Genomic DNA, 288358 nt, shown 5'->3' on the forward strand with positions numbered 1-288358 from the left:
GTGCTAAGAATTACCAGGTTCAATCTTCAGATCAGCTGTTTTTGAAATCGTACAACGTTTTATTTTTACAAATTCAGCATAGGTTTCTCTTGGTGAAGCAGGGGTGCGCTCCAAAGACACCTTATTATCCGAAACTTCATTATAAGGGGGAAAGTAAAGCAATAGTTATTGGGAGGTGATCCAGAAAGCAAAATGAAAACCAGAGGTTCCACCTTACATGACTGACAGGAGAGACGCTGCTGCTCCCATTCCCTCTCCCCTGGCCCTGCCTCCTTCATTCTCCCCTTTCCTACTGTACCCTCCCCTCCTCTTTAATCACCCCCTCCCTCTTTCTTCCCGCTCAGTAATAACCAGCATTTATTTCGGTATTTCTGTCTGCAAAGAGCTTTACTCCTACCTTCTCATGAGCCGCGTCTCGTTATCACTGCGCTGGTACAACATATATTCCCCTCCCGTTTCACAGGAGAGGCTTAAACAGGCTGATGGGGACCCGCTGCAAGGCCAGGCCTGCTTCTTTCCAAGCCCGCGCCTCCTCACACAGGACGCTACCTCAGATACTCCCCCCTTCCTCCCTCCCGGGCCTGTCCCTCTTCTTTCCCTCCCTCCAGCTTGCCTCCCTCACTTCCCACTCCTCCCCCATTACCTCAATGAGCCATCTTGCACCCCACCCCTACCCCCATCTGAACCACCCTTTCCCCTAACCTCCTTGGTCCTCAGAGAAGTCAAGTGACTTTTGCTTCTCCAAGGACAGAGCCTCCCTAGAGCATCACTGACTGTCCTTGCCACAGTCCCTCTACTCCGCCCGTCCCAGGAACAAAATCGTATCTTTATCTCTTGTGTCATCAGCATCTGTTTTCTGAATTATTCACACCTAGGATTGAAGGGAAGTATCCAACTGAGGAGTCTGTCTGTCTGTCTGTCTTTCTTCACCCCCCTAATCATATATCATATATGATGCTGTTAGTGGTATTTAGGTTGTCAGGTTGTCATTAAAACACTTTTTAGATTTGAAAAAAAAAATAGGGATATACAATTTATAATATTTTCCCATCATTTTATAAAGAAAATATCATAAATTCTTTTTCTCTAAAATAATCCTTCCCCAATTACAAATTTTGGGGTGGTTTACTTGCCTATAAAAACAAAACACAACAAAATTTTCATAAAATCCTGAAGAATGACCTGCCAACAATTTCATTGGGGAATTTTTGTGCTCTTACTTCAATGGTGTCAGTTAGTTACTCCAACTACAAACTGTGAAACTGAGGAACCAAAGACAATAATTTTGTATTCCCTAGACTTCTTAAAACTGTGAACATTTAATTACTCAGGTAAGAAATACTTTCCCTTCAAGAATCATGGGGCTAGTGGAAGGTTTTGGACACAACACAAAATATTGTTATTTTTTTCTATTTGAGGAAGTGAAAAATTTAAAAAGCCTTCTTCTCTTTGTCCTACCAACATAATGGGAACAGAATTATTTTTTTTTTAATTCCAATTACAGTATTTTCTGTTTGTTTTTTTTATTTTGCCCCAGGGGAACCACCATAAAGATACCCAATCAGAATGAAACATGGCTACGGTTTTTGATACAAGAGGATTTTTCCACTACATCACACCTTATTTCTGAGAAGAAATTGTGACCAATAAAGTAACAACTAAAATTCAGAAACAATCAGGGCATATTCAAACACAAACCAGGAGTTTAACAAAAAACAGAGAGAAAGTATCTTTATCAGGCATCTGAGAATTCAGATATTCAGCTCTCGCATATTATTAAAAAAATGGATGTTATGATCATAATAGTATTTCTAGATAGCAAAACTACCAGTAATTACATAGTGCTGATTTATTAAGCATTCTCCTTGAGGTTTTGTTTTGCTGTTGTTTTTGTTTCTGTCGATCGCACCGTATTTTCAATCCTATAGGCCGGTACAGTACATTTCCATTTCCCTTCTTATTCCATCTGCTACTCTCCCTTAAGCCCTCCCAAGGGGAACCACTCGATTTCCATAGTAACTACTACAAACTCTTGCTCCTGGGCCAGCCGGAGGAAAGACCAGCAGAAGGAAGGGCTCTGGGGTCGCTGGAGCGTAGCACGTTCTGTCACTGGGAGCCACCAACAACTTTTTTCTGCTGCTCTATTTGGAAAAGTACTTAGAACTTCCCAGCAAGCGTTTCATGGCGAGTAAGTAATACCCTCGCCTATCGCCAGTGGTAAGCGATGCCCCTTGGACCTTCCGTGGCCATGGCTGTCCCGAGGGGCTCAAGGCCGTGCCCACACCCCCAGCCCCCCAACACCCACTCTTTCCACTTAGACAGCAGCGCACAGCATAGGGTCGCTTCTGCCTGGGGCACAGGCTCCGTCGATCCGCAGGAAACAATAAGTGTGCCCACTGGGCCATTCCACCTATTTGATATCCACTTGAAGTTTGGTGTAAACCGCGTGCCCTGAATCCTCTCTCAGGAACGACGAGCACCTTTCCTGCTGGGGCAGATTCTCTTCACCCAGCTCCCGAGGTTGCTGGTGTTTGTGCCTGGGTAGAGCAGGAGTGCCTCGCCGGGAGGGAGAATTGCTGGGGGGCCTACAGTGTGTCTGCTCTCCCGGCTTCCCCCTCCCTGTAAAAAATACCTATTTTCAGCAGGAACACCGGCTCAGGCGGGGAGGGGGCCTTGGAAGGCGGCCCCAGCGGCAGGGGGTGCCCGCTGCCCCCGCGGGGGAGCCCCGTCGCCGCACCGCCCGCGGACGGCTGGGGCTCGGCGCCGACGGGGCGGGGACGGGGCCGGGACCGGGGCCGGGGCCGGGGCCGGGGCCGGGGCCGGGACCGGGGCGGGGGGACGGGGACGGGGACGGGGCCGGGGCGGGGACCGGGGAGGGGCACCGCGGGCCTGTCGCGGGCTCGCCGCCCCGCCTCCTGCGCGCTTTTGAAACAGTGGAAAGCGGCGCTGACGGAGCCGCGGCAACTAATTCCGAGCATGGCTGTCTGAGCGCGCCCGCCGCCCCCATTGTCCTTCCAAACTCTCGCAGGCGTTTGGGGGGCGGGGGGCACCGCTATGAGTTAGCGGGGGCAGCGGCGGCACTGGTCCGCGAGGGCTCGGGCGCGAGGGGCGATGAGGATCGCGGCTGGCTCCTCGGAGGACTGCGCCGGGTCGCTGTCACTAGGGAGGAAGCGCGGCTTTTGAGGAAGATGTGACAACGACCGGAGGTGAGATCTGCGCGAGAAACAAAGGGACCGGCGGCGGTCTCGGGCTTTGGGTTGGTTCGCCGCGGGCCGGGCGGTGGGTCGCGGTTGCGGCCGGGTGGGGGCGGGGGCGGCGCGGGCCGGGCGGGCAGTGCCCGGGTTTCTGGCGGCGGCGCCGGGCACCGCGGGCCGGGCTCCCGGGGGTGGGCGCGCAGAGGGCGCGGGGCGGCCCCCCTCGCGGGGCCCCCGCCGGGCCCGGGGTGAAGGGGGCTTCGGTGGGTGGGAGGCAAAAAAAAAAAAAAAAAGGAAAAAGAGATCCAAGGAAAATAAAGAGGAAGCCGTCCTTAAAAACTTGAAACCTGTTAGATAAATATTTATTCCCATGGTCCGTGCGCCGCCGCAGCCAGAGCCCGGCGCTCCCGAGGGGAAGTGGGGAGCTCGCCAAGGGTTTCCCCCATGAGGAGCTACTTCGGGCTTCATCTATTATTAAAGAAAATTGGGCGCCTGCGTCCATTTTGCACGTTGAAAGGCTGGTCCACGCTGTCTGGATTAATGGGTTTCTGGTGTGTGGGGTTTTTGCTAACGCAGAGAAAGAGTTTTAGACTTACGAGGGGGCTTTCTCTCGATTCCTGCTTTTGTTTTCAACGACTGCCAGGGCTGCAGATGAAAATGGTGATTCGTTAGAGATCATGAACTTGACGGCTTCTCTTTTTTTTTTTCTCTCTTTTTTAACGAACAGCATAAAAGCCCAGCTCTCCTTGAAAATGAGAGAGGCGGTTGGGTTCCAGAGTCCAGTGGGTAGTGAGTAGGTTTGCAGAGGAACTTGTACTGCTTTGTACTTTATTATGGGATCCGTGCAACTCAATCAGGAAAGGAAATGCCAGAAAATCATCGGCTGAGATTTTTAAAGAAAAAAAAAAAAAAAGCAATGTGTCCGCAACTTGATCTCTGGCGGGAGTGTCAGTGTTTGTCATTGCACATGACCCTCCATGAGAGGTGGCAGAAGCAGTGAGTGGTTTCTCAGTGCCATCCTGTCATTTCCCCGATAGACCTCACAAACTCCGAGATGTAAAGATGTTGCTCTAGGTTTTAAAGAGCACTGTGTTCTGATGCATTGATTTAGTTACAACGAATGGCAAAGATACACAGAATAATTGTACATTTAAAAAAGAATATAATATTCTTTTAAAAGTTCTACATTAATGCAGTACTGACTAGAATTAAAAGTGAAAAAAAAGTGAAAGATAATTATAGTATGTTTGTTTCAGCTAAATCCTGGAATTAAAGTTAGGTGGGGTTTTTTCTCTGCTGCAGTTGAGTTTGTCCAGTTGTGAGCTCCTGTGTATATTTTACTATTCACATACAAAGTTGAAATCATTGTCTTGTAGTACGTGGCATCTTTGCTTAAAGTTGTGTATCTATTTTTCCTAATAGTGTGATGAAAATTATTGAGACTCTCTTTTCTTGTCTTTATGTGACCAAGAGCACATGTCCATGAAATAACTGTATAGAATTTCTGATGCAATTGTCAGCTATGACATAGTGTTCTGCTTCCGTGAGGCCAGTGGGATGTGTGACCTTGACCTTGTAAAGCCCTATTCTCTTACCAGTTGTGCTCACCAGTCAAGAACCCATATATAGAGAGCTAGCAATACACAAATGGAAACACACACACACACACATACACATTTTCCTTACAGCTGCCAGAAGTTTACAACGGAATGTTATTTCTATTGTTCTCATTAATTTCATTTATTTGAAAAGGACTTTCACTGGCTCTGGTCTTACCAATACCTTCTGAATCTAATCACATCATGCATTTATTATAGAAGCAATTTGTGCCATAAAAGTTTTCAACAGGAGAAATTATCTTGCTGTGGTCATGCTCGTAACACATTACTGATAAACTAGAATGACTTTTTACAATTTTCACAGATTTATGGGAAAAGCTCCTATGTTAAATCTTGATGGTATACCTCTCTAGACTAGACCCTTACAACATGAAAAATAGAGGGGAGATACATCAATTTTTGTTGTTGTTTGTAAGCTGTGGGGAAAGCCAAACCAAGTAATTTAGTCAAAGCCACCTACTTGGTGTTACAAATTAATTTCATTACCTATTTATATTGGTAGATATTAACCAGAGCATTTTCAGATGGCCTTCCCTTCAGTTTTTGCTACATCTAGTAATGGAAAGCCAGCAATTCTCCAGTTCTCCAGAAAGTAACTCTGGAATCCACCCTGACATAAAAAATAAGCGACGCTTTAGTCGGTCTTGTTTTCTCAGTCCCCAAGGGTAGCACAGTCATCATTCAGCCGCCAACACACAAGTCACCAAATCCCGAGTTGTCCTTGTTCTCTGTCTCTCAAATATATACACAGTCATCACTCTACTTCACTGGTAGATATGGAACCAGACATTTCTTGAACGAACGCAGTCTTCTCTTTGATCATCTCCCTGCCCTCGTCAAAATATGATTAAAAAGGCACCTTCCCAAAATGTTCCTGCTATCAGAGCAAATGAGAAGCAAACTACAACAATGTATATACAATAGAATCCTAATTTTAATCTATACCTGTGCATGGGGGGAGAAAAAAGTGGACCATTTTATTCTCATTATTAATCTGTAGGGTTGCTAAATTTTTTTAAAGCAGGCATGACATTAAGAGTCACAAAGACACTAACATCGTCAAAGTTTATATCTCCTGCTCAGACCGTGTTGCCATCTTTCCCATTAGCATGCCTCACATCACCCACGACGTCTTCACCTCAAATCCCCGCATCATGTGTTGGTCCAAGAAAGGCTGAGCAGGAGCTCTGTTGCCCTACCAAAGCCCCTTTCTCTTTGGGTTTTTGGTACATCATGAAAAACTCAGCAGCATCCTTTCTCAGAGACTGACTCCCATGTCTTAATTCAGGTTTCCTAGAAAACGATGTGTGTGAGTGTGTGTAATTCTCCTCACTTTATAGACAATATTTCAGTCTCCTTTTCTGGTTCCTCGTTATCTCCTAAATATTTAAATTTTTGAATGCTTCGTGGTTCAACTATAAACCTCTTTATCTACACTTACTCCTTAAATGAGTTCAATCTAGTCTCAAGATGTTAGACACTATTCATACACAAACAGCTCACAAATTCTAATCCCTAACTTGGACTTTTCCCCTAACCTCCATACTTACATGTTCAACTCTCTACGTAACATTTTCACTTTTAATGTCCTATAGGCATTGCACACTTAACATGTTCAAAATCCCATTTCCGAATTTCCACGCAAATGTCCTTCTCCCATATTTTCCTCCATGTATGTAAACGGAAACTCAATTCTTTCACTTGCTCAGAAGAAAAATCTTGAAGCCCTCTTTGAATCTTCCCTTCATACGTCACAGAAAATCCCACGGTTTCTACCTTGAAACAGTAGCTAGAATTCAACTGCGTGTCACCCCACTGCTCCCTCTCTGGGCAAATCACCACCAGCTCTCAGGTTCCTGCGTGTATTTTCACCATGGGTCTCTTGCTTCTGCCCCTCCTGCTCTCATACACACATTTTAGTCTGTATCTAACACCAGTGCTCATTTCAAAATTGAAACTAAATCATAATATCTCCTGCTCCCAGCTTCCGACAGCTTCCCATCTGCATGCAGATAAAAGCCAGGTCCTTACGGGGGGGCACAGGCCGTGCGATCAGCCCAGGCCCCCCGGCCCTCTGCTCCCCCTCTCCCCTTCGCGCTGCACCACAGCCACGCTGGCCCCCGTTTTCTCTGCTTTCCCCTGGTTACAAGAGAAGGAGCAGCCAAACCAGCTGGAAAGTGACAGTTGGGGCCAATACCCCCTTCGGAGCATCCAAGCCCCAGGAGCCCGTGTGGCAATAGGTATCAACCAATAATAGTCAATAAATGTACTGTTCATTTGCTTTAATTTATTGCTCTTATGGTTAGTTTCATGGTCTGGTTAATAGTGACCTCTCTACCCTTCATAAGGTACATGTTTTCAGATAATTAAAGTATAATAAAATAATCTTGTGGTACAAATTGGGTACAAATAAAAATGCCCAATATTCCTAGAATGTTCTATAATCCAGGGAAGTAGCGTGATATGAAAAGAATATGGCATCTGAGACAAGCACAGTCTTTAAGAACAAAGAGACCTGGTCTGAATCTTACCTTTGTACTTTCATAGTTATGTGACCACAGGCAAGTTTTAAAAATCTTATCGTACCTCAGTTTCCTCACTAGTAATTGGTGATAGTAGCACGTTCCTCTTTGGGGCGAAGATGAAATGTGATTCTGTGTGCCAGCGCCCCCTTAGACTACTTGGCACAAAGGAAATGCTTAAAAAGTACTAGTGTTCTCACCGTTACTGTCGTCTAATCATCACAGCATGCCTGAGTAGTAGATATTATTTCCATTGACCAGATAAGAAAACTAAGGTGTAGAGAAGTTAATCACATTGCTCAAGGTCAAAAAACTGGTAAGCAATTGAAATATACTCTCCCCTCAGTCATAAAAACGTCTGGTAAATAGAATGCCAGATTGACCATCTTTAATGTTTTAGTGACTGCAGGCTCCCGGTGATTAGAGGAATTTTTTAAAGTGAGGATCTGAAGAAAAGATTTTTCTTTCCTCTATGAACAATGCAGGAGCCTTATGGATCCCTCCCCTAAAGAAAAAGTAGAGTGAAGCTCCTGCGAAACAACTTAAATGGCAGCTAATTTATTGATTAAGAAAACCTCAATCTCTAAAAGTATAGTATAATGCAGCATAGGAGCACCAGCCTCACAGCCCTGAAGACTCGCCCATTGCCAGTTATTTAAATCTTGCCGAGCCTCTCTTTCTTTAGCAGAAATACAGATAGTAATAGTACATCACACATGGGGTTGTGAGGATTAAATGAGATAATCTGAGCATAGCTGTTAGCACCGTGCTTGGCACAAAATAAGTGCATAATACATATTATCTATCAGCACCTGAACTACTATTATCTAGGATGAAACCTTAAACACTATATATTATCACACAGAGAGATTTGGTTTAAATATCACCTTTATTTCTTATTTCTTGGTATTGCATGTCTCTAAGTTTCTTCAATAGATATTTAAGAGCGATTTCATCATCAAGGTATCATGTTAGAGTTCAAGGTGTTTGAGCATGTGGATAGCCCCAGAAACAGAATTTCATGAAATGTGTGACATTTCATCATTTTTTTATTAGACCCAAAATGAAAGAGGCAACTCTGAAAAAATCAAGAAAAATGCCTGCTTTTCTGAGATAACCCAATTTTATGGATTCATAATAAAAGAACTTTAACTGAGTGCCTTCCCTCGACCTTGTCAGGTTCTATTTCCAACATTTCCTGTCTTCACTCTGCCTGTGACTGGATGGGCTGGATTACTGGTAAACCGACCAGGTGAGCACATCATCATAGAATATGGCTTCAGTGCAAGATGTGCGTGAAATTGGCAATTAGCATCATCAGTTATTCTAGATTTTACATCATGAATTCCTTAACACAAAGGCACTCATTTTCATTTAATTGCTCCACAGAAATTAGCGCCTCTAGACAAACTATTGGGAAACTCTCAAATACTAATCTACTGCATAGGCTGAACTTTCTTTTAATCAGTTCTGAACTTCATCCTGCACCAATTTCTCAAATTTCAGATTCTCGAAGATTGGTTTACGTTGCTAATGGTTGTATTTGTGTGGGTGTCTCCTTTAATATTTTGTCATATTTCAAATCCACCTCCATAAGTGAAACTAGTTTCAAAAGTAGGGTGTGTGTGTCATGTGCCAACCCCTGGCAACCCATTGAATGCGTGATGTCCACAGTGTCCTTCCTCAGCAGTGCTGCTCAGCTCCTGCAGACTCGTGCCTACGGCTTCTCTATGGCGTCAGTCTTCCTCATGTTTGGGCTTCCTCCTTCCTGCTGCCTTCTGTTTTCCCCAGCATTACTGTCTTTTCCATAGGACTCTGTCTTTGCACAATGTGCCTGAAGTAGGAAAGCTTCAGTTTTGTCATTTTTGCCTCCATTAATGTTTCAGGCATCATTTGCTTTAGGACTCACTTTGTCATCTTTCTGCCAGTCTAGGGTATCCATGGAGCTCTCCTCCAACACATATTTCAAATGAACCAATTCTTTTCCTATCAGCCTTCTTCACTGTACAACTTTAGCATCTGTATATAGTAGTTGGGACTGTGAAAATAGGGATGACCTTAGCCTTGGTCGCTAATGACATCTTTGCTCTTGGTAATCATTTCTAATTCTTCTGTTGCTGTAGTATCTCTCTCTAAAAGTATGGGTATTCCAGTGTCGTAAAAATGTCACAGATTTTCAAGGTTTTATTTTTTTTAAATCTTCACAAGATATTCCTCCTTTTTGCTGCAAGAGTACTCTGTGCATAATTCTACCACGGCCCTTAGCACCCTGTGCTGATCTTTGGTTAACTAATCTGCTCCCCTCCTCCTCAATTAAATCATAAGTGCCTGGAGGTTAAGGACTGGGTCATAGTCATCGCAGTATTTTCAGTGCCTAGCAGAGTTCTTGGCAGTAGTTAACGTCCAATAAGTGTTTCTTGAATGAGTTGAAGCAGTGATATAAATACTAGATATCTTAGTGTCCAGTTTAACCTAAGGAAGGTAAATGACCAAGTAGACAAATAAATCATACACCTCAGGAATAGTGCTGCATGGGACAATTTTATAATATTTTTATAATAATAAAGCCCTGGACTTGCCATGTGCTTACTAATTCTCACCCACCTGTCCTCTCACCTCTCCCTTTTATGTTCTCAGGCCCATGTCAGATGCTTTTCTCTGACAGTTTTCCTATCCCTTCCTCTCAACTATCTGCCCGCAGCTGCTACCCTACCTTTCTAAAGAGCATGGTGGAGCCTTTCATTCAAAGCCAAGTTTAAGTGTGACAGCCTCCAATAGCAAATGCCTAAGCCCCCTTCTCATCAAAGCTAGGGTGACAGAAGCGCTTGGGTGAGAATTTTAGCTCAGGAGGAGGGGAGGGAATAAATTGGCTGTCAAAATGTCAAGCCTGCTGACTTCTCAGGAAAAAAAGAGAGGATGCTTATATTACTAGACAGGAGGGCTTTGGTTTACATTTGCTAGCATTTGTACTAAATAGGGAAAATGTCAGATGAATCCCACGTGCAGGTTCCTGTCGTCTTGGTGTTTTCCTGAATATGGAATTAAGACTCCAGAATATTCTGGACATGGGAGCTCATTTTCAGTTTTCAACAAATCCATTCAACTTGTAAAAAAAAAAAAAGATAGACAAACAAGTAAAATACGTAACTAAACTAAACTTTAAAGTATACATTTTAGCCCAGACACTGAGATTGCAAACTCTTTGAAAGCAGACACTATGTTTTTATAATTCTTAGGTGAATTGAACTGTATTAAATATATATAATTTTTAAGATAACTTTTGGTTGATATACACTCTCCTCTTCACCCTGGTCCTTGAGGTAAAGGCATATTAGATAAGTCAGGCAAATTTCTTATTGTTATTTACAAGGCTGCTTGACTGGCAATGTAGGGGTCTAGAAACAAACCTGAATTTCACCAAATCCCCTTTGTGCACTATGGTGTACATAGGCTCTTATGGAAGAGAAAGGAAAGAAGGGTTTGTGAGTTCTGATCTTGCCTGTTTGTTTATAGAATCACATTACTCACAGACTTTCTTTGATCGGAAATGATTTACAAAAACCAGCCCAGGTAGCCTCCTATCAAAGGAGGATTCAGTTTGGAACTTTGCTAAAATACAGCCCTTCCTACGCTGCATGTGTCTGGGTAATTCCACTGTGCTCTGTACATAGTTCAAGACTTTATAAATAATGACTTTGGTTTGGTCAGACTTTTTAAGTCGCTTTTTTTTATAATTAAAATTTTCACTCAGAATCTGGGAAAGGTCAGGCGCCTGACTCTACAACTCTTATCCACAAAGGTAAAGTATCTTTCAAAGTGAAACTCTGAGAACGTGAAAAAATAGGCAGCAATTTAAATGCAAATCTAGATTCTTTCTTGCTTTGCATAGATGCAGAGGATCATTCTGGTGCTGCTGTATAAGGCACCTAATGAGAAGGAGACAGAAGCAGTTGGTTAATCTTGCCAATGAGATAATTCTTGAATGCCTTGAGTTTGGTTTTGTGTAAGTATCAGGAAATTTCTGACCTTGTGAAGAATCTGTAGCTCCATCAAGCTGAAGTCTGGTTTATTTCCTTAGAGGGATTGTATTTCTATAGTAAACCACTGAATGTCTTTGGATTTTTTTTCATTTCCTAGTGTATTCCAAATGTAGAAATTAAGGGGCGTGGGCAACAACCTGTCAACCAGAAGAAAATAATACCTAACTTTAGAGGTGAAATTGTAAAAGGAAGGATCAGGTTTCTTCCTGCCTGGGGGGATGATCAGTTGCTTCCTCATGGTTTTATTTGATCCTGCCTAGTGCTTGGGGACAGCCATATGGGGCTCTCTCTGCAGACAACTCAAGGTAATTATTTGCTTTAAAAACATTAAAAAAAAAGAACACAGGACTGAGTTCTCTGTTGGAGTGGATCAAAAGGAAAGTTGAGAGAGAGAAATAAAGTTTATATCTAAAAGAGAAAGAAGGTTTAGATAATATGTTACCAAGTTTGAGACTATATCTTTGGATGTATAAAAAGATAACAATAGCCCTGGTGCAGAGGCCACGAGCTAAAGAATGTCTGTTATAACCTGTTTCTCAATCTTCAGGACCTATTTCTCCATTGACAAGTAGGTTTCGTGTCTGCAGGACTGAAACTGAAAACAAAAATAGTATAAAGAAAATAGGGTTGTGCTCCGATTCATAGGCCTATATGAAAAGCTGCCTTATGTGCAATTTGATTTCAGATGGTATTTATTAAAAGAAGGTCTTCCCCTAGACCTATGAATGTGCTCAGGTGTCCATATTCTTTTTTTAAAAATCTATTCTCCATCTTGCTACCCTTTAGCTGATCAGTCCATGTTTCATGTCTGCATTCATTCAATTATTCATTCACTTATTCATCAAATATTTATTCAACATCTATGGAGTAGGTACTGGGATGGGTACTGAGGTGATAATGTTGTCAAAGCAGTAGTGAGCTGCTCCCCACCAACCATGAGGTGACAGTTCTGGATGAGATAGATATTATTCAAATAGTCATCCAAATAAAGGTAAAATTACAAGTGTAATAAGTGCTAAGGGATTATTTAATTGAAGACATTAACACAGTCAAGGACATAAGAGAAAGCTCCTCTGAGGAAGATATGACTGAGATGCTAAATGAAGAAGCATAAAGGTGGGGGGGGGGGGCAAGTGTGAAACCAGCAGGAATTAGAGAAGTGTCCTAGGCAGGGTAAAAGCACCAGCAAAGACTAAAGCATGGCACCTTTACTTACTCAACACTTATCAGGTGCTGTGTGTGTATGTGTGAGTGTGCAGAGAGAGGGAGGGAGACAGGGAGAGACAGAGAATTTCCTGCCTTTATGGAGCTTGCATTCTAGTGCAAAGCAATCAATAGAAAAATGAATAAATGAGATTTTTTTTTAAAGCCTGCCATGGAATGTAGATGAGAACAGTGCCTCTGACAGAGGGTCAGTGCGGCTGGAGGGCAGCGGTCAAACAGCGTGTGGTTAGAGACAAGGCTGGAGAGGCACGAAAGAGCCCGGCCAGGTAGGACCTTACAGGTCATGCTCAGTTTGCTCTTTATTCTAAGAAAGCCACCCAAGCTATTAATCAAGGCACTGACAAGGTATCGGTGCTTCGCAAAGGTGTCTCTGCTGCAGTGTGGTGACCAAAAGGAAGAAGAAGAGCGGGTGCAGAGGATGCAGAGAAGCCAGTTGCAAAGCTGCTGTAGCAGCCCAGGCGAGGCTACCTTTGACCCGGCGGCGGTGGGACGGCAGAGACGGCCAGGAGGGAAGGTACCCAGGACGTCACGGGCGAGGGCTGGCGCTGGGGTACATCTGAGAGGACACGGGAAAAGGAGAGGGGAGTATTGGGGGTAATTTTAGGCTTCTGACTGGAATAACTGGGTAGACGAGGTTGGGGAACACTGGAACCTGATTAGCATTCTCTTTCATCAAAACTCATTTTGAAACTGTAGCCTGTACTTATTGCCTCCACTTCCTTGCTCCCCACTCATTTTTTAAGGGACTTGCGTGTGAATTCTGGACATCCTGCTCTCCTGTGATGGTCCTCTTCACCCTTTCAAAGAATCTCTTCATCACCCAGCTCGGCTTTATCACAGTCCTCATGACCCTTGATAATTCTACAGCATTCAAAACTATGGACCTCTGTCTCTCTTCTCCTCTCTCAGTCTCTGTCTCTGTCTGTGTCTCTTTATTTTCCCCTTAAAATCCTCTCTTCCAGTGACATTAATTATATGTTACTTCCCAGGTCCCCTCCTTTCTCATAGCTCTTTTCTATCTTTTCTCTTTGCTAGGTCTTTTTTTTTCCCTTTTCTTATTTATTTTTACACTTTTCCAGTAATTGAAAATATTATCAGCCTGACTTCCATCGCAACCCATCTCTCCAGCTGTGATCTTACTCACCAACCCAAGTCCCATTGCCTGCTTGCTGCCTGCTAGACATTTCCCCATGACTGCCATCTTTACACATCAAAATTCACTCGGCAAAACTAAACTCATGTTAAGGCCCAATAAATCCACTCTGCCTCGTGTTTCCATTCACTGTGCACTGGTCACCCAGGTTATAAAGCCTACAATTGTTTTTGAATCACCCTCCAACTATAGAGCTAATTGGCCTGAGTCTTACTGATTCTTCCTTTAAAATATCTTTTGCAGATGTGCCTTTATTCCTCCCTATACAAGCAAAGCCCCCTTATTCTCACATTCTTTCTCATATATTGGCTATTATAACAGTTCACTAACCAACCTTCTTGGAACTAGTATTTTCAAAGTGTTGTCCTTAAATCACTGCACAAGAAAGCCCTGGCCGAGTAGCTCAGTTGGTTAGAGAATCATCCTGATACACGAGGTTGCGGGTTCTGTCCCCGGTCAGGGCACATATATAGGAATCAACCAATGATACATAAATAAGTGGAACAACAAATTGATACCTCTCTCTGTCTTTCTCTCTCTCAAATCAATAAATAAAACATTTTAAATCACATGCACAAGAATTATCTGGGAAGTTTTAAAAAAATATTGATTTATGTGGCTTGTATTCAATAAGGTCTGGAAATTTAACAAACACCCTAGGTAGACCTATCATACTTAAATTTTGAGAAAAACTGCTCTTATCTCTTCCCACTCCTGTTTTCTTCTACACGGACCTTCCTAATGGATAGTTCCAAAATATGACCTTGATCATAGAGCTCCCCTAATCACAGCCCCTAGGTGGCTTTTAACCAACCAAATAGTTTCCCAGGACTGATTTGTTGTCCAGATAAATTTTCAGCCTAATCTTTAGCCCCCTTCTTTCATCCTGTGTTACAACTGAGCTATACTACTTGCCACCCCTAAAACATACCTATGATCCTCATGCCTTTGTCTCTTGGCCTAACGCTTTCAAACGCCCGAGAAATGTCCCTCTCCCCATTCATTTTTACCTGCCAAACCCATACCAACCCTTCAGAGGCCCCTTCTGGTTAAAACCTCTCATCCCTTTTTCATTTCTCATTTTTTCATTTTCTCTTTCCATTCCTTGCCCTCCAAGGCTAGAAGGCACCTCTCTAGTCTCTGGAGTCTTTCAGCAGGTTTTACCTTTTGCTACTTACTTATCACATAGCTACACACATGCACCATTTTCTTTTGTTTTCTTCTACTTACAAATATCATGAAGAGAGGAAGCATATTTTATGGAAAGACAGATTTATGGAATAGAAATAGAGATGGTTTCAAAATCCATCTAGTGTGTGTCCTTTAACAAATTCTCTAACTTTTCGGAGCTTCATCTCTATGTGTTAAGTGGGATAATGTCACTTAGATTGTAGGCTTTTGTATAACCTATACGTTGTATAGGTTGAATGTCTTGTCAAAAGTCAACCTATGTGAAATTGGTTATATTCAATCATTTTTACCTATGAAAGTGGAAACTTTATTATACCTAGTAGTGCTCTGTGTTTAGTATACTTTCCTTTAAAATATTGTGTTTTATATTAGGGCTTTGCATCCACTTCACACATGAGCCCCAAGCCCATTAAATATATATATTTATAAATTATATGAATATAATTATGTTATCAATATTGTCCCAAAGAGATAATTAGAGAGAACTGCACCAGCACCAAGTAGAAAAACTATTAATCTACCTCAGTGCCTACCATTGCCTGCTCCTTTTTCAAAAGGTGAGCAAACAGCAATTTTAACAGTAAGATAAAGCAAGCTCTTTTCTAATGAGAGAGTTCTGTTAAATAAAGGTCAGCAAGAAAAGTAACAACACTCATTGTCTCTTGTTTATGGTCCATCTGGGCATCACGCGAACTTGCTCAGATTTCTCTCCCGGGCATTACCTTACACTGTTTATCTAAATCACATTACACCGCACTCTGGCTGGGATTCCTTGTCATTAATCAGAATAACAATAATATTTCCAACTGCAATTTCTAAGAAAAGTAGGCACATTTTGCCTCTTCAGCTATCTTTCTCTACACCCGCAACATTATGAAAAAGCCCCTGGACTAATTAACGCAAAGGAAACTCATATTTAAGAAGGTCACTGTTATATTAGTTATAAAGGTAAATGAGCTAGGAAGGAGTTGATATTGCTTTTATGTTCTTATTAAGTGTTAAGTCTTCAGACTTATCAGCCCAAGGAAAGAATCTTTGTGGAATGTTGCCTTTGTTAAAAAAAAAAAAAAAAATTGTGCCAGCAAGGTATTATGCTAAAGAAGGTTCTCAAGGAGATTACAAATTACTCAGGAATTATGTCAAGATCCAGGAGTTAGGAGTGAGATAAATGCCCTAAGAAAGGTACACAGTGCTTTGGGTATTTTAATGGATAGAGAAAGATTACAGATAGAAGCTAAGAAAAGGAAAATCTCCCAGAAGCACAAGTATTAACAGGGTTACAGTTTCTCCTCTCCTCCCTTCCCCTCGCCTCCCCTTCTCTTTCTCTCTCTCCTTCCCTCTCTCAGTGTCTCTCTCTGTCTCTCTCCACTTATGTGGCACTCAGGTTACACCGAGCAATTTAATTAGCATCTTTGTGCCTCAGCTTCCTCCTCCATAAAATGGGGCCATAGCACTTGCCACCCAGAGGTTTCATGTGAGTTCAATAAAATCACGTACGCAAGACGGCTAGCAGAGTGCGGCAGGTTGTCGCTTCCCAGGATGCCTTCTGCTGCCGTTATCAATGTGGACAATCCTGTCAAATGTTAGAGTTCAGAGAGGAAGGGCTTTGGATTTTGTGCTTTTAGATTTTACCAATTCAATGGCGAAATGTAAGATCAGTTTTCAAAACCAGTTAAACATCAAAATTAGATACAATGGAATTAAAAAGACAAAGCGGTTGGTGAGGAAGCAGCCGTTCTTTCAAGGAATTTTTTTCCTCCAAAGGAAAGCAAGAGTGAGGGCAGTTGACCGAGAGCCAGTAAGGAAGCAGGAGTAATACAGATACGCTTTCTCTCCATAGGCTGGCTCTGGGCACCTTCTGGTAGCTGATGAAATGGGATCTTACCTTATTTTGTATGTTACACATGGAATTCATCTCCGAGTCCCACAGCTCTGTGAGGTGGGCATCATCACCCCCGTCTTAGACAGGGAGGCTGAAGTTCAGAGACATTGAAAGGACCTGCCCCAAGTCCTACAGCAGGTAACGGCAGACGCAGCCTTGCGGCTGGCTCCTCTGGCTTTAAACCCCAGGCCACACTGCCAGCCAGCCGCCTCTGCCTCTGGAGCCTGCATTGCCAAGACGCAGACGTTCCCAGAGACAATAGCTGTTCATTTCTGATGTGTTCACTGTTAACAAGACTTTTACAAAGTCTACAAGGATACACCCCATTTATTGAGCACTTTGTAGATGACAGGAACTTTACACAACAATATCAGCTGTAGCTTGTGAGCCTTCAGTAAGTACAAGGCTTTGTGCTAAGCGTTTGATATGCATTCTTTCATTTATGGCTCAGAGCAGCCCCAGGAAATGAGTGCTTGTATTATTCCCATTTTACACTTGAGGAAACTGAGGCTCAGAGAGAGTGACCAGCTTGCCCAAAGAAAGTAATATAACTTGTAGGTAGGGTTCAAGCTGGAATCAGCCTAGCTCCCAAATTTTCAAGCATTGCATCGGACACCTGCTGGCTATTTGACACCTTTTCTGTCCAGGTGGTAATGTGCACAGGCCCCAAGGGTGCAGGCCTGGACTGTGAGGCCAGCCCCGGAGCTCTAGGAAGCAGAGGGGAGCACAGGACTCACCCACAAAGGTCTTACGAGGCAGCTCACCCAGGCAATCTGCTTTCCTGTGGATTAACATCTATCTCTGCTCTACTAAGTAAACCCCTCATGCATGGTGCTGGCCCTTGTCCAGATGCTGACCGAGGCTTACAGGTATGGTTCTCAGTGGTAACTGTGAAAGAATGATTTAACAGCACTCCCACCACAACCTTCCACACTGAGAAGCCGTAAAAGAGAAAGGAGAGTTAGGCAAATAAGCAAAGTGTTTTGTTAACAACTTCTACATATTTTTTCTTAACATAGCATCAAATTGTTTTTCTACTTTCTGCAGTCTTATCTTTGGAGTAACAAAAGCAAACCCATGGCTCTATTTTTCCACCACCAATTGCTAAGATAATTCAGGTTGATAACCCCTTTCAGATAAACTATAAATTATGTTCCAATTCTCTTCACCTAATACTTTCCATAACTCAGTATGACCTATCGGTGGTATCATATGCTTTATTTCCTTCCCATCCCACTTTTCCAAAATCAATGTAGCATATGAGCTACTTTCCTGTAAAATCACTTCTCCCCATCTAGGTGGAATTTGGACCACAGGCCCTTCCATTTCCATATTGTTTTCTGTAACTGTTTTAACTCAAGCAAATATAATAATTATTTTTGCTTTTGCTTTCTTTTAAATTATAAATATTCATTCGATTACCCTGAAATTATTATAATTTGTATTCAAAAGCAAATGACCCAATCCATTACACACTTTAAGTCTCAACAGTCTGCTAGATTTGTGAATAAATACCACAGTTTTCTTTCCTCTTTGCTAAGCCGTGCTGAGTTTGATGCTATTCATATTTCAAAGGAATAATAAGAGCTAAGGGTTTCTTACTGGTAGTTCTTTAATGAAGAGAAGCAGAAAAAGCCTGCCCGGTGCCAAAGTGTTATCTTGGCTGGATTTTTATCACTGCTTGTCAACAAGCTTCTTCTAGAATGATGTTGAATTAATTTATATTCACAAAGCAAATCAATTTTAATAAAACATTAAAATGAAGTTCAAACTGAACCTTCACCTGAAAGTTGAACTTCCAAATTGCTATTCACCTAAAGTCAGTTAAGATTTATGACAGGTATATAAAATGTGCGGAAGGAGACAGACTTCCTCTATTATCCTGCCTGGGTGCCATCTGGCACCATGCTAGGAGGGGAAAAAATCTGGTTTGGGCCAGTCTTGGTCTGGAAGTGTTTTTACAAGATGTGATGAAAAGACTATGAAACATAAAATAGATTCTGGCCAACATAGGCTTTTAGGATTGCCTGTTGAAAAACAACATTAAAAAACAGATACATGGATAAGCCACTTGAACGCTTAAGAAGTAATGGGGAGCATGCCCCAGAGACAGAAAGAGCCAGTTTGTGGCTGAACACAGAACTCTCCGGTCAGCTCCAGAGATTCTATTTTTTTTTACATAGCCAATTATTTTATATAAAAAGACTCTCAAAAGTTCATGACTAATTATTATGAAAAACATTTCATCTAGCAGTGATTTCTAAGGCAGCACCTTGCATTTCCACGAAAACAGAACTTTCTGTTTGGGAAGGGACATCACTAAGAGGACCGGAACCCTCTGGGTCCCATGCGGTGGCTTCCCCTGCTCATAACCCGGGTTTGAATTAGCTTTCATTTGACTCTCTTGCTCTTTCAACTCCAAAGATTTATGTCAGGCTGGAGCTATGACTTCTTCATCTCCATTTTCATGTGAAAACCCACAAATCATATTGGTTCTGTAGGAAAAATCGTTATCCTTGATCCACAACCGTTCCATATGCCCTGTTTTCTTCTCCTGCCTTCTTCTCTGTCAGAAGAGTTCTTTTTTTCTTTTTTCTTTTACTGCAAAGAAAATATGAAAAAGTCACTTGCAGAGGGAAGGGGCCTACGTTCTTTACACAACACCCACATGCTTTGTGTAACCCACCAGTGCTTCCTTTTGAGTCGTAATCAATCAAGACTTATTTTCTCTGTCACTAGCCATGCGTTTTCCTCATTAGTTATTGCACGAATGCTGCCTGGTACCCTTATCCAAGAGAGAGAACTTGATATTCTCAGTTCAGTTCCGTGTTTACAGAATTTTCATGATTTACATAAGTACATCGGTGAAGCTTCTGTCGGAAGAGTCCTCGTCATGCTGAGCTCCTTCGTTGCGTGGCACTTATATGTGAGCACTGTTCTGCTATTGCCTTCTGCAGCCGCATGTTCAACATTTCCTTCAAACACGGGTCCCAAGAGTGCCTTCACGCCCTCCAGCAAAGACATAGCTGTCCGCCTGCAGAACGGGCCTCTCAGTGTCAGTTCCCAACGTCTTGCATTTATTTTCACATTTTGAGAGAGAGTCTGAATCAATAATAACTCCTGACAATTCCACCAGAACCAACTGCTCTACTTCATCTTCCTCCCCCCCGTCCCTCTCACTCCGCTCCTTGGCTGCTGACATGAGCCTGTGCCTCCAGAGATTCTTAATGATACTAGAGGATTGTTCCAATGGTTTTTCCAGAAAATGAAACCTTGAGAGGGAATAAAGGTAGACAGGGAAGAGGGAGTAGATCATTGGAAGAAATCACTGAAAAGGAATATACCAGAGCCAAACTATTTTATCAAAACACTATCAAAATTAATCACAAACATGTCTTGATTACTTATTTATAAGTCAGGCACTATGCTGTCATCTTATCCTCATGACAAACCTATGACTAGGTTTTTTTTATCATCTCTATTCTTCAGATAAGGAAACTGAGGCACAGAGAGGTCCAGCGACATGTTTAAAATTACATAGTCAACAAGTATTGAAACCTTGATTCAATCTCAGGTGATCCAACCCTGATTCCAGGGTCTGTACTCTTAATCACCAGGGCCAAGAAATTCCAAAGCACTATGCTTTAAAAATAACAACTTTCAGAGCATGTGATAGTGGGTAAATTTGAATAAACTTCTAATAAGAATTCAAACCTGAAACATTTATCAAAGTCAAATCCTGAGACTATAATTGCTAACCAAAATACCATGCCTATTCTTCATTAGGGGTTTTAGAATAGACCTTAAAATTATAGTGAGATTTATAGAGGATATAAACATTTATGTTTAAAGAAAAAAATGTTTTTTCTCTCATCAGAATCACCTAGAACCTTTTCAAAAAGACAATTCTTTTCTTTTTCTCGGATGCAGATCAAATACCCAACTGTAAATCAACTTAATTCAGTTCTTTTTAAAACAATCAATTATTGTTTCCCTTTCAACAGACAGCACCTGTACTTTTGGTTTTTCCTAAAGGTAAAGAACTCACATTTACACTATTTCTATGAAATAAATATGCTTCACATTCAGAGGCAGTAGCCTAGTAAGATGCTAAGACTGATAAAAAGATTAGAGGACATGTTCCTTTGCCCTCAAATGTCTTGCAAACTAGTCTTGATCACTACTTAAAAGGAAGTTCTAGTGGGTTACACAAAGCGTATGGGTGTCGTGTAAAGAATGTAGGTCCCTTCCCCCTGCAAATGACTATTTCATATGTGGTTGTCTAGAGAGGACCTCATAAGGCTGTGAAACTATTCCTTCTTCAGCAGTTCACTGATAAGAACATATAACCAAGTCCAAGGTTCTTGTCATTTTGGCTGGGGTTTCTTAAAGAGTGCCTTCAGGATGGAAAGGGGAATGATGTGAATGAGGGACTGGCGGACTGGAGGAGCTGGCGTGTTAGAAAAGTGTCTTCACACGCCACAGTTGAAAGCCCCCATGCTGCGGCTGCTCAAGTTGACTCTACAACTGAAAAATTAGAAGAACAATGAGAGTAAAAAGAAAGAATAGAACATTCTACCATTTCAGAAATAAAATAGCTTCTCACTATCCACAAAACTTCCCCTAGCAAAGAGTCTTCCTCCCTGGCCCATCAGCTCCCAGTGTGTGCGCAGCAGGTGTGATTTAGCCTTATGGGCTCCCACGGTATTAGGAGCCTGAGATTTTATGTCTGGATTTGAACCCCCTCTTCCAATACTAGCTGTGTCACCTTGGATAAGCCATTTAATGTTTTCAGTATCAGTTTCTGTAATACTGACCTTGCAGGTGTGTTGGGAGGTTTGAACGAAATGACACATACAAAATATGTGTTGGCGTGATAGATGATCAATTCAAACCAATGGCTATAAACGCATCGCTTAGGCTAACAAAGCCCTACGCCACCATTACTCTTTATAGCTCATGACAGTGTCCATTGTAGTATAGCTGTTTGTGTGTGTGTGTGTTTGTTTACTCAGATAGGTTGTAAGTCTCTTGTTCTTAATGCTAACTCTATCCCCCTTCCCTCCAAAAAAAAAGATATAGTCTCTGACATGAAGGGGCTAACAATTAAATAATGAAACCTGTATGTGCTGTGGTGTATTAAACAGTAGAATGTGATAAACCTCATACTAGACCCATGAAGGGCTTTGAGGCCACCAAAGAGGGAAGGCCAATCTTGATGGGAAGTTTGGAATAGCTATGGTATAGAAGATGACCACAAACTGGGTAATTAATCTGTGGCTTCAAAAAGGAATGTCTGAATAAGAATTAGAAGTGAGGAGGAAATAAATGTCTTAAAAATTACAAAAGTGAAATAGACACAACTCGGAGATTCGTGGGATATAGAAAAGTAAAGAAGAGAATGAAAAATGGCAGAAACCCACAGCTTTCAAGCCCAGAAACCTGGGAAGCCTGTGACGGTCGAAAGTCAGTGGGGGGATCACAGGGGCATGAGGCTGTCGGAAGAGCCTGAGCTCCGTTTGGAACGTGTTGAGTTTGAGGTGAAGGAAGGACGTCCAGGCGAGAATGTGTCCTGTGAGGCTGCAGAGCCATTTTCATGGATGTGATCATTTAAACTCAGGCAATCACTTTGGGGGAGGGAACAAATCAAGAATTTAAGGACAACTACGATAAAGCTGTGAGAGGCATCTACACTTCGGGGACTCAGGGAGATACAATTTTAAAGGAACTTTTGGGGACCTGGAAAAGGAGCCTAGAGAATGCAGAGTCACAGAAGCCAAGGGAAGAGAGAATTTCACAGCGGAAATGGTAGTCAGACATGTCAGGTCCTGCAGGGAGCCTGGGGATGAGAAGGACAGGGGGACTTTGTTGGCCGTGCAGTGACTTCAAAGAAAGCCATTTCAGGCCGGACCGAAAGCAGAAGGCAAAGCGAGAGGGAGGACGATGCAGGAAAGCATAGCTTGAGGGACAGTGGAAGGTGTTTTGTTAAGATAACAGAAGGCAGAGCACGTTTGTAGATTGATGAGAAGGAGCCAGTAAAATGGATTAAAACTGAAGAATAAACAAAAGTTAATTAATATTTCAAGACCCCAGAGCACTGGTTATCAAGCCTCTCTGAACATCAGACCCAGCTAGGACCCCGGCAATAATGCTAATGCCTATTCCTGATCTGCAGAGATCTGGCCGAGTTGTATGGGGAGGGAGGGCACCTGTGTTTTTATTAGTTCTCCCAGGCGATTCTACTATACATCCAGGTAGGAGAACCACTGACTACAAGAACTGGGTGTTGGATTAAGGCCACAATAGAGGGTTGCTTTTGGATGACAAAGGTTCTCTTCTTCCTCTAAGATGGGAAAGAATGAATTAAGAAAAGAAACATTTTGAAGGAAGAACATTGAAAGAACTCATGACAGATGGTTTTTCTGAGAAACTAGGTGAGATGCTTAGAGTAAAAAGGGCAGGAATAAAGGTGAGTCATGAAAACAAAACAAACCAAACCCTTAAAATGTCCAGACGGCTACCAGGATTCCACCAGGGATAAATAAGATAGTTGCCCATGTACTGCTGCATCTCCTCTAGGTAGTGGCTTCGATGGTTGGCCACTCCCTGACACAGAAAAGGCATTACTGTCTTTCTCGGTTCTCTTAGAAAAAGGAGAAAGAAAAGACAATGTATAAACAGAGAAGATCTCGAGAACAATAAAGTTATAGAGCCTTAGGGAAGACTTCGAGCAGGAATATCGAGAGAAAAGCTAAGCTGCAGATGCAGATCTCTGAGAAATCACTTAGAACTTGGCTATGAAAGCATCTTGCAGACCACCTGACCCAACTCTTCCCTTTTAAATAGTAAGTAAACTGGGGTTCAGAGACAGTCTGTGATTCAACCATATTAAACAGCAAGTGAGCACCACCAAGACACCCTGGAATTCGGTCTTCTAATTCCTACACCAGGGCTTGCCGATCCTGGGCACACCCTGCCTCATGACCTCTGTGGTTGAGAGGCACATTCCCAGCAAGTGAAATGGATGCAGCTCCTCTGTAAGGATTAATACGAAAATCTGTAAATTATTTTTAGCTTGTTGCAAGAGAGGAAAAAATGTTCAATTTCTTCTTTATTGCTATTATTATGTGAACCAGATTGAATTGCTGCATCTCTTTAGAGTTTCTTATGACTAGTCTGAAGCTTCCCATTTTAACCCAAGCCAATTTTAAACTGCCCAGGGAATCCACAGATAACTGCAATAATTCAATTGCTACATTCAGTTCATTGTTTTAAATACAACCAAAAGGAAAGAGAAGAATTCACTGGCCTAGAGAAGCAGCAAGGTTGAACCTACAAAAGTGTAAAAAGGCGTATTTCAGGCAATTAAGAAGGGGCAGTAGGTGGTGACAAGATCAGCGTGTGTCCTGCGCTGTGTGGCCACAGTACATGTGCAAGGGCTTTAGCCCTCTGGGCCTGGGTTTTTCATCTGTAGAGTGAGATGAATGCACTAGATCGCCTCTCGGGTCCCTTCTGTTTGTGTTTTTTAACTTCGGCCATCATCCTCCACAAGCATGTTCTTAAGGAGTTTAAAACAAACTGCATAGAAATCTCCTGAATCATACTTGCAGTTTTTTTAAACTATAAATAAGTGTATGTCCCAACTTGCCAGCTTTCTTGTCTGTAACGTAGAGGAGAGCTGGAGTAAATATTCTCCCCTCTCAGCTCTGTGCTTCAGTGGCTTTTTGCTACCTTTGGATAGTTGTACCAGGCACGAGGCTGGTTGCTATTTACCTTGCACGGTTGACTGCTCTGTCCCCACTCCCTACACAGCCAGAGGGGGCACTGACCAATGAGCACTGTGTCTTGGTACAAACGCCCTTGGGCACCTTTCTCTTTTCCTTCTTTTCTTTTATTCTATCCAAGTGTGAGGCACACTCCTGGGTCACTTCAGGAGCCCTGCGGGCATGTTGGAAAGAACTGAGAGAGCAGCAGCGCAGAGAGTGATGTGACAGGGTGACATGCACTATAGGTAAGCCACGGGCTCCCAGGGAACTGGGCTTGTTTTGCTTCATCTTCTTGAGCTGGTCAAGGAGTTGGTGATGATTGTTATGCAGAAATAAGCTACAATGAGAGAACAGTACTGGTTCAGATGCTTCCGAAAATGGCTAGAAGACGGAAAACGAAAGAACGCAATGTTTCCATGCTTCGGAACTTTCTGTATGGCTGCAGACTCAGGAGGAGAGGGAGATGGTAACCTGTGGAAATGCTTTCTTTCAAGGGAAGTGGTTTTTCTCCTCTCAGCTGGATATAGGGTCTTTGATTCCAGAGTATATCTTCTCAAATTTTAAAAGATGGTGTAGTGCTCATTCACAAGTTGCAGGTTTCAATTCTAATATATTGAAGTTGTGTCGTTTTTCTCAGCCTTTAAGAATTTTCTTCTATTTGACCAAGTTTCTGAAAGAAGCTCTGTCTAGACAAGCAAACTAACTTAGAGAATGGATACAAATATCTAGATGACTTTAGAAAAAAAATATATCTTAATTGATTGTTTTAGGTAGCAAGTCTTTGATCTTCACCAGTATTAATTATCCAAGTATTTGTTTAGACCTACAGTTGTGCATATATAGAAATCAAATCACACAAACATATTGGACAATGGTATTATTTCACAGGAGATTCTCTTCCTCTGCAAACTAGATCACAGTATTTTTAGTGATGAGAAAATACATACAAATTCAAACTGACAGCCATTCACGGATCCCTAATATTCCAATATGCTCTGTTATATGTTAGCACTTTGAAAAATGATTATTAATAGCTTGACTGAAAAGGTACTTATGAAACATTTCATTTCAAATTAGGCATAACTTTTTTATTTTAGATTATATAGATGCAGTCAAGGCCATTTTCCTTCCCTGTATTCAATTTATTTTCTCTGTTTAAAAAAAAGGAAAAGAAAGATATATACATATATACTTGTTCTAATTATATGGTATATAGTTCTAACTACATATATATAAATAGAACAAAAATACCTTGAAGAAGGGAGGGGGGGAGGGAGGGAGGGAGGGAGGGAGGGAGGGAGGGAGGGAGGGAGGGAGGGAGGGAGGGAAAATTTGTCAAGTAATTAGCCAGTTCATCTGATTATCCTACATCACCAAACAGAATACTTCATGTCTTTGCAAAACACTTCGTACCATTTGGTTCAAATGCTTTCCTCTAAGGGACCAATTTACTAGCAATCTAGATAAGGCAAGGTGGGAACCCGAGTAACTGACAACCAGTCAGGAGACCTTTGTCTGAGGACAAAGGTGAGTCAGAAACACTGACAAAGGAACAAGCCAGTTTGGAGGACATTTCTCACAACAACAAATAATTCAAAATTAAATCAAGGACAGTGAAGTGACCGCTATCCCTAACTTTACCCCGGGGGGCTCTTCTTCAAAGCGTGACATTTCTGTTGCAGGCAAATGGCTCTCCTGAGCCACAAAAACAGAACTCAATCAACCACTAAATCAATCAATAAAATCGAGGTATCTCAGATCCAAAGAGCAGGTTTTCTTCCCCTAAGTGTATTGAAATCATTGATTTTGCTCTCTAATGTGCTTTGAAAGAGCACAGTAGACTTCACTGACATGTAATGATGAAGATTTGAACATTGAGCACTACGTGTCAGACATGTGCTAAGTGATTTCTGTCTTGTCTTTAATGGAATATCTGAAATAACTCTATGAAGTAAGTGCTATTTTTATCCCCAGATGAGGACATTGACTTGAGGCTTGACTAAAGTTGTTTGCCCAAAATACCATGGCTGGTAAATAACAGAGCCAGGGTGCAAGCCCAGACTGCCTGACCCCAAAGCCTGTGCCTTCCCCACTGTTCCGCCTCCTCGGGGACAACTCCGCATTATTCTCCAGGTGTTTCTGGGCACTTGGAAGCCCACAACAGCATGTCAGTTCTTTGAGGTTAAAATATGTCACACATTGCCTCTGAATCCCCAGAATTGCAAAGGGAAGTGGTAGGTCCTTGAAGAATACCTGTTGAATTTAACACGCAAATGAAAACTCTTTGTTCTAATGTCTTATCCTCTCACTGTTCTACGAAGCTGAGTATGAATCCATAAAATTTTAGTCATAAGGATAATGTTATTTGAACAGGTACAAGATGGCATTATGAATAATAGATTTCAATCTATTAAGCACAGAGCTACAGCTACAGTTTAATAGGATAATGCAAGGATTATTATAAAACCTTAAGCGATCAGTGTGAGTGGCACCTGATCCCTTTGCTCTCAGCAAACCCAAAACAATGCTGAGAAATAGGCTTTCTTGTTTATTTGCTTTTACATGAAAGCTGTACGGAGCTGTGCAACTGCGCCAGAGTCAGGACAGCTGGCTTCTAGGTTCCAAAACTAAATGACCCTGAGACTCTCAGCTGAAGGCTGATCCCTTCAGGTCTAAATCTCCTCATGGTTAGAAGTAGGGGAGGATCAGATTAGACCATTTATAAGGTCCTTCCGCTTTAAAACCCCACCATTCTTTAATATTGTTGGATCAGATTCCAGGGTTAGGGTAGCCGGAGATGCTCACTGGGTAATTTTTTACCTTTTGCAAAATGCTCTGTCAGGAGATCCAAATGCCATTTTACGGCAAAACTCAGTAGGGAAAGAAATACAGCAGCCTTTTAGCCACAAGCTGGGATGTAGCAGCTACAGTGTGTGTGTAAGGTCTGCTTTGGTGTAGACAAGGTCGAATCTAAAATAGTGTCACCAAGACTTAGCATGTGGAGAATTAGTGACAGTTCATGTATAAATACGGAGTTTTTAGCAACATCATGCATAGCACAATTTCGCATATGCAGACGTGGGAAGGACCTGTGCTGGCTTCTATGTCTACCTGTCTACTAGTTAGCTGCGCTATCTTAGTTAACTAATGTGACCTCTCTGGATCTGGGTTTCTCCATGTGTAAGAAGAGAGAGCTGGATTGGATATACTGCTTAGCTCTACAGGTTATCTGATCGTGACAGGAACAATTATGCTTTAGTTATTGCGATCACTCGCTGCCTTCTATGGAAAGTAGTTCCTGGGAGGTGCAGAGCCTGTTGTTGGCTGAGGAGATGAAGGGTCTGAGCACGAGATGTGGCACAGCTAGCCCAGAACTAAATTGCTCTGCCTGAGAGAGAAGCCCAGGAGAGGGTTCGAGGATAGGAAGAAGGGGCCAGTAAAGCTAAGTGTTGGTGCTGGCAGAGGGGGAAAGAGAACAGAAAAGAACCAAGTGAAAGGGGAGGTAAGGGAACAGAAAAGACTCAAGAAAGGTAAGGCTAGGAGAAGACACATGGAGGAAAATACTGGGCTTTATAAACCCTCTTTTTTTGCCTCCAGTCCTAAGCTGTCAATAAAGTGTACATTCTCCAATAATGTTGATGCAAGTGAAATCATTAGCCTGAAAGTAAAATTTTTAACTCCAACGTCAAAGTCTGTGTGGAGGAATGGCTAACATGGATTAAAAAATGCATTGCAAGGAAGTGTGCTATAATAGAACAATCTGAATTTACAAAATTGGTAGCATCATAGAATGAAGGACCCTCTCGACTGGGCTGTGGCCAGACAGCATTTGGGTTGGGTACCCAACTGGATAGGACACTTCTGCAGGGGACTCAGACTCAGGCACCTTTAGGGGCTGAGTTGAGTGAAGCCAGAACTAAGACAGTAGGCACTGATGGGAACTTGGAGCTAGAGAATGCATGCCCTGTGTACAAACATTCAAATTTATTTTTCTTTTTTGGAGACAATCAGTGTCCAGGCCCGGATGGTTCTCTCAGGTAACCTGTAAACTTGAACTCAATTGCATGTGCACAAAATACACAAAGTGAAAGATATTTCTCCTCTACTGAATCGTCTTGCATCGCATCTCACCTTTCAAACAAGATTTTGGGGGATGTGAATCAATCGAAGATGTGAATTAAGTCCTTATGAAAAATAAAGTATGGGGAAGAATACACAATCCTAGAAAGTAAGAGTGATCTCAGTGGAAGAGTGTAGGGGCTTCAGAAAGGGACTACCAGAGTGCCCCCCAGAGCCCTCCAACAAAGGAGTGGAGGGCTGGGCACAATGATGAAGAACATTAGAAATTAACATCTGCAAATCTCTCAGAGACTCCTTTATGACTATTTATCTGAACTGGTAGATGTGGACTCTTCAGTCTTGGATCACTCAAACTAGAAATCCATGTCTCAAAACTCCAAAACACATGGAAACCAAGAGTCACAACAGGAAGACTAAAAAGACATCTGCAAAGTACCTGTAAAACATTGGCATTTTGATGAGGATGGGCACCATGTGTCACAGAAGGATAATGACCTGTTTAAAGACAATAGTGATTGGAGCTAACTCTAACAGTAAGAACATCAGTACTGATATAGGTATGAATATTAGAGTGCTGAGAACACTGAATATAATCCAGGTGGAAAACTTGGCCCCAACTAATGCTGCTGCATTGCTGCCTCATGTAATGTGGAACAGTTGGAGAAATAAAAAGATAGGAATGAAGATTTATCAAGTACCCTCTTTGAGTCAGGTAGAGTTCTAGATGCTGTACATGTGTTACCTCATCTAATCCTCATGTTAACCTTGAGAAAAAGGTAACTTATCCCCATTTGATACACAGGAAAATTAGAGCTAAATTTAATAAACTTGCCCAACTCGTATACATTTGATGGGTTATAATTTCATAAAAACTCTTTGAAGAGAATTCAGCAGAAACTATAAAAAATTTTAAAGAGCAAATTTATTGTTTCAGCAATTCTATTTATAGCCATGTATTCCTCAGAATGATTTTCACAAATGTGCAAGGATATTATGTGCAATTGTTTTCACTGCAGCACTATTTGTAACATTGAAAATTTGGAGACACCATAAAAGATCTTCAGTAAAATAACCTGTGATACATCTACATTCTAGAATACTTTGAATGCAATAAAAAGATTGAAGTAGATGAAGTTAAACTCATTCAGAAGGATATCTTAGAAGTATTTTTTGAGTGTAGAGATTAAAATACAAAATAGCATTTGTAGCAAATTAACTTTTTATTTTAAAATGTACATACATCTATATGTACATAGTAAAAGGCCCGGAATAACACATGCCAAATGATTGATAGTAATTACATCTAGAAAATGAAAGTGAGGAGCTGGGATGAAAGAGACTACTTTCTACTTTCTGCTCTTCTGAATTATTTAAACTATTTTAAACTAATATGTGGTGTTCCTTAAAAAAAAAAATTCAAAGTCATAACGAACCCGAAGTCAGACAAGCAGCCACTGGCTGTCAGGATTCAGCACAGCACTTCCTACAGAAGGAACTTGTATCTTTGCACTTTGGGAGTTCTCCCCTCCTGAAATGCATTTACTCTGTTCAGGGCAGAAAATAATGAAAAGTGCAATAACCTAAGAGAAAAGGCACAAACTTTCCAAGGAAAATCAATTAAAGCATGGACGGAGGCCACGGCAGCAATCGTAAACACACTTTCCTGCCAGAGAATAAATACGCACCTCCAGACATGAAGATTCATACAGAACAGTGTTGTGTCACATCAGTTTGTTTCCCCAAGGGTGCAATTCTTCACAGCACTTCCAACTATTCTATTAAATTACACCTGGGGACATGGTCAGGTACACAGAACTATCACTGATTGCATCCCTCTATTTATCAATTTGTTTATTTCTCTAAATTTAAACCTCAGCATCTCTTCTGGCTCTTCTCAGAGGTGTGGTGCTGGAAATCAAGATGCTAATAAATTACATTCTCAGAGTGTAAATCCCTTGGCAGGCAGAGGAGTGGGATTTTTAGAAAAACCACAGTATTTAACAGCACAGTTTATAACTATTAATGAGGTACAGAACCTGAAACAAGGCAACAAGGACAGAGCAGAACATAAATATAAGAAATTCCAAAATATTCCTATCAAGAATACCGAGAATGGACAAATTAAACCAAGTGACAATGAATTACCTCCTTAGAGCAGGGTGGACTTTAACTGGCAAGGGATATCATGAGACTAAACTGAAGCATCCAAAGATGGTAGAACTAGATGCCCTTTAGGGTCTTTTCTTCCCTTATGTGCACTTCCCCTAAAATATCCCAATAATAATTCATGGAGTCTTTCTAGTGAAAATACTTAAGGTTAATTTGCTATGCCCTATCTACAGTGGTTTACAACCCTCCCAAAATATAGTCTTAGTTCAAATATTTTTTAGATTAGTAAAAGTGAGGAACAATGTTTGAAAATATGCAGCTCACTGAAGATAGTAATTTTCTATTAGCTACTGGGAGATGCAAGCTCAAACATAAGTCACATCTGCAAAGTTCAATAGACTCAGCATTCAAGTAGGCATTATGTGGCCACCTCTCTCTCTCTCTCTCTCTCTCTCTCACACACACACACACACACACACACACACACACACACACACACACATCTACTTGGCAATTTTAGTTCCCAGAAAGCTCACATAGACTATAACATACAAGTGACTTAAAATTGTTCTTCAACACCTCATCAAAACAACATGTCAGTCCATCTAGCTAATGTAACCTGTCTCCTTTCAGAAAACCACTGTCTCTATGTATTCTATGACCCAATATCAGAGAGGAGGAAAATATTGAGTAATTTCTATTTTTAAATAAGGAAAACAACAAAATTCACCCCCATGTCTTACATTTAGATAAGTATATAAAAATCCAGGCAATTCCATATTTATGCTGCCCAGGTGGGAATATTTCAGCAAAAATCATTTTATTAAAGATACATTCACAATGCAAACTTTGCTGAAGTGTCAAGCAGCCTTGTGCTTTAAAATGTGGACTCACATTCTACAGATTAACCACGTAATGGCTCTAAAGGAACAGTTACAGCAAAACACATTGCTATTAGTATAACTGAGAAGTGTTCATTTAAAGATAAACTCCCTACCATCCTATAGCTCTAGGTACTATAGATGAATAATAATAATAATGAGAATTCACATGAATTAATAGATGCTTTTGAACCTTTTAGCACTTAACAGAGGTAGTTAGATCATTACCCAACTAGCATATCATGACTCGACTGAAGGTGTCCTTGGCATATCACCATCTGGGGTTTACTCAATCCCCTATTTACACTTGCCAATATTTGACCAGAGTCAGAAAGGTCTATGTAAGTACTCAGAGCTTCTGAGTATGCATATATGTGAAAACATAAGTATATGTGTGTATATACATGTGTATCTATACAGATATAGCCATGTGCTGCTTAAGACTGGGATAGGTTCTGTGAGATGCGCTGCCAGGCAATTCCAACATTGTGCAAACATCAGAGACTGCACTTACACAAACTCAGATGGCATAGCTTACTACTGTAACTGTATGTGCTTTACTTTTCTACTACTGGCAGTGCAGTAGGTTTGTTTACATCTGCATCCTCACAACATTACAATGGTAGGATAGTACTAGGCGACAGGAATTTGTTAGGAATTTGTCAGCTCTTGGATATGACCTTATAAGACCACCATCATATATGCAGTCCATCGGAGACTGAAACATCATTAGGGGGCACAGGACTGTGCATGTGTGTGTGTCTAAGTAGGTCAATTAAGAAAGGTAAATGATACTAGATCATCTACCAGTCAATATCTTCTGTTTGAAATTTATCTGAGACCTGAAAAATAAGTGGGAAAAGTCCTGAGTAACCAATAGAAATCTCTCAAGTGAAGATTAAGATAGGCCGCATAAGCAATACATCTAAATGGCTTATAGAAGATATTCAATAAATGACCACTATTATCATTACTATCATCATTATTGACTTTGCATGGGTACACAAAGGACCTGAGATGACTTATCCTAGAAAACTTACTTTGATTAAAGGCAACTAAGAAATGGAGGAGACATTTTGCTATAGCCAGGCCTACCTACAATAGCAGTGAGTTAGAGTTAGCATTCTGATAAGGGAGGAAATATAGAGAACATTATAAAAGGCATACTTAATTCAAAAGAAAGAGCAATGTAAGGCCACTTGCACCAGGACAAATAGTTTAGAGTAGGGAAGCAAGGGTGAGCATCGTTGAATCTTTGCAAAGCACACACTTTATGTTCTTAATGATGACACTATGCTAAGAATAGCAGCATTGGAGTCAGACAGATCTGAGTTCAAATACCAGCTCTGCATCCTTGTGGTCTTGTGATCTTGGCTAAGTTACTTGACTATTCCAATCTTCAGTTTACTCCTTTCTTAAATGAAGATTGTGCCTCTTCCATCACAAAAATAAGTATAAATGAAATATTGAATATAAATGGCTAATACAGGGACCACCACATGGAATCCACTTATTAAATGGTAGCTATACTATTATTACTATACTTTGTATAAGAAAACATGGAAATATATAATGCATTCTTTAAAATTCCTTTCAAATAGCTTAATGTTATAAAACAATTTTGTCATTTAAGAGGTAAGTTTCATTTCTCTAAAAAATTAACCTATGGAAAGCCTAATTCCCCACATGATCCTGCCATAAATATGAGGACTTGGTTTATAATGTAATATATAATCAGACATAGATGTATGAGAGGGTAGTAATCAAAAGGCAGGATAAAGAACAGTGACTTCTCTCCCCTTTCTCTGGGTCAAAAGCAAGTTCAAAAATGCTTCAGACTTAAAAGGCTATTGAATAGTTGTTGAATCTGGGCCAATCACTACACTTCTGTAAATGTTACTACACTAGCTTGGAAGTATATTTCTGCTGTTTCTTTCATGACACTTTATTTATTTGAAATCACAGATAAAATGTGAATCCCTCCAAATATACACTTACATATGCCAGTGAAATCTTGAGCACCCACAATGTGAGAGGAAGGAATTCTTTTTTGAAAGAGTAAAAACCCTTCTGATGACATTCATGCTACAATCATGGGGCTATATAGTCAGTTTTTATAGCTCTTAAGATCAATAGTTAAAAAGGGGGGGGGGGGGAGAAGTACAGAACAACCAGTGCCTCTCCAGTGCTTATAAGACACTCAAAGCATAGCTACTGAACTAATAAATACATTTATCCTAACTGGACTGTACAACAATATTTTAAAGATAAGGATGATGATGATGATAGATAGATGATAGATAGATTAGAATTGGTGCTCTGTATTATTCAGAGCTCTGAATATAAATGACAGAAACACAATCCAAACACATCCAAGTGAATATGAAATGTAATTATTTTTATATACTCCATTGGTTTCCTCCTTGAGCCTCTAAAATATTGTATTCAGTTGTTTAAATACTCCAGCCCTCCTCAGGATTTAAGCTTTCTCACTATCAGGGACATGTTTTCCTCCCAACGTGAGGCATTGAACATTGCAGACACTCACTAATTTAAAGGAGTAACTTATACAGAAAACTTTGTAAAATGTAAACAATTATATAAATATAAATATTTAGGAGAATAAATTTAATTGTCTTTGACCTTCTGAGAGAGTTAAAAACATCAAAACTTCCATCTCAAAATTCAGTAATTCGGAACTGCTTCTGCTGCATCTATGTTTCCTTCAACTCCTGTGTTTTTATTGAATTCCTTTTTTACTGATTCACACTATAAAGGTGCTGCAGGTCAAATTTAAAAATTGGGTTACTATCTGTAAGTATAACTCCTATTGTACCCTGTAATAATGTTTCCCTGTTCCTGGCATTGAGCAAGACGGCTGGAATGTGGCCACATCTGCTCTCCTGTTTGCTAGTTATCACATCTAATCTGGTCTGCATTGGCTCTTTCTTCTGTACGCGATGTTTCTCTTAATACTCAGAATGGATTGGTTTGTAGCCAATACACCCAATATATTTTCAGCCCCTTACAAGTCATCACTATCTTGAAAGTTCAGTCTCTCACCTATTTTTCTAAAATTTCATATCTAAGGTTCCCTCTTAAGGTTTTCTGGTTTTCATATAATTACAGTTCTGTTAAAGACATAAATTATAACCCTCTGAAAGGAGACCATGTTATACATATCACTTTCTAATCATCCACTATGCCCTGCCACCCTCCAAAAATGTCCCTAAAAGTGAATTTTTATTGTCTGAGAAAGGAAAAGTACATGGAGAAAATGTGAACATATTTCAGTAAAGATAAGACTTGAAAGTCAAGTCTCATTAAAATGAACACTAGAGCAATAAAAGTTTATTATAATTAAATTTTTCCAAGTTCTCTGGACAGTGACCAGTATAACAATGCCTTTCAAACTTGCTAAAATAAAAGTTTTCTTTGTTTATAACTGCATAACAAAGGCTTTATCCCTCAACCCTAGTCCACTTAATTGTCAATAGCTACTTTGGAGTGAAAAAGCCTGAATACTTGATTCAGGGGTAAAGAGTAAGTGGAAAGAGCAGTGGAAAATACCAGCTACACCAGAAAAAAACCTCCTCACAAAGAAATGACTGTTGGGAGAAATATAAAATGCAGTAATTTTTGTGAGTTTTTTGCTTTTTTTTTTTTTTTTTTACAAAAAGAGGAGGAAATAAATAATAAAATTTGTATACTCTGCGAATAAGAAAAGGGGCTTTGATCAAAAAGGTATGCTACCTTACATTACAATTTACACAAGAGTATTACCTATATTACCTCATAGAGCATAATAATTCAACAAATTTATGAAATAGATATCATATTTTTATCACTTTGCAGATTGGGAAACTGAAATTCAGATTTCAAGTGATTTTCCCAAGAGAAAAAACTAGCTCTCTTCTGATTTAAATATCTTGCACTGTTTCCATAACACCACATCTGCCTGTTGCCCTCCACAAATTAACCAGTTACTTTCAAAGAGACTGGGGCTCTATGTGCCCTTTGAATACAATCTCTAATTCATTACAGTTTCATCCTTTCTACTTTTTAATTGCCCCACATGCAAATGTCTAGGTTATAGTTCTACTCCTCAATCATTTTTTCTATAGCTCCCTTTTTAACCAGCACCATCTAAAATGCAGAGGACATCTAATCATTTTAGATAATGTAGTTTGGAATAAGATATAAATTACAGTTATGAAACAAAACAACCCAAGTTTTTTCTTATGATAGTTGCTTAATAATATTGTATAGGAAGAACTGCAAAAGTGTGTCATGCAGTGAAATGTTTCTGCATCGCTTACAATAAGACAATTTAGATCTACTACGAGCTTTATCATCGGTTTGCGGCATGGGTGAGAGATAGGGGCAGAAGGAAAAGTCTATGTCAATGTGCAAGCATGAAGGGCCTCAGTGAGCTTGCTTACTAATTATAAAGACGAGGAAGATCCGCTGAAAACGTTCAGTATGTCTCCCATTCAAGTTCACCAAAGAAGGGAGAAAATGGCCTCAAAGATACAAACAAGCTCCAGTGCTTCAATCAATTTTATGCTACAGGCTACTCTGAGCCTCTCATTCAGTACCTTGGACAGCATCTTGGTTTACAATAAAATGGAGAGCCACCTGCTGGCCAGGAACCTGAGCAATCCTGACACAGTAGTAGTTGAAGTTTCAAATCTCCAGATTTTAAGGTGATGTAGAAAGAAAAAAAGGTAAGGTTCCTTTTTCTGCTAACATTTTTTTTTTCATCATGGTGAATCCTGTGGACATTCATTTCAGTTCCCTCAAACAGGACAAGCCAGTTCATAGTTCATGCACCAGGAACAGCGGTAACTGACGAGAGTTGAACAGAGCTCTTCACTTGGGCTCTAATCAGTTCTATATGATCCTGCCATAGTAATGACTTTGCAGAGAAAAAGAGCGTAAAAAATGGCTAAGCTTTCAAGTTTGCCAGGGTTGCAAATGCTTTGAAGTTCCATTGGAAATGCTTTGAAGTTCCAATTCTAATGTCGCTAATGTATCTTCCCCGGCAACCTCTAATAATGCACTAAGTACATTTGGTAATCCCGTAGTGAAAGAATATTTGTAAATGTGATGAATATATGGATATGTGAACCAACATTTTCCCTATAGATATAATTTCATAGCCTGATAGAGTCAGTTAAATGAACAAGTAATATGATTGCACCTGAAATTCTCTTTTCTCTGTACAAAACTATTTTCCTTAAAATAGCTAAATGAAAAATAAACCATGTGTACTGACTCAACCACCCTTCCTTAGTATTTATTCCATGCAATTAGCCCTAGAAATTGTCCTGTTTGCTTAGAGAAATAATCATTGTGTAACATTCATAATGGTAAATTTTTCAACCCAGACACCATCACTCATAAAAATAAATTCTTACATTTGTACATCAATTTAGAGAAGAAAACAGATCAGAGAGGTGTAAGCCTGGAGATTGTAAGATATTTTCTGGAGGAGTTATTTGTGCTTAGGCATTTTCAATAAAGTTTCTCTAATAATGTTTTATGATCTCTTGCTATCAGTGCTCTCCAAGAATACCTTGTTTTGAAAGCATGCATAAATTAAGCACTTTTGAACTTAAGACATTATCTTAATGGATTCTCATTGTAACCTTATAAAATAGTTAAGGCAAGAATCAGCTACCCCATTTTAAGGACGAACAAACTGAGGCTAAGAGAAATCAATTAACTTTTCAAAGTCACATGGCTAAGTGTTCTAGAACTGGGTCTCAAGCTCAGTCCCACTGACTCAAGCCCTATTCTACACCACGAATCCCCATGTACCTATAGACACACATATCAGGCACACCTCCTGCACGAAGGTGGGTGATAATCCTCTCGCCTCTTTCCCCACGTGCTCGTGAACTCTGCAGTGCACCTTTACTGTGTCCCCCTGCTGAAGTGGAGAGATGAGGACAGGCAGGTGGACAAGATGGCATAATGCGCTTTCTGGAATGGTATTTAACTGTGTGCTTAAACTTGTTTTAGCCACCGGCGCTTAATTTCTGAACTTTAAAATCGCTGTGTGTGTGAGGAACAATAGTTGCAAGTGAGAGAAAAGTATTATTTCACTTTCGACCTTTGTTCTAAAATGCTCTGACAGCACATACCAACTTGAGAAACCATCCCCTTATCCCAGCCTTGCCTCACCAAATCATCTTTCACACTGTGAAACTCTGGCCTTGCTAATTCATTCTTTAAAAAAACCCCAAAGGCTCCCACTTGCCCTCAAGATAAAGAATAAACTGCTTAGGATGACCTTCCAAGCCATCCGCCTATCCTGACCCTCCTTTCCTCGCCAAACTTCTCCAACACGCTCCTTTCTCCTTCCTGCTAAACGGAACGACTTTGCAGCTACCCAGTGGGCCCATATCATTTTATATCACCGTGCCTTTGCCCATAATCGCCCTTCTTTCTAAAAGGCCCTTTTGTGCCTCTTCTATCTGAAAATTCTACTCTGTCTTCAAACCCAGTTCACGCATCTCTCTGTAAAATGGCTCGATCATCTTTCCACTCTTCCACAAAGCAGGGCTAGTGATCCTCTCCTTTGTGCATACCTGGATTAGCGTTAACTATTAGGCTTTACTTTGGCACCTACCACCGGACTTTGTAATCAGTTGCTTGTTCCATGTTTTATCTTTTTGCCCCTGCTATATTTTGCTAGCACAGTACATAGAAAAATATAGCAGATGCTCAGTAAATATTTGCTGAGTGATCAATGAATGCATGAATGCCCATTTAATAGAGTCACTAATAAAACAAATTCATTCACTTTTTTCGAGGGCAAAAACACTGGAAGAACAAATATTGTCCTGTCTGATCCTTCCTCTGCTCCATTCTAACTAATATTTTTTGTTCAAGTTCATGTCTTTATGATGTTGTCATTCTAGTTGGGAGAGACAATAATAAAAGTAAGACAATAGACAAGCAAGATAAATTCAGCTGGTGATAACTGCTATGAGAATATTAAAATACGTAATAAGAATGACTGTGAGTGGGGAGGGAGGAGATGCTCACTTTGACTGGGTGGTTATCCTGTGAGCAGAAGAGCAGTGAGTGGTGTGGTGTCGTAGTGGGTTATGTCATAATACTGTAAGTAAAATGTGTCAAGGCTGCTAAGTTATCATACCAGTTCTCCTCTCAAACAAGTTTAAAATTAACAAATCAGATTTAAAAGATATGTACTAGCTATTATGAGCTATGAAGAATTAACTTACAATACAGAAAACAGACTATCAGCTTAGAAGGGAGGGGGGTTGGGAAGCTGAGTGAAAAAGGTGAAGGGATTAAACAAAAACAAAACAACAACAACAAAACAAAACAGAAAAAGCACCTCATCACTAATTTTATTCACAAGTGAAATTACACTGAGCTTTTTCCTGCAAGCGAACTTTTTTTCTACATTCATTTTTCTATGTCTCCTTTAGACCTTCTAGAAAGAGGAAGGCTTTGTTTTGTTTATATGATTTTGTTTATATGTATATTTATAAAAATTAAACAATAAGTTCTCTTGGGAAGCATCATGGTACACAGAAAAGACGTGGAATAAATATTATTTTTACCAATAAACAGTTGAGTGGCCATAAATAAGGAAGTTATTTAACTTTTCTGAAACCCAGCTCTTCAATGGTAAAATGTATGATTGAAAGAGATGATGTATGTAAAAATTGGGGCACAAAATAAGCACTCAATAATCTTAGTCTTCTTTCAAAATGGAATAACTTTCTATATGTCCAATTGATTATAGGAGGAAAGAGAACTAATGTGCTTTGAGGCCAGTATAAAATATGGCTTAGAACTTTAAGGGCAATCTTAAATGTACATTATTTGATGGATGAAACAGCTACCTTAAAGCTACTAATACATATTAAAATGCCTATCTCCGAAATAAAAAATTATCACAAAAATTGCTATTGTATGTACAAGATAATTGGACATTTAAAATATGATCCACTTACTATTTCATTTCACAAGGTAATGTAAGCAATTACACTATAATCGTTGGCTAATCTGATACTAACCATTGGCTAAATCTTATTTTCTCATCTAAACCAGAATTAAGTTATACAAATATAAAAAAGAAACTCAATAATGGTTTCAGTCTCTTTCACTGAGAATTTATCAAAAACATTATTTAATTCAGTAATTGGAGATGATCTTATGTAATCGTCAATACTCATTTCAGAAATTTGAGCTATTATTTTCAAATATGACTGAGTCACAAAATGTTAAGATAATGATTTGCCTTTGGTTAGATATTTCACCATGATGATCTCAAGAGGATAGAATTTGGAAGCAGAAGATAAATTTTCTTCTCAAGGCTAAAATTCACTAGCTGTGTAATTCTGGAAAGTTACTTAACCTTGCTGAGGCCCAGAATTCTCATTTATAAGAGTGGAAATAATGTCTACCCTATTCTCTTCATGGACCATTTTGAGATAATGGGCATAAGAGCACTCAGAAAACTCTGAAACTCCTTTCTTTGAGTTTCCAAACAGGCTTTTCACTTCTCGCCATAATAATTATCTGTTCTCATGGCTGAGAATGATACAGTGGCAGGGGGAGAGCCTGAAACCTGGGGTCTGGGTTGCTCCACCTTAAACCATCTGCCCCCAGGGGCCAGGAAAACCTGGGTTGAAATCCCTTATTTAACCAGAAACTGTGTTATTCTTGTGATGTTTTGTGATGTCCAACTTCTGCAAGAGAACTAGCAAAGGAGATCCGCAGAAGACAAGAGGCAGCCAGCCAAGAGGCTGTCCTGGCTGAAGGGGTTAGCGCCTCCGCTTCAGGAAGGCGATGAAAGGGGTGGCTCGTGGTCTTGCCTCCCAGCCAAAAGACATGCTTAGTGGCTCCAGAGTAGCTCACTGTCTACCATAAAAATCCAGGAACAAGAACAAGAAATAGGTCCAAGGTTGGAGTATTAGAGGAGTCTTACATTTATAGGCTGAGATAAATGGGTGAGGCTCAGTGGAAGACATTGCCGGGCTCTCTGCCCCAGGCACTGGTTGTTCTGATGTTGCAAGAGAGAGCCTGCTCAGTCTCACGTTCCCTCTCCCTCTTCCCTCTCCCAGATCCAAAGTTTGTAATTAAAAAAAAAAAAAAAAGTATCCCTATTTCTTATTTTACACCAGACATTCAGCTTTCTACTATATTAACATCAAGTAGGCAGAACCCACGCAAATGCACTCTCTTGCTAGAAGGGTGAGTTGATTCTTATACCTGCTTGTTCCAGTGACACAAGACTAATATCTCACTCCATCCTGATCTTCAAAAAACAAACAAACAGAAACCATCTGAGGCAGAGCCATTGTTTGAATATTGTATTTGTGTGCACCTTTCTATAATGCCCTTACTTCTAACAAGGAGTGTTTGCCAACCATTTCAGATTTAGCAGCAGGGCTCCTCTTGACAGACTGAGAGAGGGGTCCACAGAGGAAGATTCATCATCTGATTAAGGCTTTCGGGCCAATTAAAACTCTCTGGACAGGATCCTCTTTCCCTCACTTAGATTGCAGTGAACAGAAAGCAGATAATCTCTCCAGGCAATTATCAACTCTAAAAGTGCTTGTGGTTTTAGGACTTTGGCAGAACTTGTTGAAAACAGCATCAGCATAATACACTTATACAAACTCTAATTTCACTGGCTCTTTTGTCCCACATGATGCATGATGACATTTATGAAGGTCTATTTTCACCCCCTCAGGGTCATTTCTTTTTTTCCTTTTATCCACAGAGCCAGCCTGCATCACTTAAGCCCAAACTATTACATTAGCCATTCTTTTCACTAGACTAGAGAACTTCTTTTTAATTGTCCATGTCATGGCCACCATACATCAAAGGTAGGATCATTATTTTCCATTTTCCATTTATTTTCTTGTCTAGAAACCCAGATTCTTACAGGAGGAGTTTTTAGGGTTGGGAAGAGGAGAGAGTCAGAGACTGGGGGAAGATTTAATCGTCAGCAATTTGAACTGGGTCTTTGAATATACCAAGTCTGGACACATCATACAAGACCACATCCAGGGTTCAGACTGACTGGTTTTCCTTGCAGATTCAGGGTGGACCGACTGGGACTTGACCCAGAGACTTAAGCATCCGGTGAAAGTTGTCTGAGCAATTTTGCCTTTTTATTATTAAAGCAATATAGCGCTAGTTTTCTGGGGCACTGTAGCCTGGCTTAAACATGTATAAACTGCTTAATTAGAGATTATAGCACTATTGGGAGAGAAAGCAAAAGTGATCATTTATATGGTAATGTGAGTTGATAATTTAGGAATGATTCATTCTCATAAATGTTCCAGCACCGCCATGTAAGCTTATTACTTAGTCCGTATGGTGGAACAGAAGTCCCATCCGGAAAGAAAGACCTTTTATGAAACAATCTTTAACTGACTTTTTTTCCTGTATGGTAGCGTGGCACATAAAGCCTAGCAAGATTTCAGGGCGTGAGGATTGCCACAGCTCCCCTTCCTGCTGTTTCTCTACTCTCTACTCTGTGCTCTGTGCTCTTTGTCTTTTCCACAGACTGGGGCACATTCATGGAGCAAGAGGGGCCTTGTGGAGGAGTTCAAGCTTAGAATGGGGGATTGGACCAGATGAATTCTAAGTTTTCTTCCAACCCTGACTTTCTCCTGCCCTAAACGGGAGATGGAAATGATTTCCAGCTGCAAACACCAGCAGAGATCTAAATTAAAAATAAATTCTGTGATATGCCATTGGACAGGAAAAAAATAGTAAATGTGGTTACACATCAAACAGAGAGTCTGAGGATAGTCTATTTTGGTCAACATTTTATTTCAGCTTAAAATAAATTCTGGGTTTTTAAAAATCAATTTTTGAAGGGTGTCAGTTACGTTATAGTTTTTCTCAGAAGGTGAGAAAGGGGTAGGAGATGTGGGCTGTTCCAGAAGCGCATGACCAAAGATGAAAAAAATAATCTCTACTAATAAAATAAGTAGAGCTGGTACAAGGTAAAATTGTGTTATGGTTAAAGATCCTACCTTATTTTTTTCAGATAGATAGATTAGATAGATGATAGATGACAGATGATGATAGATGATAGATAGATAGATGATAGATGATAGATAGATAGATGATAGATATAGATAGATGATAGATGATAGATAGATATAGATGATTGATAGATAGATCACAAATATATTTTCTAAACATATTTCTTTTTAATGTTTTTGCATAGTCTAAGTAATATATGACTACATGTCCTTTGCATTACCTTGAGTAGAAGTGGCCATTGTTAACATGTTCTGGAATATTTTTTAATATTAACATGTCAATCTTTTCCCTTATGGTTTTAGGGTTTGATGTTGAGATTACAAAATCATTCTCCTATCCTTTATCTAGGAGAATATAGTTTCTTGTGTTCAGAATTTTAATTTACCTGCAATTTGTTTTGAATGATATGAGTTCAATATTCTTTCTATTTTTCTCCAAATGGGTATAAGAAAATAGCCTCTCCCTCCCTTCCTGGTTGGAAATGCCACATTCATCGTATAAACATTGTACTGGAATGGAGGGCATGATCTCCACTCTGTTCTGCTCCATTGGTCTACGTGCCTGTTCCTCTGCTGTTATATGACGTTAACTTCCTTGGGGTTTGTACTACATTTTTCTATCTACTAGGAAAAATATTTATTTAACCGTTTTTAACAGATAACCTCTAACAAATTTTCCAGCAGAGATGAATTATCCCAGCCTAAGCTAAGGCCTGGGAAATGTTGGGAAATAGAGGGTGGAAGAAAAACCCTGGAATCCAAAGATCTTTCTCCCTCAACAAACAGAATTTGGTGGGTTGACTATGTTTTCTAGTGACCTTTGTTTGGGAAGTGTTCTAGTGACTCTGCCTGACCCCACTGGAAGATGGCAGGTGAAAGAGCATCTGACCGGACCAGGGAATGTGACCTTGACCAAATTCAGTCCCTGCCTTAAAGGAGTTCACAGCCTAGAGGGAAAAGCACCCAGATAGAAGAGGGTCGCATTCCAACTAGAAGTTGAATGAGAAGGTAAAATTCCTGCCACCATCACCGAAGGTAAAAACAAGAGTCCAATCAGTGAATAATTCATTTAACTAATGGGAAAGAGAAACAGTTTCCAGAAACCTTTAAGCAGGGAGATGGCAGAAAGTACTGTAATTGAAACTCTGCCTAAGAGTATGTTACAAACCTCAAATGAAAGCTTCTTTATTTACTTCTCACCACATATTTCTCTACGGAGGTAAACTGATCTTTGAGAAAGGACACCCCTGTTAAAATGCTATTTATTAAATGTTTATTTTTACCAGAAACACATACATATATATAATCTTTAATTTTTGAATTTATAATTACATACACACACACATGTCATATGAGTGTGTGCATATGCATCTTCATTTATTCATGACACACACCCTGGGAGGTAGCTATTACACATTTTATTTCACATTTGAAGACACTGACGCTCAGTTACCCAGAATCATCACACTTTTATAGGCCCTTAGGCAAATACTGCTCCAGTCTAAGCTTCAGGCTCCTCGTGGAGAAAACATGAGGATCTATGCAAAGGACTGATTTATGAGTGATTTATGAGGTCATGGATATAAAACACGTAGCACAGGGCCTGGCACAAGGAAAGTGCTCAACAGCTAATAAATATTCAGATCACACAACGATTAAGTGGCCAAACAGAGCCTATACGAATAAAGCGATTCCCCTCAGGCTCAAATAAAATACTACATATTTATTTAGGTTGGGGTTTTTTTAACTATCTTCTAGAGTTAAGGGACCTTTTTTAAAAAAAAAAAAAAAAAAAGGCCCCTTAGTAAAAAGAAGGGTAAGTTCATTTAAAAAGAAAATTATTTAAAATACAAGCTCATTATGAAACAAATGTAATAGGTTTTTACTCCAACATTCCAACAGCCCAGCTTTGTCTTCCAAGCCCTCCAGTCAGGTCAATAGCAGGTTTCCAGACACCAGATTTCTGACAGAAGCAATAAAAATCATTCATTTTACCAGCGTGCTTAGTTCTACCTGAGCCCACATCCAAACACAGAAGCCTGTGCCAAGATTCAAATGGATATGCCTCCGTATCCCGCAGGCAATCCCACCCCTACTCCCCACAGGCAATCAATCACCGTGGCTGGAGACAGCCACACATCTCAGGGATTCAGGCTACAGCTCTCACTGAACTGAGCCCAGCCAGGGTCCACTCACACCTGAAAAGGGACAGTGTGAGTCCATCTGGAAGGGCAGTGACCCATCCAGGTCAGTTTCATAACCTGGGCCTCGACTAGCCATTCAATAAATACTTGCTGGTTCACTGAATGGAGTGGCAGGGCCACATGGAAGCTTGGTCACAGAACTTCATTCTGCCATTCCCTAAAGCAAGAGGCCCAAAGAAAGTCATAGCATTTTAAGTTGTTCTTACGACCTGGGACTTCTTTTTATGACCTCCTTGTCTAAACCTACAAAGAGGTGAGATAAAGTAAGGTCTGTTTCCATATCAATACACAAAAAATAACTGGCCCAAATGCAGGATGGTGGGAGGGGAGGGTTGACAGGATATGACAATGTCATTCCATCGAGACTTGGGAAGGTTTAACCAGAGAAACTGCACCTAACAGGGCTCATTCTTCCTTTTGCTGTTCTTCCTTCCCTCTCTTGTTTAGTGCTAGAAGGTCAGGGAGAAATAGAAAGAGGAAAGGAGAGAAAATGGATATTTTCAAGAAGGGTAGGTGCAGCAATTTTATCTGTCCATTTGTCTTATCCACTTACTTCCTTTACATAAATACATTATTCTATTTAAAAACTGAACATCATTTTGGTTGATGGATTTGGGAAAGAGAGGAGCTTTTCAAAATTACTAAATTATCAATTTTCAAAAATTTGTATTATTTTATTACATAACTTTAATTTCTGTCATAACATGGCATGTAACATAATCACATAAAAATTAGAGGAAAGACTGAGGGGGGGGGGAAATCATGCATTTCCCCAGTACTTGGAAATAATAATAGCTGAAACTTATTAAGAGCTGTCTAATGTGCTGGGCACTTCACCAAGAGCTTTATGCATTATCTTTTTTCAGCTTCACAATACTATGAAATAAGCACTATTCTTATCTTCCATCTGCAGTTAAAATTAAGGCACAGAGTCATTTAGCAACTTGCCCAGAGTTACACGGCTTGTAATTGGTGAAAACAGTACTTAACCCCAGAGAGTGATTTCAATGTCCAAGCCCTGAGCCACCCTACTTCCATCTAACATTCTCATTCATGTTAAATTGGAGTGAAAATCGCAGTGCACATACAGTTTTGGGAGAGAGCTAGTATGCCCTTTCTTCCCCAAACAGAGACCTCCTAGTCCCTATTTGAATGAAAGAAAAGGCAAGTCTATGAATTTTATTTCAAAGTGTCCTATGGTATTTCATGAGACACTGATAAACCCAGAACATAAGATTAGTGACTAAAAGCAAATTACTTCATAATTCTCCCAAGGAAACTTATAAAAAATGGTGCAATTTAGAATGGAGAAGAAACTAATATCTCGTGAATCCCCTCTGATGGGTCTTCATCTAAAGTCATTCTCATTCTCACAGTCAGTCCCACTGATCTGAGTACCACCAGAGAAAGACCTCAAAATTCTCCACATACAATCAATACACAGTGGTTAAAATTGATAAAAATTCAAGGAGTTGACACATATATGGGTCTGTCAAAAGGAAGAGCGGACTGTTCCACACCCCAGTCTTTGAATTGCACTGATCATCAGGTATTCATTGCTTTCCCTTCTTTAGCATTCGTGTGTTTTTCTGGAACTGTGAACTCTACCCAGGGAGCTTCACGGTACACATAAATGAGAAACATGTGGCTTCCACTTCCTCCAAAAATGTTTTTGTTGTTGTTCAGCCCTGGACCTTCCTGGGAGGAGGCAGCACCCCTTCTCTCTCCTTCAAAACCCTAGACTGTGATGTAGGACATCAGGTCTGCCAGTCGGCATGTTGAGAGGATCAGGTCCAGCCTTTGCCTACACCCTGGCTTCATGCCGAGCAGTTCTGCCTTTATCTTTTTATATTTGGGGGTTCTATATAAAACTTTGGTTGAATAAAGAATTCTGCAGCTAATTTTTGGAGGGAAAATTACTGGATTCAATGATTTCTAAAGTCTGTTTCAGTCCTATGCAATCTTTTTTTTATAATAACCCAATTCAAGTTTGTATATTTCATGCAAAGCCAAAAAGTCCATCCCCCTCACATCTGTAGCATAGATTGTTTTTCACAGGCCTTTTTTTTTCTTTTTTCTCTTACTGCAATATTTATGAAGGGCTTGAATTATCTTAATCACACCAGCAGCTGTATATCATGTTCAGGCTACATAAGTTGTGATCTCTCTCACTCAACCCTCAGCATTTTAGAAGGCTTTGTTTGACTACATTATTTCAGATTCTGGGAAACCAAGAGTCCTAGATGGCACACGTAGGTAATACTGATCAGCCTCTGCCTTCCTCCAAGCAGTGTTCACATCTGGTTTCCTAAGGAGAGGTTCATTGAGTACACAGACATCACTTGATGTTTATGGTTATCTCCAACTCTCTTAAGGAATGACACATATGTGAAATGCATCAAAATTAGGAGAGCTTGATACTCAAATTTCTGGAAAGGGATAGCCGGATATGCAATTAGCATGTAATGTTGTTATCAGCCATGAAGGGCTCATGATTGTCTATGTGTATTTTCCATAAGTAGAGCTGTTAGTAAAGAAGTTTTTTTAAGTAGTGTCTATTAGCTTAAAATCTGGGTAATGCTGTAGTCCTGGAAGGTCAATATGTTTTGATAAATTAATTCATGGTTTGTGCCTGTGTATTTTGTCTAATTTAAGTCATTCTCAAAGTGTGTTGCATAGATCATGTCTATGAGCATCATGGCTGGGAGGTATTTTTGAGAGTGAAGGAGAGTCAGAATCTCCACAAGAAGGGCCTATCTTGCTGACCTGCTCTCTAGGGCTTCTAATGGACACCAAAGTCCTTTTCTTTCTTCATGGACTCCTTTGCTGTCATATGGCCTCAGAAAACACTATTTGTGCTTTCCAAATGTTTTGGCCACGAAAGGTATAAGGTTTTGCATGCCCCTTTGCCACTTAATTTCTTTTTTTATAAATAAAAGACGTGCTGTAAAGTTGCAGTGGGTGTACTATCAGTGATCTCTAAGGCACCTACCAATTCAAACATGCTATTCCTGATGCTATTTGGGTTAACTTAAGCTTGAAGGCCAGAACAGTTTATTACCTTAGATACTTTATAGGTTGAGCTCTTATCCACTAAAAAGCACACGTTCAACCTGGAGAAACTTTTAAAATATTTAGGTACATATTTATGACGTGTAAAATGGAAAATGATACATCTGGGAGCAAGTACCAGAAATGAAAAAGGTGTCTAATAAAACAAGCAAACCAGTAAGAAGTCATATGTCACCTGACCCAGTTCCCCCTGGAGGGGCAATCGAATGAGATCTATGTTGAAACCCACAATTAAATATGCTGTACAGTCTGGCTGGAGAACGCTGCATCACATTACATGATTTGATCCTGTATGAGTCTGCCTTTTTGTTGAATAAGCTGAGGTTCCAAAATTGATTTCTAAGTTTTTTGAGTCACTGATCTGCATTTTTCTCAGTGGTCTATTTACTCTGAACAACATCTGGTAACAAACATTTATTCTATTGATTTTTACCAATGTTTATTTTCCTTAACCAATGGTTATTTAATATCTATAGTGTGTCATCTTCTACTTCCTGAGATACTCTCGATAATCTTTTATTTGCAAAGAAACTGCAATGGGTGGGGCTTTAATGTCTCTTGTCTATGCCATTACCATGTCCCCCCAAGAGGTCAACCTACCCATTTCAATACCTCTTCCACTCTAACTTCTTAAAATGCAAATCTCACTATATCCCTCCTTTCCCTGAAACTCTTTACTGGCTCCCCATTACTTGGGAAAAAGTCCAACGTCTTGGCAATGGCATACAAGACCATTCGTCACCTGGCTAAGCCTAAAGCTTAGTATAAGCTTACCCCCAGAGACACTGAAATCCCAATCATGCTGTTATTTGAGAACATGACTTTGAAGACACTGCCCTCCTTCTTCTCTTTTTACATCCCAATATGCCCTGGCATGTTTGATCAATAGCAGGGAAGCCACTGAGGCAAGAGCAAAGTGAACGTAGGGAAGAATATTAGAAAATAAGATGGGAGGTAAAAACCAGGAAATTGTGGAAGACCTTATACTCTGAGTAAGATGGAGCCTCACTGGAAGGATGATAGCAAGACTGACATAAACTGTTTTGTGTTTTAACATAGAGTTCACCCTGGCTGCTGTTGTGAGAATGGTCTGTGGGGGTGGGAAAGTATGAGAAGAGCAGAAGTAGAGAAAACAATTAAGAAGAAATACACTAATCTGAGCCAGAAATTAGTGTGGCGAGTGTAGGAAGTAGTCAGATTCAGGATATATTTTGAAACTAGAGCCAACAGAATTTGCTGATGAATTCACATAGAGCATGACAGAAAGAAATCAAGGGTCACCCACCCACCCCCAAGTTTGGGGTCAGAGCAATTGGGAAAATGGAGTAGCCATTTATTGAGATGGAGGAGGAGGAGCACATTTACAGGAGATGGTAGCAAATTGGAAATTCGGTCTCAGAGGTTTGAATTTGAGGTTAGACCCTCAAACAGAGCTGCATTGTAGTCAGATGGGTATTTAAGGGGGAAGTTGTGCCTAGAGAAATTGATTTGGAAATTGTCAACTGTAGTCATTATTTCATGAGTATAGATATAAAAGGGGAATATGAACACATAAAAACACTAAAAAAGAGATGCATGAATAAATGAATGAATGAATTCTACTGATTGAGATACCAACTTGCAGAATAAAGTAAATAATATAAAATTCATCAGTATCATTCAAGGGATTTCATTTGTCACTCGCTTCTTGTATGGAAAATTTTTGTTGGTACCTCTCATTTCCAAGAACACACCCCTGATGAAGTTTTTTACTAGGCTAATATAGAGATAGTGAATACAAGTATCTATTTGAATAGTGAATAAGTTGTGTCTTCTAGTTCTTTACCTTAGAGGTCACATATTTGCAAAAAGAAACAAAAATCAATGCATCAATATGATGAGGCTGTCAGGTTTCAGATGGATATCACAGCTAAAAAAAGTGTTTGGACACATTAAAAATTTCTCATATCCTCATATGATGGTTTAGTTTACAATGTGCTTTATCATCTATTGCCTCTCTTTGACTTTGACCCCATAACATCCATATAGTAGGCAGGTGGGCATTACTACCCCTGATTTAAATTTGGAGAAACTAAGACTCTGAGGGGAAGTCATTTACTTGAGTTGATGAATGAGTCGTCCTGGCTTGCATCCTGGTAGTCCAACACTTGCTCACCCCAGTTCTATATGTCACCTCCCTGAAGAGCCCAAGGTCTGCCCCATCCCTAGCTGTGGTCCAATAAAACTTGCACAGGATGGCAAGCAGCATGAGTCCTTCCCCATTTCATAATAAAGACTGAGAAGATAAATGTTCCTTACTGATACAATCTATTCAGCAAATCAGCAGCACTGCATGTCTGTGGTGAGTTTCATCACCAGAACACCTCAGGCCAGGAATCGTGGGCTTTCACAAGCAGCGTCGTGGAGAATGATGACCCTGAGAATGTGTCTGGACTCATCTTCAACTCACCCACCTCACCCTGTTTCAGCCCTTGACACCTTTGTGCTGGGATTTATACCCTCAGATGCTGAGGCATATGCATATATGCTCACCACTCAGATCTGACCCCTCTCCATCATTAGCCTCCCATCTTGGACACTTACCCTCTCTGAACTAAGTTTCTAAGTCCTACCCACACACTCCCCTACGTCCACATGCAGGTGATCTTATTTTAATAATCTCTCCTCAACAACAACATCAGTACAGAATAAGACTACTGTTGATTTTACACTTGCTACACTTTGGGACTTTGCCCATGCTATCTCAGAGGCACAACAACTCTAACCAGAAAGCCATTGTTTTTCTATTTTAAAAATGAGAAAACAAACTCAGAATGACATGACTAAACTCCTATGGTCACATAGCTGCTAATAATTGGGAGAGTTGATATGTAAACCCAAATCTATATTAGTCAGAAGCTCAAGTTCCTTCCTTGACTCTGTACCACTGCCTCCCCTTGTCATGACCCGGTCCCACTCTCCATAAGGCAACGTCAACACAAGATAAAGTATGCTCTATTTTCCCCCTCTGGATGATGTCAATTGTTTCTTTTTTCTCCTTTAAAAGACCCAACAAAACTTTCCATGGTCTCCCACACTCTGTCCATATCCCCACAACCACCCCCCTAGGGACTGTCAAAACCTTGCTAGAATTAGTGAAGTCCAGGAACAAACCAGATATCTTTACAACAGACCGACTGAACAGAACTTCCATGTGTCTAAAAGACAAAAGATCCTATTTTATATCAGGCTCCAAATCTGTTTCTCAAATAGTTGCCATAAATCTGTACCCAAATCAAAAGATATGGTTTGTAAGAGAACCTTTTTCAGTTAACAGGTTCATCCTACTGTTTTCTTCAGAGCCAGGTTTCTCTGTGGCATCTGGCTGGAGAGGAGAGGTCGGTGGGGTTTCCATCCCACTCCGTCTTCTCAGGTGTGTCTGGCATTACTTTCTGCACAGATGCCAGACATCTTGGGGACAGTCATAAAGGAACAGGGTTAGTCACATAGCCCCAAGCTACCTTCTTTGAATAGGCATCATGGAGAGGAGTTTAATTCACAAGTTGACATTCTTATGCCTCTTGCCCATAATGCATTTTTATCACATCATAAAGAAGCTCCTCAGCCAGTTGGAAATCATTGTCTTGCTGAATCAATTATGATTGCAGGGCACTCTGGAATGCTATGTTGATTGTGATATTAATAGGTACAAAGATACAAAATGTGCGGCTCAATAACCATTCCATTAATGTCTAGTTTAAAGTTTATTTCCAATATCATCATTGTGAAGGAGAAAATGACCCAGAGGACACAGCACTGGGAAAAGTAGAACTCACTCATAAGTGTGCAGGCATCTAAAAGCAACTTGCCTCTCCTGGGTCACAATACTGAGTGTGCACAGCCAGACCCACTGCATAATCACAGGGAAAGATTCAATTGGGATAATATTGGCATGCAAAGCAGGAGAGTGGGGCAAAGTCACATTGTCATTTCCATTACTGACACAGTGATACAACAAACACAGCGTTCACCATGAAGTACATTAAGACTCCTGAAGCAGAAATATTGGAGATGCCCAAGTACCACCATGTCAGTGATTTCACATAAATGTCTTTGAATGATGTGCTGTTCACCACTCATTTTCCAGACTGGGTTCTATTTGCTATGGGCTGTGTTTTACACGGCTACGGGTGAGGTATTTAAACTTATTTTCATGTTTCCCTCTCTGATAAAAACTGAACCTGTTTATAATCTCCTTGGCTGCAGTTCCCTTTTTGTGTTGGCTTTGCAATATTCCAAATGGGAAAATTTGAGGGGACAAGGAGTGGCAGGAAAGGCAAGTCATAAAGCTTCTAATTACAGCCTAAAACCAGCCTTAAAATCTCTACAGAGCTCACAGTCATAAACTCAGATTATTTCACCTTTTACCTACACTCTCTCCATCTGAACCCAGAGAGTAGTTCCAGGTAAAAGAAGGTTTGGTGAGATGAGCTTAGAATTTACAGAGGCCTCTGGGTTTGAGTCCAATCAAGTGATAACTATGCAGCAACACTTTTCTGAGATAAAAATTATAGATAATTAAAGTCTAAAACTCTACAAGACCCGAATTGGAATAGAGGTAAAGTGATCAGACTACTTAAGAATCTGATAGATGCTCTGTTTTCATTCATTCATTCATTTATCCTGGTAAGGATACTTATTCCAGGGATACACACCAATAATAAGCCAGTTTGTGAGGGAAAGATAAAAAGAGAGAGCTATGATTACAGTAGAATATTTTCATTCATCAGAAGGGAGAGGGAGAAATTAGGAAAAGGAGGAACCAGCATGAAATTGGAGATACTTGAGCTGTGTTTTTAAGGTGGCATGCCAATCTGTCTGGGGGTAAAATGAAGAGGCCAGGGTCAGGGAGCAGCCTGAGCAGAAAGAGGAAGGGGTCAGAGTGCACATGTGCCTGGGGAACCTCATTTGATCTGAGTTATGTGGGCCCATGTTGAAGTTCAACATAATTGGATCAAACCCCAGTGGTCTTGTGAGTCAGGTTAAGGGGTGTGTACACTTTCCTCTTAGTTGTTCACAATTCTGGCTGCATATTACACTTGAGAGGCTTCCAAAATATGCTCAGACCCCATCCTCAGAGATTCACTTGGTTCGGGGAAGGTCCTGAGTGGTGATTTTTATTGCTACCCAGGTACACCTGGGGCTGAGCACCACGTTACAGGGATGGAGCTATGCCAAGAATATTTAAGCAGAGAAATGTCAAGGTCAGTTGTGTGTTTTGGAAAGAGAACTTTAGCAGACGTGTGGATAACTGATAGGAAGAAGTGGAGACAAGGTGGGAGACTAACACAGTCTATTGGAGCAGTGATGTTCAAACTGTGCTTCACCAAACTACTTCTAGGGTTTTACAGAAGTTTTGCAAGGGTTATAAAACACTTGCTTTCAATTTGTTTTTTAAACATTCATTTAATTAATGCTAAAAAGGACTATTGACCAAAAAATCCAATGTGATATAAATTAGATTTTAACACATAGCAATGGTTGATTTTTATGTTTGCAATTTAATTTAATATTCTTTTGAGATCTTTAATTGGCAAATAGTCTGGAATTATATGACAAGGTATTTAAAAGTTTGTGGGGGAGTCACTAAGCTACAGGATTTTTAAAAAATCATGCACAATGTTGAATAGTAAGGATGAATGGCCACCCACAACCCCAGATTTCAAATATTTGTTTTCTTCAAACTCATTCTCATATATTGACTTCCTTTTGTGTGTGTGGCAAAATACATATAAGAGAAAATTTACCATTCAGCCATGTTAAGTATATTCTCATTGTCATGAAACCAGCCTTCAAAACTTTTTCATTTTGGAACTGAAATTCTATTCCCATTCAACAACAACTCCCCATTTTCCCTACCTCCATCCCCTGGAAACCAGCACTCCTTCTGCTTCTGTGAAGTTGAGTCCTCTAGATAACCCATACAAGTGGAATCATACACTCTTTGCTTTCTTGTGATGAGTAGCTTATTTCACTTAACAATGTCTTCAAGACCAGGCAGAGACTGGTGATGTATCAATGAACATATGATATAAATGGTTCAAAAATGTCTTCAAGGTTTGTCCATATTATATCACATATGTATAAGAATTTATTTCCTTTTTAAGGCTGAATAATAATCCAGTACATACAATTTCACGGTATGTGAATCCATTTGTCCACGTTTTGTTAATCCATTTGTCTGTCCATGGACATTGGGTTGCTTCCATTGTTGGCCATTGTGAGTGATGCTGCTCTGAACATGGGCATGCAAGCCTCTCTTCCAGACCCTGCCTTTAATTATTTTGGATATATACCTTGAAGTGGGGTTACTGGATCATATAGTAATTCTAGTTTTAATTTTTTAAAGGAATACATTTATTTTTAATAAGTAAAAGCTACACATTGGAACATAAATATATTCTTATATAAGGCAGCTTTATCTATTTATAAAAAAGAATTCTACATAAGAATTTATTTAGAAAAGTTGGGAGGTAAGAGGAGGAGAGAGAGAAGGAAATGAAGGGGACACTATAGGACAGAACAGAGACAATAGGAATGGAGGGCAGGAGTAGAAGAGATCAGAGACCTTAAAAAGGTGGTTGTGTTAAGGTCTTTGGGATCTCCTGCCCAACCATTCTACTCTTCGATGCCTGTGGCCCTGTGGGGGTGTCCTGGGATGTATGAAAAGAACACAAAACTCCTTGGATACCATAATCTTGGAGTCAACGATTGTCCCTGTCCACAGCTGACTAGAGGGAAAGCTTCTGTAAAGATTATAGAAAAGTGAAAAGCTACCATCATTTTCCCAGCCTCTTCTCGGTAGGGGCTCCCCTTTTAAGTCACGGGTAGAGACAGTATGCAGAAAATACACCGAGAAGCTCCTCGTTCTGTTTTGCCTGGGGCCTTGCTCTGATATTCCAACATTTACAGCACCACAGTGAATTCTGCATTGTGCTTTGAAAAGCACGTTACTTAAATCTTACACATCAGTAGAGAAGGTTCGGATCAGAAGCAGTGGAGAACTAACAGAGGTACTCTCAAGCAATTAGCCCTGGCCAGGAGAGAGCAGAGGAAACAGAAGGGGGTCATGAAGCAAATATAAGACCGGTAGCTGAGGGCCGGTCTGGAGTAGCCTTGGCAAAGAAGGGAGGGGAGTAGCTGACTTGACCGGTTTCTGCCAGGCTGAGTTATTAGGCTTCTCTTTAATTAGTAACAGGCTCCTGCATAATTTTTCCTCAACTGGCTTACTGACTGTCTTGACACGGTTGGGGGAGAGGGTGGAAGAAGAATGGCTGAAGAATTACACCCTGGTCACGGCTCAGATGATTCAGCCGGTATGGCAGAGGCCTGTAGCCCAGGGAGAAGTGCAGGTTCAGGGAGTTTGAAAAATTGCCACTCTGGAGTAGATACAATCTGGGGTAGCTACAGAGCAGCATGGAGCCAGAAATACTTTTTGTGAATCACCTACTATGTTCATGGAATAATCCTGGTTGCTGGGAGAGCTTTGATGAGTAGAACAAACATGGTCCAGGTGCTCAGGGAGTTTCTAAAGGATGCGACAGGCAAGTGTGCAACAATTTCAATAAAGTGGGTAAATGAAAAACAGATGTTGCCACAGAGCACTGTGGGACAAGCTTTTACTAGAGCTCTGGGGGAGGCTCTCCAGGGAATGGGGCATCTAAGTAGAGCCAGAAACATGAAGAGAAGCCACCCAGGTGAGGAGGAGTGGGTTTCAGGCGAAGGCGGCAACACGTACAAAGGCCCTGTGGCAGGAGAGAGGTTGGTGTGGTGGGCCAAGGACAATAGTTCAGTAGGACAAACATGAAGTGAGTCAGATGATGAGGTTGGTAAGGCCGTCAGACGTTAATGAACAGCAAGACACCCAGAAGGCTTGTGAAAGCACAGAGAGCCCCGGTTTATTTCAGCTCTGGAGAATTTGCATTTCAACAAGCTCTCAGGTGATGCTGATGCAGCTGACCTAGGGACCTCATACCAGGAATCACTAGTAAAGAGAATTCAGTGCAGTTGGAGACTGGAGCAGGCTGTGAGCGTGTGCACACATGCACACACACGCACGCACACACACACCTGTAGTGGCTATTATAGCAGCCTGGACCAGAGAGGTAGGCATGGGGATGGAGAGGGAGGGGGCCTGCAGAACCGGCAGTTCTCGGGGACTGAGCGCCTGCTGAGGGCAGTAGGGTGTTCAGAACGTAGTCAGGATTGTGTTACCCCCTGAGGCAGGGACAAAAGGAGGGGCAGGTTTGGGACACAAAATGGCATTGTGTTACCCCCTGAGGCAGGGACAAAAGGAGGGGCAGGTTTGGGGCACAAAATGGCCCTGAGGGCAGTGCTTATGAGTCACATAAACAGTAATAGTCAAATGGATATTATTTCAAATGTACGTATCAAATGTGTGGAAAATAGGTAATCAAATGAATGCTATGTAGGAGCAAAAGAGAATAGAAACATAGGCTGAAGACACGGGCTCGGGTCCTGGGAAGGTATGGCATGTGCATGAAGATAGAGGCGGAGTCTGTAGAAACGGTCAATAGAGGAAAATGTGTAGGAGAGAAAAGAGCAAACCCTAGAACAGAATCTTGAAAGGAAAAAACAAACGAACAAAAAGCACATGAAAATTTGAGGAGTAAGCAAAGAGAAAGCCAAAAAGGAAGACAAAAACGGTCAGAGAGGCAACCAGAAGGGCCCAAGAAATGCAGCAGACAGAAGGGTTTCGAGGAGGGAGCGCTCTGCAAAGGCGGCGAGGACAGACAGGGTGGCCAGCATCTGGAAGGAGGTGCGTGAGCATAGGGGGGGCGCTTTCGCTGAATGAGGGTGCAGCTGGGTGCACTGCCAGGCTGATGGCTCGCTATCTGCGCAGTGGAAATTCTACTGCGGATCCTCTAGTTTAAGCACCTTGATTCTATGTGCAGGGAATGTGAAAATGGGAGGCAAACTCGCCCTGGAAGGGAGAGAGTGGCTCTCCCGGTTCAAAGCCCCGGGGCTCCAGCTCTCACCCCGAGGAGACAGAGCACCCCAGGGCCACTGCGGCCGCCTTGCTCTAGGGGCTCCGCAGGCTAGCCTGCCGGCTGAGGCCCCGCTCACTTCTTTCGTTCGGTACATCTCACTTCTGCTCTTTCTCACCTCGCCTCAGCGTGCCCTCATCCTTGCCCACCCCTCCCCGGCTGTCTGCCTCCCTGGTGAAGGGGGCACTGGGGAGAACACAGAAACGCAGCGGAGAGTCAGGTATGGAGAGGGACCGTGCAATGTTAAATGGGATGCATCTCCTATAAGAAAGACCTTTCGACTAAGTTCTAAAGAATCTGAAATGTATGTAATGGCTGAGAGGAAGTGAATGATTGATTGAGAAATTAAAAGACTGGAAGGACTGTGGATGGGGTATATTATTGCATGCTTAAAACTAATGTTTTTGTGTGTGTGTGTTTTATTTTTGTTCACTGATTTGAGAGGGGGAGAGAGAGAAACATCGATTTATTGTTCCACTTACACATTTATTGGCTGACTCTCCTACATGCCCTGACCAGGGATCAAACCCGCAACCTTGGTGTATCAGGATGGTGCTCTAGCCAACTGAGCTGCCCAGCCGGGGTCCTGATGCTTTTGTGTTTAAAATGCCTTCAAAAGCTCTCCACACCTCTGGTTACAACACCCTGCTGACATCTTAGCCTCAAAGTGCCCAAATTTCAGGACTACAATTAGAGTTGTTCCTCATTCTTGGCAATGGAGGTGTTTTTATTTCAGTTGAGAATTTATCTAAAAGATGGCCATGGCAGAAAATAAAGTAAATGCGATTACCACTTCAGTTGGTGCAGAAAATGTGTGGGCACGTTCCTATCTTTCAGGTCTGCTCCTTGATTTATCAACAAATACTGAAGACAAAGAAATCATCCATAATTTCTGAGGTCAAACTAGTGAACATCTAACAGGCATGATTTCCTTCTGTGCTCTGGCATCTTGTTAACACACTCTTTTAAAAACAGATTTCCCTTGAAAGCTTTAATGAAAAGAGTAAATCAACGGGCATGGGATCCCTGCTGCTACTGAGCTTGCAGGAGAGCATTCCTGTGGTAGTTCTAAGGTTCCCCTTTAAATAAAATTTTACTGTGGATGTGGTAGGAGACCCAGGGAGCACCAAGAGAGTAGGAGAGCTTAAATATATGACTCCATATTATGAATCATTCTAAACAAAGATGAAATATGTGTTGAGGAGAAATAAGATTATAGATAGTCACAAGATATAGAGGCTCAGAGGGAGATAAGAGCAAAATAAACAAGATTAGAAAATTAAATTCACACTCCTTAAGGAAAACAACAAACAGCACAAATGTTTTGAAGGGGAAAAATAGGACTTTCAAGGGATTTTTTTAACCCAAGAGGGTTTTATAATTTCCCCTACAGGCTGCTAAAAATCATTTGATGTGTCAGGACATAAAGGGGAAACACTCAGACTGTCTCTTATTCTCTTGTTAAAACAGCCCTAAAATATATGTAGGGTTGGTTTTATAATCCCCACTTCATAGGTGGAAAAAGTGAAGAAGAGAAAGTAAATTTTCATGGTATACTTATAGATTGATACCAAATCATTTGTAAAAGTGGAAAATGGGACCTAGATATCTTATCTCCCAACCCATTGCTTTCTCCCCAGGCGAGGCTGGAATGAGTGACCACACGAATAATTCTGTTTCCTCTCCTCGAGAAATCTGCGCACTAGCTAGACATCCATCTACCTCACTGGGGAAATGTGGCGTGGGGCAGGGAGGCAGACCTGGGCTATTTTTCATTTTGTTTTGTTTTGTTTGCCTAGATATTGGAACTCCTTAAGGTGGTTTTTATTGTGCATGTTATATTCTAAAAGGAACATGAAAACAAATAAGAATTTTCCAAATTCCTATGATGCAGAATTAACTATGACTAGGATATTGAAATATTTGCTTCTAAGTGTGTTTGTTAATTTGCTTTAAAAATCATTGTGTTATTCTAAAGAAACATTATTACCACTTTTAAAAAATTAAATGCTTTCAAAAAATACAAGGGTGGAAGTTTTTAAATAACCCCCTCATAAAACAACAACAAGAACAAAAACATCATCCAGGAGAAATCATCCTTGACATTAAGAAAACATCATTCCTGATGCATTTCAAATGTGTGTATACTATAGAAAAATAGATAAATCGATTTATAATAAAATTACAATCATTTTATAGATGGTATTTATAATTAAAAATAGTAAATTTAATTTTATTTCCTATAGGTAATAAATAAACAAATATAAGGGAAAAAATGTAACCAATATCAAATAATGTTTCTATAAATTAAAATTCTTACTTTTTCACATTTAAAAAAACAAATCACCCAAACTTGGGTTGTGTACCTTAAATATGTACAGGTTTTCACATGTCGATCATACCTCAATAAGTGTTTTTTTAAAAATCAGCCCAAATAATACAACTCTTTTACTTGTTTTGGTTGGGCTTCCCTTCTAGCCACCACCACCACCGTCATCATCATAAATATTAATATTACTAGGGCTCACCATGTATCAGATACCATGCTAAGGTTTTCTTTACATGAATTATGCTATTTTATCCTCAGAAGCTGTCTGCCAACAGGTGTGCACTGAACCATCCTCCCTAAAGCTTGTCTAACCTCACCGTTTCGAGAGAAAGGCAGAGCAGGTGCATAGCCAAGAGGACAGGCCCAGGAAACCACATTCCTGCATTCAGGACACAAGCATGGGGAGTTTTGACACTTTCTGTCACTCTCTTCATGCCTCCCTCCCACTTATAACTCACAACGGAGAAATCAGGAGGTTAAGGGAATCTGTCTGACTGACAAACAGAAACCTATATTCATAAAATCAAAGTTACTGAAAGAAGCTCAGAAAGAGGTTTGAAAAATCTCAATGTTTCTGACATTTTCTGATCTTCCTTCTGCTTTTCATAGCTTTTCCTTTACCTATTTGTTCTCTTTTTAATTTAGTCTCAGAAAAAGGAGAGGCAAAGAGAATTTTAAAAATGGAATATAAATTGGAATGTCTCCAAAAGAAAGGGTAGATAGCTTTTATTGTATTTGTACCATGTGGCCAGCCCTCTCACACCTATTGTTTCCTCCCCTGTGTTTAGCTTGGAAATTAGGGCCAGGAAAGATAAATGACTTGTCCAGAAACACATAGCCACTGATAGGTAGAGCTGGGATTAAAATTTAGCTGTTTGATCCTAAAGCCTATGTCCTAAAAAGGGTTCTCTAACAGTCAGAGTGAGGAAGGAACAGTTATCATAAATGTCCTCAGCTAATACTACACAGCTGCCATGTGTCAGGCATGGTTTAGGCTCTGAGGACACAGAGGAGAGCACCGCATGGCCCCTGCCTTCAGAGTTTGCAGCCTGGTGGTGGAGGAAGGACAACGAGGTTAGAGGACCTCATACACTACCTTCCATCCCCTGCAGGTATTTCGGATACATTTAAAATATACAACTGCTCATCTCCACTGAGAATAAAAGGTGGAAGTCGTGTGGATATTGAAATGCAGAGGACAGAAGTCTCTTCGAGTGGCCTGCTCAGTTGAGCCGGGGGATAGAAACCTAAAGAAACACCCAAACCACTAAACGCGTCTCTCTTGGTAAAAGGTGTCTGCCAGATGGAATTATCCAAGGTTTATAGACTAACCACCAAGAGGGGTGGGAGTGCTCTCAAGCTTGCAATCAAGTTGGGAGCAAATAGATAAAATAAGACCACCTCTAAGACCTTTTCTTATGAAGGTTTATTAGCGTATGAAAAAACTAGGCCAGAAGGTACTTCGGCTCACAACAAATAAGTTAGAGACGGCGAAAGTCTAAACTATATGCAAAACTAAGGGCCACAGAAAACATAAGTGAATTTAATCGCCAAAATCTCCAAATCATATTTTCATGAAAGCTTCAACTACTACCTTGACCCAACAAATTGCTAAAAATACAAATCTGCATTTCTTGAATAGTTTTTACAGAGTGGAAGAGATGTTTTCTTGTGGGAGAAAGGGATGCCTGTTGTTTCTCATAGGCAGAACCATGATTTCTTTTAGGGGTGCACCCCTGCTCCTGCCTACACTCTCTCTCAGTGGAGAGCAGACAAACCATGGAAAACTTTTCTGGCTAGAGAAAAGGAGTGCTGATCCTCACGTATGGAACGTCCGCCATGTGCTAGGTACTTTGTGAGGGCTTTGAAATGTCTTATCTAATCTTCACAGCAACCCTAGGAGATAGGCGCTCCCCCTCCTCCTCTTCCATCCTGGAAGTGGAACTCTTTATTATTGACTTTTAAAGAACAAAATTTCATAACTTTAGTTTAAAATTTATCAGATTTTTTTTTTCTTTCTGCCTCCTGCTTTATCAAAATGTCATGATCTGTTTTTAAAATATTTTTTTCAATTACAGTTTACATTTAACATTATTTTGTATTTGTTTGGGTGTACTGCTAGTGGTTAGACAATCATATAATTTATAAAGTGTTTCTCCTAATGCTTCCACCTGGCACCTTTTTGCACATAGTTATCACAATATTATTGACTCTATATCCCATGCTGTATTGACATCCCTGTGACTGTTTTGTAACTACTGTACTTCTCAGTCCCTTAACATTTTTCACCCAGTCCCCCACCCAACTCCCCTCCCCTCTGGCAACCATCAACTTGTTCTATTAGTGTGTTTCTGTTTTGTGTGTTCATTTATATTGCTTTTTACATTCCACATATTAAATGAAATCAGATGGTATTTGTCTTTCTCTGAGTGACTTATTTCACTGAGCATAGTACCCTGTAGGTATTGGCAAGCTGTGGCAAATGGTAAGATTTCGTTGTCTTTTTGGCTTCTGGTTTTTATAGCTGAGTGGTATTCCATTGTATGTATGTACCACCAGGTTTTTTTCACTCATCTATTTGATGGCCACTTGGGTTGCTTCCATAGCTTGGCTGTGTAAATAACGTTACAATGAACATAGGGGTGAGTATATTCTTTTGAATTAGTCTTTTGGGTTTCTTTGGATATTCCCAGAAGTGGACTCAATGGGTCATAAGGCAGCTCCATTTTTAATGTTTCAAGGGACCTCCATACTGTTTCCCACGGTAGCTACACCAACCTGCATTCCCACCAGCAGTGCACAAGAGTTCCCTTTTCTCCACACCCTTACCGATGCTTGTTGTTGATTTGTTGATGGCAGCCGTTCTGACAGGTGTGAAGTGATATTTCACTGTGGTTTTACTTTGCATCTCTCTGATGATTAGTGGCATTGAGCCTCTTTTCATATGCCTATTGGCCATCTGTATGTACTCTTTCAGGAAGTGCCTATTCAGGTCCTCTATCCATTTTTTAGTTGGACTGTTTGGTGTTTTGGTGTTGAGTTGTATGAGTTCTTTATAAATTTTGCATATTAACCCCATATCAGATCTACCATTGGTGAACATGTTCTCCCACTCAGTGGATTGTCTTTTCATTTTGTTGATGGTTTCTCTTGCTGTGCAAAACTTTTTAGTTAGATGTAGTCCCCTTTGTTTATTTTTTCTTTTGTTTCCCTTGCCCGAGGAGCTATATCAGAAAAAATATTGCTAAGAAAGATGTCAGAGATTTCTGCCTATGTTTTCTTCTAGGAGTTTTATGATTTTGAGTCTCATTTGAGACTCTTTTTAAGGATAAAGGAACTAAAGCTCTGTAGGGGAGTGGTTATATGCACTATGGTATATACCTACACTGGAATATTATGCAGCCCTCAAAATAATATTTTCAAAGGGTTTTATTGGACACAAGATTATAATTAAGGGCATATAAGAATTAAGTTCTCAACCCCCACACAGATGGAATATGTCATAATGCTAACAATAGCTAGATGTGGTAATAGAATTATGGATTTTTAAAATCTTTCCTATATGCAGTTTTTTAAAAAGTTGATTTAAGGCAAACTGCTGACATGCTGGCAAGCAAGATTTCAAATACTCGCTATGCAATTTTTCTATATGCAGTTTTTAAAGTTTAAAAAACACCTAAATTTTTATTTCCATTATTTTTAGAGGAAAAAAAATTATATCCAAGAAATACAGCCAAAAAGGTATAGTATTTTAAGAACAAAAGACATCCCTTTTGGCTGGCATGACCTTGGACGGCTTCATGAAAGGTATCATTGGATGCAACCCTTGGAAGATAGATAGGACTTACGCAGGTTGATACTGGAAACAGAGAAGGAAAGGGGTGCGTAAGAGGCAGGGAAGAGTGAAGCAAGACTGGTAAGAGCTTGGGGCATGTGAAAGGAAGTTGTGATAGAAAAGACGCAAAACAGGAAGAGGCCAGCTTGGAATTGCCGCTGAGTGCTGGGTTATGGAGTTTGGGGTTTCATAGGCCATGGCAAACGCTTGAAGGTTTATTGGTAGGTCAGGGCAGTGATCGAAGGAATGCCTTAGGATCTTAATCAGCCAGGTATATGCACAGTGAATGGAAGACGCAGGAGAAAACAGAGAAGAAGAAGAATTACAAAGTCATTGACATAATTTAGGACTGAGATAACAGGGATCGAGCTAGCAAGCTGGCGATGGAAATAGAGAGAAAGGAACAAAGAACGTCCCCTCTTCACCTCTGCAGCCTAACTCCCCAGGCCTGCTTCTCATGGTCCAGCCACACTGGCTTCCTCCCTGTCCTGGAAGGAGCTGAAGGCCTTCTTGCCCAGGGTCCTTACACATCCCGCTCCCTCTACCCTTCTCTTTCTAACACCTACATTCTTATTATATCCTTTGGGTCTCAGCTTAAATATTTCTTCCAGGAGTGTTGTCCTGCTCCTTTCAGCCAGTCTAGACTAGAGCTTCCAATTTTAGTCCCAGATAGCACCTTGCATTTTTTTCTTCATCACACTTGTTATAATCAATAGCTATAAGCCAACATTTATTTGGGGTTTGTTATATCAGTTACTGTTTCATTATTTACAAGTATTATTTCATCTTATTCTCAAAATAATCCCGTGAAGTAGGTATTAGTGTTATCCCCTATTTTCCAAGTGAGGGAAACTAAGGATCAGAGAGGTAGTCACCTATGGAATCTGGGAGTGATTGCTCTCACCCACCAGATTTTCTAGATCACATATGGGGGGTAGTTTGATACAGTGATTATTAGCACGAGAATAGAATCTAGAACCAGGCTTAATTGGGTTATTTCTTGGCTCTGCCACTTACCTGCTGTGAGACCCCTAAGTTGTTTAATCTCTCTAGACCTCAATTTCCCCATCTGTAAAATGGGGCAATATTATTGCCTCTCTCACAGAGCTATTAGGAAGATTAAATGAGTTAAAGACTTAGAACAAGGCTGGCACATAGCAAGTATCTGAAAACTATTTATTAATTGTGTCATAATTTGTTTAAAATCTGCCCCTCCATCTATTCTGTAGAGGTAGCTTGTGTTTATTTTATATTTACCACTGTATTGCCAAGTGCCTAGCATAGTGCCTGGTCACGATGGGTGCTTGGTAAATATTTAAATGAATGAATGAACAAATGAAAAGCTGACGTTAGAGACCTTACTGCCTAATACCACCACCAGGCACAAAGCACTTTAAAATTTATGATGCATGTTGCATTATTATTTTGTTTAATTCTAACCCACAAACAAAAAAGACAGAGAAGGAACTGTTACCATCATTTTACCTTTGAGAATGTTGAGTCTCAGACAGTTGTTTTCTCAAGGTCATATGTGGTACAGCCGAAGGAAGAACCTAGCTCTCTGATTGCCTGAGGCCACAGGGTGCCTTAAAGGCCTCAGCGTCCAGCTGCCCGGCCTGGGGACCTCAGGCCCTGCTTCAAACAGCATAGGACCACATTTTTCTCATTTATATTGAATTTCAGTGTCAGAGTTTGTTTGATTAAAAAAAAAAAAAAAAAAGCAGCTAAACAAAAAGTTTGAAACCCTGATTTAGTGGGCACTCTCTCTTCCTGTTCTGCTCCCCCGACTCTACGGTATCTCTGCCCCACACGGAGATAGACGGCAGGGAAGCATCGTTCATTTGAATTTAGTTCCGATAGTAAGCAAGCACTTGGCACCAGGGACTCTAACTGAGTAAGATGCAGGTGACTCATGTGTGATTTAGAAAGTATTTTGATGTTCTAGCCTGGTTCCAGTTCAATGAATCAGTTACAGGTTCAAAATGGCTCGCTAGGGTTTAATTTTTAAAAAACTTAGCTTTAAAAATTCATTTCTCAGATCAGTAGAAAATTAAAATAATAATGTTTGGATTTGATTTAAGGTTCACCAAGCTTATATAATTCACTCCAGCTTTTCATTCATGGTTTCCCTCTGCACCAAGTCCTGTTTTGAAAAAGTGTCCTATAGATATCTCCAAATCAAAACTGGTGGACTGATTCAAGGCTTCCATGTAAAATGATATGACATGACACCCTTGATGTCATGGGTTAACCCCATCTAGCCCTTTCCTTGAGTTCTGGGCAAGTTTCAGGTCTAATCTCATAGGAGAACACCTGCTCAGGAGCTCTCCTGAGAGAAGGTCCTAGATCACAGGACACCCAAAGGACAATAGCACCACAGGGGTGAGAAATTACATCAGACACAGCTGCCCATTTCCAGAGCCTCAAATTTCATGTGGATTAGCACCTACTTGTTATTTCTGTCTGGGCCCAATTCCCAGAGCTGTTAACTCCCCCAAGGCCCCTCATCCGTAGGCTACCAGAACAATGCCAGGGCAAATGTAAACTGCCAGAAACATTCAAGCAAGGGCAGGTCCCTGCTCTCCTTCAATCAAGCCTCAGAGAGTTAAAATACAGAACAGAACAAAACCTGTTTCCAATGTATCTATTTCTTTTTATCTCTTGATTGGTTGATTCCCAACCCATGAACAGCTCATTTTTCTTAATGTTTCTCATTATTGCCTTAGATTTTTGAAAACACACAAATTCATTTTTGCAGCTGCAAAATGTCTATGCTAAAATGCCTGACTAAAAAAAAAAACAAAAAAAAAACCCACTGTGGAAAATGTGTAATGTTGCCTAGAGTCAATTTCTCCATTTTAAACACACTCATTGAGATAGTACATCATTTATCCAGAGTGATTCATTTGACCTGTGTACTAGTAATTTGCATAACACCTTGAATTTGGGGTTCTTAGAAGCATTCAAAGCTTCCCATTGTTGAGCCTATACCAAAAGCTCTGTCAAGAACCTAGAGAATGATGGTTGCCACAAAGGACACTGTGTATTATTACGAGGAATGTGAAATACAAGAGAGAAGGTAGGACCTGAAGTCAGACAGCCTTGTGTTCAAATCCCACCTACTTGGCAGGTGAACTTGGACAAGTCACTTAATTTTTCTGAACCTACTTCCACTTCTGCAAAATAGACTGTCATGAGGACTTAAAAAGATACTGTGCCGACATACCTGGTACACAAGAATATGCTCAATATACATTTGTTCACATTCCTACCCTTCTAGGATAAATCAGGGGCCATCTGTTCATGTCCCTCCAAATATATTAACTATAAAATGTGAAATGATGAAATGACTCACCCTACAAAGTTAGACTTGGGTTTATCCTATGATACCGCTGAGGAAAATGCAAGGTAGTGGAAAATGCTTCTGTGTAAACTTCTATTGCTAGAAAAGTCCACTCAGACAATATAAAAGATCTTGCGAAAAAGCAAAAGGGATCTGCAATCAGAGAGACTTAAATTTCAATACCAGTTATGTCACTGATTAAATGTCAGACCTGAGCAAGTTATTTAACATTTCTCAGCATTTGTCCCTCATCCATGAAGTGAAAATTATAATGAAGTCTTCCCCCATACAGATGTGAGATAAAATTATGTAAATAAAGTACCTGGCTCATGCTAAGTATTCCACAAGTGATCATTATTGCTATAACTATATTACCTTATAGTTGCTATGGTGAAATTATAATAGCAATTTATAAATGCTTATGACTCCTTTGTAAAATAATGAAATACTATTAATGCCATCTTATTGATTGCCTCATTGAAGCTTAAAGGCCAATTTATACTATGTCATTTCATGAATTTTGCCTCTGAAACTACTTTGAAGTCTGACTGTGTAACTCTAAATACCCATTTAGGGAGTTATCATAGAATGTCTTAGGAGGACATTTTTCTGTCCCGTCAGGAGCTTCATCACCAGACTGATGTTGAAACTCAAAACCCTTACTCTTTTTTTAAGGGACTTTCACATTTATTCTCTTAAGTGCATCAGAAAAATATCTCATTTTGACTTATCTCACTTTGATAATAACATTCTCCAGGAAACAACTTTCCCCTGAATATTCAGATACCTCCTCAGCTTTGTGCCTGAAAACCTTTTGGGAACTTCCTCTGATCAAGGTGACGATTTGATTTAAGGTCGGAAGGTGGAAAACCCACCGGCAGCTGCTGATTATGCTCCTCTATCCCCACCCGTATTTTGTGAGCCATTTCAACCTTGATTATGCTAATCTGATAACATTGTATTTGAGGTAGTTGTTGCTTATCTAAGACCCAGAATGATGTTAAGGAGATATCACTCAGTACAGTCAAATACCCTGGTCTTGTATTTCAGTCACTGATTTTTCAAAGAAAATACAAGAATATAAATTTTCATAGAGGAAGAAAAGTGAAACTTGAAATCCAAAAACTGCTGAAGAAGACAGCTGTAACTGTGCGGAAGCAGCCAGTGTGAATTTCCTGACCAGTCTCCATGAGTTCAAACTAACCATTTAACTAGTTTTAATTAAGAAAACAGCTTAGCCCTAAATTAACTATACAAGATCTTGCTCCATATTTTTAACATTTTTCTTTTTAAAAAAATATCTTTATTGATTCCATAAAGAGGAAGGGAGAGGGAGAGAGAGATAGAAACATCAATGATGAGAGAGTCATTGATGGGCCGCCTCCTACATGCCTCCTACGGGTGATTGAGCCCACAACCCGGGCATGTGCCCTGACCGGGAATTGAACCTCCATCTCCTGGATCATAGCTGGGTCACACCAGCTGGGTATATTTTTAACATTTTTAAAATACATTCATACTCATACTCCTAATGTAAGTTTCGAGCTAAATTACCATGTGACTCATGCAGCCACTCTCTTCTCGCCCTGCCCACACCCTTCTGACACCTTCCTCTCTTGGATTCTGCACCAATGCTTAATGCTACAAAGAGGGTGGAACATGAGGAGTCAAGAGCACTTGGCTTTCCTCTGTCAATACCAGACTCTATTCCCACTTGCTTTTGTCAATAAATATTTCTTAAAAAGGAAACCTGTGGAAGGAAAAATAATTCTTCTGGTTTCCGCCGATGAAAATGCATTTAATTTATCATTTAACTTTCTATGAGACAGAACACAAATTGGAGAATGCACATGGTTAAATATTGGCGAAGGTAGGTTAGCCTTGGTTTCTGAGATGAGAGAATGAGGTCTGCTGATTGTGATCTAGCACCACTCTCAGTGACTGATAGTCTGCAACTGTAGAGAAAATAATGAGTTTTTGTAAGTGCCCAGTTCAGGGTATGATTCAAATGAACTGAGGATCCCTTATCAGAAGATGCAACTACAAAAAGACCCCTCTAGGAACACATGTAATAGGCTCCACCATGGGAGACCATCTTCCAGCTTACCTATTAAGAAACACTATATAGTCTTCTAGGATTTGTAGAAAAGAAAATCATGCTAGAGAAAGGGAGATACTCAAATGCCTAAGTCTTTGAAAGAGTTCTAGTTAGGTTGCCCTGGACAGAATATGTCTGATTGTGTATACTTTTTAACCATTACATTTATATCTAAAAAAACATACCCAGTTTTAAATTGCTCATGGCTTATAAGTATGGACTACTTACTTTCACTATAAGATTTCTTTCTACTTAAGTACCTTCTTCTGACATTCTCTCAACAATACAATATTCACTTGTTTACTAAAGTAAATTTAATTAATTGAATTTAATGTATGTAATGAAATATTTTCATTCAGATCACTCCCTTTCTCTGAAATTTTAAATGACTCCTAGTTATCTATATTGTAACTCCAAACTCCTTACTCCACAGCCCAGTTAGCTTTCCAAACGTCTGTTCTGACTCCCTTTCTGCATTTTTTAGTACCAGCCATATTGAATTCCTCATTGTTCTTTATAGATGGTCCTAAATTTTCCTATATTTGTACATTTGTTCATGCCACTTTCTTTCCCTGATTTGTTTCTTTATCATAAATAGGTTCTGTGCTATAGAGCAAGCAAGTATGAACTGAAACAATTCTGTAGGAAAAATTAACAAGGGCAGAAAGGAAAGAGGGTGGTAAAGGGCAAATTATTTGTCAGAAGTCTGAGGGGCTGGGTCAAGTTTAAGGTCAAGACCCTATCTGTAGGGTTTAATTTGTTTGGGGTGAGGATGGGAGGCTTGGGGATCATAAGAGACATTGAAATCATGTTGGGACTGTATATCATGAATCAGAGAGGTCTAGAAAAACATTGACAGGGTCTCACTTTGAGGAGTAGGGCTATTAATATTCTAAGATCACAGTCATCTTTGTATTTGTTATGTAACATTTATTGTTTACCTGCTATGTGAACAGCCTTGTGCCAGCTACTGATAGATACACAGAGATCAAAACAACAAACTCTGACCTCAAAGAAATCATGCAATGAACACAAATAATTCAAGACGTGAATGTAAAGCCAAAGAGGAGAAGTGGTGAGGTTGGGCTTGTGGAAACAGCCAATAGTTCTGACTCTCCAATGCTCAGGGAAGACCTTACCCTATCCCAGTGACCACCATATTGCTTCTTTCCTGCCCTTGCTTCCATGTGTGAGGGACCACAAAGTCCACTTCCTTAAGAGACTCTCTGCTATCACTGAGCCATTTGTATTCATGTGAGGACCATGACAAGCAATGTGGTGTCAAGGGATGACCTGGGTGCACATCAGCTTCCTCCCTTCCCAGTGATTTCCCTCAATACTCTCCTAGAACCCACTGCCAACTAAACTCACAATCTAAGTTAAAATGTGCACTTAAATTCAAAATCAACTCCAAAATAAGTGCCCTAGCATCCACTTCCAACAAGATTGCCACCCCGAATCTCCCTTGTAAAGCTATCAAGATTATGGACTATTGAGATCCATTGATTACAGTCACAGAGAGATTGACTCCTTCTAAACTCTGCTACACTTTGTCACCTGAACCCCAACTAGGCTTAGGTTGGGTCTAGAATACCACCAATTCTTTCTTGAACACAGTTGTGCCAGCTTCTTGTCCTTATACTATGGGCTTCAGATTCCAGTTTACAGTAAATCCAAGGAAATGACAGGGTAATGGACATTATGTAATTCCCTCCATCTTTCTGCCTTCCTTCTTTACTATCTCTATCTTCCCCTTACAAAACAGAAGTTATTATATGTATCAGTGGATGTAATCTGATGTGAGGGAATGGGGCCTGAGCTTCAGATCTGCCAACCACTATGCTCTGCAACATCAGTGGGCTCTGCTCTTTAGGTCAGAGATGTCAAAGTAGGTTTAGAACAATTTCCATGAAAGACTAACCAGCTTTAGTGTTTTCAGAAGCAAATTACAATTATCTGGAAAGGTGAATTTATGTGGAACACCTTCTTTGGTAATGTTCAGTGTGTGAGGCATTATTTACAAGCAAAGAAACAAACCTAAAAATGTAGTAAAACTACACAGAACCCTTAAGACAAAGGAAGCGTTTCCACTGTCTCCTGATAGAATCCTAACTCTCAGATGGATTCAGATAACTGAACTTCAAGAAAGGCTGAGACCCTTTCTTTTCTCCTTAACATGGTTGTTGGAGGTGAAAATTACTTCTCACTGACTACCCAACCCTCCTGGCTGTCTTCCCACTTCAGCTTCATTTCTCCCTATGACTGATAAGCCTGTTAGTGCCTCCTGAGATTCCTGGTAAAGATGTGATTCACAGTGGTGCTTCCTTCCTAAGATGGGTCAAAAACAGGACTGACAAGTCATTAGTGTTGTCAGTCATGGATACCCTAGGAGAATGGTCTAGAGAACTCAAGCTTCTTAGTCAAAGAAGCCTGTATGAATTTTACTCCACAATCCACAATAAGCCAATGGAACTATTCAATGTCTGCCTGTCCATCTGGCATCCCTGATTCTTTTTGCTGCCTATATTTGGGCACAAAGAGCTCCTGGTAGACACTGAGTGGGTGGATGAATGGATGGATGGATGGATGGACGGATAATGGCCCCCTGACTATAGCCAGGGTATTTAAAAAAGAAAAGAAAAGAAAACTCAAACCTCAGGTCTGTTGCAATTCAAATTAAAGGGTTTGGTAGAGGGAAGGTGAGACTAAAAACTACTGACTGAAATTCAATTTATGGATTTCAGCTTCTCTTGCCACTCCTTTGGCTAACTAATTTGGATCTTACTAAGAGTTCACTGTTTTACTATAAGTATCAATCCATACAAGCATACCCAGCATAATGGATCTAGATGTTAACTCTCCTATGGAGAAAACAGCAATTCTAGCCACACCTTTATGGCATGTGTTGTTTCCAGCTTAGCCTAGAATATGTCTTCTGTTAAAATAAAAATATGGCCTAATTAGTTTGCATTCAATGCAACAGGTTGACAGTGCAACAGATTTTGGAGTAGTTTAAGTAGAAGCATGAATTATTCCACATCATCTGGGAGGCAAAACCATATTATTCTGATGCTTTTGTTTCCTTTTGAGCATGATTCCTCAGGAAATGTACACATCTCAAAACAGAGGCTCAAAACACAGGGCCCCATCTGACTGTTAGGTGTGTCCCTCTGCCTTTATCTCCATAAAAAACAAGAACCTTACAGCACAAAGACTATCTATATCCAGGGGGAAAGGCCACTCACTGAGTTGGCTCTTAAATCCCTGGGATCAAACCAAGATCCAGGGTTTGGTTTGGTTCAATGCAGCAAAACCCAATGCTAGACTCCTCAAGAGCCAAAATGAAGAGTTGCCCTCTTCCTGAAATGAGATCTTAGGGAAAAGTCTTTAAGAAGGCAGGAGGGGGTTGGGGGGGAGCAGCTGAGATTAAATTTAAGGAGTGCCTGTGACTCTGAGGGCCTCTATTTATTTGAATTCGTGAACTTGAATGCAAAGGCCTGTGAGGTGGAGGGTCTTGGTCTCACCAGGCCTGGGGTGAAACAGGAGGGATGGAGGCAGTGGAAGATGCAGTGACACAGGTCTGAGTCCAGTGGGGAGGAACCTCCCCATCCCCTGCCCCACATGGAAATATTGAGGCCCCTGGACTGTGGAGATAAACAGAATTGATCTCTGGTGTGGGATTTTTCAGCTTTTGGACATCACAGGAGACAGCACCCTAGACAAGGCAGTGCTCTTCTGAAGGCCAGCAATGTTCTGTAGGTGCTCAAAAACCTGGGAGATGAGTCAAAATACCTGCTGGGAGGGTATTTTACAAGCGTGGTTGAACTAGGGAGAGCTAAGAGCCAGCGAGCACAATTTGGATACAAAATACTGATTTGTTCTCTCCACCTATAGGTTTGTGAGGCCTGCAGACATGCAGGTTACTAAGACAAGTCTCCAACAGACATGCCATTCTGGTCTTCAATCATTATAACATCCCTAACACAGCTACACGTACAAAAAACATATACATGTACAAAAACACACCTTCCTCTCAATGAGCTCAGCTTTTACACCAGGCAGAGGGAAAAGCAAAAGACAGCTTTAGATGTAGATGCAGTGGAGTAGCTCTCAGAGGCTCTATTTCACAGAGTTCTATAAATTAATAGAAGTATCATTAGGCATCCTGCAATATTCTCCACACCAGGTTATCGTTCCGCAGGGCACAGCTCTGCCCGGTCTCCTGTGTGAAATTCCTTCTTCACCCATGCTCCATGGTCAAGTCAAAGAAACTACACCCAGATCTATATTCTGTGTCTCTTTCACAAAACCAGTTATTTACTCCTGGGTCCATATGACATTCAAACCTTTATATTTGAGCATAAAATTATTTTTCACTTTATTATCATTGTCAAGATCACAGTGTGACAAATGATAAATTGTTATAATTATAAAAACCCAATACTTCAACTATTGCTCATTACCTATTAATTCATAGTCATTAGTACCACAAACAATTGTTATTTCTAGAGTTTCATAATTTTGTTGATATCACTGTTGTTGAGATGCAGAAAGGATATTCCACTTGAGTAGCTTATCCAGTGTATGGTTTGCTCATTTTTACCAAACTATAGTAATTTTGGACTTCAGGTTTAAGATTAGATGTAATAAATATTTCATTGTTTGATGTGGTCAGATTCTGAGACTCAGATAGGACAATAAATTACTGTTGTGTTTCTTCCCAATTTTTCAACCCCAATCCAGGAAATTACAGCAAACATTTCTCACACAAAACTTCCCTTTGATTTAGGTGAATAGTTTCTCGGAGGCATCATCTAAAAATGCAAACGGAGGGACCCAGGCCTTTATGTTGCCTTATGAGATCCCTATGTATTGGGGACTTAAAACATACTATATAATCAGGAAAAAAGTGCACTCCCTCCACCTCTTTGGTTCCTCGAAGCTGCCAGTGTTCGTCTTCATGTGCAACAACTTGAACAAGCCCTCTGGGGCCTCTTTCCAAGAATGGGGTCTCTTTTTCCCATTGCTATTTTTTCCCGAGGTCAGGAGTTTCTTCTGACACAGGGGTGGGCAGAAGTATCTTACCACAAAGGGAAGCTTTGGAGAGAGTTATCTCGTAACTAACAGAGGCGTGGTGAGCAGATCTTTTATTAATATCTAGTAACCCTTAAAATCTACCTGATTACATTGATCTTTAGTCTCCTCATCTTTACAGTGAAATTATAAAATGAGAAAATTCCTGAGGTCCCACACCATCTGATTCTAATATTCTCTGGCTTGGTGAATGTGAACAATCAAACATAAATAAAATGAAGGTCACACAGGAAGAGATGGTTTGTGAGGAAACCACTAACAAACTCAAAGAGTAAAGCTGAGGACACTAATCAGTCACAAGGGTGGTAGAAGAAGCAAGGCTCATAAGGAACCCTGCATATGGTGATAATTTTCCATTTTTAATATGCCATTCCCCCTTTCCAACATCTTAATAGACATTCTACTGGGAGATTCTAGAAGATGGTCTTCAAACTTATGATGTCCCACCGTGATGTCAGCATTTCTGTCAATCCTGCTTCTCCTACTGTTTCTGTTTCTGTTGAGAGTTCTAGCACCCTCTTTGCTACACAGCCTTGAAATGTATTAGGCTCCCCTCTGTCCCTGGAAATTCATCCAAACATGGCTCAATCCTGCCAATTCTACTCCACAATTCATGTTGTCTTGTGAGATCATTGCCGATATGTCGCTTTTACCATCAGTGCCTTAGTTCATAGCTCATTGTGGATTTCCACAGTTCCTAATTTACCTCTTCACCTCTTCTCTCTCGAGTAGCCCAGACTCTAAATGGCCACCAGAGTTATTTCCCAAAGGGCAGGGCAAGTCCTATAATTCTTATATACATTCAGTTTACCCCTTAGATGCATAAAATTTTGATTTCCATAACCTGATGTGAGCCAAACATTTTTATCTGTTTCTTTCTAATCTCTTTTACTCCTAACTTACTGAACACCATTGTTCTTCCTTTATATTTCTCCTGTTTTTACTCCCCTCTAGATAGCCATCACCATCATCTCCACACACCTAAATCTACTCTTGTGCCAAGGCACCAATCAAATGCCACCTCTTCTCTAAATCTTCTCCACTTCCTCTTCCCAGGAGCAATCTTTCCTACCTCCAAATACATGTAGTGTTTAATCTACACCTCTCTATGGCACTTGTCACTTTTTATGTTAAAATATTTTTAAACACTTTTGACAAGAATGTAAACTCTTGGAGTAACTAATGTAGTGCCTTGTATACATTATGGCCCTGATTTGTGTGTAGATTTAAGTTATTGGATGTCTTACTAGAGGAGACAGGTATGAAAAAGTTACATTTCAGCTCGGCCAGGCATGGCTTAGTGGTTAAGCATGGACCTATGACCCAGGAGATTGTGGTTCGATTCCTGGTCAGGGCACATGCCCAGGTTGCGGGCTCAATCCCCAGCTGGGGGCATGCAGGAGCCAGCCGATCAATGACTCTCTCTCATCATTGATGTTTCTATCTCTCCCTCCCTCTCCCTTCCTCTCTCTGAAATCAATAAAAATATAAAAATTAAAAAATTAAAATTAAATTAAATTAAATAATTACATTTCAGCCAGGAAGTATATTGGAAAGAACATATGAATTAGAGGAGCAGTTTAGATAGGCTGTTCTGGTATAGGCTAACAAATTTTGAAACACCTTCCACACAAGCCTTCTAAAATAGGATCAGTCAGTCATTTATTTATGGTCCTTCCAAAGTTCAGATTGCTGGTCAGATGTGTTTGGTGTGGGTTTTTTTATGCCCATGAATTCAGACAACATCTTAAAATATTCTTTGTTACTTAAGACAGAAGCAAGGTCATGTTAGAATAATTCCAGCAGATACGTATTAATCCTTTATTAAGTACCATGCAATAGATTAAAAGCTTATCCTTAATTATTTCATCCTCACAGAAATCTGATGAGGTTATATGATTTTCACCATTTTTCAGATGGGAATATTGAGGCACAGATATGTTGAATAAATTGTCCAGGGATAAACAACTAATAAAAGGAAATCCCACACAGTGAGCCAACGTAACTTGGCAGTAGAGTCTACCCACTTAACTATTATACACACTGCCCCTGGTGAAGAAGAAAGGGTATTGGCCTTGGAGAGAAACAAGGGTTCAGTTCTGCCTCTATTTATGATCAGTTCTATAATCTTGACCAGATTGCTTATCCTGTCTGAGACTCAGTTGATTACCTATAAAATGATTAAAATAATACCTACCTGCTGGAGTTCTTAATAGAAATAAATAAAATAATATCTCTGTAACCCAACCCCAGGCTCTTTACCCTCGAGAGTAACTTTCCCCTTTCAGAAAAAGAAGCACTTCTCAACCTGGCTTCATGCTGTGCATTTTCCTGCTGTGTGTTCCTTCCTATACTCCCACTCTCCGTGAGTCATCACTAACATCTAAGGCCTCCTGGAACATTAATAAAACGGGACACCCCTCCCTATAGCACAACCACACATATCTTCACAACTTAGTTCTATAAAACATCAGAAGGACCTTTGAAAAGAAAGGTTTTCTCTATTTTTTTGGTCAAATTCTTGCTTTATGTGTCCTGCAGAATATAGTCTTTCATTATTTCTGTATGGAATGAGAAATGAAATCAGTGAGCAATATGAGGCTGTATTAACCTCATGGCTAAGAGTGGGAGAGGAAAATATTTCCACTTGCAATTTTGTATTTAAATATTTAGTGCAACACCTGACACAGAACAGATGTTCAATAAACATTGGTTGTCTTTCCTTGCATCAGAAGGAAAATAGCACCATGTAACTGAAATATTAAAAAGGGGAGTGGGGGAACTCACACTCTTGTAGACTTTATGTATCAACTTACTGCAATCCAATGAAATGAGCACCAGATGCGATCTCGATTGCTAAGTTTCAAAGTTTTCCCCCTTTTTCTTGTCTGTATATTTGAAAACTCATTTGGATTAAAATTTTAATATCACATCCAAAAATTAGTTCCCAACTCACAGAGCTAAAGTTCTCATTTGTTAAAAATTGTAGTTAACATACAGTATTATATTAGTTTTGGGTGTACAACATAGCAATTCTACATTTATATATCTTATGATGTGATCACCACAGTATGTCTAGAAACCATCTGTCACTGTAAAAAGTTATTATGACATTATCGACTATATTCCCTGTGCTGTACATTACATTCCTGTGAGTTATTTATTTTATAACTGGAAATTTGTACCTTTTGTTCCTTTCATCTTTTTAACTCCCACCTCCTGGCAACCACCAGTTTAATTCTCTGTATCTATGATCCTGTTGCTGTTTTGTTTTGCTTTGTTTATTTGTTTTGTTTGGATCCCAAATATAAGTGAAATCATATGGTATTTGTTTAACTCTGACTTATTTTACTTAGCATAATATCCTCTAAGTCCATTTATGTCTCAAATGACAAGATTTTGTTCTTTTTTATTACTGAATGATATTTTTTAATAAAGGCCAACATAACACTTTTTCTTTCATAGAGTTTGCTTTGGGTTGTACCTAAAAACAATACCAAACTCAAGGTCAGCTTGTGAAAGTCAGAAAATCTGTGTGTATATTGTTTGTTTGCATCTGGGTGTGCAATTGGCCCAGCACCATTTGTTGAAAAGACTACCTCTTCTCCATGAATTGTCTTTGTTCCTTTGTCAAGCTGACTACATTTGTTTGGTCTATTTCTGGGCCCTCAATTCTGTTCTGCTGATCTATGTTATTATTTTACCAGTATCACACTATCTTGATTGCTTTAACTCTGTAGTCTTGAAATCAGATAGTATGGGTCCTGCTTTTCTTCAGTATTGTGTTAATGATTCTAGGTGTTGACCTTTCCATATAAACTTTAGAATCAGTTTGTCAATATCTATAAAATAGCTTCATGGAATTTTGACTGAGATTATATTAAATCTATAGATCAAATTGGGAAGAACTGCCATTTTAATATTGAGTCTTCTAATCCATAAACATAGAGTATCTCTCTATTTATTTTGATTTTTTTAAATTTCTACCATCAGAGTTTTATAGTTTTCTACATATAGATCCTGTACATATATTGTTAGATTTATACCTAAGTATTTCTCTTTTTTGGCGCCAATATTAAATACACTATTTTTCTTTAATTTCAAGTTCCATTTATTTATTGCTGATATATAGGAAAGCAATTGACTTTGTTATATTAACCTTATGCCTTGAGACTTTGCTATAATCACTTCTCAGTTTCAGAAGATTTTTTTGGTCAGTTCTTTGTGATTTTCTGCATAGACAATCATATCCTCTCCAAACTAAGACAGTTTCATTTCTTCTTTCCCAAATAGTATACCTTTTATTTCTTTTTCAGGTCTTTTGGCAGTAATTGGGACTTTCAGTACAGTGTTGAATTGGAAGGGTGAGAGAAAAGCCATCTCATTTCTCACCACTAAGTGTGATATTAACTGCAGGTTTTCTGTGTATGTTCTTTATCAAGTTGAAGAAGTTCCCCTCTATTCCTAGTTTGTTGAGAGTTATGATCATAAATAATACAATCTCATTGTTAAAGACTCAAACTTTCCTTTTAATCTCCATTTTTAATCTCTGTCTGCTTCGAAATTGTGCTTATTTATCCATTTGATTTTTATACCCTTGGTTCCTAAGATGGTATAAATAAACCGTCTGGAGATTTCCATAAGACTTACTAAATAGCTTGGATTTTGCCCCCAGGTAAAGTAAATTACCACAATTATGTGTAATGACATACAGTAGTTTATTCTAAGTATCTCTAAGATTTGTTTGGGGAAAAACAATCAAGATAGAGCTTCTGTTTTTTACAAACATGACTTTCAGCAAGTGAGTGTTGTAGAAATGCATACATGAGATACTTTGACATTGAGATTGTGAAAGTCAAATGATGAAAATAGTCTCCAACTAAAAATGCAAAGATTTCTCCTGTTCTAAATATGGTTTATTTATCCATGAGAAATAGTAGTCTAATAGGGTAAACGAGGGATGAAGATCAGAGTTGTAGCCAGGTTCATTCAGTAAGCAGTTGTACAATCCTGGATAAATCACCTGACATCTCTCTAGCTCTGTAACAATAACACTCACCACCACCACTGTGCTCCCACCTACCTCACAATATTAATTCAGAACTAAACAAAATGATGGATGTGAAACTGTGTTTTTAAAATTTTGAAGCAAAATAGAAATGGAAAGCATTATTATTATTATAAGTGTAAGTTAGAAAGACATTCTAGCATTCATCAGAATTTTACACTTAAACTTCATCATTAAAGCAATTGCATTTTCTAAGTTTTTAGTTGAATTTCATTGCTATGGTAAAATTCATTTGGGGCCATCAAGACACTAAAGGCAAACATTTTCAAGTGTATCACTGATTTCGAGTGTGGCCTGATCCCACTAGGATGCAAACACAGTCATTGTGTCAGTTCATCTTGTTTAATCTACTTCTTCACCAGTCAAATGAGGTGATTGGTCATTTATTGGGGCTCATGATGGTGGGTTTGAATCAGAGGGCCAGAATATTTGGCTGTCCTAAATGGTGTGGAAATAACCATCTTTAGCCTTCCCCACTCATGAAAGACATTTGATATAGCAAGTTATTGGCAGAGTCAGTTATCCCTTCACGTAGCTAACACTGAGCTCCAACCACCTGTGAGATACCAAGGAGGAAATAGGCCCCTGTGAGACATACATACTATGGAATAGAACTCAGCAATAAAAAGAGAAGAAAATGCTGCAGGCAACAATCTGAATGAACCTCAAGCAAATTATGCTAAGTGGGGGGGAAAAATCTCAAAATGGTATCTACTACATGATTTCATAAAAGAACATTCATGAAACAACATTCATAAAATAACATAATTATAGAGATGGAGAATGGATTAGTTGTTGCCATTGGTTAGGAATGAGGTAAAAGTTCTGGAAGTGACTATAAAGGGGTCCCAGAGAGAGTCTTGTGATGCTGGTACAGTTAAATGCCTTGATTGGGGTGGTGGTTACACAAGGCTAGATGTATGATAAAGTTGTACAGCGCTATATAAACACACACACACACACACACACGAGTGCATGTATAACTGATAGAAACTAAATAAGTTCTAGAGATTGTAGCAAAATGCTACCATTAGGACACTGGGGGAAGGGTGCACAGTACTTCCCTGCACATTTCTTTGCAACTTCCCGCAAAACTACAGTTATTTCAAAGTATAAAGTTCAAAAAAGACAAGGTACCTATAGAATGTACACCAAGAGTGGACCAATGCAAATAAACTATGGACTCTGGGTAATTATGATGGGTCACACTAGGTTCGTCCATTGTAACAAATGTACCACTCTCGTGAGCGATGTTGATGATGGGGGAGGCTATACATGCGTGGGGTAGCCATGTATGTGAAATCTCTGTACCTTCACCTCAGTTTTGGTGTGACTCTAAAACTCCTCTTGAAAAATGTCTTAATTTTAAACAATTTAAAAAGAATATGTCGTGATATGTGAAAATTAAATGAAACTTAAGTGACTGTGTCCATAATAAAGTTGTACGGGAACACACGCAAATGCAAGGTCCCTGCTCTCCAGTAGCTAATTCAGTCCCTCCAGCCTGGCCCTCTCAGGGTCCTACCCTGTTGTGCCTGGGAGCCTTCAGGGTTCCTCCTATGAGCTTACTGCTCCTTCCTTAGCCTCCATGCTTACCCGTCACCAGTGGCTGCTTCTTAGAGCTGCCTGTGAACACGCGGAGTCTTTGTTGACTACCATCATCTTTGAAAAGCGCAGACCCTGTCCATGGAGCTACTGGAGGAAAAGGCAACTACTCCCCACCCCTCTTCACACCCACACCTTTAGGCTCCTAAACAGTAGCCTTCACACAGACCATGTCCCCCAGTATAAACCAGCCCATGAAATATATGCCCAAGGGCCCACCAGTTCAACCACTTCACCAACGGTGTCTGGTTGTCAGGAGTCGTTTAGGGTCTGATAAGAATGATAATGCCCCAGACAAAAACAAAGTACTTAACCAGGGTACCCTCTCAGGGAAGGCTTCCAAAAAGGTCATGTTTGACTGAGACTTGAAGGTAAAGGAGAAACTCTCCAGGGAAAAGGGAGGCAAGAGAGAGTTCTAGGCAAAGAGAACCTATGTGCAAAGACCTGGGAAAGCACACTGTGGTCAAGAAAGAGAAGTGGCTCATTATTAGAGTACTGATGTGAAGGGTGGTGGGCAGGCAGCTGGCAAAGATGAGACCTGAAATCCAGCCCTGATGATCTCTGAGGCCTGTGTCCCCCATGGCACCATGTGACTGAGGAGTGTGTTCAGACACAACTACATGAGAACCACTGTGCTATGTCACCCGAGGCTTAGATCCACCCTGAGACACCTAGAACTCAACCTGTCCAACTTGGCTGGCTGTCCTTACACTGGAGTGACAGTGAGATGATTGAGGCCAAAGGGGGGGCTGCTTTCGCCCCAGTGTGCACACAGGCTGTCCTAAGCTAAATGTGCGTGTATGCCCACCTCACCAGCTCCTCCTCTTGGCTTTCTGTCAGGTTCTGCTGTAGACCCACTGTTCCTCTGTACCCCATCCCAAACTGTGGGGCAGAGCCACGGGAAACACAGGATTGTAGAAGCCCTGGGCTTGGAACCAGAAGATCTCAGTATGAAACAAACTCCTCCATCCCTTCCAAGCTAAGCCTCCACTTAGCAAGTTCATGTTTACTGAGCTTCAGTTTACTCACTTATAAAATGGGGACAAGAATCTACCACACGGGACTCTTGTTAAATTAACTAGAGAAATATGCATGAAAATGCCTTTCATGGCCTTTGCCCCTAAGAGATATGTTCTTGCTTTTTACAATTTTTGCTTTCTTTTCCTAATGGTAGTTTCTCCTTCCTTGTCCGAGATGGAAAATTCTCCTGTGTTCTCTGGCTGCCATTTATAGTTGGAGTTCTCCAAAGCAAAGTCCTGAGACAGTGATTGTAGGGCCAGTCATTTCTTTGGGAGAAGAAACACCTGTAGGGTGACAAAAATTAAGACCAGAAAGGAAAAGCAGCCAGTGAAGGGGCGACATCAAACCTGCTGCCTCTTCGGGTCAGTGACGAATTCCACCAGGACAGCCCTCGGAGCCCATGGAGAAGGAGACCTCGGGAAGCAGGGATTGTATATCCAGTCCCTGGTCAGGGGTGCTCCTACTGGAGCACGGTGTCCCTTCTTAACAGAATGTCTGTCCTACTAAGCAGGCTTGAGAAAACCTACAGTCAAGATACATAGTTCCTCACAGCTGGCACCTGGAAGCTGCGCCCTGAGATGGTGAGGGAGGGGTAAGGTGATGCACCAAGAATGAAAGGGTCTGAGGAACACACGTGTGCCCAGGTAATCAGTAAGTCTTAGTGTGCACATTTACCTTTTAACAGAAGGAAAAGTATTGGATATTTAACAACACTGATAGCAGAATTTCTGGCACCATTGGAGTGGGGACCAGGTGTTCTATGGGGTCCCCCTGGAACTACATAATGAGGACACAGATTTTTCCCAGATAGGCGTAAGGCAGGCGGACCCATCTCTGGCATCCATCTGCATGCATTAACCTGCATGCAAAGTTTCCATCACTTTCAAGAGAGCTTTTGATAGGAACACAGGAAAGTGTAGTTTGTATCACAAAAACATGACAGTACCCAGAGAGGTGGGTCTGAGGACATTTGTTTCCTGAGGGCATCTGTCTCCCCGCCCGGATGATAGTCCTGGAGAGACAGTTTCAAGATTACAGGGAAATCAAACAGCTGTAGGGCAGAGCCCAAGGCACATTACCACCTGGCTGGGCTGTAGACTATTAAAGGCTCTGGAAACAGGCAAGGGCCTGGCAATGGCTCAATATCCATGACACAGATTTTAAGGAATAATCAAGTTCGTTCATTTGTTTCCTCCAAATTATAAAGCTCGGTGTAACTCCTGGCTTCCTCTTGGCTCAGTCCTAGCATAATCTAGCTGCGTAGGAGAGGAGAGAGTAGGCTGAATTTCCGAGGGGCGAATGGCATCTGTTCTAAAGGCCTTAAAGGAATGTAGAAAAGAAGCAGCTATGAGGTGGTGGGTGTGGATGCTGTCGCCCAGGGAAAACATGCATAAAGGAGTTAGGATCTGCTACTGTGAAGGCTGCGGAAGCCTCTCCCTCGGGCCAGCAGACCTGAGAAACAGTCAGCTAGGACTGGGGAGGTGAGAGTGGGGAAGCGCTTGCTGGCATCAATCTCCCAAGTCACAACTCTGCATAGTAAGTTAATAGTGTGCTGAGCAATTAATGAATTTGGTCTGGCCACGGTGACAGGGTTCATTAGAGAACCATTAAGTCTCCACTCAAGAAGGAGGAAAATGACTTTAATAAAAATTATGCCAGCTCCACAGATATACTATCTTTCTTAAAAAAGCATTTTCCGTAGTGAAATTCATCACATATTCACAGCATTAATCTGGATCCACCTCTCCACATATATTATTGTTGGACAAATGCGAGTAAGCTTTAAGGAACACAAATATGATGGTACAGCTATACCGTAATTAAAAATAGATGCAATAAAGAAGGCAACTAGAAAGCATGTTTGTATTTCGGTTCTGCTGGATCCATTTGTAACCTATCCAGTTCAGAGCTGAGGCCTGGCCTGCCTTCTGATGAACCCTTCTGGGTGCATGTATGTTGACGCAGGTGGAAGGATAGCTAAAGGGAGAAGATTCCTCTCAGACAGCTAACGTGTGTTCCCTGTGTGCTTTCTTCTTCTCTCCTGTTTTATATTCTAGAAATACGCTCGAGGAAAACTTGGAGGCCAAAATGAATGAGAAAAAGAGTGTAACTGCTTTATTAATATCTGACAGTGTCTTGCAGTTAAAAGACCTCTGGAATCAAAACAACCTAAGTTAAAATCCTGCTGCCACCACTTGTAAGCACAGAAAGTTATTTAAACTCTTTGAACCCAAGTTCCATCATTTGCAAAACACAAAGGAGACAGCCTACCTCATAGTGTTTTGTGGATTAATTGAGAATATATGTTACTACCTATAACATAGGAAATGCTTAAAAGTGGTTAAGTAGCCTTCACTTTGTGTTGTTTTGGATAACTGTCAGCTTTACTTATTTATTTAATAGAGCTCTGTTGAATATCTATCATAGACCAGCCATAAAGTTTTAGGTCCTGGGGATGTGGAAATGAACAATACAGTCATGATCCCGACTGCCTTAAAATAGGGAAGATAGTCATTGAACAAATATTTACTAACAATTCATGAAAATAAGGGTATTATTTTAAACCAAATGATTAAAGACATAGTGATTTATTATTATTTTCAAACAGGAGTATCAGTAATGCTCCAGTATAATAATATATAAAAAATTAATTTCATTTATACCATTTATATTGTTGTTTTTTCTTTTCTTTGTTTTCCTTTTGTGCACTCAGGTACACAAAATTGAATTAGTCCTATTTTTCAGTTCACGATACACTCTCATCATAAGGACATGCAAGGCTTTATTTTTTCTCTTGTCTTCTATAAATACTCCTATTTTCCTCTCCACCATAAGCACTCACTCTAAAGTATTTGATATATCTCCATTCACTTCACTTCTACACATTCATTTAGAGATATATGTATTATTTTTTTTAAATATATCTTTATTGATTTCAAAGAGAGGAAAGGAGAGAGTCGTCACTGATCGGCTGCCTCCTGCACGCCCCTGACTGGGGATCCAGCCCGCCACCCGGGCATGTGCCCTGACCGGGAATGGAACAGAGATCTCCTGGGTCCTAGATCGCCTGCTGAGCCAAGCCTGGCGTGGCTATATTCTTAAAATATACATAGTGGTGCTGTTCAGATGTGATATACATAAAAGGTATTATGTTATAAATAAGTTGTTTCTTTGTCCTCTTAACACTGGTCTTGAGTGAGGTATTGTTGTTTTCATAAAACCTAACTTACTTCCAAGTGCTACTTAGTATTCCATGGTATGGGCAGATCACATTTTATCTAACTGTTCCCCTAGCGATGGACACCTAAGTTGCTTCACCTCCTTGCTGCTATAAGCAATGTGGCAAATAAACATCATCACACACATATCCCTATGAACATGTCAAAGAGGTTTCTTTGGAATATATACAAATCTAGGCATTGGGTTTGGTAAACTTAATGTCACGGATAGATTTTTGTATTATTTTCCAATTTTCCATTCCTTGCCAAAGCAAGGCATTGTTTGATGTGCTAATATTTGTCATCTGATGGATATAAAATGGTATTTTATTATTTTTTAAATTTGCATTTCTCTTAATATGATATCATTCATATCTTAATATGATTATTAGGTTAATTATACCCCTTGGTTGTGACACATAGATAGCCAGCCCACCCTCTAAATAATACTGTCCATTTTTCTATTCAGTTTCCTGCCATTTCTTACTGATTTCTAATTACCTATATTGTTTAGATCTTAGCATTCCTTGTCTGTTTTGCACTTTGCAAAATAACTTCTCTATTTTCTCAAGACACTTCCATAAGATAGAAGCTACCTATTTCTTGTAAATTTGGGCCTCATCTGTGAAATGAGCTAACCCTGGAGGCTTTAGGTTATAGATCCAGCCAATTCTCTCTCTTTTTAAGCTAACTTCACTATTTTATACAGTTCCAGAAATGTATCCATTTTATTTCAGTCAAGTTTATTGGCATGCAATGATTCACTATATTCTTTTGTTATATTTTTAATTTATTTTTACTGTGTCTATTTTCCTTATTTCATTCTGGATTTCAAGTATTTTCATCTTTTTTTTTAAATAGTCTTCCTATGGGTTGTTTTTTCTTGTTTGTCTTTTCAAAAAAGGAGCTTTTGGGTTTATTTATGCTCACTTACAATAAACTTTAAAGTGAAGGGCAGTGAAAAGCATTTCATGTCAACACATGAGGAACACAGTTAAAACAGTATTTGTAGGAAAATTTATAGTTTTGAATATATTTATCACAAAGCAAGGACCAAAAATTTAAACTGAACATTCAACTCAAAAAAGCAATAGAACTAACCCAAAAGAAATGAAAGGGGGAAAAATTAAGGCAAACATCAACGAGATAAAGAAAAATGACAACAAAAAAATCATCAAAATTGACAATTTTTACTTCTTTAAATTCTTTACATATATGACATTTCTTGGGGCATGACTTTAAACTTTGGACTGGAGGGATAAAAGATGGGATTTTTGTTGTTTGCTCTAGTTGCTTTATTTTTAAAATGTTGGGAGTTTAGGTAAGGAAAATCACAGAGGCACAGATATTTCAATCAGCAGAAGTTAAAGTGGAGCTTTAATTCTGCCCTTATTGAAAGATGGTATAGCATAGTTGTTTCAAGGGTGAGCTTTATATTCAGCTGGAATAGGTTCAATGTTCATCTCTTCCACTTCTTTGCTGTATAACCTCAGGCTCTCTAAGCCTCAGCTTCCTCATTTGTAACATGGAGAGCATAATAGTTCTACCTCAGAGAGCAGTAATAAGAATTAAGTGAGATAAAATAAAGTTTATAATGTACTTAGCATGATGTTCAGTAAATGTTAACTTTTTCTGTGTGTAGGTCTCAGTAAACTATATTAAATATTTTAATATCCCCTTCCATGGAAAAGAAAATGTTAGACACACTAAGAATGCATGCTTGAGTATTAATTTTAATTTTCCCATAAATGTGATAACACTGTGTATAGAAGAATATACCCAAATCCAGACTCAAAGTGGCGTGAAGCAGCTTCAAACCACGGGTGAGAAATTCAATGACAAAGAGCTGATGCAGGATGATCTCTGGGTTTCATCCACAAGAAGTAGAAAGAGCAGTGGAAAGTGACACATCGCAGCTCTAGCCCAGATGGAAATTGAAAGAGACTGCTTTTTAGAGTCACTGGGAAAGAACCGCATGCCTACCGAGGCAGTAAAGACCCTTGTTGATTTCCCCCTGGAGCTTTTTCAATATTTTCCACAGAGTATTCTCAGGAAAAGACAGAACAAGAGGGAGAGAAGATGTAAGAAGTGAGACAGCCCCACAAAAGTGGTAGCAGTGCTGTTGTTTACTTGTCTGAGGGGTGGGGTTTCCAGAGAGGACAGGAAGGTCCAGGCCCTGGCTCCAGCTAAGAATGCCCTCATCCCAGGACCACACTTCCAAAGCAAAGGCTCAGTCGTCTGAGGCTCAGACCCATGCTGCAAAGTTATTTTTATAAAGTGCGAGAGCTTCCCATACTTCCTCCATTTCACAACCTGCCATCACAACAGAATTCACTTTTCTCCCAGGAAAAACAGAGGCCTGCATCACAGCAGCCATCAGCCCTAACAAAACATGGAAACAGTAATGTAACCGATGGAACTGGTACATTCTCTACAAGGGAGACTCACAAAAGGCATATTGTTAACTTTCTGAAAATGGCAACAATTGTCTCATATCCAGAGATGCAAATATATTGTAAACATGACAAAAGCAGGCTTACATGTAAACATGACCTAGAAAGTGCCAACTGAGATCTCAAATATATTACATCAATATAAATGAGGATCTGTGTTTAGTTCCTTCTGAGATGCCTTCACAGAACACTAAATGCAAATGGCCTGTTTCTGACACCTAAACTCCAGCAGGAATGAAAGCTAGGAGCTTCCAAAAATGATTCTCCAGGAACTGGCAAGATTTTTTCTGTAGCATGTTAATAAGGACTAAAACTAATGAATGCTGAATTGAAATGATATTCCTATAAAGAGGAAATTATCACCTGAAAATTCATTCGAATAACGGCATTATAGCGTATGTCAAGAACGTGCTAATCGGTCGAATGAAAAGGTGACTAGCTGTCCTCGCAACCATCTCGAGGAATGCTGTACTTGTCTCAGCCCACATTCTAAATCTCATGTGTGATATCTAAATAGCATATATTAAAATTATTAAAATGTGCCACCCTTGGAGTAAAGGAGACAAGAAGCAGGCTCAGCTGAAGAAAAAGGTACTCAGTGGAACCCAAATGCAGAGTGGGCCTTTCAGAGTTTCATTGGTTGAGCACCTACTCTGTACTGCTTGTCCACTAGCTGCTCTCTCAGTCCCTTGGGTCCCTTAGTTGTCACTACATCCCTGCAAAATGCAAAAAATAAGGCTCACACAGGTGAAACAACTTGCCCTGAGCCAACAGCCAGGAAGTGCTCTGGTTAACTGCAGAGCCCATATACCTTTTCTTCTGCTCTGCTGCCCTGTAGAGGGCTCACACCACACAGGACAGGTCTCTGAATTCAGTTGTCTAGGCTCCAGATGTTCATACCTAGTTGCTCTGCATCCTTTGCAAGGCAAATGGTTTGTCTCCAGTTGCTGGTTCTCAGGTGCTCCAGCTTGGATTCAAGGTCTCTTGCTCTCAGCCTGAGGCTCAGTCTTGAAGAAGACAGACTGACCTGGGAACAAGCCCCACCTCTGCCCTTATCTGACATTGCTCAAGCTATGCCATCTCTCCAAGCCTTGGGTTTGCACCTGTGAAATGGGGATGGTTACATCTACTTCACAGGAGCCCATTTTAAAATGAGATAACTTCTCACATACCAAGCTTCCCATCAATGAATGGAGGCTGCGGCATGGCTGGCCTGTCATCAGCTGTGTTTTTGCTCCTTAATTAACATTTTATTCCATACTCTCCCAAGTTTCTGACCTTGGCCTGGCCCTGTTTTACTACTATTTTCATCTTTGAACTGGCCTTTTAGAAGCCCTGCTTAAATGCATGGGGAGAGTCCAGGAAAGAGTCCAGGAAAGGGAGAGAGGAACAAAAATGAGAGGATGGGAGGAAAGACAGCCAAAACCTAAGATCTTGTCAAAAAGACGTCACTTTGCCCCAGCTCATTTCTCAAACTCCCAAAGTGTGCACTTGAAGAAACAGGTTCTTCTCCTGATATCAAATGATTGGTCCAGGAAGCTGCTAGCCTTTCCCTTACTGAGGAGTTCAAGTCAAGGCCATCAGGTCATGAGGAAAACATGGACCTTCATTACTGAACCAGGGTAATGCTACCCCTTGCTTATGGTCTCCCCCCTTTCCTCTGGCACCAACTGGAAAACCTACCTTGCAAATTACTCCAAGAAGCCTTTTCTAGCTCCTGTGATGATCTCTTTTTTCCACTGTTTTCCCTTTCCTGTGAACATCTGGGTCACATTCTACAGCAATGGTTTCAAAGCTGAATTTCTTCCCAGATTAATTGACATATGGTTGGTCGCCTCCCAATCTAGATGGAATGCTTGCCAGCCAATGGAAAGAAAGCCCAAAGGGCCATGCCTTCTGCTTCCATTACTTCACTGCAAGCCTCTTGATGAAGTTAGTGCCATGCAGTCCACATAGAATATTACTCAGTAAGTGATGCCCAAAATAATAAACTTAAAGGACTGCTCAGACAACTATAGGAAAGGTTTTCAATATGCCCAGAATGTTATCTTCCTAAATTAGGATGGCCTCACTAAGTCTAGCACGCACAGTAATGAGTGGACAGGAATCACATGCTTGCCAGACACCTCTCATCTATCCGACCATGGTAAACACCAAGTTACTTCTTCAGACAGGTGTCTGAGCGTGGACCTCAACAGAAATCCAATAGTGAAGTGAAGGGACACTCACAAGACACACATTTCTCTCTGGCCCCTTCTTCTGCTAAGGGAGCTTTGCAAAGCAATAGGCTAAGGATGTTTTTAGTATTTCAAATAGCAAAGTCGACTCATCCGTGAAGCAGTCTCTCTGGAACTCTCTGCATGTTTCCAGAACGGAGGCCAGATCAGATGTGATAACTGCCAGGTGAAGAGCACAGAAGCATAGCATTATACAATTTGATTTCAAGACAGAATGTTCAAAATCCTCAAGTTGCCAACCAGACGTCACATCTGTGAAGAACAAACCCACATTTAGACATGGAGGCCCCTTACTTTTAAATATTTGGATGAAAGTTCTGAGTCTCAAAGTTAAAGCTTTCAACGTATTTCTAAAAATCATAATTCTTAAAAGTTTTCATTGCTCCCAGTAACAATATTAGTCAAGTTATGATGTAACTTTCATAAAATCTTAAAATGTTAGAGCTAGGATATCTATAACCTATTGTTTGGTGAAACTCCCTTTGTTTACAGTAAAGAAATTGAAACTTAGAGGGGTACATGACTTGTCCACGCTCACCTAGTTAGTTAATATCAGAGCCAAGATGTGGCCCCAGAGGTGGTCAATCCCTATGCCTCATTGCTGAGCTTACCTGCATGTTCAGATCCATAATGAAACCACATGGGCTTTGTGAGCAAGCAACATCTATTTCTTAGGGAAGTTATGATAATTACATAAGATAGTATATATAGTACCTGGCCTACCATAGAACTTTATAAATGGTAGCTATTGTTATAATCATTGTCATTACTATGAGGATTATTACCCAACCTGCAGTCTAAGCCTCACACAATTTCCCATCCACTCATAAGTAAGCCTGGCTGATTTTAGGGGACCCCTTTCGGGCAGTGAATGAAGCCTAGAATTGATGTTCCCACAATTAGCAAGGATTCCAACAATTTTAGGGTTGAGCCCCTGACACTAGTCTCTATACCAAGCTTCAACCTTGCCCTCTAGCTGACAGCAAGAGAGCTCAGGGCCAAGTAGAAAGAGCATAGGTTATGAATCAGACAGTTCTTTTACTTATTACATGGTTTACTTTGATTACTTAATTTTAACTGAGCTTCAGTTTCCTCCTTTCTTAAGTAAAGAGAAGAGTACCCACATTGCAGAGTTTGTGGAGAAAATTAAATAAATTAATGCATACAGTATGCTTGGAAGAGCAGCTGACAATGATGGCAGGCACTCAATTAAATCATCATGATATTTATTATTATGAACTTTTCCTATACCTGCAATAAGACTTCTGTCTTGGGTTCTGAACCATTACGATCAGGACTGGAGCTCTGACGTGAAGCCCAGTCCACTTGGCTGGGACCAAACTCTCACCAGGGCCCTTTCCCAAGAAGGACTGTGTGGAATCGAAACAGGCTACCCACTGGGCTCGGGGCATCACAAAAGCTCAGAAATTCTAGCAGTCATGTCTCTCGTAGCTGACAAGACTCTCTCTTCTTGGCCAATGTGGCGGTAACAGTTTGTCTTAGTCTATTTTGCCTGCTATGACAAAATACTACAGACTGGGTCACTTATGAGCAACAGAAAGTTATGTCTCAGTTCTAGAAGCTGGAAGTCTGAGATCAGGGTGCCACCAGGGCCAGTAAGGGCCATCTTCTGGGTTGCAGACTTTTTATTGTGTCTTCACAAGGCTGAAGGAGCTAAGGGGCTTTCTGGAGCCTCTTGTATAAAGGTATTAATCACCTCTCAAAGGCCCCACCCACTAATATCATCACTTTAGGGGTCCAGTTTCAATATGTAGATTTTGAGGAGACACATAGACCATAGCACAATTATTATCTACTCTGTAGCACAATTACTATCTACTCCATAGCAGGTTAAATGTTACATATCTTTCATATGTAATCACTAATTCTCTAATAGAATCCATGAGCTGGTTTGATGAATCCCATTTAATAGATGAGCAAACTGAGGCTCAGAGAGGTTTAAATGACTTGCTCAGGATCACGGAGGTGACCAAGTCAGAGGCAAGGCGAAAACTCAAAAGCCTGCTCACTTGTCATCAGGCCCTATTGCATTTCACATACAGTGCCTGATAATCACAATTGAAGTCCCACCCATTCCTAGCATCTTACACTCCCTATACTGAGGTCCCTGTAAAATCTGTTATAATAACCTAATTGTTCAGACAGATCCTTCCATCTCCCTCTAACAGCATTACATTGCCCCCTCAAGGTGTCGTGAACTTACAGTGCTGTATATCAGGGGTTGACAATTTCTTTTTTAAAGTCAAATGCTAAATATTTTAGGCTTTGTGGGCTAGACAGCCTCTGTTGCCACCATCTGCTCTGTGACTATAGTATACAAGCAGACACAGACAGTATGTAGACCAATGAGCAGAGCTGTGTTCCAGTAAAACTTCATTGACAAGAACAGGCAGAGGGATGGATTTGGCCCATGGGCCATAATCTGCTGATCCCTGCTCTCTATAGTTGCTACTCAAAGTATGGTCTGTGGACTATAATCACCAGCATCTTCTGGGATGATGGAAATTATTGGAAATGCAAAATCTTGGATCTCACCCCAAATCTACTGTATCATAATCTGGCTTTTCAGAAGACCCCCCCCCCCAAGCGATTAATGTGTACATTAAAGCTTGAGAAGCTCTGCTCTATATGTCTTCAACTCATCAGACACCTCCTAGAGTCCAAGCAGTGTTCCAAGTACTATACATATTGATCTGTAATCCACACTACATGGCAAGGTGGCTGCTATTATCCCATTTCACAGATGAGGAAACAAAAGCTCAAGGAAATTAAATAAATTAAGAAGATAACTGATGGCATTGAGATATGGCTAGAAATTAAATAATCTGTTATTGATAGTCATCTCAGAAATGATATGACCAAAGCCATGCAGAATATTTCAGAGGCACCAACTCAGAATTTGAATAAATATTGTTTTCATAATTATAAGCACAAGTATGTTTATTCTAAAGGACTGAAAGTATTATATAGTCACAGAAATAAATTTCCACTCTCATAGATAATCTTAAAAAAAGAATACCCTTTGCCAAACCATGCATTTCACGTCCTGCCCTTTATTCAACTAGATCTAATATCATAAACTCTTCAAAGGGCTATGTCATTACGTAGGTAGTATTTTATGTATTCTTATATTTATTCTTTTTTCTAATACCTCTTCAAAAATTTTAATGGGATTTGAGGTAACTTAAAGACATTCATAAAATACAAGATAGAAGATGAAGTAATAATGCAGATTATTGAGGGCTATAAAATGTGCCCAAGGGTGAGCTCCATATACAAAATGCACACCATAAAGTCCTGTAGCTTTTCTGTAGTATTTTACTAAAAATGTGTGACCAGAGCTTTATCATCTGTTACATAATGCAAACAGGCTAAACTTGGAAACTACTTGTTTGTTAAGTGTATCATTTAATTTCTATTTGTTCACATATAAAAAGTACATAATATCTCAGAGAAAGTTTATCAAATAAAAAATATGAAAACATTGTATTATTTTACTCCAAATTTTATTAGCCTTTTAATCATTATAATAGTTACTAATATAAAATATAATATTGCCATAATAACTAATTTGTTGATTACTTATGCTAAAATTTCTGAATAAATTATCTCATTTAATCTTCACAACAACCCTAAATTACTAAAATGAGCTCCAGTTAGAAATGATAAAATGAGTCTAAAAGAAGTCGAGTAACTTGGTTTTCCAGTGGATCAGGCAGCTGTTGCTGTGTATACCACCACCCTAAAACACAGTGGTTTAAAGAGCAATAATCGCTTATTTGTTCCCAATTTTGGGGGTCAGCAATTTGGGCTGGGCTCAGCTGGGACAGTGTATGTCTGCTCCCTGTGCTGTTTGCTGGGCTCACTTATATATCTAGCAGGGCTGGGACAGCAGGGCCTCTCTCTCCAGGCAGCGTCTCATCTTCAAAGAGGCTAGCTCACATTTTTAACTTGGTGGCAAAAAGGTTCCCAGTGAGCAGCTAAGGGAAAGCCTCCATGAATAAGCACTCTTCAACCCTCTGTTTTACATTGCTAATACTCCAAGCCTAGAATCCACTTGGGAGAGAATTCAACAAGGGTATGCATGCAAGAGGAATGATTCCTGTATTTATTTATTTATTTATTTATTTATTTATTTATTTATTTAGAGAGAGAGAGAGAGAGAGAGAGAGAGGAAGGGAGAGAGAGAAACATGGATTTGTTGTTCCACTTATTTATGCATTCATTGGTTGATTCTTGTATGTGCCCTGACCGGGGACTGAACCCGAAACCTTGGCATATCAGGATGACCCTCTAACCTACTGAGCCCCTCAGCCAGGGTGAGACATGATTCCTTGAGAGTCATTATTGCATTAGGCTATCTTACCCAGCACATAAATGAGTGTTCCATGTGTGAACCTAAGACATTGTGAATTCGGGTCTCATGCTCTTAACCATCTCACCACACTCGCCTTCAAGAAAATTCCCCCTAGTGTTATCTAGTTGATGCCTGTTTCTGTTTTCATTCTTAAGCTGCTACCTCCTGAAACACTGAAGGCATTGCTAATCCCATCTCCGTATGATTTATTTCTAACTGAGAGCTACCATGGACCTCATTGTAAGTTTTACACTGGACAAATTAAAGACAGATTATTTTTCATTCCTTAAGTCATTCATGTTATTAGAAAGATTGACTTTACATAATTGCTCTCTAGGGACCTAGCTGATACCAAAAGGGGCATCAGTGCATTAGACGATAGCACTATTACATCATTTTGCATAGCGCTGTCAATATAGGACTTTCAGAGTGAAAGCGCATTTGGGCTTTTCCTATAGACATGTGGGAAAACAGATGGGGAGGAGGGTCAGGTTGAGAAGCCACTCTGGGGACATGGTATGGAATGTGTTATATGCCATACTAAGGAGTTGGGGGGCTCTAACAGGGGTAGAGAACACATGACTTGGTCAGACTGGCATTTTAGGAGGATCTCTCAGGCAACATAGGGTAAGGTGGATTAGGGTGAGTAGAGAGAAATTGAGAGACTGATCAAGAGGCTTTTATAGGAGCCTGGGCAAAAGGCTATAAAAAAACAAGTCCAAGTGACAAAGGACATGATTCTAAAACCAAACTATGTGGATATACACCTATTTGCTACAGGATGTGTTTTTCCCTTTCATTAAGAATGGCGGGATATGCCCTAACCTGTTTGGCTCAGTGGTTAGAGCGCCGGTCCTCAGACTGAAGGGTCCGGGGTTCGATTCTTCAGTTGCAGGCTCAATCCCCTGCCCTGTCTGGAAGGGAGTGGGAGGCAACCAATCTATGTGTCTCACATTGATGTTTCTCTCTCTCTCTGTCTGCGTGTCTCTCTCTCTCTCTCTCCCCCACTTCCTCTCTCTCTGAAAAGCAATGGAAAAATATCCTCATTTTGGATCATAGAATTGTGATAGTGAGGGAGGAGAGGTGGGCTATGAAGATTGGTTGTTTGCTCTGTAACTATCAGGGATTCTTTGTACACAGAGGATTGGGAAAGGCTTTCTTCTACTCCCCTTAATATAAACTTCTCACAGTTAAATAGAAAAAATAATGAAACAAAGAAAGAGAGAAATTGCATTGTTGTATAAACAATAGTAGCATCTTTCTTGCAGAAAGTAATGGAAGAAATTAATGTAGCATTAGATTAAGCTCTATTAATATAATTATACAATGGATTTCCTAAAGAGACATGTCATGCAGAGTCTTTATTGTTACAGAGAACAGTCTATACAAAAGAACAAAGGACATAATTTTCATAAAACATTTTGCCTTGAGCAAGAAATGTGCTCTGTGTATCATATATGAAAAAGGATTGCTGTTTGATATCAAATGAAACTGTGACCTTGCTATAGAGTGTTTATTACTTAATGCCACTGAAAGTAAAACTAATAGACTCCCCAAAGGTGTAAAATTCATTTTGCTTTGTGGTATTTGTTCTCGGACAGAGGAGTTTAAGAGGAATCTTTTCATGTGATTATTTAAACAAAGAGCTTCAAGGAATTCTCAAGGACCTTTCAGGTTTCACCAAAGGTCATTTCTCTTAGAAAGGATTCACCTGAGAGGGAAGTCACACCTTTGAAAGAGTTTATTAAACAAAGGAAGAGGGACTCAGGCACCACCAGCAAATTCAACCATTTGTGCTATCAAATATAGCTATAGCTAATTTATTTTAGATTTCTCTAATCAAATTCAATATTAGTAAAAAAAAAAAAAAAATAGTTGTGACTTAGCAACCCAGCAAATAAATTGATTCCTTTAAAGGCTTGATTTGTACCCCATCAAGTCTGATTCCTTATGTGACATTAAAGTTCTTTTTATTTAGTGTCTCCTTATCTTGCAAAACCAGATACCTTTATAGCTGTTTAACTTACATTTACAAGCCACTTATAGTTTATAAATTACCTTTACATCTCATTAGATGTTCTCAATAACCTTAAGGTTAGGCAGAACAAAAATTGGTATTATCATCTGACATGTGAGCAATTTAGCCTCAAGGTATCAAAGTGACTTGCTTAGTATCAGGAACTTAGCCCACTGCTAGCAATAGAGCAGCAAACAAAACAGGCTAAGTTCTTGCCCTCAGGGAGTTTGTCTTCTGGGTGAGAGTACACATAAATACATGAACAAGTAAATATGTAATATAATGTCAGGAGAATAACAAATAGCAAGGCTGAGACCGTACCTGTCATCTGTCTCAGATCTGAGCTTTTCTTAGCATCGTTCCATCAGCACAAATACCATAGAGTGGCTGTCCTAGGACAGGTTTCTCCATTAATCATACTGGCCCTTGGAGCAGCTGTGTAGACCTCTACCACTTGTCTACTCAATGTAGACGTTCATGTGTTATTGGGGAGCTACAGACCAGAGAGGTAGGTGTCAATGTTCCAGAAAGTTTACTTAAAGACGTAGTCTATGGACACTGAGAATGGCAATTACTAGAGACCAGTGTAGTTCACCAAGAACAAGTCAGACAAGCCAAATCAACAGGACCTGCATTTGCAACAGGTCATGAAAGAAATAAGAGAAGACGATGCTAGAGACATACTTTGTCTACATTTTAAGAGCCTCCTCAAGTCCTTCTTTAGGAGTCAGGTTCACGATAAACATATAAACACAAATTTCATGAAGATCCTTGCTGAAATAAACATGTAACAAAACATCTTTGTGGAGAAATGTGGCCTTCATTGCAATATAGTTAGGCCAATTTAAAATTAGTTCAATAAACCTACCTAAAAATCACAGCCCATTGCTCAACTCCCAGGAGGGCTGCATAAGGGAAGACTTGAATCCTTGACTGTGGGCAGTATTTCCAACTATTATTTAAATAAAAATATCAACAAAATGCTGATAAAATCACATATGAAAAAAAGGCCAAGAGGGAAATGTTATGTATATGTGTTGAAAGGACATCATTGGAATCTTACTTCACTTCTAAGTAGAGGCTGTCACTTACTTGGTTCTAAATCAGTATTAAAAGCTCACCATGAACAAGGCACTGTGAAGAATGCTGAGGCTATGCATAATCTCTGCCCTCCAGAGGCCCCTGTGAGCAGCCACTACTATCACACTGTCCCCATTACCACTCTGTCATGGGCTGAGTTGTGTCCTACCCAAAATTTATATGCTAGAGTTCTAACCCCCAGTACCCAGAATGTGACTGTATTTGAAGACAGGCTTTTTAAAGAGAAAAATTAAGCTAAATGAGGTCATTAGGGTGGGCCCTAATCCAATCTGACTGTTGTCTTTTTAATAAGAGGAAATTAGGACAGACACACACAAAGGGAAGACCATGTGAAAACACAGAGAGGAGATGGCCATCTACAAGCCAAGGGGAGAGACCTTAGAGGAAACCTCCTTGCCAACACCTTGATTTTGGACTTCTAGCTTCCGGAATTGTGAGAATATAAATTGCTTAAGCCCCTCAGTCTGTGGTATTTTTATGGCAGCCCTAGCAAACTAACACAAACTTCCGTAAGAACCTTGACCATCCTGGGCCCCTGCCCTGCAGTCATCCTGGGTTCAATGGACTTACAACATAACCCTTATAAGACAGGGATCTTCTGAATTTTCAAACCCAGCTGTCTATTCCTTCACTGAGAATTTACATACTTGCTCTGCAGCAAGCCCTCTGCTAGTCTTTTCACATTTATCACTTCAGGGAAGGAAGTGTGGGGACATGTCAACAGAATCTGGGAGCATGGGAATAAGCAGAACATTCTGGGAAATGGGAAGTTGTTCAAAAGGTCAAAGGCATGGAAGGGTCCACAGCATCTTCAGGGAAGAGAAAGAAGTTTGCTGTGCTGGAGTACACTGTGTGCTGAATACAGAAGCAGGAGTTCAAGAGATATATTCGGATGGAATACGGACAGCCTTTTCTGCAGCACTGAGGAGTTTTGGACCCCATGCTGTACATAATGGGGAATCTACATGTGTTTTTAACAAACAAGATGTATGATTACCTTTAACATTATAACATGGAAGAAGTAAGGTTTGATGGGGATCGGAAAGAAGAACTGCCAGGAGGCTGAGTTCAGAAGTTCTTTAAAGACCTGAAATAATGAACTCATTACTCATGAGGTTCAGAAGTTATGGATCTGCTCATTCATCTACTAGTATTGCTCCAACATGTGGGTCTGAATCAATATATATTATATATATAAATATATATACATACACACACGTGTGGACACTGCCTACTTGTGACCTGACCAAAATTAAATTTTAATTCATCAACACTACAAACAAAGCTATTATTACTTTTAGTAAATTTACTGCAATCTTCCATGTGTCCAAATGTACAGACTTTATAAAATGCACATTTCCATTATCAAATCACAGGGGCAGAAGGTTCATTTTTCCTTCAGTAAGGAAGCTCTCATCTCGAGAGATCCAGTTCATAAAAAGACATTTACATAGCTTAGTGGGGTTGTGTGTGCTTTTTTATCTCCCTCTTCCGCTCTTTATGAGAAGGAGGAATAGGGAAGGAATCCAAATCAAATAGAAAATTAAAGACAAGGCAAAAACAAAAGGAAAATCCTCAATGATTGGTGTGATGAATAGGGTGGGCAGTGTGAGAGGGGAAAAAGAAACCTCACAGGCTCTTAGGAAATCCCTCTTTGGAACATAAGTAAAGTTGGGAGGGCACGTGATCCACAGGGGAACTCAGACTGCTTCTTATTCTATAAATAGCAGCTGCCACCTTTTGTTGCATTCCTAAAATAGCCTACACGTTAACAGAAGAGACAAGTGAAGTGTATTGCGACAGATTTTGTCAATGAAAATAACCTTCAACAAGAGAGGAGGGAGAGCAGGAGGGGGAGGAGTGCAGAGGATGTGAAGGTGATGACAGGGACATTAAAACAGGAATCCTGGTGCAGGCGGAGGGACATCTTGTGCGACTGCAGTGACCATTCAGGGGTGGAGTTTAGTCATGGGGACAATATCGTAATTCAACAAATGTCGGTGGAGCCCTCACTGTGTGCAACGCGCTGTGCTACAGCCTTCACGGGAGGCAGAGGTGCATGAGAGGCAGCGCCCGCCTTCGAGGGCCTTAGGAAGAGTGGCTATGCAGGAATGCCAGCACCTGTGACACAGGGCAGCATGTAGGGTGTGTCACGAGAAGTAAAGTCGCAGCGCCCCGGGGGTCAGGAGTAAAAAGGAAACACTAGGAGCATTTGGAAAAGCATCATGGAAGGAGTCATGTTTGAGGCCTGTCCTACTTAGAGGATGAGTGAGGTGTTAATAGGTGCAGAAGAGGAAGGGGATGAGGGGTAAAGGAAGGCAATGCCCCAAGCAAAGGGTGGAGTGCGAGGAGTCAGCAGACTACAGAGGGGGGGAGCCCCTGTGGATCCAGCCGAGCAAGTTTTATTGGTAGGTGGCCAGAGTAGGTTTCTGTTTCTTCTTCTCAACTAGAAAAACAATTACTAATTGGAAGGAGAGGAACTCAAGTTGAGCTTTCCACCGGAAAGGTAAAGACATAAAGTGGGAATTACCACCCACCCCACGCAGAAGCATCAGCACCGCCAGCATAAATCTGTCTCCAGGGGACTCTCAAAGCAGCCTTTAACGTCCACCACCTCCTCGTAGAAATCCGCAAGGGCAGGGACATTCTTTGTTGATGAGGAGAAGGGCTGTCCTGTGCAATGTAAGATGTCTAGCAGCACCCCTGGACTGTACCAACCAGAGGTATCAATACCAGTCATGACACTCAAAGAACTTCTAGAAGGAGGAGAAGACTAAAGAATTAAGGGATATTAAATAAAGTAGACTAATATTTTTTTAACTGGAAGACTCCTGAGAGATATAATAATAACTAATATTTTTAGTGCTACCTAAGGTCTTTATTATATTAGGTTGATTTAAAATTAGCTGAAGAAACCTACCTAAAGATCATGGCCCATTGTTTAACTCATGGGAGGGCTGAACAACAGAAGGCCTCAATCTGTACAATTAGTATCCCCATTTTATAGGTAATAAAATTGAGGAACAAAGTTATGCAGTTCTTAAGTTTTGAACCAGGTCTCTGACTCCTAGCCAAAAGGCTTAACTACCCTGCTGTTCTGCTTCCATTGAAAAGCATCTCATTTGTGAATTCTGTTAAATAGGAAGCTGAAGCTTGGGGAGGTAATGGGATTTGCCCAAGGCCATCCACCTGTTGGTAACTGCTCTATGGCTAAAATCTAGGTCTCCTGACTCACTCTGCAGGTGTTTTTCTACCTAGAGTACTCTAGGGATATGCACAAAGGAGATTCCGCCCTCCTCTCAGAGTCCTGGGTGTAGGAGAGGTTGGAGCATGTAACGGGTGACAGTGGAATCGTTTCTGAAATAGAAAGCAAGTTCAGATTCAATCTGATGCCTGCATTCAAAGAACTGACTGTTAAAGACACCTCCCCCACACACACCATACACACACTTACATACACAGGCTACCAGGAAATGGAGTACTTGGTTAATGTTGCTTTGAAACTGTAGAGATCTAGAGAGAGTCAAAATGCTCACATTGCTTCCCCAAAACTTCTAGGCACATTAAAAGAAAACTTTCTTATAATTAAAGTGTCCAATTCAGGGCAATTCCATAAAATTTCAACCTAAAATTCAAGAAGAGGCACTTTTCAGTTGTTTTGAGGGTTGATGTATGATGTTTTGTTTGACTCTCTCTTAATTGTGCAACCTTGTGGCATTTAGAACAAGAAAGAGGTTTCAAATACACCACCACTGCCCAGCCTCTAGGGGGGCCGTCTGCCCACACATGACAGGTGCTTTCATCAGCCAGGCAGAGAAAACGAACAGTCTAGACTCATTAGCTCAGCCCCCAGTGTCTCAGAGCAGCAAGCTCTGAGCTAAGGAAGAAAACACAGAAGATAGACAGAAGGTGAAATTAATGATCTACAGCATCGTTTTCTGATCAATCAAAAAGACGGGGGCCTTTGCACTTGCTGCCGTCCTTGCCTAGAGTGCCCTTCTCCCAGAATCCCATGGGGCTCACCCTCAGGGAGACTTTCTCTGGCCTCCGTAATTATAACGGCAACCCTTGCTCTTCCTACCTCCTTTCCTACCTAATGTTTCCCTAGAACACTCATCTTCCAATATAGCACAAAACTGATGCATTGCCTTTGCTAATTGTTACAGTAGAAGGGAAGCTCAGTGCAGGCAGAGATTTTTATTGTTTTTGAGTCCTCAGCAGCATGAATCTGGGGCATGGTAGGTATTGAGCAAATATTTGTTAAGTGATGAATGAAGGTTAATATAATTTTAAATATGATTTTGATTCACTTTTAATTCACTCATCAGCATATCCTATTATAAAAGCGATTAGAATTCAAAAGCCTAATGAGCCTTTTAATAAGTGTTGGTGAAAAGCCTGATGTATTTAAATTACTGTGTAGTAAACATCAGCCAAGAACATCTAGAACCTGATAAGGTTTAAAATAATGGGGGTTAAATCAAGCCAGCTAGGTACCAGCTACCACATTCCTGAGGGCACTCCAAGGAGACCAAAGTAAAATTTAGGGTGAACTGCCAGTTCCCCACAGAGGTCAATTTCTGTAGATGTTAGAACTTTTAACAAATCTGCTTGGGTGGAATCAGGACAAAACCTGAGCAAGGGTAAGTGTGGGTATGCAAGATTGCAAGTTAGCATCTGAGCACTTTTTCCTTAGGCATTTTTTAAGAAGTGTTTGCTTTGATAAATAGGCAGAATCTTTAATCAGTGTTTACACAGTTCCTTGGAAGCGCATCTAAAAGTGGAACTACCTGTCCTGCTCTAAACCCCTTCTAGGAACAAGAGAAGAGACTCTTAGGCATACCATGACTATTAGAGACCAGAGTATAGAGAGTCCACAGCAAGATTACAAAAACAAGGACTGATATCTGAGTTTCCAGATCCAATGGGTGGAGAAATCCCTGGCCTCCTGCCAGGCAGGTTAGATCATGGTGGTTCTCAGGAGCCTCTCCATGTGGAATAACCATAATCATCATAATATTGACCATTTATTAACCACATCATGTGTCGGGTCTATTAGGTATTTTACATGCATTAGCTCATAAATGCTCAAAACACTATATATTATGCCCATTCTAAAGATGAGGCTCAGAAAGGTTTATCAGCTGCCTAAAGTTGCACAGCTAGTATGAGAGGGGGTCAGTATTCAAACTCAAGTGCCTTTGACCCCAGGGCCATGTCAATGCTCCTATACCAGGTTGAAGCAGGATTTAGAGAAAGCACTTAGGCTTGGGGATGGAGCAGGTTAGGGTAAGCAGGCTGGCATCACAGCAGGGCTCAGGTGCCAATAAGGAATCGGAAGCTACCCAGGGCACAAGTCCAGCCTGAGAACCTGGACACACTCAATGGTATGAGTGTCAAGACTAACTTGGTGGGCACAAGTGGGGGTTTTGGCATGTTGGATTTGATTGCACCACCTCCCTCCTCCTGAGACCTCTCAACCTCCCCTGATCTCATCCAATATCCCACTCTAAGCTCCACATTTTTAATTGGCACCCAAGTGATAGGAACCCATAAAGAGCTGGAACATAACCCATGTGGAGGTAACCTAACCCACTTGGTAGTAAAGTAACTTCTCCCAGCAAATGTCCTTAAGGCCTGACACACAGATCCTAGGTCAGAGTCAACATGCTGATACTCTAAGCAATTTCTCATGTTTGGCCTGAAATTCACTTATTCCTGACCTTTCCATGCCAGGGAAAGATAACACCTCCGATTTGTTTAGCATTTTACAGGTTACAGAACTCTTTCAGCTGCATTAACTCACTGAGACCTCCCAAGAGTGTTGGAGGAACAACTACCCCTCCCCCATCAGGTGAAGAAACAGATTCAGCCGAGGCGAGTGGCCTGCCCTGGGCCTCAGAGCTGGTCAGTCTCAGGCAGTGGGCAGTGCCCACCGCCAACTGCCCCCTTCACCGCAGCCGAGAGAATGACTCAACGTGTCAGAGGAAAGAAGGCTTCTTGAGCCAAATTTTTATTTCCTCGTGACATAACCTTTGCTCCTGTTAATCTAAGAAAACCCCAATTAAACAGAAACAGTTGGCAGAACTTTAAGAGTGGAAGGTGGAACTCTCCCATGCTGGCTTCAATTCACAGATGCCTCTTGGCTCGGGGGGTTCTCGTCACCCTCCTTTTATTTGTAGTTTTATAAACAATATTGCTCTTCCTGTGAAAAACACTGGAAGTCATAATAATATTTACATGAAGGATAACTTTAGACTTTGTACAACAGAAGAAGTCAGAGAAATGAGGACAGTGGGTAGGAAAGAGACAAGCAGGCACGGGAAGGGGCTCCCACTCAGAGAGCCTGCTCCTGCAAGAAGCTGGGCCACCCCTTGGCCTTCTCTCCTCTTGGGCAGCCCTCTGTGTTGGCCCAGATGAAGCACACAGTCCCCCTCCCTCCTTCCTTGCCCTTGGCCCACCAGCAGCTCCGTGCTTCATTTCCCAGCCTCCCCCTCACACCTCTGGCTTATAGTCTGTACACCAGGTAGAGGAACCCAATTTATAAGAAATTAGAGAAAAAGGCTTAGAAAGAAGAGGAAGGGAGGAAAATCTGGCAATACTATTTAAGAAAAACAGAAAAGAACTTCTTTTTGTTTATCTTCATGGCAGCCTGGTGGGAATAGCTGATCAAAATGGGGTTGCCTGAGGAAAAGTTGTATGCAGGCTGATCACCTCATTTCTGACATATTCCAGTACCCACAACACAGAGTCACCAGTACATGAAGACTCAGAAGACCTCCGCCACTGGGAATTCATGTGACTGCCTGCATCAGAAAGAGAAAGGCAGAAAGGTCAACAAATACTTTTGTTGTAGTCTATCTGACTGGGAGAGAGGAGACTGACATGTCCTGGAATAAACTGGGGACACGTAGCATCCTGTTGCTGACAGGCATTCCCCAGTCACTGGCAAGATTGTGACTTTCTTATCATCGGATCGGGCTCCATTTAAATGAGACTCTCCACCTTTCCTGACCCCTTTTCTAAAAGAGATCCCTCCACTATTCTCTATCCCAGCACCCTGTATATAGGCTTCCTAACACTTAGTAAGCTGTCATTGTTTTGTTCACTTATCAATTTGTTTGTTGACTGGCTCCCCCAAAAGACATGAGCTACCTTAGCATGTCTACTGTTATTACTAATTCCAGGTATTCTTAAGTGAGGGCTCAATTTATATTAGGGGAATGAATGGATGAGTATTAAAATCTCTGGCACAGGATGTGATTTTCAGTAGCTATTTCATAAACCCAAGTTTTCCTCTCTGAGCCTCAGTCTTTTGGGGTGTGCGGACACATGGAAATGTAATTCTACACAAGGCTGACTGAGTGCATGCTGATCAAAGCCAGAAAAAGAGCTGGTGGTCAAGATTATGTTGAAGGGGGGTGTCAGGGACTGGCAGGAGAGGCCATGTGAGCACTTCAGGATCTCTGGAAACAGAGGGAAGTTAAACCCAAGTTCGTGCCCCCCTGCTCCACCCCCTGTGACCTCGGGGGTTGTCAGTTAAAATAAAGACTAAAAATCAAAACAAATGGATTGACAAGGACCTATAGAGACATAAGATTTGAGAACTTTCTAGAGCAGTAAAGCCCAAGTTTTTCCCTCACCATTCCAGGGCCCCCATCATCTTATTTTGGTGTATATTTCCCTCATTTCTTTCCAGCCAGGATTTGAAGCAGGGTGGTTTAAAATGCCCCTCTTTGTGCCCAGCTGGTGTGGCTCAGTGGTTGAGCGTTGACCTATGAACGAGGAGGTTGAGGTTCCGTTCCGGTCAGGGCACATGCCCAGGTTACTCGCGGGCTTGAACCCCAGGTTGTGGGCTAGATCCCCAATAGGGGTCGTGCAAAAAACATATTTAAATAAATAAAATGCCTCCATTCACATGCAGGATTCACATGTAGGAGGTGACCGATCACATCGATGCTTTTCTCTCTCCCTCCTTCCCTTCCACTCTCTCTATAAAGCAATGGAAGAAAGTATCCTCGGGTAAGAATTAACAAAAATAAATAAATACATTTTTTCAAAAGTACCCCCATTCACAACGTGCTCTGTCCTTAGAAATGTCACCTAAAGATATGTTTCAGGCCCGTTCCCCCACCTGATGGGGGGGGGGGTAGAGCCTGACCTTGGCACGTGGCCGGGAGGGTGGATAAGATCCGCCCGGCCTGCAGAGCCTCCCGGGAGCCCTGAAGCATGCCCCCTGCGCACGGCTGAGCAGCGACTTCTTCTGCCTCCCACTCCCTCTGTGGAATAAGACCGCACATCTTCCCTAATTCCAATAAAGCCGAGACAAGGCCTGTGGGAGAGAGATAAGATTAAAGGGAGCTGGATGGCGGAAGGGCTGCACCTGTTCTTCTAATGGGACTCTCCCAGCGCCTGCCAGGCGAGGCCCAGAGGTGTCCTTAAGGCCTGCCCGGCTCGGAGCGCACTTTCCCCGACTGCCCGTGTGCCCGGCTTGCGCACCGCCTCGCCGGGCGCTCTGCAGGCTGGCTGGCCCTCCCCGGGCTGCTGGTGATCCAAAACTTTCTTCCTCTTCTTTATATTTAAAGAGTTTTGCTTTTGTTTTGGGGGGGTGTTTTTTTTTTTAATCATTTGGGGAATTGAAAAGTGAAGAAAATAGAAACACAATTTAGCTACTTTATATTTTACTGAGGAAAGAAATATCAGAACCCAATTCTAATAAGGGGAATTTCTCCGTTTTCTCTTTGTCTCTTGGAGCTACCGTGGCCGCTCCTCTGGAGTGTGCAGCAGGGCTCGGGGAGCTCGCACACCGGGTGTCCAGTCGAGGCGCCCGGTAGGGCCACACGCTCCCCTGGTGCTGCTCACTCTGCATTTAATCACCTGGCCACTGGCTCCTTCTCCAACTCTGGCCTCTGTTCTCTCAGCAAACGGTGTCCCGCGAAAGAAAGAAATAATAGACTTGGGGTCTGAAGACTAAGCTAGACTTAGGAAGGGGCTTCAAATGCCTTCAACAGATGCCCCTGAGGAGCGAGCACCTGAAGTGTCTGGGGGCTGTCGGGGGACATTGGTAGGCTACCTGCGTGCTCCTGCCGTGTAGCAGGGAGCCGAGCCATAGACGCTCCAGGATGCCTTGGGACAGCTCTAAGAGTCAGAGCTCCCAGCTGCCTCACAAGACAACATGTGTTGCTAAAGATGCGCAAGAGCTTGCTGGAGCAGTGGGGTCCTGAACCTAGACGCCTATTGTAATCTCTAGGAAGTTTTTGAGAATATACAGATACCGGGGCCCTACCTTAGACCCACAGATTCAGACTCTGGGAGTTGAAAGCAAGAGCACAGCACCTAGTGTGCGGGAACATAGGTTAAAGGCCATGCTCTCACACTTGCTAATAGAGCTACTAAAACTCAGACCTTCAGTTTCTCATTAGAAAAATGAGCCTAATAACACCAACATTACAGAGTTGCTGTAAGAACTAATAATTAGTTATATGTGCTCAATAAATGTTACTTTTTTAAATGGATAACTCAGTCAATGGAAATCACATTCAGGTGCATCTTAGAATGAGTCAGAAACCTGACAATATCTGCAGATTTAACAAGGTTTCCAAGAAACAATGATCCTATATCTGTCAAACCCAATAAGAGCCAATGGATGGATCTTCAAGTTAGGTGTACAGTTCATAAGGCATGCTCATATACATTGCTTCATTTGGATTTTGATCCTCACAACAGCCATATAAGGTGGAAAAGATAATTTTATGTAAACTTTGCAGATAAGAAAATTAAACATTAGTAGGGTTAAGTAAGCTGTACAAGGTTGTACTAATTATCTAACGATTTACGGTGAGAAATAATTTACACCTCTTAACTCCTTGTCAAGTGCCATTGTTTTTACTATCCAAGCTCTGTTTCCAGTCAGGGGTTTCGGAGGCTGTTTTTTGCCTTCCCAAGTAGATGACAGACTAGAGACTTTATGTTGTGGTTCTTTTTGCCTCCTATCCTGCTAGCCAGTGTTTTGCATACAGTGAGAGTGCAATTAAAGTACATTATTGGAATTCATTCATGGGAGGGGTTTTTAGAATAGTGCTTTTTAATGAGCATAACCCCCAACTTGGGAATTGGGACTTTATCTCACCTCACCTCTATATCTCAAGGGCTTTTGATTTTAAGGTTTGTTTAAATCTCTTTTTCTTAGCCATTTATACTGGTCTCTTCTCCAGACCTACCAAATGTTTTTGTTGCAGCGTTTGCTAGGTGTCCCATCTCCACAGTCAGGTCTCAGGCAGCCCTTGCTGTTCTCCATTTTCCAGGCCAAGTGGAAGGACATGGAGCAGATCTGAGTTTGAATCCCCAATCTTCTCACACTAGGTTGGGTAATTTGGGAAAAATTACTTAGCCCTTCTAAACCTCAATATTCTTATCTCTGAACAATGAAAATAATACCTACATCCCAAGGTTATTGTGAGGATTAAGAAAAATAACGGACCAGTGTCCTGTCCCCGAAAATTTTTCTAAGCTGCCAAAGCCACAAGAACACAATCCTCAAGTATAATTTTCATTGTATCACTTACCTATTCCTTCAGCACCTCCTAAACCATATCCCCCTCAAGTTCAAACTCTAGATCTACACTGTCCAATAGAAATATAGTGCAGGCCACAAATGTGAGCCATAAATGCAATTTTAAATTTCTCTAATAGCCACATTAATGCAAAATAAAAAGAAACAACTGAGATTAATTTTGATAATTTATTTCATTTAACCTAATATATCTAAAATGTTATCATGTTAACATGTAACCATAAAAAGATTATTAATGAAATATTTTACATTCCTTTTTATACTAAGTAGTGAAATTCAGGTGTGTATTTTACACTTACAGCACATCTCAGTTTAGACTAGCTACACTTCACGTCCTCAATAGCCATATGTGCCTCGTGGCTATCATAGTGGGCAGAGCAGCCCAAATCTCAGTTTAACCTTCACCCACCAACTTCTCCTCTTTACTTCTCACCTTGATCTCCAGACTTATCAAACACTTATCACAAACACTCATCTGCCACATTATCCCTTTCTTACCTAAAAAACAAACAAACACATAAATCTTTCACCCATCTAGAAGGCTTTCCCTTTTTCTTCTCAAACCCTTCTCCTTCTGAACCTTGAACAGCTCCTCCAAGGACGCTGTCTCTGCCTAATTCCACCTGGGTCTGAGGTCACCAACGGAGAAGACAAGTCTATCAGTTACAAGGTAGAGTGGCCTTGGTGCAGAGTAAGGGCTGTGAAGTGAGTCAAGCCTGGGTTTACATGGATGTTGAGGCTCTGCCACTAACTGACCTTGATAGAAAGGAATGGGGGTGGGCCTAGGACCAGTAATTGTCAGTATTTTAAAAGCTCATGGAACACAATTAGCCATAATGATAGCCTAGTTTAGCCCAAGAAATCCACACTTGAGGATGTTTCTTTCCGTGGTTCTTTCATAGACTCCGTGGGGTGACTGTTGGCTCATGACATGGAGGCATAGGGTTAGCACTTCCAATAATAGCCTGTGAGTGTCAGTACCGTCGAAAGGCAGCCAAAGATCAAGGCAGCGATTGCTCATCCTTGCCAGACCCGCCAGCCACATCAGCGCTGGCTCCATTTTTAAATTAAGACATTAATATTTAATACTTTAGTCACTTGTTTTTGTGAAACACCATCGCATTGCCTTGCAGGGCTATTGACGGCAGGTGGAAAGGTTTTTGTCGGAAAGCTATTACCTGCAAACCGGGGCTATTTTTATTGCTTCACTATGAAGTTTATCGATGATGTCCCCATAATCTATCAAGTTCTGCCTCTTTGAAACAGTATCAGTCTGAAAAAATAGGCAATAGTAGGTAGAAACTGGGAGAAGAAAACGTAGGTAAGCATTTAATAATCCAGTCAATATTTTCTAAGTAAATTATTCTTTACCTTTTAAATTAGAGATAAGTGACAATGAACTTGCAATTCTGGGTAATTTAAGTGTAAATTCCCCCAGGCTTCATAAAAACAAAACAAAACAACACTATCACAGCCCCATGTTCTTGTGAAATTATCATTGATATATTGTTTAAAAACATATCTTAAAACACCCATAACTAGTGTTCTTCCATAAGGCATCCCCAACAATTTCTTTATGTTAAAGAGGATGAGACCCTGATGTCCTCACACTTTTGTACATAGAAAACTGTCACTTTTTAATAATATCCTTTTATATGTGTGTCCCTAGGTTCATATCTGTATATTGTGTACAACTTTTAGTTTGTTCATCTTTACTTGAAAAACTTCCCCAAATACAAATCACCAAAGAGGAAAAGCTAGTTACCAAGGAGACTTCCTAATAAATCAGAGAGTAATATCTGAATCTGCTTAGTTCAGGAAGCCTTATATATATTTAAAAGTGAAACAAATCATATTTCAACCAACTGTGGATCATGAATTTCTGCTGGCAAGAAGTGCAGACAGCCTTTATTTATTTTTTTAACCACGGGAGCAAATTAGCAAGTGATCCTTGTAAGGAATCTGTGAACAGATCTAGACAGATGGGAATATCTCTTGAGCATGCTTGATTTAGGAAAACAAATACCATCCAAGGACAAAGTGGCCCTTGTGGAGATGACTAAGGATAGCACTGAAGAGCTCTGCATGTCCATCCAGGAATCTGCACGAGGATGCTTTTGGAAATGGGAACTAAGGAAACCTCTACATCTTTGGCTGCAGTCAGGATATTTTCCAAAACGAAGGCAGTGCCACTAAAAAAGGGTCGACTCCCGATTTACCTCGGCATTAAAAGGGTGAACTGCATGAATAATTCGGGAATTCAAATCAGATTTTTTGGTTCACCACCTCATTACACAAAGATTTATGTTCCCATCCAAAAGTTTCTTCATCGATTCTTATCATATTTTTGTGATAAGCCTCAGTTTGTTTTTGAGTCTGGAGCTTCTACCTAGCCATGCAATAGGAATCCAGTAGCTATTACTAAAAGGAGACTTTTGCAAAGATAACATGAAAGGCAAGGCACATATCCAGAGAAATGCTGCCGTCTCCTGCTGTTTGTGGGAATTAGAATAACGCCCTGGAATCCTGTGAGTAAAACAATTACAGGAGGCTTAAAGAGCTCTGCAGGGCAGAGAGGTTTCAAACTGTACAAGTAACCAGGGGTTCATAAAATAAAGTTTGATGCAGAACCCCAATTTTTATTATTTAATGTTTTATTTATTTTTTACTGCTATGACTGCTGTTTTTGTTCCTCAGCAACTAACAGAGTATAGTAGGAAAATACTATAGTTTTGAAAATTTCAGTACTCGCCTTAAATTATTTTTGTCTTGTCTGAAAATACTCTTTAAATGTGAAGAAAAAAGGAAAATCCAAAAATCCTTGGATACAGAAGATTTCTATAAATGACTTATTTTTAAATAAGCTTTCTTCCTAAAAGAGAAACTACAGATGAATATAACTGGAAGGAAAAAATACCTTTGTCTGAGCCAATTGAATCTTCTTACTGGGAACTTCAGGTCCACTGTTGCTAAGGTAACTCAATCAATTAAAGCTGGAGTAATATTCCAGAACTTATTAATGAAATATGAGGGGAGAAAAGAGATTAGGTTTAGGGTGAGGAAATTGAGAATTAAGTGAGCTACAACTCTCTCCTTTGCTTTTATGTTTCAGATAATTCTCGGAGCTTAGCAGTTTCGTAATGATAAAGAAACTAATAAGATTCTCAGGGCTCAGGTAAAGGATATTTTATAGGACAATAATTTGAGGTGTAGTCTTATGACATAAATTTCGCTATTTCATCTCTAGAATAAATAAAGCCAGTGGCAGCAATTGTAGCCTGAATTGTTAAAATTCAATTATATAATCCTATTTTTCTGACAACTTTATGAAATTTGTCATCAAGTCTTATTGATCTGTTTTACCAGCAAATGTTTCAGTAAGTTTTTTACATGTCAAAGAAAATACTCTGTAAGAATTAAAAATACAAGAAACAGAAAAGGCTTCACATTAAGTGAGAATATAGTAAGTATTATTTAGTGAAAAAACAAAGATGATGAATTTATAGTGGGAAGGACACATAGAAATAGAACTTGTGCAGCATAAAAACTAATAAATGTGCTAACACTGAGGCTGAAAACCAACAATGCTTTTTCATTCATAACTTGTTCTATTAAATCTCGGGACTACATATCTCAGAGGTCTCTACTGGTATTGTCCTATCTATAAGACCAAAGACAATAAAAGAAGCATAAAAAAAAAGTTAGCTAAAGATGGAATTTAGAGCATTTAATTTTTTCTTGCTCAAATGTTATGTCTTTGTAAACTGATTTATTCACATCTGAATATTCTTTGATTGTTGTGAACAGACAAAAGAAAGTTGTTCAATATGAGAAAAATAAAGACTTAAGTAAATATGGTGAACTCCCTTCATATTCCTACTAGAAATATGAATATCGACGTATACCAGCTTTGCTATCAGTGTGTATTCTTGTTTGAACAGCAGTTTCAGTAAGTTTTTTACATGTCAAAGAAAATATTCTGTAAGAATTAAAAATATAAGAAACAGAAAAGTAACCTTCTTAAACTCATCATCAGTTTTGGCTTAAGTCAAACAAAAGTCTTCAGAGCACTTTATGTATTATAAAATTTTAAATGAAGTGCATTCAAAAGAACCTAAGAGAATAAAGAAAATACTAAGGGCCTAATATTACAGTATAAATTTATATTGTCATAGTGAATTTGTGACATTCTACCCTCCAAATAGCAGCAAAAAATATAGACCAACTTGGTGAGCAACTTGGTAATCACAGATTTCTAAGATCGTGGCTTTTCTCTCTCTGTGCTCTAACAGTGTTCAAAGATCTGTTTTACCAGTGATAGCATCTTGTATTTATGTAATACTTTGGAAGTTAGAGAATGCAGTCATCTAAATTATCTCATTTGACATGCAAACACTCTGGGAAGAAATAAGGGAGAAGAAGGAATTAAGACGAAGTGAGGGAGGACATGACGTGATGATTGTAGATTTCTGTCCTCAGACAAATTTCAGTGCTCTCCCTCTTTATACCTATCAATTTAGGAAAATTCGCCTAGGATTATTCAAGTTTTGTATCATACAAAGTCTTTAAGAACATACCACTCATAAAATATGATTTCCCTTTATAAAATAAAGTACTCAGATTTAGCATGATGCATAGTTTACCCACAGGAAGATTTGATCCTCATGTGACAGACTCAAGGTTGAAATGATGCTTGAAGATCATATGCCCCAATCACCCTATGACAGTATATGGAATCTTCTCTAAAACATACCCCAAAAGTCACCAAAGTGATCTAGATCTATAGGTCTATTAAAAGCCTTTGAGTTTGCAAAGTACTTTCATGTGCATAATCTCATTTAATCTTCACAATAATTCTGTGCAGACATAAATACATTAATTTTGCAATGAAAAAACTAAATCTCAAATTGTTCATATTGATTGCTTATGCATACAAAATTAGCTTGACAAAGACCAGGTTTACTGATACCCAATTCAGTACTTATCTTCTATCAACTAAATAATTCCATTTCACTGTCCAAAATATTTATCAAGTGTCTTTAAAATTCCACCCTATGCCTAAACCTTAAGTAGTAGAGAAATATTTTGGAAAGTGCATGGACAAGCTCTCTTCCACCTTCTATCCCCTAACTAGGATGTTAATTAAGTCACCTGACCCTTGGAACTTAGATTCATTGAAAGGACTTTTCAGGCCATACAGTGCTAGTTTAATGCCTTCCTTTCTCAAAACAGAAATGTAGTTCCAAAGAGAACTACAAAGGGAAAAACTTTCTTTGTGTTATCACATGGACATTTCCTTATAAAACACAAGAGTTCTAAGCTTTCTTCCATATCTAAAGGGATAGATTTAGGCAGAAATCTGAGAAGGTATTTCCACCTAATGGCTCACCAGATACAGAAACAAGAGCGCACTGCTTTTACCAACTCATCCTCAACTACAACATCCTCTTGATGAGTAATGTTTTTTTAAAAAGGAAAGAAAGAAACCCAATAAATTTTTCTTGTTTTTAAAATTTTCTTAAAATAGTGCCTTAAATCCATAGAGAGTTTGTCTGGTTGAGTGTGAAACTGAGCCCCACTGATCCGTATTATAAGAGCCAAAAGTCATCCCCTATAGGATTTTACCGCGAAGCCAATCTAAGCTCACTTAATTAGTGCTGCTTAAATTCTAGGTGGATTTTTTCCAACACAAAAATAGACTCAGTCTGATGATTTTTTTTTAATTCTAATAGCACTCATTTCTATGTAAGTACCAGTGCTGAAAGATGTTAATCAGGGCATTGAACCTAGTCTGAGCCCATCACTGTCAGATGCCTGCTCATGGAAGCAGATGGAGTTAGGGTCCACACACCACACATTCCTTCCTTACTAAAAGTATCTAGTCCCAGCACCTGACATAAAGTGGGTGCTTGATAATGTTTTTTTTATTCGTGCTTACATTGCTTTGTCCTAGTGAGTTGTTTCAGCTTTATCATCTTTTCAAAACATAGAAGATATAGACTAGTTGGTGGGGATGACGGTGTATTTGCAGACAAGGAAGAGCAGGCAGACAAAGGAGAAAGGGGTGAAGGTCACTTATTTAGTTCATTATACACACAGCCTTACTACATCAATATCTTACGATTGCCAAGAGGAGTATGAAAAGGATGGTTGAAATTAACAGAAAAGACAGAAGGGAGGAAATAAAAGGAAAACGGAAAGAGGATCAGAAAATAAAGAATCACAATGAGACCTGACCAGGAATATTAAAGCCACTCACTGAGGGGCTCCTGTTTGCTAGGTATCGGATACTTTACCTTCTTATCTCTGCCAGGTTATTTCTGTTCTCATTTTGTAGAAGAGAAAATTGGAGTTGAGCACAAAGCCACGGAGCTGGAAAGTTTTTAGAGTTGGAATTTGTCTACATGGTTTCCACCCTTCCTCTATTCGCAAAGCTTTTAGGAAAGCAAAGAGGGATTATCTGGGGAGAAAGGGGGAAATAAAAGAGAAATAACAGGGGGATGTTCAGTTCTCCAGTTGTGCCCCTTCAGCTTCTGGCTGTCATTTCATTCAGGTAGTTAATGTAGAGCTCCCAGTAAGGCCCCCTTAGATGCCCAGAAAGGAGCAGGAGCCATTCAAATCCATTATTCACGTTCAAATGTACAAATACAAGGGTAAAATACAAATCTCATGGGGGAAATCTTTTATTATTTAACTAATGGTAGTCAGTTAATGTTGGGTTAAATTGCCAGAAAATATACATAAGTGAGTCATAAAAGCTTTGAGTCACATGACTATAAACATTCTCCATAGGCCTTGCTCACGTAAGCATGTCATCTGCTCACATGAGTACGTATATCTTGTCCCTTCCATGTAGACCACTGCTGGCTGTAGACTCAAGCTCTTTCTAAATACTGAGTAATCCAGAAGAAATTAATCCATGACTAATTTTAAGCATTTATTCTTATAAGATGTTAAAGTAGGAATAAGGTGGTTTGAATGATGGTAAAAATCAACACAATTCCAAGAGTTTTAAGCCCAGAGATTATTCAGGAGGAAGTACTAAGGTGTATTTTTTTAAGCATTAAAGGAAAGGTTTCCTTTATAGGCCAATAAACATCATGCCCTGGAGAAGAGCATTCTCTCAATTTATAATGCTAGGATTTGAGAAACATAGCTTTAGTAGTTGATGACATGCTTTTATGTTTAGATAATTTTATTTAAAGTTTAACATCCTTCATGGAAAACAATTAAGTTTCAAGTGCCATGATAAAAAAAAAAAAAAAAGTGGCATGCCCTATGTTTAATTTGCTGTGTGAGCTACTCTCTTAAACATTTTCTGATGGTTGGTGGCAGTCCCAAGAAGAGAGGTCACCTAACAAGGTAGTCTCTTCCCTGTTTTATGCCATTTGTAAAATATTTTGAGCATTACCCCTTATACACATTCCAAACTGAGAATCATACTCATGTTTCAAGATACCTAGAGAAGAGCTGTCCAGTATGATAGTCCTTAGCCACACCAGGCTAAATTAATCAAATTTAAAGTTCTATAGCCTACTCTCACTAGCCATATTCCAGGTGCTCAATTTGAGACATATGTAGCTCATGGCTACTATACTGGTCAGTTGGGGGTTATAGAACATTTCTATCATTGCAGAAAAATGCTCTTGGACAGTGTAGCCAAGTGTGAGAACCACAGTTCCAGTGGCTCCCTTAGAAAAGTAATGCCCTTCTTGGGGCTTCTACAGTCTCTGTTTATACCTCTGCTATCATACTTGCCTCCTTCTAGGTAATTATATTTAAGTGTGCTCCAGCAGATGCCTATAACCCCATGAGACCGCTCAAGACCAGGGACCATGATTCATTCATCTTTGTAACTCCAGCGGCAATGATATATAGTGATAATAATGGTGATAGTACCCAACTCTCATGAATCACAATCGTTTTGTGCCCAGTGTGGCTCAGTTGGTTGGAGCATGTCCCATACACTGAAATGTGGCAGGTTCAATTCCCGGTCAGGGCACATACTCAGCTTGTGGGTTTGATTACTTGTTGGGGCACTTGCAGGAGTCAAGCAATCGATGTTTCCTTCTCACACTGATGTCTCTCTCTCTCCCTCCCTCCCTCCCTCTCTCTTTCTGTAAAATCAATTTTAAAAAAAAAAAAAAACTAAAGGCAGGTCCTATTATTATTTCCTTTTATAAAGAGGAAATTAAAGTTTAATAAGAGGTTAAATGACTTCAAATAAGGTCATGCAGAGTGAGGTAGGGATTTGAACTCAAGTGTGTCTGATTTCTGGCTCTTCATTATTAAACAATACTGCATTTATTTATTAATTCACCAATGGATGAATGAAAGAGCAAGTGAATGAATGAATGACCTACTAAAGTCTTTTTCTATCCTTGCCTTCTTTATCAACATTCTCAGCACGGATCCCTGCTATATAAGAAGCTTAACTCCTCGTACAGTTTAAAGAAGAAAAAATAGCTGTGTGCTAGTTCTTTTGGGGGGAGGAGGAAGGGGAAATCAGCATGAAGGAAATGAGTCTTTGCAAATTCCCAGAGATTTGGGGCTGAAGCCAATTTGTTAGTCTCTGCTTTTCACTACTCTCTTTCATGCTTTTAAAATCTAAACAGTAGGCTTAACATCTGCTACGTGCCTTGGAAAATCGGAACTGTGAACACCAAACAGAAGATGTCCTGGATATTCTCACATGTTTCCGGTTGCTGGGCAACACACTGGGCTTTCCAGGCACCTCAGCTAAGTCACCTGGGCTTCAGCTCTGAGGAAATCTTGAATTAAACTTCCAGCCATAGGCTGAGACATACAAAGTATTGAAACAGAACCACAGAAGAGAGCGTTTGATTTTATACAGGTTTTCTGAGACTCGTCACCAGCTGCTGCTACTGTCAGTGCTGGATCAATAGCAAGAGACAGGCTAACACAACGTGGTTTTCCTAGAAACTCAGTTCTTTTATACAGGAAGACTCCCTAACTCAATTAAAAATCAGAAAGGGCACTTTTGATGTAGTAAAAAGTATAAATTATAGAATATTTTTAAAGAAGAGAATTTTGTTCATTCAATTAAGTTCAGTAATTTTAAGTGAACTAATAGAACAGTCAAACAGAAATCCTTATTTTAGTGGAACTTGACAGTTTTTTTTAAATTAACATTCCAGTTTAAGCAATCTCAGTACTTGTTTATTAATGTCCCCAGGATTTTATTTGAACTGTGCATTTAAGTAGGTCGATGTAGATACTGTTCCACCTCCACTATAATTTTGGGAGAAAAATATTTCCACTATTTTTAGAGATAAAATAACTGAGATTATATGGATAAGACCCCTGTCTGGAATTCATAATTAGCTTCAAAGATTTTCAGAGAAGCCCAGGATAAAAAGCAATTTCTGCATGTCCTTAAATCCCAGCCTGTGCCCTGGAAATGCACACTTATCTTTTTTGGAAGCCTGCCCGGGCCACATTGCCCAAACCAGCCACCCTGGACCTTGCCTGTGCCTTTCCATTTAGATCGCCAGCCCTAGCAGGTGGCCCCCAGTACCCTGAAGTAATATAGTTAAACCAAAAATGTCACCGGCATGTACTGTATGAACTAAATGGCACCTGCAAGCCACAGAAGCCAAGCAGGGCCCGAACTCTGGCTCATTCCCACAACAAGGCTCTCACAGAGCCCTGAACTACAAATTTAAATCACTGTGAAGTTCTCATTTATTTCTTTCCCCATCACAATCCCTGAACCACTCACATCCAAATTGGGGGAGGGGGTGCAGCACAGTTGGGGATTTTGGAGACAATGTTAGGGAAGATGCAATTCTCAGGTGCCCATTCCAAACCTCAACAACCCTGAACTCCAGATTCTCATGCCGGCTGGAGGAAAGCAGGCTCGTGTTTGTCCCTTGCTTGTAAAGGGCTATAATTGGGCTTAAGGCCTATGGGGGAGGTTTTTTCCTTGGGGTTTCTAACTCGATTAGAGGTATGTGGGTGTGGGGGGTATACATGCATGTGTGCACACATGCACACTGAGTCAGCAAAAAAAGAAAAGCCATTTTGGTGGATGAAAGCCATTTAAAACATTCTAATTCTTCCTCATACTGAGTGGAGTAGGGAGCAAAGTTTGACAGTTTTTCAGTCTTCCATAAGAATCTTGTTAATTTAATTTTAATATTAGATCTCACAGGCTCGATGTTAACATTTTAGGTCTCTCAGGAGAACCTGATTTCCAGTGCTTCCTCTGTCACATCCATTATGCACTCACTCATTTATTTGGCCCACATTTGATATTTGTGGAATGCCCACTCTTCTCAAGGAGCTGGGATGTAGTGATGAACTGAACAGACGTGGGCCCTGGCCTCTCAGAGATAGCTGTCCAGTGGACATTCATTAAGCTCTTAGTATATTCCAAGAACCATGCTAATTCCTTTACAACATTAGCTGATTCCATTTTCATTGCATTTAATCTTCACAACAACTACTTGAAGTAGGTATTATAATTAATCCTTTTTAGAGGAAACTGAGAGGGGAGGAAATGGCCCTTGCCAATAGTGAGTTAAAATTCAAACCCAAGTCTTCCAGAGTGCAAACACTTCGCCACCATGCCATATTGACTCTATTTTAATTGTGTATATTTGCATATATTTTCATTATGAAGATTAAATGCCATAATGCAAGTGAAACTTTTAATATCCTGCCTGGCATTTAGTCTACAGCAGTTATTTTCATTCTCATTCTGCACAGAGAAAACCTAGCCAATCCTGAGCTCCCAGCTTCTATCACAGTTGTCTCCCTTTGTAAGTCCCAGACAATCTTCCTCTCAACCTAGCCTTGCCTCTCCCGTCGAAACAGATCCCAACTAGCCTCTAAGAACCAAGAGACCAGACTTTTGTCATTCCTGGTACATGGGCCCTGGAAGACTTTGTCCTGTTCAGAAAAGCTCAGAAGACACAGCAGCCTCTCCCAGTGGAGAGTATGCAAAGCCCATCCCTGTGGTCCACCAGCTACAGTGTCCCCCAAAGTCCTAACATTTGTTCACAAAACTTTAATATGCATCAGAATCCCCTGGAGGTTTTAAATGCAGGCCCCCATGCCTAACCCCTAAAGATTCTGTCTTGGTGAGCTGGGGTGGGGATGGGTGGCGGAACATAAGCTTTCCATCAGGCATCTCAGGGGCCTCTCATGCAAGCTGTTGGAGGACCACAGAATAAGAACCAGCTTTGGGATTAGCTTCACTTGGGGCTGCAAGGAATCTCTCAGCCAGTAAAGCCCCTTCTTCCAGGGCTCCCACCCCACAGAGCCAGGGATGACTGAGTCCTCAGAAAAGCCCAAAGGTCTGCTTAAAATTAAGAAAAGGCCAAGCGTCACTCCCGTTATCACCTCTAGCCAATCAGAAGAAAAAGAGTTAAAATATTTTCTTTAATACTAGCCATTTACTGAGAGTTTTCTACTTGCCAGGCTTGGTTTAATGGAGACAGCACTGGTTTTGAAATAAGATGAGCTCTTTTGAAACCATGCTATGTTTTCTTGGGCAGATTATGTAATTTCCCTAAACCTCTGACTACACATAGGTAAAGTGGAAAGGGGAAAATGCAGTGTTGTTCTTGGAATTAACTAAGATCAAGTATCTGGTTTATGGGAACTTGCAACAAATGTTGGTTCCCTCAGTTCCACCCCCTCCCCATCAGACAAGGTGCTTGCTGATTTCACTGAGACTAGAAAATATTCAGATAGCCTGTTTTCTACCTCACTGTTGTATTGGTAATCCTTCTATTGTGCCACCTAAGTTTAGAAGGCCCCTACCTAGCACCCTTATTCAAACCTGGACATGAATGGTGCATCTGCTAGTTCCCTGTCATTTCTCCCCAATAGAAAATAATGAAATTAACACTTTTATTAGGGAGTCTAATCACCTGGATTCTGTAATCTGTAGATATTATGTATAATGGATGAATCTAGGACTGCTTAAAATTTCACCTGTTATTTCGGAAGCCTCTCCCAAGAGACTCTCTTAATATTGCTCTATTAATATTATATGCAGTCTAATAGGAGGCCACAGTGACGTGAATGTGTATGTGTGTGTGTTATATAGACTCACAAATATTTGTTAAATGTTTGCCAGAGCCAGCCACTGTTCCAAGTGCTGCAGACACCATGTTGAACAAGCAGACTGCTCTCATGGCCCTTTAACCTAGTGAGAAAATAGAACTAATGACAGCTGACATTTATTACAGGCAACTGACATGTGAGGCATTGCAATATGAATTGTTGTACATGCATGTTATTTCCTTAAGAATTTCATAAGCATTAGCTGCTTTTATTATCTCCATTTTACAGATGGGGAATCGAAAGCACAGAGAGGTTAAGTAACTTGCCCAAGGTCACACACATGATCAGTGTCAGAGCCAGGATTCAGATGGACCCCACTGATGTCTGCTTCCACCACTGTGCAAGCTGCCTTTTATATAATCTGAAGTTTTAAGTGTTATTTTATATTATTCAAAGAGATTTTATATTTTATTCTATGAGCATCACAACACATCTGTGAATTGAAAATAGCAAATGGTAACAATTACCATTTTTGAAACAAAAGCCAAACAGAAAGGTAAACAGCTGTAGACTGGAAGGGAGTAGGCACAAGAGCTCACATTTTTGAGACTTTGTGTCTTTAGTATTCCTTTTACTAAATGTACATATTCTGTTGGGGAAAGGGGGATAAGGCTGTTAGAATATGACTGGAGCTGAGCGATCTGAGACAATGCTCATTCTCTCTATTGTAAAATCAGGGTAAAATTGTAGCCTTGGGATGGTTACTGTAAGGACCACATTAGATAAAGCATATACAATGATTGACATGTAATGATTACTATGTAAATGTTAGAACCTCTGTATCTTGTAGTTATAGGTTTACATTTTTCTTCTTTCACACTGGATATGAGCAAATACTCAGAGAAACTGCATTTCATTCATGGACAATTTCTGTAGTCAATTCATTGTTAATTACAATACCGAACCAACTCTATAAAGCTGGTCCACATGAATTTTTGATTAGCATACAAATAAGAAAAATAATATTGCAGCTGAAAATTAAGAAAACGACTTACCTTTTCCTGAAGTTACTTGCTCTTAGAGAAAAAATAGTTCTTGGAAATCACTTTAGAAATCTGGCCCAACAAATTTAGAAACCAAAACACAGACAGGAATTACCTTGTCCTAAGTTCCATATCCAGTTGGTGGCAGCATATTTGAAACTAGACTCCTGCTGTACCAGCCTCCCTCCCCTCACCTGCCAGTCTCCACCCCACCCTCATCCACATCCACACAATTTCTGCCACACTGACTTCCACTAATGCTCTCAGCAGCGCCCTCTAATGCCACCTGAGGCACCGTGTTCTGAGACCTCCTTCACACAAAGATGTCTTTAGGTGGGATTCCTGGGTACAATTTAATGGAAGAAGCCCCTTTGATGTGTGTTTGTTCCCAAACGCCCCCATACACAGGGGGCAAGGAGAGACAAAAGAAAGAGGCAAGCCACTTGAGATTGGCAGGTTGCAGGTTTAAGAAGCAAAGGAACTTACGAGACCCGCCTTGGGCGCTGCAAGATGACTAGATCTCCACACTGCTTGCCAGAACCTTAAAAGTTTATATAGCGGTCTTAATGGGTCCATGTGGTCTCAGCCACACCTTACTCTCTCAAAGCTTGAAACTGGGCCAGCTCTGGAAACCATGGGCAGAACTTACATACATTCCCAAGACAGTGGAGCAGGTAAGGAGCTTCCAGTTGTTCAGGTCCAGCTCGAGAGTCAACCAGCAGTTACGTTCTCTTGATGACCTCCTCCAACAATGCGGTCTGAAAATGATCACCATTGTAAAAAGTTCAGTCTGGTGGTGTAAACCTATGTGGAAGTTACCAATAATAGATCCCCCAGAATGCACAAAGCTCTGATCATTAACCTTGTGGAAGAAGTATTTGTGTGTATTGTCTCATTGAAGTGTGCTTATATTTTTTAAGGAAAATATAAATTCCCCTTACATATAAAAATCTTGTAATTATTTTGCTAAACTCTCACAAATTTTTTATTATCCATGAGAAATGGAAGGAACCCTTCAGAAAAATAACTACTAGCCAAAAAATCTTGGTATTAATTTTCCAAGAAAAAAATCTCGATTATGATTAAATTCTATGTTCCTTCCTTCAGTAACACACACACACACACACACACACACACACACACAGTCGAAAATACCAGACACGACCTTTTTCTTCACTACTTCTAGACTATTCATTCAGCAAATGCTGCTTCCAGCCTGCTTAGTATTTGGTTTTATGTTGGATATAGGCTACAGTTCTTGTCTGAAGGGGTTCACTGGGGAGAGCCTTCAAACAGGTGTATTACAAGTGCTGCCCTAGACTCTTGAGGACGAGTGCTATAGTGCAGGCAGTGAGGGGAGCAGCGAGCTTTTCCTGAAAAAAAAACAGGGAAGGCTGCACAGAAGAAGTGACTTGAACTTGGTCTTGGAGGACCAGTGGGAATTTGCCAAGTGAAGACTGGGACAGGCAGTGGGGACAGGGAAGAGCATGTGTAGGGTGTAGACTCGGGAGAAAGCATGATGTAGTTAGTGAATGATGGGAGGAACGGTAGGCAAGAGTGGGTGAGCCAAATTTGGAAAAGTAAGTTCCTCAATCATATTGAGAAGGATCTTTTGGGTCAAGTGAAAGAGTTCTCACTTGTTGACCTGCAGGTGGGCAGTTGTGCCCCAGTGACAGCTTTTAAGCAACAGTGACCAGACAAGGTCCACTTTAGTAAAGTCTAATGTTTACCAGCATTTGATGAAGCTTTGCACTTAAGGCAAGGCCCCTCTCTCTTTGAGAGTTTGAGGAGAGATTGGCCATGAAAATCACAGCTGAACCACAATCTCTGTCTAGAAATAATACATCTGCAGCTTTCTGAAGCTTTCCCTCTGATTCTGATATTCTGTATGTCTGCCCTGGCATTTCTATAGTACTGAAGAGAAAAAAAAATATTTGACCATTTGTTCACTTTGGAGGTCAAATACAGAGAGATTTTGAAGGGTTCCAGCCTACTTTTTTCAGTTTGAGTATTTTAAAAAGAGAGAGTTTAAGGCTGATTTGAATAACGGCTTGTGTTCCCAAGAGCGTTGTGCTTTGGTAAGCAATGTTGGCTGATTATTGCCTCATGCTTCTCTGAAACAGCTGCTTGTCTCCTTTTAGAGCTCTATTCTAGGGGGATTGCAAGAGCCACAGAAGAGAATTTAACTCATGAATACTCAGTTATTTGGGTAGAAGAGATATGAAAGAGCGGTGGTTCTCTTTTGTTTGTTTCGGAAAGTTGCTGGTTGTTCGAGGCAAGTAGGGACAGGTTCTTTCTGTGGACTCGAAGGCAAGTTGTGTGTGCGCCATTCCTCTGAAGCCACCTCCTTGACATTTTGATGTCTGTCTGTGTCTTTGAGTGGCTTGGTTTTCAGCTAGGATACAGTATTTGATTTAAGGAGGGACAAGTTAAGGCTCACATCACTGGTCTGTCTTTCTGTTTTCTGAGCCCAGCTATAAATCTAGTTTATTTGGAAACCACACCATGCTATGGTGGTTGGATTTCTTGCCATTCTCAATAAGAAATTAATTGTCTTTTACTCATTTAGAGATTATTTATTCAACACTGTGTAACTTGGCATTTTTTAGATGCTATGTGTATTTTATCGATGGAGTTTGGTTTCCTACCACATGATTTAACAAAGGGCCCTTGGCTTAGTGAGCTTCCCTTTTATGGTAGGATGACTAACAGAACTGACTAGGACCCTGGGTGAATGGGAATTGGTTTTTCAGGAAGCAAGTCGGGGTCTGCAGTGGTCCCATGGCCCTGCTGAAGTTCGGAGAGAGATGTTGGAATCCTCTGCCCCTCTCCCTTGCTGTATAAACCATTCCCTGTCAGTGCCTCCTTCCTGTGAGGTGTCCATATTTATTATCAGTTGTTCCCACACCCCTCTTAACCAAATTTACAATTCAACCAACTCCCAATGGTTCTTTTGAATTAATCGTGGACTTCTCATTCCCAAGGAACAGAGCAGAGCATCTGCAGTGTTGGCTCATATATTTCAGCAGGGATCTTGGCTTCTCTACATTTGATATTTCTGACATTTCTGAATGCTTAGATCATGTACAGAATAACATTAATAATGGACATCCTAGACATTCACATGCTACCTCATTTCTCTCCCTCACAACAATCTGAGAGCTAAAAACTATTATTCTCCCCATTTTATTGGTGAGAAAACTTTGTCTTAGAAAGTAACTCACTGGTGATCACAGAACAGGTAAGAGGCAAAACCAGAATTAGAATTTGCATTTCTTAATACCACAGCCCTTGGGAGCATCTCAAGAGCTTTTAAAGACATTTGCATGTTAGTTACTACAGGGGGCCCAGAGCTGTCTGGGCCAGGTGGGATTTGACCCCATGTCTGAGACTGAAGGTCTCCCAGGCACACCCCTTTTCCCTCCAGGATTCGCTCACTTTAAGAGAGCTCATACTCACAGATAATAGTAAAGTTGATCTTTCTCTTTAGGCATAAAACACTATTTCTTTGGAATAAGTTAAATGATTAGCTTGTCAGGGTTATGTTGGTATTTCAAATTTGGCCAAATTTCAGTTACTTAAAAAAGAAACAAGATGAGCTGTTCAAGTTCCAACATGTCTAACCTAAAATATATATGTCAACATCAAGATGTGTCCAGATGGAAAGCTGAAGGAAAGCAAATTACTGTGTTTTTTCTCCTTGTATCTAATTTGACCTGAGTGTTTAAACGGGACACCTGCTCCTAAGACATGGGCCTCCATCACCCCTGTGTTCAGGAGCCATTTACCTGCATCCTAGCTTGTACCTGTTTCTACCTGTTTCTAACCTCCTCAGATCTTTTCCAGCCTTCTCATTTATATCTTCCATATTTTGTCTGATCATGTTTATCTCAAGCTGACATTGGTTTCCTTCCTCAGATATGCTTTGCTAGAGGTTTCCTCCAGGGCCCTTCAGATAATCATGGAGTCTAGTATAACCTCAGTACAAGGAACCTACCCAAGTGCCTGCCCTCAGGGTCCACGCTCCCCTGGGTTTGCTTCAATTAACTCCCCCAGAGAGAATTGGACAGTTGAAGTTAAAAGTCCCCTCTGCTCATATCAAGTATGATAACTGACTTCTATGCCTGAGAAATAAGAGCTTCAGGGAGGCATCTCTGCAACAAACACAGCAATCCCTCATACATATGTGGTCCCTTATAGTTTCTTTACCACCCATAATGTACAGAATAACATTAATAATGTTATTAGATATTATTAGACATAATAGGCATGTCATATCCCCTTTGTAAATAAAATTTACCTTATACCCTTTTCCTTCAGCATAATCTTCAATGTTTCTAATTTTCTGACCTATCAGCAACCTCTGGTCCAAGCCCCTCCATAAAAGCCGCTCTCTCTCTCTCTTTTCTCTGGAAGTGCTAGATCAGAACTACCGCTGGCAGTTACAGCTCATGTGCTTGGGATATAGTATTGTCTTGTTACCGTGCCTGAGGAGGGACATTTTCTTATAATTTTCTCTCTGATAGATGTTGTTCTAATGCACTGTCTTATGTTGGGGTAAAAGAAAAATAACCTTACCAAGTACCTGCGATTTTGTCTCTCTGTCACTCTCTCTCTCTCTCTCTCTCTCTATCTGCCTATTATCTATCTAATTGTCCCATCAAGAAGGCAAACTCTCCCCTCAGAAGTTACACAGGACTCTCAGATCAGGAATATTTCCTTATCTGTTCCTTAACCCTGAGATCAGAAAATGAGCATTAAAGCATTTGGGCACTAAATGACTGTGCTACCTGAGGCAAGTCATTTCATCTTTCCCAGCCTTAATTTCTGGATATGAGACCAGACAGGACATGGGTTTAGGTGAGTTCTATGTTTGAACTGTGCTAAGTCCCAGCCTCTTTCCCCTGCCACACACCACCTGAGAAAGCTCATCAGGAAGCCTGTCAGCCTACTTTAGGTGGATTTTTTTCTCTGTATTATTTAGGTATTATGCTGACCTAATCTAATATAGGGTCCTACAGACGTCATAGGGACACAGCTCTCCTTCTGTCTCATTCTAAACTCACAGTCCTGGATTTGAGGTCCTGAGTCTTATGAGACCTTTTGCTTCAGGGTGGCAGCCAAGCCTCCAGGTGGCGGTGAGATAGGGTTCAACTTGAGCTGTGGACCTCCAGAGGCAAGGGTAGGTCCCTGAGCCGAGCCACCGTCACAGCCTCCAGCCTGGCCCTGTGACTTTTTCATAAGCATCACTCCACCAGGCTGGACCTAATCAGTTCTCTCCGGATTAGGACGGTTTACCAAGCACAGTGGGTTATGGTTTAGTCCAGTTTCCTGCATTTTCAACACATGCTTTATTCTTTTCATGATGATTATTGGGTGTCAACACTCTTTCTCCCTCCAACACACCAAATTCCGCATGGGGGAGGGTAGGACTGTTCTGAGCAGGCTGAAGTCATGGGCTTTCTCTCACTACAGTCTTTTAACCACAGGGAGTTGCAGGATGGCTCTTCCCTTCAGGCTGTGGCGATGCCACATTTGACCTTGATCCCCAGGAAGCAGGCAGGGAGGGCCTTGCTTTAGAACTCCTAGGTGGCAGCCTGCTGGACTCCGCTCTGGGCCTCGGAGCCACTTCGGAAGCGATGAACCCTGCTCTCAGAGGGCAGTGAGCAGCTTTGGGCTTCACGGTCTTCCTTCTCCAGGTTTGATTTCTTTTTATTTTTGACTTTTTTTTTTTTCTTCCAAACCTGTTTTCCTCCAGAGGCTTGAGGATGTGTATGATTTTCAATTGGAACAAGTTTACAATGTTTATGTTTCCCCCTGTGCAACATCAGAAACACCATTGTAAACGAAACATACAGCAGATCTGTCAGCTTCTACAATCTTTATGTCCAAGCATTTATTGTTTTCCTCATGTTTTAAAATCATTATACAGTGAATTTGACTCTTTTCTTGAAGGGGAGGTGTTTGGCTCTATGACTTTTAACACATGTATAGGTCCATGTAACCACCACCACAATCCTCAGAGTTCCCTGAACCTGTTCCCTCAAACCTTCCTCCACGTTTAGCCCCTGGCATCCACTGTGCTGCAGTTTCGTCTTTCCCAGAAGGATATATAAATGGAATCCTATAGTATGTAATCTTTTGAGTCTAACTTATTTCAATTAGCACAACGCATTTAAGATCCATTCATGGAAGTACATATAGTTTATTCCTCTTAATTGCTAAGTAGTATTCCATTGCATGGATGTACAATAGTTGTTTATCCACTCATCCTTTGAAGGATATTTGGGTAATTTCCAGTTTATCGCAGTTATAAATAATCTGCTATATACAGCTGTGTATAGATTTTTATGTGAACATAAGTAATTATTTCGGGGGATAAATCCCCAGAACATAATTAGTAGGTATACAGTAAGTGTATGTTCTACTTTGTAAGAAACTACCATACTGTGGAAAAGAATGGTTGCACCATTTTGCATTCCCACCAACAATGTATAAGAATTCCAGTTTTTCCACATCTTTGCAAGCACTTAATATTGTCAGTATATTCTAATTTTACCCATTTAAATAGACATGTAGTGCCGTCTCATCTTGGTTTAATTCACATTTTCCAAATGGCTAATAATGTTGAATATCTTCCCATGTACTAATTTTCCATCTTTATATCTACTTTGGCCATGCATCTTGTTCAAGCCTTTGCCCATTTTAAAAATTCAGTTGATTTTTTCTTACTGTTGAACTTTGAAAGTTCTTTATATATTTTAGATACAAGTTCTTTTTCAGATATGTGATTTGCAAATATTTTTCCCAGTCTGTAGCTTGTATTTTCATATGAGTCCTTTGCAAAGTAAAAATACTGAATTTTGATGAAGTGCAATTTATTGATTTTAGTGTCATATCTAAGAACTCTGCTTAATTCTAGGTAACAAAGATTTTCCTCCTGTGCTTTTTCTAAAAGTTTGTAGCTTAATGCTGTGAGTTTATACCTATCATTCATTTAAAGCTAATTTTTGTATAAAGTGGTATGTGGTTTAAATTGAGGTTTCTTTTTTGCATCTCTAATTGTTTCAACACCTTTGTTGAAAGGTGGTGAAGGCCTGGGCAGGGAGTGGATGTGGGGTGGATGGGGTCAGTGGGAAAAAAAGAGGCCATCTGTAATATTTTGAAAAAAAGAAAAAGAAAAAAAAGATAAATAAATAAAATAAAATAATTAGAATTTTAAAAAGAAAGAAAGAAAAGACTGTCCTTTCTTCATTAAATTCTTTGCACTTTTGTAAAAACATTTGTTGACTGTATCTGTGTCGATCAATTTCTGGACTCTCTATTCAGTTATATTTATCAGTGTGTTTATCTTTTCACTATTACACTATCTTATTGCCATAGCTTTATAGTAAGTCTTAAAATAAGTAGTATAATTCCTGTAATTTTGTCTTTCACTTTCATAAATGTTATCAGTATTCTAATTCCTTTGCCTTTTCATATAACATTTGGAATCAGATTGTCAATATCTTTAAGATATTCTGCCAGAATCTTGATTGGAATTGCACTAAATCTATGAACCAATTTGGGGATAATTGACATCTTTACTATATTGTCTTCTAATTCATAAACACAGCATGTCTCTTCATTTATTTGTGTCTTCTTTGACTTCTTTCATCAATGTTTTGTGGTTTTCAGCATGCAGAATAGGTATGTGCTATTTAGAAGAGTGTTTTTAATTCCCAAGTGTTTGGAAGTTTTCCTAGTATCTTTCTGGTATTGATTTCTAGTTCAATTTTATTATGATCAGGAAACATACTTTGAATTATTTCAAAGAAACCTTCTTAAGGTTTCTTTTGGACCTGAATATGGTCTGTCTTGGTGAATTTCTCATGTACACTTAAAAAGGAACATTTTATGTGCAATAATTGGGTAGAATAGTCTATAAATGTCAATTGGATCAAGTGGGTTGGTAATGTTGTTTAGGTCTTTTATGTTCTTACTGACTTAATGATAACTATTTCCATTGATTATGGAGAGAGAAATTTTGAAAACTCTAACTATAACTCTGGATTTGTCAATTTCTCCTTTCAGTTATGTCAGTTTTGCTTCATGTAATTTGAACCTGTGATTAAGTACATAACACTTAGAGCTGTTACTTCTTAGTGAGTTGATCCTTTTACCATGATGCAATGCACTACTCTATCCCTGCTGGTTTATTTTGCTCAGAGGCCTACATTGTCAGACATTAATATAGCCACCCCAGTTTTCTTTTGGTTGTTTCTTTTGGTGTTTGGATGGTATATCACTTCCCAATCTTACTGTTCTTTTGTTTGAGGTGAGTTTCTTGTAGACACCATATAGTTGGTTCATTTTTTTAAAATTCATCCTGAAAATCTTTATCTTTTAGTCAGTGTACAGTCATGTGCTGCTTAACAGGGATAGGTTCTACAAAGTGGGTCATTCGGCGATCTTGTTGTAGGACCGTTATAGAGTGCACTTGCACAGACCTATATGCTGTAGCCTACTATCCACCTAGGCGACATGGTAGAGCCTACTGCTCCTAGGCTACAAGCCTATACAGCATGTGTGCAAAACAATACGAGATTAAATCAAGCACAAGAGAAAAATCAAGCGATCAAGAGACATAAACACAAGAAGTCTGAGGTTGCTGTCAGTGCAACACAGCATATTGTTTTACAGCAAAATTTTTTCTAAGTAGAAAGACTAAACTCTAAAATAACAATAAAAGTATAGTATAGTAAATACATAACCCCCCAGCATAGTCGTTTATTATCATGATCAAGTATTACGTATGTAAATAATTGTGCGTGCTCTACTTCTACATGACTGGTAGGGCAGTGGGTGTGTTTACAGCAGCATCACCACAAACACGTGAGTAACGTGTTGCACTCTTACGTTACGACAGCTATGATGTCACTAGGCAGTAGGAATTTTTCAACTCTATAATCTTACGGGACCACTGTTGTAGATATATGGTTTGCCATTGACCAAAGTATCACTATGTAGCACATGACTATTTTCACCATATTTGCACTTAACATAGTCATGGTGAATTTATGCGTACCGTTTAATTATTTGGTTTTGGTTTGTTTCCTCTGTTTCTCTTGCCTTTGTTTTCTCTTTCCTGACTTCTTTTGAGTTACCTAAACCTTTAACTTATCTAATGTGTTTTTATACTATTCCTCGGTAATTTTTTTAAGTGGCTATTCTAAGGATCACAATATATATATACCTAATTTTTTATAGTCTATATAGAATCAATATTTTACCACTTAAGGTGGGATGTAAAAGCCTCACCACCATGTAGGTCTCTTTATCTTTCCCCTTTATGTTATAATTGTTTACATATTAAATTTACACTCACTGAATACCTCGCATAGCAATATTCTAATTTTTGCTTTCAAGCACCAACCACACTTAAAGAACAGTCGACCAAAGTTACCATTTCTGTCACTTTTCCCTTATTCCTGATATTTCAAGTTTCCTTCTGGCGTCATTTATCTTCTGTCTGAGGAATTTCCCTTTCTGACTCTTTTAGAGCAGTTCTTCTGGCAACAAGTTCTTTTGGTTTTCCTTCCCCTGAGAATGTTTCTGTTCACCTTCACTGGTTATAGAATTCTGGATTCACAGGCTTTTCCTTCAACTATTTCTTTAATATACACTGAATCTGAAGAACACTGAGATTGCTTTTATGGCCCAGAGTCTGTTTCTGTTCTATTTTGTCTTCTTATGATAAAAAGATAGATGCTAAAATAGATATTCAAATATATTATTTAATTGTACTTCTACATTTGCCCTCGAGATTTCAAATTGGAAAAGCTGCTATAACAAACATAAATGTTCACTTATGATAATATGAGATGTTGAGCCAACACAGCTCAAGATCACAGCCTGTCACTATTTTCATTAATTGGTTTTTAGCCCATAATTAACTGAAAAGACATATTGTCTCTCTTATTACAGTTCTAGCTCTTCTTTCACTTGATTTTTTATATTGTTGTGATCACACCTTCATCATTGTCCTGGCTGGAGACCACTAGTTTGCAAATTAAAACCAAGCAATCTCCATTAGTAATATCTACTGTCTGTTTCCTCTATCAGGCTGCTAATTAAACAAGAATTAATAAGCTAATGATCACAAAACTCTTGGCTGATTAGATATTAATTGAAGTAACAGGAAATAGTCATATACCTTTTTGAAAGATCAAGGAAATATCAATTCTAGCTTTCATTATATCTTGAATCTATGTACTGGTCTCAGTACATATTCCCCCATCTAAATTGAGGGTCCCATCTAGCCTTGAATCCCTTCCCCACATCTCTTCCCTTCTCCTATTCACCTTAAGATTTTTAGTTGTATCTTTAGTACTCAAAGCAAATGTCACTGTTTAGTACTCAAAGCAAATGTCCCTTCATGTCCTCTTTCCCCACTGTGGTAGGAAGAATAGTAACCCCCAAAGATGTCCATGCTTTAATCCCTGGAACCTGAAAATATTGTACCTTATATAGCTAAAGGCACTTTGCAATATAATTAAGTTAATGACCTTGAGATGGGGAGATTATCCTGGATTCTTCAGGTTGGCCCAATCTACTCACAGGAGTCCTTAAAAATGGAGAACCTTTCCTGGCTGTGGTCAGAGGAAGGCGTGACTAAGAAAAGAGTCACAAGCCAACAAATGTGGGCAACCTCTACAAGCTGGAAAAGACCAGGAAACAGTTCTCCCTAGAACTGCCAGAAAGGAATGCAGCCCTACTGACATCTTGAATTTGGCTCAGTAACACCTGTCAGACTTTCAACCTACAGAACTATAATAAATTTGGGTTCTTTTAAACCACTAAGTTTGTGGTCATTTGTTACAGCAGCACTAGAAAACTAATACGACCCCTCCAGGTTGGGATGAATGCCCCTTCTATAAGTTTTTTGTTACACTCCACACATACTGCTAACAATAGGTACATAGCACTTATCAGTATTAATATCACCTGCTTACTTGTCCGCTCCTTGCAATAGACTGTGAGTGCTTGAAAGTGGGTATAGCTCTCATGTGGAAATGTGGTTATCCATGAATTCATTCATTTATCATACAAAACATCACTTCGTACTTGGCCCTGGGACAGGCTTTGATAATGAAAATGCATATTAACATTACTCTTTCATATCAATCAGTTTTCTGCCTGTGATTTTTCATTGAAAAAAAATGGAACAGGATCAGGCATAATAAAGATGGGTGACTTCACCCAGGTGTGGACCCTAACAGCCTTCATATCTTTAGATCTGGCAGTCAAAGGACATTAAAGACATATTTGTAACCACAAAATCTTTCCAGTGAATCAGTGAGGTTATTTTGGGAAATATGATGGGCCAAGGAGAAGAAACTGCAGAAAGGAAATGCAATTGCTTATTTTTCATACAAAGAGTGTCAGGCAGAAAGCATCAAGCAGTGTTACCCATGACACCATCAGACAGATGACTGTTTCTAAGCCAGGTTATGAATCATCTTCGCACTAAGAGATGAAATCGACTTTGGGATGAATTTGTGTGCTTTTCAGCTCTTTGCAAGAGGCACCTACGGGTCATGCCCGTCAGCACCAGGTGTGGGGAGTTCAGTCCGCTCTCATCCACTTTACCCCTCTACACCTGCTGTACTTACACAGCAGGAGGATGACTGCCTCCGCCCCCAGTTGCAAGTATGCTCCTGGAAGTGACATTTTCTATAAGGACACACTCTACCTTAAGAAAAAAGTATATATACTTTAGACTTGATATCTCACCCTTTATTAAACTGAGAGCTTCTCCACTCCTGTAGAGCTCCCTGGGAATGAAATTCCTGCTTCATCATTTGCACCTATCGCCCTCCTGCAAGCTTACCTAATCTCCAGTTCTCGGCATTGAGAATAAAGAGATGAAGTGTTGGTCTATAAGTGCACATGCAGACCCGGTTAAATCTCTAGAAGAGAGGTCTGCGTGTGATTCTGGCCTATCACACAATTTTCCAGAAATGAAATGTAGGACAAAGCAAACAAATGGACAAACAAGCAGAGCTACCTATTTGGTGCCAAACATTGCAAAGGGAAGCAAATTCTAGTCAGGTGTGTTAACCAAGGGGCCACTGGGAGATTAGAGAAGAAAAGCATTCCTCAGTACTGTATTTTTATTGAAAATGACTGAAATGTGGCACAGAAGAAGTGAGTCGGGCCAAATATATCATGGTGTCTAGGTCTCATCAACTTCTCCTCGGCTGTGTTTCATGCACTGTACAATCAATTTGGTGCCAGCTCACAGTGTTAATTAGGAATATGGCTGAAATGATTGTATCTTCCAGTCAGGTTGAGTAGCTGCAGGCAGACCAAAATCCAGTGGAGTGCTTCGCTAATTCTCTAGCTGCTGCTGCTTTCTGTTTGGTGGTGTTTGCTTAATCTCCAACATCGCCCATAATCTTGAAATCCCACATCTGTTTGATCTGCTCCTCTGTCCTGACTTTTATTTTGCATGTGGTAAGATTTTCAATTAGCTCAGTTCTGGGCCGAAGTCAGCAGGTCAAAGATTTCTTCAGAAAAAAAAGTTTCTCCTAATAAGTATACTGATAAAATGACCATTCTTGGTAGAATATCACTTTTTCAATCCCGTTCCAGGCATATTTTACACTTTTCTTCATCCAGGCTTGGTAAAGTATTATTTCAGTAGGCTGTGCAGATCATCTTTGAACGCTGGCCATTCCCAAACACTTCCTGGAAGACGGTTTGCTTTTTCTGTCTTTAAGATGTTGCCTTTTGTGTCATGTGTCAATCACAGTGGGCTAGGTTATGCTGCAATTTAAAAAATACCAGTGGCTTAAAACAACAGGGGTTTACTTTTCACTCATGCTACATGCCTATTGCTGGTTGACAGGAGAATCTCATTGTCATCACAGGGAGGGGGCACCCAGGCTGACAAAGTAGCCACCATTTGCCATCTCAGTGGAAAAGCAGAGCCAATAGGATGTTCTAACCAACTGAGTGTGAGATATGAGCGAAAGACAGGATCAAGCTTTTAGACCTCAGCACCTATGAGGAAGGAGTTTTTAATAACTCATATGGAGAAGATAAAATTTGCAAAACACTGGTGTGTCCCCTCATGAGAGATGATTCAATTATGTCCAGCAAAATGTTTATACAAGCACAAATAAAATCTGCCATTTTGGGGGGTCTGCTTCACAGTTGACATATTTCAAACACCGTTTTTTAATACTCACAACATACTGAGGCTCAGAGGGACCAAAGGCTTATCCTGGGGTACAAGACAAGTGAATGACAGCTCAGCTGCAAACCCAACATTTCTCTGGACCCCAAACAAATGCCTTTTCCAGAATAGCACATTTACTTGAAAATTAAGTATGGAAAAGAAGATAACCTTTAATTCATAAAAACAATTGAATAGAAATATACGTTTCATGCCACAGAAGAGGAGTCAATGATGTTACTTAAAAGATAGTTTATCTAAAAGGGTTAAATGCCACAGGGCCTCTGTGACTGCTGGCTTTGGATCTTAACAAGGCCTGCTTCTAAATCCTGCACTTGTTTTGCTAGACTGAGGCTCCCTCGTCCGCACCCACTCAGACCTTCTTGTCTTTCATCAAAGAAGAGCCTGTATTCTCCTTTCCGGACCTAGCAATTCTGCAGCTAAAGACAAATGTCTAGGACCAAGCCCACGAGCTACAGAAGCACCTGACACAACACCAGGGGCTCATTCACCTCTGCCCACACAGTAGCGGGTTTGATGGATGGATGTGGATGGCATTCATAATGGGAGCCAGCTCTCAGAAAAGAACTTCTAAAGGAGTCTCGACACAGACTGCAAGTTCCCAGTGGACCGACATCAGTTGTCAAGAATAAGTTGGAAAGTCAAGGAGAGGAATAATACTAAGAAAGTATTTTTAAAAACAAACTAACCAAGAATGTTTAATATTTTATATTAATTTGAAGTACTGGTGCCAAACTATGCTCTATGATGCATGAATGTCCCTGCCCAGGTAATTATAGAAGAAGTCTATAGACTGATCACAAAAAGAACGTTGAAGCTGAAGTAAGACCAGGTCCCAGTTTATTCCCCTCCCAGAATCTAACCAAGCATTGTTATAGTAGCATTACAACCAACTTTAACTCCATCTCTTCCCCCAAATCAGGAAGCTAATGGTTCTAATTACGCATTTCAGAATGCAAGCATCTAAAACAACTTTTCTTTACACTTTAATGAACTATAGCTTGAAAGAGTTGTTTAGGTCTCAAACATCCTCCTCACCTACTTGCTAGGAAATGTCCCTGCAGTCCATGGTAAGGTCACATGTTTTTAGAAAAATACACAATTTTGAGTGATCAGTTAGAAAAATACACAATTTTGAGTGATAAAGCTAGGAAAAAGTCATAAGATGGATGGTGTGTGTGTGAGGGAACCTTAAGATTGGAGAAATATCCTTAGATAACAGAAAACATTGTGCACATGCATGCATGTTTGGGGGAAGTAGAGGATTCAGAACTAAGGGCCAGGCCCACTTATATAACCTATGGGCTGTATGACTTTAGGTTATGTCCCTTAACTGCTCATCAGCTTCCTCATCTATAAAACTAGAAATAAAATACTTTCCTGCCCACCTCAAGTGACATGTTGGAGAGACTTCTATGTGAAACTAAAGAGCTCTACACAAGTAACAGGCTGCTATTGTATAGCCTTGAAAATAATATCCACTGTTTAAATTTGTAAAGGATTTGCCTCTGGGGATGGCCTGATTCTGACCAGATTTTCCAGTGAATTACCAAGGTTTGTAGAAGCTCTCTGCAGGGCAGGTGTCACTCACTGCACAAGACATTACCCTTTCTTTGCATTTGAGAGTGATTGGCGAATATAGTTTTTGAAGGTGGAGAAGCTAAATATCTCTCACCTCCAAGCTGATGCATCTGAGGAAAGTAGTGTGCTATTGAAACAAAGTCCAAGGGAAGAAGATACCCTTAAAAAGAGATCACAAATTCAAATGCTTATGAGGGTAGGCAGATAATATAAAGGTGAGAGGTAGTGAGGGGACAAAGACACTATAGCACTCTAAAGATAAGGGGAACACATAAAATTTCTCCAAACCAAAGAGAAAGGGTATTCTATCATTAATTATGCTAAAGAAGAAAACAAGCTTAAATCGGGCTGTCCCAGGCAAACCAGGACATCTGGTCACCAGGACTATGCAGCGTGACTGCTTGGCTCCAGTTCATGTGGGAACACCAGCCTACTATTGACAGGTCTTCCCATTTTTCAAGAGAATCCAGAAATTTTTATATAAAATTTTATATAAATGTTGGCAACTAATTTTTTTAAAATACTGAGTGTACCAGACAAAACACATATTTAGGTGGCTGGCTTGTGACCTCTGCCTTTAAGGATTTTCTTCATCGCTATTCACCATCATCACCATCAGCTGGACCACTATTCTCCAAAGAGACATGTGCCTGTACCACCTCCCACTGCAGAAAGAATCTTTGCTGAACACATTAATGAACTCCTGCCATCTACCCAACAGATGCTCTCACATGTGTCATCTCATTTAAACTGCCCACCATCATGGGGTAAAGATTCTTACTATCTTCCTCCTTAGGGGACACAACCCAGAGGCTCAATGTAACACAAGGATTTAATTTCCTGAACAGCATACCTGGGATTCAAAGTCATCAATTCTTCACAAGTAACAATTGTAGAGCAACTTAAAAGGGTAAGAAATAGAAGGCAAGGAGAGAGAGTAGAGTTAAAGCCAAAAAGAAAGGAGTGAGAAACTGTCTGCCCTAATAGGGTCTCAATATTTGTTGAGTGAATGAATGAACATGTTTGCAAATTTGTGGTTGTGGCGTTGGCACCTGTTGTGTGAAAGATAGCTTATTTGGAGTTAGACACACCTGTATTTGAATGTCACCTTCACCATGTACTGCAGTTTGAATTTTGGTAAATATTTAACCTTGCAGACCTCAGTCCCTCACCTACAAAATGGACATAGCATTCACTTAGAGGGCTGTTTTAAGAAATAATTGCAACAATACACGTGAAACAACTAGCGTGTTAAAACCTATGGTGTATAGTCAAAACTCAATGGATTTATTGTCTCCCGTCTACAGAAGAAGGGGGGGCGTCCTTGGCCTTCTTTTCATTAGTTCTCTATACGGGCCTCTTACCCCCATCAAACGTATCCCTATCCCACTTTCCTTCTTTACTGTCCTCCCCTTAACTGACTCTGGTTTGCCCCGAACAACAGGGCTTCTCTCCCTGGTTTTCCCGTGAAAACTCTCCTCCCTACAATCCTTTGCCTCGGGCTGGGGGCGGAAGGGGAGGATGTTATTCTCTGGGCTTCCCGTTGCCAATTTCAGACAAAGGGTCCACATCCTTCAGGAGCCAGCGTGTACCCTCTTCATGTTAGTTAAACCCCCAACCTAACACGGGGTCTGGGAGACAGGAGACCATCAGCACACACCTGCTGAGTAAATGAACTCACCTTACAAACAATTTAAATCCCTCTCTTGTAAACCCCAACTCCGCATCTAACCAAGGCTAGATTTAGAGTTGTCCAGTGATTGTAGAGAAGCTCAACAATGTGGCATAATTAATAAGCACCTCTCCAGTGCTTAAGATTATTATGTGAAAGAACAGATAAAACTTTAACAGATTCCTCTTTCTTAATGATTGTAGATGCACTGATTTATGGATGTAATGGGCAGGTAAAGAGAGTCTAACCAACTGTTAATATCCATCATAAAATACATTCCACTATCAGGAATCATAGCACTGAAAGTCATAGAATACCTTATAAAGGCAATTTCACTGTCAGTAGGTATTTCATGGAGTACATCCATTAAAGCTACTCTGTGGTAAATGATTAATTAAATCAGGTACATTCATTTAGAAAAATTCAAATGTCACTTACATTCATAAAACATCTGATGGAATAGCATACTCTTCCAACAAGGCAGGAGCCTTTGTCAGACAGGTTCTGTACCTGCACACATAGGTCTCAGCTACAGTAAAATCTTTCTGATCCGATGGTCATTCCATACCTGTAGAGTCAGAACTGTGACATAGCAAACAACTCTACAACCTTGGATGCTCCTCAAAATGTATTGTCATTTGGCCCATAACAGATCATTATCCAATGCATAGAAATAATTATCATTTTTTGGGTCAAGGTGAAAATGAAAGCAAAATTTTAAATGTCTGCTTTATTTCTATTTTCTGAGATTGAAGTAAAGATGCCAATAAAGCCCATTAAGGTAGGTCTGTCACCAGCATAATTAACATCTTCTCAGTAAAAACCTGAGGCTCTCTTCTTTGCCTCCCTGCACAGCATTGAGGCAGTCATTAGAGAGCCTTGTTGACAGAGCAAATAGGGGTGTAATAGGGACTGTCAAAAAATGCTAAAGTGATACAGGAAGTCAACCATATCTGCAGTTCCAAGCATATGGCTGGGGATGGGAGAATCCCTGAAAGGGTTTTAAGTTGATGTCCTCACACACCTCAAAATATTATTTCAGTATGGCTGTGGGGCACCGTTTCCCATTGCTGTGCTCTGGGGCATGCTGTCCGGGAAGTATCCAAGCCCCTGACCTGACAGAGGGCACTGGGCAGTTGGGAGGAAGGTGCCAGGTCTTGTCCAGGCACATCCCTCAGGCCTGTGGGGAGTTCAGGGCAGTGTAAACTGCATGAGTTTTGGAGTCTGGGGTGATTATAAGAAACTATCTTGAGGGAATACTAGGACTAAGCCTGGTCTGCAGAATGAGTGGGATTCCTAGAGAAAAGTAAAGAGAAAAAAAGACTTAAGGTGTGACCACATGTGCTCCACAGTCGTGTGGTAGAGCATGCAGACAGGGGCCCGGGGGCCTGTGGTCACAGCAGGCACAATGTTCCCCCTGCTCAGCACATATCCTCGCCCCAAAGTTTCAGCCCCTACTTAGAAGTTGTGTGTCTAAATATGTTAGGGTAATAAATCAACTCTAGAAATTATAAACATAAATTTATATTTCTAAGTTTTTATTAAAAAAAAAAAAAAACTGTGATGGTAACCTGTCACAGCCACATCAGATATCAGGTTATACCCTTCCCACCTCCACCCCAACACCCCTCCCTGTCTCCTCTTTATAGCTCTGTCCTCCAAGGTTACAGAGGCTCAGGAATTCTCTGAATAGCCGAGCCTTTTCGTCTTCTGAATTTTCCCCAAGAAAAAAGCAAACATAGACTCTCAAGTACTACTACAAGTGATGCGAATCCCCAGGCTCCTTCTGTGTTGACAAAATTCTGCAGGCACAAAAACCTGCTCAGGGCCACAGCCTGAAGTATTGGCTTTTCATTTACTTCCATCTCTGGAGCTCGTGGCGCTATAAGCTCCAGCATTCAATTTTAAGCATTTAATGCAGGAGGGTCAAGGAGAAGCTGGAAGTGTTTAGATTCATCGACCTGCTAGTCTTGCTATGAATTTTCAACCAGAAAAACAGGGGCATTGCTTGAAGAGAAGACAACACTGGTCAGAATGTAAAATATCTATTTCTGGAGATTGGTAAAATAATATCATTAACAGTTTAGTTTAGAGTCTATAGATGTGTGACCCTCAAGAAAGTCAATATGCACTAGGATGTGATTTGCTGCACTAATAGATGTTAAATCTTATTTAAACTACCAGCAGAGGTGGAAAGAGACTGGGATCTCTTTGAAATTACTACGGTTGGGATAAAAGACACTTAATATAGAAAGTTAATAACACAGTATTTCACGTTATATGAAGCCGTAATGGGCCTCTTATAGCTAGACATGTCTAAAAAACTGTTGACATGATAAATATAGAATAATAACCTGAAATGTCTTTTTGCTCTCTTAGACCTTCAAGTATAAGAAATCTGAACCACTTAGTTTTATGACTATAACAGAAATTCTTGGTTTTCTAGCAGAAGGGCTTTTTCTACATCTATATGGACTGGTACATGAGTAATTTGTCTTTAAAAGAAAAAGAAAAGCAAGATCAATTATTAGGAGAAAGTAATAATGCCATATATTTGTTTAATGCTTCAGTTTTTCACTCATTCATTCAATGGTTATTTCGGGAGCCCCTACTATGTGCTATGCTAAATGTTAGGTGGAAGGTGGTGACCAAAACAAACCAACCCTGGTTTCCATGAAACAAAAATCTTTCATACATCCTAGAGAACAAGGCAGAGCAAGGTTGGTACCCATTGGCTCAGCCTCATCACTTTCTTTTTGGTTGCTGTTATGCTTGGATCAGAGGCTCACTGATACAGTTGTCAGCCCTCTTTAGGACTGAGCCACCCTCTACTTCTCTGCTCTGTTCTCCTGTTGTTGGAGAGGCAGTAGAAAGCAGTGGTCAACAAGCAGACTCTGGAGCCCAGAAGCCCGTGTTTAAATGCCGGCTCTACTACCTACTAGCTGTGTGATCATGAAGATGTTAATAACCTCTCTGTACCTTAGTTTCCTTATTTTTTATTATTATTTTTTTAAATATCTCTTTATTGATTTCAGAGAGAGGAAAGGAGAGGGAGAGAGAGAGACTGAAACATCAATGATGAGAGAGTCATTGATCGGCTGCCTAGCCCGCAACCCGGGCATGTGCCCTGACCGGGAATCGAACCCCGATCGCCTGGATCCTAGGTCGACGCTCAACCCCTGAGCCTCGCCCGGCCAGGGCTCCTTATTCTTAAAAAGGAGATATTAACAGAACCTACCTTATAAATTGTTGAAAAATTCACTGACAAAAATATAAAGCACTTGGTATGGTGTTCTTCAGGCAGGAGAAGTTATGACAACAAGCGCTATCATAGGATGCAGCAAAGTTCCAAGAACTGTTCTAAGAGTCTCCATGTATCAATTCTGTAATCCTCACAAGCACCCTATGATGAAAGTACTATTATTATCTTCATTTTACTGGCAAAAAACTAGAGCCCTAGAGATGTTAAATGAATTGCTGGAGACCATACAGAAGATCATACAGATAGGAATCCATACATTTCAAAACCTGTGGTCTTAATGACTGTTAACATAATAACTGCCTTAACCTTGCCTTGAATCCATAAATCTTTTCTCAATCTCGGTGTTGCTTGATTGGAGTGCTCCTAACTTCCTCTCCCTGTGACCTTTCCTAGCCCTGATTCTATTTTATCGCTCTACTCTAAGTTTCCTATTTTAAATCCCAACTCATCTTTTCATGACAAATCCCCTCAAAGTTTGCTGGCCTATTTTATGTCAGCATCCACCCAGGGCCAGTTTGCAGTGGCTCTAGGCAGTAAGGTTACTTATTTCAAAACAGGGCCAGATAGAAGGGGCTGTGGGCATGACAGGCAATATGATTGACACTTCTAATGTACCCATTCTATAAACACAGCAATCAAGGTTTTAAAAAGTCTGGTGATTAACCAAGCTTATACCATTAATGGTTGCCAGAGGGAGGACTCCAATCCATGAGTTCTGACTTTGTGAGCAGTGACCCTTCTATAATTCCTCTGGCATATTTCTTTCTGTGTATGCTGAGGCCAAATTCACTTGTTGAGCCACTACTTTACTCAAAAGCAACTGCAGCAAAAATTCTATTCAACAATAGCAAGTGAAAAGTAAAGAATCGAGGACTTTTCCAGCTATGTCCACACCCTGGAGCATAGTCTACTGGAAAATTTGCTCACCTAGTACAACAATAGATTCTCTCTAGTAGACATCTGCTCTTTTTCCCTCTTGATTCCTTTACCACGATCTCCTGCTTACACGCTAAGGAGAGAAAAACCTTTCATAGTTGTATCAACATATAGTTCTCACTAGCTCGAACATTGCCAGATGCCATTCTGGGAAGAGGAAAGCAGCTTGGGGGATACTAAGGCTCCCAGAATATCTGAAAAAAATTAAAGTTTCAAAAAGGAAAATGATGACTTGTCAGTGGGAGCAGAGAATTGGGCAGCATGGGATACAATCCCTTTTTCCGCTGTTCGGTAAAAAGTGTGTATATACTATTTGATTCTTTATAAAGACATGAGGCTTTAGTCTGTGTCCTTTCCCCAGGCCTGCAAGAAATTCTGAACTTTATGTTTTTAATGGGTTTGGATTAATGTTCACAAACAGAAGCTAGCTATTGAAAATTGAGAATGGAACATCACAATTGAAGTTACCTTAAAATACAAAACTATTCCTTAGTTATCCTCAGGCCTTGTGTCTTGGTGACTCCATGCCCATTATGTTGAAATATTGATTGAGGCTGTTAGGAGAGGAGAGACAGGTGCTTGTACTTAAGAAACTCAAGAAACCCCTTACTGACAAGTAATAGTGATTACAACGAACCAAGATTATCAGGTTAACAAACAAGTGCTTCCCTATGATTTCAGGGGGAGCAACAGGAATTTCATTAATGGCTCTCCTAATGGTTGACCCCTGTTTATCAAATTACCCACAGAGACAGTATGGTCCAATGGAAAAAGCATGGCCCCAAGAGTCTGAAAAACCTGAGTTCAAATCCTCGCACTGTCATTAACTTAGTTTCTCTTTCTGAGTTTTACTTTTTTCCCCTATAACAATGAGGACATTAATACTTATCACACAGTTGTCATAAAGTATGCATAGAATATACTAGAATGCTTGCTGAGAAAAAGAATATATAAAGGCTACTTCCTTCCCTTATGAAAAATCCTTATAAAACAAACTTCCAGAGGACAATTTGGCATCGTGATCATTACATCTGATCTCAGATTGTAACACCCAGCACAGAGCTATAAGCAACTAGTCCTAAGAGTATTTATACAAAAACAATTCTAATCCAGCTTACACAAAAGCTGGTGACAACTTTCCTTTGGACCTTTCTGCTTTTGAATAAAGTCAGTGAGGGTGTTTCTAAGCAACTCTTTGTTAGTGGAGAGTAAAAATCCCATCTCAGTGCTATTTTGTGCCATCTGGTCAGCCGCGCACCCACCTCTCGCTCCTCAGAACAGTTCTGTGCAGGGTAAAGTCTTTGAAGATCTGATGCTGGCACTCACTAAGAATTTTCATAATTTGCATTAGGAAATGCTTAAAGCCATAGACTTGGGTAATTAACTAACGTGGCATTGCTCAAAGTTCTGAGTGCAGAGACTTCATTAAAGGCAACGTTTCAAGTGTTTGCAAGGGGGAAATTGGAGTGAGATTTGACAGCTGAATTGAACAGATTGGAATATAGATGTGTGAGGGCAGAGGTGCCTAAGAAATGTTTCTAACCTCTGGGAATGCTGATCAAATCTATCATCTCAGCATTTCCTTCTGCCTTTGGTTTGGTGATGACACTCAGAACAGCTATGTAAACCTGCAGACAGGGGCTCTTTCGCACGGGCATAGACCTGATCACAGAACCACGGCAGAGCTTCCTCTGAATATGACATGTGTCTCTGAGAACCAATGGCTCTTAGATAGCTCCAGGACAAGTGTTTTAAGAAGTGTCCAGATCAATATTAGGTGGTAAACTCTTATATGCCAGTCAATCAACAAATATGCATTAAAGACCTAGTATTATTGGGAATGGGAGCAGGAGCACAAAGAGCAGAATAGGCATATTCTCATGACAAGGTAAGTAGGAAGACACAATCTGCACTCAGTTGGTAGTGAGAGATACATCCATTAACCACTTTTAGAGCTAAGAAGTGGGAATTCTTACTCATTGCTGAGAAAGAGGAAAAGAGGTCCAGTGGGAATTAAAATAGTCTTCTCACTGCACCATTAAGACCCCATGGTCTTATTAATCAATGACCTTGACCAAAAAATAAATTAAAAGGAGGTTTGGAAAATAGGACATGAAGTCTTAGAGATCTTGAGAAAGAAAGGAAAAGGAGATAAAGTTTTGATGTTTTTTTCTCCCCAAAAGAACATAAAATAGATGATTTAACAATCTCATGATATTATTCCAATCTGTAGCAGCTATCTACAAAAGATCTGTTTCTCAGACAACTCAGCTTCTAAACATTCTATCCTGTATAATTTCGTCAACCAGTTTCACCCCAATAAACTCATTAAAAAAGGGAAAAAATGCAAGTAAACATTATCAGTACCATAGTCAGTGGGCCAATCCAATCTGAAGGGGAACTTCAACATCACCTTATTCCAGAGCCTGGTACATGAAGGGCTTTCCTCACAGACATTGTCACCCTCTACCCTCACCTAATCTGATTTGGGTTTCAGGAGTCACTGTGGCAGCTCACCTTGTTATTCACAGTGCCCAGAAGGACCCAGGCAGACATGCACGCCTACACAGACCTGAGTCAGGTTTTCCAATATGAGTCGTGATTACACACTGCTCTCAGACAGCAGGAGATTATGGGTCTCCTGCTTGGCAGAGTCTCATTAGGTAATGAGAAAGGGAGCAGACCTAAAAAAATTAATAGTCAGTGATCCCTCAGTGTAAACTCCTCATCAACTACAGCAGACAAATTAATTTCCTACCTAATTGTGGAATGCCTTGATCACCATGCTAAGAAGTCCATGGTCTATCTTGGAGGCAATTAGGTACCATTAATGGATTTTAACAGGGAGGGATATTATCAGATGAGCATTGCATAAACACAAATTAGAGAATGAACCTGGAAGAAATACTAAAGAAAATACAGATCATTGCCTGGAAGGGGTGCCAGTTAGGAACCTATTTGAGTGATATAATCTGAGACACTGAAGTAAATGGCAGTCAGAGTAGAAGGGAGAGGACATCTTTGAGAAACACTTAAAGGGCAAGATTTAACCACAAAATGAAGGAGGGGAAAACTGAAGATGAGGCTATTTTGTCTAACTTAAGTACTAGAAAGGGTATATTGAGGGTAAAGATAATGTCAATGAAGAATCAGTTTGGGGTACAAAAGATAAACTCATACATAGTCTTTTGGGAAAGAGACCACTGTGGGCTAAGCTAGTAATCAGAAGCCACCCAGAATTGCCCTAAATGCCATGTCCCTACAGGTGAGGACAAGATATCAGGGACAGTTTTTTAAGTTTTCCTGCAGCTGAACATGCATCTTATACTAAGTCTGGTCAAGTCTGGTCAGGTGCTTTCTCCCTGTCTATTACTGAGCTTCAACATCAAAGTACAAAGCTGAGATTTCTTTTCCCCAAGACACTATAGAGTGTCAGTTATAATCCTTTAGTAACACTTATGTCCTTAGCAGAAGTAGTAGTAATGACTTAAACTTATAAAGTGCTTCACATTTTTTAAAACATTCTAACACTCATCATTCATTCAACAGCCCACCACAGGAAGTAACTTTAGTGACTAAGAGCATATGCTCTGGAGTCAGGCTGCCTACGTAGGCTCTGCCACACACTCACTGTGTGACCTTGGCAAGTTGCTTAACTTCTCTGTGCCATTTTCTCATCTCATCTATAAAATCTATGTAATAGTGTTGTGATAATGACCAAATGAATTCATTCGTGTAAAGTATTTGGGAGAGAATCAAATGGAATACAGGTAATTTGTATATTTTTTAAGTAAATCCTTAAGAACTTGGTTATTTATCTTTGTACCTGATTCCACTACTCCTTCACCCCCACTCATAACCACTGAAGTACTGAGGAGAGTACCTAGAATAAAGTGGACGCATGGAATGAATGTTTGCTGGTGTTTATTGTGTGTCAAAAAAGAGACATTAATAAAGTGCCAATTTGAAAAGAATGACTACCCCTTTGATGACCACAGAGGAGGCAGCATTTGTGCTGTGCTCAGATGAGTGAGTAAGATCTGATGTTATGTTACGTGTTCCCATAACAGTCAGGGGACATAGGCAGAGTAGGTTCTATCATCTGCAATTTACAGACGACACTTTGCTACGGCAAAGCCTGAAGGTGAGGTGTGCCTGAGGTCACACCACTATAAGACATCAGTGGGTTAGAAACAGAGTGCACCCGGCCACCCGGCCAGCTCCATCTGTGCGGGCCTGCACAGACCCGGCAGCTTCCCGGACAGCCTGTTCAGCATGCCTGACTCTTAGTCTGTGTTATGAGCTGTAAACAAACTGAATAAAGTTCCTCTCCCATGGCTGCTGAGTAAATGACCATTGTATACCTCATGTTCGGGCATCTGCTTTGCAGCCGTCACTGGTGATGAGATTAAAGCCCAGCGCAGAGCAGATGGCCCATGTCGGCATTGTGGCTGGCACTCATTAGGCTCCCCTGCGTCCCGGAGATGCTAACGCCCGCAGCAGGCAGCGTAAGCAACTCCTCCTGGGGCGGCAGCGATGGGAGACATGCCTGGGCACCTGCAAATCAGGGGCACCCGGTCAGCGCTCCGTGAGAGAACCTGACATTTAGAAATTCAAAAGGCTGCAAAATAGCCTTTATAATAAATATCATATTGTGAACTCCCTCTTGCTAGTTTTATGGTTGAGCATTATTTTTCGTTTCCACCACATATTGGGGGTGGGAAGCACCATCATCTTTTCAGGTTTGGAGCCTTGAAAAGTTATAATGTTAGGATTTTAGTTTAAAGCTTAATATGGAATGGTAAAATTCACATTAGTATCTTAGGAAGACTTTGTCTTTTGGTTGAGGTTGTTTTGATAACAAGAAATTTAAAATTTTAACCCCAGTTCTATTATAGCTACCTTTTCTTATCAAACAAGTAAAACAAAATGCCAGTATTATTGCTGCTATTTTTGGTTTTGCCCAAACTATTTCAAAAATTAATCAGTTTACATCTACAACACACCCTTCTGCCAAACTTCACCCAACACTGCTGTCAATGCTAGAGGAACTCCTCAAGATTAGCCTCATGCCTGAAGTATCCTGTTTCAAAATTTTACCTACAGCTGATTCTGGGAGGTAATTTTTCTTTCTTCCTTTGTTTTCCTTTGTACCTAACCAGAATTTCCTAAATTTTCTTCTCTAAGAAGGAAATAAATTTAAGGACAAAAGAGAAACAAAGACTCTGGCAGAAAAGTATAGAGGAGATGGGCAAGGATTGGTATAGAGAGGTAAAGGCTTTAAAAATAGCTATTGTGCTATGCTGATTTACATAACAAATATAATCTCCAAATAAAAATGTTTATAAGCCAAATTCTTCCTTAGAGATAAGTAACAAGTAGAAAAATATGCAAATATTGGTCATAGAAAGGATGTTTATAAAGAAGATGTTTAGGGTTTACTTTTTTACTGCTTATACCATATTCTGATCAACGTATTATCTAATAATTTGACTTACTAATAAGAATGTGTGACAGTTGAAATTCTGGGCTTTAGAGCCCTAACATTAAGACATTGGATGATTCCCTTAATCCCTTAAATGCAATGAAAATGGGAAGGTATGAGACCTTCAAGATAACATACCTTTAATTTCTCAGATACTTTAGTTGTGATATGGACAGTGTCTCTGGGTCTGCATTAACTCTGAGTCTAAATGAGCTTTAACTTACTTTTGAAGAAAACCTTCAAACCTGGACGGAAAAAGCTAAAAATAAATCATGGTGACCGATACTCTTTAATTCCCGTGTCTTGCCCCTATGATATCCATGTTTTAAGGCCATTTCCTGTGGTGCCAGAGCCTGTTATGTATTCTGCTCAGGTCATTGCCTAGAAACAGCAACAGAGTCCAATATTATGTTTTTACAAACACAGAAGAAATAAAATGGTATTCCCCTTATGCAATGCCATTTCCCCATAAAGCTTTCGTAACAGATATTATTTACCTGAGTCAACATTTGCTTCCAGTCTATCTATATCCTATTAGTTCTGGTTTTGATTATACAAAACAAAAGATAGTTCTTCATGTGGGAAAGAGCTGTTGAATGGCAAATATCGCTAATAAGGCTTACCATTTTACCTCATGACTCAATATAGACAGCCTGTGTCTCTGATCTGCTAAACAAATCCAGCTCACCTATGAAGAGCAGGATGCATTTACACAAGCACAGCACAGCGGACAAACAGTTTCACATCCCTCAGGTTCAACAAGTATTCTTCCCGAGAGCCCACTAGTGCTGGGAAATACACCAAGCACTGGAGAAAAGCTTTAAAAATATAAACAAGATCCCTATTGACTTGTGTTGAAGCTTTGATTGACAAACACACACAATAAACAGATAAACAAATACACAAAGTAACTTTAGTTATGAGAAGGACAAGAAAGAAAAACTTTTAATGGTAGAAAATAATTGGGGAAAAGAGGAAAAGCAAGGAAGACTCTTAGAAAGAGTGGCGATTCAAAGCCTCTCCGAGGCATGACACTGAGCTGAACACAGAGAGATGAGAAGGGTTTGGCCAAGCCAAGAACAGGGAGCGGAGCATCTCAGGGAGAGAAAACAGTCTGTGCAGAGGCCCTGAGAAGATGTGGCATGTCCAGTGTGGCTGGAGGAAGAAGAAACATAATGTCAGAGAGATCACACAGAGCCTATAGAGAGTTCAGATTCCAAGAGCAATGGAAATCCATTAGCAGTTTTAAAGCAAGGAAAGGCTTAGTCTAATTTCCCTTTTTAAATACTTCTCTAACTGCTGTAAGGTATAGGTGATAGGGGAAAATCAATGAAACAGACACCAGCAATGAGGCTGTTACTGAGGCGCAGATGAGAGAAATGTTGTTGACTTAAACCAGGGTTATAGTAGGAGTAACAAAGAGAACTGATTAGAAAGATATATTCGAAATAGAGACATAGAATATGGAGATTATCTGAATGTGGGAAAGCATGCTGAAACAGCAAAAGGAATCCAAGTTATTCTGAAGGGGGTTTGGGGGGGATTGTTGTTGTTTTTAAATATATCTTTATTGATTTCAGAGAGAGGAAGGGAGAGGGAGAGAGAGAGAAACATCAATGAAACACAGTCATTGATCGGCTGCCTCCTGCACTCGCCCTTCTGGGGATCAAGTCCGCAACCTGGGCATGTGCCCTGACCAGAATCAGACCGTGATCTCCTGGACCATAGGCTGATGCTCAACCACTGAGCCACTCCAGCTAGGTGATTCTGAAGTTTTTGGCTTGAGAAACTGGAGTCTGAAGTTCAGGAGATAAATCTAGAGATATAAAATTGAGGATCACGTAGCTATAAGTGGTATTTAAAGCCATGGAACTAGATGAGGTCATATAAATAAAGAAGAGAAGTTGCTTCAACATCTGGAGAACAGATAGTGACTGAGAAGCCACCTAAGGAACCTGAGAAGAAAAATCAGAAGGTGGAAGGAAATCCATCTGACGTAGTGTTACAAAAGCCAAAAGAAGAGAGTTGCTCAGGAAATTAGTCAACTACATTGAATGATGGTAAGAGTTCAGGTGAATTTAGAATAAAGGCCTGTACATTGGATCTGGCACCTTAGAAATCATTATTGACCTTGACAAGAGGTTTTAGTGAGAGGTGGGGATTAACATTTGATTGGAGTCTATGAAGACTGAATATGAAATGAGAAACAGAAGACAGTACACCCAACTATTTTGGAAAGTTTTGCTGTGTCGATGAACAGAAAAATAATGAGGTAGCTCATGGGAAATGCAGGATAAAGGGGGAAAATTGGTTTGTTTTTTAATATGGAAGATTCTAGAATTCTGCTAATTAGAATGATCAAGTAAACAGGAGGAGAGGTGGAGGATATCTGAAGGACAGAAATCTCTGGGAGGATAGGAAAGAGCAGGATCCTGAGTGAGAATAAAGGGGAAATCTTGGGCCATGCATTCTATGAGGAAAAACAGGAAAGGTGAAAACAGGCAGATGTCGGCAGGTCTATAGATCTGTGGTGGAAAAGGCAAGATCATCAGTTAGAGAATCGGGAACTGTGGAAGGTTTGACAAGAGAGGTGAAGATATGAATGAATTGTTTCAAAGAGAGAGAAATTGAACTCACTAGGGAACTATAAGTAGTGGTTGAATGCCATTTGAAATTTGCAGTCATTATTTAATGAGAAGCCAGTAAGTCAGACTTTGTGATTTTCTTAAGTTTGGTTGCCACTGTATGGGAACAGAAAAGGTGGATAGTCGTTTTGACCCAACGTTGGGGTTTAGTCTGACAATGAAGGGAAAGTGAAACAAAGGAGTTAAGAGTGTCTGCAAGGGTGAGATACAGTGAAAGACCATGAGATTAATTTAGGTAATGACAGAAGTAAAGAGAGGAGGTGAGCTGTTGATAGATAATGGGAAGAGATAGTATCATTGGGTTGGGCGACTCAATAAGATAAAAAAAAAATTGATGCAGAGAGAGTCTTGGAACAAATAAGCTTTGGAACTGTGTTCATTGACCAGGGAGTAGGATGCAAGAAATCAAGGTTTCTGAGGTGGTGCATTTGCTGCTGCTGCTGACATTTAGGGTGTGACCATATGAGTCAGTGGCTGAGGCAGAGAGGAAGATTAGACCCTGTCTTTGGATCCTTAGCATTTTCTCATAGGGAACCAAGCCACAGATACCACTGTGGAGCGGTGGTGGGACAAATCTTTGATGTGGAAGTAGAAAACCGTGGGTCACACTATGCTTCCACATTTTTAGGTGGCATGACTTGCACACCTCAGTTTCATCATCTGAAAAGTAGGGACTAATAATAACAAAGTCAACACACAAGGTTATTCTCACTTTTAAATAGTGACATATTATCAAACTCATTTTAAACCAAGAAACCACTATAAAATGCAAATCATGATTTAAAGTATTTTATAGGTAAGGAAAGCAAGGCTCAAGGAAACAAAATGATCAAGGATAGACAGTAAATGAAGGAGCCAGAATTAAACTCCTATTATCTGATTTACAATCCAGTGTTCTTTCCAACCCACCATTTACCATTTTGCAAAACACAAAATCTAACTCCCATTTGTTAAAAACAAATGACTTTGCATATTTTGATCTTTGTGCAAATGAACTCATTATAATAAGAAGCACGGTGGTACACTAAATTATAAATTAATTTTTCATAAATTGTCACCCCCAAAGCAGACATTCTTAATACCCTACTATTATAACACATTAACTCCTAGGATCAATGAGTGAAGATCAGCACAACTAATTATTTTGATTATTAATGTTCAATGCAGATCATAAGATTTATGTGAATGCAAGAGCAATCCACAATGTGAAGCTGGGCATTTTTCTGGGTTTGCAATGCCAGAACAACATGCATATATTAAAACTAAACGCTACCAAAGTAAAATAAAATAAAATAAAATCTCTCCCTTGGCCCAGAGCATTGTATTATCCACAGGACAAAACGAAAGTAGAAGCAAAGGGTGTTTAAATAGTAATTTAACTCACTCAGATAACCGAACCTGTATAAGTAAAGTGTAATACTTCCTGTGACTCTATGAAAACCAATCAATGAGAATAATAAACTAAATTTAGAACAGTGAGAAAGAGAAATAGCATGTTTATCACTCTTCTTTCATATCTGGAACGCAGAATGTAGTACAGGAATCCTAAGTAAATCACAGCGTGAGCACATCCACCTAAAATCGTACCCACTACTCGTAAGTTAGCTTTCGCTAATCAGGTCATGGCGGTTGTACTGTCTCAGAAAGGAGGCACAGAAAAAAAATAATCATCCCAGGTGTGACACTGAGCACTGACCCCTAGAGTCCACTCTTTTCCAAAGGGCACTGTTGTGGCTACCACACTCCACATGTGTGTTATCAACTGAACACTAATAAAAGAAGCTGACCGTCTGCCAACTGCTCTAGCCCCACTTTTAAGAGATGGGGGTGAGAATAGACTTGTCAAGGCTTCGCTCCTTTTCTGTTTTATAAAATAAAACTACCTCCCATTTCTTGTTGGTTTTTCACATTCTGCTTTTTTTTTTTCATTTTTCTAAAGGGAGCATGAGAGGAGTTAAGGACACTTTAGTAAACACTATGCAGCTTGCCTTCTCCCCAACCTGCCAATTTCTCCTCCCGCCACCCCACCAACTTCCCCTTCAGCAAACGTCAGAGCCGGGCTTCTAGACCAGCTCTGCTAGAATCTCTCTGGTTGTGTCTTTGTGTGTGTGGCTGTGTGTTTGAGGGCCAAGGCTGAAACTGTATCCTTTCTCATTTTGTTCCAAGCGACACTTTTATTAATCACTTTGCCTGTTCCCTAGTCCAGGGAACACCCCTTGAAAATTGCTATTCGCAACCCCTTCTCAGTTCATCAAACCCAATCCTGTCTCTGCTTCCCTCGTGTTTAATTGAATGCCCTTTCTTCTGCTTCTACTGAGAAGGTGGCAGTTCTGAGACACAAACTACCCTATCTTTCCTTCTCTAAATATTCTATTCTATACTCTACCTTCCTCTGTCCCTTCTCCCTCCTTCTTGACATAAGACCTTCTTCCTTCTGCAGCACACCATCCCTACGACACACCCAATGCTTTTCTTCCTTTCCCCATCTACCTCTGTACATCTCCACTCCCCTCTGCCTCTCCAAATGTTACTGAAACATAAAAATTTATCTCAAATCCCACCTCCTGCATAAAATCTCTCACCTCCCCAGAAAAAAGAGACATTTCTCTTCTCCAGATTCCTATGAAAAATATTTTTATATAAGTGATTTGGCAATTGAGTGCCTTGTGACAACTGCATTGTTATTTTGAATTGCTTTATTTCATATTTTATTATTTTTTTTAAATATATCTTTGTTGATTTCAGAAAGAGGAAGGGAGAGGGAGAGAGAGAGATGGAAACATCAATGATGAGAGAGAGTCACTGATCGGCTGCCTCCTGCACGCCCCTGACCAGGGATCGAGCCCGCAACCCAGGCATGTGCCCTGACTGGGAATCGAACCACGATCTCCTGGATCCTAGGCTGACGCTCAACTGCTGAGCCATGCCCAGCAGGGCTTATTTTATTTTATTTTTATATTTTGTTATTTCTGCCTTGTCTCCCCATGTGTTGCAAAAAGAAACACAAACCAAATTCTTCAAAAGTGATTATCTGTGTGACACTCTTGAAGAAATGCCAAAGGTAGGAACCTATTTTCAAGGAGCCAGTGCCTCAAACATCCTCTTCATCTGCAAGCCTTGTGAATGGGACTAAAGGTTAGGGCTTGTTTTCTGATTTAGGATCAGGTGCCATAGCTATGCCTGCTGTTCCCACCTCCACCTTCCCTCTCTCCAGAACCACAAAAAAATGGGCCAATCCATTGGACAGGACTTTTGTCCAGACATTTTCTCCTTTGATCTGATCATTCGCATCACCATGGGCTGCAAGTGTCCACATTCAATTTGGTTGATGCCCAGTCTGATTCCTGCAGAGTCAGATGACAGCTTCTCCCATTACCCACTGCATGCAGATAAGGAATTTAAGTACAGACAGATCCTGCGCAGAACAGTTTATTTCATGATTCTTTCAGCTGCTCTTCACTAAGCACCTGCTTGCCCTTGGACCTCAAGCCTTGATGCCTGGGCCATCTGCTTCCCCTCTCTCTTAAACCCAGTTTCCCCCAACTCATGTGCTGCTTCAGTTAATGAGTCAGAAAACAGAACCAAAAGCACTGTGGGAGGTGTGGGCTTTAAAAGGTCAAAAAGCATGGCTCCCAGGATACCTGCTTTGCCATTTCACTTCTCTGCGGGAGCTCTGCCTTCACCTGGGAGAGGCTTCTAGAGCATTCACTTCTCTGGCAGCAGAGCCGAGTTTCCTCCTCGCTCATCCCACTGCCCTGTGTCTGAATTCCTTGCACATAAACAAGGACAGTAATGGAAGAGCTGTGTCTCTAGCTCACAGAACAAATGAAAAACTAAGACAGGCTCATCAATTCAGTGTTTCTAATTTTCACACATTTCTCTTATTTTTTACATGAGTGAACCCTGAAAGGGAGAACACCCAGTGATGTACTAACATTGAACAGCAGAGTGACAGCAACATCCAGTTTGCCCACTGGGTCTGTCTCATGTTCAAAGCAATACAAGCCCAGCAAATGCCACCTGATCCCTCCCCAAGGAAGAAGTTGCATTTATACAATCCGTGAACATTGCACGGACCTGCAGGATGATGCTGAAAGTAACCTGCCACCTGCAGTGCAAAGACATCTCAGTTTTCCAAATGCCGCAAAGACTCCATTCGTTTTCCAAATGTGCTTTCCTTAATTGACCTTATCAATTTTCGCTCTAGCTTTCGCCCCTGGTATGCAGGGTCTCTAATTAACCTTGAATTCACTGGAACCATTTGCTTTTTTTGACCATTATTTTCCCATTATAGAATATATCATATGAATGCCTTTTCAGGTTCACAAGAATACAGAATGCTTGCACCGCTTAATGAAGGCACATTTGATCATGTCTCTGAGGGTTTGTCCCTGCATGATCTGTTCCTACACCAGCTCAGGGGGGTGATGGGAAAGACAGGCGCCTCTCTGCTGGGGCGGGATGGAAATGAGATCTGACCCAGCTGAATAACCTGAAAGATGGTGCAGTTTGTGAAAGAAATGAGATCCAGTGTGTAATGCAAATAATAACTATGAAGAGAGATATCAAATCCAACCAGTGGGATATTTCAAAAGGTGAACAGGGAATACAAATCAGAAAGTTTTTGTATTAGCAGTTAGCAACAATAGTCAGAAGTCCAGGCAGAGAGTACAAGAACCCTTGATTTGGTAAACATGTTCTTTCTTCCCAAATTTATCCAAAATTTCAAAGAAATTCCAATCAAAATCCTAAAACTTTTAAAACAAATCTGGCAAGCTGTTTCTAAAGTTCATCTGGAATAATAAATTCTGAATAGCCAAGAAATTTTTGGTGGGAAAATAAAATGATGACTAGTTCTCTCATATACTAAAATGTATCATAAAGCTGCAGTAATCAAAACTTTATTGATGCCAAAATAAGAAAACTATAATCGACCAGAGTATAATTTAGAAACAGATCCATGTATTATGTAGGAATTCAGTCTCTGATAAAGTTAGCATTTAACAGAAAAGCATCTGTACAGAACTCAGTCAGAGGGCAATGTAATTGATTGTCCAAATCAGAACAATTTGAGAGTAAAAGGAAGCAGCAATGAGATACTGGAACAAGAGCCAAAAAACTGGACTGTCTTAGGCAAATTCAGACGTATGGTTATGTAGTTACCTATAGGGTTGTCCCTGCAAAATTATTAATACCTCCCGTTCCACTCTCAAAGGTGTTCCAGGTTGGGCACTAAATTCGACAGTTGCCCTTATTATAGGGTCCTGGTCATCAGGCAGCTATTCAGGACCCAAGATCCAGGCCCTGAGAGAGGCTGTGACTAGAAGAACTCAGGCCCCTAATTCTCAGGCAGGATCAGAAGATAATATTTAGGTTACATCTGTAGAAATTTGGGGATAAGCATCAAGGCAGAAATCTAGTTTTAATAACTTAGAAATACAAGAAACAAAAGCATCAAGGTGCCAAGTTTTGAATAGGAAAGGCTGCCTCGAGTCAGGAGGGGCCAGAAGGCAGAAACCAAGTGTGGCAGTGTGCAGGGGCCAGGAACCAGGAACCAGGCTGGGCCTAGCACAGTTTTTACTCAATTACTTTTAATTACAAGTGTCCCAAAATTTTAGTAAAATTTTTGAGACAAATTGATTATTATTTTTGCCAACATGAAAAAACAAACCACCATAAAAGGGTTCTCGGTATAAAAGCTCCAGAGGATAAAATAAGATAAAACATGTGAAAGTGTTGCAGAGGGTTAGCAAGCACTCCAATGGTGTCCAGGTACATTTTATTGCCACTGAAATTACATAGAGCATTTATAGATGGACACTTCACATGCATTATCTCATTTAACCACAGCCACCACTCCAAGTAGGCTTCATTAGCTTCATCTAACCAAGGAAGCTGAGGCTTCCAGGAAAGACACTCCACACCATTGCTGAGTGGCAGTCAGAACCCAGGGCTGTTTAGCTCTTAGCCTTTATGTCTCATTGGTGACCAGGATTACTCTTGGGTACATAAATAGAGATGTCTATAAACATAGGGTAAGTCCAACAGACACTTACCCTTGGGAAAAACCATTGCACAAAATCTAGTCAGAGATTTTAAGAGCATACATAGTCATTATATTATAATTGTGTGTTTGCTTGATAATTTACCTGTGCTTGCCTGATAACAGCAAAATCACTTGTTAATCTTAGAATCACCCTTGCCTCCTCTTTTTCTCACACACTCTACAATCAACACTCAGCAAATCCTGTCTGTTCTACCTTGAAAATATACTCAGCACCTCCACGGCTACCGGACTGCTCCTCAAGTCCATCAGCTCTTGTCTTGCCTCTTTCTACCACTTCAAAATAGGGCTCCCTGCTTCAACCCTTGCCCTCCACAGTCTATTCTCAACACATCAGCCACAGTGACTCCAGGACACTCTACAGTGATCACAGTCCTGCAGTGACTCCCCATTTCACTCAGAACAGAAGTCCTGCCTACTAGCACCTTTGTGGTCTGGCTGCCTCCTAATGTTCTCACTCACCTCCAATCACTTCCACCTAATTCTGCTACATACACATTTGCATTATAGCTGTTCCTCAAAAACAGTGAGTATGGTCCCCTCGGCATTTTTGTGCTTGCCATTCTCCTGCTTGGATATGAAATCTCTTCCCTCCTTAACACTGGCTCAACCTTTCCCACCTCAAGTCTTTACCAAAATGTGAGTTTATCAATGAGGCTCCCCTGACTGTCCGTGCTCCCAACGCATCACCTGCCTTACCCTATGCAACATCCTCCGAGGCACTGATCACCACCTGACACAATATATGTATAGTCTTATTTATCTTTATCTCTTTTTTTAATTTTATTTTTGTTTAAAATATTCCAGATGTCCCTTTTTCTCCCCAATGACCTGCTCCACCCCATCCCATCCCTCTCCCCAGTCCCTCTCCCCACCACTGTCCAAGTCCTTGGGTTGTGCATATGTACCTATAAATTCTTTGGTTACTCTCTCCCCCTCCACCCCCCCGCCCTCCTCCATCCCTCTGACACTCGTCAGTCTCATCTATGCTTCCATGTCATTGAATCTATTCTGTTCATCAGTTTATTAAGTTCTTTAGATTCCAGGTATAAGTGAGATCATGTGATGTTTGTCTTTCTCTGCCTGGCTTATTGCACTTAGCATAATTTTCTCTAGGTCCATCCACACTGCCCCAGAGGGTATGAGATTCTTCTTCTTTACAGCTGCGTAGTAGTCCATGGTCTAAATGTCCCACAGCTTTTTTATCCACTCACCTACTGATGGGCATTTGGGCTGTTTCTAGATCTTAGCTATTGTAAACCGTGCTGCTATGAACATCGGGGTACATGTATTCTTTCTGATTAATGTTTCAGTGTCCTTAGGGTATATTCCTAGGAGTGGAATCACTGCATCAAAAGGAAGCTCCATTTCTAATTTTTTCAGGAACCTCCATACTGTTTTCCATAGTAGCTGCACCAGTCTGCATTCCCACCAGCAGTGTACTAGGGTTCCCCTTTCTCCACACCCTCCCCAGCACATGTCGTTTGTTGATTTGTTGATGGAGCCATTCTGACAGGTGTGAAGTGACACCTCATTGTGGTTTTAATTTGCATCTCTCATTTTCTCATGTGTCTCTTGGCCATCCATATGTCCTCTTTGGAGAAGTGTCTATTCAGGTCCTTTGCCCATCTCTTAATTGGGTTGTTTGTCTTCCTCTTGCTGAGTGCTATGAGTTCTTTGTACACTTTGGAAATTAGCCCCTTATCAGATGCATCCTTGGCAAATATGTTTTCCCAGACCATGGGGTTCCTTTGTATTTTGAGGCTCTTTTCTTTTGCTGTACAGAAGCTTTTTAGTTTGATGTAGTCCCATATGTTTATTTTTTCTTTTGTTTCTCTTGCCCAGGAGATGTATCAGTGAAAAGTCCACTACGTGGGATGTCTGTGACTTTACTGCCTATGTTTTCTCCCAGGATTTTTATAGTTTCGTGACTTACATTTAAGCCTTTTATCCATTTTGAGTTTATTTTTGTGTATGGTGAAAGTTGGTGGTCTAGTTTCATTTTTTTGCATGTATCTGTCCAATTTTCCCAGCACCACTTATTGAAGAGACTGTCTTTACTCCATTGGATAATCTTGCCTCCTTTGTCAAATATTAACTGACCATAGTGGCGTGGGTCTATTTCTGGGGTCTCTGTTCTGTTCCATTGATCTATATGCCTGTTGTTGTACCAATACCAGGTCATTTTGATTACAGTGGCATTGCAATACAGTTTGAAGTCCGGTAATGTGATCCCTCTAACTCTGTTCTTTTTTCTCAAGATGGTTGCAGCTATTCAGCATCTTTTTTTGTTCCATATAAATTTTAGAAATGTTTGTTCTAGGTCTGTGAAATATGCTGTTGGTATTTTAATAGGAATTGCATTGAATTTATAAATTGCTTTGGGTAGTATGGACATTTTAATGATATTAATTCTTCCAATCCATGAGCATGGTATATTCTTCCACTTGTTTAAATCTTCTTCTATTTCTTTTTTCAGTGTCACGTAGTTTTCCGAGTATAGGTCTTTTACATCCTTAGTTAAGTTTATTCCTAGGTATCTCATTTTTTTAGTTGCAATGGTAAATGGTATTGCTTTTTTAGTTTCTCTTTCTGAAAGTTCATTGTTGGTGTATAAGAATGCCATTGATTTCTGGATGTTGATTTTGTATCCAGCTACCTTGCCAAATTCATTTATCAAATCTAGTAGTACTTTGATGGAGTCTTTAGGGTTTTCTATGTACAATATCGTGGCATCTGCAAATAATGATAGTTTTACTTCCTCCTTTCCAATTTGGATACCTTTTATGTTTTCTTCCTGTCTGATGGCTATGGCGAGGACTTCCAGTACTATGTTGAATAAGAGTAGTGAAAGTGGACATCCCTGTCTTGTTCCAGTTTTTAATGGAAATGGTTTTAGTTTTTCCCCATTGAGTATGATGTTGGCTGTAGGTCTGTCATATATGGCCTTTATTATGTTGAGGTATGATCCCTCTATTCCCACTTTGCTGAGAGTTTTTATCAGAAATGGGTGCTGGATTTTGTTGAATGCTTTTTCTGCGTCCATTGATATGATCATATGATTTTTGTCCTTCATTTTGTTTATGTGATGTATCACATTTACTGATTTGCGGATGTTGTACCAGCCTTGCATCCCCGGAATAAATCCCACTTGGTGATGATGTATGATCTTTTTAATGTATTGCTGGATCCAGTTTGGTAGTATTTTAGTGAGGATTTTAGCACCTATGTTCATCAGGGATATTGGCCTGTAATTTTCTTTCTTTGTAGCATCTTTATCTGGTTTTGGGATTAGGATGATGTTGGCCTCATAAAAAGAGTTTGCGAGTTTTCCCTCCTCTTGAATTTTCTGGAATAGTATGAATAGAATAGGTGTTAATTCTTCTTTGAATGTTTGGTAAAACTCGCCTGTAAATCCATCTGGTCCAGGACTTTTGTTTGCTGGGAGTTTTTTGATTACTGCTTCAATTTCATTAGTTGTTATCAGCCTATTCAGATTTTCTGCCTCTTCTTGGTTCAGCTTTGGAAGGCTGTATGCTTCTAGGAATTTGTCCATTTCCCCCATGTTGTCCAATTTGTTGGCATATAGTTGCTCAGAATATTTTCTTACAATCCTTTGTATTTCTGTTGGGTCGGTTGTTATATCGCTTCTTTCATTTCTGATTTTACTTATTTGGGTCCTCTCTTTTTGTTTCTTAGTGAGTCTGGCTAAAGGTGTATCAATCTTATTTACCTTTTCAAAGAAGCAGCTCTTGGTTTTATTAATTTTTTGTATTTTTTTTTAGTCTCTAAGTCATTAATTTCTGCTCTGATCTTTATTATTTCCTTCCTTCTACTTCCTCGGGGCTTTTCTTGCTGTTCTTGTTCTAGTTCTTTTAGTTGTTGTGTTAAATGGTTCATTAGATCTTTTTCTTGTTTCTTGAGATAGGCCTGTAATGCTATGAATTTTCCTCTCAGGACTGCTTTTGCTGTGTCCCATAGATTTGGGGGTTGTTGTATGTTCATTTTTGTTACTTTCCATGAAGTATTTGATTTCTTCCTTGATCTCATTGGTAACCCATTCATTGTTTAATAACATGCTATTTAGCCTCCATGTGTTTGAATATTTTTGAGTTTTTTTTATAGTGGTTGATTTCTAGTTTCATGGCATTGTGATCCGAGAAGATGCTTGATATGATTTCAATCTTTTTATGTTTGTAGAGACTTGCCTTGTGGCCTAACATGTGGTCTACTTTTGAGAATGTTCCATGTGCACTTGAGAAGAATGTGTATTCTGCTGCTTTGGGGTGAAATGTTCTGTAAATGTCAATTAAATCCATTAGGTCTAGTGATTCATTTAAGGTCTGCGTTTCCCTGTTGATTTTTTGTCTTGATGATCTGTCCAATGCTGACAGTGGGGTGTTAAAGTCCCCCACTATGATTGTGTTGCTGTCAATCTCCCCTTTAAGTCCCCCAAGAAATTTTTTATATATTTAGGTGCTCCTGTATTGGGTGCATAAATGTTTATAAGGGTTATTTCCTCCTGTTGGATTGATCCCTTTAGTAATATATAGTGACCATCTTTGTCTCTTGTTATGGTCTTTATTTTGAAGTCTGTTTTGTCAGAAATAAGAATCGCTACTCCAGCTTTCTTTTCCTTTCCATTTGCATGGGATATTTTACTCCATCCCTTTACTTTTAGCCTGTGTGAGTCTTTTGCTCTCAGGTGGGTCTCTTGTAGACAGCATATATTTGGGTCCTGTTTTCTTATCCATTCAACTACCCTCTGTCTTTTGACTGGACCATTTATTCCATTTACATTTAAGGTTACTATTGATATCAACTTATTTAATGCCATTTTTCCCCTTTATGCTGATGTACCTTTCTCTCACTATTCCTTCTTTTTCTTAAAGCAATTTTTTTAGCATTTCTTGCCATGCTGGTTTGGTGATACTAAACTCCTTTAGCCTTTTTTTTTTGTGTCTGGGAAGCTTTTTATTTCACCTTCAATTTTAAATGATAGCCTTGCTGGATAAAGCAGTCTTGGTTGCATGTTCTTGCTTTTCATTACTTGGAGAACTTCATGCCACTCCCTTCTGGCCTGAAGAGTCTCAGTTGAGAAATCAGCTGTCAGCCTTATGGAGGTTCCCTTGTAGGTCACTGCTTGTCTCTCTCTTGCAGCCCTTAATATTTTCTCTTTGTCCTTGACATTTGCCATTTTAATTACGATGTGTCTTGGAGTGGGTCTCTTTGGGTCCCTCTTGTTTGGAAACCTCTGTGCTTCCTGAACTTGTGTGGCTTTCTCCTTCGCCAGCCTAGGGAAGTTTTCTATAATTATTTCCCCCACCCAGTTCTCTATCCCTTGCTCTCTTTCCTCCCCCTCTGGCACTCCTATAATGCGAATGTTGTTTCGCTTCATGTTCTCCCAAAGCTCCCTTAGACTGTCATGCTTTTTAAGTATTTTTTCTTTTTGCTGCTCTGATTGTGTGATTTTTTTCTACCTTGTCTCCTAAGTCACTTATTCTATCCTCTGCTTCATTGAGCCTGCTTTTAATTCCTTCCAGTGCATTCTTGATATCAGATACAGCATCCATTATCTCTGTCTGAGTTTTGTTTATGGTATGTATCTCTTTTTTCATGTTTTCACTAAGGTCCTCGATCTTAGCATCTATAGTCTTCTTAAGTTCCTTGAACATCTTCATCATCCATACTCTGAACTCCATTTCTGATAACTTGCTTAACTCCATCTCATCAAAGTTATTTTCTGGCAATTTTTCCTTTTCTTTAATTTGGGGGTTGTTTCTTTGTCTCCCCATTTTGGTAGGTCTTAGTGTTTATACCTATATATTAGATATATTTGCTGTCTCCCAGTCTTGTGGGATGAGATTTTATCTTGTGGGGCCAGTGGAGCCCAGAGGTGTGTTTTCCTTATACTTCTGAGCTCTTTGCTTTAGGCGTGTTCCTCCTGTGGGTGTCCCTTTTGTGGTTTCTTTATGTTCCCCTGTTGTGGTTGGGTCTAGATTGTCATTGATCAGTCCTTGGGAGGACCCTCCTCTCAGGTTGGCTAACTGTGTCTCAGCCCCAACCTCGTTGTGTAAGCTGTTGTACGGGTGTTGGCAAGGCAGGACCATACATAACTAAACTTCCAGGAAACAAGAGGTATCTTACAAAATATCTTGACAGTCACAATGAAAACAACCCATGTGAAAATAGAACTGGGAGAGTGAAGGGAGAACACACACACAAAAAAAAAATGCTTAAAAAGAAGAGAGAAAGAAAAGTAATGCTTGGAGAGAGAGATGTATATTGTTGTTAATACTGATGAAAATTTAGAAAATAATAATAAACTAAAATGTAAAAAATAGAGAAGCTACTGGGAGATAACAGAAGCAGAGAAAAGATTCTGAAAGAAGGGCCAGCAAAAAATTAAGGGAGAGAATAGGAATAGGATAATAGTTGAAAATGAGAAAACAAAAATACAATAAAGAGAATAAAAGAAACTAACAATCAAGCAAAAAGACAGGAAGACAGAAGGGAGGATAACGAAAGAATGAAAGAAAAGTAGAAGAAGAAAAAAGAAAACAAAGTTATGCCAATGGATCGAGAGGAGAGAGAGAGAGATAAAGCCCAGGCAGGGAGGGAATCTGGTAAGAGATTTGGTGGAAACTATAGAGGACAGCAGTAAACTTGGTTATAATGATAAAGTCCCAGTCGTTAAGCAGGGATATCAAGAAGTCTTTATATTAGAAGCAAGGATAAAACAAAACAAAGCAAATAACCAAAACAAAACTAAGAACAAGCTAAGCAAGACAAAATTCTTTTATAAAAAAAGAGGGGGGAAAATTTAGTTAAAAAAATGTTTAAAAAAGAATTATTATAAAATTTAAAAAAGAAGAAAAAACAAATTTTCTCCCCTTTCTCTTCTTCCTAAGGAAAAAAGAGAAAAAATAAACCCACAAACAATAAACAAACCAAAAAAAAAACCCACAAAAACCAAAAAGACCAAAACCAAACAAAACAAAAAAAACAGAAGAAAAAAAAGACAGTCAATCAGGTGAGTTTCTTCTGGGCAACTTATGTTGTCTGAGGGTCACTGTTTTGTGTGCTGATTTCCGTTCTCCTGGGAGGTACTTGTGTATCACCCAATGTGAGGAGCCATCTAGGTTTGGCTCTGGTGTCCTTAGGTAGATGGTTGATCTGAGGCTCTCCATGGGGCACCTCCTCTTGTAAACTATTTTGCAACCTTGTAGTTGCCTGGTCTTACTCCAGAGTCTTCTGTAGAGTCTTTAGGGTGCAGGGTGGCTAGTGTAGCCCAGGGTATCACTCCCCTTAGAGGTGTTGCTGTCAGGCGCTCACTCTGCGGGACTTAGTCTCTGCTCCACCGCCAGCTCCTCAGTTCCTCCCCTGTCCTCTGATTCTAGTTCCCCAGGCTCTGTCCTGCTGCAGCTTCAGATTGATTTCAGCCTGTTGCCTTTTCTGTATGGGCCGTTTCAGCAGCCTGGGCTCGGTGGGTTCGATTAAAGAACATTCTGATGAGCCCTTTGCCTGCCTAGCCCCCAGCAGGGGTTTTCAGCGTTTCCTCCAGATCCCAAACAACAGTCCCTGAGAGTCTTATTCCTGTAAAGTCCTCCTGTGAGCTGCTCTCCTTCCCCCTCAGGACTGTGCCCTGCGGGGTGTCTGGGGCTTCAGTGAGCAGGACCCGCCCCTTTCCTGTTGGGGGTGGTGCTCCCGGCTGCTGGAGAGGCCGGCGGGCTCCGCCCCTCCCTGCTCAGCTCTGGTTGGCTGGTGGCCCCAGGCCCGCCCCTCAGACCGTCTACTGTGCAGACCCCAATCCCAGCCTCCGCTGGTCTGTGCGCAGTGCACGCCGCGAAGGTGGGAGTCAGTTCCACAATCAAACTTGCAAACGCACAAAGCAACACACAGGCTGAAAGTCCACCCTGCAACGTCCCGCTGCCTGCGCACCAAGGCCCCCTCGGGAGGGGACCCAAAGTCAGCTCCACGCAGCTCGTCGCACTGCTGGTCTCAGCAAAGCTGGGGGCGGCTTCATGCGCCACCATGGCGCCCCTCAGGGCTGGTCACAGATCCCAGCCTCCTGGCACCGGGAGCTCAGGGCGGGAGGGCTCCTCCCCTCCCCCGCGCCACGCAGACTCAGCGCTTTCTGGGGCTCAACACAGTGCCCCACAGGGAGGCAGAGGGTCCCCGTGTGCGGGTGCTCGGCACCGTCCTCTGGTCCCTTACCACTCGGGTGCCACAGACCTTGGGACAGCCTTCCCTATGGTCGGCACCTGAGCACTAGACGCCTGTCGCAGCCGCCACTAGAAGCGTTGTTTCGCCAGAAAGGCGCCGTCCGCCATTAGAGGCCCTGTTTCCTGGGAAGGTGCCGGCCGCCATTAGAGGCCCTGTTCCCTGGGAAGGCGCCGGCCGCCATTAGAGGCCCTGTTCCCTGGGAAGGCGCCGGCCGCCATTAGAGGCCCTGTTTCCTGGGAAGGCACAGGCCGCCATTAGAGGCCCTGTTTCCTGGGAAGGCGCCAGCCGCCATTAGAGGCCCTGTTCCCTGGGAAGGCGCCGGCCGCCATTAGAGGCCCTGTTCCCTGGGAAGGCGCCGGCCGCCATTAGAGGCCCTGTTTCCTGGGAAGGCGCCGGCCGCCATTAGAGGCCCTGTTTCCTGGGAAGGTGCCGGCCGCCATTAGAGGCCCTGTTTCCTGGGAAGGCGCCGGCCGCCATTAGAGGCCCTGTTTCCTGGGAAGGCGCCGGCCGCCATTAGAGGCCCTGTTCCCTGGGAAGGCGCCGGCCGCCATTAGAGGCCCTGTTTCCTGGGAAGGCGCCGGCCGCCATTAGAGGCCCTGTTTCCTGGGAAGGCGCCGGCCGCCATTAGAGGCCCTGTTCCCTAGGAAGGCACCGTCCCCTCCTTGAGGACTCACCGCTCCCCGGGGTCCCTCTGCCCTGTGCACGGGGCTCTCCCTCCCCTCTCGTCGCTCCGGGTGTGGGATCCCCGCTTTTGGAGGCCGTCCGCACTCCCGAGGGGAGGGAGCTTTGCAGCCTCCAAGCCTCGGGGCTCGGAGCCCAGCACAGGTTTCAGGGGGCCTCCCCCTTCCTACGCCCCCTCTCTTACCGGACTCCGTGATGTCTCCTCAGTGCTCCCTACTCGCTCTCCGTCCCCTCAGGTATGTTTCTCTGGTTTTTCCCAGCTGGCTCCGTAGGATTTTAGGAGTAAATTGAGTCCGTGGCTGGGAGCGGGGCCTCTGCCGCTTCTCACCGGGCCGCCATCTTCCCTCTCTGTCTTTATCTCTTTACCCCCTCTTGGAAGTATTAGGTTTAACCATAAGAAACTGCCATTTGTATAGGTCAAAACATTGTCAAGTATTAACAATTTCATATAATTTAATTCACTAGTTTTTTGAGGATCTGTTTTGCCTCTGCTAAATTTCCTTATGCAGATAACAATGCCTTGCATGTAACAGGTGCTCAATAAATACTTGTTGAAAACGACTGATTTGAGAACTAGAGCATACAGAAGTAGTCGGGTATCTTACCTAACTGATAGTAATCACTTTTCGTCTCAGCTTAATTTGGTCCTCAGTTATCATCACACCGTCCCAGTCGGGGAGTTAGTCTGACCTGAACCCCCTAGTGGATCCTCTGGAACTCGAAGCCAGTGGCAAACACGCCACTTGCCTCTCTCGCTTCAAAGACTTCGAAGCGCCGAGCTCTGTTGACAGTCTCAGACAGAGAGGCCACCCATCGCTCTTGCTGCTATTCCCTCACCTATTCTGTCTTCTCTAACGGGAAACCTGGCAGGGGCAGGGCGGCTTAGGGCCCAGGCAGGCTTCCAGATCAAGCAGTCACGGCTGCTCTTCTGAGTTAGGAACAGGAACCGGGAGAGAAGCCCATAGTCCCTTTCTTCTCTCTTTGCTCAAGGCTTAGAGATTCCCGATTTCCAGTCTGAATACGTACTGAACACATTTTATTTCCTCTTTATATTCTCTGGCAATTTACTCCTCTCTTACTGCCCTCTCACTAATCAATATGACCTTTACATACTTTCATGGGTGATTCCTTCCTTGTAGCAGTAAGCGTAAATGCTCTCAGTTCATTTTTTTTCTCCCCTTCTTGAATCTGAGCCCAGAAGAATCGAATAGGTAGTACCCCTTTGTACAGCCAGATTTATTTTTAACTGAATAAGGACAGTCATACACTCAGAACATAATCATCACCGGAATGGAGTGAGGAGAATACGGATGGCTTGGAAACATCCATGTTCGCTGCCTCTTTCACCTCCCTCTTCCACGAACCCATACTCCAGCTCAACATCTCCTTTGAGGACTCTAGAAATTCACTAGGCACATTCTTCCTAGAGCTTATAACACATCAGCCCCTCTTACTGAAACAAGTGCCGAACTCCACGAGGTAAGGGTAAGGAGGTCCCCACTCATGGGTTGTTGTCGTTTACAGACAGAAAGGCATTAGCTCTTCATCTCAGACACAGAGCACACTAGGGGTTCAGTGAGCCCCTAGTCAAAAACATTAACTCAGCATTCTGTTAGGACAGGGTTTTCTGCTTCAGTTTTACTGTCCTAGTTTTCATTGCTACACTTTTTTTTCAGACTAAACCTTGGTAAGATATACGGTAAAACAAATAAGCATGAGCAGTTTAAGAAACAAATCTATAGAGCACTTACTGTGGACGTCTGTTCAGGCTGCTGTAACAGAATACCCTAGACTGGGTGGCTTATAAACAACAGAAATCTGTTTTTCACGGGGACATTGGGAAGCCCAAGATCAAGGTGAGGGAGCTCTCTGGAGTCTCTTCTATAAGGGCACCAATCCCATTCATGAGGGCTCCACCTAATGACCTAATCACCTCCCAAAGGTTCCACCTACTAATACCATCGCCTTGGGGGTTAGGATTTTTTTTTAAATATATCTTTATTGATGTCAGAGAGAAGAAGGGAGAGGGAGAGAGAGATAGAGATAGAAACATCAATGATGAGAGATTCATTGATTGTCTGCAGCCCGCAACCCGGGCATGTGCCCTGATCGGAATCGAACCCCGAACTCCTGGATCCTAGGTCGATGCTCAACCGCTGGGCCACACCCGGCGGGGCTGGGGGTGGCTAGGATTTCAACTTATGAATTTTAGGGAGACACGAACATTCAGTCCATAACTATGTCCCAGGCCCCTGTCCCATAGATCCCCTTGTTTCTATTCCGTGGTCCTGAGGAATCGGTGAGATACAGAGGGCCTGAGCAAGGAAGGGCCTGTGGTTCAGGGAATCGCATGGTCTGAGACAGTGGCTCTGTGAGAAGTTACCCAGAGAGGAGTTCTCGCCGCTGTGGGACTGTAAGGCCACTGCTCTCATTCACATTCCAGAGAGCTGTGGGGATGCCAGACTAGACCTGTGTCATGGACACTGGAAAAAGCACACACTGAGAGGAACCAGCTCGGGGCTGGAACAGGGACCAGGGTGATCGGCTTCCCTAGAACTACTTGTACAAGTGTAGAAACTTCCTTCTCCATTCAGACTTGGGACAACTTTGCCATCCTTCCTTTAGATCTTGTTTGGATTATTGCCATTACCATCTCACTGAGGATATAACCAAAATGAGCAGACAGCGGGGTCAATGGCTCAAAACTATATCCACTATTTATGTCATTTTAAAACTTAGGGAAATTTTAAAAGGCAAAGGTTGTGTGTTCCATCTACCTAGCATCTCAGTATTTCCCCATCTCTTTGACCTTAATTTTGACTAAAAGATCTTCTGAAAGGTAGCGAAAGATGTCAAAGTCCGGAGGGTCCCAGTCTCCCAGAACCAACCTCACACAAACGAAGGCACAGAGCTGCTTTCTGAGCCAGGCTCACTTTTCTCTGCCATCGAATATTTGCAGCCTGAATCCAGAAATGCATCCAAAGTTCAGAGGCATATCTTAGCATCTTTGACTTTTCTGGGTCAAGAACTAATAAGCGACTCACAGAAGAATAAGAAAGGTATTAATAATGGTCAGCAGTTCACCAATTAATATTTGCTGCCAATTTACCAAGATCATTGTCGTGCTTAGGCACTCGATTTCTTTTAAGACTTCCCATATCCTTCATACTGGCCAAAAATACAAAATGTATCCCTCACATCCAGTGCAGCATCTAATCTCTGGTATGTTTCTAACAAATATTATATAAATGAATGCATCAGGAAAGGAGAAGCACACAGAAACTGTTCAAAAGATAAAGAAATAGAGAATACCCTTTTTAGAGAGAGTTTTGAGAAGGAATGACCTAACACTTATGTTCTAGATAATATACACCCTTCACTCTTATTTTATGGAAACCTAAATTTCCTGTATTTTCACACTAAAAGTATTAGAAATTCTTTTCCTTGAGAAATAATCACCATCATCATACACACCACTTATGCCAAATGGTCGACTGCTAGAAAATTTGGAGAACATTTTGAAATGATGAATACAGCTCTTGTCAAACATGTTATTCCTATGTAAATGCAAATTCATTTACAACTGACACGGCAATAAAGAAAATTAGAATCGCTGGGCTTGAGTTTTGACACAGGAAGACATCAAGGGCAGTTCAGGGACTTTATCCTTGGGGGGATCCCAAGAACTAAAGCTGAACTGCAGCTTGCTGTCTAACCTAGACCCTCTTTCTGAGTTCCTGCACATGTCCACCGCCTGCAGCCCTCCCTCCTGGGGGTTTTGTTGGCCATTTTCTTTATCTCTCCCAACCACTCTGCACCTCCCCCTGCACCATCCCTGCCCCAAAGTACCAGCCTTTTACTGTATTCCCCACTGCTGTTAATGATGGCCACCCATCCACAGAGTCCCAGAGAGAAACCTGGCTGTCCTTTTAAAATCCTCTTTCCATCACCTTTTCCCCCTTCAATACAATCAGCCACCAAGTCCTGGTCTCACACCTTACAAACACTGCTTGGATCTCTTATTTCTGTGTTTCCGTACTTCCTTCAGATCTTGTTTGGATTACTACCATTACCATCTCATTCCTGCTTATCATTTCACCCTGCTCGAATTTATCCTCAGCACTACCTTCAGGGTAGCATTTCAAATATGTAAATATGATCATGTGGCTTGGTTCCTTGCTTAAAAATGTGTAATGGATTTCAAGAGATTAACCAAAAGACTTATATGCATATATGCATAACCCGTGGACACAGACAATAGTGTGGTGAAGGCCTGGGGTGGAGGGCATGGTAGAAGGGGCCAATGGGGGGGAAAGAGGGAAATCTGTAATATTTTCAACAATAAAGATAAATTTTTTAAAATTTTAAATTCATAATAAGATTTCATCATCTTCAAGATAAAGCCCAGGACCTCTGTAGTAGTCTTAGCAAGGTAGGTCTGGAATTTTAAGATTTGACTCTTGAGTTCTCAATTCCCTGTATATACCATGGTCAACCATATCAGCCAGTAATGTTAACATGATCTTGGGAATCATAAATAGAAAAGGTGATAATTTTGCCATCCTCAACACTAATCACTTGACACTAGGAACACTATATTCAGAAACATAGAATTGTACAATGTTTCAGGGTGTAGATTCTGAATGTAGGCTGCCAGGTTCATATACTGGCTTCTGCACCACCAGCTCTGTAACTTTGGACAAGGTATTTAATATCCCTAGTTTCCTCCTCAGTAAAATAGAAATGATAGAGGTTTTGTGGCAACTAAATTAGTTAAAATATATACAGTACCATTAAATAAATTTTAGTAATATTATGCCCATGATACTTTAGGAAAGACATTAACCAATGGAAAATAGGTTGGGGAGGTGACTAGAATAAAAAAAGAAACTGAGATCGTGTCATATGAAGAACAGTTAGATAACATGCAGTTCATAGCTACAGCTATACTGAAACAGCTGGAAAGCAATCCAGAGTGCTGAACCAGGAACAGTAGTGGAAATCTAAGAAGGCAGATTCCAGTTCAGAATATGGAAACATTTTCCATCAAGTAGAAATGTCCTACAGTAGGAGGGGCTGTCTCCAGAGAAAGTGAATTCCCCACCACTAGAGTTGTTTAATCAAGAGCTGGATAACTCCTTGTTTAGAGTATTCTAAAAGGATTGAAGATCAGATACAGGGAAGAAGAATAACTTCTAAGGGTATTATGAGTCTCATATGACAGGGACTTAACCTATCAGTTAACAGTAAGTGTTCATAGGAATTGATTATTTTTGGTAAATTCTATGAAGCATATTTATGTCACTAACACCAGCTTAGGTTGATTTGTCATCTAGTTTCCCTCAATAAACCTGTTTCCTAGATTTGTGTAAACTCTAGATCTAGGTGATACCACAGCATCTGAAACAATCTCCCTGGCCCTATGACTCATGTTGGACAATTCTAGCCAATGTTCTCAAGTGTAGCTATCCCTGGCTATTGCAGCTGCATTTCCTTTTGTTTTTTATAGAAGTTCTTTTTAAAAAAATATGTCTTTATTGATTTCAGAGAGAAAGGGAGAAGGAGAGAGAGAAACATCAATGATGAGAGAGAGTCACTAATTGATTGCCTCCTGCACGCCCCTTACTGGGGATCGAGCCCACAACCCGGGCATGTGCCCTGACTGGGAATCAAACTGTGATCTCCTGGATCATAGGTCAATGCTCAACCACTGAGCCACGTCGGCCTGGCACTTATAGAAGTTCTTTGAAAGAAACAATGACCACTTTCCTCCTCTACAATTTGCTTAAAGTGTTTAATTTCATTCAATAGCATGTTTTGGAAAAAGTTTAAGAAGAGCTTTATTTTGACCTTATGTATCAGTTTAAATAAAGTGAGAAAGCTTAGAAACAAAGAAATGGGTCATCTTTTGACCTTGATATAACTAAAGATAAATCCATTAAGAAGAGCTACTCAGTTGAATTCCTTCTGTGTGCCAATAGTAATTTCATTTTTAAAATAAAGAAACAGGCTAAGTTATGCTTAACTGCCAACTCAAGGACACATGATCAGTAAGGGGGAAAGCAGACAGTCATATACAGTGACGAGGAGAGATAAAATGCACTATATCCAAGGTGTCACAGCCCCCTCCTCACTTGCTCCAGACTCTCCCTGCATCATAGAGCCAAGCTTTTCTCAAATCTAGAGAGCAGGGAAAACTAATGTGTCATTCTCCATGGTCCTGAATCTTGTTGAAATGGTCCTGATAGTCTGATAGATGGCTTGCTATCTGATATAATTCAGCTTGCATATTTCCTGCCTTAGATCTGGAACCAGCCTTTTCCCTAAAGAGGCTTCATTCCTTTTAGAAAAAAATGCTGGCATTTTCACTAGCAATCTTCACCTACCTTGAACATCTATTATATCCCAGCATCTCACCCCAACCTTACACATCTAAAATGATTCGGGAATGGAATGAAGGATTGAATGGTCTTCATGCTTGTGATGACAGATGGGTTTAGGCTCAAAGATGGCTAAAGGTCAAGGATATCTGTGGCATAAATTACTTGGTAATAATAATAAAATAATAGTATTACAATTTGAAATGGCTATTTTGACACAGCCATATCAAAATGTCCTGCTGTAAAGAAAGCCAACAAGCTAGGAGGATGGTGTTTGGATAATCTAGGACAAGCAGCATGATAGGCACTGAAGTCAAACTGGCCTAGGTTTGAATCACAGATCTGCCATTTTAAAAGTTGCATATCCTTGAGCAAATTATTTAATGTCTCTAAATCTCAGCATTATCATTTATAAAATGGGATAGTAATAACATCCACCTGACAGGGTTGTCAACGTGATGCATAATAAAACACAGGACCCACCACATGGTAAACATACAATAAATGAAAAATGTGATTATTTTTTATATTTTATTATTGCTGCAAAAATTGTTATAGTGACAGAGGGCAGATTCTAAAAGAGTCTGAAACACTAACCACTATCCACATGTGCCTGCTGAGCACTTCAAATGTGGGTAGTCTGCATTGTTCTGTTATAAAACATGCACTGAATTTCAGAGCATTAGGTTTTTTTAAAATGTAAATTATGCCATTAATTATTTTTATTACACATTACAGTGATAATATTTGGAGTATATTAGGTTAAATGGAATATATTATTACAATTAATCTCTCCTGTTTCTTTTTATTCTTTTCAATGTGACTACTAGAAAATTTAAAATTACATATGTGGTTCACACCATACTTCTATTGGACAGTGGTTCTCTGAAGATAGTTAGAAATTATATACAGGAATTAGGAGACTGAGTGGATAAGAGGCAAGGAACAGGGTGGTCACCCATTCCTATAAATCTAACATCTTCTAATAAGTAAATGTTTCTTAATGGATTGGTTACCCACTTTTTTTCAAGTAAACAACATATGCATTGGCTGTTTTCTCCTACTTAAGAAGAGGCAGTTCAGTCTTGGGTCTTGATAGCAAATGTTGGACAAGGTAACCAAATCAGTTTTTCTGAGGAGAGATTTAATTAGTACCTATCATGTTCCAGACATTTAACATGTCTTCTCGCTTAATACTCAAACAATGTTAGAGGAGGACATTACACACTATATTTTTTTACAGATAAGGAAATGGAGATTCAGAGAGGTTAATTAACTCATCCCATGTCACAGAGCAAGGAGGGAAGGAAAGCATGGACTTTTAAAAGGGCTAAATGTAAAGCTTAATGTTTCTCAAGAGTCTTTCACCATAGACTGTAAGCAATTCAAATAGGTTTTCCTTCAACCTGTAGCCATCAAAAAAGAATCACTATTCCTATTGCTGGTTTTTTCTCCCCCTTTTAAGTACAGTCTCTTCTATCAGGTCAAAGCAGGTTTTAGAATTTAAAATATCTTTTCCTTTTCCTACTTAGTCTTTCGCATTGTGAAGACCTACTTTTACAATTAAACCCATTTACCTTTTACCTGTAGCCTTAAAAGATACCAAGAAAACCAAAAATATTAAGTCTCAATATTGGCATATGGCCTAGGAGACCTCATAACACTTCCAGCTTTAAAATGCTCAGATTCAATGACTTCTCTGAATTTTGTCTCAAAACCCTTTAGTCGAGATAATGGTCTTAATTTGGCATATTAGGTATATTAGGATATATAAAGAGTTATTTATATACATATAAATAAATAGTTATATATAAATAAATAGCTGCCAATAATGTCAGATTCATTATTTTAATTAATTCTCCAAACAAGTTTTAGAGGTTGCATTAATAACACACACACACATACAGGGAGAGAGAGAGAGAGAGAGAGAGAGAGAGAGAGAGAGAGAGAGAGAGAGGGAGAAGTTAATTAGCTTGCATCCAATGTAGTATTAATAGCAAAAGGGCAGAAACTGAGCTTCAACTCAGTTTTTTCATTGCTTCCTGTACTCATGGTTTCTTACCACTATTCCACTCATAATAAAACACATGGATAAATCAAGTGCACCTTTGACCTGCTAGAAAAAGAAAGGGTTGGACTATTCAGTTTGAGGCTGAGAACACTGCATTAGAAATGCTGGTTCCCTCCAGAAGTAGAAATTTACTCATATTAGTAGTAGTCAGTTCAGACATCTCCTGGGAGAGGTTATGCACAAATTTAATTACAGTTCACCCAATGACCACTACAGTTGGATAGCCCAGGACCTATGAAGCATATTTTCTTGCCACCAAAATATCTCCCTCACCATTTGCCATAGCACCCAAAATTTCCACTGCTACAAATCCCCTTTGGGATAGAGCAGTGGTTGTAACACTGGGTTAGAGATGGGGCTGTGTGGGGAGACAGTCTAGGGGGTGGGAGAAATTAGGTAGAAGAGCCTGTTGGAATCCTGACAACCAGACAAGGTTTGTGCCCAACATGTCCAGCTCTATAGCAATGGCTTGTCTATAGAAATCCTTTTCAGGAATCGTTGGGAGGCATTTTCATGTTGTCTTCCCATGTGGTGCTTACTGTCTCCTCCCTCTGCTTTATTAGACTTCCCATGAGCCTTACTCAGTACTTCACTTAAGAAAGCAACAGAGCCAGAGCCATTTTGACTCAGTGGTTAGAGCATCGGCCTGCGGACTGAAGGGTCCCAGGTTTGATTCCGGCCAAGGACACGTACCTTGGTTACAGGCTCCATTCCTGGCCCTGGTCGGGGCTTGTGCAGGAGGCAACCAATTGATGTGCCTCTCTCAGATCGATGTTTCTCTCTCTCTCTCTCTGAAAAGCAATGGAAAAAAATATCCTCAGGTGAGGATTTAAAAAAAAGAAAGCAACAGAGCATAAAACAGAAAGAAATTATATCGAACCCAAGATAAATTAGAAGTCAAATAAGTCATAGGAAAAGACCTTGACTGCAATTTTCTAAAGCAGAAAAAAATTAAAGTTTTTAGATGAAAGGAACCTTACACTCGTGTCTTTCAATTCTCTCATGTTACGTGTGAGGAACAGGTCGCCAGAAGAAAAAGGGCCCAATTACAGACTAGTCAGAGGCAGAGCAGTGCTGCATCCTGGGCTTACTCTTTTCTCCACTCTTCTCTCCATGAAAAATTAAAGATCTCATTTATGAATGTCTACTGAATATATTTAATGGTGTGAACTTCTCTACACATTCTATTAAATTCAAATCTAATGTATATTTAACGCATTCCCAAGTGGTCACAATAAAAGCATATACTCAATTCCCCTCATGTTACACTTTTCATATATTAACTCACATATGTTTACATAACATCATATGTATTTATATATTAACATAGATACATATATTAACTTGCATATATTCATGTTACATATACTATGTACTGATATAATGTATGTGGCTTTTACATTATAACATCACAAAGTACTCCAGGTATATTAACTCAACCTTCACAAAAACTCTATGAGGAATATACTATTATTATCAATTCATTTTCTAGAAAACAGAGGTGGAAAAGTGTTAGAAACCTGCCAGGGTCATACAGACAGTAAGGAGCAGAGCCTGAGTTGGGACTCACCTGTCTTACTGTGCTTTACTTCCTTACCTTTTTCTCACTCCTGCCTTATTCTTCTACCAACCCTCATGCTCCCTCTCTAAGTTCGATGTGGCCAGGAATGTGGCACCTGGTGAAGAAATAGGCTGAATGCTGCCACCATTGTTTAGTGCCCATTATGTGTTTGATATGGATTTGGGTACTTGGCTTGCCCAGCAAAAATGTACAGGTTGAGGGAACATGGGTTTTGCGGTTGGACAGGCCTGGATTGAAATTCCGACTTTACAACTTAATAACTATGTGACCTCAGACAATTTATTTACTTTCTAAATATCAGTTTCATCTTCTGGTAAATAGAGAGAGCTCCCCTAAGGTTACTGTCAGAATTAAATAAAGCAGTGCATAGAAATGCAGTTTTTATATAGGTCTGGAGAATTACCTCATACCTTTATTGGCATTTCTAGTTCTCCTCTATAAAAAGCTTTTATTATAGTTTACCTTCCTAGATTTTCAACTGAAATAGAAGCCAGAGTTAAACCACATTCACCAAGAAGAGATGAATGGTATCAGCATAAACCTGTTGTTCGTACCAATCTAGGAAGCACACATGAGTCATGAGCAGGTTTTCTCACACCAGCTGTGTATGTGTGATGCTCAATAGAGTGAACGCTTAACAATTAAACTGGCTTTAAGTATGTAGGATAGAAAGAATCAAACTGAACATCAGTTGTGATTATCCACTTGAAAAGCTCATTAAGGACTGAATTATGAAATAGTAGACTAATTAAGACCATGTAGAAATGTGTTTTCCATTTGTTCATAGAACTTTTTTTTTTAATCAAAAAACCAGAAGGATATGGTGTATTGGTATGGCCAATTTAGGGGAAAATTTTCTGCTCTTTCCTCCAAATGGAAAACACTAACATTTACTGACTGCTTACTCAGTGCCATACATTATTTCAAATCATCAGTGTGACAATTCTTTATGATATCTGTTACTACTTCAATTTTCTTGATGAACAAAATGACTGTCAGGAAAGTTTAACAATACAGTTAGCTTACATCATTACTACATTATGGAGCTGAGATTTCAACCTGAAAGTAATTTCAAAGTTCTTTCAACTAAGTCATGAAATAGTTATTTCTGAAAGCTGTTATGACTGTAGATGTGATACAAAATGTATTTTATTGCACACACATGCATAACAATCTTACAGTAAAGACCCCGATCCACACTTGTCTGACCCATCTGCCTCCTCCTCTAGACTGTAAGTTCCATAAGAGAAGGGTCATGCCCGTGGTGTTCACAATATATCCCAATACCCAGGCTCAGTGCCAGCCAAACAGTTATATCTTCAATAAATATTTGGTGAATGAAGAACAAATGCTGAATTAACTAAAAGAATAGCAGTCAGATCCACAGTCATCCTTTCACATGTGTCAACGTTGAGGGATAAAGGGGTATTCTGCCTGCAGTAATACAGGTACTCAGTAACAGGGTAAATATTAGAAGCCCGGAGCCTCTGAATTGCTGAGCTCAATGAGCCAAGTCACAAGCAGGCTAAAGGACAGGTACATTATTTAACTTGAGCTGTGTCCTCCTAAAGCAGAAGTCAAACACATCGCAATTACATCAACAATTGGCCCACACACGTGACAGAGGTCATGGTGACTCCCACACCCGTCTCCAACCAGAAGAGCCAACATTTTAGAGAATCCGTTCTCTCTTCATTGATTCTTCTCAAAGAGGCCACAGACCGCAACAATACACTTCTTTACCTCTACAACTGGGCAGCAAACAGAGCTATTCACTCAAACTTCCAGGCATCAATCTGGGGAAGAAAGGTCTTTCACGTTCCTGTTTGGGGGCATTGTCAAGAGACTATTCAGGAGTATTTGCTAGTGCCCCAAATGACACTAACATTTAAGGTATGGATAGCGAAATAGAACCAAAGAAATAGAAGGAACAGGTAGAGAGTGAAAACAAAAACCAAGAGAGCATTGTCCTGTAAGTCATTTTTAGTAGAAGGAAATGACCAATGATATTGATATCAAGTTCAGTAAGTTGAGAGGTTAAATAAGATGAGGAGAGACAAGTAACTATAACACCTCTAAAAAGAGCGGTTCTGGTATAGTGTGAATGTCAATTTGATATTCTGATCGAGCATGGACTGTACTCCTCAGAAACAGTAGTGGGTGGTGTGGTGCCTGCAGTACCCAGTACAGCACCTGGCACATGGAAGGAACTTAATAAATGTTGTAAAGCAGATGCCCAAATGGATTAATTAAAACAAGGTGCAGTAGTTCATTTTGGAAGAAAACATCGCAATGACATTTAAAACCACTCTTAATAAAAAAAAGTACCAATGTTTTCTAAATTAAATCACTAGGTCTAAAATTAGCACCATACATTTGGCTTCTTCCTCCAAATGTCCTGAAGCCAAAACAACTCAGTTCCTATGGAGTACATGTAATTTGCCAACTGTGAAGATGAAGTCCCATGCATTAGAAGCGTTCCTAAATTTCTTTGCTCTGAGTGACCTTTTAAGTTGCTGCTGTGATGTCATTAGAATTACAATTTTACGCAAGATTAGGCATGTAATTATGTGTTAAAAGGTTCTTCTGGCTCCTGCTTGCTGTGTTGATAAAGCAGAGTGCATTAAGAGTATCCCATGTGCGTAGCTCAAGGCCACTGATAACAGAAAATGGCATCCACTTGGCTCTTTCCTGCCTTGTGTCCCACTCGTCCTTGCAGCTGTCACCTCAAGGCTTCAGCACTGGTAGAAAGTGAAAAGTCACTGCAACCAGTGGCACTCTAGAGCTGTTACTCTCCATCCAAAGCTTCTAGAGGCAGGGGAGTCTCCATAGAAAATTTAACTTATTTGTATTTTTTTGGCAAAGATGTGGAGAAAAGGGAAACCTTTGTACACTATTGGTGGGACTGCAAATTGGTGCGGCTACTATGGAAAACCGTATGAAGATCTCTCAAAAACCTGAAAATAGAATTACCATACAACCCAGCAATTCTACTTCTGTAAATTTATCTAAAGAAAACAGAGACGCTGATTCAAAAAGATATATGCAGCATTATTTACAATTGCCAAGATATGAAAGCAACCTGGATGTCTATCAATAGATGAATAGATAACGATGTTACACACACACACACACACACACACACACACACGAAATATTACATAACCATAAAAAAGAATGAAGCCCAGCAGGAGTGGCTCAGTTGGTTGAGCGTTGTCCTGTGCACCAAAAGGTTGCCAGTTCAATTCCTGGTCAGGGCACATACCTGGATTGTAGGTTCGACTCCTGGTTGAGGCATGTACAAAAGGCAGCTGATCGATGTCTCTCTCTCTCACATCAATGTCTCTCTCTCTCTCTCTCTCTCCCTCCCTCCCTCTCTCTAAGCATGTCCATGGATGAGAATTTAAAAAAAGAAAAATGAACTCTTGCCATTTGCGGTAGATCTAGAGGGTATTGTACTAAGTGGAATAAGTCAAGCAGAGACGGACAAATACTGTATGGTTTCACCTATATTGTGGAATCTAAAACAACAAAGCAAAACAAGAACAAATGAACAAACAAAACAAAAACAGACTCATAGAACAGAGACCAAAGGGATGGTTACCAAAAGGGAGGGATTGGTGGGATGGATGAAAAGGTGAAGGGAAATATAGTAAATAATACTGTGACAAATTTTCACAGAGACAAATGATTATTAGAATTAGTGGGGTGATCACACTGTAAAGTATGAAAACGTTGAATCATATTATACACCTGAAACTAATGTAACTAATATAATAATGTATACCAACTGTACTTAAATTTTAAGAAAAAGAATTCAACTTAATTAAATCAGAACGTGAGAGTTTGTAACAATGTTTCTCAGCTTGGCTGGATGGGAGAATTCTTTGGTAAGCTTTTTAAAAAATAATAACCCCCAAAGGTTCCCACAGGTCTGGCTTGAGACCCAGGCACCAGCATTTTTTAGAAGTTCCCTCATATGACTCTAATGTGTGTCCAGGGTGAACCCTGGACACCTTCTTTATGCTCCTCTTGCTCAGGGTGAGTATTAACTTAATGTGAATGAGGAAGTACTTCAGTTTTATTATCTCAATATTTCAGAAAACTGTTTTTTTTTCTATTGAGTGCCATTGACCCATAGGGGAAAAAATCAATAGTCTCAATGTACAAGTACAAAACAACTTAATTGGATTTTTTTATAAAAAATAAAATCCAATCATGTTAACTTTTAAAATTAGCAACAGGGGGCAAAGGAATAAACTAATGTTTAGTATATACCTACTATGTGCCTTAATTTATTTGGGGTACTTTTGTAGCTATTATCTCATTTATCTTCCAAGCGACCCAGAAAAGCAAGTGTTATTGCTCCCATTTTCACAGTTGCAGAAACTAAGACACAGAGATGTTAAATTGACTTGTCCAAAGTCACACAGCTGGTAGGTGGCAATGCCAAGATGTGGCAATGCCCACTGGGCTCTCCTGCTTGTCTTTTCATTCGGCCATGCTGCCCTCTCTAAAGAAAACCCTACTGGACGATAATTCAGCAGGCAATGGAAACTTTCTGTCCAAGTCAATGAATGAGACAGAGGGAGCAGGACAATCAGAAGGGGAGAGAGGAGGTGGGGAGGGGAAGAAGGAAGGACATCCTGAGCTAAGGGAAGGATCCAGAAGGAGCCATTGGCTGCACCCAGCAGTAGTGAGCCACACTCGGAGTACAGCATCAGAACTACTGATCACGCTTTCCAATAGACTCTTAGCTGGTCAAAGCAGCACATACAACCAGTGTGTCACTGTGTGTCCTGTGTTGTGCCATAAAGGTGCATAAGACACAGCCCTGCCCTGAATGCCCCACAGCCTCGCAGGGGAAGCAGGATAAACTGAGCCTTGCTCTAACAGAGGTGAATGCCAAGAATTGGGAGCAGAGCTGAGGAAGCTGCTCGTGTGAGGCAGAGAAGGCTTCACAGAAGAGGGGACATCTGAGATGGCTTTAGCAACGGAAATCCCTTCCCTGGCAGGAACTGGAGGCAGAGGGAAAGGATGACTGAGTCGGGGAGGTAGAAACCCACAATATGTATGCCTGAAAAATGGAAAAGACCCTTTTATAGATTCCTGAGACAAAGAAATTGTCTGGCTCCCCACTGACTCCCCACTTTCATTCAAGGCTGAGAGTCCATCTTTCAGACTTCTGGTTTTCAGATGTGTATAGTCATGGCTCTGCCCAATTCACCTCAGTTCCTAGGTCATTCAATGATAGAATTAGACCCAGGTTTCCTCTCCCCGGCCCAGAGCCCAGAGCAGCCACCAACACGGCTCTCTGTTTCATGCTAGGATTCCAAATCACAAATTTTATAAAGTGCTTTTCTTGTCTCTGTATAACTTTCCCTAATCACAATTCAAATGAAATCTTCCTTGTCTTATAAAGTGAGCAGAGCCGAGGTAATTATGTAAGGAGTTCAGGAGGGCTGCCTTTGAGCTGAGAGAACCTCCAAACCAGCTTCATTAACATAATCCAAGTGTTTCTTTGAAGCCTGGAAATTGTTTTCAACCCCAAAAAACCTTTACACTGTTGTCCTTAAAGCAGCTACTTCCTTCCCTTCTAATTAAGGACAAAGTTAGCAGGTTTTAAATAACTGTGTCTTTATGGGGGACTGGGGTAAAGAAAGTCAAATCCACTTATTGGAATAACCTGTGGAGTCAATAAGCCCTTTCCAGCACGCCTTAGACAGTTCATTAGAATAAATATATCTTTCATCTCCCCTTTCTTTATTCTCTTAGAGCAACAGAGCAAGGGTGCAACACTGGAATAATGCTACACAGCCTGGAAAGTATCCTAAGTGTATTGAAATCACTGCAGCCCCTTTCACTCTGACTGGTTTCAAAGCATTTATAATATGTGTGGTGTGTCTATTAAATGCAGGCTGAAAAACAATAATAGGCCAGGAACTCGGTCATTTGTTGCTTTATTTAGACTCAAATTGTGCCACTTTTCTTTGTCTCCCCCAAGTCCCCAACCATTTCAAGGGTGACTAAAGCGATCAGAAGATTCTCCCAGAGTCAATGTTGAAATAACTTCCTAAAAGTTTAAGCCAATCCTCATTCTTATGAAGTGATTCATTCAACAGATTAAAATCATTCTTCTTTCCTGAAGGCTGACTTGTTTTAATACTAATGAACTTAATGTCTATTCTAATTTATGTTTTTTAATTAAATTTATTGGGGTAACATTGATTAATAAGTCATAACCAAAAGAACACAACATTCTTCTAATATCTTGATTTTAGATCCCCTAAGCCTGGCCTCTAGGAGCCAGCGACTATCTGCTGCCGCCGCTGCTGTGATTTTCTCAGACACTCAACTGCAAGGGGACAAACCCACAACTTTGGCAACAGTAGAGCACATTTAAAAAATGATGCTTCGTCCCCAAAATGTCACATCTGTCAGCTTCAAGAAAAACATTTTGGAGAGAAAGGAGAAAAAAAATTTAGTATCCAAATCTAAACCAAAATTTTGGAAAAATACAGTGTACTACAGAGTGTGAAATCGTACTATACTACAGGGTGAAAGCATACCAAAATTACCTTTTTGGAGGAGGCATTTTGGAGAGAATATGATATTAACCTCAACTAGAAAAACACACATGTTGCCCTAAGGCAGCGGCTGCCAACCCCAGCGGTACCTTAGAAACAACTGGGAAGCTTTAGAAACATTGAATGCACATTTCTGGGGAAGGGGGCATGCTTCAGTGTTTTTGAAAAGATTCCCAGTTGATTTTAATGTGCAGCCAAGGTTGAGACCTGCTGCCCCTCAGGTCTCAGAAACCTGGTCGTGTTTAAAGGCCAATCCACTGAGAGTTAGAGGTTGCTGTTGACACAGACTTCCCAAAATTTAAAGTAATGGACTGGACTGAACTTCAGTGTGTATCTCTTTCAGGTCTTTTCACCATTCCTCCAGGACTTCCACCCTAAGGAAAGGAGCCTCTGGACCAACATCCTCTAAGATGTTTATATGGACCAGCGGCCGGACCTCTTCATCTTACAGACACGATGAGAAAAGGTAACTGACTACCCAGGCAGAGTGCCAACCGGAAAGCTTTGGACACCCCAGCTTTCTGTTTTGCACGAGTTAATGTAGGCTGGGCTTTCTGTTGAGAGACTGGGGTTTCAGACTTCTTGACCTTCCTCCTTGCACTCCTCACACTCGCTCCCACCACGTAGCTTTGCAAAGCCTGTTCGCTGTGAGAAACGCCCTTGTCCATGCACATGCACACCCACTCGGCACTTAGCTAACTCCATCTCTGCGTCCAGAGAGCCATTCAGTCAGAACCTCCCACCATCCTCTTGGCCAGCACAGACTATGCTTCACTCTCCCTTGAATTTCCAGGACCTGCCACTGTACCTGGCCCATAGTCAATGATCAGTGCTTGCTGAACTGAAATGATGAAAATTACATTTCAAGATACTGGACATATGGCAGGGAAGGAAAGCAGAAACCGTGAGAGGGTAAAAAGAATGGACAAGTTCATGGAGCCCTCAAATTCCTTGAAAGAGCATTGTCGGGTAGGGGAGAAACAGGGGAGTAAGAAGAAAGATTAAAGGGCTAAGGCAGTGTTAATAAAATAGCAACAAATACACAGCACAATCCAGCCCTCCCACGTGGGTTTAGGTTAGGTAGTAAATGCATTCATGAAATGCTCTGGCCAGTTTTAAATATTCGCTTTCTTCTGCGGCTCTCTCTTTCTCCTTGGCCTCGTACTATTACTAAGGTCTGGTGAAGCTAACTTTTAAACAGAACTGCCGATACCAGCATTCACTTGCAGCTCACCTGCCTGCAGGTCGGAATAGAAATCAGGATTGATAAATTACACTGGGCACAAGAGGAAAGACCTGAGGGAAGTGTACTGCAGTGTAATTTTGTGAGCTGGTACCTCTCTTTTTCTTTTTTAAATGTGCATTTCCCTACAGACAAAAGTCTTTGAAAAATTCTGAAAGCAAAATTGTTCATTAATTATATATTACAGCAAAAGTGTGGAAGCAATTTTAATATTCACAATAGAAAAACTATTAAATAAATCATAGAATGTAATAAGTATATCACTTAGCATTTTAAATTATTTTGTCATAATATTCACTATAAGTCAAGTGGAAAAATTACATACAAACAATGATTGCAGCCACCAAAAAGATACACATAAGAAAAAGAACGGAAGGAAAAGCATGTTTTTCAATTCTCCATTTTCTGAGTGCTTTGTAATATACTATCTTAATTACGGAAAAAAGTAATGATATGATGTCTGAGTAAAATTACAGACCAGAAGGCAACTAGTGTTTGAACAAAGTTCAAAAAAACTCCCAGTATTCATCAAAATACAAGCAGATCAGCTGAAAACTCACTGTCTTTGTTCATCTCTAGATTTTCACACGCTTCTCAATGCTTAATCAAGCTATTTTTCATTCACTTTCCAGCCAAATAAGTTGAACCATCTTCCAGCAAGACTTTTACTATGAGACTAAAGTTCCATGTATCATTTCAAAGTTCCATATTTTATATGCAATTTCCTCATGTCCTTATTTTTTAAAGAAGTCCACTACCCATGATGGTGCAGAAGGGCAGAGATTTTGTTGCCCTGCGGGAATATGGTGACTATCAGTGGCCAGCCCTCCTGAGATTCTAAAGGCTTCATTAGAGCCCATGAAGTAAGATGTATTTGTTTCACCTTCTATTTATTCTCATCCAAAAGTTTAATTAAATACATTTTGCTCTATATCTTTTCTTACAAAGAAAGGGTTTGGCATTTACAAACAATTACAAAAACCTTGTCAGTTGTGTGTTTTACATGAACTATTCTCTTTCAATTTACCAGATAGGGGCTATTATGCCCATTTTACAGATGGGTAGCTGAGGCTCAGAGATTTTAAATACATTCCAAGTGTCCAACAACTAGCCAGTGATGGAATCAGGGTTTGAACCTGAGGTCATACTCTCTCCCCTACACCCCACAGTTTACATAGCATCATATATGAGATATTTGGAGAAGCAAAGAATAGCCAAGCCCACAAGAGGAAATCTGTGTTAAGATAGAGTTGAAAATAGTCATATTAAAGGAGGTAATACACGTGTGATTATTACATATTGGCAATACCTGTGGACTTAAAGGAGCAAATAATTAGCTTTGCATTATGCACAAATAAGATTTATGAAACTCTTAAATTACTACTTTCAATATTTTTCAAAGTATGATCGCAGTAACCATGAGATTTAAAATAATTAAAATGTGGACTAGAAGTAAATCATTTTCATCAGGCTTTATTTATGCAAAGGGGATGCCAAGGCTTATTAAATCAATCTGTATGGCTTTGGTCTACAAAGTCAAACGCAAACTGAAAAACAGCCAGTGAGTACAGCAATCGAATCTGCCACTAAGCCAGCACTCTTAGCTGATGTTGGTTCATTTGCCTGTACCTTCCTTGACCACATTTTCATCCTCACTGTATGAGAGCACTCAGATTTTAAAACAGACTTTGAACAGCATCTACTGCTCTGCTTAAGATGCTCTTGGTGGCAGTAATCATGGTGGTAATGAAGGTGCTGATCGCTGATAATGAATCTAGATAATTAAGGTCCTCAAGTTAATTATTCAGAAACAACTTAACTAGATTGCCTGGCAGCACTGCCCAGAACTGCTGGGAACTGTTCCACCCTCAGTTTCTTCTCGTTCTGCCAGCCTGGCCTCCGTGTCCGACTTCTCCAGCTGTGCTCCTGCAGCAATCCCAGAGGCTAGGCAGCCAAACCCCTTGGCTCCACGCCACACTGCCTCTCTCGAGACCAGCGCCAACCTTGGCCGGCTATCGGCTGCCCTGGGATCCCTCAAAGGGTGGGATATCAGGAAATAGCTTCCAGACAGGTGCAGCAACTACATGGAAGGAAAAGGCCACCAAGAATTCTGAAACCAAGTGTTTTATAGCTCAAGGGCTCAAGGGAAGTTGAAGTCAATTTTACTTTTTTTTTTTTTAATTTTAATTCAAATCCAGTCCTTTTTCTGATCATCTGCTATATGCAAAATACTGGTTTCCACCCTTACCCTCCATACCACATGCCCAGCAATCTGAAGGAATACTTTCTCTTTTCTGAACAAGCTTCTTTAATAGGTCAGCTTAATTAATCCCTAAATCGAAGGTGGCAAAATAAAACAGCAGCAGCAATAACTAATTAAGAATTAGAAGAAAAAGGTTATTGGCTAAGGAGACAACAGCTGAGTGTATATCAAATATTTTTCAAATTGTTTTATTAAATATTGAACTGATATGGAGGAATATATAGATATATCACATGTTAACATACCAAGAATGATGATATAGCCCAGCCAGCGTGGATTAGTGGTTGAGCATTGACCTATGATTTAGAACTATTTTGACTTTCTAGTTACTTCTGAATCATTTTCAATTAGTTATATATTTACAAAAATTTACTATAGTAAATTATATATCAAAGCTTTCAAATATCCTGCTATAGCTATTTTTAATATCCTCTATAATTTTTGTAACCTATTCTGTATCTGTGCATATGGTTTTTTAATTCCTGATATTTATTTGTGCCTTCTCTAATTTTTTATTGATCAGTCTTGTCAGAGGTTTGTCTATTTCATTAGTCTTTAAAGAAAAATAACCTTTGAATTCATTGATTTCCTAATATAGTTTATCTTCTATTTTTTTTATTTCTGTTCATGTTTCTTATTTCCTTTTTTACACTTTAACTCCCTAAGTTGGATGCCTGGCACATTAATTTTCTGGCTTTCTTCTTATCTAATATAAAATTTAAGATTATATATTTCTATTTATATATTGCCTCAGTTGCATGCCACTAGTTTCTCTATAGTGATTTTTATCATTCAGTTCTAAATACATCCTAATTTATCATGTTTTATTTTATGAACCATGAGTTTGGGGGAACTACACTTTTATATCTCTATATAGAGTTGCTTATTTATTTTTTGTTATTTATTTCTACCATTACTGCACTAGAGCCAAATAATGTGATCAACATAAAGGTAATGCTCCTCAAAGGCTCTTTAGGTTATAAGGATAGCCTAGCTTATCTGAATAATTCACATAATTTTCTGCTTTATTTTATATTTTTTACTAAATACTTTCATGAAACTTAGTATGCTAATAGATCAGGTAAAATAAATAAGAATAGAAATTAAGATACCAGTGGGGCCCAGCTGGGCATGGCTCAGTGGCTGAGCATCAACCTAGGACCCAGGCGATCGGGGTTCGATTCCCAGTCAGGGCACATGCCTGGGTTGCAGGCTTGGTCCCCAGTTGGGGGCGTGCAGGAGGCGGTTGATCAATGACTCTCTCGTCATTGATGTTTTTATCTCTCTCTCTCCCTCTCCTTTCCTCTCTCTGAAATCAATAAAAAATATATTTTAAAAAAAAAAGATACAATTGGGTGATCTAATAAGATCACACAATTATCAGAATTAACTGTGATTAACAAGAATTAACTCCTACTTTTGTTTCCATAATTTTGCTCTCACCTATAGTCTCTTATCCATAAAATAATATTATAATTCTTCCTTGGCAATTAGTAACATTGGCTCATGGACAAAACCTCTTATGTTAATGACAGTATTAAGTGTGACCGTCATTTGTTCCCAAATTCAAAAGCACATCCCACCTCCCTCCAATGGAATATACACTTTGAAAGACTAAAAATAGAAAAACAATTAAACTTCAAATTGGACCATATAAATACATACCTCCTAGCTCGAGAAAAAAACAATGAAATCTGAAACTAATAAAAGATCTCCATATTTTATTAGTTTATTAGGATATACATATGAGAAGCCCATCTCAAAAATGTGAAGGTTTTGGTGGACAGAAAGCCGACCAATGGCTGTTTTAATCAATGCCACTCCCAGTTCTGCCATATGGTATAACAGGTTGAGTGTTCCTGGGGCAGAAATGCATAGCAACTCTGCTCATTTCAGCTCAGCTGGCATTTAGCAATTCATTGCCCCACAGATTCATCCTCATGGGACCTAACAGAAGGCACTTTTCCTTGAAGTCTGGAAACTGGAGCTCTTAGTGCCTGAAAAGCTTGAAGTTTTTCTAGAAGGAATACTAACTTTGCCAGTGGTAGAGTCCAATGGGCACTGATAGGAAGCCAGAAGCCTGTACCAGCCATGGTTCTCTGATCTACTTGGTTTCAGTTGACCTTTCAGCCTCCCTGTGCTGGCTATCTCACAACCTAAGCATTTCTTAGCCATTTCTAGCCCACATAACAGGAACATATTTTGGGAGCCTAATAAATGCAAGAGACTGAGTTTACAAAGATGAACAGGCTCTAACTCTTGAGCAGCTTGGTATTCGGCGGGCCAGAGAGGCATAAATATAGATATTCAGCATATTGAGTATTATGTGTAAGTTTCTGAAGCGCTCTCTGCCAAGTAATTTCAGATATACAGAATTCCTCACTTCTATTCAGGTCTTTTCTATACCTTCTAGGGGCCCCCTCACCTCCCTGCAGCTTTAGGACCCTTTGCAGCCCTGACTTCCTGCTTTCTGTGTACTCTAGTTAGCTCTTTTGTTTCTCTGACTACCTAGAAAGTCTCATTAAAACCCACAGTGTTCATTGTTACTTCTGGACACAATGATGCCTAGCTCTAGATCCGCATCTCCTCTGCCCCTGTTTTTCCCAGCACTCTTTACCTAACAAATGGAAAACTTTCTAAACAACCAACCACACTAACACAAGTGATCTTTCTAAAGTACGAATCTAATCCTACCACCTCCTGGCTTAGATTATTTTCATTGCTCCTCTAACTTCAGACATCCTTTATCTCTGGCCCCTGCCAATCTAACCAGCTCGCTGCCTTCCATCCCCCACCCACCAGGTCCTGGAGTCCAACCACACTCAGCTACCCCAATTCTCTCCCATTCTGCCTAGAGACTCTTCCCCTTCTCAATTGTTTGCTCATTGGAGGCTCAATTCAATCTGCAACAGGACTAAAATGTTAGCAAAAAAGCAAATGACTTTAAAAAGAATTTTAAAAAATCAATATAAACTGAAAGGCTATATAAGAAATGCTAAACTTCTATTACATTTATTAGAAGAATATATTCAGACACATATTTAAGAAAGATGTCTATGAATATATTCATAAGAATATATTTATAAGGAGACTAAGCCTCCCTAGAAAACTTAGCTTTAAAAAAAATCTTAAAATACTGCTAAAAAGAATATATTCATAAGAATATACATTATAATTGAATGTATTTTTAAAATATAGTCTTAAAATGTTTATAAGAAAAATGTATTCATATTCACTTACTATAATTAAAACAATACTCCTTAAAATAAGTCTTTATTAAATCTGTAAATGTGATAAAGTGGGCTGATCATTCATTTAGCAAAGTGATCCTTCAACAAATTTGTGACTCTGTTCATCTTGGTGCATTAGCCGTTCAGTAACTGATCCCTTGCAGATCCGCCCCCAGCATATTGACCTGCTTCCCTCTTGCTCCTCTCTAATCAGTCTCATTGCAATGCGCATAACTATTGGTATCTCACCCAACTCCCTCAGGGCATGTCTTACTCACTTTGTACCCCCAGAACTTAGCACAATGTGTTATGAAGACTTTAAAAAACATTGACAAATGAATTAATAAATGACCTTTACCCTGCATTTACCTGAATACTTTTCTCCTGCAGACTAAATCCAAGGGAATCTTAATTTAAGTGGGTGAAGGCCAAGGAGAAAAATCTTTTTTGCACATTTTACTCTTTATATCCATGTTTGTATATATACAGCTTCATAAATATTTTACGTATGAACTATAAACCTAATATCAAAGTTTAAGAAACTATCCAAATATGGAACTTGAAATAAAATTGTATTGTGTTGACTACTGCTTGGGGTATAAATGAAGCTTTATTGGACAATTAAAAATATTTTTTATGCAAAATATTTTGTTATACTTGGATTTGCCTTGTAGACTTACCAATAATTTATATGCTCCAAAAGGATTTGGCAAAATGTTCCCTGTATATGTAGAAAAGGATTTGGCAAAATGTTCCCTATATATTGTCAACATGTGTAAATGCTGATTTGTATCCACCATACTGATTCATGGTTCACCAGGAACCATGAAGCCAAGACTGCCCCATCAGAGCTTAAACATACTGCTTTGTCAGCACATGCCAAGGCTCGATCTGCTTCATACTTATAAATCCGATTTCCTGCTTTATACCTACTGTTGGACATCCCCTGTTCGAAACTGAACTTGTAGTCATGCCCCAGACTCATTCTTCCTCCTGAGATCTCAACCTTAGTGAACTAGGCTGGCCTTCATTCCCTTATTTCTCCCAAACCCTCTTTTATTTATATATATATCTTTATTGATTTCAAAGAGAAGAAGGGAGAGGGAGAGAGAGAGATGGAAACATCAATGATGAGAGAGTCATTGGTCGGCCGCCTCCCGCACACCCCCTACTGGGGATCGAGCCCACAACCCGGGCATGTGCCCTGACCAGGAATCAAACCGTGATCTCCTGGATCCTAGGTCAACACTCAGCCTCTGAGCCATGCCCAGCCTGGCTCCCAAACCCTCTTTTAAGTATATTCACAGAGACTAGATACAAAAAGCCAAAGGAAAATAAAATATCAGCTCTGTTAATAGTGGCACAGTAACTCCCAAAGTACAAGGCTTCCTAGTGTGAAGGATGATGTTTAGGCCTGAGGCCCAGAATATACCATTATACTCCTTCTCCCTAGCATTAAAGACGACTTGGGATGGGAGGGGCCACCTCACTAATCCACTAGTCTTAGGCTGTGGACACTCACTTCCCCAGCTGGAACTTACTACCTGGAGACAGGAAGGCCAGAGCATACCAGGCCTGAACAAAGACAAGTCCAAAGGATGAAAAAAAAAGTCTGCTACTTGTGAGCAGTGTGACCTTCAAACTCACCCAAAAGATAGACCTGGCCCCTGTCAGACTCTGGCCCATCTCACGAATCAGATAAGTCATTCCTCTCTGCCTGAGCTCAGGACACTGTGTTTGTGGGAGAAAGAACCTGTAAATGTACAGTCGACCTTCCCCTTCTTACCAGGGTAAAAGTCCTCTCTTGGGACTCCTGATGAGTAGGGAAATAAGGTTCCTGCCATAACACTCTCTACCATTTCCCTGTCACCCAAGCCAAGCATTTGGGCATAAATCTAAACTACATCATTTTTTCTTACTTCCTTACCATCCCCTATGTTCTATACATCATCAGATGCTGATGTTTTATTTCCTAGATCTTTCTCCACACATCCTTTCCTCTCCACCTGTCCAACCTTGATCCTATATCCAGTCCTCATGATCCTTTGCCAACACAACAGGAACAATCTCCTAGTTCTTCTTTCTGATTTAAGTCTTGTTCCATTTCTAATCTAATCTCCACATTGCAGCCAGAGTGATCATTCTGAAACTAAATTCTGATCATGTCACCCTCCGACAGCTTCCCATTAACTGCAAAGCTAAAGGCCAGGCTCCTTAGAATGACTTACAAAACTCTTCATGACTACCTTTCCAAGCTCATCTGCCCCATTCCCCGTCCCATACTCATCCGAGTAATACGAAAATGCTCGTAGTTTCCGACAGTCACCATGCAGCTGCAAACCCTCATCCCTTTGTTCATGCGATTCCTTCTGTCTAAAAATACTCTCGACTCCCTGTCTCATTTGGTTAACTCTGATTCCACTTTGAAGATTCGATTAAAGCCTTACTCCTTCAGGAAGCTTCCATAACCTCAATACTTGTGTCTGTCCTGCTCCCTCGGGCTGGGGAAATGACTCCTCTTCTGTACTCACTCTGTGAATAGCTCCATCCCTGAATTGACTACCCTGTGTTAATTTTTTTCATGTCTGTCTTCCTATTGGTTAGGGGCCCTATCCCCAGTAACTAGAGGTTACCAGCACTCAAGATAAACTTGTGGATTTAAACTGAACTCTCTGTTTTCCCGAATCATTCATTCAATTCCTGACTTATTCATCAATTCAGTAATAACTTATTGATGAATTTGATGAATTTTACCCCACTCACCCACTTTTGTTTTGCTGAGTAATATTCTAATTTCCCAGATGTGTTTGGCCTGTGTGGAAACCAATCATTTTCCTGCTTCGCTTCACGTTCCAGAGCATATGAAGAACATTTGTTAGCCATTTTCAATTTGTGATTTGTAAATTACCCACTTGAATCATTTTTATATGCTCTTGTTCTGGTGACATTCCTGACTGATTACACTTCATCTTTTTTATGGGTGTAGACTGACGTAAGTGATGCTGTCTGACAGCCTGACACTGGAACTGTGAGACTATCGCTCCCTCCTTGCTGGCTTCCATCTGCGGAAAATGCAGATCTCAATGGCAGCAGTCAGAATTAAGTACATTTTGATAAACAGTAATAGCAAAGTAACATCAGATTACTATTTTACAGCAGGTCTTGGAAGTCAGATTCAGCCTGTCTCTTCTCGTTTCAGAAGTCTGCCTGCTCAAGAGCTTTAGCTGCTAAGGGGCACCGATTTTCTGGGTTTTTTTCTTTTTTTCATTCCACTTCATAAAGGGTCAAGTTTAAAGAGCTTTGATATAAACCCTACATTTTCCAAAGAAAATCTCCAAAAACAATGGGGAATCTTAGAGGATGGGAGGTGGCCAGCTAGTCTGGGGGCAGTGGGCTTGGGAACCTGAGAATAATGAGTGGGGGGCTCTCAGTGCTTCTGCCATGAGGATAATGAGCGGCCAGAGTGAGGGCGGAAGGGGCCCAGAAAGGACACAGCCAAGAAAAGATGAGAAACAAAGGCCTTGCTATGACTCTCCTCCCACGATGGGCCCATCCTTCCAAGAAAGAGTAAGATTTGTATAAACCACCTCATGAAGAGAACTTTAAAATAATAACAGTAATAGTAAGCTAATTGGTTCGTTTTACATCTAACAACCAGGTTAATGAATAGTATACCCTAAAACCTTTTGGAAACATATTAAGTATATACCCACTCTCATACCTCTATCGGGAATCAAAATATTTAACAACCAGCCCAAAACGTACCAGCCAACCGGAACAGATGCCTGCCACAGACACCAGTAAGGCCATCCTGGAGCGCAGAGTTAAATGACTACTCGCACAATTGCACAAATACCAGACATCTCTTCCCTCCCCTGCCAAGTTCCATACTGAACTCTACTCTGGTTTTTTAAGCAACAGGAGTGACTAGTGATAAAAATGTTAAAGGAACTGGGAGGAATGGGTCATTGGGGAGAAAAACGGACATCTGTAATATTTTGAACAAAAATAAAATTTAAAAAATTAAAAATAAAATAAATGTTAAAGGAAAATCTGAAGTTATTCTTGTGTATATTGTTTTATTGCCTGAAGCTAAAAATAATGACATAAGAGTTTCTTCTCCATTTTCAGCCTTCTGTTTGTCTTTCTCTCTCTTCCCAGGCCCTAAAGACCAGCAGCTCCCCAACTCCCACATCCCTTCAGTCCAGAGCTTTCCTCTCAAAATAGAAATGAAACGAGACCCCATCCGCCCCTTGGCCGCCTGCCTGCTGATATCCCTGAGCACTGCCTTCCTTCCCATCCTCCCCACATAGCTCTCCAAGCCCCCAGCACTCCCAGCAATTTCTTATTTCTTTTCTGCCTTTTCCTCCAGATCTTATTTCAAGTCCAGTCCCTATTCATGAGCTTCTTACATTACTTAATTTTTTGCCATTCTGTCCTTTAAAAATTCTTTGGAAAACAGTAATTTTAGGAAGTTCTGAGGCTCATGTCATGGAGCCAAAGCTCTCACCCCACTTTTCAATGGGAACATTTATTCAATAATGCATGTCAGTCTTTCTCCTGGATAATTTCCATATGCATCTCATTTAACCAACACAATGCACTGGAAACATCATTTCCACTTTGCAGGAACCTGGGAATCAGGAAGACTGAGGAACTTGTCATTGATCACACAGCTAGTAAACAAAGAAATCAAGTTTTTAACTCAGGAGATCATTTGACTCCAGTCTCATGTTCTTTTATACCCAATGTTGCTGCTGTGAAATAAATGAAAAAAAAATAATAATAATAACTATCCAAAGTTCTAGTCTTGCCTTGATTTGACTAACATTTTTCTAAACTCACTCAAGTGTTTACACATAAAAGAAAAGAAGGCTGAGTCACCACCTCACATCTCAACATTGCTTATAAGTCTTAAGCCAATAGAGCCCTAAGCCACCCTAAGCTTGAGGAAAATGTTAACCAAAATAAGTTCTGTCTATTACTACTGAGGGGAAACAAGGTGTTAAGTTGCCAGATTCCCATTGTATGTTGCCATTTATTTGAATTAATGTTCCATTATGTTCAGAGAGTACAAAAAGATCAGTGATGATCAGCTGGGGGTTAAATGGCAAAAGGAACAAACCTAAAGCATTATGTTAAGAGTTGAGAGGATTGTTTTCTTTCTTCAGATTTACAGGAAAGGGAAAAGTATTTGCAGGTACACATGGGCCCCAAGTAAAGAAGGAGAACTTTTTATTTTTTAAGAAAGAATTCCTCTAATAAGTTATAATGATTTATATCTTAAAAACACTTCGGATAATTGTTATTGTTGTTTTGACTATGCCCCTGAGATTAATTTTTTTTATCACACTGCCTATATTTTATCAGAAAATGGTCAAATAATACAGTTATGCCATGAGAAAAGAGAGGAGGAGCGTTTGGGCTACTTGATTCTGCTCAGGGTTGGGGGGGGGTGTGTGTTGGGAGGCAATGGGCACATGCTGGGATCTAATTGCACTCAGGCAGGTTTGGAGGGGGCTCCTCTTGGCCTCTCTGCCAGAGGAAGGCTTGGGCAGTGACTTACTCACTCTCTGGGGGTGTGCTGATTAACTGTGATTCTCATATAAGACTCTACTATTTTCAACCTCAGAAATATTTACCAAAAAATCAGGGACCACGACCTCTTGGACAAAAGGAAAACGGTCACAGCGCTGAAAGCAGGAGAGGACCGGGCCATCCTGCTGGGCCTGGCCATGATGGTGTGCTCCATCATGATGTACTTTCTGCTGGGAATCACACTCCTGCGCTCATACATGCAGAGGTAACACCACCGGCGGGTTGGGCACTTGTCTTTGTCTCCTCTCTCCTCCCCATAGGCCATCCCCTCAGGCCCTCTTCCTCCCCTCCTTTCCTAATAAGAACTTTGAGCAGTGCCTGGCACATAATATTTTTCAATAATGTCTAATAAAATGATAAAATAGCTCTCTGAAAAAACTGCCTACTGTGTGCCAGGAACTTTCCATACATTACTTGTTTAATTCTCATAATTATCTTACAAGGTAAGTATGAATATACTCATTATAAAAATGGCAAAACTGGGACTCAAGATAGAAATAATTTGCCCAGCGTCACACAGCTCTAGCATGTGGCAGAGCCAAGATTCAAACCCACATCCCACTAATTCCAGGGACCTCGTTCTTGCGTCTTCACACCTCTGTTCATTCTCCACCTTCATTCCTTTTCCACCCCACCTCACTCCTCCACCACCCCACACATCAGTGGTTCTCAATGGCACATTTAAATTCCTGAGAAGCTTTTTTAAATACTGGTGCTCATTCCCCATCATCATTCCAGAGGTCAGATTTAATTGGTCTGGAGTGGGAACCAGCCATCAGCAGCTTTTAAATTTCCCCAGGTGATTCTAATATGCTGCCGAGGCTGAGAAACACTGTGTGCACCAAGCTGAAAAAAAATTACAGATTTTGAACCCTTTTCATTTTACTATTTGCCCATGGTTTACTGAATAGAGAGGGAGGCAATTAAATACTGAGATTTCACGTGTATTCCCCCCGAGCAAGCTACAGCATCTCTAGCTAACTCTGCCTGTAAATTGGGCACTTTGAGTACAAGAGAGCCCAGCATCGCTCTAATAGGGAAAGTCTCACCGTGGTTCAGCTTAAAGAGATGAGTCTTTCAAATGAAAAACTGAGGTTTCAATCAAAAAAAGAATCAAATCATTTTGTGGCATTCACTTCTCCACCTAAATTAATACCTTCACTTAGAAGCAGACTCTAGCTGAAATACAGTAATTTGCTGAAATTAAGGCATCATCTTTCCCATTTGCGGCTGCTCTGCTCTGTTTCTCAGATGCCTCCAGCTGTCTCCTTCTCAATGAAAGTGCTGATGCCTGAGGCCCCGGGGGTTCACATTCCAAAGCCACTTTCAGATCCTCACATCTGCTTAGAACCATCTAAGACTTTTTCCTCCCAGGATAAGCAAACTCTGACCACCCACGATCTGGGAAAATATGATTTGCCGCACCAGAGGGGGTCAGGGCTGCTCTGCTGCCTCTGGCGTGAAACTGGACATGAAAAGGGGGCCCTGCCAAGGCATGTCCAGCAAAAGGAAGGGGCACTAAACCTGCAAAGCAAACACGCTGTCTTCTGTTCCCTGTGGTCTCGGTTTACCCCCAGAAGCAAACTCTTGATTGTTGGCGTGTTTCTTCCTAGTCACAAATGTTACCCTCGATCAGAGAATTATAAATATTTTAGAATGAAAAGCTGTCCAATGAGCAGCTGGAAGCTTTTTCTTTCTTTAACCTCTCTAACTGGGAGGCCCCAGGGCATGGATATGAACCCGGCAGCCAGCATCAAAGGTCCTCTTTTCCAGCCAGCGCCATGGAACCAGCCTGGGCCTTGGGGAAATCAGGATTGGGTGGCATCACAATTTCCATCACTTACTATCTGTGTCCTTGCAGGTTACTTGATTTCCCCAACCCTCCATTTACTCACCTTTAAAGGGAATTAATACCCAACTTACAGGGTTGGTGGGAGGACAAGAGAGAATAATGGATATAAAGCAGCAATTAGGGTAAAGAGTGATACCCAAGTGATTGCTCTTGGTATAATCAGAGGGCGGAGCTATCTTTTCTCCCTTATCAGAACGATCTTAAAGAAATATATCCCTCTCCCTCCATCTGTCAAGTTGGACCTCAAGCCCCTCCACCGCTTTGCCATCTCCCCTCCTCCTGTCCCTTGTACCTTTTCTGCTACAAACGTGGCAGGCATTGCAGAGGGGAGGACGGGGGTGTGGCAGGAAGCCGCTTACAAGGCAGACATGCAGGTGAGTGCAGGTTGTGATGTAGTAAGATGTTTTTTGCTTAGCAGTGTATTTGAGATAGGAAAAAAATAACAAATCAAGCATTGGAAAATATTATATTATAACCAATGGTAGTCATTGAAAGAGTTCTCGGGTGCCAGGTAAATTTATCTATGTTTGTATTACAGTTTGCCTGAAGCTGTTCTATTCAAAGGTATAAACTTGAACAACTAGGTTGTATTATAGATTTGGAAAAGATTATCAGGCTAAGGGCAAGTGATCCCCTCTAATTATGCCTTCCTTGCTGTTAGCTCTTTGGACCTGTGTTTACTCTCCCCATCTCTCTGTAGTGTGTGGACCGAAGAGTCTCAATGCACCTTGCTGAATGTGTCCATTACGGAAACATTTAACTGCTCCTTCAGCTGTGGCCCGGACTGCTGGAAGCTCTCTCAGTACCCCTGCCTCCAGGTGTACGTTAACCTGACTTCTTCGGGTGAAAAGCTCCTTCTCTACCACACTGAAGAGACGATGAAAATCAATCAGAAGGTAGGTCACCCCCGCAGAGCTCCCACGCCCAGCTCATCTCTCCCTGAAGTTCCCCTGTGCCAGCATTTCAAAGGAAAACGCCACCAGGGAGCAGACCCTGCCTCGTCTATAAACAGAGCTCACTATTTGACTCTGGCCTGGGAAACATTTATTTTCTGTGCAAGTTGTGGACAGATCCCTCACCCACTTTGTGGTTGGGCAGATTTACCCTTTACTTCCATTGAGAAGAGTAAACCTATGTCCTTATTTATACACAAGTGGACTGAGTCTTTCAAAGTAAAGTATAGCTTAGTCAGAGTTGTACCAACCAAAAGAACAGATATTGCATATACCTAAGAGCCATGGGGTAAAGCTGCATTTCATTTTTCCATGGTCATTGTCACTTAGTTCTTTAGTCTTGGGGATGTACCTTAACTTCTCTGAGCCTCGACTTCCTTTTCTCTGAAAAGGTAAAAATAATGGCCATCTTTCAAGGTCACTGTGAGGATTAGAACAGAGAATGTAAGGGCTGAGCAGAGCATGGCGCCTGCCACAGGGGAGGCCTTCAATCCATGGCCACAGTGTGTGTACCTGTGTGTCTTTCTCCATAAATATTATGTCCACAGAGGCTGAATTTTCCAGCACTGATATACTCAAATTCACACGGTGGGTGCTCAAAACATGAATATTGTGTTAAAGCTGCACATAAGCCCCGCCGGTGTGGCTCAGCGGTTGAGCATCGACCTAGGATCCAGGCGATCCGGGTTCGATTCCCAGTCAGGGCACATGCCCGGGTTGCGGGCTTGATCCCCAGCCGGGACATGCAGGAGGCAGCCGATCAATGACTTTCTTATTATTGATGTTCCTATCTCTCTCTCTCTCCTTTCCTCTCTCTGAAATCAATAAAGACATATTGGAGAAAAAAAAAGCTGCACATAAAATTTGCAGTTATATAAGGTCTGGGATGACCAGTAAAGTGTCAGCAGAACCAACCTGCCATTATCAGTTTTAAGTTAAATATATTAGTTTTGGATTTACAGTAGGAATTCAGGTGGCCAGAGTACTCTCATACACTCAAACAACCTGAGCCACTCCAGTAGGATAAGTGGCCCTTATGAACTCTAGCCTTTCTGGTAAAAATGTTTCATTACAATTATTAGCACTTAAGTGACATAGATTGTATGTATTGAAGAAATGCAGTTGCTTTGGTTTGATACTATAACATAGGCTTAGTTTGTGATATATTAACACAAAGCAAGGAAGCCCACCTTTCGTTTTCATTGCAACGACTTAAAAGAATTCTTGCAAACATCTCTGAGGACTTACCGTAATGAATATTTCAGAGGATGTCTTTTGAAAATGTCTGCTCTGATTTCCTTTGTTTGTGGTAGCCACAAACAATCCCAGTCCTCACTGTGTTCTGCAAATCTATAAAACTCAGTTCTCCCACAAAGTGTGTTTTTCAAGATCTTCCCTCAAGTCAGATATTTTAAATCAAAGCTGACCTGTAACAACAAATGCCTATAAAACTCTCAAATCTTCATGGAACTGGAAATTGGCCGAAGTCGAATAAGCATAAAAAAGTGGGACATTTCCATTTTCTCGTTTTGGTATTTTATCACTACAGCCCTGTGAATGCATAAACACAGCTATAAACAGGGACTGGACCTACCATAGAAAGTAAAGTCTCAGTTAAAAATTTAGGACTAGTACCTTGTCTGCTGTCAGCATGGTAGTAGGTCATTTTTTGTTTGTTTTTGCCCCATTATCTTGTGTTTAACTCTGAATTATAACGCACATGCAGAAACTTATAAGAAATGAAAGCATACAGCTCAAGCATTTGTTACAGAGATCTCCCATGTAACTACCATAGAATAAAGAAATAAAACATTTCTTGCACCACAAAAACGCCCTTCATGCCTCCTCCCAATAACTATAGGCTCTGCCCCCTGCCAAAGATAACAACTGTCCTGATATTATGACAGTTACTTTCTTTTTTTGTGTGTAGTTTTATCACCTAAGCTTATATCCCTAAACACTGTATTTTAGCCTTGCCTGGTTTTTAAACATTATATAAGTGGAATCATACAGAATATTTCCCTTTGTGTCTGGCTTCCTTCACACAACACTATGTTTATTAGAGTCATTCCATTTGATAGTAATTCATTCATTTTTACGAAGGTATTATATCCCTATGGTATCAACATGCCAATTTATTTGGACATTTTGAGTTTTCTACAGTTTGGGGCCATTGCCAACAATTCTGCCATGAATATTCTCATATATGTTTCTTGGTTCACAAATACACACATTTCTGTCAGGTGTAAACTTGGGAATGGAATATCTAGAACATAGAGTATACTTATCTTAGTTTAGGAGATAATGCCAAATAGGTTTCCCAAGTGCCTTCACCAGGATGCACTCTCACCAACCCTGTGAGCATGAGAGTTTCCATTGTTCCAAATCCTCACCAACACTCGGTATCATCTGCAATTTTAATTTTGGCTGATATGGTAATATTTCCTTTGGTTCTCATGACTAATGTTGTCAAGAGCCTTTTCACTTACTCATTGGCCATTTGGATATCCTCTTTTGTGCATTGCCTAATTCTTGTCTTTTAAGTCCTTCAACATAAAAGTAAAATTGTACTTATTTTAAAGTTTATTTTGATGACTTCAATATCTGAAGCCCCTATGTGCCTATTCTGTTTTTTCTCTTGTTTGGTTGTTGTTGTTTTTTTCGTGTTGAGTAATGTCTCGTTAATTTTTATGAGGTTTCAGATATCATATTTGCGAAATTAATTATAAAAATAATTTTAAGCCTAGGATGATGTCATGTTTTCTAATACTTCCATTTGCTTCTGCCAGGCCCCTGGGTATATTAGCCATTCATGGTCACCTCATTCTGACTTCATATACTGAGACATTTGAGTCTGAGCTGATGTCCCTGTGAGGACCTGTTTACTTCAGGTTTACCATCACTCCTGTGATGCAGCCCTTCGGAGTCCCAACACAAAGTGAAGGCGGGTGGGGAGTCATCAGGGGCCCCACTTGATAGGCCTTAGCTCTGCAAGGCTGTCAAAAATACCATTCAGCTTTCTAGGCTCTCAGCCTCTTTCTGGAGTCAGCAGATGCTCCCCGGGGGTGAAAGGTGGCACCAAATACTGGCTGGCCTTCCCAGCCTGGTAGTTCCTCACTCTCTGGAGAGCTGTTCTCTGCCCTTAATGAAAAGTATATGCACTGAAAATATAGTTATCCCCATGTCAGAAGACCATTAGACCATGATCTTAATCCAACATGAGAAATATTCAAGAGACTCCTGACAGGGGCATTAGAATATTCTGTATGTGGATCTCTCCTTCCTGTTACCCTCCCCCAAGCTCATCAAAAATAGTAACCTTCCCCATAGTTACTAAAAAACTGTATTTTTATTCAGATACATAAGGCACAACTGGCAATGTTTGATTTGAGACAACAGGAGGCAAAGGATATCAGTCAAGCAAACTGTCTGTATCTTTGTAGAAAATGTCCAAAAGGATTTCTTTTTTAATTTCTACACTCTCCACATACCCCTTTCTTTAGCCTGTACACGCAGTGCCCAGCCTCTTGTCAACGCCGCAGCTAAAGCTGCTTAAGCTGATAAGCTGGCTCTTCTTGCGGAGCAATTGCCGCCTAACGGTCTCTGGGAGCTGCAAGTGGGCTCAAGGGCCCCTGCTCCCCTGGTCACAAGGTGCCACCGGAATCACAAACAGTGGCTAAGTATTAGTTCACTATGGTTATTGAATTCCTCAATGCTTTGGGCGTTGAAAACCTCTCTGCCCACCAGGGATTCTTAAAACATACTCATCTGGTTTGAGAGTAAATTTAAAATGAATTTTGGTGCAAAACAAGAAAATATAACCATTTTTTGGTATGTGGTATAATACCATATATATATAGTGTTTTATATATAACTGCCATGGAGAAGATAGCTGTTTTTGGTGGAATAAGTTCTATAAGTCAGCCAGTTATTTACAACTCCAAACTCAGTATCACCCCTCACTTTGTCACCCAATCTGAAGCCTTCTGAGTTCGATGCTCAGAATACGCATATCTAGAACAGGGTTTCTCCATTTCTACTCTATTAACATTCGAGGTGGAGTAAACCTTTGTTTCCCGTGATGGTGGGTGGGGACCTGTCCTGCATGCTGTAGGATGTTTAGCAGCACCCCCGCCTCTATCCATTAGATTGCTAAGATCCCCCTCCCTCCAACGAAAAATGTCTCTAGACAGTTGCAAACACTGCTCTAGAATTTACTTAGCTTTGAGCTTGGGTGCTGTGAGATCCCAGAACCCTAAGCAAAGCTTACACTCATCGAGTTCCTCTGCACGGCATTGATAGGGTGAGGGGAGAAGGGAAGAAAATTAAGTGGAGTTGAGAATCTAAATGGGAAATAACAGGGACCCAACATTTATTAAGTGTCTACTATGAACTATATGCCCAGCACTATGCTAAGAACTTTATAAAAATTATCTCATTTAATCTTAACTAAATCCCTACTTCTAAAGTAATAACAGCTAGATTTCATCAAGAGCTTAAAATGTGCCAGGCACAGTATAGTACTAAATATTTTACATGAAACTCACTTATTTAATTACAGCAGAAATCTCAAGTATTAGGTACCACTATTATCTCCACTTCACAATAATGAAGCTGAGCTCATAAAATAAAATAATTTCCCCAAAGTCACACATTCACTAACTGAATTTAAAATCTAAGTCTCTTTTCCTCATCATACTATTTCTTAAAGAGAAAACATTAGAGCATTCTCTTAAGGGAGGAAAGATAAGAGCTCTGAAAAATCTAAATTCCAAGAAATATTTATCTTTCTGATGGTTTATTTTAGTGAACAGCTGAGAATCCAGGCCATTCCAGCATATTTCAAGAGGTACTTAGGATCAAGTAAAAGGCCACAAGCAAAGAATAGAATTATTTGTGATCCATAGGGAAGGTCGGGGTGTATATGTACCATATACATATACATGTAGTTTACGTAGGGTGGATATTAAACAAATATAACTACAACCTGAAAAGGGGGAAGAAAAACTTGCCTGGAAATCTGACATATGACATCCTCATAATTAGCACCTTAATTTGAGCGATATTTATTAGACATTTGCTGAAACTGCAAAGGGCCAAAGATTCAGAAATGCTTTGGTTATTGAAGTTTAGTCACTGCTCACCAAAACTGGATTCTGGGACAGCTAAGGGCACCGTTATGCATAAATGAAAGGAGGAATGTGTCTGAAAGAAGCTTGTACTGAGCCTCAAGAAGAGAAGCATGGAGAAAGAACCTACTCCTTCCCCATTCCAAGGAAGAGGACTTGCTCTGGGCGTAACTGGAGGCATCATGGGCCTGGGGCTCTGTGGGTTAATACTCTGGGTATTGACTAATCCCAAGGCTCCAGACAGCTTCTATTTCATTAGCAGATTTCCTAGGTCTTTTAAGTGTCTTCTCTACTTCAAATGAAGCAGAAATGCCATAATGAATGTGAAAGCTCTGGAAAACACAAAAAAGAAAAACCTCTCTCAGGAGGAACTTGCCTCGATACTGAAAGAAACTGTAGTACATAGCAGAATGTGAATACTATTTTCCTTTCATCTACCAAACATTTCACACAGTCCCACTTGCCAAAATCAAGCAGACACTAGAAGTGCAAACTAAACAAGTGTAAACTAAATTTTGTGGGATTCTCTTCCTTACAGAGCAGGAAGTCTCAAAGGGAAAACATAGATTCTCAATTTACCCTCTCAGCTCCTCTGTCCGTCATTAATATTCAAAGAACTCAAAAGAACAAAATATACTTGGAGGCCAGAGTAAACCAAGGCTGCCAGCTGGTGACCTCCACGTTCTTTGAATACACGGATAATGTTTCCTTCTCTGGCACAGAACACAAAGCCTGACACATTGTACACATTTAATAAACGTGCACAATATTCATTGTTTGAAGACACTAGAAAAAGTTCCATCTGACTTTGGAACCAAAAATATATATATTTTTTAATTGATTTTAGAGAGGGAAGGAGAGAGAGAGAGAGAGAAACATTGATGTGAGAGGGCTCCATCGATCGGTTGCCTCCTGTACACACCCTGACCAGGGATCAAACCCACAACCTGGGTAAGTGCCCTGACTGGGAATTGAACCCATGACCTTCTGGTGCACCAGACAATGTTCCAACCAACTGAGCCACCCCCGCCAGGGCAGGAACCAAGAATATTTATATTTCACATTAGCAGTGGTGTTTTTTTTGTTTTTATCGCCTAGACATTGTGGACTAGAATGTCCTGACTACTATAGAGTTCTGAGAGCGAATTTGTGGCCCCCCTTTGGGAATGGGAATAGTCTTTACTGGAAGCCTTTTTAGCTTCATCCCTGGTGCCATTTCATCACCCCCCCCCCCCTTTGTTTTATATCCCGTTCCTGTTTCTCTCTAAATGATCTATCTTATATTGTTGATGGGGTTTTTTAATCCTCCCCTGAGGATATGTTTTTATTGATTTAGAGAGAGAGGAAGAGACAGAGAGAGAGAAACATGACGTGAGAGAGCAGTTGCCCCCTGTACACGCCCCGACCAAGGATCCAGCCCACAACCTAGGTATTTGCCCTGACTGTGAATCGAACCCGCAACCTTTTCGGTATGGAGGATGACACTCCAACCACCGGAGCCACGGGCCAGGGCATGTTTGTTTTCGATGCCTACACCTAGCACATTGGGGACAGTAGTGATTGGATTTTATTAAACGTCTAACCCCTCTCTAAAATAAGACACTCCCCTTTTATGAAAGAACAAGCCCTTCCCCTCAGGTGAGCCTGAGAATTGATAGCTCCTTCCTACGGTCATTAGAAAAAGGAAGCTGACCAGTGAGGTCATTCAGCCAAACACCCCTCTGCCCTGCCCCATGCCTCCCCACATCTTTTCTTTTCAGGTGAAGGCCTGTCACTTTAGGCTTCACACAGGCCCAAAAAGCATGTGTAAGCAAAGCCCGAGAGGTAGTTGCTCAAAACTTCTATCATGAGAATAAAAATAACTACTGGTATAAAAGATTCTAGAAGTGAGCCAGGGAAAAAAAAATATTCATTGACTTTCCAAAGAACTGGGAGAAGATGTAATTGCTGGACCTTTGTTGCCATGTCAGGAGAAGGCGACAGGAGCCAGGTGGCCTCAGCTGGGAGAGGAAAGGTCGTGTCCTGGGGCCAGCTCTGGTTTTCAATACTAAAGAGCATTTAAGGGATTTGAGAAAGCAGAAATGTTTATTAACAAAATTCAGGATGAAGAAGAGAAATGTGGTCTAAATCTTCTGCCGAACGGCTGCCCCAGAGATTTGCTAGCTTCACATATTCACATGTGAAGGCCAGAAAAAATGCCCTATAGCCAGGGGAAAAGTATGAACATATTTTCATTTGTATTTACGTGTCTTGTGTATATAAAATTATTATTCACATGTTGCTTAGTGTTATATATCATGCAGAGTCTAAAAGTTAAATCTTTCCTATCCCATACCTCCTACTAAAAATCTAAAATGATCTAAAAATGCCAAGATTTTTTTTTCTGTCTACATTTTTCCAGCCAAGTGTAGATCACTTTGTAAAGTTTCCATTTGTTTAAATGCATTCTATGAAGTCTAAACCAATTACATCAAATTGTCCTTCAAACATATGATGAAATCATAAGGTCACTAAGTCTTCACCACAAATTCATACCAGCCTCAGAAACATACACATGGCTCTAGTTTGAGCCACAGAAACAGAAACCTAGAATTCAAATATATGATTCAGCATAATGTCAAACTCCTCAGACACAAAAGCAAAGAATATGAGACCAGAGCCACCCAACAGGACTGTTTCTGTAAAAACCATGTAACTAGGAGTTTTGCCCTCCTTAGAGTGTTCATAGTTTAATATGTGCACTTGGTTAAAGACTTGAGGAGATCATGCGGACAGCTGTGATATTCCAACAAGAAAATGCATTAAGGAAAATTTATTGACGCTTTTAATAGTCATCATTTTAACCTTCACACAAACCTTGCCAGGAAGGCTCTATTAAGCCCTGTATACAAAGAAGTTGATTCTAAGGAGCCAAGTAACTTACTGGTAAAAACGCAGTACCCAGATCTCCAGAACGCAAGTCAGGGAGGGGTTCATTAGACTACATCGTATGTTCATCATCACAACAGAGAGCCCGTCAGTAAGAAAAGTAAAGGGCTGATTAACACAGGGTAGAGTTTTCAAGGATCAATAACAAACTTAGTGGGAGCCGGTTTCTGTGTGTGAAAAGGTAACAGGAGGCAAGGTTAGAAAAAGCTAAAAACCCACAGGCAAAGGGGTCTCCACCAGCAATGTGGGGTTGCACTTGTATGTGCCACTAGCCCTCAGGACCCAAGTCCAGTCATGTATGGAATATGCCTCATCTGGCCAGTCCAAATGTGCACATTTGAGACCCTGATGGTTTGAAACTAGAATAAGCAGCTTCTGTATTATGACCTTGCGAGATGATCTCAAAAGTAATTTATATCTCATTCTATTTGGAAGAATTCTACCTAGTGTCGGAGTTATTGTCATTGGCTGACAAACGTTTCTTGAAAACTACTTAAAAGCCACATCAATTCACAATAGCATAAAAAAAGAAAAACTTCCCAGTGCCATTTTTATTGAGATGATTTCAATAGTTTATTACTCTTAGCCACCAAATCTACTAATATGAACTGTCTTGGCACAAAAATATACAGAAGCCCAATGCATTCATAATCTAAATCAGCTCTGTTTGAATTCAGCCACAAATCGCTTGGTTTTTCTTTTTAATACTTTGCTTCCAAACATATTTTTAAAATTTTTAAAGGCATGATCTGGGTAGCATTGAAGAAGGGGGGAAAAGATGTATCCGCTTACTGCCTTAAATCCCCCTGATCCAGTGCGCATCCAACCAGATAGGAAATTTGCTTCTTGGCAGTCATAGGCAAATGTTCGTACTAAGTTATAACTCACTGGGAAACTGCTTCCTTGGAGATACTTTCAGGTCTTTAATGTCGTGCTAGTGCCAGCTCTCTGCAGTACTCACATTCATTCTTAGCTGGTTAGATTTGAAGGTGTCAACCAGCTCTTGTTATGAAAACACTACTTTAAGCGTGGTTTATGATCAAAGCCAGAAAGCTTACCCTCCATTCTTAACTAATCGAAGAATTTTCCTGCTGTGTTTGGTCGAATAATCCAATGATTACAGCACAGCAAACAAAGCAAGGTGCCATTGTAGCCACTAATAAAGTCAGGGGAAAGAGTGAGCCAAACATACTTCATCAGCAGAACTCACCCCATTTATTTTATGGGTTCTTCCTGTGAAATACACAAGTCTAAATTGATATACAGTCCCAGGATCCTATCCCCAAGCTCCTACCAGTGTACTTTAATGCTCTCCAGCACCCACCTCATCTGTGTGTCTGCGTAGTCATGTGAATTGTGCACTGCACAACACTAGGAGTGTCAGCCACATTGCAAAAGTCATAGATGTGATTATTTATAATAACAACTAATAATTGGTAATAGCAGTAAAATGTGTGAGGTTGTTTGTTGTTTTTTCATAAAATCAGTATCATGACCGTTTTTCAATAGAAAAATAACAGTTTGGAAGAGAGGGCATAGTTTTCTAAATCACAGTAAACACTATAGATTAGCAGTGATTGTCTCACAAACCAATTTAATTCAGATACACCAGTTAAATTAATTATTTGATAATATATATAACAAGAGACAGGGATTTTTTTTTTCCTATTGAGATACACCTCAGTTTACCATGAGAGGGGAAGGAGTTAACCAAGAATCCATACATCTCCCAGAAGAGTGAGTTAAATCACCTTTTCCCTAACTTTTTAATAAGTTACATTCACTTTTATGAATTTTGCCACCGCCCATTTACTGACCAAGGAAAGAGGGTTACAGAGATTTCATCTCCTCAGAGATGTTCAAAATATATCCAATATATAATAATTTTTTTAAACTACAAAGTTTATTAATTCTATCTGTATTCAGAGAAAGAGAGCGAGGAGGAAAAAGGACAGGAAGAGGGAAGAGAGGGGAAAATATAAAGAGGGCAGGGAAGGAAAAGAGATACAATGAAAGAAATCAAAGGATGTAAGTATACAGAAAGGAAGAAAGGAGACATACTACAAGAAATATAGTAAGAAAAAGAGAAGTGGAAGATCAAAGGAAACATACTGTAAGTTCTCAGGTGGGTGCTGGTTGAAGAGTAAACTGATTTGGAACCTTTTTAATTTTTTCTAGTTTTACAGAAAATTTATTTTCTTATGCTAACTGGGCATGAAACATTCATCTTAGCTCTTTATTCAATATTCCTACACTTTCTAATATTCTTTGTCAGCAACTCACCAGGAGTATAACTGTTCCCTTCACTACAGTAGCCAGGTGACCAAGGTGACCTGGCTGAGTAAATTAAGCCAAGCCAAAAAGATAGGAGAAACTACTCTTCCTGAGAGAACTGGTAGCCTTTGATGTTGCATGGACAGCTGTGGACAGACACAAGGCAGAAAGGCTGACATTCTGATTCCATGGGAAAGTGTGTTCAATAGGGAATAACTAAAACCCACTATGCCAAGCTATGGCAAAAAGAATCCACTGATGTCATCCAATTTTAATCAATATTTAGGCTTATATGGGTGAGCTATCAAAGTGCATCTTGGTCAGATGGATAGTGAAAACATTGTTTTAATCAATGTGTGAGTTCTTAGGGTTTCTGGAGGCACTAGTTGGAACATGAAAAGAATAGCCATCATGGTTATTTCACAGATCATGAAGTTGACCTCAATACCCCATCCCCCCACCACCACCACCACCATCAGACATGCACACAGTATCTTCTGGTGACAATGTTTCTCATTTTCCACAGTGCTCCTATATACCTAAGTGTGGAAAAAATTTTGAAGAATCCATGTCCCTGGTGAATGTCGTCATGGAAAACTTCAGGAAGTACCAACACTTTTCCTGCTATTCTGACCCAGAAGGAAACCAGAAGAGCGTCATCCTAACCAAACTCTACAGTTCCAACGTGCTGTTCCATTCACTCTTCTGGCCCACGTGTATGATGGCTGGGGGCGTGGTGATCGTCGCCATGGTGAAGCTCACACAGTACCTCTCCCTGCTCTGTGACAGGATCCAACGGATCAATAGATAAAAGCAAAGTGGATGAGATCATTTTCTTTAAAGCTCAAATACTGTTTTCTTTCATTCCTCACCAAAGAACCTTAAGTTTGTAATGTGCAGTCTATTATGAGTTCCTTAATATATTCTTATACATAGAGCAATAATGCAAAAGCTGTTCTATATGCAAACATGATGTCTTTATTATTCAGGAGAAGAAATACTGTCTTGTGTTGGTTGGTTGTTTTCATAATCTTCTTTCAATGCTGGAACTAGTGCTTCCTTTTCTCATTCCGCCAAAATAGGGCTCAGTTATTCATTTGCCAGGGTTTGTGGAGGAATGTAGACAATATCAATGTGATAAGGTCTGTGTTGAACACATTTCTGCAATATTTTTCATCATTCATTGTTTACTAAAGCTGCAGCCAAAAATTTGTTTTTCTTTTCTTACTCTAAAGTGAACCCCATAGCAAGTGAAGGGACCAGATTTCCTAACTGAAAGTTGTTAATTCATTTGTCTTGTGTTTCTACCATATCACTGTAAAGAAGGGGGGAAACCCAGCCAGCAATTTTCCTTTTATTACTTTCTATTCATAACTTTAGATTTTTTAACTGATTTCCAAAACAACAAAAAGAAAGCTGTTTTCATTAACCAATTCTATAATCTTTTCCTGGGATTTAAATAAAAAAATGAACAGAGTCCTTTTCCATGTAAGACCCTGCTACTGTGTGAGGGGATGACGCTTACAAGGAGTTTCATCACCTGGGAACCGACTGTGGAGTAGATGCTCTACTGCAATCCAGGAAAGTCTGTTACTAAGATATTTGTGTGAAAATCTTTATTCAATTTCAACTGAACTGTTAGATGGTAAAATTAAGATCCTACTTGCTGGTCAAGACTAGTGGACTTATTTCAATGGGTAGATCTATTGTGGCAAATGAACATGCTGGAATATTGCTCTTTGGGAATTTATGTTTAATTAATGAGTGTGTAGTCTCTCTCTTTCTAACATGTGTTCCCTATTGGGATTTTAAAGCTGTGTGCACAGAATATTTGTCTCCTCTACATGTTTTATTTTTCTATTTACAATTGCCTTTTTTGTTGCTAGATTTTATACACAGAATAGACCTTTTTTCCTAACACACACTTGAACTGAATAACCTTTGTTGAACTGAAGAAAGCCTTTGTTCACATTGCCATTCACTTATTGTGGTTGGGGGGGGGAGGGGGGGAGGGATTGGTTTTAAACAAAAACATTCCATCTTTTATTTAACATCAATATCAAAAGGAGAAAACAAACATCTATCTTTCTCATCTATATTTAAATACCTTTTTGTAATGTAGTTTTCTAGGTATTGCAAAATTTTACAAATCGTATCTGTGAAATGAATGGTGAAACTAATCTGATGAAGTGAAAGTATTCTGCAATATTGTAATTCATAGTTTGACTTTTCATAAGCAAATAAATCCCTAAGGTATAATCAGGACTTCAAATGTGTAATTAAAATTTAGAGGGGAAAAAAACCATGGCATCAGCAAGATTTGAATACCTCTTGCATTCTAAGCTGACAAGACATGGAAGTCTAAAAACCTATGATTCACTCTGTTCAAAGATATTTAAAGAGATTATAAAAAAAGTTCCTTTTGTGACACCCAATGTTACGAATATTTGGAAAATATGATGGAAAACTCAAATCCTACTTCACCCTAAAAACATAATTCTGAAGACAAAAGAGAAATCTTTGTAACTATGGAGCCAAAATTTGTAATCTTAAATGTTCCTTGGGCCTCCCCTCAAGTGACCAAAGTGTGGAAAATATGCAAGTGAATTTTTAGTTGAGTTCTTTTCATTTTCCTCTGTATTTTAAATTAAAAATTCCCAAATGTGATAAGAATGTAGACATCTCAAAATAAGGACACCAAAAAGAAGTTAACTAGTGCCTTCTGAAATTCCAATAAAGCAACCTCCCCTTCAAGGAGTTTAAATGTGCACACAATTAAGTGCTCATTATTAAAGGAGGAAGCACTGGGACTAATAATGTCTTAAATGCTTTGCAAGTGTTAACTAATTTAATCTTCATAACAACCTTATTGGAGGGGCACTATTATCCCATCCCACACATGAGAATGTTGAGGCTCAGAGATGTTAAGTAACTTCCCCAAGGTTACACAGATACTAAGATGGTGGGAGATGAGAAAGTATGCAGCCTTTAGCTTTCCCATTGTGGTAACCATTTCCATGGCTCTAGGGTCTTTGAGATAACACTGAAGGTTACTGAGGTTTGGAAGGGATTACATGGGTGGAGATGAAAAAGCACTGGACTGAAAGTCAAAAGATTTCATTCAAGACGTGGTGACTAGGTGACTTCTAAGTTAGTGTATTGACTTCTTTGACTGTCAAATTAGGATGTCAGGCCAGCCAACCACTAAGGCCCCTTTTAACATTACCATTTCATCCTGAGTACATGGAAGGAAGATGAATTCCATTCTCCAACCTCCATAGCACAGGCCTGAGTCTCAGATAGATTCTACACGTTAGTCCATGGATTAAAAATCAGCCTACCTATTGATAATCCCTATAAGTCACATACCTCTTATTTAGGGCCCAGTGCTTTATTTACACCTGCCAGAAGCAGAGCTCTGAGTCTCCACATAGTCACCAAGGATGATTTTGCCCACAGAACATCCATGCTTCTGATATTGGGCTAAGTGAGGGGTCCTCTTCCCACTGGGTGCTGCTGGGGGTGGACATCTTACAATACCTTGAGAAAGAGGACTTTCTGAGACTCGCACAGGGGAACAAGTGATTTTTATTTGCATGGAATTAAACTCCTGTTTTTAAAGTCCTATTTCCCTTAGTTCAGTCATAGGAGAAGTGTAGTTGGGGTTTCAGTAAAGCTAGAAGCAAAGCCAGTATCCAGAGTTTTCTTTCCATGTTGGAGACAAGTCCAGTGCAGTATCAGGCTAGTTGCAGCCCATTAGTCCACTGGGGGGGGAAGGGTCCATATGGCCGTGGCCACACAGGAGAATGCCAGGAAGCCAAGTGTGAGCCATGAGCCACGTGTACCAAGTGGGACCAAGAGCTCAAGAGAGAGAGCTTCTTTGTTCAGGGAATTAAGTATCCAAATTTCTGTATATTTGCAGTGGCCACGCCCATTCCAGCCAACCATCTCTGTCCCCAGCTGTGATTGACAGGCAAGTATCTTTCCTAGGTCATCCCAACTTTACTGGGCCTGTGTCTATCTTTCCTTTTTTGGACCCCTGGGGAGTATAAAGTTGTAGCTTCCTGGTGAAGCTGTCTAAATGGCATGTTATAACATTTCACCTTCCCTTTGCTCCTTCCCTGTTATTAACAACTAGCTAATTAAAATGGTATCACTTCCAAATCACTTTCATTATCCAATTGGCACATCCTATCTAAAACTTAATTGATTTCAGATTCCCTGTGTTGCAATTATATTAAAGCCCATAAAATGGTAAATACACCAATGACTGCTTGCAAATAACTATAACAAAATACATGATTCTGTAGAAAGCCACTGGAGAAACACTGACTGATCATAATGATGGGTGTAGGCAATCACAAAATATCTCTTATATAGACCACATGACATTTAGGATTCCAGAATGTCACTCTTCTCTTATTGCTGTAAGTGACCAAAAAGTGATTATGCATGGCACTTATATAACAAATAGTGGTTTCAATATATCAAGCCATAAACATCTTACCATATTCCAGTGGGTGAAACATCTTGACACTGTAATCATTCCATGGACATTAACAGAGAGATCTGTAGGACAGAAACACAATATGAGCAATTGAGTCAAATGAGATAAAACAATAATTTTAAAGGAATGATTTGTTATTCACAGATATAATTAAATTTCCTCCCCTCCCTGACCCAAGCATTGCCATGAACAACATTCAAGAAAGTAAGGTCATTCTCATTGTCTTGGTGGAAAGTGGAAGTGATTAAACATTGTTCCTTCTCTTCTCAACTTCTACTTTTCCCCCCTCCCCTTGTTAAGCAATTCAGTAAGAACAATCTCGTAGTTCTGCAGTAACCTTTCCAATGTATGTATCACATGAAAATTTTGACTCAAGGAACAAAGTTTCAGGATTCTCCTAAAAATTTGCCGAGATGTGTACAGAAGGACTGAGTAGGTAACTTTCAAGTTAATCTGTCCCAGCTTTCCATATTTGCATCAACTATAAGGAATAATACAAAGTATACAACACTGAGTTTGTAACTTATAAGAAAATTTGAGATGGTACACATGAAAAAAAAAAGAGAACAGTTAGGTCTCCATCCACATTGGTGGGGATACTATCTACAGAGGGTTATGAGGCTTAACTGGATGTATAGGTAACATGCCTAACACTATATATAGCATATAATATATGCTTACCAAATGGTACTTATTACTATTAATAGTAACATTAGTAGTAGCAGTATAACTACTAACAGTATATAGTCTCTTGGAGCTAGAACAGCTCTAAAATGTTGTTTTGCCCAAAACTCACACCAATGCATAAAATCCTTCTATAACATCCTTAAGAAGGATCATCTAGTGATAGGGACAGTTACTACTTGAATCCTCCCAGCTACGGGATAGGTGACCAGCTAGTTAATAAGAAAATGCTAGAAAGTTTTCCTGATTTCAATTTGCAGTCTTCCTCCTTATAATATCTACCCACTAAATCCACACAAAATCAGATCAATACTTCTGTCACTAGCTTATTCTATTAGCGTTATTTTTTTAAATTGAATAGGGGTGGGGAAAGAGCAACTTCTCTTTGTTAATACTATAGAACATAGATAAAAACCATTAAGCCAGAATTATGACCAAAATGAAAATTTATAAAGGGAGCATAAATGGCACCAATTTAAAAAAATAATATACCATTAAAACCTGAACATTCATGGATAAATTAAATTGATGAGCTAGCTAAACCCTCTGATGCCCAAGTGTGTTTAATCCTGCAAGACCTCTCAAGTGTGATTTGGCCTCTGAAAGGTAAGACTGTTGGAAATTCTACATTCTGTTCTTATTCAACTTCATGACAACCAGACTAAGTTGTCTGCTAAGTAGCCAGATTACTTAGAAGCACAGATGTCTCCCTAACAGAATGTTGCCAGGGTGTGCCTTGGGTTCATCTTGGCTAGAGTACCATTCTCCCGTGCAATGCCAAGGAATTGGAAGGAAATGTCAACCTGTGAATTCCAGTAGTGGCTTTTATGTGTAAATGCTTCATTTATGTAGGGAGAGAATTTGTTCTCTCAGATCAATATGATCATTTCATTAGGGCTTCCAGAACTGTTCTTTAGCCAAGTTCTTCTAAAACAAAATTAATCCCCAAGCCCTTGCAAGTTGTATGATATCAGGCCACTGAGAAGGCTTCAAGGTCCTATACACAATCCCACCACCCATTAGCACTATTAGTAGTACCAGAAACTTCTGTAAGTACAACATCTCTTCATAAAATTCAACATCTATCTGTCTCTGTCTCTCTCTTTTTCTCTTCACACTGTTTTCTCATTCTTCATCTTTTTTTTTATTTTTAAATTTTATTTTTCTTTGAAATATTACAGATGTCCCTTTTTCTCCCCAATGACCCATTCCACCCCATCCCATCCCCCTCCCCAGTCCCTCTCCCCACCATCGTCCGTGTCCTTGGGTTGTGCATATAGGCTCATTCTTCATCTTTACACAGCAGCAAAAATGATCGCCAGCAACTACATATTCACAAAATCCCTTCTTCTTATAACCACAAGAGGAGAAAAGCCCAGCATTCACATCAGTCCTCAAAAATGCCAGTCCTCTTGTCCACTGCAGGGCCCACCCCTGTAACGGTGGCAATCAAATAAATCCCTAAACGAAAATGAGTGTGTATTAAAGACTAGAGGAAGGGGTGCTGGGCAAGCAAAACAACAGATGTCCACTCCAGGCAACTTGGACAAACTCACACCAAATTCTCCTGCCAACAGACTTGGGTTGAAGAATGAAATTGCCCCACGTATGGGAAGAAACACTAGCGTTACAGAGAGGGTAAAGGAGCACAAAGAACCGGTGCTCAGAATTTACTTTGCAGTTTTTCTATGACTCCCCCAGTTAATTCATGAGATTTAAAAGAAAAAAATGCTTCTGATTTTCACTCAATGAGAGATGCAAGAATACTTGGTTTCAGCAAGAGACAATAGGTTCCCTTAGCGACATCTGATATCACAATGAGAGAAAAGAGTTAATGAGAAACAGAAACTAGCTTAAAAGAAAGGAGAGGAGTGATAATACATGGGGAAAGGAGACTGGGAAATAGAAAATCTAACTTAAGCAACTATGGCTATTTATCAGATACTAAAGAATTTCCCTGTTTTTCTTAAGAGCCTTATTCTTTGGGGTTGGTAAGTACCTATTTGAACTAGTACAGATTCAATTGCCCCACTGACCATTTATTTTGGAGTAAATTCATTTAAGGGGCATGTGAAGAGATAAAGGGGTGGGTTCGCCCTTCCGCTTAGGTTTTATACACATCATAACATTTAAGAAAACAGTTCCTTTTTGAACCATGAAGTGAGAGATCTTGTCACAGAGATACCAACAGGAAGCATCCCTCACCATCTATCTGCAACCTCGCCTACTGTCCAAACTCACCAGCCTCCACCAGCTGGAGAGTCATCAGAGCTCTGCCCTTCTATTTGCTGCATTGAAAATCCTGCAGTTTGTGAAGGAGCTGCCAACCCCGACACTCAGCTCCTTCCCATGGTGAACAACACAACAGGCCGTCCCTGTGCCATCCTTCAACGTGACAGAAGTATCATTTTGGAGCAATTAACAGTGTCTGTCTCTAACCAAAACATTCAGCTGCTGTAGCTAACATCTAGCAATACTGAGAGAAAGCACCGAGTTCAGACTGGGGACTCATAGTGTGTGAAAAACATATCCCTCCCTTCCCAACGGTGGTGATAGAAACAGAATTTGGTGCCAATGCTACACTTAGGTCCCTCTCTAGAAAGTCATAATCAGCTGGGAAATTTCAGCTTTCCTAGAAAAGAGCTTGCTGTAAATACAGCTCTGGCATCTGTCGGCGGAACTCCCAGGAGCCAGGTCCAGCTCAGCCAGTGGAGGCCACTTACAAAACTGGTTTTGTGCTAATGCAACAGAGAGGCTTTCCAACTCTCTGTTTCTTTGAAAATGTCACACTATCTGGCTGAATAAATAGCCCTTCAAATACTAACAACCCTCAGGTTAGTCTGGCAAACATCCAAGACTTTTTCGAAGGTTCCACTTGGTGTCCTTGAGAAGCCTCATGTCCAAATCATCCAAGAGTGAAATCAGCAACTGTCTTTACTTTTAGGAAGGAAGTATTTAACAGCTGAGGAGCTGCATAAACTGCCAGCATTTACCACTAGACTCAATTCAAAAATCCCCATGGAGAACTGGAACGAAGGGCCCTCGGGAAGACCAGGGAAACCAGCAGTTTACTTTACCTCTGATATCAGTGTAGTCTGTGATCCCAGAACAGCAGCCACTGGGAAAACCACAAGCCATCTTCATTCCTCCCAATTTCACTTCTATTTCATGGAAAAGAGTGAGCCAAACCCAGCCCAGCCCCAGAAATTTCAGGCATCAAGGCCTGTTGAATGAGGAGGCGTTCACTCAACAACAGACTGCAGACCAGCCTAATGTTCTTCCTTTATTAAGGCTTACCCTCCAAGGACTAGTAACCTTGTGCATCTGCAAATGACTTGGGTGACACAGTGAACTGAACCTTCAGGTCTCTTTTGCACTGTCATCTCTACACCTCTTATGTCGCAGCCATCTGAGCAGTGGCCATCCTCAGTGTTTCAAATTCTTTCACACCCCTGGGCCTTTGTGCTCACCGCTTCCTCAACCTGAGGCTCCCTTCTCTGACCCTCTTCCCATCCACCTGGCTAACTCATACTCACTCTTTAAGACTGAGCTTGAACTTGAATTTTATCTGCACTAGGGGGTCATTCCTGAGCCCCCCAGGCCCAGGTTGGATGCCTATCTTCTAGCTTCAGTAACACCCCATGCACCCCTCTATAAAAACATTCATCGTCCCACATTACAGTCGTGGTTTATTTCTCTGGTACTCTTACAAGATTCTTGAAGACATGGATTTATTTTATCTTTATTTTATTTTGTTCTTATATTTGCATCACCTGGTCTGATACAATTTCTGGCCCATAGGAGTTGTTCAATAAATTTACTTGAATTAATTATAAATAAAAAGTAAGTAAATTAAGCAGAAATCTCTGTTTTATGACCCAAAGATCTTCCCAAACAATAAAAATACCTAAAAAGCCACCATCAGGGATCTGTTCCTTTTAGTACAGATTCTTATCGCCTGACAATGAAATTGCAGGTGGCCCTGGACGATGCTTTTCTCAGCTATTAATTCCTCAGCACACTAATATACCCCAGAACCATACATCACCCCAGAAACCAGGAGCAGGGCTACAAAAGAACATAAAAGGTAAGTTCTGATGGGAGACAGTTGGAGTCTTAAACATGGAATAATGCCCAAGAAGGGGAGGGTAGTCTACATAAGTGATTAGCACACAGGCTTTAGAATCATTCAGACATGAGTTTGAATCCTGGTTCTGCCACTCAATAGCTGTAAGACTCGGGGAAGTATTCTTAACTTCCTCATGTATCAGTTTCTTCATCTGCAAATGGGTATAGTAACACCTAATTCATAAGATTAAATGAGATGATATATAAAAATGTTTAGCACATGATAAATGCTCATGAAATGATGGCAATTGTTCTGTGATGATTAATAATAAAGGACAGACTATTTTTATTTTTAGGATGGACACTGAGAGTTTGGAGGCAAAGGTAGAAAGATGGGTGCAATGTGAGTAATAAAAGATTCTTAAGATGAGCTTCATCTCTCCTACAATTTTCCCTAGGGCTGGCCCCAGCCTTAGCACTGCCAAATAAATCTCTAACTGAGGTCAGTTCTGGAAGGCTTAACCATCCCCGTCAACGGAGGAGTGTGGATGGGAGTCAAGAGGCTGACCTGAGATACATCGCGTGACCCCTGGTTTCTCTGAAAGAAAAAGCTCCGAAGAGGATCCCTGTCCACTCCAAGTGGGGAGAGAGGAGATCGGCCCCTGTATTGAATCTCATCTGGCCAGTGCATGAACCCCAGAAACCTTTTTTAAAATAGGGACATAAGAACAAACAAGCACCTGAGTTAAGGGCAACAGAGAGCCACCCATAAGGGAAAGGAGAGGTGCAGGGAGACACAGGGCAGAGGCGGAGGAGGATGCGTTCCCTCGAACCAGGGTCCTTAACACCAAGGCTGCACAGAGAGCGACAGAGACTGGGCCCCAGGTCCTGCTTCTTCCTAGGAAAGAGCCAAGAAACTGGGCTCTGGTTAACCACACACCTTATCCAAGTATGTTGACATTTTTCTGCAAGGGATTACGGGGACTTTTTTTTTTCATTCCTCACCTGAGGATATCTTTTCATTTAGATAGAGGGGAAAAGAGAGAGAAACATTGATGTGAGAGAAATATGGAGCAGCTGCCTCCCAAACACGCCTGGACTGGGAATCAAACCCACAACCTAGGTATGTGCCCTGACCAGCAATCAAACCCACAACCTTTTGGGGCACCAAGCAATGCTCCGACCCACTGAGCCGCACCAGCCAGGATGACTTATCTTAACTTGGGACTAAGGGCAGAAACATGAGCTACCAGCTCAGAAAAGGAAAACGTCGCTCATCTTCTACTTTCTGTCTCCAGTTTTCCGCTAACTGGAAAAAGTAAGAAGCAAATGACCTAATACACAGCTAAACATCATCATACTGGAAATACTTTTATCTTCACAAAAAGGAAAGGGTGGCTATCGGTGGAATATTTCCTGCCCTCTCAAAAATAATTTAGATACTCAGGAGGTATGATACGGTGGGAAAAGCGCCCACCATAGACTTAAAAAGTCTACACACAGAGACACACACACACAAATACAAACACACACACACACATGCCTTTGGAGGAAACAGCTTACTCGTTTTTCAGCAGGCAGGGCACATCTGCTCCCTAAGCGAGTCACTATCATGTATTGGTTCTGTTCTAGCCATTTAAGGGGAGAAAGGCAGGAGAAAAGAAGGGACAGACGTTCCAGAAACAGTCCCTTTGCACAAATAAGTCATAATCTGATTTTTATCACAATTAAAATAAAGTAAGCAAATTCTGGTGATCAAAGGAAATGATCAGTATGCTAGTGTTTTTCTGCCTAAAACAAAATCATTAACACACCCAGACATTAGTATAATTGACTGGAAATTATTTAAAACAGCAGAAAGCTGAGAAAACACAACACAGAGGGTGTTCTGCCATAATCTGGGGTCGTTTTTCCCCCACCACCACTTGCCATATGCTTAAAGAGGTGGGAAAGCAAATTGCCAGCCCCGCAGAATATGACAAGCCCCTTCTGCTCCCTGTGTGCGAGAGCTGCTCCTCAGTCTGTTCAGCCCATCTCTGGCTGTGACTGTCCCCCAGGGACCTTACAAGGGCTTGGCTCACACGTGTGCGACATTGCCAGCTTTTTTTCCCAAAGAGATAAACATGCCACAAATCTTGTAATAAAATATGTCATAATTTGCCACACATGAAACCTCTTCTGCAACATTTTCCAATCTCAGTGTCATCTCTCTGATAAATAAGGGAGGGAAGTAGGTTTTTTAACATCTAGGCCAGAAACACTCGTGTTCTCCATATTCAGAGGTGGCTCTGCTCCAGGGACCTTTTGTGACATAACTTATGCTCCTGTTTGGGGAGTGCTTTCCCCAGAGCATAAGGGGAGGAAGATTGGCTGTAAGCATTTAGGATGTCCACCGAATAAATGTGAATGATTACTGCCTGAAACCTCATTCTATAGAGTTAGGTTGGGTGTTTAGCACATGATCAAAAATAGTGAAAAGGGAGACAGCCCTGGTGACAGGCGACACAGGAATAAATGGATAGAGAAAAATGGCAGGCATTAGCTGAGCCTCCAAGAATTCACCTGCAAAACCAGCACGACCTTGAAAATGGAATTTGGTGCATCTATGCCTGTGTCCAATCACTATGTTAAGTGTCTGTCCAATTATCAGCAAATGAGTAAAAATTATAGAAAAGAACATTATACATCATAATTAGACATTTGACAGGCTTCTACAGTATAGTAGAGACTATAATGTGGGGAAATGTACACTACTTTCTCTAAAACAACTTTTCTGGAAAGGACTTACGTCATTCAATACAGGCATGCAAATGTACTTTGAAAGGGACAGTGCGGTGTGACTGGAGGAGCACTGGACTCAACTCTCGTAGACGTACTCTTGGCTCAGCTCTGCCCCTTTCCAGCTAAGGGAGAAGCCGCCTAACCTCTCTCTGTGCCCTAAGTTTCCCCCTTACAAGATGATGGTGAAAATATCTTTCCTCCCCTCTTCAGGGCTTTATTATGAAGATCAAATGAGATAACGTACATGAAAATATTTCCTATACTTTCCATAGTTTTTTTTCCATTTTTCCCAAGGAATTCCATCCATGCTCAGGGCTTTAAGATCTTCAAATATCAATCAATATTCCCAGATTTATAGATCTAGTTGTGGGCTCTTCCCTAAGTCTCAGAGCTCTGTCTTTATCTGCTTCTGGGTATCTCCACAAGGGTAGCCTTCAGCCACTTGCAACTCAGTTTCAGCTCCAGTTGAAATCGCCCTCTTTCTAAAGCCACACAAACGGTCCTCCCTGCCATCCGTCCTACATCTCTTGCCCTCCTTGCACGCACCCAACCGCACCCTCACCGCGCTGCATCGACCCGTGCCCCAAGCAACTGTCAGGCCAACTCCTTTTCTGTCCACACTGTCACTCCCCTAATAGCTGTAGCCTCCAAACCAGTCTTCCTATCTCCAGTCTCTCCACTGCCCCTTACCCCAATTCATGCTTTACTTTATACCAAAAGAAAGTTGGAAAAGGGACATCTGATCATATCACACCTGAATAGAACTGTGCAATGATTTCCCACTGCCTTTGTGATAAAACTCAAATGCCTTAACTAGATCTACAAGTACTTCATGAATTCATCTCAGACAATATTTCAAACCTCATCTCCCCCCTCTCACTCCTCAAGCCATTCTGTCCTAGGTACCCTGAACTATTTCTTCAAACTCCCCAGCCACCAGCCTTTCTCAAGCCTCTGTGCACTAGCTCCTGCTCTCTGCCTAGCTTGCCTCCTAGTGTCAGTAGAGGAATTGCTAAGAGCATGGACTCTGGAGTCCAAAAGCCTGGGTTTAAATCCTATCTTAGGCTTGTCTTGGTTTGGATTCATACAGAGGCAGACTCTGACAAGGATTCAAGTGCCAGGAGTGTATCTGGAGGTTTCGAAAATACCTGTGGGGGATGGGGGGAAAGGAGAAAGGAAAGAGAAGTCTCCCCAATGAAAGGAATGTTGTTCATCCAGCTATATCTCTGGATGGCTGACATTTTACCCCACAAGGAAACTGTGAGGGAAAGTGAGGAACTCTTCAGAGTCATCTCACCTAAATTATCCCCTGAATAATAAGGTCCCTGGTTATTAATACATAGCTTTTTTCCAGCCTTATTGAGATATAATAGACATAGAACATTATATAAGTTTAGGATGTACAACATGAGGATTTGATACACATATATATTGTGAAATGACAACTGCAGATTTAGTTAACACCTTCAGCACCTCGCATAGTTGCCATTTTTGTGTGTGCAGTAAAAATGTTTAAGACCTACTCTCTCAGCAACTGTCAGGCATGTAATACTGTACTATTCACTATAGTCAACACGCTCCACATTAGATCCCCAGAACTTACTCATTTTATAACTGGGAGTTTGCACCCTTTGACCAACATTTCCCATTTCCTTCACCACCACCACCCGCCACCAGCCTCTGGCCACCACCATTCTACTGTCTGTTTCTATGATTTTAGCTTTTATAGGTTTCACATATAAGTGATGCCATACAGTTTGTCTTTCTGTCTGACTTACCTCAGTTAGCATAATGCCTCAAGGTCCATCCATGTGATTGCAAATAGCAGGACTTCCTTCTTTTTACTTATTTATTTTTATTTATTCACTTATATCATCTTTTTTATCCAGCCACTGTAGACAAACACTTAGGTTGTTTCCATATCTTGGCTACTGTGAATGATGCTGCAATGAAAATAGGAGTGCAGATGTCTCTTGAATATCCTAACTTCATTTCCTTTGCAGACATACCCAGAAGTGAGATTGCTGGTTAATACGGTAGTTCTATTTTTTAATTTATTGAGGAATCTTCATACTGTTTTCCATAGTAGGTGTAAGACATTCTCCTAGTTCCAAAAGCATATTCCTATCATGGCATTTGCGATATTACTTTTGATGATATTTCATTATATTTTTATGCGTCTTTATTTTCTGCCAAACAGTGACTTGAGGGAAAGTGTTTTATCAAATTTTACGCCTAGCACAAAGTAAGCACTCGGTAGGTATTTACAGAATTGAATTGAACATGTTGTCTTTCAATAAAACTTGTTTTCCTTTTATGCCAAATAAGGAAAGTGAAAAAGAGTTACATCCAGAAAAAGAAATGAGGAAAAGAAAACAGAAAGGGGGTGTCCATTCAAGGTGTAATAATAATAGGTGCTCAGTTGATATTTGCTGAATAAAGTAATAAATGACTATGAAATGAACTACTATGTATCAAGCATTATGCGAAGCTCTTGAAATACAACCATAATTAAAACAAGATCCCTGCCCACAAGATTACAGATGGAATACACAGATAATAAATAAAAGGCATAGTCATTACTAAGTTAAAGAGCACTTGAGAAGAGACAGGGACAGCCAAGGATAGTCACTGGTTTAGGTCAGTGCTTTTAACCACAATACAAGTGCTAAACAGCCATGCCCACAAGTGGCCTAGACAGTGAAGCTTTGGCCACTTCCCTGTCATATCAATGGCACAGGCTTCCTGAGTGAGTACTGAGTGCGGTGAAATCAATACATCAGAAAAGACTACACAGTTAAGGTCTAGGCGTGCACTTGACCCTCACTGTTAACTTCCACTAAATCACACCGCTGTAAATCCAGGCTGGTCACATTATACAAAAGGGGGGAAACAATCCATTGGAAAGATACATGTTCTTAAAGCTCTTTATGTGCTGATATGGAATATTTATCAGGGACTTATTTAGTGAAAAACATAAAGGAAAAGCCAGTATGGAGGGTGTGCTCCAAGCAGACAGGATGACCTGTTGGGCGAACAGCAGTCAGCCTCTTTCCCAGCCACCCCGATTGTCGCCCAATGGGCTCGGGGACAAACTGGCACTGCGGTTTTGTTCCCCTTCGCCTTTTTCACACCCTCGCACCCCTCCCCTCTTCAGCCATCAGTTTGTTCTCTGTATCTATGAGTCTCTGTTTTGTTTTTAGATTTTACATATATGTGAAATCATACAGTATTTCCCTTTCTTTGTACAACTTAAAAGTAAGACCTGAAATTATAAACTCCTAGAAAAAAATATAGGCAGTAAACTCTTTGACATTGGTTTTACCAATTTTTTTGGATATGTCTCCCTGGAGCAAGGGCAACAAAAGCATAAATAAATAAATGGGACCACATAAAACCAAAAAAAGTTACTTTTTAAACACAGAACTTTCAAAATGTGACTCCTTCAAAACTATCCCTGCTTTATGTCAACTGTAATTGAAAAATAAAAAATTACTTTAAAGAAACTATCCATGCCTCAAAAGGTTCAATGAACAACATACTTTTAAAAGACTTTGAAATTGTTCAAGAGTCTGTATTTGCCAAACTTTGGGACAACAAGCAAGATAAAAGAATGCATGGAAATAAGCATCTAGGAGGAGAAGTTTTAGTTGCTTCAATGTTGTGTATAAAAATGTCATTGGAGATTTACTTTGCAATGAGCAAAACATCAAAGAAACAAGTGAGCAGTCAATTGCAGCCCGGCAGGGAGCCCCATTACATTAAGTTGCAGGATAATCATTCATATTTAGTGATTCCTGGGATTTGGGAATGTCATTTGAAGCCATGTAGCTTGATGGTGATGCATCGATCGGGACCAATCTCTGCGTGTGAAATGGCAAATGTTGTTATTAAAAAAAGATACAATTTTCATATCAGACACCATCTTCAATTGGAAACTTACTATGAAAAATGAAGCAACAGGGAACTAACTTTCCATCAATACAGTGACAGGGAATAAAGAGCCAAAGGCCAAAAGACACAGAGGGAAGCTAAGAAATGGCCCCAATACTAGTGTGATACTGGAGGTTAGACTCTGAGTTTATCCCGATTTTTTTTCTTTCTTTGTCACTGATTCTATTGTAAGAAAGAAAAAAAAAGGGGGGGGGGGGAGGCAGCTATATCTGTGAATTACAAGGTATGAAATAAGGAAATGAATAAACTAGTTTCTGGTGCTTTCAGAAATAAGTTATTAAAATAACAGCTGGGTTAGTAAGCACAGAAAAGTTATTTTAAAACAAAGGTATCTAGAGAGCTCGGTCACGTCAAAGCACTGGGCGAATACATAGCCCATAGGCAACTGTAGCCAAGTCTCAGGCCGCTGCACAGCCATCCGCGTTTGCCAGCACTACGGCAGTAAAATATAAGCTCTCTGCCGAACATATAAAACCATTAAGTTTTCTACTCATAACCTAATAAAAAGTTGGAAAGATTTTCCTAAGCAAAGCACAAAACCAAGAACCACAGAGAAAAACACTGACATATTCAAAAACATCCATAAAACAAAACAAAAACAAAGTTCATAAGCAAGTGAAAGATATAGGTAAAATAATTGTAACTCATAAAATAGATAAATTAACTCTATGTCTAATAAATAAAGTGCTCTTAAATATCAATAAGAAACAGACATGGCAACAGGTAATGAGCAAAGGATAGGCACAGGCAATTTATTGGACAGGAAATTAAAACAGCCAATAAATGCTTGAAAAGATGTTTAGTCACATTACTAATCAAGAAAAAACAAAATAAAACAACAATGATATATTCCTTTCCCTTATCAAGCTATAAAATATTAAAACTGTATAATTCCCAGTATTAAGACTATGTAAAAATGAGTACTCTTTCTTTTTGTGTGAGTGCAAATTAATATATCCCTTATGGAGAATAACTAATGCTAAAATGTGAATTCCTTTTGATTTAGCAATTCCACAGCTAAGGATATCTCTTAGAAATGTAATTACACTTAGACATATGAGTTAGGATTGTGCACTGCAATAGTGCTGTTCACAGTAAAAGAAAAATTAAAATAAAGATCCACCACTAAGAAAAATAGTTAAATGTGTTATAATACATTCATACCTTGGACATCTATACAGTGGTTAAAAAACTGAAGTAGAGCCCTGGCCGATTTGGCTCAGTGGTTAGAGGGTTGGCCCGGGTTCGATTCCAGCCAAGGGCATTTGTCTCACCTGTGGGGTTGTGGTGTCCATCCCCCTCCCTGGTCGGGGTGCATGTGGGAGGCAACCAATTGATGTGTCTCTCTCAAATCGATGTTTCTCTTTCTCTCTCTCTCTTTTTCTCTGAAAAGCAGTAGAAAGAATATCCTAGGTGAGGATTATAAAAAAATTAAATTGAAGTAGACCTACATGTACGGATGTAGACATTTCTCTAAGACATAATATTTAAATAGCAAGTCCAGTTTATGGTACATGTAAGATAGATATATGCACATATAAGTATATTTTGTAAACATATAAATAACATGGGGAAAATTGGACATTATAAACACCAAACAGTGGTGGTTTCTCCTGGGGAGAAGAGTTAGATGGAGGGCAAAAACTAAAGGAGGGGCTTTCACTCTTTACTCTCCAGCCTCCTGTGTTACCTAAATCTTAATTTTATAACATGGTGCACTGGATCTTCAGAGATATGCGTCCTATGATGGTTAATCTGATGTGTCACTTTGACTAGAGGTTAGTACTCAGTTATTTAATCTCATGCTAATCTAGTTGTTACTGTGGAGGCATTTTATAGATATGGTTAACATCTTGATTGTTGATTTTACAGGTGATTACCCTTGATGTGGTGGGCAAGTCTTATTCAATCAGTTAAAGGCCTTAAGAGTAAAAATTGAAGTTTTTCCAGAGAAGAAGAGATTCTACCCCAATATGAGAGCATCAATCCCTGCCCGAGTTTCCAGCCTGCCCACCTGACCTACAGATTTCAGACTTGCCAGCTCTGGCATGAGCCAGTTATTTTAGATAGATGATAGATAGATATAGATAGATGATGATAGATGATAAATGATGATAGATGATAGATGATAGATGATAGATTAGATAGATAGATAGATAGATAGATAGATAGATAGATAGATAGATAGATGATAGATAGATGATAGATGATAGATAGATAGATAGATAGATAGATAGATAGATGATAGATAGATAGATGATAGATAGATAGATAGATAGATAGATAGATGATAGATAGATAGATGATGATAGATAGATAGATAGATAGATAGATAGATAGATAGATAGATAGATAGATAGATAGATAGATGATAGATAGATAGATAGATGATAGATAGATAGATAGATGATAGATAGATAGATGATAGATGGATGATAGATAGATGATAGATAGATAGATAGATAGATAGATAGATAGATAGATAGATAGATAGATGATAGATAGATAGATAGATAGATAGATAGATAGATAGATAGATAGATAGATGATATATAGATGATAGACAGATAGATGACAGATAGACGATAGACGATAGAGATAGATAGATGATAGATAGATAGATAGATAGATAGATAGATAGATAGATAGATAGATGATAGATAGATAGACAGATAGATAGATAATAGATAGAAAGATAGATAGATGATAGATAGACAGATAGATGATAGATAGATGATAGATAGATAGATAGATAGATAGATAGATAGATAGATAGATAGATAGATAGATAGATGATAGATAGATGATAGATAGATAGATAGATAGATAGATAGATAGACAGATAGATGATAGATAGATAGATAGATAGATAGATAGATAGATAGATAGATAGATAGATGATAGATAGAAAGATAGATAGATGATAGATAGATAGATAGATAGATAGATAGATAGATAGATAGATAGATAGATAGATAGATAGATAGAGTCCTGTTGGTTCTGTTTCTCTGGAGAACCCTGACTGATACATTTCTAATCTCCGGAACCTGTATTACCTTATTTTAAAAAGGATTATTTTGCAGATAAGATTAAGTTAAGGATCTTGAGATAAGAAGATCATCCTGGACTTTCCAGGTGGGCCCTAAATGTCATCACAAGTGTCCTTATAAGAGAGCAGCAGAGGGAGTTTGACACAGAGAGAAGGCAGTGACGTGAGGCGGAGGCAGAGATTGGAGTGAGGTGGCTGCAAATCAAGGACTGCCAGCAGCCACCAGAAGCTGGAAGAAGCATGAAGCAGATTCTCTCCTGGAGTGGGAGGACAGCCCTACTGACACTTCGATTTTGTCCCAGGGACACTGATTCTGAACTTCTGGACTCCAGAACTGCGAGGGAACACATTTCTGTTGTTTTAAGCCATCATGTCTTTGGTGATTTGTTATAGTGGTCACAGGAAACCAATATACATGCACATGTTCATGCAGTACTTGTATATAAAATATAAAAATCAAAGACTTCTGTTATGACCAGAGAAGGGACCACGGTATCCCAAAAATGAGATCTTTGAATCCAGATAGCCTTGAGCTCTAATTCATGCTGCATTACTAGCTACATGGAAAAATCACTTAAATGCCGAGTCTCAGTTTCCTCATCCATGAAATGGGGTAATAATACCTAATGTGGTAGGCAGAGCAATAGCCTCAAAGATGCCCATGTCCTAATCTTTGGAACCTATGAATATGCTATCATACACGGTGAAGGGGGCTGTGCAGATGTGATTAAGGACCTTGAAATGGGAAGATTATCCTAGATTTTCCTGGTGGGTCCAGTGTAATCTCAAGGTTCCTTAGACAAGGGAGGCAGAAGAGCTGGAGTCAGAGAATAACGTGACAGTGGAAACAGAGGTCTTAGAGAGAGATTCAAATTTGAAGATGCTGTGTTACTTTATTTGAAAATGAAGGGTTGGATCCCCAGCCAAGGAATGCGGCAGCTTCTAGAAGCTGCGAGGCAATCAAGTGGATCCTCCCCTGGAGTCTCCAGATGGAGTGCAGCCCTGGCCACAACCTCGATTTTCACCCAGCGAGACCGTGTCAGACTGCTGACCTCCAACGCTGTAAGATGCTTGTGTTGGTTTAGGCCACTAAATGTGTGGTAATTTGCCCCAGCAGCCACAGGAAACTCTATACCTACCTATCAGAGTAGTGAGGATTAAAAGTATTCTTTTCCTTATGGTACATTTATTATTGGAAGAGGCTTTTTTAAATGATTCTGGGAGGTGACTTATCTACACATAAACTGTCTCTGTAAGCCAAAAATACTTCTTTCAACTGTTCATGTTTTCAAAAAGTCTGAAGTACAGAATTTATTTTTATGTATCCAGTTCTCCATGTGTGGAGTAGATTTGCTTCCTACGTGTCCCCATAGGGTTAGATATATATATATATATATTTTAAAGATTTTCTTTAATTTCTGCCTTCCTGACCTTGAAGTCAATATTCAGGGAAGGCATTTGGCCAAGAAACCTGAATGACCTCTATGCATTTTTTAGTGTTTATCAAAAGGAGACAGACTCAAAGCTTTTCTCTGTTTCTAGTGAAGGTTTGCCAAGTTTTCTTTGATTATAAAAATTACCTTAGTGTGTTCAAGAAGCCAATGTCTCTCAAACTCCATAAAAGTTAATGTGAATTCTGAAAAGATGCTGTAAAATATCTATCTGACCTCCACCTACACATAATCTCCACTCCCTTGTCTCTGGCCTTCAGCTCATTTCAAGCATCACTTGGCCTGTTTCCCACCTGGACCCCACAATCGGACATCAAGTATGCTCCCACTTGCCCTCCAGGACCCACCTTCTCCAGATTTCCTCCTGTACCTTATTACTAGTCCCGAGTCTGGAAAAACTCCCCAGTGTTAGTCCCCTAACTGGCCATTTGGATGCCTGGCCCAGCATGAAATCGCACTGGGGGAGCCTGGCCTACAGGGCTTAGCTCTTTCTCCTGGCTTGTGCCCTTCTTTCATTAGTCTGTCATCGCATGTGCGTGGCAACTGTTCCAAATCTTTTCCTCGACGAGGTCATTCAACATTTACCCCATCTCCATTCTCTCAGCAAATAAATTTACCTCTGAGTTTTACTCGGAGATCAGGGGAATCTAGCAAGCTCTTTAACTTTCTTTTACTCTGCCTAAAAAAGCATGCTGGCCCAGGTCCTCTTTCTTTCATCATTTGTCCACTCTCACACCTCCAATAACCATCCTTTCTTTAAGTACCAATATTTTCCTCTACACTTACTATTTTACTTGGTCTGTAAACATCCTCAAGTTTCTCCTGTTCTTCAAACACCTTCCCCTCTTCCTTTCTCAAAAATATCTAAATTTACGGCATCTATTATTTTTTCAATTACAGTTTACTTTCAATATTATTTTGTATTGGTTTCAAGTGTACAGCATAGTGGTTAGACAATTATATACTTTACAAAGTGTTTCCCCCTGATATTTCCAGTATCCACTTGGCACCATACACAGTTATCACAATATTATTGACTATATTTTTTCTATGCTGTACTTTACATCCTCATGACAATTTTGTAACTGCCAATTTGTACTTCTTACTCCCTTCATCTTTTTCACCCAGCACCCCAACACCTTTCATCTCTGGCAGCCATCAGTCCACTCTCTGCGTCTGTGAATGTTTCAATTTTATTTATTTTGTTCCTTAGATTCCACACAAAAGTGAAATCATATGATATTTGTCTTTATTTGTCTGACTTACTTCACTTAGCCTAATACCCTCTAGGTCCATCCAAAACACTAATCTGAAAGAACATATGCACCCCTATGTTCACTGCAGCATTATTTACAATAGCCAAGATATGGGATCAACCCAAGTGCCCATCAGTAGATGAGTGGATAAAAGGTTGTGGTGCATTTACACAATGGAATGTTTCTTGGCCATAAAAAAGAACGAAATCTTACCATTTGAGATATGGATGAACCTAGAGGGTGTTACTGCCTCTATTTTTAACAACTTCTATTTATTGACTGCCTTGGTTGGGCCCAGTACTGTGCTAACTGTTTATATGCATCATCACATTTATTTCTCCTGAGATAGTTACTGTCATTAGTTTATCTGTACAAGAAAACCGCCTGTCTTGGAAAGTTTAAGTAATGCACAGAAACACAGAGATAGTAAGTAGAGAATGCAGACTCGGACCCAGACTAGTTAACCACAAATACCTGAGCTTAACCACCCAGCTCTATTGCGTCCTCCCCTGACTGCCCTTTGCCTTTTCAACCTCTCTGCTCTGACCCTCCTCTGCACACTGTATCTGAAACTGCTCCTTGAGGGCCACTAATGAATTCTTGATTCCAAAATCCAGTGGCTTTTTCCAAGCACTCCTCAAAATGGCCATTTGACTCTGTCCCGACTTCAGGGCTACTGCTCTGCAGTTCCTTCCCCCTTCTCTGGCTTCTCTCACTCTGCCTCTCCTGGCTTCCTTCTCCGCCCAGGGCTGCTCCTGATCTTCGTCTTAATTCTTTGCACTCTTACCTTTTGCTGGACGCCACTCCCAAATATTTAAAAATCAGCCCTATTTGTACGACGCTTTTAGTAATTCAACAACAGTTTATCGAGGCTTTCCCCTTCTGGTCCTGAAATTTTTATTCTGACAAATGTGGAAGCTATTCCAGGATGTGGCAGCGGTGTGTCATCTACCCCCTGGTGAAGACACTCTAGCGAAATGCACGGCGACAGCCTCGATGGGCCTGAAAAGACGGCACAGGACACACGGGCCAGGAAGGCTGCTGGCTTTCACACTTTCAGGCGAGGAAGGCGCCCTCTGGAACCCCTTTCTCTGTAAAGTGGAAATAAGACCATCAGCCCACTTCCGCAGCATCTGGGAAAGTCTGGAGTATAATTTATAAATAAAAATGTGTAAATCAGAAAGGAAATCAGGGGCCAGTACTAGGTGTTCAAGCAGCAGGGCCGGGCCCGGGCACCGTCCAGGCCGCTTCGCCCTCGCTCCTTGGATCCGCTCAGTGCACGTTGCTTTCTCCCCGGCTCCTCTCGGGTCGCATTTCTGGCGACTCTGGCGGGTAGTTTGCGGGCTCTCTCAGCTTAAGCAAGCCCAGCTGACACTGCTTTTCTGGCAAATGTCTCAGATAACACCCAAAGGACTGACTCCGATAACCGCATTAAGCCAAACTGTAATGGGGTTATGTTTATTTATTAAGTTGGTGAGCAGTTTTATCTGCCTCATTTTTCTTAAGGGGCTTAATTCTCCTCTAGTCGAGGAGAAAAACAAAACAAACTCTGCCAAGGCACAGGCAGGACCAGAACCCTCTGCTCACTATTCAGCAATATTCTCAGAAGCATCTGAGCCTTCTGTTCCCTGCAGCATCCCCCCTCTGTCACTGGGACTCTTGCAACTAAGGTGCTGGTGTTGGCCACAGGGCACTGAGGAGGTCATAGGGGCGCACACATTCATGCTTTATCTGTCCCATCCTTCCCAACCTTTGGCAATGCCCCCTCTGCTATCAAAATGTACTTATTAGCATGACTTTTGTGTATTTAACAACCTTAATTTGCGCAAAAAGAATTATGAAAACCAACATGGCCATCGATCCTCCTGTTTTGTCACTACGGCTATAGAAACCATGGGTGGAGGGTTCCATAGTTAGGTACTTTTCCCACACACATCCTAAACTGGAAATCAGAAAATTAAGGCCGCCTTCTCAAAGTTAATCTAATGAAATCAACACACAATGGGAAGAGACAAAGTCTCTTCGTCCCCACAGAAAGACTTGCTCTTCTTAAAACAACTATCTAACTTTCTTGGTAGTAAGAATGCATCTAAACAAAGAATGTACTAACAGAAGTCAGTGGCCAGCAGAAAACTGCTGGGTCCAGAAGGAAAACGTCAGGAGCACCTGTCCAACACTGGCCAGGAGAATGAAATTTGTGCAGGCAGAACTCACATTCTGGACCTTGGAAAAATGTTTCCTATTTGCTTAGGATTAGAGAAAATTTAATACTAATATGACTCAACTGAAATGATTTTCCTGCTCCCCAAGCAAATTTTAATTGTTAATTTTATTTCCTAGATATCTCAAAATCAAGAACGAGAGTGCCTTGGGTTGAGACACAAGATCATTCCCATCCCTACAAAGGGATGATCATCCTTATGTGAATAAGTTACCATTCTGGTTTATCCATTAGGTCTCTGCTAATGTGGTTTTTATCCATCTGAGGGGGGTGCTACAGAAGGTCCAGTTTCTGTAACTGCAAGACTGAGGTTCACAACCTGGGAGGCCTCTAATGCAGCCAGTCAGCAGCCCCTTCCTAGGGCCCAAGGCACCTGCTTTCCTCTTTAAAACACCCACAGTGGTCTCACCTGTGAGAAACAATAGTCAGGTTCTGTAGGTGGCCATTACCTAATAAATGTAACAAAAAGCTATGGCTTTTATTTATACCAGCAATATCTAGTTATAAAATATAATGGAAAAAAGTCATTCCCCAGTAGCAGAAAAGAAAAGCATATAACCTATATGAAGAAAATGCTAAAATGTAACCAAAGGAAATAAAAGATTTTATTAGACCACATTCCTGTATGAGTAGACTTGTTACTGTAAAGAGGTCTCAGTAAATTAATCTATATATTTAATGCAATTCACACCAAGCTTTCAAAAGAATTGGGGGAGACTTGACAATACAATTCTGAACTCTTCTGAAATAAACTAAAAATCTATTCAAGAAAAATTTTAAAGAAAAATAGTACAGAGAGTCTACCAGATGGTAAAGATGGAGAAATACAAAGAAAAATAAGTGGAACAATACAAAGTCCAGAAACACATAACATATTGGACACAAATGAGATTTCAAATTAATAGAAAACTAATGATGATGACAAATGGCATTGAAATAACTAGCTATCAGTTTTAGGAAAGGTAGGTAATACAGTTAAATCACTATTTCAAAACTTAAATCTAAATAAATTTTAAATGGATCAGTGATTTAAATGAAACCATAAAAGTCTCTGGTGGAAGTAAAGTCAACAGTGATTGATCATGGTGATGGTTGCACAACTCTGTCAATCTACTAAAAAATATTAAATTGTTTACTTCAAATTGATGAATTATATAATATGTGAATTATATCTCAATAAAGCTATTATTTTAAAATAATAAAGTTTTCTTTTTTATTTTATTGTAATAAGAATACTTAATATGTGATCTACCCTCTTAACAAATTTTAAGGGTATAATTTATTACTGTTGTCTATAGGTACAATGTTGTACACAAGCTCTCCAGAGTTTATCTTAACTTTATGCTCACTGACTAGTCCTCCCCATTCCCTCTCCTCCTGTCTCCTAGCAAACACCATTTCCCTGTTTGCATGATTTTGACCATTTTACGTACCTCATATAAGTGGAATAACGCAGTGTTTGTCTTTCTGTGACAGGCCCATTTCACTTAAAATAATGTTCTAAGGTTCATCCATGTTATCACATATTACAGAATTTCCTTCCTTTTTAAGGCTGAATAGTGGGGGGTTTTTGTCACCCAAAGCCTGTACTTCATTATTTTATTGTTGTTGTTGAAAGTATTACAAATGTCCCATTTGTCCCATTGACCCCTTCCACCCCGCACCCACTCCCCACCCCAGGCCTTCACCACACTATTGTCTGTGTCTATGGGTTATGCATATATGCAAATAAGTTTATAGTATTTTATTGTCTGTATATACTACATTTTCTTTATCCGTTCATCTGTCAGTGGACATATAGGTTGTTTCCACATCTTGGTGCTTATGAACAGCGCTGCAATAAACATGGGAGTGCTATTTCTTCAAGATCCTGATGACAGTTCTTTTTGGACAAATACCCAGAAGTGGAATCGATGAATTATATGATAGTACTATTTTTAATTTCTTGCAGAATCTCCATACTGTTTTTCATTTTGTATTTCCACCAACAGTGTGCAAGATTTTCCATTTTTTTCACATCCTCCAATATTATTGTCCTTTGGGTGGGATTTTTTTTTTTTATAATAATCATCCCTGATCATTATGCAGAGCTATCTCATTGTGGTTTTTGAATTGCATTTTCCTGATGATTTTCCTGACATTGAGTATTTTATCATATAGCTATAGCCATTTGCATGTCTTCTCTGGAGAAATGCCTATTCAAGTCTTTACCCCATTTTTTAATCAAGTTATGTATTAAGTTTTCTGCTATTGAATTATAGGCGTTTCATATATATTTTGGATATTAACCCCTTATCAAATATATGGTTGGCAAATATTTTCTCCCATCTCAAAGGTTGCATTTTCACTCTGTTGATTCTTTCCTTTGCTATACAGAAGTTTTTAGTTTTATATAGTCCCACTTGTTTATTTTTGCTTTCATTGCCTGTGCTTTTGATGTCATGTCCATTAACTCATTGCCAGGACCAATGGCATGAAGCTTTTCTTCTTTGTTTTCTTCTTTTACAGTTTCAGGTCTAAAGTTTAAGTCTTTAATCTATCTTGAATTGGTTTTGTGGATGATGTAAAATAATGGTCCAATTTCATTCTTTTTCATGTGGATCTCCACTTTTCCCAGCACCACTTGTTGAATAGACTACACTTTCACCACTGTGTATTCTTGGCATCCTTGAAGATGAATTGGTCATATATGCATGGATTTATTTCTAGGGTCTCTATTCTTTTCCATCAGTCTATACATTTGTCTTTATGCCAGTGCCATACTGTTTTGGTTAACACGATATATTGTAGTATACTTGAAATCAGAAAGTATCATACCTTCAGCTTTGTTCTTCTTTCTCAGGATTGCTTTGGCCATTCATGGTCTTTTGTGGTTCCATATGAATTGTAGAATTATTTCTTCTATTTCTGTAGAAAATACCATTGGGGTTTTGATAGGGATTTCATTGAGCCTGTCGATTGCTTTAAGTAGTAGGGATATTTAGACAATATTAAGTCTTCCAACCCATAAACACAGTATGTCTTTCCATTTGTTTTGTGTCTTCTTTAACTTCTTTCATCAAGTTCTGATAGCTTCCAGTATACAAGTCTTTCACCTTCTTAGTTAAGTTTGTTCTTAAGTATATTTTTTTTGGTCTATTGTAAATAGGATTGTTTTCTAACTTCCTTTTCAGGTAGTTCATTGTTAGTGTATAAAAATGTAAGCCAGAATTTAAAATATGCTCATGAATAAACTATGTAAACTGTATGGCAAAAACAGGCACTAAATGGTATCTATTATTATTAAAATCATATTATTTCTATTAATTTTTATCCCCAAGAATAGCACCTTCAACAGTGCTTTATACATACTAAGAATTTATTAAATATTTGAGGACAAAAGTTAGGGAAAGGAGGGAAAAGAAAACAGATGTTTTTCTTTACTTAGATATAAGCTTCCCAGGAAAAAAAGTACTACCAAAAACTTCCCATTATGAACTCTAGGTCACTAGAAGAAAGGGAACATGACTCTCAAGTTCAGATGCCATGCACCACCTCCAAGAATCTAAGTCTCATGGAGGGAGAAGTCAAACTTTAGGATGATTATACTCAGGAAAAGTCATTACATAGGATACCAGAAATCAAATTTATGTTCATTAAAGGGATAATTTGTCTTACTTTATTAGGTAAAGAAAAAATTAAGTATGAAGAATGAAAATGGTCCTACACACAAGTTAAGTATCATTTGAGTATATCCTTAGCTAAGTTTATTAACAGTCTGAATTGCTAAGACTAGTTCAGTGAACTGTGATAGAAAATGATACAAGGGAGAAGATTCAAAAAGAAGTGGGACCAAGGTAATTGCTTCAACCAAATTGTCTTAAACGTGCCATTCATAAGTGCTAGAGTTATATAAATTGGATTTCATCGAGAGCTCATACCTTTGCTTGCATTTTGAGTCCTGTCACCTAATTTGTTAACATATGGTCTGAGAGTTGCATAGTTCGTGCTTAGGAACCGAAAAATACATTAAGCATAAGAAAAACAGAATGGCTGTGATCTGGATGCGGAACACGTTTGCTGTCTATTGCTTGTTGGAGGAGAAGGGATATAAATTTAGAACCTAAATGAAGAAGATGAATTAGTATCTGAGGTGCATTTGCTTCATAGACATTCTAGGAGAAACGGGAAATAGGACAGTCCATCAAGGCTAAAAGAAAGAAAAAGCATTTTACTTTAAAAAAAAAATGATTTATAACCATAGAAGTTTTAGATAGATTTCATTTGAAATGAGAGATTTGAGGATAGAGATCTTCAAGGCATTTGGCCAAAACAGTGATCTTAAGGTCAAGGCTTCCCAAGCTGTAGATAATGGGCGATCTTCAATTCATTAAGTAGGTGGAAATAGCCTTTGAGTGTGCACTGAAAACCAGAGAAATTGAATTCTCCTTTACAGTTTATGACAAACCTTCCAAAATGCTTCAAGAGAAGCCCCAAAAGATCTAGAGATTTTCTTGAGAATATAAACTCCATGAAAACGGAGGTTTATATACCTTTTACATCCACTATATCAGTAGTGCCTAGAACCATGCCTAGGCTAAAGAAGATATTCAGTAAATACTGTTTAATTAATTTTATAAAATTTAGTATTATAGCCTGGCCAGTGCGGCTCAGTGATTGAGTATCATCCCATGAACCTGGAGGTCACAGTTCGATTCCGGGTCGGGGCACATGCCCGGGTTGCGGGCTCCATCCCCAGTCGGGGGCGTGCAGGAGGCGGCTGATCAATGACTGTCTTTCATTGATATTTCTCTCTCTCTCTCCCTCTCCCTTCCTCTCTCTGAAATCAATAAAGATTTTTTTTTTTAAAAAAAAAGAAAGAAGTTAAATACTGTGCAGTCCATAAAAATACCATCACAGTACCCTATCAACTTAGTCAGCCCTTAAGGAGTTAACCATCCCAGTCATCATGGTTACTCATAGTGTCTGAAAGCTCAGATCTAAAATGCTTTGAATTATGGAGTAAATTGCTACACAGCAAGAAAACAGGTAAGAGCTGCACATAAGTCTCTTTCAATTGTAACACTTTCGCATGTTTTTCAAATTTAAAATACATCATAGAAAAAAAAGACACTTAAAGTAATATATCTGGTAGAGCCAGTTACATTTAGTTAATTTGAAGAGAAAGTTGAAGGCGGTTTTTGTGTCATTATATGAAGAGCAGTTTCAGGGCTATTTGTCTCACATCTATAACTTCTGGGTACCACACTCTTCTTGTCAGTGTTGACCATCAACAAAAGGTGACGCTCTTAAGAAATAAATTTTGTAGCTACACAGTGAAATGTTCATCTCAAAAGTAAAGTTTTCCTGCCCTCCCATTTGGCTCAGTGGTTAGAGAGTCGTCCTGCAGACTGAAGGGTCCTGGGTTCGATTTCGGCCAAGGACAAGTACCTCAGTTGCAGGCTCGATCCCCGGCCCCGGATGTCTCTTTCTGCCTCCCTCCCTCTCTTTCTTTCTCTCTCTCTCTCTCTCTCTCCCCTCTCCACTCTCTCTGAAAAGCAATGGAAAAAATATCCTCGGGTCAGGGTTAAAAAAAAAAGGTAAAGTTTTCCTTTAAACGCTAAAATCCTGAGATCAGCTTCTTCATGCTAGAATGAGAAGTCACATTCCAACTATTTTCCTTCTGGAGTTGCTTTCTGGTTATTGATAATTATAAAACATAACTTCAAAAATGCACTTGTCTCTCCAGTACCAAGTTTTTCACTAAACACTGATAGTCAACTGTCACCTTGTCCTGTTATCCCAAGTGTCCCCACAGCGTAGACAGTCTGCTGACATGGTAATTGGGCTAAAGAATTGATGGATTTCTCTTAGGGACAAAGGTGCATATTGGCCCAACAAATGCCACCTGCTGGTGGGCCAAATCCACCTCCTGCTTTCACCTTGGCTCCAGAAATAATGAACTGCCACACTGAGCTTTTCCGCTGTTCCTCCAGAAGTCACTTTTTCTTCACAATAAGAAATTTCTATCCGTGAGAAAAAGCCTCAGGATATTGTAAGAGAAATTTGATCAAAAACATATCACCTGCCGAAGGAGAAATTCAGGAAGCCAAACAATGCTTAAGTTCTGTGCATCCTTCCAGGTTCAAACAGATCTGAAGGCAAAAACAGGGGCCTGGGCCTGGTCATATTTTTCAGGAGCCCTGTGAAAGGGCTCTACCTCCCCGCTCGGCACCCCATACCCCAAAAAAGCTTCTTCTGGTGACTTGACAATAATTAAATTTATTTGACAGAGGAAAAAATAATGAAAGAAAACTACCATTCAGTATGTGCATTCTGTCATAGGTGTACACTCTCCCACATCAATTCTTACAACAATTTGAAGTAAATATTATTGTCCTCATTTCACAGCACAGAAAGCAGAGACTCCGGAGGGACACAATACTTTCCCAGGCTCACATAGCTGGTAGGCATAGAGTCAAATTTCTAATATTTATTATGTCATTCCTTCCTACACTACAGGGCAAGGTAATATGATAAGTCCATGCTAAGGAAGAAATGAGTAATATATCATTTTTCCCTAAGATTGGGTCATAATAGGGAAAAAAAGGAAATAGTACTTGGTGACTATAATAGTAGACTGTAGCTAGGTTTCAGGATATAAAAGAAACTTGGAGCATTATGACAACCTTCACCTGTATTCCACGTTTGCCCTGAACATGTCTGTAGCCTCGGATATAGATATAAATAGAATTGTGTTAAGAGTTAATTCTATAACCAAGTGGCACCAAGGTGTGAGGCTCAACTGTGAGTCATACCCAAGGACCATAATGAAACAGATAAATTCTGGAGTCTAGGTTTTATTTGCTTCAGGAGAGCTGAGTATTTTTGGTCAGTTCAGCACACCTTGGGTTGTCATAGCCCCAAATAATAGGCTCAGGGTAAGGCAGAGGAATTGAACATAGACAGACCAGGCCTTTTGGGTCCTCACTGAGCTGTCCAATAGAACTTTCTGCATTGATAGAAATATTTATTATGTCATTCAACACAGCAGCCCCTAGCCCTATGTGGATACTGAGCACTTGAAATGTAACTAGTACAACCGAGGAACTAAAATTATTTATTTAATTTTAAGCTACTTAAATTGAAGAGGCATACATGGCTAGTGGCTACCATACTGGGCAGATTAGATCTCACAGACACATGGATCAGCATCTCCTTATGGCATCCTTCCTGATCTGTTGCTCACTCAGCTTCAACCCAAGCCAGACCCAGACCCAGACCGAGTCCCAGAACGCTGTCCTGGGCTGAACCAGGATTGACAAGTGTCATAAATAGGATAGATGAGAAAAGGGGTGAGGGTAGGAAGAGCAGAGGAAGTGTCAGTAATCTCTCTACTTCATTTCCTTTATTTGAGACCCTAAAATTGTCAATTCAGTTTGACATTTGTTGAGCACGATTTTGATCAATGCAAGAATGAGTGACACCTAGTTGGTCCTCTAGATCACCACCTTTAGTGGTGACAAAGGTGATGCTTGAGCCAAGTAGGAGCTGGCCAGGCAAGGAAGTATGGAAAGGATCCACATATGTAAAATCAAGAAGTGAGAGCAATCTACGCCTGTTTGGAGAGCTCAGAGTAGTTATAGGCTGGAGCATGTTGTTATGGGCTGAGCTGTGTCCCAAAGAAAATTCATATGTTGAGGTTCTAACCCCCAGCACCTCAGAATGTAACTGTATTTGAAGATAAGGCCTTTAAAGGGGAAATGAAGTTAAAATGTGGTCATTAGGGTGGGCCCTAATGCAATATGACTGGTTTCTTTATAATAAGAGGATATTTGGACAGAGACAGACACAGGAAAAACCATATGAAGACATATCCATCTGCAAGCCAAGGAAAGAGGCCTCAACAGAAACCAACCTTGCTGACACCTCATTCTTGGACTTCTAGCCTCCAGAACTGTGAGAAAATAAATTTATGTTGTTTAAGCCAACCAGTGTGTGTCTTTGTTCTGGCAGCCCTAGGAAACTAGCACAGGTGTACACACAAGAAATGAGCCAAGAAGGTTAATCTGGGACCAGTTCATCCAGGACCCTGATGTCACGTGGATGAATTTAAGATTGATCCTGAGTCCAGCCGGGTGTAGCTCAGCGGTTGAGCATTGACCTAGGATCCAGGAGATTGACGTTTGATTCCCGGTCAGGGCACATGCCCGGGTTGCGGGCTCAATCCCCAGTGATGGGCATGCAGGAGGCAGCCAATCAATGACTCTCTCATCGTTGATGTTTCTATCTCTCTCTCTCTCCCCTCCCTTCCTCTCTCTTAAGTCAATAAAGATATATTTAAAAAAAAAAAAAAAAAGATTGATCCTGAAACCGTTGAAGAGTTTTAATAAGGGAAGTGACATGATCTGGTTTGCATTGTTAAAGTTTATTTATGTGTGAGGTTTAAACCCTCTTTGATCCTAGTTACTTGTTTACATTTGGCTTGCTAGTCTCCAGCCTTGGCTCTGATTTGACTTTAAATATTCCATGATCACAAGTACAGCTGTGATAAAACAGACAGCTATTCTTTAACTCTCTGATTTTGGTCACGGGTCAGTAGACAACTCTATCTTAACATGTTTTAAAAGCCTGTACTCACTGCACCTGGGTCAGATATGATTATTTTGTATTCACTGAATAAAATTTCCTAAGTGCCTAAGTGATTCTAAGATAGAAGGAGTTCAGCCAAAGGGGAGGTACATTAACTCTTTCAGGTCACTAGGCTATCATTTAATGCATTATTGCAAATGCTCTTCTGAATAAATAACAGGCTGTAAGAGGCATTGAGATAATGAGCCTCCTTAAGCTGACTTTTTTTGAAAAAGGGGGGTGGGTGTGACAGGCAGCTCTAAACCATATGCAGGATAACTATGATATAAGGAGGCTTTAAGATAAAAATAGATGAGAAAATTTACATGCAAATGAGTGCTGTCTTCATGAAAGTCAATTTGCTTATTCCAAAACTTGTTCCAATTACTTGGAACACTTTAGAAATCCTTCTTCTGGACATGTCTCCAGGACTGGGTGATGAGAACTCTAGTCCTTAAGTTTCACTGGGGATCCAGTCTACATGCAATATAAGGGAGAAATTGCTCCATCCGGGGAGCAGAGCTTACTTGGGCTAGAACAGGCATGCTTTTGAGGGCATGGAGGACCCCTACCTAAGGGTACTCCCTAGCACCTGCACCTGGAGACAGCACATTATTTATTTGGCATCTTCCATGGCATGTTACTTTCTTAATTTCTACAATAACCATGCCTCTGGGAAGGTCAGGTACTGAAGAAGCAATAGGAGGATATGAAAAGGTTTCCTGAACAACAGGATGATGGGTGTACCACGGCACATCTGTGCCTAATGAGAGGGCAAGTGCTCCTCCTTCGGATCCCTTATTGCTGGCCTATAAACAGAACCCACTGTTGCCAACTTGCACTTCTCCATTTCCTTGACTTTTCTCCATACGGTTTTCCCCAAATGTGATTATCTTCCTGAGTAAACCCTGCTGCTTCTCTCAGGTCAGTTCAAATGTGACCTTGTTTATTGTCTTCTCTAATATCCCCAGCAAGAGAGAATGTAGCCTTTCTCTCGATTCCCCTACCCTCTTTTGCACTTATAGTGTGGTCATTTATAGTCTTCTACCAAAGGATGAGCTTCCTAAAGTCAGGGTCTAATCACTATTAATTCTGATATCTCTGAACTCCTAAAACAATACCCTAAACAAAGTATAAAAGCTTTTAAATCAATCAATTAAGAAAGAAACAAAGCAACTCTCCAATTTGTAGACAGTGTCATCTTGCTGAGTCCTCGCATGGCAGAGAGAGATCATCTCTCTTGTGTCTCTTCTTATAAGGGTGCTAATCCCATTCATGAGGATTGTGCCCTCATGACCTAATTACCTGCCAAAGGTCCCATCTCCTAATACTCTCACATTGGTGATTATACCTTAACATATGAATTTGGGGGCAACATAAACATTCAGTCAATGTAATCGTCTCCAACTATAAGCATAAAGGATATGAACAGGACATGATCAAGGCCCAGAAGAACAGAAGCAAAGGGGTAGATCAAGCAAACAGGCCATGAAGCCATGAGGAAATAGCATGACACAGATTCAGAAACAGAGAAGCAGGCAACCAAAATATGCCAAACCAAAACCAACAGTTAAGTAGAGAACACAGAAATAAAGGAAACTTTCATGATAGCACATTTCTGCTTCAGGCTCCAAGCCCTTTGTCATCTGAAAGATATGACAAGAGAAAGTTTGGTCCAAATGTCAATTTTACATAATGGTTATTTAGAATTTAGAATATATTTTCCCATAGAAATAATGTTAACATGGAAATAAGTTAGTTACCCAGACAGCCTACAATAATATTTAATTCATAACACACCTGAAAGACACAACTAGAATTAGTTCAACTCCTACTGGCCACCATTTATAGAACAAATCAATACTTTGAAAAATAAGGAGAGGCTTCCAATATGAGCTAACATGGACATCTCTCCCACAAATTACAAGTGAAAACTCTGGAAATAAACAAAGCAACTACCTGAACACTCTGAAAAGTTAATAATAGCATGTGAAATAAGTAGAGAAATCATAACAAGGAATGATCCATATGGTGGTAAGTTTCCTAGAGTTTTCTTTTCCCCTCCTTTATCTCATTATATAGACACTAGGGCAGCCTAAATCACAGAACTGCATAGCAAGTTTATGTGGGAAAATCTCCAAGAGAACCCTTTTCTTCCTAGCTAGGGGAGAGGTGTGACAATGGGAGCCTTTATAATAGAGAGTGTAGGAAAAAATCTCCATTTTTTTCATTTTTACTCTCCTGGCCCTTTCCTGAGACAAACTCAGACATGTGTGCACTCTTGTGGCAGGAACAGTATGCAGATACCTAAAACTTTCAGAGAAAAATCTTCTCTTTGACTAAAGAAACTTGAATATGAAGCTAGTGCTCTCTGAACAGTGTAGAGAGAAATCCCTGTACCTTTTCTCTTTTTTTTTTTTCTCTTGCAGTTTCACCTCTGAAGCAGATGTGGTTGAGGGAAATGTATGACAGTGCAGTGAAAATAAAATCCCAGCTTTGTAGTCAAGGGTCTAGGTAAAGTGGTGTCTTAGAACTGGAGGGTGTGGGAAATATCACAGAGAAGAAGGAGCTGGAGAGATGAGCACCCCCTAAATCTATGCAGGATGTCTTGGGCTCATGAATGAGCTGTGCATGTGTGGAACTGATCCAAAGCAGAATAGCAAAGGCTTTGAGAATGCACTTATAAAGTAGACCACTGCTTGGGCCCCAGACTGGCCCATGGATGGAACACAAGCAGAGCTCCCACAAGAGCCCTGGGCTCCTTCTCTCTCATATGCTACAGGTCCCAGATGGGGATGGGGCATTGGAAAGGCTTTGAAGACTAAATTGATACCAAGCACACAGCCCACTGAAGAAGGATTGTGACTTGTGGTCTAAATTAAATCAGGATGACTATTGACTTTCTCCAGAGAATTTTAATAGGACTCAAAAACCCAGAGTCTCATAACATAATATTCAAAATGTTCAGGACACAATACAACATTAATTAAAAGAACCAGGAAAATTTTAACCACTCTCAAGGCAAAAGACAATTAACAAATACCAATCCCATGATGACCAGATGTTGGAATATCAAAGACTTAAAAGCAGCTATTGTAACTAAGCTCCATGAAGGAAGGGCACACTCTAATGAAGGGATAGACAAAAGTGTTCACCAAAGAAACAGAAAGTATAAAAAAATTACATGAAAATTTTGGAACTAAAAATATATTAACTAAAATCAAATAGTAATGAGATGTACTCAATAGCAAAACAGCAATAAAATAAATAATTAGAAAACTTGAACATAGATCAATAGAAATTATTTCATCTAAACAACAGAGATTAAAGAAAAGAGACTGGAGGGAAATTAACAGAGCTACAGGAATCTTTGAAACAATCTCAAAATTCTAGTATTCAGGTCATTGGAGGCCCAAAGGAGAAAAGAAAGATGTTTGTGAAGAAAAATATTTGAAGGAATAATAGCTAAAATTTCCCCAAATATGGTTAAAGACATAAGTGTATGTATTTAAGAAGCTCAGTAAAACTGAACAGGATGAAGTCAAAGAAAGACACTCTTAGATATATTATAACTTATTATAATAAATTGTTGAAAATCAAATTTTTTCAAGAAAAAAAATTTGAAAGACAAAGTAAAATAACATGTTAAACATAGGGGAACAATGGTTCAAATGACTAAAGATTTCTCATCCCAAATTATGGCAGACAAAATACAATGGAACATTTTTAAAGTAAAAGAACTACCAGCTACAGTTCCTATATCCAGAGAAAATATCCACTGTAACTGTAGTGGGAGGGATAGTCTCAAATGAAGAAAAACTAAGAAAATTCATCATCAATAGATCTGCTCTAGAAGAAACAGTAAAAGAAGCTTTTCAGGCAGCAGGAAAATTATGACAGAAAGAAACTTAGAGTCTCAGAAATAAAAAAGAACATAAGTGGTAAATATCTAGGTAAAAAATAAACTATGCTTAGTGTATGTTCTTTATCTATGACTACTGAAAGCAAAAATAATAACATTGGTATTTTAAAGTATGTAGATGTTATACATCTGTCATCTGCAACATAAAGAAGAGACAACAAAGATATCTGTGTAGTTGTAAGGTTTTTTATATTTCACTGGAAGTGGAAAATATTTATAATTATAAGTAGGCTGTGAAGAGTCAAGCCTGTCTATTTTAATCTCTAAAACAAATACAAAAAGGAAAAAAAAAATCTATACAGAGACATAATCAAAAGACAATAGATAAATTCAAATAGAAAACAAAAAATATATGTTTCAAATAATCCAAAAGAAGTCAAGAAAGGAAAAATAGAAAAATTAAAATGGAAGGGACAAATAACAAACAAATTAAAAATTGGTGGAGGACCTAAATCCCACCATATTATTAATTACATGGAGAGCAAATGGTTCAAATACAGATGTTCTTCAACTTACACACCAATAAACCCATTGTAGTTGAAATCATCATAAGTGGAAAATGAATTTAGTACACCTAACCTATTAAACATCATAGCTTAGTCTAGCCTACCTTACGCATACTCAGAACACTTACAGTAGCCTACAGTTGGCCAAAATCATCTTAATGCCCTGCATCACAAGAGAGTATCCTACCACATATCACTAGTCCAGCAAATGGTCATAATTCAAAATTTGAAGCAGTTTCTACTGAATGCATATCGCCTTTATACTATCACAAAGTTGAAAAAATGTGAAGTCAAACTATCATAAGTCAGGAACTGTTTGTATGCTAATTAAAATACAGAGATTGTCAGAGTGGATAAAACATTAAACCTGAAAGGTAAAAATAAAAATGGGAAAAGATCTACCACAGAGACAGTGTTCCAAAAAAAAGCCAGAGGGCCTATATTAATATCAGATGAAAAATGACCTTAGAACATGGAAAGTTACCAGGCATGAAGAAGGACATTCCATAATGATAAAAGAGTCCATTCATACCAAGAAGACACAGCACCTAAACACAGACCCTGAAAAAAAATTTTAAAAATGGACAGAACTGAAAGGAGAAATAGACAAATCCACAATTACATCTGGAGTCTTCAACATTTCTCTCTCAACAGTCAATAGAACTAGTAGAAAAATCAGAAAAAAATATGGTAGTACTGAACAATACTGTTAGGCAACTGGACCTAATTGACATTAATTAAACATTCTACCCAACAACAGCAGAATACATATACTTTCAAATGCACATGAAACATTCACCAAGATAAGCGATATTCTACCTTGTAACATAATCATAAACAAATTTAAAAGAATTGAAATCATATAAAATATGTTCTCTTACAATAGTAAAATTAAACTAGATATCAATAACATAGGTAACTGCAAAAGCCCCAAATATTTGGACATTAACATACTTCTAAATAATCCATGGGGTAAATATGCAGTCTCAAGGGAAATTAGAAAATATTTTGAACTAAATGAAAAGACAACTCATCAAAATTTGTGGAATATAGCTAACGCAGTGCTTAGAGGGTGGACTTGATGGCACTATATGTTAGAAAAGAACGACCTCAAATCAAGAAGGTACACTCTTCCACTTAGGAAATTTAGAATATAAGAGCTGAAACTAAAACCCAAGCAGATGGAAGAAAATAAATAATGATTATAATACCAGAAATCAGTGAAAATGTAAAAAAGGAAACAAAGAAAATTTATGAAGCAAAAAGTTAGTTCTATAAATAATTCAATAAAATTGATAAATATATATATTGATAGATCAATAAAAAAAGAAAAAAGAAATAAATTATTGATATTATGAATAAAAGAAAATATATCACCAAAAACCTTAGAGACATGACATTAAAAGATAACAATAGAATGCTAAAAACAACCATTGCTATACATTCAACATTGTGAAGAAAATACAGCAATTCCCTGAAAGATTCAAACCCAAAACCTACTAAAAAGAAAAAAAATAATCTGAATATTTTTATGTCTACTAAAGAAATTGAATTTGTAATTAAATCTTCTTGGCAAAGAAAGATTTAATTTCTTCTGATTCAAATGCTTTTACTAGTGAATTCTACCAATTGATTTTTGACAGAAGTGCAAAACTATCCCAAGTGGGGGGAAAAGCTAGATTCAAAATAGCACGTGCTGTCTGGGTCCATTTATCTGACATTATGGGAAAGTCAAGGCTACAGGGGCAGGGAACAGATCAGGAGATCTCTGCGGGGGAGAGTCTAATACAGGGTGCAGCAGAAGGGAATCTAGCAGGACAAGGGAATTCTTCTGTATCCTGCTTGAGATGGTGGGCACATGATTTTTGCATTTGCCTAAATTTTTAAATTAAAAAATAAAGTGTAATGAAATAAAAATAAAGGGAAACAAACTTCAAATGGGATAGGTCCTCTACTTCTCTGTTCCTCACTCATTTCCACATCAACAATTCCCAGAAACAGGCTCCAGCACCATTTTGGTGGGTGGGGCACAGTAGGAAGGGATGGGGCTACACTTTTTGGCGTCTGCATCTCTATATTTATGTAATAAAAGATTTTTCAACCTCATTTACTCTTTTTCTTAGTAGCCCATAAGTGGGGACCAGGGGGCAATTGTCTCTTGAAGGGAATGAAGAGGAAACAATTGACCTTATTTGCATGAGCAAGTCCTTCCTAAATTGGTTATTCTGAAATAATGGTCTACCTATATTTCTTTCACTGCACCTGGAAAAGCCTTGATGCCATCTAAGTAAAAACTTAGTTCTGCTATTTAAAAATTAAAAATAAAATAAAATCTGTTGCTACCTAAACAACTTAACAAAACAAAAACCTCCCTCTCCTATTTGTGATAAATTGAATAGAAATGCTTGTTTATTTTTCATTCTATTCTATTCTGTGTATTTCTGTAAATGACTTATTTCTTTCTTTGAATAAGTAGGGTAATTGTGTTTTGTTCAGCTTTAATTACTTGCTTTTTGTGTTTAATAGTCATTTGTGTGTCTGCATGTTCTATTATATACTTGACTACCTCAGTCTTACTTGATAAGAACCATAATTTTCTATTATAAAAAAAGAAATTGTTTCTGCTGTTATTTCATAATTTTAAATAGGTTTTGGTGCAGTAAAATTAGATTTCCTTGGTTAAAAATATTTTACTATATTGTTACAGCACTGAACAGTCGCTGGGCACAATCTTCTAGAATGAATTAAAAAATACTGCTACGATAGCTGTTTCAGTGCGCCTAAATGCTCTGAAAATTGACACCGTTAAAACATCTCTCTAAGATGAAACTGCAATCTACAAATCAGACTAATCAATCAGAGGCCAGCCTGGGTCAGATTATATTATCTTTGTCTAAGATCCTGCAAAAACCACAGAGTTGATATATTGTGAAACAGACCTGGTAAAATATAATAGAAGTTGTCTTCCATGATTTTAAGCAGCAGCACCTAGAGGGTACAAGGCAATCTCTCCCTGAATTTCAAACGGACGTGAAAGAGGGTGCTTTAAGCTTTAAGCCATGATGACAGCTGGCTCAAAAAATAAATGTTGGTTAAGAATGTAGCGAGCATAACTAGCACTGAAAAACAACGGGGTAATCGGGAAATACTGGCGGCGGTGTACAACTAAGACTACCTCTAGACCTTCCTTTCCTATTAACATAATAAGCTTATTGATGGACTCTTTCCTTTAAATCAAAGCTATGGGTTGAAAGCTATTCTTTTTCAGAAGTTGAGAAGTGACTGTCCGGTAGGTCAAAGGCAAAAGCATTTGCTAACGTGCTCTCACATGTCACACTTCTTAATCTCAAACTGTGTCAGAAATTACTAACACTGGCATTTCCTCTGTTGCCCTGTTATATTGACAGGTTCTTTAGTTACCCCATTGAGTATCCATATAAGGCATGATATTCGACTATCAAAAGTAATAAATATAACACAACTACCACTCATAGAGAGAGTGCCATTTATTCATTCATTTAATAAATATGTTTGAGCTGCTTTTATGTATGTAGCCTCTGCCAAGGGCTACAGATATTATGATGATCAAGACAGGTGATTTCTGTTTTCATGGACTATAAAGTCTGGTATGGAAAAGAGACATCGTAAAATACTCGCACAAATAATCATTAGTTGTGATGTACACTGAAAAAAAGTGCAGGTTGTACTGAATGCATGTAATGGGAGATCTTTGTCTGGGAGATGTGAGGATTCCCTAAAGCAATGACTTTCAACCTTTTTATCTCATGGCACACATAAACTAATTACTAAAATTCTGCTGGGCACCAAAAAATATGTTTCTTGCTGATCTGACCAAAAAAGAGTATAATTTTGATTCATTCACACTGGACGGCTATTGTTGTATTGGCTGTTGGCATATTTTTAATTTGACAATCTAAGGGAAAAGAGGTCAGTGCCCCCGACTAAATGGTCAGGCAGTGCATGTTTTAAAAATCCCTGCCACACACTGGTTGGAAATCGCTGCCCTGAAGAAATAACATTCAAAAAAGTATTAACTATTCGATATGGAACCTGAAGAGGGAGACAGGCAGGAGGAGGACTGGATTAGAAAGAGGAGAGGAGGAAGCAGAGGAACTAAATATTGAGAGATGTTGCAAAGTGAGAGCTTGAATGTGGTCAGAGGACATAGGATTCTGACCCAGCTGTGCCACGTAGTCGCCACATGACCTTGGGTAATTCTTATCTTCAGTATCTCCATCTATAAAATGGGGGTAATTGTCCTATAAATCTCACAATGCTATAAATACCACTATCTAGTATAGCAATTGGCACACAAAAAATATATTCCACAATTTTTTAATGGTTTCAGTGATAATGTCTGCCAATTTTAGTAGGGGCATTAAAAAAAAAAAAAAAGACCCAGGCACATAGCTCTGCTTCCTGCATTCCACTGGTTCCAGGCTTCCATATCCTTGAGGATCCTTCATCTGCGAGTTAGCAAATCTCAAACCCCTCTCTCCTTCCTTCTTAGAAGCTGCTAAATAGTTTAAAAATAAAAATAGGACAATAGAAGTGTTATTAAATAGAGGCATTTAGAGAAAGTAGACTTCTTCCTAGAGATAGTCCAAGTATAATTTTAGACTCCCCATGGTCAGGAAGCCTTAGGTGTCTAAGCTACTCCGAATCTTCAATATGAATTACTACAAAGAGAGAAGATGGTAAGAGACTCATCCTCTATAGTTCACAATTTTTTCTAGAATTAAACTGATGCCCAGCCGGGTATGGCTCAGTGGTTGAGCCTCGACCTAGGATCCAGGTGATCGGGGTTCAATTCCAGGTCAGGGCACATGCCCGGGTTGTGGGCTCGATCAATGACTCTCTCATCATTGATGTTTCTCTCTCTCTCTCTCTCCCTCTCCTTTCCTCTCTCTGAAATCAATAAAGATATATTTTTAAAAAATAATAAAATAAAAAAAGTTTAAAAAAAAATAGAATTAAACTGATAATGCAAGTGAAGGAATGCTAGGTAGGTGCTAAATAGCATATCTGAGATAGTGACTAGCCCTCAGAAATTTCAACTGAGGCTTTGATATGGAAGATAAACTTGATAGATGGATGTTCCTGCATCCAAATATTGACTGGGGGGGGGGGGGAATCACAATAATGATGACAAGACTGAAGAACACATTTACCTGTCCATGGGCCAAGCTTCCAAAAGACCACAGAACTAGCCAGCAACTCAGAGTAATTGCCGTTATGAGGAGGGGGCAATGAAAAAGCCAGTAGTTTTATAAGATGTATCCCCTTTATGACACCTCAGTAAGCATTAATCTTTTTGCTTTGTGTAAAAGATTCAGAATTGCTTTCTGAGTGACCGGCTATTTCACAAGGATTCCAGAGAGATAAAGCCTTTCACCTCTATCTGCCCAACCTGAGTCAGTCATGCCTGAAATTTACTACCTTTTAAAAGCCAAGTGTCAACCTATGTGAAATGAAAGGCTACAGAACATAATGCCACCTGGGCAGGTTTCAACAGCTCCGGGGGACATTAGAGTCAATGATGCAAGTGAAACAGCTGGAAAGCATGGAAGGGGTTAAGCGCTCTGGCTGGGCATTTATTTTTAAAACAAATACCAGAAGGAAATTTGACAGGCCATAATTACAAAGTAGACAAACAGAGAAGGATTATTTGATGTTTCAGAGAAGCACATGATTCATTGTCCAGGCACCAGCTGTGCCTCCACTTTCTACAATGTTTAATGCATGAGGCCCCCAGTGCACACAAATAAATTTTCTCTCTCCCTCTCTCCCTCACTCCCTCTCTCTCTCTTTCTCTCTTTCTCTCTCTCTCTCTCTCTCACTCTCTCTCTCACACACACACACACTTGGACAACCAGTTGTTGTTTTCCTCCTAGTGATTCTTAAGATTTCTCACTTGTAATATTCTGGCTTTTCTGAATTATAAGGATGACCTTTTAAATGTTATATTATTAAGAAGCTGAATCTGGGAAAAAGAGAAGAACATGCCCAAAGTGATCCTTCCCTCGCCCTCTCGAAAGGGGGCTCCTCCCTCCACACTGTTCCTCTGCATCTAAGGGCCTGACGCTTGTCTCAGTCAGGGGGAGCTGCTCGAGAGGAAGGCCAGGGACAGCCCCGACGGACGCGAAGCGCTGAACCAGCACTATACGCAGACCCATTCCTGTTTCACTGAAACTGCGTTTTGAACTGAAATAATAACTTACAGTGTCATTTAAAGGATCTCATGCTGTTTTTTTAACAGGCCTCTAAAGGCTAAAGCTTTAAGAGAAATGGTCTAGTTAATTCTAACAATAGAAGTATCTTCATCCACAAATGCTATGATTGTGCAATCCTTGTCTAAACAAAGAGATGGAATAGGTAGATGATGACAGGTAATAGATGATAGATAGATAGATGATAAGGAAAGATAAAGAGGAAGAAATATCTTCAGTATCCCTGCTGGCTGATGGTTTTCCTGTTTGAGAAATGAAACTCATAAAATAGGTACAGGCAATCCTGTGACTTTGGGAAACCCATCTACCAAAACCTGAGTACACTTTTAAATTAGGATGACTCTGAGCATAACCTAAATGACTTCCCAGATTTATTGGGTGTCCAGTACCCAAATCCTCCCACAAATAGATGATTGCAATACTCTAAGTCTACCTTATCATTACAGTAGAAAAGTCCAAAGTAAGGCATCCCCAGAAATCTTGGCTCTACCTCCCTACCTCAAAATCTACCCTAGAGGAAAGTTTCATGCTACAGTGACCCTGACCAAAAAAAAAAAAAACTTGATTTTGTGACACCCAACACCCAATAGCTGCAGGTCCCAAAACTATGGAATAAAAGGCAACTGACTCTGAGAACCTAGACATCTGTAAGCAAGCATTCTTTAAGAGGCAGAGGTCAGCCTGGTTCCCACTTATACCCCGCCAGGAAGGCTCTAGTACACAGAACACCATCCTCTCCTGAGAAAAGAACCCAACCCCAGAGTGACTCACAAATTATGGGAAGGGCAAGAACAGATAGGCTCCCACCAGCAAAACAAGAACCTCTCTCTCTCTCACACACACATAAACATCCTCTCTCTCTCTCTCTCTCTCTCTCTCTCTCTCTCTCTCTCTCTCTCTCTCACACACACACACACACACACACACACACACACACACTCAGCTTAGGGCACTAGAATCTACATCATTTGTAAACTTTAAGGTCTGTATCCAGTACAGTTGTCACAAACTCTGGAAAATACATGTTTCTGAAACTGAAGTTTCCCCCAATCTCAGAACATTTGAAGGGGTCCAGATCACCTGTGTCTCCATCCACTAGCCAATGAAGAAAGATCACCTGGAAATATAAAGTAATTGCCTAACCTGCACCTAGGAAATCCTATGGCTCCACAATCCCTACTAGAAGATGCTCCTTTAGATGACATCCAGGGGCCTAATCATGTCACTGCTTTTATTGGAATTTAGCCAGTCTCTGGTAGAGGTCAGTGAGTTTTCTCTCCCAGCCTCTTCCCCAGCAATATAGTCTAAAAACCTCTGAAATCTCCACATTCCTCAGAGCTTTGCCAGCTCTAAGACACTGGCCTTGAGTATCCAGCCCCGTCCACTGCAATTCAACCTTTCTACTTCCTACCCACTGCATCATTTCCATACTCAAAAAAAGTTCTCTAGAAGAAAATGCAAGTGAATATATTTATAACATTGTGGTAATGAGGGCCTTCAAGTATGGCGACACAGTCAGAAATTGTAAAGGGAAATATTCATAGAGTTGGTAATATAATTCTAATCATAGTTTAATAATTCCATGAGAAATAGTAAATTTTCTGAACAAATGTTTTTAAATTACCATGAATAGAGTCTTTTAAAAACACAGGTTGACAAAAGACAAAGGCTTGGTTTCCCTAATTTTAAATGAACGCATACAGCCTTGGCCAGGTGGTGCAGTTGGTTGGAGTGTTGTCTCATACACCAAAAGGTGGAGGGTTCAATTCCCAGGCGGGGACCATACCTAGGTTGCAGTTTCAGTCTGGTTAGGGCAGGTACAGGAGGTAACCAATTGATGTTCTCTCTCACATCAATGTTCCTCTCCCCCCCCCCCCATAAACATATCCTCGGTTGAGGCTTAAACAATAATAAAACGAATGCCTACAAGTCAGTAGGAAAAAGTCCCACTGGGAAGAACAAAGCAAAAGACACCAACAGTTGTTTGATGGGTGAGGAGCTTCAGTTTAGGAAAATGCAAAAGTTCTGGAGATGGATGGTGGTGACAGCTGCAGAACAATGTGGATTTATTAAGGCCACTGAACTGTACACTTAAAATTGTCAAAATGGCAAATTTTATGTATATTTTACTACAATAAATTACAAAAAAATGGGTTGAATTAAAAAAGAAAGTCAGTGGTCACTATTGACTTTTACTAGATCAAGCTTAATTGTCCTGACTTGCAAGGCCTTTCATAAATAGTATCATCCCACCAGTAGCCTGATTTATCACAATTTGGAGGACTCTAGTCAGGCCCAACACTTCAAAATCCCAGGCAGCTACCCTCATTCCTAAGGTTTTCCAAATCTATATCTCAGAGAAATGCTGACATTTTTCTCTGATATACCCCAGTTGGGAAATTTTGTAGTTGTTTTTCAGTGATAGAGGTGATCATTATAAAGAAATCATTTTAAAGTAATTGTTTGAATTGTGAATTAAGGAGAATGGTTTGACTATTTAAATGTAATTAGTTTAATTGGGTATAAGAGGATGTTTCATTTTAGATAATGTAATAACCACCAGAGTGAGTTTGCTATTTGAAATGTATGCTGGTGGGAATTAATTAAACCGCAAGTAACCCTTAACACAGTGGGCCCTCAAACTTTAGTCAACATCAGAATCTTTTTGTTAAAACACAAGTTGCCAGACCCCACCCCAGAGTTTCTGAATCAGCAAGTCTGTGGTGAGAACAGAGGATCTCCATTTCTAACAAGTCCAAGGTGACACTGATGCTTCTGGTCTAGGGACACCTTCGAGACCTACTGACCCAGTTTTACTATATCCCAGTCCACCTTCAACATCGTGTACCTGCAATATGTTATTTCATACTTACAATAAAAACCCAAGGGATCAGCGTTACTAATATGTGCATTCTACAGATAAAAAGGCTTCATAGCTTGTCCAGAGCCACGCCGCTAGTAAGCGGTGGGGAAAGCATTCAGGACAGGCCCTGCATGCCCCCCACAAGCATTTCATATGTATCAAACATGAAAGTGTCATGAAACAAGTAAACAGGTTGGTTCCTTCTGTGGGCACAGTATCTGTCTCTCGGGGATAAGGCAGAGGTAACCCTAAAGCCAGCCTTAAAGGGGCCCCATTGTTCAACCAAAAATAGAACCATCACCCAGAACAGACTCCTGAGGACTAATCAACGGTGTCCCTTTAAAGCTCCGCGTCTAAGCTCTTTGGAGAGCAACCTACAACCTCCAGAGGCCAGTGATGATTTAAACAGTCCTGCTGCAGAAAAAATCCCTCTACTCCCCCTCCCCCCACCAAAAAAACTGTTATTACACTGACCTCGCCACTTTCCCAGGCTTCAGTAGTTTTTAAAGTTGCCCAGGTGATTACAAAGTGCAGCCAAGTTTGCTAACCAGCGCTCAGAGCACCTGCCCGGCCTCCCCACCCCAGCTAATGATTCCTCCGGCGACACAGCTTTGCCCAGGTTTATCCCTTCAGTGCTCTCTGGGCCACCCCCTCTGCTGCACCCGTTCAGCCAGCCCCCATCTGGTCTACACAGACATCAATATCCCATAGGCCCCTCTCCAACATCTCTAGCTCTGTCTAGGATGTGGTAGGTCTCTGAATTTAAAGGTCTGTGTACAATTATATAATTGTTTCTGTTTATCGTGGAGCCTGGGGAGGCTGGCAAAGAGAGTCAAAATCTTTATTTTGTAAAAAGTCTCCCAGAAAAGTTCTGTTTAATATGAAAACACTAAGCAGATGTCATCCTTCCTTGTTTTAAGTCATGTTTAATACGTTCACACAAGATGTTTCCTTATGATTCTCTGCTGTGAAATGCAAAGCTCAAGACGTTCAGAAATACTTGCGAAATGCAAACAGTTTCATCTATTACTGGTGGTGCCTTCTGGCCTGCATTTTTTAATGTATATGTCATGTAGATTCTGTCCACTTCTAAAAATTATTTAAAGGAATATATAATATAAAGGTGTACATGAAATGAAATAGCTGATACAGATATAAAATAATGGTCATTAATCATTATAAAGATGAGAGCGAACCGTGAAACAGGAATTATGGATGAGTGACTTACTTCCTGTAACAGTTACAGAGCTGGTTTTTGTGACAGATGATGAAAACCTGGAGAAACACTGGATGACACCAATTTTATTACAGAGAGAAAGGGAAGGAGGAAGGGAGGAAAGAAAACATATTTGAAAAAAACAATATTATCCTGGAATTAAATTTTGGGTAAGTTAATAAGTTAAATTATTGCACTGATTCTCTCCCAGGAGACACTTGGTCCCAATACAATCAACACGTTTTTCAACTTCAGCTCACACCTTGGAGTGTCACTCCTGGCCTGTGATGAATATGCAAGCCCTGCCTATCTAAAGCATAAGGAGAGTGATTAATTAGCTAATCCTCCTTCCATGCTGCCAAACATTTGCAAATAGCAGGATTTTCAACCATAATATTTACTGTATATGATTATAAATTAATGCAGCCAGTGCAGTAAAAATTAGTCTCATCTCAGTGTGCCCAACTAGGAAAAGAGCCTTATGTTTTCCCGGCCTCTTTCCCTCACAGATTTTTCACAAAAGAGACATTTCTGAACTACATCAGGGCATGATGAACTTCCTCAGTTGAAGGAAGGAAATGTTTAGTTTTACAATGGTCAGTGAATAGAAATCTTTGGTATATTGGATTGAAAATCAGTTCCAAAGAAATAATGAGTGAAATTTGTTCTCTGTATAATTGTGTGAAACATGGCCAATTTCAGTACAGTTCCTGACTGCCACATGACAGATGCTTAATATGTACTTGCCTTTAAAAAATGAAGGTCACATTGAGTTAATCCGACCTATGAAATCCTGGCATCATATGCAGAAGACACCAGGATGCCTAGATATACCGCTAGACAGCAGAGCAACCCCCTAGTGGGCACTTCCAGAACCTGGTTCGCATGCCCCGAATGGTTTAAACGCATCTATCTCCAAGCTTACTCATGGGGATTGGTTGGTGGACAGCCATAAAGCAGGCAAATGGCCCTCTAGTCAAAGCCCCAGCAAAGTCAGATCAGCACCAAGCATAAGCTTATATACCTGGCTCCAATGGTAACTTGTGTTTGTTTTTTCCTATTATTTTTAAGTTGCTCCAAAGTACAGCTAAATTCTGCTGCCCTTCTCCTTGACTGCTATGCATTTCCAAGGGTTGATTTGTGCCCCTAAGCAAGGCTTGAAGGCCCAGAATCTCAAAGTTAGAAAAGGTATTTTAGATGATCTAGTCCTTTTACTTCCCAAAGCTGAACTACATAGCATGGAGGCACCTAGCAACAGGGAACTCATTCATTCTCATACCAACCCATTCCATTTCTGGAAATTCTGGTTTTCAGAAAGTTTTGAAAAGAAGCTGGAACCTGTGAGGACCCACCAAGACAGAGGCAGGCCCCTAGGCCCCGAGGCAGGACAAAAGGCATACATGAGTGACTCAGTAAACTGCAGAGGGTGGAGGCAGTTCCAGGAATTAACTTAAATCTGTGGGTTTGACAAATACCAGGTGCACTCCAGCTTCAGGCACCTGTGGCTGAGAAACATCCTGAGCCCACCCTTCCTAAAGAATTTATAACCCATGTAACTTTGTAACTGACAATGATTGCTTGCTCACTGTAGCCCTATATAAGCTTGTGGGAAAGTTAGATCGGGGTTCGAGTCGGAATTCCACTGCATTGGATACGACCGAACCCCAGCTAGCTGGAATAAAAGTCCCTTTTGCTGTTACATTATCAGCTCTGGAGTGATTGTCTTTCCGCCGCATAGGGGATCTGATTCTCGGACATAACAAACCTATTTCCTCCAATTTGCTGGCCAAATTTCACCACTGAGACCATAAAAGTTTAATTATTCATACATCTGATGACCCTTCAAACATCTGAAGACAGGTGTTATGTCCCATGATGGTTTTCTCTTCCCAGTTTTCAGTGCTCCATGAAACTCTAGCTTGTTTTCCTATGGCACAGTTAAAGTCTCTTCATCATCTTAGTCTCTTCCCTCTTAATACTGAGGAATTCTTCTACCCTTCTTAAAACATAATAGCTCTCAACAAATGACTCTGGAAAAACTGGATATCCACAGGCAAAAGAAAATAAATCTAAACTCAGACCTCATGCTCTTCACAAAAATTAACTCAAAATCTATCATAATAGCCAAGAGATGGTTTGCAGTGCTCAGTGCTGAGTTGAACATGATTATCACCTCTTTCTCACACATTAGCCTTCCATTCACAATCTAAGAGCATGTAAAACTTAATACCATAATACTTCTACAAAATAACATAGGAGAAAACCTAGGTGGCCTTCTGTAGGACAATGAATTTTTAGATACAATACCAAAGACATAATCCATGAAAGAAGTAATTGAAAAGCTAGACTTCATTAATATTAAAAATTTCTGCTCTACAAAAGACATTATCAGGAGAATGAGAAGACAAGCCACAGATTGGGAGAAAATATTTGCAAAAGACACATCTGATAAAAGACTGGTATCTAAAATATACAAACTCTTAAAACTCAACAACAAGGAAACAAACAACCTGATTAAAAAATGGGCCAAAGACCTTAACAGACACCTCACCAAAGGAGATATACAGATTGCGAGTAAGCAAAAGAAAAGATGCTTCGCATCGCATGTCATCAGGGAAATGCAAATTAAAACAACAATGAGATACCACTACGCACTTATTAGAATGGCCAAAATCTAGAACACTGACAATGCCAAATGTTGGCAAGGATGTAAAAAACAGAAATACTCATACATTGTTGGTGGAAATGAAAAATGGTACTGCACTTTGGAAGACAGTTTGAAGGTTTCTTATAAAACTAAACATGCTCTTACCATATAGTCCAGCAATTGCTCTCCTTGGTAATTACCCAAAAGAGCTGAAAATTTAAGTCCACACAAAAACTTGCACATAGATGTTTATGGAAGCTTTATTCATAATTGCCAAAACTTAGATGCAACCAAAAAAAATGTCTTTCACTAGGTGAATGAATAAATAAACTGTGGTACATCCAGACAATTGAAACTACTCAGTGCTAAAAAGAAATGAGCTATCAAGCCACGAAAAGACACGAAGGGAACTTAAAAGCATATTAGTAAATTCAAGAAGCCATTCTGAAAAGGCTACATACTGTATGATTCCAACTATATGACATTCTGGAAAAGGCAAAACTATGGAGACAATAAACAGATCAGTGGTTGACAGATGGTAAAGTGTAGACAAATAGGCAGAGCACAGAGACGATTTCTAAAACAGTGGAAACCCCCTGTGGGATGTTGTAGTGGATATATGTTATTTGGCCAAACCTACAGAATGTACAAAGAAGAGTGAACCGTAAGGTAAACTGTGGACTTAGGGTGATTATAATGTGTCAGTGTAGGTTCATGCTTGGTGACAGATGTACCACTCTGGTAGGGGAGGTGGATAATGGAAAAGCTATACATGTGTGGGGGTGGGGGTGGGGGTGGGGGCAAATCTCTGTACCTCTTTTCACTTTTGTTGTAAACCTAAAATTGTTCTTAAAAAATAAATTCTTTAAAAGAAAGTAATAGCCAAGAGATGATTTGCACTGCTCAGTGCTGAGTTGAACATGATTATCACCTCTTTCTCACATATTAGCCTTCCATTCACAATCTAAGAGCATATTTGTTCTGTTGGTAACAGGATATGTATGGTACTCACTTTTGATTAAAATCATTTCCCCACAGTTACTGAGGCAGAGTTAAGAAGCACTTTGGGTTGGATTTACTTACATGAGAAGATAAAATGTCCTGTTGTAAAACACGAATTTTCCATGTTCTTTCCCCCATTCTAAATGTCCATTATACATGGCTGGAAAGAACCTGGTTTTAAATATATCATGATACTTAGTTTTCAACTCTTATGGATGCTAACAACACAAACTCTTCTACTCTTCGAAACTGCAAACTAAAATGAGTCACCATAATGTTATCACCATAATAGCCATATTCTAACCAAATAATGTACATCTTTGAACCAATCTTTCATCAACTTAGTGAATAGAGTAAGTCCCAAATATCTAGCAGTGAAATCAGCACTATTATTAACTTCATTTTGCAGTTAACATAACAGTGATATTGGCAATGCCATGTACAACTTCAGAAGAGACACACCTGAAAATAACCTTTTGGTAAGGTCCTAGAAGTGGTATGCTGATGAATGTTCTACAAACAGGGTGAATGCCTTCTGCAATGGGTCCATCAAGCGGGATCCAATTCAGTTGTGAACACCTCAACAGGTGGGAGGGTTAGCACGTTCCCATGCCACACATAGCAATTTAGAGCCAGTGGGGGCCTCAAGAATATTCAGCTCTACTTCCTATTTTACAAATAAACTCAATCCCAAAATGTTTATATTTGTGTCTAGGGTCCCACAGCCATTGATTGCAGGTAGAGCTCACATTTAAGGCTTCTAACTTCTAATAGTAAGATCTATTCTCACGTTAGGCAACAGAGCACTTTCTTAGTGCTTCAGTGAGGAGCATCAGGTCTTCAACCTTCTCCACGAAAAACATTCCATGGTCAAATAAGCACAGATACTTAAACACTCATTAGCTTTGATATAGAAATCTGTTTAACAGTATTAACAGCATTTCCTAATTTATTTAACCCCAAAAACTTGCACACTCCAGCCCCAGCACCCATTAGCATTGTGCAGACCAGAAGCACAGACACTGGGGGAAATCTGCCTCCTGACGTCTTTTACCTACCTACCCTGGCGTTGTCACTCAGAGCTGTATATTGAATGTTAAATCCCCTTCCACTGGATAGGCTTTCAAATACCTGGGGACAGCTCTCCTATTTCTCTAGAACCCTCCAGAGGCTGACTGCACAGAAGCTAAGAGTTCTTTTCTAAAGGGAGATGGCAATGTAGGTGTAAAGAAAAGAAAATTTAAGTGAGACCCCTAGTGGCTTGGGAGGCACAGATGATCTTTAATTCCTTGGATCTTTCTGGCACACTCAGAGGGGTTCACAAAAGATACTACAGCAGAGAGTCTTCAGTGTCAGCTGGAGGTCTCCCAGAAAACGCACTGAAGAACCCAGCCACCCTCCAAGAGAAGGCAGGGGGAGGAGGGCAGACTACCTCAGGCACTCATTTCACCAAGGTCCTTAATTACCTCTGGAGGAACCACTTTCGGTGCAACACTAATTACCTTCTCCTGCTCTGTAGGCCCAACCAAAAAGCGCCTGATTACTATTTAGATTGTGTTGAACATTCCTCAGGATTTTTTTTTTAATATATTTTTATTGATTTCAGAGAGGGGAAGGGAAAGGGAGAGAGAGAGAAACATCAATGATGAGAGAGTCATTGATCGGTCGCCTCCCACTGGGGATCGAGCCTGCAACCCAGGCAGGTGCCCTGACCGGGAATAGAACAGCGATCTCCTGGATCCTAGGTTGACGCTCAACCACTGAGCCACCCCGGCCGGGCTCTTCAGGATTTTTAATGAAGAATGTTTCAAAGAGCCCCAAACCGGCCAATACTCTGAATACCCTGAAAACCTTTTCTTCAATATTAATGAAAAGGAAAGCTGAATCGCATGGCATGAGCAGGGCCTTTTCTCAGCCCAACAGAGATGTGCTTAAAATAAAGGTCTCTGCCAGGGTTTCCTTCTATTTTCGTAGATTTTTGCTCTAGCCTCTGAGAAAAGGAATCTCTAAAACCATGGGTAGCTTTTTTTCAGGAGATGCAAAGCAAGGGAGAAATTTAAAAATCATGAGCTGTATAAATAAAGGGATGAGTTGGGTAGGAAATATGGCTTCACATTCCAATTGGAGCCCTGGCCAGGTGGCTCGGTTGGTTGGAGCATCACCTGGTACACCAAAGGGTTGTGGGTTTGATTCCCGGTCAGAGCACGTACCGAGGCTATGAGTATGATCCCAGTCAGGGTGCATACAAGAGGCAACCAATCGATGTTTCTCTCTCTCTCTCTCTCTCTCTCTCCTTTCCTCTCTCTTTAAAAAATTAGTAAACACACATCCTTGAGTGAGAATTTTTTAAAAATCCAATTGGACACCCTCTCCAGACTGGTGCGGTGTTCTTACAAAGCTCTTGATCGATTGGTTCTATAGGCAACATACTCAACACACCGGAGGCAGGCACTTGATAGTAAAATTCTTGAAATAACTTTATGGCTAAAGGCAGGAGCCTCGCATTTGAGAACAAGACGTGCAGGTGAACTGTAAAAATAAAAGACCATTTGGAGTTCTTTCAGACTTTACCCTGAAGCAAACCAAATACAATTAAATATTTCATGAAATCTCAGTCTAAGTCCGACCAATGCAAGCAGAAAAATGCCAAGATGGTTTTTAAAATTTAATCCTTAACCTTAGGTCACTCACCCGGGGACGTCGCTAATCGTGTGACAAGTGAAGCGGAGGAAGGCCTGAATGCTGGGGCCAGCGAAGCTCATGCATACTTAAAGCCACAGTGCTGCTGGGCCTCACCCGCACTGGAGGGGGCGTCGAGTTGACTGACACTGCGGCCAGTGGGGAGGGAGTGGGGGATCAGGTTTATGCTGAGAATTACCTGTATAAGGCCTAACTGTTTTTCATGTAATGCTTTTGGAGCAAAACATAAAACTCATAGAAAAACAGAATTTAAAAAGGCAAAAACAAAATTCACACCCCACCCAAAAACCCAGTAAGAAAGTAGGGAAGGGGAGAGCCGGCATTATTAATGGCCCGTTATGTGAAGTTCTCAGGTGATCTCTCCCCCTGGGTTATTGAAATAACCGTCCTCAGTGGGACTCCCGGCCAGCACTCCAGCCCACTGTCATCTGTCTTTCACACCACAGCCATTGTGATCTCAAACCTGACCATAATCGCTTCCTTGCCTAAACATCTTTGTTGGCTCCCTGCTACCTAGGAGTAAAGCGCCAGCTTACTGGTTTCACATTCAAGTCCTTCTCAGCTTCCCCTTGTTTCACCCCTCCAGCCTGACGCCTCCCCTCTCCCACCCCCCACTTACCCAGTGCCCCGTGGCAGTGAAATTCCTGTTTTATTCTCCTACCTGAGCCTTTGCATCAGTCTGTATCTCCTCTTACATTTCCCTCCTCTGGAAATCACTCATCAGTCCAACACTCCTGGGCCAAATTAATTGCTCCCCAGGGCACCCTTGTTCTAAACAATTAATTGTAACAGATTGAAATCAGTAAGTACTTGCTACAGGCCAGGCACTGTTCTATGCACAGTTACTCATTTAACTGACTCCTCCTTTAAGCCACATGACAACCCTATGAGGCTGGTACTATTACTGTTATTTCTCATTTTCCAAAAGAGAAAACTGAAGCACAAATAAGCGGAGTGTCCTGACTAAGGTCATTCAGCCAGTGAGTGGCAGACACCAGATTCTGACCCAGGCAGCCTGGCTCCATGGCATCCCTCTCAAGGACACCTCCAACCACCAACAGACTGAGCCTCCTGGGATCAAGCTGGGAGGGAGTCCCCAGGGCTCGGCCAGGCCCAAGGGGTTGCCTAACACAGGGGCTCATTGAAGTTGCTTTTCACCAAAAGTTGTGAGGACCCCCAAAATTGGGAAAATAAACAAGGCCAAAAACCGAGGGGAAAGATGAGTCAAGCAAACCACAGAAGAGAGACTTTACAAGTCCCCTAAATCAAGAGAGAAGTGCAAAGGTCAGGGCTGAGCTCTGCAATCAAAGACCAGAGAGCCAGGGGCCAGGCTGCTTCCAGAAGCAGCAAAATGCCTTGCTCACCTTTTGTCCCCATAGCTGAGCTCAGCAAAGTTCTTTTGTTTGAAAATGTATAAATAAATCTAGCTATCTGTGTGCTTTAAATTTCTTTGGGGAGAGCCAGGCTCCTCCTCAGAGGGCTGTTTCAGCCCCTCCAACTCGGAACTTGTTGGAGGTGAAACCTTGAGGTGGCCCCGCTCAGAGGGACATGATCCGCCCCCAGCCTCACAGCAGACCCCATAATAATGCAGCCAGGATGGAAGTCTTCTGTTTCTAAAGCACGGGCTACTGACTCATAAATAACACCAGCTTACTTGTCATTTGCTCATAATTTGTTTTTCGTTTCAGGTCAGGCCCACAGAAATCTCCTCAGCACTAATTTTCTTCCCCCTAATGTCCCAGGCTCTGCAAGGCTGCTTTTTTCTCCAGGTATTTAAAGGAGAGGAAGCATGTTTTTCAGAACCCAACTCGTGTGCTTTCTCTACCATGAAGCTTTCCTTTGTCAGCCTATTGGAAGCAAGCTCTCTCTCCTCTGATCTCCTAGTACACATTCTTTATACCAACTCAAGCCCTGATTGGTTATAATTATATTCATTTCCCAGGGCGGCTACCACTAATACCAGTAGCTATCATTTCTTTTCTTGAGAACTTGCTATGCACTGTTACAGACATTATATCATTCAACACCATATGAAAGGGGTATTCTGGTCCCTGTTTTACAAATGAGGAAACTGAGGCACAGAAACATTAATAAACTGGCCCAAGTTCACAAACCAGTAAGAAGCAGAACTACGAATTGATTTCAGGGTTGACTGCTCCAAACAGCAGTGCTCACCAAACCGTCTGCGTGTTACCCAACATTTCCCCGCCTCCGCGCAGTGAGGCTGCGCTCATGTAGCCAACGGGCTGTGAGCAGAACAAATTATGAGCAAATGACAGCGATGTGTGTCATTTCTGAACTGAGACATTTAAGAGTGGCAACTCTGGAAGCCGCGAGTTGAGAACAGACGGCCAAATCTCAAAACAGAAAAAAAAAAAAGCCTAGATCCAGGTGGCACCACTTGGAGGAGAGAGGCTGTGAGGAACCCTGAGATGTGCATGAGACTTTCTGGAAGCAAGAAACAAATTTTGTTATGTTAATCCCTTCAGACTTCAGGGATGTTGTGGTTTTGTGGCTGTCATCGTAGCATTCACTAATGCAGGCTCCAAATCCTATGTTTTCAACCCTAAAACTCCAGCTTCTTCCAGCTTGACTTCTCAGAGCACTTAGCTAAAGTGAGACAGAGGAAAGACATGAGGCAGGAGATACATCTGGTGGCACCCTTTTCTTCAGGAGAGGCACGGGAGTAAATTGGGAGCAGCCAGGAGGGAGCCGTGGATGACTGCACACCACAGCGCGCCCGGTGTCCTGAGGGTCCCGCAGGCAGGCCCGGAGCCGAGGAGGAAGGTGAGCTGAAAATGGGCTGTGGCGTCTTCTGCTCCAACAAGATCCTTCCCCTTTCCGCTCTCACTCCAAATTTACATCTTGGATTCTGCTTCGGTAAGTTCCCTGATGTATTGAAGGCTCTCATACACTGTAATACAAGGCTCCATAGCAAAGGAAGATTTTGAAGACCCGCAGAGTGGCTGTGGAAGCAGCACACGTCCTCTCGCCTATTTAAGGTAGTTTTGGCTTCCTCTCGGTAGACGAGGCAAGTGAATTTCCTTCTCTCGGGGCCTTTAAATGAACTCATCTCCCTCGCCACTGTCTCGTCAATGCATTAGCTAAAATGATAAACATACTTTTCTTTAAGCAATATTAAACTTGGAAATATTCAATGTGCTTATCTCCCTCCCAGCAGTTTCACCATAGTAACTTACACTGCTCACACACATTCAAACATACGCACATATAAGTGCATGGCAGCTTTCTTCATAATAGTGAAAGACGGGAAACAACCTGAATGTCCATCAACAACAGACTGGTTATATAATATTTTTCTGCAAGGAGATTTATAGTCCTTAAAATGATTCTATAGCTCTAGATTTATTGACGAGCAAACATCCATGTCAGATTTATGAGCAAAAATTTAAATTATAAAAATATCTATAGTGTGGTGTGATTCTATTCATCTAAAACTGTCTGCCACCTGTGTGTGTGTGTGTGTGTGTGTGTGTGTGTGTGTGTGTGTGTGTGTGCTTTGTTTGTGAGTAGAGAAGGCTTACCAGGTCCTCTCCAAAATATTAACAGCAGTTCTCTCTTCTTAGTAGGTTTGGGGGTATTTTTCCATTCTTCCCTATGTGCTTTTCTCTACTGCTTCAATTTTTAAATGTCCACATAGTATATTTATAATTGTCAAGATAATAAAACTGACTTCATTTGGGGGAGAATGTTGAAACCAGATATTAGTTATCACCTTCCAACCCACCTAGCACTTCAATGGCCTGTCTTCTAGAGCCCAGGTCTACCTCCAGTTTCCATACCAAGAATGACGCCTGGTCGTTACTCAGACACTGTTCCGTGGAAACAGTGGTGAGGATTTAAAAGTACATTAGAAGTTAATCCATTCTTTGATGAGTGTTCACATCAGACTCCCACATTCAAATGTGAAAATGGATCTGACAGAGAGAAGACGTATAAATCCATTTCAATAAAAACTTCAAGTTTTTTAACTTTTGTTGCAGAACTGGAAATCCCAAGCTGACCAAAGTTTTAAACCATGATCTCCAGTTCATGTGGGCAGAAAGCACCATAAAGTCACTGGCTGTCAGATAAAGGAAAAACAAAAGAAGCTCTAAATTGTATCTGTCAACACCCCCGAAACTATCTCAGGCAAGATATTGTGAGACAAGCTTTTCTTATTTTAAGCCTCTCTCGCCTGATAGTGTAAATTCTGTCAAAAATGAATTTAATAAAAGGCAGAGTTAAAATACACTGTCAACCCTCCTACTTAAAAAACTGACACAAGGAGCAGAGTTTAATAACTAAGATCCAAAGAATGAGAGGGTAGAAATAAATAAGAAGTGGGTGACTTCAAAATTGTAATGAATTTCTAGATTATAAAAGCCTGTCAGATCAATGGGGATGGAAGGAGACTTGACTTGGGGTGGTGAACACACAATGCAATACACAGATGATGTACTGCAGAATTGTACGCCTGAAACCTACATCATTTTATTAACCAATGTCACCCCAATAAGTTCAATTTAAAAAGGTAGAAAAAAAAATTGTTTTAAATCTGTCAGAAAAGTGCTATCATGGGAATAAGCCACCAAGTAATATTATGAATAAAGTTTGATTTTAGGACTAGCTCATCCCTTTCAACATTATTAGATGCTCAATAAAATTTTGCTGAATGACTGAATAAGTGTTGTGTAACTCAGAAAGAAATTAGCTATGCTGCTATAATAAATATACCCTAAAATCTCAATGGTTAAAACAATAAAGACTCATTTTTCTCCCAAGTCATGGTTCAATGCAGTTGGGTGACAATTCTGGAAGTCTCTCATCCAAGTGGTAACTCAGGGATCCAGGATTATTCGAGATGGTGGCTTTTTTTTTTTTAATCCTCACCGAAGGATATGTTTAATGATTTTAGAAAGAAGAGAGAGAGAGAGGGAGAGAGAAACAGCCATGAGAGAGAGAAGCATCGATCGGTTGCCTCCCATATGAGCCCCGACCGGGGATCGAACCTGCAACCTAGGCATGTGCCCTGACTGGGAATCAAACCCGCAACCTTTCAGTGTACAGGATGATGCTCCAATCACCTGAGCCATACGGGTCAGGGAAGTAGCTAATAATTGAATCATGTAGCCTGGAAGATTGCCACAAAAAAAGAAGAGCTGGGAAATCAAATGTAGTGTTTTATGGATAGACCCAGAAGCGGTATATGTCATTTAAACCTGTATGCCTTTGGCTAGAACTCAGCCACATGCTTCCACCTTGCTGCAAGGAAGGCTGGGAAATGTGGTCATTCTGTGTGCCCGGGAAGATAAAATGGATTTGTGAGCATGCATATGCTGACATTTTCCCATGTTAACTATTTCAATGGTAATCTTTCTAGAACATATATATTATCTTGCTTTCTGAAAGACAACAACAAACATTACACTCTTTGTGTGTCTGTGTGCCCCAAGTTGATCATCACAAGCATTACTCACTGCTCTTAACTAATATACAGATCTGGGAGTAAGGCTCCCTCTCCTTTCTCAGTGCTCCCACAGTTAACCACCCACACTCATGCTTACTACTGCCTCACCCGGTCAGCCTTTGCTTTGATCCCCCCAACACCAACCCCCCCAGTCTCCCAGATCTCTCACTCCACTCTGACCTCACCATCAACTAATCCCTTCCACACACTGCCACCAGCCGGATCTTTCTAGAGCAATGCTTCAATCACCACTGCCACAACAAGCCTTCGTATCCTAAGGTATAATATTATTTCCCTTTGTCTTTCGAATTGCTAGCCCAGTGATAAAGTGTGGTCCAAACTCCTTAACCTTCATAAGCGGAGGTGGCTACCTAGCTTTCTGATCCCCTTTAAAACTCCATTTCAGCCCGTTGGGTTGCATTCCCTCCCCCATGACATTGCTCATTTCTTCCTTCTGGTCTGAGACACCCTCGGGGTCTTCTGCAATTATCTATCCCCCACACATTTTTAGCATTCTGTTCCAGTCTCACTTTCTGTATTCGTTAGGTAATATAAGCTGCTGTGACACAAAAACACCCAAATCTCAATGATTTAACACAATAGAAGTTTATTTCTTTCTCTCATAAAATCCAAACTGGGTGTTCCTGATATCAGATGGCTCTCCTATCAAGTGACATTTCAGGAACCCAGGCTCCTCCCGTCTTGGTCCACACTTTGGTCTTTCTTTCTCTTGCCTGTAGCCAGACATTTAGCTACTGCTTTCACTGCCTCCAGCGTGTCTGCTTCTTCTGCTCAGTACTCCTTACTCTGCTTACAATTTGCTCTTCCTAATCTGCTATACAGTGCTTCAAAAATCTTAGCAATTAGAACCTTTCTATAAATAAAATCATCTGTGGAAGCCCAATAAAGTGAAAAATAAAGGCAGAACTGTTCAGTTTGTTGCAAGTGGGGGCACTAGCTCGCTCTCTATCTCTTTTCAAGCTGGTATAGCAAGACTTACTTTTTTTTAATTTTTTAATATGTTTTTGTTGATTTCAGAGAGAGGAAGGAAGAGAGAAACATAGATCAGCTGCCTCCTGCACAGCCCCCACTGGGGATCAAGCCCACAACCCGGGCATATGCCCTGACCGGGAATCCAATCTCGACCTCCTGGTGCAAGGGACGCCACTCAACCACTGAGCCACACCGGCCAGGCAACACTTGCTCTCTTAAGCAGCTGCTTGGCCCCAAGGAGACTCTCGGTAACCAGAAGTGCGCTTCCTCTGCTTTCCTTGTCTCAACAATAGTATTTGCTCGTTGAAAAGAACTTCAATTGGCAACTCATCTAAAATTTCTTATTAGTGGCACAAGACCTATTAATTTTGTCTACAATTCAATCTTACCACAAATGAAGAAAGAAAGAAAAGAACAAGGTGAGGAAATCAGAGAAGAAAAGAATTCTGAAAGCTCTGGTGAATAATAAACTGATAGCAATAACAGAGATTTACCAGACTTTTCAATAGTACCCCGTTTCCCCCACAGAAATTCTCCATCTAAGCAGCTCACAAAGCCTCCTCTGCACTAAATGCCACGTGAAGACGAAGACATGTAACTTCTTCAAATGGCAACACAGAGAAATAATATGATTAGTCCTAAGTGTTCATTCAAACAGCCTTTAATAGAAGCACGAGTATTTTTCTAAAAATTTTTAGAATGATTTATTTCTATTTTAAGCAAAAATGATATTTTACAAGTTAAAAAATATAGAAATTAATTTAATTATTTCCAAGAATAGTAAGGTTTATGGGTTCAGTGAAAAGTTCCACGTGCCAAAAGCAATATTATTGTATATGCCAATGTTTATAGTATTTGTTATTATGAATTAATTTCTGTTTCCCTGGGCCACCGTCTCAACGTCATCTTTGATTAAAGTGCCTTGAATTAAATGTTAACTGAATATAGTTTGAAACAAAGTTTCCTTAATCCACACTGACCTCTAGAGACATAGAGGGATTACAAAATGCTCAAGCAAAACCAAAATCCACCTCCACAAAACCAGTGTGAACATAATAAAAGGATTTATTTGGGGGCAAATTCTCTGAGCTGGACTATTCTCTGAGCTCCATGCTATACTCCACTGACTAAGCAAACTGCATCGCACGGTATTAAAATTTCACTGCAAAGATCAAAAGAAAGAAGCAAAGAGAAAGTCTCTAGAGAAAAAAAGAACTTGAAAATAATTTAAATTGTTCAAATGTGTGTAATGGAAAAAGCATTGAACTATGTATCCAGGGATCCAAGTTCTGGTTCTGTTTCTTCTACATAATACCTGTGCGACCTTGGGCAAACCCTTTCCTTCTGAAGGCTTTATTTTCCCATCAGTTAAGTGTGGGTTTGAACCAAATTGCACAATACTACATGCTAAGTGCAAATTAAGGATGTTAACAATTTCTTTTCTAATCTAAAAAATAAAACCAATCTAGCTTTTTTAACACCTTCTATTATTAGACTGGGCAGTGTAGTACATGACTAGTGAAGATTACTGATCACTACTAGTTTCCTAGGGATGCGGTAGCCAAGTGCCACAAACTGGGTGACTTAAACAATAGAAATTTGCTTTCTCTGGAAGCTAGAAGTCGAACACCAAGGTGTCAGTACAGCCATCTCCCTCTGAGAGCCTGGGTAGAGTCCCCCCTTGCTTCTTAGTTTCTGGCGGTGGCCATCACTGGCATTCCTTGGCTTCCAGCTGCGTCACCCTGATCTCTTCCTCTGCGGTCACATGGCATTCTCCCCGTATATCTCTCTGCACACTGTCTTCCCTCTTCTTATAGGGATGGCAGTCATATTGGATTAAGGGCCTGCCCTACTCTAGATGACCTCATTTAACTTACCTAATTACATCTGCAAGGATCTTATTTCTAAAGAAGGTCACATTCTGAGGTATTAGGGTTTGTACTTCAACATATCTTTTTTGAGGGGGACATAATTCTTAACAGTGATAATGGGGAAATATATAGTCAGAGAAACTTGGCAGTTTTAAAAGAGAAGCAATGTCATTTGCAATTTAGGTCACTTACAGGACAGGCTAAGTATAACGAATTCTTTCCTCTTGAAGGATTGTGTTTGCTGGAGAATCCATGGCAAGGAAACAGTTATTCGGTGCAGAAATGACATGGCCTAAGGCTGGCAAACTGACTCAGACAAGACTCTGGCACCGTGTCACTGAAGGTAGGAGTGGTCCGAGGTAGTGATGCTCCTGCGTAGTACAGACTCAAATTCAGAACCAAGGCCTCTGAAGTTTGCCCTGCAAAGGTTAATACCACAAGAAACCAATGAAATGCAACCTTACCATTCTGAGTCAGAAAAGTTGTTTTAAAATGTTTGTATTTTCCTCCTACATTTTGATAAATGAGCAAGAAATACAGAGGATAAACCTAGAAAATCTTGTCAGGCCATATAGCGAGGTAGCTCTCAAACTCTGCTAAGATCATGTCAAGAGGACTCAGGAGTCAACGTGTTTGCACTGGCCAAATATGGGTAAATCTGTGCATAGTAAGAATAATAACAATAGATTAGAACAGATCAAATTCATTTAAAACCCATGAGTTCCCAATAATACGTAAGGGGGGAACCCTTATTTGTCTCCTTTGTGGATAATAGGAAACCAACTCATTTTGAAAACTTGTAAGAAAAGGGAAAGAATCGAGTACTGATTCTGCCTTTACTACTCAAACCGCACCACTACTTTAACCAAACAGTGGACAAGGGAATGTTTCCCAGACAGTAGATGAAAAGGAATCACATGGTTTCACCATTGTGCAACCCCTAATGAAGCAAAGGACACCAAGAGATTCAATAAAAACACTACTGGAAGACAACTTCTAAATTTAAATAAAGCACACAACCCAAAGAAAACAAAACACCAAGAGAGTAAGAATGCAAATAGGATGTAAACATTTCACTGCAAATGCTAAGTGATTTAATGTTTTTTCCTCTGTGCGTTGTTCTGAATGAGCAACCACTGACAATCCATGAGCCACAATTCTAGCTACACAATATCATTGTGAAAATGTGTTTCTTATACCCAAATGCAAAAAAAAAATTCACACATGCTTCCAATTTAAGAAGGGGCAGACACACACACACGCGCGCACACACACGCATCTTGTACTTTCTGAAACTCCACTGGAAAAAACAAAAACAAAAAACACTGCAAAAGTGGCCTCAAAGTGGATGGCGGGGTGAGAGGGCATCAAGCAGAGGACAGGGAGTTAGGAGAATACAGTCAGGGCCTGGGGTGTACCAGGGCCTACGGGGTACAAATGCCTCCTACACGGCAGAAGTATTGATGAAAAGCCAGACAGCCACCTCCCCTCTCCCTCCCCGGGAGCCCGTCCCGGCAAACGGCCCACCTACCCACACAGTGATCAGTCGGGGTCCCCACTCCAGGGGGAGACCGTCCCACCCCAGCAGAAAAACCTGCTCTAGCCACACGGTCATCAGTCACTGATGGAATAAAAAGTAGAGACGTAAGGATATTATTGCAGTGACAAGGTAGCTAACATAAGAACTAAATAATGTGGCTGAGGGAGAGAATGACAAAAGGGAAAGAGAACATGGGAGGTAGAGGGACAAATGGGAAACAGGAGAGTAAGTGATTCACGTTTGGCAGCTGCACATATGTCAGCAAAGCTGGTCTTTAGAGCGCGAAGGAGGGACTGGGGAGAGGGATGAGCCTGCAGAAGAAAGCAGAGGCCAGGCCTGTATGTCATACCAAGGAGAGTCTGAGCTTTGTCCTGAAAGTCCCAAGGATTTTAAACACGACATAGCATGGTTAGATCTGCATTTCAGAAACACGACTTGGCAACTGGGAGGTTGTGGTGTCCGTCACCTAGGCAAGCGGCCTGTGGAAGAAAGGCCTCGATGGGAGCGGGGAAGGCACATATCAGAGGGCACCCACACTGAACACCCGCTGGAATCATGCAGCAGGCAACTCACGCTACTTCTGGGCCTGAAAAGGGAGATGTGGGTTAGAAATACGGATACCAGAGTCATCGGCATATAGAGGACAATTGGAGCCATGAGAATGAATGTGACTTCCCGTGGTCAGCAAATACTGCGAAACAAGAGGCGGGTAAGAGAACATAAAATTTAAGAAGAAAGGGAACTGGCCCACTAGGTCAGCCGAAATAGACAGAGGTAGACGATATTCATTGCTGCATTGTCTGTAATCGCAAATGACTGAAATAATCAAAGTCCCATAAATATGGGGCTGGTTAAATAAATCATGACACTTTCTACAGCGGAATTTTTTGCAGCTATAAAAGAAGGAATGAGTAATTATTTTAATAATAGAAAAGATGTCCTAAATGTATAATATTGTTAAGTGAAAAAAGCAAGGTGCAGAATAGCATATGTTTAATGTGCTATCATTTAGATGAAAATGGGGGAAATATATATATTCACAAAATTACTCTGGAAAGATACACAAGAAATTTGTATCCTCAGGCAGAACAAAGTGGGGAACCTGGAGATTAGGAGACAGGACATCCAAGGCAGAATCTCAACCCAAATGTCCTATCAGCCTGTGGTAAAATGAAAGCATCAGAACCTGATGCTATTAAATATTTAAACCACTAAAAATAATTCTCCTTGTTCTGATTCCATAGTCACCCAACAACATTCTGAAACTTTTCCCACAGAAAGATAATTCATTCTGCAGACTGTCCACTTGATAATCACAGATTTTTATGGCAAGTTAATCATTGGCATTCTACTACGGGCTTTAAACATCCATCTCTTGCAAGCTTTGTGAGCTTGAGTTTCAATCAGATTAGAAAGAGATTTGGAATCTACAGAGCTAAGGGCTAAGCACTAGACTTGGATGTATTAATCAAGGTGAATTATACCTTGTTAGGTCTCTTAACAGCCAATGATCTGGTCTTTCCTGGCCACACTCCAACAGCACTATAATGTTATATTCAAATTCCTAGAGGAAACAAAGTTTGTTTATATAACTTCTCACTTTATGACACACATTTCAGTGACTGATATCAGATTTACCAGTCTACCCATGAATCCCATAGGACTGTGACCTCCAACTTCTCCCAGCTGCATCCATTCCCCTCCCCCTCAAAATTGGCCAGTATCATTCCATCAAAATCTTTCCTTCTACCAAAACACAAATTATACCATATACATTGATGTACTCTTGCCAGGACCCATCACCATAAACTTCCTGCAGGGGAGATCTGTTTTATTCATCTTTGTATTTCAGAAAGATAATACGGTACCTTGCACATTATAAACATTCATATTGAACTGGATTGAATTCCCTAATATATTATCTACCCAGATAAGGTAACTACGTAAGCCACTTAAATCAAGGGTCCCTATAGAATTCTCTTTCAGGGGAGACCTCTAATCTTGTAAGGGAGATATTTTTGCCCGTGGGCCTTTGACAGCCTTCAAGTGTAATCATAAATGAAGTCACCTACTCAACCAACTTATAACTGTGCTCAGATAATATGCTGTTATCTAGCAAGTTCCGAAAATGGATTTTCTGTTCTCATTAATAAAAACTCTCAAATACATGACATATAGATTGATATTTTCCAAATTAAAATTTGATTTTTAAGATATGCTACACTAAAATGATGCCAAAACAAGATATAAATTTTCTTTGAGACTGTAGAGGGGTGTTTGCAAATCCTATGCAGGGAATCCAGGCCTGGGGAGAGAAGTACAGGTGGCCAAGAAAGCCAGGCCCGACCCCTTCACCCCTGTAATTCACACAAGCAGCAAATAGCTCTGCTTTTTCTGTTCAATATGGTGGTTTCATATATTATTGCATTTTTTAAAGGTTTCCACTATGCTTTTTTTAGTTTGAAAACCCATTTGTTTAAAAAAGACTTCATAATCTCCCACTACTTCAGATTATCATTGTTACAAATTTCCCTGCCCTGTATCTGCACAGAAGTACCAGGTGATGAAACAATGAAATAACTAACACGTTAGATAACAGAACATTTGTTGAAAACTATGCTGCATACAATGTGATTCTTTTTGAGCAGTTAAAAATACCACTCCTTTTTATTTTCTTAAATAGTGGGTATATTTATTTCCATCATTTCTGTTACTCTCCTGTTTTCTAACTAAAATCAATGTATAAATAATGTTCACAGTACTCTGTAGAACACAGAACCTGGAAAGGTCCCTGCCACAATCTAAACTCCATGAAAGGGTGATCCCCCCGTGAAACATCTCAGAGCAGAGGGCTTTCTGTCAAGTATTCAAAGCCATTGCTCTTTATCAGGAAATATCTCCAATGTGGAAACTCCAGATCTATAGGTGTTGAAAAATACCCCCCTTTTTTTCCATTTTATTTTATTCAATTAGACCTTGTAATTCCAGAAAAGTAACTGCAAACCTTAAGATGCACCACTCTATTTTTATGTATGAAAGGAGGTCCAATTACTTCTCACTGGAGAGAAACAAAATGTTAGCACACTAAAGCAGAAAACAGGAGAGCCTTAAATTGGGAGGAGGGTACAGTGAAATATGGAAGGAGGCAGAGGAGATCTAAGAAATCGGATCAGCTGTATCTTAATTACCAAGTTTCCAATATTAATCTAGACACATATTTCTGAACTCATCCTCCATGGGATTTTATCTCTGCTCCCGTTTCTTTTAACTCAATTGGAGCATTATTGTCAAAATATCAGTCTCATCTGATAAATTACATTTTAACTAAATCATCACACATTGTTATAGAGTTGCTATTCTGTTCTAACCACATTCAAATAAGCACCGGTACTGTTTAATACGTTGTAAATACTTCAGAACAAAACCTAAACAAATAATCCTTACACAGTCAGGGACAGAGCACCATCACTGAGCCATGCTGCGCACATGTCAAATACCTTGATAGAGCAATAATGGCCTATTAATCAGAACACAGGTTAAATGGCCCCACCACCTGCTGTACATCAACATTAATATTCTGATAAACTATTTAAAGAGACGAGCAATGTCACTACCATCCTATCCCAGCTCGAGCTTTCAGGTAATATTATCAGGCACAGATTTGAGCAACTTAAATCTAGACCTAGGAACTAAAATAAATCACTGGCCTCCAGCATTAAACTATTGTTTTACTTTTGTAATTAAATCATTGAATGCTTTCTCAGATTCCTCTGTACACATGTCATAAAAATTCCACTGTGCTGGGACCGAGTGTTAGCCGACATTTAATGGTTGAATACCCACCTGTACAAGGCTCTGGGTTTCCTCGGTGATCAAGAGAAATACCACCTCGGCCATCCTATTACTTAATGTAAAAGTCGTAGGTTCCAGTCTCAAACTACTGCTGAACTTGAAGCTAGTTACATGGCCTTGGACAAGTCCCCTAGTCTCTCAGCCTCTTTATTCTCATCTGTAAAATACAGAAGTTGGACTAGATCCCTTCCAGCACTAGAATACGATGAATATTCACCCTGCGGCCACTGCTGGGTTTGCAGCACAGGACGCAGGTGAAGGGGCTCATTATCCGAGCATCACCTGGACGGTGTAAGCTTACTGACTTGCCTTTCTATGAGCATACGGGTCAATTCTGTTGTTTTAATCTCCAAAGTTTCACCTGAGATAAGATTTTTGGGTCCTTGAGATGCTATTGACACACAGTATTGACAACATTTTAAGAACTTTCTTTTGTGAGTTGAGAAGCTGCAATAGAGGAAACTAATAATTTCTAACTGTGAAAGACTAATTTGTGCATCAAGCTACAAACATGAAACACACAGCACCCCTTCATCCATACAAATTATTCCATCTGGATTCTGTGCTGCTACTGATTCGCCAAAAGGTCAAATGAGTTGAAACTTTCAAAAGAAAGATATAAATTTACTCCTTATATAGCTCTCTGACATTTTAATCGTTTATACTTTTCAACATTATATAATTTCTCGGACTGAGAATTCAGAATTAGGGGTTATGATCTGAAATCTAAAGTTTCTGATTTTGCTTAAAAGTCTTTGAACTCCAAATCTGGTAGAAATCCAGGTCTAACTCCCTCACTTTAAAGGACACACACACACACACACACACACACACACACACACACCACCACCCCCACCCCACCCCCAGGGAATTAACTAATTTGCCCAATAACACAGCTAGCAAATGACAGGAAGGACTTGAACCCAGATCTTCAAGCTCTTTCCACTACAGGAAATGACTGCCCTGAACATACACAGAGGGCCAGATCACCACCAAAATTCTTTCTAGTCTAAATTTCTAGGTTCCCTAAGGGATGGTTACGATCCAGAGGGTTCACTGTCCTAATCAACACAATGAGGCCTTCCAATTTCTGGGTGAACTGAGAAGGGCATACTATCCCTCAGCATTCTTAGTTGCAAGTCACCAAAGACATTGGCCGATTTAAGAAGGAAAAGAGTTTTTCAAAGGATAGTTTCCAGAATTACCAGAAAATATGTAGAAACAGGTAAGGAAAAGAGACATCCGTGTCTACGTGGATCAGATCCCTCTAAAAGTGACTGTACAATATTTAAACGAATCTCAAGAATTTAACAGTGTCCATTTTAGCATAATGCATGTAATACATCCAGGAAGATCCACATTAAAACATGTATGCTGTCACCTTCCAGTGGTAGAAAATGAGTAATTTTGAAAATGTATGCTTAGCTAGAGTTCCTAAATGTTCTGCCACTTATATTTATTATGTGTGTAATATGGGGAATATTTTTTTACCAAAATAATAATGTACTGAAGAGCTTTCTAATTCTGTTGGTAATTTTAGATGATTCCAAAACTCTAATAACATATGGTGCTAAGATAGCACATACTGCTTTTTATGACATTCACACCCCATAAAACCCCACCCTTTTAAATGCTAATTTTATTTTTGCATTTGTTTTAGAGACTTATAGGTTCACATTTTTCATAAACAATTTCCTCAAAGAGTGGAATTTTTAAATTATTTTTAAAAGCAGGAAGCACAGTTCCACTTTAGAGGGGATTTAGACTATCAAAACACCCTGTATTTTCCTCTTTACCAGTTCCTTTCCTGGCACGATTTACTGCCTTCAATTGCAGTTGCCTATAGCTTTCTCCTGCTCTTGCTACTGCAGGTTTACTACGTAACACTTGGAGTTCTTGGTACCCTTCCCTTCTTCTCCCCAAATATCCAAGCCCTCCACCCCATAATTTTGCTAGTTGATTCTGTCCCCGGTCACTATTTATGGCTGGAGATAACCCCAGATTGGGGCAGCCAGTCTGGTTCTGAGATCTGTGATCTCATTTGGTTTTACCACCTACACATTAAGGGCGTGTATATGAACTAAGAAGTTTAACAAGCACGAAGCATGTGCACACAAACATGGATCCTATACTGCAGAGTTTGCATACCACGCTTTAAGGGAGAGCTAGGAGTACTTTGGGCATCTTTTTCTGCAGGGGTGACGCTTCCCCTCCAGGCCCGTAGGCCCCTCGCAGCCTGAGCGCAGACTGCGCTGTGCCACCGGGACTGCCCCCATTCCACCCCCCTCAGCTCCATCATGGCAGAGTGTGGCCATTTGGGGGCGAGCCATGAAAAACTGCTGGAGGAGGCTGGCCTGATTTGGAGAGGAGAGTGGAAAACCTCTGCCCTCAATTATTGTTAGAAACAGTCAACAAATAAACAGGAAAGGCTAGCCTGAAGTTGCGCTCCCGGTTGGGATAAGCAAGAAACCAACAGGCTCCCATGTATTTTTGGACCAACACAAGCTTTGGACCAAGCAAGACGGGGGGGAAACGAACAGTGAGCTAAAAGATCAGACACTGGGCTATGATGCTCACTGCCCTGGACCCCCAGACGGGACGCACGGCTCCTCTCTGGGGCCAGTAAGCGAGGTGACTTGATTAGATCAACATTGCCTCTCAGCTTCGCCTGAAACTTAATGCAAAGAATGCCAAAGGCTTTCCAAAGGTTCGCTACTGTATTCCTTAACGGCTGTGGCTTAAATTATTAGGCAAATCCTGAGATTTTCACTTCAGTGGGGTTGACTGGAATAGGCTTTGTCCAGGTCATCACTGAGTCTTACACTATGAACAGAATATAAAATACAAATTAGTATAAGGTAGAACCAAACATGGAGCCTTCCTAGGGATTTAATGTCAGAAAGAAGACAGGTGAATGTTTAAAACTACAAACCTCCTCTAGAAAAATACACAAACACATGTTTTGCATAAAATTTTAGAAGATTCACAGATGCTCAGAAAGATTGAATTTTGAGAAAAACTGGGATTTGAACATGAGAAGTAAAGGGGGGGTTACCTAATGGGGACTACCTCGCCAGTTGAGGGGAAGGGTTTCCACACGGTACTTCGTTTAAAACCTACATGCACTGTATTTGACAGTCATTTTATAATATAATAAAGCTTCATATAGCTAGTCTCCAAATAAAACTCTGAGATCTCTTGAAAAATAGAAGGCAAATGCAGAAGTTCAGTTATATTTAAGCTTTTGAAAACATTAACAGCCTATTTTCATTCATGCATCCCGAAAAGGAAACGCTGTTCATTTTCATTCAAAGACCAGCTTCCTTTTCATTCTTAAAAAAAAAAAAAAATTACATACACAACATAAAGCATGATGAGATGCCCTCTTCTGGTTCTAAACAGTTAATGCAGGGCTCTTGGAACCCTTGCCATTTGGAGGACTTCATATGAAACTGTGAACACAGCGGGGTTTTAAAATCCTAAAGCGCCCCTCCTGACCTCCAGCAGTCGGAGTGTCTCCTTTCGCAGCAGAAGGGCCCCTCTGCCAATTAAAAAGCCCTCCTTCCTCTCTCTGCATAACAGCACGCCCTGTCCCTGAGAAGAAAATAAATTAACCTTGGGCTGGCGGCTGCTTTTCGCCTGATTTCCCTGGGCGAGTGAATGAGCTCACCAAATGTATAATGTGCCCAAATTTCCTCGTTGCTCCATTTTATATCCGTTGCCCAGAAGCCTTGAGCACGATTCCAAATGCCTTCATGTGTTAATACTTCCACCAAGGGCTTGGCTCCAGTTGCTGGAAACAAACCAGTAAGATAACAGTAAACCCCGAAGGACGACCCAAACTTCCCTGTTTTCTGTTGGCAGAATTTTGGTGTACAGCTGGCAAACTTTGACAAATTATGCAAAGAAACAAAAGTAGAAGGACAGTTCTGAGATCCAAATGGAGGTGCTGGAGCACAGTTGTTTTAGTGAAACTACCCCTGCGCCACTGCCAGTTGCATCTGGGCAGGAAGGAAATGCAAATTAAAAGGGAAAACTAGGCCATTTTAGAGCAAAGCAATTTTTCAGCAAAAGCTCGGTGCTCACACTAGAGAATAAAGAAGGCATTATTTAGTTGTAAATGGGTTGGCCGGTTCTTTTCCTTGGTGATTCTAAGCTGCTGCTTTTCCCTGCAGTGACTGAGGTGCTTTGATAAGGGCTCCTCTCTTCTGCGGGGCCAGTTTCATCTTTGTCGCTTCACAACACCCCTTTGCACCTCACGCAGCCACAGAAAGGGATTCTGTCCTTGCGTAAGACCTATAACCTTAACTGATTCAAAGCTGCTTTCTTTTTTTTCTTTCCTTTTTTTGTCTTTGGATCTTCTCCCAAACTAAACAAATAACTCTAATGTAGAAAAATTAAACTTTGGAATCAGAACTGACTTTTAGACATCTCTCTACAGTGTCCCAAAAATCTGTATACGCTTTGAATAATTATTAATTCCAATGGGTTAAATCTGAAAAGAAACAGCAATTGAGTTATCTGCTGTTAAGTGTGTATATATTTTGGGGGGACACCCTATACTATTTATCAGTCCTATGGACTTGAGATTCCTCAGCCATGAGATCCAGAAATACCTGTTCCAGTTACATCAAGTGGCTCTTAGTGTTACTGGGAAACCCTAGTGGGGTTCAGGTTGCCGATCCCTGTGTCCAAGTCAACGGATGCAGGGTTGAATCATATAAGGTGTTTATTGAGAAGGCCAGACAACCAAGAAGAGGGGGAACATACGAGCTTCCAAAACCTGTCTTCAGGAATGGCCTGAGGGATAGGGTTATATAGGGAAATGGGGTAAACTGAGGCTGGGAACGGAATGCAGCTATTGTGCAGCCCCAGAGGTCCACAGGCGTCAGCTATTGTTCTTGGTCATCTGGCGATATCTCAATAAGAAGATTTCTTGACTCCTGGCTGGGCCGGCCTGACCATGCCTGTCCAAGCAAACATTGTCCACAGCTGCGTCACCTCCTTAATTGCTGCGTCTGGGATCAAGGGGAGTCTATGGGCACAAAGGCCTAGGAAAAAGAAACTTATGGAAGAAGAAACTTAAACCTCCATTCACATAAGTATATGTGTTCTATAATTTATGAGTAATATAATTATATTTCAGATTAATTCAGGTGCTCAACCTATGGAAATTATAAGTGCCCCTATCATTAGGATAAAAGGAGATTATATATGAAAATGCACTTTAATACTATCCTTAGCCCTTATTATCTGTTAGCTCATTTAATCCTCACAACAACTTTATAAAGATTATTTTATCCCTATTTTATAGTTATGAAAACTGAGGCAGAGAAATTAACTAACTTGCCGAAGGTCTCCCAGCTACTAAGTGGAATTGCTGAGATTCAAACCCAGGTGATTTGGTTCCAGATTTCACACTCTACACCTGTTAGCAGCAATGTGGGCTCTCGGTTCTTGACTTCATGCAGGAAAGAGTTCAGAAGACAAGGCCAGGTGATTTGGGGAGAACATTTATTAAAGCTGGGGACAAATACACAAAGGAAGGGCTTAAGATAGAAGAGGCAAGATCATAGCGTGGACGAAGAGGAGCCACATGCTAACCTGACCAGCTCAGGGGAGGCCTGCGTGGCAGCCTTGCAAACTCGGAGACCTAAAGTAACTACAAAGGATGGTCTGAAATTAAAATTTTTTAACCAAAAGCAGTTTATGATGGGTAGTCATGTCCTAGGCCATCCGGTATCTTCTCTGAAAAAGGTCAATCTTTACCTTAACTGAGCCTATTGTCTTTTTGCATCGACACTAACATATCACTGGAATGTCAAAGTAATCTACCTTTTTCCAGACCCCTGAGCACAGGCACTGCTCTGTGGAGACCACAAACCCCCTCAATGTTATCGAGTTAATTGTTGGCTATTAACTATCCTGCACCCACCTAAGTAAAAGAAGTGTGTGTCTATCATTTTAGTTTTTATTATTATTATCAAAGGTTTATTTGACTATGTTCCAGATAGTTAATGCATGAATTTAAAAAAATAAAAATATTTACAGAAGGTGCATGTTACAACATTGTTTACATAGTTAGTAGGTGTTTCATTCAGTAATCATAATTGTGCTCAGAACAGTGTTTCACATCGATTGTGTATCATTTTACTTTTTATCCAGTCCCAGAGGTTTCCCTGCTTTGCTTTCTCCCACCTCCCTAGTCTATTGCCAATGGATTTCATGTAAACCCACCTACGTCTCTTTTGATTATAATGTGTAAAAAACAAGGTGCAAAACTGTCATTCTCTGGAGCACTATCTCACTCCATTGAGATTCTGCCTCCCAGCATTTGTCAACAATTTGGCTCAAATAAATTCACAAAAACTTCTTCACAGGTCTGAATGTTTTCTTACATTAACAGCAGCAACAGCAGTGAGCCTAGACAGAGCTTCCTTGGCCCCTTGGAAACAAAAATAAATGATACCATAGCTCAGTTGTAGCTCAGCCGGGCGTGGCTCAGCGGTTGAGCATCGACCTAGGATCCAGGAGATTTCGGTTTGATTCTCGGCCAGGGCACAGGCCCGGGTTGCAGGCTTGATCCCCAGCAGGGGTTGTGCAGGAGGCAGCCGATCAATGACTCTTTCATCACTGATGTTTCTGTCTCTCTCTCCCTCTCCCCTCCTCTCTCTGAAATCAATAAAAGAATTAAAAAAAAAAAAAAAGATACTGTAATAATGTAACATTATAAAAAATATATATTTGGTCTTCATTCCTGATTCCTGGCACAGAGTTCCTAAAACCCTTGTAATTTCCTGAGTGGCAGGGCTGAGAGGAATGTTTTTTGTTATTCATAAATAAGCCCCTCCCAACCATATCTGAATTTATGCTAATGAGCTGACTCTTGATGGGGTCCTGGAAAACTTCAGGATGGGGGCTGGTTGCTAGAGGAAAGTGATTAGAAGGTTGTAACTTTCAACCCCAACCCCAACCTACAAGGAGGGACAGGGGCTGGAAATTGAGCTAATCACCAATGTCCAATGATTTAATCAGTCATACCTATATAATGAAACCTCCATAAAGACCCTAGACAACTTCCAGGTTGGTGAATGCAGTCATGTGCCAGGAAGGTGGCACACCCCAAACTCCACAGGGACAGAAGCTCCTGCACTCAGGACCCTTCCAGACCTCGCCCATGTACCTTTTCACCTGGCTGTTCATTTGTATCCTCTATAATATCCTTCATAATAAAATGGTAATAGTAAAATGTTTTCCTGAGTCCTGTGAGCTGTTTTAGCAAGTTATCAATTATCAAAACTGAGGAGAGGCTCATGGGAACCCCCAATTTGTAGCAAAATCAGACAGAAGTGTGGATTACCTGGGGACGTGCTACATGCAGTTGCCATCTGAAGTGGGGGCAATTTGTGGGACTGAGTTCTTAACCACTGGGGTCTCTACCTCTGGTTAGTATCAGAACTGAATTAACTGTAGGACAGTCAGTTGGTGTTCACAGAGAACTGGAGAGGCCCACACATTCAGTGTCAGAATTGTTGGTAGTAAAAACAGATACTAGCAGAAGCATTTAGGCATTTCTCCACAAAACCACAGAGTGTCACCTGTCAGGAAAAGGATTCCTCCATCTGGGATCATGCATACTTTCTTTCCCTTGGAAGTATCAACTCCTTTTTGAAGATGCTGGCTAAATATGGTCTCTGTCCTCTCCCATAGTTTGGCCTTCCGATAAATATTAACAGTATTAACTTTAAAAGTGTAACTTCCTTCTCTCGCCATACCCTTAGCCCCATCTTCTAGGCTCCCTAGGAAGAGGAAATTGGGCCCAGTGTTATCGATCAGTGCTCTGTCAAATACACTGTGTGCACACACACACACACACACGATGTGTGAGTGCATTTACACCATTCTGATCTTGGACTTGCTGGTAAGCTTCATGGGCATAGATGGAATGGATAAGAGTTTCACTAAGTTCACGGCCGTCAAGCAGTCTGACCCCAGGGACCCAAGTTCAGACATTCACTCAAAACAACAAATTCGAAATCATCTCAGCAAAGTGAAAGAGTGGGCAGAAGTGCCTACAGACATTTTTCAAAAGTACAGCAGAGAGTGAAAGGTACGTGTGCACACGAAAGGGAGAAGAAAGATTGATGCCTTCCTGCCAAGCAGGGCTGTCATGGGTAATGGAAACCTCTCCAACTCAGCTTTGGATAGACCTCTGGGGTCTAGAAGGAGGCTCAGCACATCAGGAGGGATTTAGGCCTCATGTGAAAGAGCAGAGAAAATTACGAGAGACAGTACATAGTGATAAAAGGGTCAACCGCAGAGAAGATAAAGCAGTCCTAAATGGAGCTATGCCAATCAATAAAGGCGCAAATTACGTGACGCAAAAACTAATCAAATTGAACGGAGAAATAGACCAATCCACACTTACAGTTGGAGACCTCAACGTTTGTCCCTCAACAACAACTAACACAACTAAAGAGGAAATCAGCAGGGATACAGAACCCAAAACGCATCAATCAACATGGGCTGATCGACATTCCAGAAAATTCCCGCTCAACAGCCGGGTACACGTCCTTCTCAAGTTCCCACAGAACACAGAGCAAGTTAGACCTTACCCAGGGCCATGAAACAAACCTCAACAAATTTAAAAGAACTGAAATCAGAGTGTGTTCTTTGACCACAGTGGAATCAAACTAGAAATCTGTAGGAAAACCTCCGAACAACTGGAGTTAAGCAGCACACTCTTCATTCTTAAATAATCCATGAGTCAAAGAGGAACTCTCAAGTGAAATAAATATATACACATAATAAGCTGAACATAAGTCAAAATAAAACATATCGCCACGTGCAAGGCACCACTAAAGCTGTGCTGAGAGTGAAATTTATGGCACTAAATGCACCCATTAGAAACAGGGAAATTTTCAAATTGGTAATCTAATCCCCTACCTCAATAACCTAGAAAAATAAGAGCAAAATAAACTCAGAGAAAGCCTAAGGAAGAAAATAATAAAGATAAGAGAAGAAATCAATGAAATTTAAAAGAGAAAAAATAGAGAAAATCAGTGAAACACAGAACTAGTTTCTGAAAAGATCAATAAAATTGGCAAAACTTTTGCAGGATGGACCAAAGACAAAAAGAGAGAAGACGAATTACCAATAATATCGAGACTAAAATGGGGATATCACTACCGACCCTGCCAACAGCAGGATATCAAGGGGTACTGTGAGTAGCTCTACACACATAACACACATTGACAATTTAAGCAAACGCGACCATATCCTTGAAAAAACACCAACTACCACAACTCGCTCAAAGTGTAGACTGTGTCAGGCTACTCATTTTAAGAACCCCAGCAATAGGTTAACTGAGGCATTAAAACAATACCTTCTTTTTGCTTTATCTTTGAAACCAAACATAAACATTCCGTCTAAACCGGTGTGGGCCCCTTTCACCCACTTTACCTGAGGTACTTGTCCAAAATGCAAGTTCCTGGACCCGAGCCCAGGCTTACTTACCAGGCCCCATGGAGCCTGGGGCTAAGGAGGGGCGTCCTGGGCACCCCGAGGCTCACTGCAGCTGCAGGCCTAGGGCTCCGTCTCAAGCAGCCGCCAAGCCCGAGCCCTCTGCTTGTCTTCAGAATGTTTCCCCTTAATCACTTGCGTCCTAGCTTTTCTTACCTACACCAGAGTGAAAGGCAATCTCCACGCAGCTGAAGGGCTTTTAGCTTTGATCCGAAAGGTGAGGCGGGTGTAATACTACGCAAACAAGTTTTTCACGAAACCAAATACGGAAAAAGCAGCCAGAGTGGGAAAGTGGGGAAACGCAATCGTCCTTTTCCAGTTTTATTTTATCTTTCCATTATGTCACCCACATAGGTATCCACACTTTTGGCTGGTGTTTGTTTGCTTCCATTTAGGCTCCTAATTCAGTTTGTTACGTGTGATAAGTTTGAGTATTACATCCCTGAATCGGGCACGCTCTCCTTCCATTGCTCCACGCAGCTCTGCTCTTGCCCACGTGGGGATAAGTCAGTTGTGTGTGTCCCCACAGGATGGTTATGAGACAATGGAAGGACATCAAAGATATAAAGTTTTTGTAATGAAAGAGGATATAAAAAATTTGAAGATGTATAAAACAGGCAATAATGCAAACAGAAGCAAAACCTCCCAGCCCCCCCCAACACACACACACACACACACACACACATTGCACAGGGAGATGCACTATTGTGGATGAACCACCCTCCTAGAGGTGAGAATTTCCTGGTATGAGACGAGGCATCTTTTCCATTTGCAGGGAAATAGGATGCCTGTCTCTTCTGGAAACCACCAAGGTTATGCCTGACTACAAAACACCCCAAATCCATCCCAGGTGCTTACAGTAAGTGCTGAGAAAAACAAAGATCATTTTTCCATAAGCCTGTTACCCCCGAGACTGAGGCCTCTAAATAGTCTGAGGTCCATTCCTGTGACTATCATTTCCAAACACGTCAGAGCCTCAGGCTGTGGTTTCTGGAGGTGCCACAAGGAGAACCAACCGCAGAGGAATGATGCCATTTGGCAACAGTAGAGGTTTAGTTGCCAAGTACTTAACAATGTGCTAAGAGACAGGCACAAGGGTAGTGCTATTTTAGGATCTTTTGAAAAATAAGACTAAGACCGATTTACTCTCACTGCTGCTTTTTCTCACCCCCTACTCAAAATCAACAGGGCCACTGTCTCCTACAATCGTGTTGTCCGGCCTTGTCTCCAGCTTCATTGAGAAAACGTAGACCAGTGGGCATCAAGGATCTCAGCTTTCTTGTCCCTGTATATGTATTTTCTACCTTAGTTTCCCTTAAGAAGTAATAAGGCATAGAGTGGTCGAGTGCATGAGCTCTAAAACCAGGCTTCCTGACTATCTCCCAGCTGTGTGATCTTGGGCAGTTATGTAGCCTTTCTGTGCCTCAATTTTCTATTCTGTAAAATGGGGGTGATGATATGTATCTAAGAGTTCTTGTGAAGAGAAAAGGCTAACATTCACTAAATACTTTGAAAGCACTCAGAACAGTGCCCGTCATGTAGTAGGTGAATATCAGCACTTGCTATCATTATTCTAATTTCAGAGAATAGACTCCTTCAGAGGTAAGTTCCCGCGCCTGAGCCCATGATGCCATTCTCATCCTGTCCAGCAGGAGGCGGCCCCCATCAGTGTCTCCTTCCTCTCTTTGCACCCTCTCCCTCCTCCCTAGGTCCCGCTCCTTACCTTTTAAAGATTCATGAGTGTGGAGAAGTTAGGGAAGGGTCCGCAGAGGAAGCTACACTGAAGCTGCAGACTTGAAGACTTAGTAGGAATTTGCTCGATGTAAGGAGGGTAGGTAGCAGGGAATCGGTGGGAGGGATGCAGGGGTGAAGTTTCAAGCAAAGGAAACAGCAGTTGCAAAGAGCTCTGATGCTTGAGTTGTTGCACAGGTGATCCTGGTGTCAAATGCCTGGAGTGTGCTCCTACAGGTGAATCTCTAAGGCAGGGTCACCACCTCAAATGCCTGCGGAACCAGGAAGGTAAACTGAGTGAGTCAAGTAAGCTGGTTAAGAAAATCAAGAATGGAGGAGGTCTTAGCTGTGATTCCCACCTAAAAGCAGAGCCTGCGACAGGGGCTCGAGCACAGGCGATTTATTTCAGGAGGTGTTCCCAAGGCCTGGAAGGAGTGAACACGAGTTGGGGGAGCAATCCGAGGGTAAATGTGGCTCTGGTCACTGCTGTGGAAAACGGTGGCTCTCTCCACTGGGGTCTCTCAGAGACTATATAGAATTACTACGTAAACACACCTTGAAATTACTCACCTGAGACATAAAAGTGGGGCGTATTTATTCACTCTCAGGGGTTGCCCCATGGGGGATGAACACCTTCCCACCTAGATTTGCAGCTGTATCAGAAAGGTTAGTGAATGCCTTCCTGCGTCCCACCCCGCAGAGGCTGTGGCGCAGAAAGCAGGACTTCCAGTTAACAGTGGCCCCCAGGGGGTCCCATACAGGGAGATTGTTGCAAGGTGGGGCTCATGCCCCATCCCAGGAATGCAGCCACACTTTTCGTCTAATTTATACAGAAATGCTGGCCAATGTGGCCATAAATCCAAAATTTTATGTCAATCTCTCAATCTTGTTCTCTTAGTAACTGATTCTGTTTTTCTAAAACACTGTGGAGCCAGACAAAACGTACCTGCCAAACAAATGCAGCCCTGGACGGCTTGTTTGTGGCTTCTGCTTGCAGAAGGCTTTAATTCTATGACAATAGAATTTAAATCCTCGCCACGGGGACCTAGTAAGTTTTTAAGCAAAAGAATGTTATGGGTAGATTGTACTTGGAAATACGCCTCTTCTGCAAATGCGTGGCTTTTCCTCTTCCGCCCATCGGCCCATGAACTCTGAAGTGGCACCACCTGTGAGAGGGCAGTTATGAGGCGGCGCCCAAGCCTCTCCTCAAATCCAGCACAGGCCACGGGGTTTCCTAACCGTCAGTGACTTTGCAGCGTCCTTGAGCCCAGAGATGAATTTCTGTTTTCCTCGCCAGCTACCAAGTGGCAAAGTGGTGATCACATGCAAAGAAACATGAAGCTGCTCATTCTCTCTGCTCGGTCCACTGACAAACACCTGGCAGGAGGGCATGTTGATGAAACGTGTAATGGCATTAGGCAGCAGCCACTCTGCGGGTGCCCATCTGCACAACACGGTGACTCTTTCCTAAGGCCCTTGCTGATCACAGGAACCCACTGGCTGGCAACCATTCTGCCAACAACCAGAGAGAATTCCAAGGGAACAACACTGATCGGTCCTCCTGCGTCAGTGGAGGAAGGGGACAGGGGAAGAGCAGCATCATATTGGGCAAATGGAAATCCCCAGGCTGTGGACTCTGCCAGCCGCTAGCGCTAGAGAAAAGGGGAGTCCTAATGGAAAACTGAGGCACATTTCCCTTCCCCAGGACAGACGCTGTCCTTCCAGGTTTATCTGCTTAAAAACAGGACGTATGTAACTAAGGTGTCACTGGCTGCCTTTTAAATATAATTCTGCTAGAGCAGCGAGCTCTACAACTTTGGACATTTGTTTTAATTCTCTAGAGTATATTTTTAAGCTGTATCCTGGGTGAATTGATTCATAGCTAATGTAACCCAAGAAAGAGTTTGGCAAATCTGGGAGAGAGGCAAGGAAATACAATTAAATGAAAAGCACTGTAACAGATATTAAACGCAGAGGGTATAGAGGTCCTGGCTGGGTTGCTCAGTTGGTTAGAGCATCATCCTGACACTCCAAGGTTGCAGGTTTGATGCCCGGTCAGGGCACACACAAGAGTCAACCAATGATGCATAAATAAGTGGAACAACAAATCAATCTCTCTCTCTCTCAAATCAATAATTTTTTTTTTTAAGTAGAGGATATGGAAATCCTTCTCTGGTAAAACATAAAACTACATTTTTACAAATACATAGAAAAAAAATGGAAGGAAACATATTGTGCTAATAATGTGTATCCTGGGAAGGGAAACGTGGGTCTGGGGAACTGGGGAGTTAAAAGAGTATTTCCTTCTTTCGAAAGTGTTTGAATATTTGACAGTGAAAATGTGTGTAAGTCTAGTTATGTGATTGGACATAAATTTAAGTAATGGAAAAAAATTTCCTCTCTCTGAGAGAGTTCCTTCAGGTCACATAAATATACTTTGAAATAGTTGAGCTAGTTGTGATTTAAGTGCTCTGTTCCACAGTTTACTTGCAAAAATGTAGAGTGACTGGACATATGAATAATTTGCCCGAGATGCCACTGGAAGATAAAGGATTTTCCCAATTTTGACCACAATGACACTGTAGTGTTGGGCAGATAAGAACACATCACTAGACGCATGAAGTCCTGAGTTCTCCTTCAGGGAGCAGCAGCTTTCTGCACTCACAGGCCACGCCCTGTTGGGTGAGCTGAACACAGAGCAGGAACGTCACCATCCTGCATCACATTTTTTTAAATCAGTTTTATTTTTCAATTACAGTTGACATACAATATTATAATAGTTTCAGATATACAGCCTAGTGATTAGACATCGCATAATTTACTAAATGATCATCCTAATAAATCTCACACCCATCTGACATCATACACAGTTATTAGAATATAATTGACTATATTCCCTCTGCTGTACTTTATACATCCCCATGACTACTCCGTAACAACCAATTTGTACTTCTTAATCCCTTCACCTTTTTCACCCATTTGCCCAACACCCCTCCCATCTGGCAACCATCAAAATGTTCTCTGTACCTACGAGTCTGTTTCTGTTCTGCTTGTTTATTTTGATTTTCAGATTCAACTGTTGATAGATATTTATTTATTGCCATTTTATTGTTCACATTTTTAATCTTTTTTTTCTTCCCCTTCTTAAAAAGACCTTTTAACATTTTATATAATACTGGTTTGGTGGTGACGAACTCTTTCAGCTTTTTCTTGTCTGGGAAGCTCTTTTTCTATCCTTCGACTCTAAGTGATAGCTTTGCTGTGCAGAGTAATCTTGGTTGTAGGTCCTTGCTTTTTATCACTTTGAATATTTCTTGCCAGTC

At 40.4% G+C, this 288358-nt stretch overlaps 1 protein-coding gene across 2 annotated transcripts; it reads left to right on the forward strand.

The window, feature by feature from the left end:
- Nucleotides 1-2106: 2106 nt before the first annotated feature.
- KCNMB2 (potassium calcium-activated channel subfamily M regulatory beta subunit 2) lies at nt 2107-208196 on the forward strand. 2 transcript variants are annotated; one of them, XM_081138655.1, is made up of 5 exons: nt 2107-2217; nt 181242-181364; nt 193267-193437; nt 195785-195980; nt 206895-208196. In XM_081138655.1, exons 2-5 carry the CDS (start codon nt 181309-181311, stop codon nt 207177-207179), a joined length of 708 nt encoding a protein of 235 aa, XP_080994781.1. In that variant the 5' UTR covers nt 2107-2217; nt 181242-181308; the 3' UTR covers nt 207180-208196. The 2 variants fall into 2 exon arrangements, with proteins under 2 accessions (XP_080994781.1, XP_080994780.1); XM_081138654.1 differs by lacking the exon at nt 2107-2217 and adding an exon at nt 2900-3206.
- Nucleotides 208197-288358: the final 80162 nt, after the last annotated feature.

The sequence above is a fragment of the Miniopterus schreibersii genome (genome assembly GCF_964146895.1).
Source record: "Miniopterus schreibersii genome assembly, chromosome: 5".
NCBI classification, from domain to species: domain Eukaryota; kingdom Metazoa; phylum Chordata; class Mammalia; order Chiroptera; family Miniopteridae; genus Miniopterus; species Miniopterus schreibersii.

Coding starts and splice junctions, on each gene's coding strand:
- KCNMB2 (XM_081138655.1), top strand. CDS start 181,309: ATGTTTATATGGACCAGCGGCCGGACCTCTTCATCTTACAGACACGAT. Junction 181,365..193,266: donor TACAGACACGATGAGAAAAG/GTAACTGACTAC, acceptor TTTCAACCTCAG/AAATATTTACCAAAAAATCA. Junction 195,981..206,894: donor CGATGAAAATCAATCAGAAG/GTAGGTCACCCC, acceptor CATTTTCCACAG/TGCTCCTATATACCTAAGTG.